At 40.7% G+C, this 288358-nt stretch overlaps 1 protein-coding gene across 1 annotated transcript; it reads left to right on the top strand.

The window, feature by feature from the left end:
* The first annotated feature begins 105480 nt into the window (after positions 1–105480).
* Positions 105481–281263, top strand: LOC124711240 (PAX-interacting protein 1-like). The gene is made up of 23 exons (XM_047241200.1): positions 105481–105687; positions 105776–105960; positions 106799–106976; positions 109967–110138; positions 111631–111926; positions 119766–119921; positions 133921–134475; positions 137664–137798; positions 140725–140985; positions 158047–158201; positions 163016–163265; positions 186238–186321; positions 189120–189317; positions 213119–213431; positions 233196–233374; positions 244529–244638; positions 250250–250399; positions 252135–252319; positions 252790–253025; positions 254250–254418; positions 254507–254607; positions 270577–270784; positions 279049–281263. Exons 1-23 carry the CDS (start codon positions 105550–105552, stop codon positions 279108–279110), a joined length of 4476 nt encoding a protein of 1491 aa, XP_047097156.1. The 5' UTR covers positions 105481–105549; the 3' UTR covers positions 279111–281263.
* Positions 281264–288358: the final 7095 nt, after the last annotated feature.

The raw sequence follows: 288358 nt of genomic DNA, 5'->3' as shown, positions 1-288358 counted from the left end.
AAAAATCAAGATGACAAAACTAATTATGAAGAATTTTGCTATGAGACAAAGATGCATACAACAATCGATTACTGCCAACATCCGACTGTACGAGTTATTAGGGTTGTTATCTGTTCCATTCATGTATGGAATGTGGGAAGAATGATTGTTAGAAGCCTTTATGCATGCTGTAATTAATGTAATCTTATTCTCAGGACCCGCACGGGAGCGATACTTGGGGGGTTGTAATATATTCCTAAAGTCATCATTTAAATGCAGCTCTTGAGACTTGATATGTAATCTTTCTCAGGATTATATACAGGGTGATTCAAAAAGAATACCACAACTTTAGTAATTTAAAACTATGCAACGACAAAAGGCAGAGCTAAGCACTATCCGTCGGCAAATTAAGGGAGCTATAAAGTTTCATTTAGTTGTACATTTGTTCGCCATTTCAGCCAATAAATTTTTTGGTCCCTTTTTCTTCGAAGGTGCTACTGTAACTGGACTACAGTATCTGGAGATGTTAGAGAATTGGCTGTTCCCTCAGCTCGAACAAGAAGCACAACAATTCATATTTCAGCAGGATGGAGTGCCACCACATTGGCACTTATCTGTCTGTAACTACCTGAACGTCAACTACCCGAGGCGATGGATCGGCCGCCAGGCAGCCCATGACTGAGCACTTCATCACTGGCCTCCAAGAAGCCCTGATCTTACCCCCTGCGATTTTTTCTTATGGGGGTATGTTAAGGATATGGTGTTTCGGCCACCTCTCCCAGCCACCATTGATGATTTGAAACGAGAAATAACAGCAGCTATCCAAACTGTTACACCTGATATGCTACCGAGAGTGTGGAACGAGTTGGAGTATCGGGTTGGTATTGCTTGTGTGTCTGGAGGGGGCCATATTGAACATCTCTGAACTTGTTTTTGAGTGAAAAAAAAAAAACCTTTTTAAATACTCTTTGTAATGATGTATAACAGAAGGTTATATTATGTTTCTTTCATTAAATACACATTTTTAAAGTTGTGGTATTCTTTTTGAATCACCCTGTATATCTATCTTCAAGAGTCTGGCAGTTCAGTTTCTTTGGCATCTCTTTGACACCCTCCCATGCAACAGAGAAACCTGTGACGATTCGTACTGCCCTTCTCCTGTTTGTGTTCAATATACTCCGTTAGTAATATATGGTATGGGTTCCACACCCTTGAACAGTATTCCAGGATGGGTCACAGGATGACTTATAAGCAGTCTCCAAAGGAGACTGACTGCATTTCCCCAGCTTTCTATCAATAAACCGAAGTCTACCATCAGGTTTACCATAATTGAGCCTATGTGATCATTTCATTTCATAATTCTACAAAGTTTTATACCCAGGTGTTTGTATGGTTTGACGGATTCCAGCCATGACTCACTGATACTATAATCATAGAATCCTACATTTTTTTCGTTTTGTGGAGTGCACAGTTTTATATTTCTGAACATTTAAATCAAAGTTGCCATCTTTGCACCACATTGAAATGTTACCATGATCTGTCTGAATATTTATGCAGCTTCTTTGAAACAGTACTTCGTTATAGATAACTGCCTCATCTATTTACCATGGAGAGTGGGAGACAGACCAGTAGGAAAAGATTGAACAAAAGTTACTTTATTAGAAGATGCAGAACAAGTTGACACAGTGGAAAGACAGTTAGAAAGATGGTAAACAGGTAACATTACCAACAATACTAACCAACTCCTCGCATTTTTCCAATGTGGCCTCAGGTGAACTAAAATTGGACACCCCTAGTGTGTCTACATGTCTTAAAATTGGAAACCTCATGAATGCTATGCTACGCAGTAGAAGCTTCCAAGTCATGATGGTGAGTAAGATGAGCCCTGCAATTAAGTGTAATAGTGGCCTTCCACAAGGACCATTGCTAGCTCCTCTTCTATTTTTCTTATATGTAGCAGACATGCCTTGTTTGGACATGCTGATTATTGGGCTCTTGCTGTGAACCACAAAGCATTTCATGTACCTAGAGAAGACATTACAAGTATAGGAAACAGAGGACACGATGGTTAGGATCATATTTGATCTGGGAATAGATAATAACAGAAGCTTTCAGAATAGTGTATTCAACAACAATATGAACGTGGAAAGTGAAAACTAATATGCTTCCAGGAAGGGGCTCAGTCATCTGAAGCAATAGAAAATGAGCCTCAAGTATATGCTTTGGATCTGAGTAGGTATGACCAGATGATAAATTAACAGAAGAATTCTTACACGGGAAGATACAACCAATAATTGAATGTATAAAACTAAAACTAAGTAGGAATAATTTTAGATTCTGGGAGTGATGTTTTGGTAACTGATCACTATTTCTTGGAGCAAAATAGCTTATTGGATGTATTCCCTAAGCACCAGTAAAAGGAGTACAGATAGCAGGGGAAATGGGTAAACCAGTACATGATGAGTTATTTGTTAGATTTGCTTTAGATGATTATACATTTCAATAACCAATGTTCATTGTTGGAGGTTTTAATATACCTATAATCCTAGGTGTAGACTGGTTTTCAGAACAGAATTTCCATAGTGGAACAGCAACATTTGCTTATGAACAACAAGAAGAAATAATTACCATGTACATTGAACAAATAACTACATGTAGATTTGGTTTAAATCTTGCGACAGAAGCTAAACTATGACAAAATACCAACATGAGTTATGCAGCTACGATTTACAGATAGACAAAAAAGATATAATCAACAATATAAATAAATCAAAAAACTTCAATGAAATTGAAAAAAGAGGATATGATTACTTTATTATGCAAATACATAAATTTATATAAATACATAAATTTATACATTTATACATTTATACATTTATATTTATACATTTATACATTTATAAATACATAAATTTATATATAAATTTCTTTTTAATGATACTAGTGAATTTTAAAGACTTTGTTCATACTTGGAAGACTGGACCCCACAGCCCAGTCTACATAAGATCATACTCTGTACCGGTATCCAAAAACACAGTGGTACAAAAGGAAATTAGTGGAATGTAATTGGGTCATCTTATAGTTGTTACAGCAATCCTTTAGTACCCGTTAAAAAACCAGATGGAACCATGCGATTGGTGTTAGACGCACACACTGTCAACAAAATAACTGAACCAGAAAGGGATGGGACACCCACAATAGAGCGAATGTCACTAAAGTTTGCAGGGTCAAGGTACATAGACACAATGGATTTACTGGAACGATATTGGCAAACTGAGCTATACAACAATTCCTGAAAATATACAGCATTTTTATTTGGAGGACAAACATACCATTTCCAAGTACAAGAATTTGGTCTAATTGTCTGTGTAACAATATTCTTAAAAGCATTGGATAAGGCAATAGTTAATGAAGTAAGGAATAAAGTGTTGTTATACATGGATGATGTAGTAGTGGTATCCACAACATGGAAGAAATACAGTTAAGCTGTCAAAATCACAATTTGGAAGAAATGAATTTAAGTTTTGGGGCACATTATAAATACAGATTAGCTGCAGTTAAATTCTGTCCAGAACCTTCCAATGAAAAACAAATCGTATCTGGGAATGTAGGATTTTACAGAAAATTACTTCCAAATAGAGTGCTTAAAGCACTTAATTTAATGAAATTATTGAAACAAAATGCAAAATGGAACTGGGATAGACTCTGCATAGAGGAATTCAACAATATTAAAGAAACTTTGACAAATTTTCTACTACTAATTCACCCAAATTTTTCTCTATCTTTCCATCTAGCAGTGGAAACATCAGACTACAGTTCAGGATGCCACATATTACTGGAATATAATAAACACAATACAATAAAACACAGACCAATAGCTTTTGCTAGTAGAATGCTCATACAACATGAGTGAAATTTCACTATAACAGAAAAAGAAACTTTATCTGTGGTACGGGTGTTTAAGAAATTTGAACATCTATTAGAAAATGAAACAATAATACACACTGATCATAGTACATTAACATATCTATTAAAGAGCAAATTATTACATATTAGACATACAAGAGTTTAGATTTCTATCACGTGCATAAGAGAAGAAGATAACATATTATCAGATGCACAATCTCAATTAACTGTAGGCCATCAGTCAAACCAAGATGTAAAGGAAGAGGAAACCTTGCAGTTTATTTTTTAAAGGTTAATAATAAATATGAAAAAGATGTGAAAACTTTCTGTTGTAATTTAGAAAAATAATAAAGACAAGATGTACACTTAAAAATTAATATTGATAACTTATTACAAAATGAAACAAATGCAATTGACCAGAGGAAGCTGTATGAAGAAATCTAATTCCATAGCGAGAACAATGCAGAGAAATGGTTACTATGTGTACCACAAGATACCGTGAAATCAGTAACCTGGTATGTACATATTTGTTATGCACATTTTGGTCCAAAAAATGCATCAAGCATATGAAGAGTACAGGAAAAGAATGTGCTTTGCCCACTTTTTGTCAAAAATGAGTTATGAGTAATATGAGATGTAGGATTCCATTGTTATTTAATATTGTTAATTGACCAGTGTGATAATATGAATAGTCCATGTTCTATAATCCATTTTAGATTAGGCATGCAGGGAAAGAACATGGTAACGTCTCCCTGTACAGGGAATAAATGTGCTTTGTCCAGTGTTGTGTATAAAGTTTCAGATTCCTTGTGGGTTGTCAAACAGTGTTAGAGCAAGAAACAAATAATTTTCCTTTATTGTGTAAAGGATTCAATCACACAAACTAGGAGAAGACTCCAACCATAAGTTAAAGTGTTTTGAGGGAGTAATTGCTGAAGAAAGATCAAATATTATAAGAAAATTTAATGATTTGGAAGACTGGAATGAAGATCATCGCATCTGACAGGCCTCATTTCAATACTTCCAGTTCATAGAAGGTGACCAAGGAAGAATTATGATGAAGCACAGCCTCAAGTGTGTAATTTGAACTACAGAAAGAGAGTGAAATGTGATGACATTGTACATTAGGTTTGTATATGGAGGAAAACCTTCATCACAATACATGGAATAATAAGTTCAGTTCAGAAATTTATGAAGTTGTGCAAGTCTCCTCATGATGGAAGAGCTAAGCATGGAAACTGGCCATGGAAAATTAAGGAAGAAGTAGGGAAAGCAGTTTATAATCACACTGATTCATTTAAAGATAGATCAAATCATTACACCAATGACATAACCAAGAAGTAATAAATGACCCACTGCAGTTAGCAAACTATGTAAATGAGAATTTTTCAAGTATTGCAGAGAAGTTATAGCAAAAATTCCCCCAGACAAATATAATCCTGTAAATAATGTTGCACTAAATACAATGATGTTACTTCCAACCACAGAGAATCAAGGCAGTAAAACAATTCAAAAACTAAAAAATAAAAATTCAGTAGGATTAGATGAAGTGCCAATGTGTGTACTGAAACAATGCATAGGGATTATACAAGGCCTTTTTAACAAATATAATAAATGACTCCTTCACATCAGGGACATTTCCAGAGCAGTTAAAACAGGCATGAGTTGTACCTTTGCTTAAGAAAGGTAATGCAGAAGACATAGAAAATTACGAGCCCATTTCCCTGCTGTCAGCATTCTTAAAAATAATAGAAGCAATTATGAATTACCTGAATAAATACAATCTTTTAAGTGAATCACAGTTTGGTTTCTGAAGTGGCAAAAATATGGAGTCAGCCATAGTAGAATTCACAAAAGTTGTACTTGCTGCTCTTGATAAAAGACGAGTGTCACAGGCAATTTTTGGATCTTTCTAAGGCTTTTGATACAGTCGACCACAAGATTCTATTAAATAAATTAGAAGCATTAGGAATAAGAGTGGTAGCTAATGACATGTTTCAATCGTACCTAACAGATAGGGTACAAAGAGTAGAGATAACACATACTTCAAATAGATCTAATCATTTAGTAAAACACTTATCATAACCAAAATACATTAATATAGGGGTTCCGAAAGGTAGCATATTAGGACCAATACTGTTCCTGATACACATCAATGACTTTCCCAATAGTGTTACTCATGGTGTAAAAATCCTCTTTGCTGATGACAGCAATATTATAGTCACTGAGAAAACAAGAACTCCTTGACAAAAAAGCAAATGAAACTCTTAAGGAAGTTTATGATTGGTCAATAAGTAATAAAGTGACATTGAACATAAAGAAAACTAATGCCATGAATTTCAGTTTGAAGAGGAAAAATAACAATGTTAAATTAAATATAGATGGCACCTCTGTAGACTGTGTAACAAATGCAAAATTTCTAGGAATGAATATTGATTCTCAGTTGAAGTGGTGTGAACACACAAAGGTACTTGCAAACAGAATGTCATCAGCATGTTATGCCCTTAAAATCCTATCATCAGAGTGTAACATGCAGTGTCTTTTAGTTACATATTATTCATATGTACACTCAATTCTTAGCCATGGTATTCTTTTTGGGGAACAAATGCACAAAATATGAACACATTTTTCAAACTATAGAAAAGAGCCATAAGAATAATAACCAAAAATTCTAGTCAAGCTCATTGTAAAGATCTGTTCAGAATACTGAGGATTTTATCTGCTCCATGTGAATACATTTACCAGTCAGTTGTAGACATCAAAAATAACATTGATAATTACTAAACAAACAGTTCTGTTCATGACCATGCAACAAGAGATAGACTCAACTTACATTTGCCAAGAAAAAATAAATATAAAACTCAAAACAGCATTTTCTACCAACGAATAAAACTGTACAATAATTACCGAAAGAGATTAAAGAAATGGCAAAAATACACGTATTTAAAATGGCAGCTAAAAAGTACCTGTTATGCAATACATTTTATACATTGAAGGATTACTTACATAAAACAGAGTAAGAGTTTGATAAAAAAATGTTATAAAATTAAATAATAATGACAATGATTATAAAATATCCAACATTCCACATAACACCTTCACTTTATGTTTTATCCCCTTCTTTTTTTCCTTTCTAGAAATACTTACCCCAAGCTATGCATGGCACAATACTGACACCTCTTCCTCTTTCTGAGAACATCATCTCACTTATTATGGAGGGACGCTGACTCAGTTTTTCAGGATAGCAAATGGGAAAATTGATCTAAATTTGTAAATATAATAGAGGGAAACATTCCATGTGGGAAAAATATATAAATTTATAAATATATATAAAAACAAAGATGAGGTGACTTACCGAACAAAAGCGCTGGCAGGTCGATAGACACACAAACAAACACAAACATACACACAAAATTCAAGCTTTCGCAACAAACTGTTGCCTCATCAGGAAAGAGGGAAGGAGAGGGGAAGACGAAAGGAAGTGGGTTTTAAGGGACAGGGTAAGGAGTCATTCCAATCCCGGGAGCGGAAAGACTTACCTTAGGGGGAAAAAAGGACAGGTATACACTCGCACACACGCACATATCCATCCACACATACAGACACCAAGGTGTGGATGGATATGTGCGTGTGTGCGAGTGTATGATACGGTGCGCCCGCCGCTTGTTTCGCCTTACTCTGGACCATACAGGGTAATCACAAGAGGAAGCCACAGCTTCAAAATCAATAAGGTTGGTAAAGTAGAGACAGTCTCAATTGAGCGGCTTAAACCTGCTTGCACCAAAGAGGTTACACTCCTTCCTCGGTCTGCAAAATCACCCTCAAACATGGAGGCCAAAAGAAACAGAGTCTTGCCAAGCCCTTGGTTTCAGAAGAGGACAACGAAGCAGCAAGTGCAGAACAGGAGCAGCCATTGCCTGCACCAGATGTTTTCACGAGAGCTGGTAGAAAAATCAAGTGCAAGTTTCCCCACATACCTGGTGCACCCGGTTTCAAAAGGAGGGGGGCTGATGTGGCGACGTCATTTATCCACTGTGCCAAAAACAGCGGGTGAAAGCTGCAACTGATAGATATTTATCTTTGCTGTAGTCAGCTTGGTTACGAGTTGTTTATTCTTGTTAGTTTTTGATCTGTGCTTGGAAAATAAAATGTTTTCTCATCTCATGAAAAAGCTGTTACTTCATAAAATATAAAGGCTCCCATACATTTAATATGAAATGTCATAATTCAGGTATTTTTCCTGGAACATTTCACACAATTTTTCACCAAAATTATATAACTTAGTAGTAGTAGTAGTAGTAGTAGTAGTAGTAGAAGAAGCAGCTTTATTCATCTGTAGATCTCTTTTTACAAGGATATGGGACATGACAAAGTCTTTCCGCTCCCGGGATTGGAATGACTCCTTACCCTCTCCCTTAAAACCCACTTCCTTTCATCTTCCCCTCTCCTTCCCTCTTTCCTGATGAGGCAACAGTTTGTTGCGAAAGCTTGAATTTTGTGTGTATGTTTGTGTTTGTTTGTGTGTCTATCGACCTGCCAGCGCTTTTGTTCGGTAAGTCACCTCATCTTTGTTTTTATATATAATTTTTCCCACGTGGAATGTTTCCTTCCATTATATTAAATTTATAAATACTTTGTCATGTCCCATATCCTTGTAAAAAGAGATCTACAGATGAATAAAGCTGCTTCTTCTACTACTACTACTACTACTACTACTACTACTACTAAGTTATATAATTTTGGTGAAAAATTGTGTGAAATGTTCCAGGAAAAATACCTGAATTATGACATTTCATATTAAATGTATGGGAGCCTTTATATTTTATGAAGTAACAGCTTTTTCATGAGATGAGAAAACATTTTATTTTCCAAGCACAGATCAAAAACTAACAAGAATAAACAACTCGTAACCAAGCTGACTACAGCAAAGATAAATATCTATCAGTTGCAGCTTTCACCCGCTGTTTTTGGCACAGTGGATAAATGACGTCGCCACATCAGCCCCCCTCCTTTTGAAACCGGGTGCACCAGGTATGTGGGGAAACTTGCACTTGATTTTTCTACCAGCTCTCGTGAAAACATCTGGTGCAGGCAATGGCTGCTCCTGTTCTGCACTTGCTGCTTCGTTGTCCTCTTCTGAAACCAAGGGCTTGGCAAGACTCTGTTTCTTTTGGCCTCCATGTTTGAGGGTGATTTTGCAGACCGAGGAAGGAGTGTAACCTCTTTGGTGCAAGCAGGTTTAAGCCGCTCAATTGAGACTGTCTCTACTTTACCAACCTTATTGATTTTGAAGCTGTGGCTTCCTCTTGTGATTACCCTGTATGGTCCAGAGTAAGGCGAAACAAGCGGCGGGCGCACCGTATCATCCCTAAGCCACACGTGGGACGTTGCTTGCAGGTCTTTATGTACAAACACTCTCCGGTCTCCATATCTGACAGGGTTAGCGGGTTTGATGTTTCTCATTCTAACGCTGAGTTGTCTCGCGAACTGCATGCATAGCTCAGGGGCAAACAGCTGTGTAGATGCTGGAGCGATAAATTCTCCAGGAACCCTCAATTTCGCCATAAACCAATTCTGCGGAAGAGCATTGTAAGTCCTCCTTCACGGCCATTCTCAATCCGAGTAGGACCAGCGGTAGCGCTTCAGGCCATGAAGTGGAACTACACATTAATGCAGCTTTGAGCGTGCGGTGTAGTCATTCCACCATTCCATTACTAGATGGATGATAGCTTGTGGTGCGTAGGTGGTTGCACCCGCACAGTAGTAAAAGTTCATTGAAAAGTTGGCTTTCAAACTGCCTTCCACGATCTGTTGTTATGTTTTGCGGAACGCCAAACCTGGAGAACCATGAATGCAACAGTGCTTTTGCAACCGACTCTGCAGAAATGTCTTGTATTACAACTACTTCTGGCCACCTGGTAAAACGATCAATGATTGTGAGCAAATAGCGTTCTTCTGAAGAGCATGATAGCGGGCCCACAATGTCCACATGTATATGTGAAAATCTTGCAGATGGCGTCGGGAAGTCAGCAATAGGTGCAAATACATGTCTGCTGATTTTATTACGCTGGCATGTTAGGCACACACACGCCCATGCACGACAATATTTTTGTATTCCAGGACACACTACTTTGGAGGAAACTAACTTGGCTGTAGCTCGTACTCCTGGATGTGATTGGTTACGTAGTGCACTATAAATCTCACAACGATATTGTTCTAGTATGTAAGGTCGCTCCTTTCCTTTTGCTACATCACACCAAATTCTGTCTGGAACATTTGGGACAGACACACATCTGAGCTGCAGCGCAGTTCTCTGTTCCTCTATTAGACGGCGCAAGAAAGGATCTTCTCGGTTCTTAGACGCTAACTCGGTCCAACGAATTGAATTTAAACTGGCACAATTCCTAGACAGGCAATCTGCGACCAGGTTGTCTTTCCCTGAAATGTGACGCACGTCAGTTGTGAACTGTGCAATGTACTCGACTTGCCTGCACTGACGTGGTGAATTGAGCTGTGTGTCTCGTTGAAATATGGCTACTAATGGCTTGTGATCGGTAAAAATTGCAAAGTGCCTCCCTTCGACAGACGTGCGAAAATTCTTTATGGCTAAGTAAATAGCAAGCAACTCACGGTCAATAGCACTCCATTTTTGCTGCTGTCGAGTCAGGTTTTTAGAGAAAAATGCGAGCGGCTGCCATCTGCATCCAACTTCTTTCTGTAGCGCTGCACCCACTGCTGTTTGGCTCACATCAACCATGAGCGCTAAAGGAGCACTCAATCTTGGATGTCCCAGTAGTTTTGCCCGAGAAAGACATTTCTTTAAGTCATGGAAAGCTGCTTCAGCATCTGGACTCCATGGAATTTTACGATTTCCTGTTGTATTTTTACCTGCAAGTAACGTTGTGAGTGGCTGTTGGGCGGCAGCTAATTTAGGTAAGTGACGTCTGTAATAGTTGAGCATGCCTAAAAATCTGCGAAGTCCTTTGTAAGTTGTGGGAAGGGGCATCTGTTGTACTGCTTCAACCCGCTCAGACAAAGGTGACAGGCCTGCTGCTGAAACCAACTATCCCAGGAACTTAACCTCATGTTTTCCAAACGTGCACTTTGTTTCGTTAATAATTATGCCATACTCTGTCAGACGGTGGAAAAGCTGCCGCAGATGTTCGACATGCTGATATACAGAACCAGAGAATACTAAAATGTCGTCCATATAACAAAATACGAATGGTAATTCTCGAAGCACCTCATGCATGAATCTTTGCCATGTTTGGGCAGCGTTTCTGAGGCCAAATGGCATAAAATTGTACTCAAACAAACCAAATGGTGTGATAACTGCTGTTTTTTTAATGTCAGATGGAGCCATGGGAATCTGGGAAAATGCTTTGGCGCAATCAATCACACTAAATATTTTGGTATTGCTAATCGTACTGTTAAAATCAGTCACATTGGGTACTGGGTAGCGGTCGGGAATTGTGCGGGCATTGAGCGCCCTGTAGTCTCCACATGCTCTCCATGAATTGTCTTTTTTACGGACCATATGAATTGGAGATGCCCATGAACTATCAGACCTACTTACAATACCTGTTTTTAGAAGTCTGTCGAACTCAGCTCGTGCTGCGAGCAGCTTCTCTGGAGGCAGACGCCGCGGGCGGAAGGCAACAGGTTGACCTTGTGTTGTGCTGATGTGGTGTTGAGTATTGTGTCTGCATTTCCTGGTTGCGTTGACAGGTTCGGTAAGTGCTGGAAAATCTTGAAGCAGTTTATGAAAAAGTGATTCCTCCGACAGTGCTCTGATATTGCCTACAGTATACGAATCGTTACGACTGTCGGGTGTCTTCTTGTGTGATGCACATGTGCGCGCCCCGCTTAGTTGTGGGTACGAAATCATATCACAATATCCCGATGCGGATGACGCGGTAGAGGAGCCGGATATCTTCATGCGGAAAGACACGGGCACATCGCACTGCACTTGAACCGACGTGGAAGACGCAGTAGGCAATTTGCCTTCTGTGGGAACTGTCACCAAACGACGGTTAACCAGGTCGGGCATAAGTCAGTAGTTCCGTAAAAAGTCCACTCCAATTATAGGACTCGGCACATCAGCAACCACAAAAGTCCATTTTGGATGGAAGTTGGAATTCAGATGTAATGCCAACTGTTTCTCACCATAGGTAGATATTCTGGAATTGTTTGCCCCAGTCAGCACATGTTGCATTGTTGTCGTGAGTATATCACCTCTCTCTCTTGGATAAACACTGACTTCTGAACCTGTGTCAATCAGAAACTTCTCACCTGAAGAGAAGTCCAACACGAACAATCGGTGTGATTTGTTGACTGCAGATACCGTGGCGTTTTCACCTCTTTGAATCACGCTATGACTCGGGCGCCTATGTTGTTGTTGACGAACGTTAGCGCCCTTTAACGCCCGCCTTTTAAGTTTGGGTAGCTGCAGAGTTGAATACATTGACGGGCAGTGTTACCGAAGTGTCTGTGGTACCAACACCATTGATCTGTCAAACCCTGTTGGATAGCATTTCTTCGTCTTTTCCAACTGCGACTTCGTAGCTGCTGGTGGTGTGAAGTTACTTGCACGTTGAGTTTTGCCACTTGTGCTGCCAATTGCTGTATGGTGGATTCGGTCGATGAGCACTTCTGTTGGGAAGTATTATTGCATGTTCCTGGCTCACTGATGTCAGATTCCATCACACTACACGTTCTTGGGCCTCTATCCTGGCTGTAGCTGAATTCGGAACACGCAGAAACTTCGGTTAAGGTGTTTGCGATGGTGTCTGCCATTTTTGCTAAGACTTGCAATGGTAAGTCTGTTTCTGCTGCAATGACGGCACGGATGTTGGCAGGAAGTTTACGAAGCCATATTAGACGTAAAGACTCTTCAGGTAGGAGTTCCGGGCCGGCTAATGTACGTAAGGCTTTGAGTACTTGTTACGGAGTCTTGTTGCCCAAATCTTCGTATGTGAAAATTTTTTGTAGTCGCAAATCTGGTGACAACGTATAATGCTGTATGAGAGCTTCCTTTAGCACAAAGTAATTTTGTTGTGACAAGGTTTCTTCTACTTGCTCTATCACTTCTAAATTTAGATGTGAAACCACTATATTAAATTTTTCAATGTTGTTAGACATCCCACGCTGCCGAAATATGCATTCAGCCTGCGTAAACCAAAGGTGGGGGTGCGTCGGCCAGAACTCGGAAAGCTTAACATTTCCGTGTCACGCGTAGGTACTCCCATCTTTTGCATTAACATCTGTCGTTCCATTTTGTGGTGAATCAAATGGCATGGACCGTGATCCTTGGTTGAACAGACTTTAGTCTTCAATCTTGATTCCACTGCCCCATGCTTTTGTCTCTGAATTCATTATTCTCATCGGTATATATATTTTCTTTATGCTTCTGCTACGATTTTTCGGGGTCACCACTATGGGAGCCTTTATATTTTATGAAGTAACAGCTTTTTCATGAGATGGGAAAACATTTTATTTTCCAAGCACAGATCAAAAACTAACAAGAATAAACAACTCGTAACCAAGCCAACTACGGCAAAGATAAATATCTATCAGCTGCAGCTTTCACCCGCTGGTTTCGGCGCAGTGGATAAATGACGTCGCCACAAATGTATAGAACAGTGTTCAACACCAAATTCAGTATAGCTTTTGATTATCCAAGGACTGATACATTTTCAATGTGTGATAAGTACTGTACTGAGATGAAAATGATAATGCAAAATTATCTGAAAATTTAAATGAGGACATGAAGAAACAAATCTTGGAAGAAAGATCACTATTGACCATGAGGTTCACAAAGTCAAAGCTGAAATACTTTATTCCAGAAAGAGAAATGGTCATTTAAAAAGACAAAAGTCTACCACCACAAAACTTTATGCTTACCAAATAATACTGCAAATACTAATGATGTGTATTACAAAAGGCAGTTGTCTGTTTACTATTTCAGTATTCATCAGCTTTCAGTACAAGTTCAGAGTTCTACTCAATTACCTGAAGATTTGGAGGAAAAGGGCCCAATGTAGTTGTTTCCTTTTTAAACCACTTTCTGACAGTATTATTGGACAAGAAAGTCAAGCATCTTTAAATTTTTTTTTTTACTTATGGCAGGCTGGAATTACAATTAAACTAACAGAGGTTGAAAATACTGCTTCAGTTGTAAGGTTCTTTCTATTTTTCAGTAGTTAGAACACAACCAGTTTCAGGCTCTTACATGTCCATCATCAGCTGTTATAACTTTGTGCTGCACAGCAGTAGATGAGTACAGGATATGGTGTACCACCAGTGAGCGCAGAGCACGGAGTAGCTACTCCATTCTTGGCACTCGCTGGTGATACACAGCATCCTGTATTCATCCACCATAGTGCTCAGGGTCAGAGTACAAAGTTATAACACATGATGATGGCCACATAAGAGGTCAAACCAGTCATCCTTTAATTACTGAAAAACCTTGCAACTGAAGTGGTGTATTCAACTCCTATGATAATGCTCAGTTGCAAGATTGTTTGTAAAATTACATCATTCTGAGGTGCCTTAATTATCTTGTGAGTGATCTACAGCTTTTGGAGACAGTGAAAGTAACTTTCCCTATTACAGGACTTTGTTTTATGGAGTGTGATAAGATAATGGGACTGATCAACACAAAAGCAGTAGCAGAATTGCAATGGGTTGGATGTGGATTATGCTTAAGCACATGCACACTTAAGCCTTTTGATGTAGTGGTTGTCAACCAAGATTTGATATAAAATTGGGAATCATTTCTTGAGAAGAAATATTTGAGGTAATGCTACAAAGGCCCTTTCAAAGTGGCAGTCATCACAAAAAAACATCTCTGCCTCATTCAAGATCAAGAAACTTAGAATGGAGCTTAAATTTAATTGATGGCAATAGCTTCACAGCAACTCTAAGAGCAGCAGCCTGGAAATTGCAAGTAGATTTTCTGCTTACAGAGGTAAAATATAAAAATATAGTAAAATATTACTTTAGAATAATATAATAATAATAATAATAATAATAATAATAATAATCCTACCCCCATGAACCATGGACCTTGCCGTTGGTGGGGAGGCTTGCGTGCCTCAGTGATACAGATGGCCGTACCGTAGTTGTAACCACAACGGAGGGGTATCTGTTGAGAGGCCAGACAAACGTGTGGTTCCTGAAGAAGGGCAGCAACCTTTTCAGTAGTTGCAGGGGCAACAGTCTGGATGATTGACTGATCTGGCCTTGCAACACCAACCAAAACGGCCTTGCTATGCTGGTACTGCGAACGGCTGAAAGCAAGGGGAAACTACAGACATAATTTTTCCCGAGGGCATGCAGCTTTACTGTATGGTTAAATGATGATGGCTCCTCTTGGGTCAAATATTCTGGAGGTAAAATAGTCCCCCATTCGGATCTCCGGGCAGGGACTACTCAGGAGGACGTCATTATCAGGAGAAAGAAAACTGGCATTCTACGGATCGGAGCGTGGAATGTCAGATCCCTTAATCGGGCAGGTAGGTTAGAAAATTTAAAAAGTGAAATGGATAGGTTGAAGTTAGATATAGTGGGAAATAGTGAAGTTCGGTGGCAGGAGGAACAAGACTTTTGGTCAGGTAAATACAGGGTTATAAATACAAAATCAAATAGGGGTAATGCAGGAGTAGGTTTAATAATGAATAAAAAAATAGGAATGCGGGTAAGCTACTACCAACAGCATAGTGAACGCATTATTGTGGCCAAGATAGACATGAAGCCCATGCCTACTACAGTAGTACAAGTTTATATGCCAACTAGCTCTGCAGACGATGAAAAAATTGATGAAATGTATGATGAGATAAAAGAAATTATTCAGGTAGTGAAGGGAGATGAAAATTTAATAGTCATGGGTGACTGGAATTCGAGAGTAGGAAAAGGGAGAGAAGGAAACATAGTGGGTGAATATGGATTGGGGGAGAGAAATGAAAGAGGAAGCCGTCTGGTAGAATTCTGCACAGAGCATAACTTAATCATAGCTAACACTTGGTTCAAGAATCATAAAAGAAGGTTGTATACCTGGAAGAACCCTGGAGATGCTAGAAGGTAAGACAGAGATTTAGGAACCAGGTTTTAAATTGTAAGACATTTCCAGGGGCAGATGTGGACTCTGACCACAATCTATTGGTTATGAACTGTAGATTAAAACTGAAGAAACTGCAAAAAGGAGGGAATTTAAGGAGATGGGACCTGGATAAACTGAAAGAACCAGAGGTTGTACAGAGTTTCAGGGAGAGCATAAGGGAACAATTGACAGGAATGGGGGAAAGAAATACAGTAGAAGAAGAATGGGTAACTCTGAGGGATGAAGTAGTGAAGGCAGCAGAGGATCAAGTAGGTAAAAAGACGAGGACTAATAGAAATCCTTGGGTAACAGAAGAAATATTGAGTTTAATTGATGAAAGGAGAAAATATAAAAATGCACTAAATGAAGCAGGCAAAAGGGAATACAAACGTCTCAAAAATGAGATCGACAGGAAGTGCAAAATGGCTAAGCAGGGATGGCTAGAGGACAAATGTAAGGATGTAGAGGCTTGTCTCACTAGGGGTAAGATAGATACTGCCTACAGGAAAATTAGAGACCTTTGGAGAGAAGAGAACCACTTGTATGAATATCAAGAGCTCAGATGGCAACCCAGTTATAAGCAAAGAAGGGAAAGCAGAAAGGTGGAAGGAGTATATAGAGGGTCTATACAAGGGCGATGTACTTGAGGACAAAATTATGGAAGAAGAGGATGTAGATGAAGATGAAATGGGAGATATGATACTGCATGAAGAGTTTGACAGAGCAATGAAAGACCTGAGTCGAAACAAGGCCCTGGGAGTAGACAACATTCCATTGGAACTACTGACAGCCTTGGGAGAGCCAATCCTGACAAAACTCTACCATCTGGTGAGCAAGATGTATGAGACAGGCAAAATACCCTCAGACTTCAAGAAGAATATAATAATTCCAATCCCAAAGAAAGCAGGTGTTGACAGATGTGAAAATTACCGAACTATCAGTTTAATAAGTCACAGCTGCAAAATACTAATGTGAATTCTTTACAGATGAATGGAAAAACTGGTAGAAGCCGACCTCGGCGAAGATCAGTTTGAATTCCGCAGAAACGTTGGAACACGTGAGGCAATACTGACCCTATGACTTATCTTAGAAAATAGATTAAGGAAAGGCAAACCCACGTTTGTAGCATTTGTAGACTTAGAGAAAGCTTTTGACAATGTTGACTGGAATACTCTCTTTCAAATTCTGAAGGTGGCAGGGGTAAAATACAGGGAGCGAAAGGCTATTTACAATTTGTACAGAAACCAGATGTCAGTTATAAGAGTTGAGGGGCATGAAATGGAAGCAGCGGTTGGGAAGGGAGTGAGACAGGGTTGTAGCCTGTCCCTGATGTTATTCAATCTGTATATTGAGCAAGCAGTAAAGGAAACAAAAGAAAAATTTGGAGTAGGTATTAAAGTCCATGGAGAAGAAATAAAAACGTTGAGGTTCGCCGATGGCATTGTAATTCTGTCAGAGACTGCAAAGGACTTGGAAGAGCAGTTGAACGGAATGGACAGTGTCTTGAAAGGAGGATATAAGATGAACATCAACAAAAGCAAAACGAGGATAATGGAATGTAGTCGAATTAAGTCGGGTGATGCTGAGGGAATTAGATTAGGAAATGAGACACTTAAAGTAGTAAAGGAGTTTTGCTATTTGGGGAGCAAAGTAACTGATGATTGTCGAAGTAGAGAGGATATAAAATGTAGACTGGGAATGGCAAGGAAAGCGTTTCTGAAGAAGAGAAATTTGTTAACATTTTAGTGTCAGGAAGTCGTTTCTGAAAGTATTTGTATGGAGTGTAGCCATGTATGGAAGTGAAACATGGACGATAAATAGTTTGGACAAGAAGAGAATAGAAGCTTTCGAAATGTGGTGCTACAGAATAATGCTGAAGATTAGATGGGTAGATCACATAACTAATGAGGAGGTATTGAATAGAATTGGGGGGAAGAGGAGTTTGTGGCACAACTTGACAAGAAGAAGGGACCGGTTGGTAGGACATGTTCTGAGGCATCAACGGATCACAAATTTAGCATTGGAGGGCAGTGTGGAGGGTAAAAATGGTAGAGGGAGACCAAGAGATGAATACACTAAGCAGATTCAGAAGGATGTAGGTTGCAGTAAGTACTAGGAGATGAAGAAGCTTGCACAGAATAGAGTAGCATGGAGAGCTGCATCAAACCAGTCTCAGGACTGAAGACAACAACAATAATAATAATAATAATAATAATAATAATAATAGAGTACATTAAAACATGCAGTAGTGATGCCAATCCACAAAAGTGGAGCAAGGGATGAAATATCCAACTATCGGCCCACCTCCCTGCTGCCAGTATTCTCAAAGGTATTTGAGAGAATAGTGTATGATAGGATTTATAGTCACACTACACAAAATGGCTTACTGGCTCCTATACAGTTCGGCTTTCGTAAGGGCTCCTCCACAGACAGAGCTATATTTAACCTAACAGATGAAATTTTAGGTGAACTAAATTACAAAAGGTATCCAATGGGGATATTTTGTGACCTTGCCAAGGCATTTGATTGTGTAGATCACAACACACTCTTAAAAAAGCTTCCACATTATGGCATTAAAGACAAATCTTTGACTTGGTTAGAATCATACTTACAGAACAGGAAGCAAGGGTTGTCTTAAGGGGGACAGGAACAGCATTAACATCAGACTGGGGAAATATAAAGTATGGAATCCCACAGGGCTCAATTCTTGGGCCATTAATTTTCCTGATCTACATTAATGATCTACCAATCACAATTAACAACAGAGCAAAAATAGTAATGTTTGCTGATGATACAAGTATCCTCATAAAAGGACCCAACTCCACTATGCAGGATACAGCCATGACAGTCTCTACTCAAGTACACAAATGGTTCACTGCGAATAGCCTAACCTTAAATATTTCAGAAACCAATATGATACAGTTTCTGACAAAAAATAGAAAAAATAAAGCTCCTGAAATACATGTTAACAATCACAAAATTAATGAAACCACACATACAAAAATCCTAGGTATCCAGATAGACAGTCACCTAAGATGGAAAGAATAAATTAATCAGCTGGTCAAGAAACTTAGCTCATCGTGCTTTGCACTAAGAGCTCTCCATCAGTTAGTAGACAGAGAAATAATGCTGTTGTCATATTTTGCATATTTCTGTTCTGTTCTCTCCTATGGCATAATCTTCTGGGGAAATGCTGCAGGTGTTGAAAAAGTCTTCAGAATACAAAAACGAGCAGTAAGGCTAATATATGGGGTCCCTAATGGGGCATCTTGCAGAGGTCTCATCAAATCTCTCAGGATACTTACCATCACAGGTCAGTATATATACTCACTGATGTTATTTGTAGCCAACAACAGGGAACTGTTTCAGAAAAATTGTGACATGCACAACTATGACACAAGACAGGTGAAAAATTTTCATCAAGGCTCTGCAACTCTCACTAAAGTACATAGGGGAGTTACTTAGTCAGGTATAAAGGTCTTCAATAAGCTCCCCATTAATATAAAAAAGGAAAAAAATAAAATACAGGTTTTCAAAAGGAAACTAAAATTATTCCTCATCGTACAAACTGTCTATAAAATGAATGAATACTTAGAGTTATGATGTACAAGAGTGGAGGAAACTGTATAAGAAAAGCACTCCCTTAAAGATAAAGTGTGATGCTGTTACTTGTAGTTTAACTGAAATTGTGGTGATAAAATGTGAATTTATCTGTTTCATTACGAGAAAATGTGAACTCCCATGTATCCCACACTCTTGAGCATTCACTTAAACCTCTTCTTAAGGAATGCAGTTAAAACTTGTATTCATTCAAACCATGACCATGAAGAAAATTTACTTCCTTATATATGTCAGTAGCATAAAAATATGCACTGTCACTTATTCTACTATTTTAAACAATCACTTAAACTGTTTTTGGCATAATGCAGGCTTTAATACTGCATGCAAGTAATTGTTCTTGTAAAATAAACCAATGTCTGTGCAATGTGATGTATAAATGTTAATGTACTACTGTAATTGCATCAACTGACTTGTCCTATATTACTTGTACACTGGCTGTATAATATGTAATCAACAGGACCAAATAAATAAATAAAATAAATAAAAAAATACACATCCCCTGCAACATTGAAGGAGTACTGCAGATAAGGAGCAAAAGTGATTTACACAAACCTTCTACACTACACTGAGAAGTACATGTTGGGACAAACTATTATTATATTTTATTCTTATTACCACTTTATCACATGTTGTTAGAACAGCAAAGAGAAATTATTTAAAGAGAACTATTTTTACTGTTTAAAATATTGCTTTTCATTACAAAACATTCTGACACACAATGTTTATCAAACAATACAGTTATACTTGCAATATCTTCTTTTCTGATATATACAGCAACACACTTTCCCCTTGTAATGTGTGATTACTTATATATTATGCTAGTAAAACTACAATTTAAATATTAAATTTAATGTACATAACATGTCCTCCCAAATTACTTTAGTATTTATTAATTTTATCCACTAGTACCCTGATACTCAACAATTTGATAACATGGACAAAGCATGTTTTTTCCTGTGCTCTTAATACAAATAAGTATCATTACTTTAGAAATTTGAGTCACCAGGTAAAGAAATTACTAAAATCTTGCCCCTCTCACCGGGGGTTCGAGTCCTCCCTCGGGCATGGGTGTGTGTGGTGTTCTTAGCATAAGTTAATTTAAGTAGTGTGTAAGTCTAGGGACCAATAACCTATGCAGTTTGGTCTCTTAGGGATTCACACACATTTGAACATTTTAACTAAAATCTTGAGAGACTTGTCAAAAAGCTAAAGTGAAGGCTACTGGAGTATGTACAATGCTGTATCTCATTATTCCCAGCAAGCTACAGGAATTATCAGCAGCAGAATTCTATAGTCCATTACCTATAGGATGGGAAGGAATGGAAAACGTCTTTGTTGTGTTGGAAGGCTGGTCTGAGTGGATTAAACAATATCCACTAAAAAGAGTAACAACCAATAGTGTTATAACTGAATTAAGAGGTTATTATTGTTAAAATGTTGCTAAGCCTAAGAACCCATTGTCCAAGAAAAGAACACAGTTGACAGCCAAACAGGTCAAAGAATTTCTTACATTGGAAAATGAAAACTACAGTTTAATTTCTGTGTACCATCCACAGTGGAATTCCTCCGAAGGAGTTGTTTGCGAGTAGACAGGTTATGCTGAACTTGCTGTGCACACAGATACTTAAAGTGGACAGAGTTAGTAGCAGTATTTCAAAAGGTATTAAATGAGCTACTGTACTCCATCAAAAAAGTCTCTCCAGTGGAAGAAGTAGGAGGACAACTGTAAGAAGAACAAATTCCGTACTGAGTTTAATGGCCAGAAGACAATGCTGATATTCAACCAGCGTCATATAATAATGTTAAGAAATTGCCAATCGGGGAGACATAGAAAAGAGAGAAGAGATGGGAAGGAGATATTCCAGTGCCATAAAAGTTAGGAGATTTACTTTTAATTTAAAAAAATCAAAATAAAAGTGTTAAGAGTCAGAAAGCCATAAACAAACTCTATCCATTGTATAAGGGAACATTTCTGGTATATAAAATGCCACACTCAAAAGTAGTAGTATTAACTAATCCAGGGACAAGGAAAGGTAAGGCATGTATAATGTTCAAGATTTATGACCATTTTTAACTGAATGAGGGAATAGTGTGTAATAGAAATTACATTCTTAAAAATGTTTGATATAAGAAATGCACTGGAGCCAAAGAAACTAGTACACTCGCCTAATATCGTGTAGGGCCCCCAAAAGCATGCGAAAGAGCCATAACACGACATGGCATGGACTCAACTAATGTCTGAAGTCGTGCTGGAGGGAATTGACACCTTGAATCCTGTAAGGCTGTCCATAAATCTGTAAGAGTATAAGTGGGTGGAGATATCTTCTGAACAACACATAGCAAGGCATCCCAGAAATGCTCAATAATTTTCATGTCTGGGGAGTTTGGTGGCCAGTAGAAGTGTGTAAACTCAGAAGAGTGTTCCTGGAGCCACACTGTAGCAATTCTGGACGTGTGGGGTGTTGCATTGTCCTGCTGGAATTGCCCAAGTCCGTCGGAATTCACAATGGACATGAATGGATGCAGGTGATCAGACAGGATGCTTACGTACGTGTCACCTGTCAGAATCATATCTAGACATATCAGGGGTCCGATATCACTCAAACTGCATATGCCCGCACCATTACAGAGCCTCCACCAGCTTGAACAGTCTCCTGCTTAGATACAGGATCCCTGGATTCATGAGGTTGTCTCCATACATGTACACATCTATCCACTCAATACAATTTGAAATGAGACCTGCCTGGCCAGGCGACATGTTTCCAGTTATCGACAGTCCAGCATCAGTGTTGACAGGCCCAGGTGAGATGTAAAGCTTGGTATCATGTAGTCATCAAGGGTATACAAGTGGACCTTCTGCTCCGAAAGCCCGTATCGACGATGTTTCATTGAGTGGTTCACACACTGACGCTCATTGATGGCCCAGCATTGAAATCTGCAGCAATTTGCAGAAGGATTGCACTTCTGTCACACTGACTGATCCTCTTCAGTTATTGTTGGTCCTGTTCTTGCAGGATCTTTTTCCAGTCGCAGCGATGTTGGAGATCTGATGTTTTACCAGATTCCTGATATTCACAGTACACTCATGAAATGGTCATACATGAAAATCCCCACTTCATTGATATCTTGGAGATGCTATGTCCTATCGCTCATGTGCTGACTATAACACCACATTCAAACTCACTTAAATCTTGATAACCTGCCATTGTAGCGGCTGTAACCAATCTAAAAACTATGCCAGACACTTGTTGTGTTATATAGGTATTGTTGACTGGAGCACATGGCTATACCAGTTTCTATGGTGCTTCAGAGTATATTCTAAAATTTCGGATAACTTGTTGGTTTCTTGGAGAAAGGGTTACAGTTTAACAAACAATAATAATTTATGAAAATGGAGGCTATAATTATTTAAATATTGTTCCATATTAGGGTTCAATGGAAAAATTCATCAAAGTAGAAGGATAGTCTAAAGTTGCTATCACTGTAGTTCAGTACTAAGGAAGTATTTTATTAGTGGGTGCTCTGGCAAAGAGACAGCATTTAATACATACTTATTGCACTGTATACATTGATGTTGAGATTCATAAGAAATCTTAATATGTGATATTAGGTAGGGCTGAGAACAACTTGATTTTATTTTAAGTTTTTCTAAATGTTTTTTTTTTTTTTTTTTTTTTTTTTTTTTTTTTTTTTTTTTTTTTTTTTTCTAACCTAATGGTGACTAGTTGACTGTGTTTTAAGTGTGGATTGAAGTAACAGTTCAGGGAAAAGGGTAATTATTTGCAGTGTTGAAGGATTGTTTGCAGTGTTTGGGACCAGTTATCCTTGCATGAGGAATTTCTATGTGTAGCTTACTGAGTGAAAAGACTGTTCTAATAGCACATGCCGTGGTAGTAGGAATGATCAGAGCTGTTATTTCTGTAGTTAGCAATAATACTGACTGATGTCTAAATCTTTCCTTAGTCTCTCCTTTCAAAGGTCATAATATGTGACCAAACAATACTGAAATGATAAATGCTATACCTATTCTACTGAAATTGTGTAAATTTTTCTTTGGGCTATAGAGTAAGAAAATAAATTTATATATTTTATTTATTTATTTATTTATTTTATTTTGTACTTCATGGTGTTAAGTTTAATAAGAGATTTTTTTCTTACCTTTCTTAACCACAAATGGGAAGAGTTTCCATTTTTTATATGGAAGGTAGTGTTAGTGTGGATAAATTTTGCAGGAAAAAGCATTTTATCTTGTTGGAATGCAGTGGCATCCATTGTACGAATTTTTTAGGGGAGGGTAGTCATACTTAGCTGTTAAGCAGAAGTCATTCCCATTCTACAGAGAGGGCAATTATTCCTTAACCTTTTGAATAACTCAGTGTACGATCTTCCTACTGTAGTCTCATTCCCATTTCATCTGTATATCTTCAGAAAACAAACTAGGTAACTACACTACACTTTCCCTCCAGCATTCCACAGTAGGGCAGGGACCACTTTTCGGTACCTGAGGTGTGGTGAAGCTGGTGGTGTCCATTCTTTGGGTTCAACAAATGCCGCTATTCTCCAGCCCTCCATCAAAGAACCCCCTTCCCCGTCCCCACAAGAAAGGGAGTCTGGGTTGGAAGGTCACCACTCTTTGGGGTCTATCTTCTTTCTTTTTTAGATCTTTACATTCCTAGTTCTTCCTTTGTTTCTTCTCCTATTGGGATACAAATTCTATCCTCCCTCTGTCCATATGCAATAAATTCATAGTTACATCCTGCAAATCCTTTCATATATCCATTCTATATATACAGGATAGAGAAAAATTGTGTCACAAAATTTTAATCCTGGATAGCTGATGACAGTAGGAACCAAAATTACCAATTTGTGTAGGTCGAAAATGCACCATTTTTAAACTATGGAAACTTGGTGCAACGCACTCTAATGGCCATGGGATTGCTCTGTTGCCATTCATTGGTTGACGGGCAGCAGTATGGTTATTGGTTCATATGTACAAATGTCCCTCTCCCTGTCACTGCCCCAACATGAAATGCGAATGTGTCAAATAGGTCTCTCTGTTTGTCTCCACATCACACAGAGGCATTCACACATGAGCTTCACTTCAGAGCACACATACGTCATCTGCGATTTAGTCACACAGTAAGCATGGCGGCACAGCATTCATTTGAAGAACAATGAGATATGGTGTTTGTTTATGGACTAGCTGACAGTAATGCACATGAAGCTTGATGGTTGTATGAGGAATGGTATCCAGCAAGACACCACCCACACCCACAAACATTTACAGCAATTCACTGGCGACTTGGCGAAACAGACTCGTTAGCAGCATATCTGATACTGGAAGACCTGGAACATGACGGGGCGCTGCAGTTGAAGAGACTGTTCTCGAGGGCTTCAAGGAAGCACCTACAACAAGTACTCGAGCATTTGGACATGACATGGGGGTCACTCATGATTAGTCTAAATCCTGTGGTGGACTATGAACACAGGCTAGGGTTTTGCCGGTGGTTTCTGCAATGTGTTGCATGAGATCCTGACTTCACTGCCATTGTGTTGTTTACCAACGAGTGTACCTTCCTTTGGGATGGCCTTTACAACACTGGAAATGTTTGTTACTGGGCAAGGGGAAACCCTCACATTACGTACATTCACGATCACCAGGAATGATTTTTGCTCAACATTTGGGTAGGCATTGTGGGTAATCATCTGATTAGTGGTCCGTCTACCTCCTTGACTTACCGGGGCAAATTACCTTCACTTTTTGGAAGAAACTCTACCCGGCCTGCAGGAAGATGTTCCGCTGGACGTACAGTTACACATGTGGTTGCAGCATGATGGGACAGCTGCACATAACATTCGTGCTGTGCGCGGATAATTAAATGAACTCTTCAACAGCTGGGTAATTGGCAGAAGTGCTCATGGTACATGGCCCCCACGATCACTAGACCTCACGTCACTGGACGTTTTCCTGTGGGGTTTCTTCAAGGTTCTAGTTCACCCACCCAGACGCGAACCACCTAGAAATGAAGAGGAATTAATGGATCACATTCAACATGCCGCCAATCACATCAGGGAAATGCCAGGAATCTTGAAGGAGTTTGGCAAAACACTGAACTATGTTACCAAGCTTCCGTCTCGTCAGAGGGTTTCCAGTTCAAGCACCTGCTTTAAGTAAACAATGTCCTAACTATAAAAAAGGTCCTTTTCAAGGCCTATACAATTAGTAAAAGACGTTCTGTATGCAAACTAACAGCTGTTGATGGGTTTGTTCCCAGTACGTCTTATCATGAAACTGCAATGGCTGTGTCGGGACCCCAGTGGGTTCACTCCCAGGCCACCGGAGTGGAAGTCTGGCACCCTACCACCAAGTGTGCGAGCCACCTTGGATACATTGTGATCTCCGGCAGGCAAAGCATTCGCAGTCGTGTGTTGTCCAGAGCATCTGGCAACAGGGCAATCCCACGGCCAATCGGAGCATGTGGCACCAAGATTCCATAGTTCAAAAATGGTGTGTTGTCGACCTGCACAACATTAGTAATTTTGGTTTGTACTGGCATCAGCTATCCAGGGTTAAAATTTCGTGACACAGTTTTTCTCCACCCTGTACATCCATTCTATACCACTTATTAGAACAAGACTAGGCCAATATGCTGCAGTCCTAGAAGGCTTATTACCCTAGTAGTGTAACTTTTAATTGGTAACAGCATGGGGTACAATTCGGTACCGTAATAAGATTGGAAAGATATATTCCGATTTATTGTATCAGTCTTACAATTAAATGCAGATATTTTAAGATCATTGCAAAACATTTTAACAACCATTATAAATCCCTCAAAGACGAATTTGACCAGTGTAATATTAACTATTATATGGAATTGCCAGATTTTGCGGGACAAATGAGCTATCTGTTTTATTTATTTACTTAATTATCTGTCTGGCCCCTTATATAATATGCTGTGATAATAAACTGACTTATTTAGAGAAATATACATTGATCTGAAAAAAGAGAAAAATGTAATATACACTAGTGTAGTGAATAGTCATAAAGGAAAAAAAGAAAATGATGTACTGAACAACAGTCCAACAGTCATAGTGTTAATGACTGAAGTTATTTTCACATTAATTTATTATTTATTAAATGTGGTTAAGTGGTCTGATGTTTGTTGATTTATATGGGGTGGCAGGTGATAGGGTATGGTATTTTCCACTGTTTTATTGACAAGACACCTTCGATATCTCGTTGTAGGAGAGAAAGACAAATCAACAGAGGACAGACAATCTCTTATTTCATACGAAAAAAAGTATCTGGTGGGTCAGTGAAAGTGAAAGTATGTCGTGAAACATTTTTGAACGTTCTTGGTGTTTCAAAAGCAAGAGTGCAAAACATTGCACGCCATCACCTCAAGACTGGAGATATTGTTAAGGAGAGAAGAGGATGTAATCACCAGACGATGAAGAATGAGCCCAAATGGCAGGAAGTAATTGCTCATATAAAAAGGTATGTTCCAACTGAGTCACATTACTGCAGGGATAAAAGCTGTCGTGTGTATTTACCTGCGATTCTCAACATTAGAAAGATGTGGCGACATTACAATTCTGTGGTTACTCCTGAAAAGCAAGTCACGCAGAATTTTTTTAGGAACACATTTAATACAAAATTTAACATTGGATTTGGGTCTCCAAAAACAGATGTTTGTTCCATGTGCCTCAGACGTTTGGAGCAGATCAAAACTGAAAAGTGCGACGTTAAGAAAGCTCAACTTATGAGTCAAAAGAGACCTCATAACCTTAAAGCAAACAGTTTCTATTCATTGCTGAAGGAAAAGTAAGACAACCTTCTGACAATGTCCTTTGATTGCCAAAAGAATTTACCATTGCCAAAAATACATGATCAGAGTGTTTATTACAGTAGGCAATTATACCCATACAATTTTGCCATTGTAGTAGGTTCCTCTAAATCAAAGTTAACCACTAATATGTCTTCATGTACACTTGGCTTGAACATGAAAGTAAGAAGGGGTCAAATGAAATATGTTCAGCTCTTTACCACCGTTTGTGCCATACAGACATGAGCAACGTACAAACTTTGAGATTAATTGCCAATGGATGCCCTGGGCAAAATAAGAACACAATAGTTGTCTCAATGCTGTGTCACTGGATGTACAAACATGCGCCAGGTGTAAACAAAATAGAAGTTATTTATCCCGTAACTGGACATTCATTCATGCCTACTGATAGAGTTTTTGGGCTCATCGAAAGGCAACTGTGGAAACGAGAAGTGATAGTTCAGCCATCCGAGTACCATACCATCTTGGAACAGTGTGGGACCCTTCACATTCTAGGAAGAGACTGGAAGGTAGTTGACTGGAAAGGAGCCATTCAAAACATCACTAAATCCGCAGCATCATTCCCCTTCCAGACAACAAAAGTAAAATGAGTGATCATCATCCGTGATTCTCAGAATGCTATAAAAGTCCAAGGGGAGCCTAATTATAATTCTGAAATCAACCTACCAGTGTCCGTATGCAAACGTGGGAAACACTTAGGACACACAAACTCGAGCTGCATTATGAACACGGTTGTTCCTATTAATGAAAAGAAACTGGAGGATGATTCAAAACTCCTCGAGAAACACTATTGTGAGTCCTGGAGGGAACGTGAATCCCTTTCGTGGTACGTGACATTACTAGGTTCCAGCAGGTCAGGGGCATCAGTTGAATCAGAATGCCTAGCAGGAGAAGAAGACATTGTTCCAGATATGATGTATTAAGTGGATTGTAGTTTGTCAGTTGTTACACCATGTACCTTCAGAAATATTAAAAGAAATTAAAACTGAATACATAGTTTTATGTTCACCCCATATCCTCTCCTCATGTACAACTAGTCAGGTTGAAAACTGTCCATGTCCATTTCAGTTGCATGCAAAAGTGGCCATCTGCAAAGTCAGATGCAAAACTGTCCAAGTCCATTTTTATTTTGCTTATATCTTACATGCATTGAGTTCCTGATTTTTTTTCAATAGCCCAAATGGTTTTGTACTAATCCGTACTTATGTATGCAACATACAGTGCAGGGCAGTGTGTATTTACCCAGTGAAAACAGTTTTTCCACTGTTTCTCAAAACCGGTTATGGAGGACATGGACAGTTTTGCATCTAGGCGACTCATATATACGCCTCAACATTGTATGCAAAAAACAATATAGCAGATTTTGAAATGAGGGAAAACATACACCAGCATAGTACCAGAGGCAAAACAAAATTAGACATACCTAGGCACAGGCTGACAAGAACAGGGAATTTCCATCTAATCAATAGTCTAAAAATATTTAATAAACTTCCATTTTCTTCTCAGTTGGCTCACATAAGTAGCTTCAGGAGCAAGCTGCTAAACTGGTTACTAATCAGTCCTTTTTACAATATAACAGAATTTATTAATATAAAATCAATTTACATTAATTTTTAAGGATTTCATCATGTGGTGTCACTGAATGTATTTATCTTATGTTATGGTGTATGCTAGCATCTATGGGCACTATTTGCAATGCTCATTTAGCTTTATGGTACTATTCAAGGAAAATGTTATATGATATCCATGTAAATTGCCTATTCCACCTCAGCTGGTCAATGGTGAATAAAGAATCTGAGTCAATATGTATAATAAATTCCAAAACTACAAGTTGTTGAAATACTGACATAGCACATGTTGGCATAAAAAAATTTCATCTATTCAAGAGTTTGATGACTGCTACAGAGCACTGTTGCACTATGAGACAGCGGCACGTGAAAGAGTATTATTGAGGCAGCTTTGACACTCCATGCTGCTTTATGACTGTGTATGTGCTTAACACATGCATCATATTTTATATTTATTATTCTTTCATTGCATGTTCTTCCAGGGAAAAGTTCATACGAAGAGAGTGGCAATTTTCATGGGTACATAAGGTAAAGGCACCAATAGTTGACACCTTAAGAAATGAAACTACTTTAATTTGATATTTATGAATACAACTGGATGTTGGGCGCAAACACAATTAATCTTCAGGTTCTTTGATATTTTGTGATTTGATATTTATTATAATTCACTATGTTAAGGTACATTAAATGGTAAATAAAAATTATAACAAAAGTAAAAGTGCAGTCATCAGTAGTTGACACAAGTGATACACGAAAGTTTCAGTAGTTGACAAGAAAAATATTCAGTAGTTGACAATAAATAACTTTAGTCTACACACCACAGTCAATACTGTTTTGGAATTCATATTTCAATTGTTCATTAGTGATATTTGAGAGTGGCAAAGGAAGCTTGTCAATAACATGTGATGGACTAATAACACTAATATCATTTTCAATATAATAGAGGGAAACATTCCACGCGGGAAAAATATATTTAAAAACAAAGATGATGTGACTTACCATACGAAAGTGCTGGCAGATCGATAGAAACACAAACACGCACATACATACACACAAAATTCAAGCTTTCGCAACAAACTGTTGCCTCATCAGGAAAGAGGGAAGGAGAGGGAAAGACGAAAGGAGAGGGTTTTAAGGGAGAGGGTAAGGAGTCATTCCAATCCCGGGAGCGGAAAGACTTACCTTAGGGGGAAAAAAGGACGGGTATACACTCGCACACACACACATATCCATCCATACGTACACAGACACAAGCAGACATATTTAAAGACAAAGAGTTTGGCCCAAACTCTTTGTCTTTAAATATGTCTGCTTGTGTCTGTATACGTATGGATGGATATGTGTGTGTGTGCGAGTGTATACCCGTCCTTTTTTCCCCCTAAGGTAAGTCTTTCCGCTCCCGGGATTGGAATGACTCCTTACCCTCTCCCTTAAAACCCACTTCCTTTCGTCTTTCCCTCTCCTTCCCTCTTTCCTGATGAGGCAACAGTTTGTTGCAAAAGCTTGAATTTTGTGTGTATGTATGTGTGTGATTGTGTTTCTATCGACCTGCAAGCGCTTTCGTATGGTAAGTCACATCATCTTTGTTTTTAAATATATAACATCATTCTGTGTACGTATGGATGGATATGTGTGTGTGTGTGCGAGTGTATACCCGTCCTTTTTTCCCCCTAAGGTAAGTCTTTCCGCTCCCGGGATTGGAATGACTCCTTACCCTCTCCCTTAAAACCCACTTCCTTTCGTCTTTCCCTCTCCTTCCCTCTTTCCTGATGAGGCAACAGTTTGTTGCAAAAGCTTGAATTTTGTGTGTATGTATGTGTGTGATTGTGTTTCTATCGACCTGCCAGTGCTTTCGTATGGTAAGTCACATCATCTTTGTTTTTAAATATATAACATCATTTTCATCAACATAAAAAACTTTTTTCTGACAGTTGCAAGATTTTAGAGCCATTATTTCTATTTCACCATCCTCAAAAACACACTGAACAATACAAACATATTTGAAATATCTCTTCTTTCCAGGAAAAGAAACAAGAAGAAATTCGCCATTTTTATACAGTTTATTCGTATTTTCTTCTTTGTTTGCTGTTTCTTTTTCTGTTACAATTGTTTATCAGAACTGTCGTCTTCCTTGCCATCAGATGTCTGCGAATCACTATCAGGGAGCATACTAATGTCATCCATACTGCTGCCTGACTCACTCCAATCTTCATCTTCAGAATCTGAGGACAATGAAATTGTTCTTTTCTTGTGCACTTTTGGCTTTCTATGATTCTCTGCTTTAGTTTGCTTCTTGAGTTTCTTAGTAATCTGAGACTGTTCTTTCTTCAGTTTTCGTGCTTCTGCTCTCTCAGCATTTAGCCTTTCTCTTTGTAGGTTCAGTTGTTCCTTCTTATGATGATATTCCTGCCACTGGTTGGATGTCAAAACACTTGGATGTTTTTCTCTTAATCTTTTTTTCCCTTGTTTTCCTGTATTCTGTGGCCAAAATAATTCACATTTGAATGGGGAGGGGATTATTTGGTCCCCTGATTTCCTATTAATATTTCCACTAGAAGCACACTGAGGAAAATCAGAATTTTTCATTGAATTCTTGGGTCTGACACACTGATCTGTTACATTAGTCTCCTCTCTTTCTTTATTTTGGATGTTGCCTGCCAAGCTTTTCATGTCTTCCTGTTTTTGATTTGTGATTACTTCATTATTTTGTTTTTCATCTGGATGGACATTTCCTTCCTCCATTTTTTCATTTTGATTTGCCACACAGTTGTTTGTGTTATCAACAGACTGGGAAAGGATAGAGTTATGATGATCATTTTTAATTTCCTTCCAAAGCAAAAACAAAGACTGGTCATTTATATTTCCTTCCCACACATCAGTTGAAGACTCAAAACATGAAAGTTTATCTTTACCAATGAATTTTTCTAGAACCTCTAATCTAACTCTGAAGTTTAATTTTTCAGAAGTGGCAGTTCTGTGAGTAGTAAGTATAACATTATCACTCACTGATGGAATTTTTGAGTAGTCTACAGCCTCTGGATTCCATGGAACAAGTCCAGTTCTCTTGAATCCATTCTCCAGTAAGGGTGCAAAATGGATCTTCCTAAGCACTGGTAGATCCAAATGTTCCAATCTCCACTGATACTGATGTACCTTGTTTTTCCAACTTTCATTTAACAAATGAAAGACAGCAACATCCATAGGTTGAAGAAGATGTGTAGAATTTAGAACCAAAGCTACGAGTATTATCCCATGCTCTTTACAAAACTTACTAGTGTGTAAGGTGAGATGTGATGCATGGCCATCAATAAACACAATGACTGGCAGTGGTATTTTCTTTTCTAGAAGGTAAGGATGGAAAACATTTGTTATAAATTCGAAGAATAATAGACCTATCATCCAACCTGTTTCAGATTTACCTATTCCCCAATGTTTGGGTACACTCTCTGCTAGTTCCTGTGGTATTATAATGTATTTAAACACTGTCAATGGAGGTGCTAAATCACCATTTGCATTTCCAGTCAACAAAACTGTTAGACATTCTTTCTTGTCAGTATTCACTTGCTGGTACACATTTTTTTTTCTCCTTTCAGGGCCAATACTTTGTTTCCTTTGGGGTTCAGAAAGAAAGAAGTTTCATCTAAATTAGAAACTCTTTCAGGAATTTGAAGAATTGACCTAAAATTGTTCCCTGTTAAATATTTATCTATCTCATCAAACCAGTTTCTTATAGCTTCTGGCTTTACTCCTGCCCTGCTTGATGTCAGATTCTGTGACATTCTAATCCCAATATTGAGATGGCGCTTCAGAAAAGCATTGTACCAAGATTTCCCGGGGTGGTTACAAACAAAGGGATTTTTACATTTCAATTGTTCAATCAGGTGCTGCACACTGTCCAGGAGTTGGAGTTTTGTTATGGGGAATCCGGCTTTAGCCATAGTACAAGTCCAGTGTACTAATAAATCCTCCTCTTCTTTGGTAAGAACTGTGTCGGGACCCATGCGACGATTTCTAGGCATTTCTAGGCTTTGTACATTAAAGTAATTCGAGGAACCGAGAAACTTTTTGCTGCTGTAGAAACAGGCATTCCATTAAGTACGGCATTGATGGCAAGCTGCATTTGTTCCTCTGGATAACTGTGCATCTTCCCTTTTACTGGTGGCATTATAATGACCTAAATAATATAAAACATAAAGTCAGAAATCCACATTACTTGAATGTCAGTAGTTGACATGGTATGAGCTAGTGGTTGACAACTACTGGATCTATACATGCAACGATAAATTTAATACAAACTCAACAGAGCTAAGCTTATGAGGATACAGGGAATGAAAAATGTATTTAAAAAGTTGTTGGACTCAGTAGTTGACAGATGTGTCAACTACTAAAAATAAGCACCAGTACTTGAGACCTGATCCCTCACCATACCATAACCTAAATTCACAAGTATTTCACAAATTTTCTTACTTCGTTTACTACTGAAACCATCTAAAAAACTATACACAAAAAATAATATCTTATGTTTGCTTTGCCACATCAAAACACTTATCTCCTTATTGATTTTGAGAAGAAAATCAACGAAAGCAGAGAAACACAAACACACTGTTACAAACAGAAGCACCCACTTCAAGATGGTTGCTAGAAAAATATGATACTTATCAAATTACACTGTAGATGGCACCACCATACAACAGTCAAAACTGTATCTCTAAATAAAGCGATTTTCTTATTTTAAGAACTTTTATTTGAAAGTATCAACTACTGGTGTTCCGTCAACTACCGGTGCCTTTACCTTAGCATAGCTGTTCCTTTTTTGTGTGATTTTACCTCCAATGTTTCCACTTTAATAATAATCTAAAGCACACATTTATATTCTATACTTAATTGTACAGAGTAAATACACAAATGCATATTTATATTTACACACACAAAAAAAAAAAAAAAAAAAAAACAAGCTACCACAGTTTTCTTCCACAATCAGTTTGTAACAAATAGCACAACACACAACAGTAAATAAGGCTTTCTGTGTTATCAGTGAATGCTATTTTTTAAATTTAATCATAAGCAACACTGGGAAACGAAAATGTGAAAACTATTAAAAATTACATATTTTTCCGTGTACTAATAGCAAAGCAGCAATCACTTTATAAAAACGATTGTCTTTACTAAACAAAACAGAAGAAGCTGACTGAAGGTGGTGTCCCATATACACTACTGGCCATTAAAATTGCTACACCACGAAGATGACATGCTACAGACGCGACATTTAACCGATAGAAAGAAGATACTGTGATATGCAAATGATTAGCTTTTAGAGCATTCTTACAAGGTTGGTGCCAGTGGCGACATCTACAGCGTGCTGTCATGAGGTACGTTTCCAACTGATTTCTCATATACAAACAGTAGTTGACCGGCGTTACCTGGTGAAACATTGTTGTTATGCCTTGTGTAAGGAGGAGAAATGCGTACCATCACGTTTCCGACTTTGATAAAGGTCGGATTGTAGCCTATCGCGATTGCGGTTTATCGTATCGTGACATTGCTGCCCGCATTGATCGAGATCCAATGACTTTTAGCAGAATATGGAATTGGTGGGTTCAGGAGGGTAATACGAAATGCCATGCTGGATCCCAACGGCCTCGTATCATTAGCAGTTGAGATGACAGGTATCTTATCTGCATGGCTGTAATGGATCATGCAGCCACGTCTTGATCCCTGAGTCCGCAGCTCGTGGTCGCGTTCTTGCTTCCTGAGCACGGAGTCCCGGGTTCGATTCCCGACGGGGTCAGGCATTTTCACCTGCCTCGAGATACTGGCTCTTTGTGTTGTCCTCATCATTCATGAAAGTGACGAGATGGGGCTGAGCGTAGGTTGGGAATTTGTACAGGCACTGATAACCTCGCAGTTGAGTGCTCCACAAAACCAAACATCATCACCATCGATCCCTGAGTCAACAGATGGGGACATTTGCAAGACAACAACCATCTGCATGAACAGTTTGATGATGTTCGCAGCAACATGGACTATCAGCTCGGAGACCATGGCTACGTTTACCCTTGATGCTGCATCACAGACAGGAGCACCTGCGATGGTGTACTCAACGACGAACCTGGGTGCACGAATGGCAACACGTCATTTTTTTGGATGAATCCAGGTTCTGTTTACAGCATCATGATGGTCAAATCCGTGTTTGGCGACATCGAGGTGAACCCACATTGGAAGCGTGTATTCGTCATCGCCATATTGGCATATCATCCGGCGTGATGGTATGGGGTGCCATTGGTTACACGCCTTGGTCACCGCTTGTTCGCATTGACAGGACATTGAACAGTGGACGTTACATTTCAGATGTGTTACAACGTGTGGCTCTACCCTTCATTCGATCCCTGCGAAACCCTACATTTCAGCAGGATAATGCCTGACCGCATGTTGCGGGTCCTGTAGGGACCTTTATGGATACAGAAAATGTTGACTTCTGCCCTGGTCAGCACATTCTCCAGATCTCTCACCAATTGAAAACATCTGGTCAATGGTGGCCGAGCAACTGGCTCGTCACAATACGCCAGTCACTACTCTGCATAGGCAGCTGTACCTGTACATGCCATCCAAGCTGTTTGACTCAATGCCCAGGCGTAATCACATGTCATTTCTAATATAATCTATTTGTCCAATGAATACCGGTACCCGTTTATCATCTGCATTTCTTCTTGGTATTGCAATTTTAATGGCCAGTAGTGTACACCAATGTTTTCAAAAATTCCTGTCTTCCACAGTCAAATGTGAGACACAAAAACAAAATGTTGTTATATCCACTTCTGACTCAGAATCATGCTCACATGCAGGAGAACTGTAAATGCTGATTCTAGGTAGATGTAGAGGAAAAGAGGCGCATGGTTAAAGCAAACTGCTGATTATTTCAAATGAGTCCTCATAAATCAGGGCCTTTAGGAATTTGAAATTGTATGCTGCATAATCTATTTTCCGTTTGTTATGACATGTTTCACATCTCTTGCCATTAATATTTTCCATGGCTCTTGACTTCATGAGTATAAGTCAATTTCAAATTGGTAACAGTTCCTATAGCTGCAGCTCGCTGTACTGATGTTATCTTTGTCCGCAATCCCTATGCCTTTTGTCAATGTGTTCTTAATTCGTTTGTTACTCCGTTCGTATAGTGCTAACCTGAGATGTGCTTTAAAAGTTTAAACTCCCTTGCGTGTTTTCATAACAGACATACGTCTGGGTCTGCGTCGTGGTGTTACTTTCGACCAAGGAAGTTGCATATCTCCTTGGTTTCCACAGACGTGGAAAATTTGCAGATGTATCTCCCATCCACTAGTGTTTTATCTGCAGTGGGTCGTACAAATAAAATGGAGGGTATACTTTATACTCGGAATTTTGGGGAACATTCTCAAGTCCGCATAAATAAACAGAGTATGTGAGCGCACTTCGCCCGAAAATGTTCTCAGAGTGAGTAAGTTGCTAAAAAACAAACAAAATCTTCCGATTTTGTATGAATAAAACCAGAGAAGTTTCTCACAAGCGGAGAACACACACGAGAAAGTTCTCAGTGTGAGTAAGTTACTTAAAACAAACAAAATCCTCGGATTTCGTATGAATAAAAACCAGAGACATTTCTCACTAGCGGAGAACATTCTGTTTTTTGAAATGAGTTCTGTAGCAGACTCTCGAACTGAGTAAATTATATTGTGAATAAGTATTACCATATGATTTTAGTGAATATGGCAGAATATATGATTACTGAAAGGCAAAAAAGATTGTACATAGCACGAAGGACGACAGAAGAAAGAAACTGTAGTAGTTTATATAGATTTAACAGTGAAAACAGTGCTTCGCTGGAGAATCATATTCTTTCTGAAAATCACGAAAGAGTGGAGGCGCCCTTTCCAATGAATGTAAAATGAAACATTTTTGCACTATTTAGTGGACACAGACTATCAGACATAAGAATACACCAATCAACGGCGTCACTGATTTTCATATCTTCTGCAGGAAGTAACAGAAAAGCACTGTTTTTCCGAACACTGTAAACCAACCAGAAACAGCAAAAGTTAAGTGGCAATCAAGATATCAATTTCCATGTGCAGTTGGGGCCCTTGATTGCACCCACATGCCGATAATGAAACCTTCTACACATGGAGACGAATACATGAGTCGAAAGGGCTTTCCTTCTATAAACGTGCAGGCAACATGTGTTTACAGTGAAATGTTTACCAGAGTTGATGCTTTGTGGCCCGGGTTTGTACACGATGCTAGGATATGGAGAAACTCAAATATATACCGTATATTACCAGAGATCCACTGCAGTGCTTTAATTTTAGGAGATGAAGAATATGACACTGCGCTGTGGTTAATGAGACCATTCCAAAATACCGAAACACCTGATGGGAGGACGTACAACAGACTTCATTCTAAGGAAAGGGTGATAATCAAACAGTGCTTTGGACAGGTGACAAGGCGTCTCCTAATCCTGCAACAGAAAATAAGGCTTGCCCAGAAAAAATTCCCAATGTAAGTATAGGCTGTTTTATTTTGCACAGTGTAGCAAAACAAATAGAGGATGAGGATTTTGAGACATCTAGTGATGATGACAACTATCTTCCAGTACTGGAACAAGAGGAAGCAGCAAACGTACATGGTAGAAACAGAAGACGGGAAATTGTTAATGTTATTCATCAACTGCAGTGTGTGGAAGTTTGCTCCAAACGTTCTATAAATCAGCCTAATTCGTTTATTTTTTAATTAAAGTAGTATATACTTGTTCAGGTGTAACTAAGTACCATTTTGAGGAAAATGAAAATCATGGCTCTGTGTAACATAAGAAAATGCAATTTAGTGTGTTTCTTCCCCCTCTCTCGTCATTTTCACTATTACCAAAAATTTCGAACTGGAGCAGAGTTTGCCAGATATTACAGTAAACAAATGCACAAACTGTTTTACCTGTAACATTTAGACCAGAACAAGTCACTCTTCACGTTCCACTTTAACGACACTTGTTTCAAGGCTATGGTGAAGATATTTGCCACATATTACAATAAATAAGTACATAGACTGTTTATCCTGTACATTTGAAACTGGAACAAGTCTCTCTTTGTGTTCCACATTATGAGAACTGTTTCATAGCTATGATCGAGGTATTTGCCATATATTACAGTAAATAAGTATACAAATTGTTTAACCTGTAGCATTTCAAAATGTAACAGTATTTGCCAGCTGCTACAGCAAGAAGTGCAGAAACTGTTGAACTTGTACCATTTCAAAATGCAACAGTATTTGCCAGATACTACAGTAAATAAATGCACAAATTATTTAAGCCGCAACATTTCAAAATGGAACATGTTACTCTTACTGTTTCACTGAAAAGAATTTTATACTGAATCATTTGTTTAAGAGGATATGTAGTTGCAATGATGTACAATGTAAACAAATATTTAGTATAAAATATAATTTTTAATTTCACAAATATTACATAGCAAATAAAGAATGAAGGTAATAAAATGCGTTTTTGTTACAAATACATAAACAGCTTTTTACATGTCCTTTGCGCTCGCCGCCATATTGTGATTCTAAAGTACAGCTTTAGTGACATCAATGATGCCATATACAGTGTTGCCAGTCAAGTAATGTAGGTCTATGCCCCCACCACGCCTACAGCCAGTCAGGTGGCCTGTGGGAACACACTACTGGCTACCCAGTGTGTTTCCTGAGAGGTTGAAAATCTCTAAGGTTAGACCTCTGTTTAAAAAAGGAGATCCATACAAGGTAGAAAATTATAGACCGATATCACTTCTCCAATCATTTTCAAAAATTCTAGAAAAATTAATGAAAACCAGACTCATAAATTACTTAGATGCTCACAAACTTCTAAACTGCAATCAACATAGCTTTCGCTCAGGCCACAGCACAGAATCAGCTATCCATGCCTATACCAAAGAGATTGTCAGGAGTCTCGACACTAAAAAATGTGTAGTGGGAATTAACTTAGATTTATCTAAAGCTTTTGATACAGTAAATCACAAAATTCCATTAAACAAGATGGAGGCAATAGGTGTAAGGGGAGTTGTGAAGCAGTGGTTTGAATCTTACCTTCAAGATAGAACTCGGGTGGTAGAAATCATCGCAGAACATAAAAATCAGAAAATCAAGTGGGTCTCAGATGCAAAGAAATTTGAAATAGGTGTCCCACAGGGCAGTGTTCTTGGTCCCTTATTATTCTTGCTTTATATAAATGACATAAAAAAATCCTAATATTTCTACCAAAATAATGTTGTTCGCAGATGACACTAAAAATAATTATAAGTGATGATAAAAAATCATTAACCACCACAACTGATATAGTCCTGAAATATAGTCAACATTGGTTTAATGCTAACTTTCTATGACGTAGATGAGTACTTTGATTGTGTGTAAATTTATTGCCAAAAATTTTAATTTATATGTCTAAATTTGTAATTTTAAAAAATTCCTTGAAAGTGGTATTCCATTATTATGTCTGTAGTACTTGTACTAGTATGATAACTTTGTTGTGACAATTCCTACATCATATAAATGCTTTACAGGAAGATAATGAAATGAAAATGAAAATGAAATATCATGCCAACTGGTTTGACAGGAAAAGTAATAACTGTTTACTTTACTGAACTTTGTCCTCAACTAAGGAAGCAAATTGGAAACATATTCTTAAACCTTGTGATAAGGTTCTCATTCTGGCCTTCAACAAATCCCCATAATCACTTACTGGTATTAAGGCAACGTAAAATTATTGTAGCGGTGTGTATGTACTTGTAGAGAGTTTCACAGAAACGTCGATTCACATGTGATGGAACGAAATGTCAAAACATTCTTCAACTCATTTAAGGTGGCAGCATTCATATAAGCTCTTAATAGAATAGGATGGTACAGGAATCAAAGGCAAGGTTTTTCTAGAAGAAAGAAAATTAATTTGTCGTTGGTCCCATTGGCCACTAAAATGGGGAATTAGAATACAGTATTTTCGCCGCTGTCACTCTTGTTATAGCACTGGATTTCAATCTTACGCGAATTTTTAGAATTTATTTTATTATTTTGCTTTGTTTTCGTAAGAAGTTGCAAATGTTTCATGACGACTTGGGTTTGCCTACCCTTCAGTGTTCCTCCATAAGAAAGACCAAATATCTGAAAACGAAAAATGATTAATGTTTTATATTGACTAAGCAGATTAATTTTCATTAACTAAGTTAGTATTAAGTGAAAAAGTCACGTCTATTGAAGGAGAAAAACGCAATTGTGTAAAAAGGTATTTGCAATGTGGGAAACAAAACATAATGGACAAAGTAAACAGTCTCTATGTCTACACTTACGAATTTTGTGCTATGTGTTGGAACATATATACACACATCAAAAAGAGTTTTGCATCACCTAGGTCCCAAGAGTTCTGGAAACTGAACAGAAAATTGGAATAGAGATAAACATAAACATCATTTCCGCCATTTTTATTGCTCATTAAAACCACACATTGCATGTCGTACCAGCATACAGTGAAATCTTCAGAGGTGGTGGTCCAGATTGCTGTACACACCAGTACCTCTAATACCCAGTAGCACATCTTCTTGCATTGATACATGCCTATATTCGTCGTGGCATGCTATCCACAAGTTCATCAAGGCACTGTTGGTCCAGATTGTCCCACTCCTCAACGGCGATTTGACGTAGCTCCCTCAGAGTGGTTGGTGGGTCACGCCGTCCATAAACATCCCTTTTCAATCTATCCCAGGCATGTTCGATAGGGTTCACGTCTGGAGAACATGCTGGCCCCTCTAGTCGAGCGATGTCATTATCCTGAAGGAGTCATTCACAAGATGTGCATGATGGGGGCGTGATTTGTCATCCATGAAGACGAATGCCTCGCCAATATGCTGCCGATATGGTTGCACTATCGGTCAGAGGATGGCATTCACGTATCGTACAGCCATTATAGCAACTTCCATGAGCACCTGCGGCGTACGTTGGCCCCACATAATGCCACCCCAAAACAGCAGGGAACCTCCACCTTGCTGCACTCGCTGGACAGTGTGTGTAAGGCGTTCAGCCTGACTGGATTGCCTCCAAACAGGGCTCTGACGATTGTCTGGCTGAAGGCAAATGCCACACTCATCGGTGAAGCGAACGTGAAGCCAACCCTAAGCAGTCCATTCGGCATGTTGTTGGGCCCATCTGTACCACGCTGAATGGTGTTGTGGTTGCAAAGATGGACCTCGCCATGGACGCCGGGAGTGAAGTTGTGCACCATGCAGCCTATTGCGAACAGTTTGAGTCCTAACACGACGTCCTGCAGCTGCACGAAAAGCATTATGCGACATGGTGACGTTGCTGTTAGGGTTCCTCCGAACCATAATCCATAGGTAATAGTCATCCACTGCAGTAGTAGCCCTTGGGCGGCCTGAGGGGGGCATGTCATCGACAGTTACTATTTCTCAGTATCTCCTCCATGTCCAAACAACATCGCTTTGGTTCACTCTGAGATGCCTGGATACTTCCCTTGTTGAGAGCCCTTCCTGGCACAAAGTAACAATGCGGACGCGATCAAACTGAAGTATTGACCATCTAGGCATCTACAGACAACACGAGCCGTGTACCTCCTTCCTGGTGGAATGACTGGAACTGATCGGCTATCAGGCCCCTTCCATCTAATAGGTGCTGCTCATGCATGGTTGTTTACATCCTTGGGTGAGTTCAGTGACATCTCTGAAGTCAAAGGGACTGTGTCTGTGATACAATATCCACAGTCAATGTCTATCTTCAGGAGTTCTGGGAACTGGGGTGATGAAAAACTTTTTTTGATGTGTGTATTTTCGTTAGCCAATAAATGTCGTTGTTTTGAAATGCTGTCTCGTTTCTCAGAGATTTACCATACGCTAGCGGTTGTGGTAGTAGTAGTAGTATTTGTTGTTGTTGTTGTTGTAGTTTATTCATACAGAAATAATGTACATTGTGGTGATTTCATCAGAAAATACATGTTGTAAAAAATATACAAGGATGTACCAGACACACAATACCACATTCAAAATTACATATATAGCTCTGATTAATTACAAAAATCTACGAAAATCGTATTTATATGGAATACTTTCATGCAATAAAATCTTAGATTTAACCCTTCAAAATATTCATTCATATTATATCAAGCAGATGAAAAATACTATTGACATATAGTAAATGAATGTAATTATTTCTACAAGTTTTTTGGAGATATTACTTTTCACTGTAACACCAGCTGGCCATTAAAAATTTGAATATAGTTTCTTTAAATGAATATAGCTTTTTTATTTCTTTTATCTGTGTCAGATGTTTGTTGTACAATCTGATATGCTGAATGTTGTTGTTTTTGTGCTAAAATATTCTTTTACCTTCAGGGTCACCTCTACAGATGTCATTGCATGTTCTTTTATTATAAGAAGAAAGATCTGAGTTGGTTTTGAAGCTGTCAGTCTACCTTTTTACAACAATTACACTTTTTTATATGTAGAGACATGGCGAGGGTAGAAAATTTACCCACTGAAATAATTGTTTAGAGGGTGTTAACCTAGAACCGTTGATAGTTATTCTAAAAGCTCTATTTGCTATAGTGAAGATTGTTTCCAGGTTTGTCTTACTATTATCGTAAAAAGAGAGGCTACAGGGAATAACAGTATGGATGCAAGCAAACTAGACAGTTCTGCTTCACTGTTTACAACACGCAATACCAATTACACAAAATGCAAAGCAAATAGACTCTAGTTGTTAGTAAGATAAAGGACATGGACATTCCAGTTCGAATATTCGTCATTGTGCACACCAAATTTTTGGGGCACCACCCTCTCAATTTGAATCTTGTAAGGTCAAAGTCATGAGATGGCTTTGTTTTTCTATAATGAATATAATTAGTTTTTGAAAGATTTAAGGTTAAATTTCTCAATTCAGTCGTTTTTTGTATAGGGGAACTCAGGGCGGAATGGGATACTTAATGTTTAACAATTTCTATAAAATAAGGGAACACAAGGAAACACTTCTTCAAGTGATAAGAAAACACCTTGTAGGGTAACCTAATGTACCTTATTTTAAAATCACTTAAAACAATACATTTTGCATTTTTTTACAATTTTTCAAAGAAGGTCTTGCATATTTCCCATCCACCCCACCCATGGGGCAGAATGGGATAAGGGTATTTTTTGTTAAATTGTTGCATAAACGTTGAATTTGAATTACGAATATTGTATTAAACTACGATAAAATGTTTTATAACAGGCAATTCAGACTAAGGAATGTGTAATTTAAAACAATACTTCATTCTTGAAAATAAGAAAATATTTTAATATCATTCTGAAAAATGTACAATGCTTAATAACCATCAAACCACTAACTACTAGCCCTTTCGACATAGTCACAAATCAGTATTTCCTCTTCATCTTCACTGTCTATGCCAGCACATGAATTGTGTGCTCACTCTGGCATTCGACCCAGCCCTCATTAGAAGTGGAGTAGAAGTCCCCACAGCAGAGACACTCAGCATTCTCTCCCTCTTATTCTCTCTTGTCCATCATCTTCTTCCTTTTATTTTTCTTAAGGTCTTTGATGTCCTCTGTTTTGGTTTTTTTGGGTGTACAGTTTGATATTTTTGCCTTAAGTTGCATTGCATTGACGTCTCTGTCCTGTCATTGTTTATATTTGTGCACGCTCCACCTTTCTGTAGGCCTACTTTACTTGCGAGAGCATTCTGCAGTTCCTTCTTATAAGGAGAATCTGTTAGTATGGTGGTTTTTCCTTTTCGTCTTGTAGTCCGCCATGTATTTTGACAGATTAGTGGGATTGGAATGACAGCCTCGGGCGATATCTGGAAAGCTGAGTTGCTCGCCAAACATAGCTGGTTGGGAGAGTCTGGCATCCATGAACATCCAGGCAGGGTTTGCTTTCTACTTGCATCAAAATATGACACGGCAGAATGGGACACTATCCCATTCTGCCCCGTCCCGTACCGTCCCAAGAACACTTTTGAGGTTAACAACTTCTATAGAGTGTAATAATTTAAACACATTAAATAACTAAAGTATAACAAATGCCATGCACTTTAAGGGAATGTGTCATTTTAGGGTATACAAGTAACAATTAACAGCTTACCTGGTGTTGAAATTCACCAAACATTAGAACAACGCAAGCAGTAACATGATGGACAACAATTCACTTAGATCTCGCTGTTCAAACTAAATCAGAATGGCTGCCCTCACTTCCCTTCCATTCGGAGAAATAGTTACATGCCCATACATCAGGTTGCAACACCATCCAGTCTGGAAGAGAGCAATTTCCCACTGTGCCCCGCTATCCCGTTCTGCCCAGAGTTCCCCTATCTATTCCAAAACTCTGGTTGTATATGAGTCGACCATTTTCAAATTCCATTATCTCCAAGCACCAAAAATTGTCAGGAACGAGGAAAATCTGTCTCTCATTTTTTATTTGGTTTTATTGTTGTTTATTTATCACAGTTTTACTTTATATTCTGGATTTATATTTATATTTCCTATAAATCACACTAAAATATTTTATTTAAAATAAATAAATTACTTTTAATACAATGACTTTTGAAACAATAGTCTGGACATAATGGTTTCTGGAAAAGTTTTGGTTGTAAGATCATGGGTACAAATGAAAAATAATATAGATATTTCATAATATTTATTCGTATAACAAAATTATTAGTGACCACTGGAAAGAATAATGTATCACATACCTGCTAATTAATTTTTTTGAGCTGTTGCCATCAAATTTATATTAAAATAGCACATCATTATGAGATCACTACTTTATTACATCAAATACTGAACTGCTCTTCAGCCTCATCAAGTTGCTCTCCGACATTAGATTCTTCATTCAATTCAGCTCTCAACTACTGTTTGAGGACATTCTTGTAGGATACAAGTTCATTAATGTCCATCCTGGTCAATAGTGGCTTCGTGAAAGAACTGTTACATCTTTGATTTTTTCTGGTTGTACCATATCACCTTTACATATCTCTGCTGGTTTTATTGCCATCGAGGATGTACTCTTCTTGCAGATGCTTTTCCAATATCCTGTTTCAGTGTTATGGCTTTGTTCCTCTTGAAAAATAATATTGCTCTGACCTTCCTTTTTGGTTAATGTTTTTTTGAAGGCTTGAAATGAAAATGCCATGCAGAGACCGAGCGAGGTGGCATAGTGGTTAGCACACTGGACTCGCATTCAAACCCATCTCCGGCCATTCTGATTTAGGTTTTCTGTAATTTCCCTAAATAGTTTCAGACGAATGCCAGGATGGTTCCTTTGAAAGGGCACGGCCGATTTCCTTTCCAATCCTTCCCTAGTCCGAGCTTGTGCACCATCTCTAATGACCTCGTTGTCGATGGGATGTTAAACACTAGTCTCCTTCTCCTCCTCCTCCCCCGTGCAGAGAGAGATTTCATGACGTCCTTAAGAACTGTCTTCCAGTCAACAGCATTTACATCTCACCCAAGTTCGTAGATAGTCCCAAAATTGCTGATAATGTAATAATAATCACTGAACGTACTTCCTTTTCAGTCCAGCTAAATACGCAATCAGGAGGAGTATATGACTGGCCAATAACTAGAAAATTAAAGTTGACAGGTTTCACGTTTTGTAAACAATTATGAGCAACCAAGTACACATTATGCCAATCGTAACTTGATTTTTATCTTGTCCTCCATTACCATCAGTTAGCAACTTCAAGGTCTGTATTGCACAGCCTATGAGAAATTGATGATGCAATTTGATGTGAAACATTAGGGAAGTCATTTTCTAACCACATATAGGAAAATACATTGCACTTGTTCTGGGAACCGTGAGAGAGTCCCTCACAGTGAAATTGTAAAAATAAAGTCAGCTTAAGTAATATGACAGCTAATGAGGAATCTCCTTCTGTCTCACTGTGAAGTTCATTGTAAAAAGTGTCTACTTTCAGTTTATGTAAGATAAGCTTGGCCTTCATCTCGTCTTTCCCCTTGATATTTCGAGTCTGTTTTAGTTATTCTTTGGACTGTAAGTAAAAAGAGCAAACATTTCTGGCAGGAGATCCAAATCCAATATTGTAATCATTATCAAATAGATTTAGAAAGGAATCATAGTGTTTTGTGTAATTTGCAAATTGACAGATCACTACTCTATATTGCCCATGACTGTTTTTCCCCTGGTAGCAAAGTTTCTCAGTTGGTTCTGTTGATTCTATAAAATCTCTCTCAGATTTCCTTCTGTCACCATAAGTGCGAAATCCTGTCCTTCGGAGATACTCCAGTCTCCAGAAACTGTTTACACAGCTTCTGAACACTATTTCAACCTACTCCAATTGTTTCAATGAATACTTTTTTTTACAGACCCTGAGTCTCTGAAATCGCATTGTGTAGCTTTGGATGACGTATTTTACAAGCTTCCGTCCTATTCTTCAGTCCTTACAATGATCTTTGCTGCCTTACCATCTGCACAATTGTGTACTTAAGAATGAAATAATTCTGGGTACACCTGACATGTGTTGCATAGAACTGATGATTCATCCTTCTCATGTTTGCATGGAAAGCTGTCTACCTTCATATTGTCCCACTTATGCTTGTATGATGGCATCGTTGGAAATCCCTTGCTGGAATATCTGGAAGGATAAATTGAATCAACATTATGCACCACACACATTTCCTTGCTTATAAGAATGTTATTCAAAAAAAGTAAGCATAAATATGTTATAAATGAAAATAATCAACAGGTTACCTCATTTCCTTTTCAACCTTTATTGCCCAATGTTGCTTCAGCTGCCACTTATTCTGTGATTTCTCTACACGAGCTGGTGTAATAATATTGCTGGATACTTCTGTGCCTTTCATATCCATGATTGTATATAGCTCACTGCTTCAAAAATTAAGACTATAATCTATTAAGTTCAACTAAACAACCAGCTATTACTTAATAATGTGTATTTGTGCCAAAATCCAATTTGGCAGGTATACCAACATGAAAAACATCAGACACAGAAATCTGAACAAAATAAAGTTACATTTACCTCACAGGAGGAACATATAATGTTTAAAACGTATTCTAAATGTGATATGACAAGTGTACAGAAATAACAGGTTTGGGAATGTATCTTTTTTAGAGCATTTAACACGCACTGAATATAACAATGTTATGCCCTGTTGAACCAAACTTTGGAGTTACTCTTAACAACAGAAATAGCAGCTACTGGAACTTGTATAATGTTCTAAAAAGGTCTGCCTCAAGTGTTCTCTTTCGAAATATAAACAAGTTAATATTAAAAAAATGGATTTAATGGGTTTGGGAAATGGGCGACTCGTATGTTGACATTATCTGGGTTATATTAGTTACAACAACATTTGTGCATCAGCAAACGGAATTATATGAATGCCAGTGACTGAAATCTCGGTATCAGTTACATAAATAAGAAATAGAAGAGGTCCTAGGACGCTACCCCGTGTTACTTCTATTGGTACAGTGTGAATATTAGCTCTGTAATCATTATTTTGCTTTTTAATGCTTATTGAAGTAGCATTAACGAGGGGCACACCTTCAACTTTGAATAAACGAAGAAGATATTCAGTGTCAACGGATTTTGGGACTTCATCTTCAAGGAGGCAGTGGAAATACGTCTCCACAACGATCTGGTCAACTGGGATAGTGGGTTTCAACTTAGTGCAGTATGGTTCTACAATTGAGAAGATAAGTCAGAAACACTCTATTTTGAAGGTGGTGGCGTCCATGGACAGAATGGACAGCGACCAGTACTAGGCGACTGCACCAGAGCCGCACCGTGTTCCCCCACCACTGGCCGCCCCGCTCATCACCCGTTTCCGGAGGTGTGTGATAGGCCTTCCTGCAGAAGAGGACAGCAGTCAAATAACTATAACTGTAGTGCAGCATCCTGACAGTCGCTCAGTGACAGCCGTACTGTGTGGATCACGTGCGGATCTGTGGGAGTACATATCGTACTGCATTGAGCCATAGGGACCTGCATGCAGGTTATGTTATGAGGGTGCGCAAAGCTTGCAGACTTTGGCATACCGAGGATGCAGAAGCGACTACCTGCGTTTTTATTAAAATACAGTTTGGTGCTCAGGAAGACCATCTGAGGGCAAGGAAGCCTGAGGACACCTTGAGAGCGGAATTGTTGTATTGTTTTGCCGCTTCGGAATGTCGTGCGCTGGTGGTGGAGTCACAGCAATCTGCCGCTGTCAACAAAAGGCGCGTCTTGTTGTTGCCGTGCGCCGCGTCGCTGGCCGTTTCGGGTATTCCAGCTCCCACAGAGTCATGCTCTGCTCCCTCAAAGGTTAGGGAAATTGTGGGCCTGGAGCTGGAAGCCAGCTGCAGAACCAATGAGAAGGCGATTCCACCTGTCCTCCCCTTGTCCTAAGGCCGCTCCTGCTTGCCGATGCCATGAACAACCTCCCAAATTACATAGTATCCCTGCGTAAAGGCAAGCAGATGACCTGTCAGCTGATCGATTCTTCCCCAAACCTACCGCCTCGACCCTCCATCTGATCCAAATACCTAAAGTCCCCCCCCCCCCCAGCACAAGTCCACTTCACCCAAACAGTGGCATGCAGAGAAGGAGCGCAAGGATGGATACACAAAGAGCAAGACGAGGTCCATCACCCCTACCCCAAACACTCCCTCAAACATCGAAGAGCCTGCAACCCCAACAGCACCTGTTGTCGCCCTGGGATGGAACCAGGTAACCATCGCCCTGGAAGGGAACTGTGCAACTGGCCAGGATTTGGATGGATTCGTAATGGCGAGGAAAACCTTTCGCCAGCCGAGGCCTCCGCCAGCTCGGGGAATAGAACCCATCCTGAACGGGTTTCAGCCGGTGGCTGATGAGCCAGAGACACAACAGCACCTACCAACGACACAAAAGCGCGAGACACACCACCTCCCCCAGATTGTTGTGGAGTTTCCCCATAAAAATGAGGAACTCTACGACATAATAAAAATGGCTATTAAAGGCAACAACTTTAAAGCCAAGCCAGGAGGAGGACACAAGATTAAAATAACACTAAACACTATCGAGCACTACAACATCATCAAGGACCTTCCCCAGACAAGATCATATGTCACTACATGGTCGCCACAACAAAAACCAGAAACAGAAACATAGTCATTAGGGACCTTCTGAGATGGCCGTCCCCCAAAGCAATCAAAACAGACTTGACTGCCCAGGGGTATGTCATCAAAACCGTTCAACAGATGGGCAAACCCGGGACAGAAAGCAAGTGGCCATTGTATCAGGTGACTCTCCCTGACATACCCCAAAACAAAAGTGACATCAAGAAGGTTATGGCTGTCCCTGTCATCACAGAGCCCCTGCACTACAGAGATTAAGACAGTGGAGTGCTTCAGGTGTCAGGGATTGAACCACGTAGCCACATACTGTAATATGGCGGTGCGCTGCAGGAAGTGCACCGAGCCCCACAACACCAGAGAATATACAATCAAATTCACGGACCCACAAATAAGGTGTGTACTATGTGGCAAAAACCACACAGTGGGTTACTAAGGGTGTGAAGTCCACAAAAGACACACACAGCAGGCAAAGGGTGCAAAGGGTGCAAAGGCCGCCCCATACACACGCAAACAAGACTCCACCATCCCACCCAGAAACACAAAGGAACAACAACACACATGGACAAGACTTGGGTAAAACCAAGACCAGACACACCAGGGGCAACATACGTGGAAGTGGTTTCTCCTTGAAGAAGCCATGAAAACGTAACCCTATCATCACAACACCAGACACAGGCGTAAGAACAACACTAGGGAGGACACCACAACAACGACCAGGTCCACTAGAATAGAGAAAGCTCTAGAGAACCCAAATACAAGCTGCAGCAGCAGCCTCCCAATCCCCCTCCTCAGATCAGCTATTGGACATTATTGTCCAGATTATAAACCTTGTTATGGAGATGATGAAGGAATCCAGGGAGGCCCTGAAGCAGAACACACAGATCCCTGTCAACCTCCAGGTAGCAGTCCAGCAGTCGCTTCCCCCTGCCGACCTCATCAACAGCAGCAAAACCTCGTCATGGATAAATGACCAAATATCCAAGGCCTGACAATCTGCGCCTTTAACGCAGATGGCATTGTTAATCAAGTGGTCGAATTCAGGAAACTCATGAAGGCGTTCTCAATCGACATATACATGATGGTGTAAACACACCTCAAGCTGGGAATCAAAGTGACAGTTCCAAATAACAATAGTTACTGTATAGATAGGCCAACCCAAGGTGGAGGATTGGCCATATACATAAAAAGAGGGATCCCCCGCCACCAGGTATTCATACCAGCTACCAATAAAATTGAAGCAGTGGCAGTAGAAGTAACCACTGCCACCATACTCCTAATAGTATTTGTAATCTACCGACCCCCAAATGATGAGGTCGATGAAGGAGAAATAGCAGCTTTAGGCCAAATTGAGGACAAACTCCTAAACGGAGGCGACTTCAGTGCCAAGCACCCACACTGGAACTCTAGAATAACCTCCAGAGCAGGCGCCAAATTGCAACAACCAGCGCACAACCACCACTTTGAAACATGGTGTCCAGTTGAGCCCACTCACGTTCCCAAAAATGGAGGTAGGCCCGACGTATTAGATGTAGCTCTCACTAGGAGGATCACAGTGTTTGTGGCTGCGAATGTCCTCCAACCACAATCCTGCCATTTCGAGGTAGATGTGGGAGAATGGGTAGCACTCCCGCAGTACCAGTCGTCCCACAAATGCACAGACTGGAAGCGATACCTAGAAACTGTCACCTCGAATATCGCTCGCACTCCGCCACCTACTGACGAAACAGCAGAACAAGCGCTACAAGACCTAACAGGCACCATCTTGCAGGCAGCGGAAGAGGCCATCCCCCACTTTTTGCTGCTGAAGACATGGCAAAAATAATTAGGTTCCTTCCAAAAAAAAAAAAAAAAAAAAAGGGTCAGGACACAACATTGTCACCAATCAGTTAGTTAGAAACCTCCTGCTTTCAGTGATCACACACCTCACGAACGTCTTCAATGAGATTACTCGTTCCCACTAGTTCCCAGCTTGCTGGAAACACACAGAAGTGGTCGCGACACACAAACCGGGGAAAGACCCTCTATTCCTGCAGCACTACAGGCCGATTAGCCTACTGCCAGCTCTCAGCAAGATCAGTGAGCTCCTCCTGCCAATACCCAAACAGGAACATATTACCAGAGAGCAACTTCTGCCGGATTTACAATCCAGATTCCAGAAGAACCACTCTGCCCCACAACAGATCATGAGTGTGGTTGAAGCAGCCACAAAGGGCTTCAATCATAGAGGCTGCTGCGGGATGGTACTACTAGATGTGGTCAAAGCCTTTGACTCAGTATGGCACAGAGGGCTACTCTACAAGTTTTACGCACACGCGTTCCCCAGGAGTATAGTTAACCAAATTAAAAGCTATCTCATGGATAGAACTTTCTCTGTTAAAGTAGAAACAGCCACCTCCACAAAAAGGTGTATTCATGCTGGGGTGCCGCAGGGATCGGTTCTGGGGCCCATATTGTACAGTTTGTACATTGTGGACATACCAGCGGCCCCCCGGGTGTACACTGCACAATATGCAGATGACACAGTGTTCCACACCCGTAATGCGAACAAGGATCTGGTCATCTGTAGGCTACAAAGGGTTTTAGATGACACAGAAACTTGGGCCCATCAGCTCTGAGAAGACTTAGGCTATGCTGATCATGTGGAGACTCGGAAGGTGTGGATCCCCTCATCACTTCCCCCTCTACCTTCACCTAAACGGAACCCAACTTCCCTACTGCAGAACTGCCAAGTATCTTGGACTCTTGTCTTATGTGGAAGCCCCATGTAGATTAGGTCTAGAGGAAGGTCTGTGTCAGAATGTCCATCCTGTACCTAATCCTCAACACAACCAGCTCCCTTCCCTGCTCTGTAGGAGTAAATGTATATCAGGCCCTTATACGGCCAGTAATGCAGTATGGATGCCCACTCTGGGGATACATGGCAAAGCAGTATCTGACTGCAGAGGTTGCAGAACTGCGTCCTCAGAAGGGCACAGCATCTACCTCTGGGATTCCCCACTGATGATCTGCACACGGCAGCTAAAATCCCCTTCCTGAAAGAGCGTTTCCAAAAACGCAAGAGCCTTTTATGAGAGCTCTTTCGGATCAGGAAATGACCTCATCCACTCCCTAGGTAGGCATGATATGTCCAGTGACAAGCACAAACACCCAATGACGATCTTTGATGACTAAGTCGAAGGGAAAATCCCTATCTCCAGTCCTTAATCGTGTTCCCTCCCCCATAAAAACATTCATCTCGCCAACCTCAGGCAAGTGCCAGACACACACAGAACATTCATCACGCTATGCAGACATACAAAAATCATAGAAACATGTGGAGTAAAAGCCAAGAAGCTACAAACTCCTCAAAACACTTTCCCAAAAAGGGGAAAATAACAGATGAGAGTGAGAGCATTCCGACACCTCACTTGAGGATGACGGGTATGAAACTCATCGAAACGTTGCGACAAGACGGTGTCGCCACTCAACTGAACACCCGACAAGAGTTCATCATTGTAATATGTCGAGAAAGCCTGCAGTCTCATTTATCACACCTCTACGGGGAAGATAGCCAGCACAACTACAAGATGCTGCAGAAACTATGATTCAAGAAGGAGAAGCAGCTCAGCAGGTTGTCTGTCTTGCTAAAGTGTCAGGATAAGGATGTGATGCCTCAATTTGCTAAGCTACAGCATCCCGTCAGCACGACCAAGACAGGAAACGCGCCAGTTGGTATGGGAGCACGTCCGTATTATTAGAATGGAACACGACAAGAACATAAGGAACTTGCTGTCTCACCACTTATACATGGCTTCTGTTCTGCCAGTGCATACCTGGGAATGGCTATATGGTAACACCTACGCAGGTGGTGACCTCCACAAGACGAAAAACAGTAAGAAACAATGCAACAAGTTTCTCTGACTTCCATGAGTTCAGCAGCATGAAGACAAATCCAACAGTGCTAAGAAAGTCATCAAACTGACTGAGAGAGAACTGGATGAACCAACAATCTCTGTGCTGTGGAAAAGACTGAACTTTGCTCCAGTTCCTAGAACGTTACAAAAACGTGACATCATCAGCAACGTCAAGCAAGCCATCGTAGGCCCCCTTCAGAGGCCGCTGAAGAAGTGAAGAGGGAGACTTGCACAATACTCTAGAAAGATAGATTACCAGAGAACAACATCTCGGCAGCAGAACACAAGGCGCTGCTAGCCATCCTTGACGACAAAGATATAGTGGTCTTAACAGCACATAAAGGCAATGGGACTGTACTACTGTAGACAGAAGATCACTGGCGAAAGATCAAGACTTTGCTGCAAGACCCCGCATACAAACAAGTGAGGAAAGACGCGACTACTGCAGTCACACATAAGAACATAGATCTTCTCAACAGTTCGGGACTAGACAGAAACACCATCAGAAGGCTTTACCCCAGGGCACCAGCGCCTCCAAGACTACATAGCCTCCTGAAGATCCATAAGGAGAAGGTTCCATTACGTCTGATACTGAACACCATAAACTCACCTTCATTTGGGATAGCCAAACATCTAGCACAACTTCTAAAACCACTTGTTAGTCACTGCCCAAGCCACATCAAGAACTCGACAGAATTTGTTAAGGTACTCTAAGAGCTGTGGATAGATGAGAAGGACCTATCAGTCAGCTTTGATGTTACGTCCTTTGCACACGCTGGACGATTTGTTACGCTTCTCGAGGGACACTTTGATGCAGAAACAATCAGACGCTTCTGTCACGTGCTAACTACCACCTATGTCAAATGTGGTGGGAAATTCTATGAACGAATAGAGGGGGTTGCCATGGGTTCCCCCTTACTTCCAGGTATTGCCAACCTTTACATGGAGCACTTTGAAGATGTAGCACTGGATACTGCCCTGCTGAAACCAAAGATGTTCTATAGATATGTTGACAACACTTTTGTGGTGTCACCACATGACAAGGAAAACCTACAGGAGTTCCTGTGTCATCTCAGTGGCATAATGAAAACATTCAGTTCACCATGGAAGCAGCTTACCCTTCCTGGACATTTTAATCAAGAGAAATCCGGATGGTATGCTGGGACACTTAGTCTACAGGAAAAATACGCACACGGACCTTTATCTTAATGCAGGGAGTTACCACCATCCAGCACAACGCAACTCGGTACTAAACACGTTGGTACATATAGCCAGGTCCATCTGCGACAGGGAGAGTTGGCCGCAGGAGTTGCAGCATCTGCGTGAAACTTCCCGAAAAAACGGTTACAGCGAGATGCAGATAAGACTCGCGTTACAGACAGACAAAAGGCAGGAGGACAAGCCCTGTGCTGGACAGTCAACAGCCAAATTCTCAAGAATACTGAAAAAGCAACGCGAAAAGTAAAGGACATACTTGGCTCGAGCAAAGACCCTTTAGGATTACAGACACAGGGCATCTACAGTACCGAGTGCGAATGTGGAAGGCAGTACATCGGGCAAACACAATGCAGTATATCACAGCATTGTACAGAGCACACCAGAAACATGCGCTTAGGACAAATAAGCAAGTCTGCGGTAGCAGTGCATAGCATTAATTAGGGGCAGATCTTCAACTTTGAAAAAAAGAAGAAGATATGCAGTGCCAACAGATTCTGAGACTCTGTCTTCAAGGAGGCAGTGGAAATACATCTCCACAACAACCTGGTCAACCAGTATAGCAGATTTCAACTTAGCGCAGCATGTGGTTCCGCATTTGAGATGATGCGTCAGGAACGCTCCGTTCTGAAGGTGGTAGTGTCTGCGGACAGAATGGACAGCGATCAGAACACGACGCCTGTACCAGAGCCGCGCCGTGATCACCCACCACTGGCCGCGCTGCTCAGCACCCGTTTCCAGAGGCGCGTGATTGGCCTGTCTGCAGAAGAGGACAGCGGTCAAATAACTATATAATATGCGCAGCACAGCATCCTGACACCTCGCTTGAGGATGATGGATACGAAACTCATCGAAAAGTTGCGACAAGACGACGCTACCACTAGGCTGATCACCTGAGAATAGTTCTTCACCTGTCTCATCACCTGTCTCCTATTTTGGAGATATAACCGAAATATTTCGTCACAACTACTCATATACCAACACCCTTTAATTTATGTAGCAATATACCACATTTGACAGTACTGAATGCCTTGGATAAGTCAATGAGATGGCAGTAAGGGACAGGAAAGAACACCATGTGCACTTAGTTGGTATGCCTGGAGGCCTCATCCAGCATGTTGAAGAGGCTCTTTTGGTAGCCATTGAGGGAACAGGGTGCAACCAACTGCAGATTGTGGCACACACTGGAGCAAACGATGCCTGTTCTCAGGGCTCTGAGGTTATTCTCGTCATTCTAGCGAATGATAGAGAAGGTTGAGAACACCAGCTCTGTATATGGAGTTTCAACAAGGCTCACAATGTTCAGCATTGTTCCCAGAACTGACTGGGCCCTCTGGTTCTGAGTCAAGTGGAAGACTGAACCAGAGATTTCGAAGGTTTTGTGACAAGCTAGGCTGCAACTTTGAGGACTTTCGCTATAGGGTTGAGAACTTTACGGTCACCCTAAACTGGTCAGGTGTGCACTGCACATCAGAGGCTGCTACTCAGATAGCTGACTGTGTATGAGGTGCACACAACGTTTTATTTTTAGATTGGGCGACTCTCCATCCAATCCAAAGGACGATAGCTGTAGGAAACCCAGAAGTATCAGTGTAAGATCGAAAGAAATGCCTGTCACAGCTGAGAGCATTAAAATCCTAATGGTAAACTGTCGAAACATTTGCAACAAAGTGCCAGAGCTTGAAGAGCTCATGAAAAGCGGCGAAGCTCACATAATATTAGGTGCAGAAAGCTGGTTGAAACTTGAAATTGATAAAAGTGAGGTTTTTGGGGAAAATTTGAGTGTATATAGAAAGGATGGGCAAATGGAAAATGGTGGTGGTGTTTTTATTGTAGTAGACAAGAAACTCAAATCCACCGAGATAGAAATTGACGTTGCATGTTGGATTATTTGGGCAAGACTCAATATCAGGGGTGGGCATACAATGATAATTTGATCCCTTTATCACTCATTAGACTCATCTACTGATGTAACCGAAAACTTTATGGAAAACCTCAATTCACTTGTACGTATGTTCCCCAGTCATACTTTATTCATCGGTGGAGATTACAGTTTTACCAACTGCAACATGGTCACGTATACAAACAGTGATCCAATACTGTCAATTATAGTTTTGTTAGTGGTGGGTGTGATACAACATACACTACTGGCCATTAAAATTCCTAAAACAAGAAGAAATGCAGATGATAAACGGGTATTCATTGGAGAAATATATTATACTAGAACTGACATGTGATTACATTTTCACGCAATTTGGCTGCACAGATCCTGAGAAATCAGTACCCGGAACAACCACCTATGGCCGTAATAACGGCCTTGATAAGCCAGGGCATTGAGTCAAACAGAGCTTGAATGGCGTGTACAGGTACACGATACCACAGTTCATCAAGAGTAGTGACTGGCGTATTGTGACGAGACTGTTGCTCGGCCACCATTGACCAGACGTTTTCAATTGGTGAGAGACTTGGAGAATGTCCTGATCATGGCAGCAGTCGAACATTTTCTGTATCCAGAAAGGCCCGTACAGGACCTGCAACATGCGGTCGTGCATTATCCTGCTGAAATGTAGGGTTTCGCAGGGATCAAATGAAGGGTAGAGCCAGGGGTCGTAACACATCTGAAATGTAACGTCCACTGTTCGAAGTGCTGTCAATGCGAACAAGAGGTGACCGAGAGGTGTAAACCATGGCACACCATACCATTACGCCTGGTGATACGCCAGTATGGCGATGACGAATACACGCTTCCAATGAGCGTTCACCACGATGTCGCCAAACATGGATGCGACCATCATGATGCTGTAAACAGAACCCGGATTCATCCGAAAAAATGACGTTTTGCCATTTGTGCACCTAGGTTCGTCGTTGAGTACACCATCGCTGGCGCTCCTGTCTGTGATGCAGCGTCAAGAGTAACTGCAGCCATGGTTTCCGAGCTGATAGTCCATGCTGCTGCAAACGTCGTCGAATTGTTGGTGCAGATGGTTGTTGTCTACCAAACGTGCCCATCTATTGACTCAGGGATCGAGACGTGGCTGCACGATCCGTTACAGCCATGCGGATAAGATGCCTGTCATCTCGACTGCTAGTGATACGAGACTGTTGGGATCCAGCACGGCGTTCCGTATTACCCTACTGAACCCACCGATTCCATATTCTGCTAACAGTCATTGGATCTCGACCAATGCGAGCAGTAATGTCGCGATAGGATAAACCACAATCGCGATAGGCTACAATCCGACCTTTATCAAAGTCGGAAACGTGATGGTACGCATTTCTCCTCCTTACACGAGGCATCACAACAACGTTTCACCAGGCAACGCCGGTCAACTGCTGTTTGTGTATGAGAAATCGGTTGAAAACTTTCCTCATGTCAACACGTTGTAGGTGTCGTCACCGGCGCCATCCTTGTGTGAATGCTCTGAAAAACTAATCATTTGCATATCACAGCATCTTCCTCCTGTCGGTTAAATTTCGTGTCTGTAGCACGTCATCTTCGTGGTGTAGCAATTTTAATGTCCAGTAGTGTACAATGAAACATTACTAAATGCCTTCTCTGAAAACTACCTACATAAGGTAGTTAAGAATCCAATCATGATAGAAATATATTGAATTAATGGCAACAAATTGACCTGACATCTTGGAGGATGCCCACACAAAAACTGATATCAGTAACCACGACGGGTTGTGGTAACAGTTGTTACCAAAGTACTAAGGACAACTAAAAGAAGAAGAAAGACATATATGTTCAGTAAACTAGATAAAATAATCAGTAGTGTCATATCTCAATGAGGAAATTGAAACTTTCAACTCAGGTCATGATCACATACAGGAAATCTGGCTCAAGTTTAAAAGGTTCGTCGGCCACACAGGGGATATATATGTACCCAGAAGAACAGTTCATAATGGAAGTAACCTCCATTGTATACATTCACTGTAAATAAACTTCTACAGAAACAGAAATTACTGCATAATAGGTGTAAAACAAAGTGTAGTACTACTGTAACACCCCGTCACTTAGCTGGTTTTGGCGTGTGTTCACCCCAGCTAATTGACTAACAGATCAACAGAGAGTGCAAAACTGCCGCAATATCGGATAACGCAAAAAAGTAATATGGCCCTGTGACTCCTGATTGAACTGCAGTGGCAGTGTTGACATTAATTTATTCAGAATTGATCACTTTTAATTAAAAATGGGTGCACATTGATGTTATATTCAGCTATTGAACACCAGATGCAAATGTTGAACATAAAATTAATTAAGAAAGTGACTTGGGATTTCAACTACTTGATTTAAAACAGATGCAGTCGATTAGCACAAATTTATTTTAATTCCTGACCTTCAATGATCACATTACAGGCAGTGGTAATAAATTGCGTTTGCGTGGAGTAAAGCTCGATAACTCAAAAGTAATTCCTATCGACTGACCCAAGTTTATTGCAAAGTGCGAGAAGAATTCTACAATACATGGCTCATGAAACCCTCGTGGAAACTTTGCCGACGTGATCCAACAAATTAATCAGTGGCCGGAGCAGGTGCAATATCACCGAATACAGCATGGCGGAGCGGTGTCGTTGTGTGGACGTCGGCCGACCTCATGGTGCTGCAAGGCTGCGCTCGTCTATTCACTCCTAGCCATCTTGCTCAGTAAATAGCTATCTCCAAGCTCAATCGTTCCATTTGCTAAGTCCTAAACTGCAGAGATGCTCACTCTTTCTCAGGCAAGCTGAGTAAAGAACGCCATGTCCGCACTCTAGGCAAGCTGGGAATGGAAGACCTCTAGGGAGACTTCTCACAGTCCGCTCTTCGCCTCAGTTTCCCCTCCAGAAAAATCACTTACGCCAATTGCAGCGCAAGTCGCGTTAATTATGAGTCGCTTCCCAGTGCCGACCAATGCCTGCTGTGGGAAGTGAACAAATTCTCACAAAATTTCCCTTCTTCTCAACTTCTGTTATGTAGCTCCTCCCAGACCACCCATCAAGGTTAGCGTCTGCACAAACACCAATTTCTCCGGAATTCTGACTCCCAGTAGAGTACTTCAAATTCCTCAGTCCTACGTTCCTATCGGAGGCCGGCATATTTCATTCTGTGGTTCTTCACCTGATTTACTTCAGGCTCTGCGGACCGCGAATTCAGCGTGAAGTTGCTATAGTCATGAACACGCATATTTTGACCTCTGTTGACCACTCCACTGTAGCTTTGCGTGGCTTTCTCTCATGTTTCACTGAAAACAGGACGACGGACATTTATCAACAGGTGTACAAGTTCTCTGTCTGCTTCCCGGTACACCAGCATGGGGTTGGGGTCAACCACCCATGCTGTCACTCATCTTGAGGCGGCTGGAGGCCGCACCCCGTTACCGCTTTCTCAGAGCTTGAGCTGCCCTAAGCTGCCCATTGTCGCTTCCCTTATCCGCTCCCCCAGCGACCACGGTCAATTCTGAGTACTTCCTTGGGATAAACTAACCTCCAGTAAATCGACGCGTTTCCACAAAGTTTTCATGTTGTGTGAATTACTTTAAAACCATCACCCGACATTAATTATTTCAATACGTCCATACTATACCAACTACAAGATGCATTGTGCCTTGTCAGTCATTTTTTTTGTTCAGCCCTACTGTTCGCTCAACGTGAGTTAGGTGATCTTTAATGACTTCATGTAAGGGGCATAGTTCTTGCCATCTTACACTACAGAGAGGAAGGTGCTGAATGAATTGCTTTTCTCTGTCAAGAGAGCAATGCTGATACCTTCAATGACTACCACCATAGCAGAATATTGTCAAGTGATCTTCCACAGAACTGAAAGAAATTCTGGACATACATAAAAGCTGTTAGATGCAGCAAATGTAGTGTCCAGTACCTAGCGAATGAGACAGGAGCTGAAATTGAGGGTAGCAAAACCAAAGTTGAAATGCTTAATTGCATTTTCAAATGTTCTTTTACAAAGGAAAACCCCAGATTATTTCCCCAGTGTAGTCATCGTGCCATTGAAAAGATGAATAAAGCAAGTATTAGTGTCAGCGGTGTTGAGAAACAGCTGAAATCGTTAAAATTGAACAAAGCTCCAGGCCCTGATGGAATCTCTGAGGAGTCTACACTGAATTTGCGGCTGATTTAGCCCCTCTTCGGCCGAACAGAAAATTGTGCCCAGTTCTTGGAAAAATGCACATGTCCCATCCATGCAGTGTAGTAGAAGTGATTCACAAAACTACTGTCCAATATCCTTGACTACGATTTGTTGTAGATTCTTAGAACATATTCTGAGTTCAAACATAATGAGGTATCTCAAACAGAACAACCTTGTCAGTACCAACCAGCATCGGATTTCGAAAATATCGATCATGTGAAACCCAACTCGCCGTTTTCTCATATGAAATGCTGAAAGCTTTGGATCAAGGCAAGCAGGTGCATGCAGTGGTTCTTTCCAAAAAGCATTTGACTCAGTACTGCACCAACGCTTATTGTCAAAAGTATAATCATATTGGGTATCAAGTGAAATTTGTGACTGGATTGAGGACTTTTTGGTAGGAAGGACACGGCATATTATCTTGGATGGGGAGTCATCATCAGATGTAGAAGTAACTTCTGGTGTGCTCTAGGGAAGTGTTTTTGGACCCTTGCTGTTTATGTTGCATACTATGACTTCACAGACAATATTAATAGTAAAATCAGGAAGAAGCTGCATAAATATTCAGTCAGATGTTGATATGATTTCAACATGGTGCAGAGAGTAACAACCTGCTCGAAATGTTCAGAAATATAAAATTTTACACTTCACAAAACGAAAAAACATAGTATCCTATGACGATAATATCAATGAGTCTCTGCTGGAATCGACCAACTAAAAGAAAAAAAACTGGGTGTAACACTTTGTAGGGATATGAAATGAAATGATCACATAGATTCGGTAGTGGGTAAAGTAGGTGGTAGACTTTGGTTTATTGGTTGAATACTGGGGAAGTACAATCAATCTACCAAAGAGACTGCTTACAAATCGCTCATATGGCCGGTTCTAGAATATATTCAATGTAAATGGAGAAGGGCAGCACAGTTGGTCACAGGTTTGTTTAATCCGTGAGAGAATGTCACAGAGGTACTGTAGGAACTGAACTGACAGATTCTTGAAGACAGACGAAAACTATCCTGAGAAAGTCTATTAACAAAGTTTCAAGAACAGACTTTAAATGATTACTGTAGGGATGTACTACAACCCTCTACGTATCACTCACATAGAAATCGCGAGGATAAGACTAGAATAATTACTTCCTACACATAGGCATTCGAACAGTTATTTTTCCCACGATTCATACGTAAACAGAATAGGAAGAAAGCGTAACAACTGGTACAATGACACTGCCATGCACCTCACGGTGATATGCTGGTTATAGATGTACATGGAGATGTAGATGTAAAATGAATTGCGTAGTAGATGATTCTGTACTCCTGCGTCTGTGAAAACAGTCTTGATTTACAGAAAAGAGACAGAACTTTTCAAGGTAACTTGTTACTCTATTTTTCATGACTGTCACTGTTACTTCTAGAGAAATGGATAACAAAGCACATGGTCAATAGTTTTCCACTTCATATATACAGTGTGAAATGGGTATAAGTTTAGAAATTTTTATATGTGGTACCTTAATATGTACACACATCAGTGCGTTGGCTGTTTTTTTTCCGCAGTGAACAGTCTTACCGCAAACAAGTCACATAATCTCCTACATAATGTTTTCTGCACAGTCGTAACTTCATCGCCAAGTGAACTACATCTATCAGTATAGGCTAACTGTTTTGCATTGGCGTGTCTACACTTCATACACCTGGGAAAATGTCTTGCTCTTGATTAGATTAGATTAGATTAATACTAGTTCCATGGATCATGAATACGATATTTCGTAATGATGTGGAACGAGTCGAATTTTCTAATACATGACATAATTAGGTTAATTTAACAACATACTTAAGTTAATATAGCAACTTTATTTTTTTGTGTTTTTTGTTTTTTTATTTTTTATTTTTATTTTTTTTATTTTTTAAATATTTTTTATTTATTTATTTTTTTTGTATGCATACTTGGAGATACTAACTCATCTAAGTCATACTACGCCTAATAGCTATAAATATCAGTCTGAAAATGAAATAAATAGTGATGCAACGTTGTTCAGTACATTCAGTACACTGTTCTTAGTCACCAATAAAAATATTCGGACTTCTACCCAGTACACCAGATATTGCTCTTTTTATACAATGGTTTGCTTTTGAAATAGAAACAGACCTCTGGTGACATATTCATGTAACGTGAAAGTGGTTCTGATATAACATCATATCATTTAATTATGACTGTATTACTGTTAAAAATGTTCGAATGGGGGATAGATTTAAATATTTACTTCAGGTTGAAGAGAACTTCTTTCATTTAAGATTTAATTGTAGGCCCACTCACAGCTTGCATCTGATAACATTTTAAAAGAATTATCAAACAGATAACTATCTTTTACATTCAACATATTACATGAGGAGACAGAATAGAGTGTCTAATTACTAATGAGGTTTTCAACTGACTCCTTCACAAATATACTAAGAAAAGGCGATGATATTGCAATTCAGAAATTGTGAATTACTTTTCAAGATATGGTCCAAATGGATTCTTAAACGATTTGATTGACCGTGCATCAAGTATAGGCAAAACAACAACATCTACAACAATAATAGTTACCGCAGCCCTCTACTCTACACAAAGGTTCAAACAGTGAACCAAGAGGGCAGGAATTAGGACAGTGAATCTAGTTCTCTTACACACTCCCACACCATAACACGCCGGAATAAAAACTGCACTACCACTATTACGAAAACTATCGCAAAACCCAATGGCTACCCAGCAGAAAGTATCTTAGCTTGAGTTGTGAGATAGGTCGTGGACTAATGCACAGGTGTTTGCACATGTCACAATACATGCAAAGAAAATTCTGTTTATAGCTACGGTAAAATTTACAGAAATATAAGAAAGCCTACAAACAATCCACGAATACAGGATACTTGAGCATTTGTTTGAATATTAATGAAAGAAAAACAAAAAGTAATCAAGTTCTACAAACTGCAAATGTACTTTAAAGTGTTCAATTCTTGCTTTAAAAATAATTTTGCTCAACAAACATATTTTCCACGCTACCGGTACAAATTGAGGTCATTCTACTGACTGATTGTAAAAATGCTATACATGCTGCACTGCCCACACTTGCTTGAGAAACTACAGTGAAAAAGCATCAATTTAAAACACAAATACACAGAAATTTGGAATGCGTTTCATGTAACACTTACGCACTGAAGGTGCACACTTTTGTCATAGGTTAACAAAGGGGCTTCGACTCCACCACCGACCACGTGGCACCACGGCTCTACAACACCGGCTTTCAAAAACTGAACACAGATCAAGCATGAAAACAGAACTATGGAAGAATGAAGCAAAGTAGAATCAGTAAATGGCCCAAATTTAATAAGTGCAGTATCTAGCAGAGTTAGTGGCTGTCGTGTCGAGGTTGTGTGGCCATGGTGAGAGACTGCTTAGGGCGAGATTCGGGTTGAGATCTGGCTCGTACCTGCCTTTCTTCTTTTTTTTTTTCCTCACAGAATTACGAACTGTCTGTCCGGTCATTTTTCGTGTCTCTTCGCTGTATTAAAATCTGTGTATGTGTCGTGGTGTAATGTCTAATTGTAACAGCGACATGTAATGAAGCGATCTCCAGATGTACGTACCTCCCATTCGTTTAACACAGGTACTACATGTTACACCTCTTGCGTTCCGTTTTGGAAGCTTTTACTCTCAAATTCTTTCGTTGTAACATAGTTCACACCCGTTTATTTGTTATTTTCATTTCTGTGAGAGGTCTAAGCAGCTTTCGCTATTCGTCGCAGAATATGAGTCATGTGGTAAGAATGTATTACCGTTGGAAGTAAATGTCATCCCGCATAGACCTCTCACAGAAATGAAAACAATAAAAACGGATGTGAACTATGTTGCAACGAAGGTATTCGATAGTCGAAATTCCTAAAACGGAACGTAAGAGGCATAACATGTGGTACCCATGTACAACAAAAAGGAAGTACCCACGTCTGGACGTCCCTTCGTTATACGTCGCTGTAGCAAATAGCCAGTGCTGTTTTTCTGGGGGAACGCTGTGGGATGCGTACCCCTAAACTTTTTCGTCGACAAAGTAATTTTTTAACGATGTTGAGAACTTGCAAGAGTGCCAAAGATTTATTTCACGGACGTAAATTTTTTATTTCATTTTTCCGTGTTGGCAATTGCAATACTAACGATACAAGTGCAGTTTTTGATGGAAAAAGCGATGTCATTGACTGTTTCAAGCATTTCGAAGCTGCAGCTACCGTTCTCGACAACTGAATCACTGGCAGCCAGTGCGACAAGCATGTAGTGCACTCGCCCGCTAATAGTGGGCAACGGTAGTGCTAACCAGATATGCGTACGCTCAAACGCCAAGCTACCGATAGGTGTCTCTACGGTCCCGCTACCATGATGATGTTGATGACGTCATGGCTAAAAGCTGATGCGTGGTATCCCATGCTTCAGTTATAAGTAATTTTCGCTGCATTGTATCCAATGTCGGAGTATCCTCAAACTTTTTTTTAGACAAAAAGCATTGCAAATAGCGATTACACCACGAAACACACACAAATTTGAATACAGCGAATATGGGGTACGAAGGAGATTTGAAGCCTTTTCTCCCCCTTCACTATCTATCACCATGACCACACAGCCATGGCACGACTGTCGTTAACGTTGTTCAGTATTGCACTTATTAAATTTGGACCCTTCAGTGTTCTTATTTTGCTTCTTTTTTCCACAGTTCAGGACACCTTCATCCTATTTTAATGCTTGATCTGTGTTCAGTTTTTGATCGGCAATTAACCACTAAATCTGAGGGTGGGGGGGGGGGGGGTGATGGGGAGTTTCCCTTGTAAGAAACTCGAGAATGATATTAAACCACCATACAAAATTACGATAATAGCATAATTACTCATGATTACTAAATGTACTGAAATAAAAGTGATTGAAATTCACAGCTTTCATCATTCAAATACCTCCATCTGTGGGCTGACCACAGATTAGTCCGTATTTACCAAGCTAGAAGAGAACAGAAGCTCTTATTTGCACACAAGTCTAACTGCTTCCACTCTTCTATGGTTGCAGAAAGTACCAAAGATGCGAAGTCATCACCTGCCAGTTTAACTCTTTTACCTGCTATTGTACCAATTCTGAAGACTTAGCTAGACATCTCTGCATTTTTATTTCCAATCCGGCTGTATGCGAAACTGCAGCAGCAAACAGTTAGCTACTGGCTATTCTGAAAAAAACCTCATAATGTTCGTTTCTATAACGCTCAACATAGCTTAAATGATGGAACAAGGATATGGGAATGACGCAGGTGCCAAATTACTGGTATCATAATAAAGGAAAGATACGACACACTGCCTTCCGAGAGGCTAGTGGTAGTAAAGGAACAGATGCAAGAAATACGAGCAGTTTATTTTGTGTGTGTGTGTGTGTGTGTGTGTGTGTGTGTGTATGTGTGTGTGTGTGTGTGTGTGTACTGAGAGATACATTTTCGATCTCTCTCATGAAGTCACACTGTGTGAGAAGAAAATGTGCCAGAACTGGCTTTACAGTAGAAACAAAAGACTCCTATTTAGGCTTTTGACAGGTGATCACATTAATGTGACTGGGCAGTGTATCATCAACAATAGACAAAAAAAAGTAGAACCAAGATACACCTGTTAGCGTAATTATCTTGTTTTGTCTCTCTGAACCTGACCTTTATTACCCATGTCATCTCTTTCCTCATTACATACCGATTTTATGATAGTCGTCTTGATGTTCCCCATAGCTTCTTTCATTCGTCACTCACATCTTATCTTTAAATGGAAACAACACTGCATATTAACATACGATCTCCCAGTTTCATTCCTGAATCTTACAACACACATTAACATATCTATGTTAAGGACTCACTGCAAAATATATAATCATTAATCAAAGAGGAAAAAAACTCCTCACTCATCATTACTTAGTCTACCAATGTCACACATATAAGAGGAATATACCTAACATATCTTCAAGCAACAGAATCTAGATCATTTTCACTCACCATGTATTTACACATTTATGGCTACTGTCTGAGCATACTTCCTCCTCTAATTATGCTCACATTGTAATTTTATTCCACACACTGCTTGACATATGAGGTGCGATACAGTCTGCGGGATTTTTGCATCTGAATCGTTTCTGTTTCTACCATATCGTTTCTATTTCAACGATATTTGGGTCAGGAATTCTCCATATTTTGTATGGTCCATTGAAATTCCAGATAAATTTCTTGCACAGGGCATTACCTTTATTAGTTATTCAGTAAGAGTATACCAACACTTTCTGGCCTACAGGGAAAGTGATCTATCTCGCCCATTTATTGTAATACTTTACCCTTTGTTATTCTACCTGCTTTAGATTTTTCAAGGCCATGCCTGTGATAAAGGATTGGTGAAGTCGGCACTTCTTTGGCCACTGAATAATCTCCTTTATCTGATTGGGAGGCTCTGGGTCCTCCAACACCAAGACTGGGTGAAGCATCCCTGGTTTCATTTGGAAATTCATTCATAATGTTCTGAAATGATTGACGGTGTATGTCCCATGTTCTGTGTTTCCTGAAACACTAGAGTCTGTATAGTTTCCCTAATCATCTCCTTACCAGCGGCATCAAGTCCATTGTTAGAAATTACACATTTGACTGGCCAAACTTTTCATAGGAAAAATTTTTTGATTCAGCAGTCATCGTTTTTTTCTGTAGCTTTCCATAATGACACAAAAGTCATAGATTTGGACGTTAGTTCAATGGCAACAAAGCTGAAAGAATAATCTGACTAGTTCGAATAATAGGTCCTAGTAAACACATCTTCTTTAGGTCCTGTAATCTGCTTGGAATAATGGGATAAATGGGTTCAGCATATGATATTGCCTTTGCTTTCTGGCAAGATTTACGCATAGTTAGCACTTGGTGAATCCCCTTCAGCATGTTTTTAAAATAGCATGCTTCTTTCAATTTGTTAAAATATGTAAGTGCACCAAAGTGACCATAGCTGAGGTAAATATACCAAAGGAGTTCAACTCATCACAAATGATTAAAAGCTATCTGGAATTACCCAGATCTCTTTTTTATATAAGAAATCATTTGAGACTAAATAGCACTGCCTTTGAGCCACATTTTCCTTTGCATACCACTTCTCCTTACCTCTTTTAATATTTTTAATATAGGATCCTTATTTTGCTCAAGCTCGATATGTTCCAATGAGGTGGTCACATACTTCCCAAATGCCACATTTTTTAAGAACAGCAGGGTAAAATCGCGCTCTCTCTGCATTCCTTCCAAACAGTGTCTGGAATGTTGAACAAGATGCCAGCTATTACAATAAATCTAGATTCCTGGAGATAAAGTGAGCAATGGTATAATCTGCCCTGAATCAACTTTGGAGACATTACGAATTGCAACATGCATCGGTGTTTGTATGGTTTAGTAGTTCTCCCAGATAACAAGAATCTAACTTTTGTGAATGCCCACACAATGGTGAGAGCCTTTAATCCAGTTATCGAATAATTTCTTTCAGATCGAGACAGAATACGAACTTCGAATGCTATGGTCCTCCAAGACGACAGAGATCCACTTTCAGGTTCTTGGACAAAACTGCACTGATTCCCATTCCTGAAACATCAGTTATCAAACGGAATGTGATAAAATTGTTGCATTCACTAAGGCGTTTTTAAAATCATCAAATTTTCTGTGAATCTGCATGTTCCACTTTCAAACATCGATTTTCCCAGTCAAACAACACTATCGAGGGGTAGAGAAAATACCATAAAACGTTTTTAAAAATTTATTAACCCAAGATAGACCCTAAGTTGCCTCTTATTTTATAAAAACGTCTATAAAACCCCAAAAAGACCCTAAGATGCCTCTTATTTTTGGGAACCAGATATTCTTTAACTGGTTGTATCTTGTCCAGATCTAAGGGAATCCCATTTGCTGAGATAATGTGGCCCACAAACTTCATATTGCATCGACCAAACTGTGATTTTTTTACATTCGCGATTGTGCCTGCTTGTTCAGATAATATGCCTAATAACTGAATTAATACATAAAACGTTTTTAAAAATTTATTAACCCAAGATAGACCCTAAGTTGCCTCTTATTTTATAAAAACGTCTATAAAACCCCAAAAAGACCCTAAGTTGCCTCTTATTTTTGGGAACCAGATATTCTTTAACTGGTTGTATCTTGTCCAGATCTAGGGGAATCCCATTTGCTGAGATAATGTGGCCCACAAACTTCATATTGCATCGACCAAACTGTGATTTTTTTACATTCGCGATTGTGCCTGCTTGTTCAGATAATATGCCTAATAACTGAATTAATACATAATTATGATCTGCCCAGACTCTTACAAAATTAAAATCTTATCTACATACACTGATAGCCCAATGCTTAATTCACCTGCGAGGGCCATATCCAATTCACGAATAAAAGCAGCAGAAGACATGTTTAGCCCAAGTCTCCTGAATAGTAAGTGGGGCGGTTGGGAACAAACAAGTGAAAAATTAAACGAAAATTTTTCACTTAGTTTTCTCTTGAAATGCTTCCACATAATTTCCTTTTCGAAATTTCCAAGTGAAAATTAAGAAATAACTTTTAAAGAGCAATCCAAGTCAAAAAAATTTCTCATTGTTTTCTCTTACAATGCCTCCACATAATTTCTTCTTCAAAATTTCCAAGTGAAAATTAAGAGAAAATAGTCAAAGAGCAATACAAGTGTAAATTTTTCACTTAGATTTATCTTAAAATGCTGCAAAATTTCGAAGAGCAACCCAAGAGAAATCGCTTTTAAGAGCAATCCAAGAGAAAATCTTTCCACATAAATTTTCTGATAAAATACTGAAGCCGCTTTTTGTGAATCCGCTTTTTTCCAGCGCGTTTTTGCGACTGCTTTTTTTACAATGGCTTTTTCTGCGCCCACTTTTTTGTCGATTGAAGAAAAGTTGTAGATATATAATTGGAACGAGATCATTTGAAGTTGAAACTCAATAATCTGATTCAGCAAAACTGTCATCAGAAACTTACTGACTTAGAAGTAGGGCGATCATACACAGTTACAAATATTTGAGGTGTAAATACAAAATATGGCTATATAACGTTTCTTGAGCTTGGTGGTGAGTATAAGATTCTTTTACCTGATAGATATAACAAAGCTTTGAACTACGATGACTATGAAATGCTGACAGGAACGACTATGGCATATAATGGCTGCAAAGTACTCAATGGTTATAAAGTTCATGATATAGAATTCCATTAAAATCACTTTAAAATTCTCAGTAATTATACCATTTTAATATCATATATTAGATTTCTCTTGGCATACATAATGATGTACATCAAAGTGTCATCAGGAACAGCTGCATTAAAAGTCGCTGACAATTTCATGGTGGTATTTTGAGCAGTGACAACATTTTTGAGTCTACTTATGTTGATCACGTAAATTGGATATGAATTAATGAAACTATATGCACTAATTTTAAGGCCATTATTCGCTCTAGTTATTCTATTAAAATCTCTGAATGCATTGTATCAAACAATTATCAGGTGGGTTAATGTTCCACAGTGCTTCATGAAATATTTCGTTTCGACCATTCTTGAGATAAATACACAGAGTAACATGATCATGCAATCATCAGATTGCTTTCCTTTTCTGTTGATATGAAAAACTACAAATACAAAACAAGGCATATCAAATTCGATAGAATTGTACTCATTTGTTACATTTATTTCAGATTTTCTCTTCCCATTGATTCTTGCTATTTCTTGTATTTGAATGTCAAAAAACGAAACTGCGATCTTAGGTTCTTTTAAATGGATGTTGTTTCTGAATAAATTATTTAGAATATATTGTCCAGTAGGAACAGTTAACGTATGAACATCACCATTTTTCTCAAACTGCAAACATTTTGTTTTCATTTGTAATATTTGGCGTCAATAATGTCGAATAAAAACCAACCAATCCCACTTTTGTAAATGCCTTTCGTATTGGCATATTAAACCTTTTTCTAAAGTTGATGACTTCCCACTGAGCTCAAAAATTCTGTTTATGTGTGATATAAAAAATGGGAACCAAACGTCAGAATCTATGAAATGAAACTGAAAAAAAAGTGGTGAACTTTTGCTCAATTCTATTCGATGTACAACAACAGGTCCAAGTGGCTCTGGGAAAACAACATTAATGATTGATAACTATATTTTGGCACCTGGCTGGTTGGACTGGCACAAAATTAATCATCTGTATGTTTATTCTAAAAGTTTAGATCAACTGAAATATCTAGGATTTATAAAAACATACAAAAAACTGTAACAAAAAACCAAATGAAAATTGCAACATTTATTAACAACACCAATTACGTTATTCCATTAGATGAATGTCTACATTATTCTGTTTGATGACTTCATTTTTGAAAGTCAAGATATAGTCAGGGAATATTTTACTAGAGGTCGACATAAAAAACACTGACTGCTTTTATCTGGTGCAAACGTACTCAAAAATTCCAAGACAACTTGCACACAACAATCTTAATTTTCTGAACCTTTTTAGACTAGATTATATAAACCTAAAGCACACATACGACGAATTTGTGGGTGGTGATTATAAGTGGAACGATTTTAGAGAAATTTGTAGTAAAGCATGGAATACTGATATCGGCTTTATCACTGTTGATATGACACGAAAACTGAATTCAGACAAATACAGAGAAAAAATCAAAACTTTTATATTCACATAAATTATAGTATTAAATTATTATAAATTATAGTATAACGTTTTTTTTATTCACCCAACTATTCTGTGAATTATCAAAACCAGACCATTTCACATACACTTTATTACCATTTTTAACACTTTTTCTATGAGGAAAAAATCAGGAAATTTTGTCTTCTGTAATTCCTGTTAATAGAAACTACCTGAAATTTCTTCACTATTTGTGTCCTTCAGCTTATAAGTGCGTGATTTTGTGTTGCTGACATCAACAACTTCAAAAATTTCAGTCGACAAATTTGCTGTGTAACCTTTCTCAAATAAGCTCTTTAATCTGCAGATTCTAAATTTATCATGAACAACAAACTTGGATGCTTCTGCTCTGAGTCCATGAGACTTTTTCTTTACCATTTACTCACATCTTTTTGTTTCATGGCTATTGTTCTATGCACAGTGTTGTTGTAATTGTATATCAGCTTTGGCAACAAATCGATCCATTTGTAATAGCCTTGAAGTGCAAACTGTTTCCACATTTTTTCCTTGAGTGATCCGTTAAATTGCTCGACAGCTAAACCTTAATTTCTGAAGAAGTAGAGTAGTGATTGATGTGTTCAAGCTTCATCAAAACTCTGAAGTTTTTGTTATAGAATTCTTTGTCTTTATCTGCCTGCAAATTTTTTGGCTTCCTTTCTTGCAGTGTATGCTTCAAAGCGTTAGTCACATTTTTACCTCTTTTGTCTTTAACAGGAATAGCCCACACAAATTTTGAAAAATCAATTACAGTCAACAAATAATGCATATTTTCATTGATTTTTGATATGTTTTTTAGGTTTCCAGAATCCATCTCAACCAAGACAACTTATCACAAATTATCTATGCCAAAAGCCATGACTGGTTTTCTTGGTAAATTTTTTCTCAATGGTTTCTGCAGTTTGCTCACAATTTCTTCACGAATATTCAGCTTTTATTACAAACTTGCTTTCCTTGGTGTTACAGTCAGCACAGTTGCCACCAATTCTTGTTAGCTCGTTTCTTGTGATAAATGTTTTTGAGTGAACTAGAGCTGTAAATTTTTTACACTTTACACACCAAATTTTCTCCATCATTGGTTTATTTCACCAAATAAAATGAATTTTGCATCCACAGGTACAGTTTTAACAGAGTTTCTCAATTTTAAAGTTAGAAAATTTGCTTTATTCACTATTATTGACTGATTACTATCATTTATTTCATACAGCTTATAACAAACAATTACTGTAATATCAAAATCATCAAATTTCAAATCTCTGTTTACATTTCCTGCAATGACAATAATTTTTTTCTGTACAGATTGGTACTGAAAAATTATACATTAGTTGTTCTTTGCCTGTTGTGAATGTGAATTCGGCAGTTTGTTTATCACATATTTTATTCAGAGCTGTTTCTACGAGATTAATGTATGAAGCTAGATCACGCTTTGTATAATAATCAGAAAATTTTTTCTCTAAGTCCTTTTTGCTGTAGTATTTGCTGCGTTCAGCTTTGGTCACACAGTCAGCAAAAAATTTCTCTGAGTCCTTTTTGCTGTAGTATTTGCTAAGTTCAGCTTTCACCTATTTTTCTAAATATTTTTTGTAACAACATCATAGTCATTTAAAGGTTCTGCAACTACTAATAGCCATCTATCTTTAAAGGCAACCTAACTGTGAGCGGTATTAAAAATCGCACGTAATTCTACCCAAAATTGCTTAATTGAGTCATCTAATTCTTCTTTAATTTTTTCTTCAAAGATTCCTGTTCTTTTCTAATTTTCGGCATCAAAGATTCACTTGCTTCCTGTGCCGATTCTTCCTGGTATTCTCTAATTTACTTCCCCAAATCTTTAGATAGTAGCTTAAATACTTGTTCAAGTCCTTGTATTAAAAGCTGTTCAAATCCTTCTTCCACTTCTTTTTGTTGCCAAAATATCCATTTATTATGTCAAGAATTTTTCTAAATGATCAACCATCTGTAAACAACTTCTACACCAGCAAACACAAACGCCCACATATATACTGATCAAAATTTTGAACCCCCTCTACATGGTAAACCAAATTGTCAGCACTCAAATAGTTAACCAGCAATTTCGGGATTTCACCACTGAATGAATAAAACACAAATTTTACATCACCATTTTAAAAGTAACATATCCAGTTAGTGCTGACTAGATCAGATGTGTCTAGATTTACAATTCCTACTTCAGCTTCTGAAGGTTTTTTTCGCACTGCATCAGTCACAAAAATTCCTCTAAAATTTGTGATTTTTCAGTTCATTCACTAATTTCTTTATATCAAAGTTGGTTAGTGGATGGTTATATTTTTGCATCATTTCTTTGACTTTTTTCATACACAAACTTGCACCCACTTTTTTTCTCTTCATTTCTATGTTATGTCTTTTCTCTTCAACCAACTCAGCATATTCTTTCTGTTTTTTGTGTACAGTGCTCGTTACTGCCGCTGCACCACCAGTCAGCGACCCACTTGCGCCCAAAGCAGCTAGAATCAATAGCAAAAAACCGCCTTTGTGTTTACTCAAACCTTTTTTTTATTGCAAGATATTGAATCAAGTTTCTCAAAGCTGGAATAGATAAAGTTATTAGTGACGTACCACCTTGTTTTAGCTTACTATTTTTCTGTCTTATTTGCGTTTCACTAAGAGAATTATCAAGAAAGCTGTGACTTTTCAGCTCATCATTGGATAGTTTTATCTTAATAGCTTTGGCTTTTGGTTTGCTGCTTGATGCCACATTAAAATCTACACTAAATCCCTTAATTTATAATACAGAAAATAAAAAAATTTTGACGACTCAACCCACCATCCAACCAAGCGTCATGCATCGGCCACAATCATGGAAACACACATCAAACATCATCATCACCAAGCGTCATCATTTTTTGCTGCATCGATGTGTCAAGCATCATCATCCTCTTCAAACACAAGCTATGCATCAACATCTCTGTGTGTACAAGTCATACAATCACAAGAATGGTATCAACATCTTTGTATGTACAAGTCATTCATCTTCTTTTGCAAACACACATCAAGCATCATCTTTTGCAAGCACATGTCCAGCATCATCATCTTTTGCAAACACAAGTCATGCATCACCATCATTGTGTGGACAAGAATGGCATATGTTTTGCAGTCACAAGAATGGCGTCAACATCATTCCTAGTAGTACCAGGAACTGAAACCAGGTCCCACGCACAGCAGTCAGCCACACTGAACACTCAATTATGGAGGTGGATGTGTAGATAGATGATTTACCATAAAATACTGATGAAAAGAAATAAGTGTATATGAATGATACAACTTCTGGTTCTGTAAACCCTGCGTGGGAAGATCTTATCAACAGTACGAATTTGCTGCAAGAAAGTGCAGCATCAGTGTTTATGAATTTGGTGCAAATGTAATTCCCTTTAATAGGGCCCACTTTAAAATTCAAAGGAAATAATGCACAACAGTGATGTTAACAATTAAGTAGTGCTATGCTACTTCTGTAATGACATGCTAGTTCGTTTGATTAATTTACAGTGTAATTGTGAATCACAACGTAAAAACGTTCAAACCAAAGAGATCTCTGGCACCATGCCCTTAGACACAGTGAACAAAGCACGTTACCAATGTAAAAACAGTACTTCACGAACCTCTTACTCACTCCACTGAACAATATTTCGTGCTTGGGTGTCAGATGGCTGCAGTATTACAGTGCAGAAGACAAACTATTGGTGTGCACAAAAATTTAAAAACTGTACATCCAGAAGATCATAACAACACACTACAAGAATTATGGCTCGAACTTTTGCTTGGGATCGATTTCTCGGACGAATATATAGCAAGTGTGTTCGTTTCTCCTTAAAATATAAGGTTAAATTGAAGATGCTTGCTTGTGAGCGCTATTTTTGTGAATTGCAAGAGTGTCATTTATGTTTTTGACGTATGTCCATAGTACTAATCTTCACAATAACACCGATACTATTCTTAGATAATCTAAGGTTACATGTGTCATCAGTCTCCCCAGGAGATATATGACGTTTGACTTGGTACCTGTTACGTTTTCAACATGAAAGTTCAATGTTGACTTGTAGTCAAGTATATTCCCCAAAAATTATACAGGTTTTTTCCTCTATATTGGGAATTTTTGATAAACTGAACAACATATTATGAACCTCTTTTCCGTTTAATAGTAATGCTTTTTATTTAAACACTGATGTTGCATTTTCTTGCACCAAATTCAAAAACACTGACGCTGCACTTCCTTGCAGCAAATGCATACTGTTGATAAGATCTTCCCATGCAGGGTTTACAGAACCAGAAGTTGTATTATTCATATATGTATATTTCTTTTCATTAGTATTTTATGGTAAATCATTTATCTGCACATCCATCTTCATAATTGAGTGTTCACTGTGGCTGACTGCTGTGTGTGCGACCTGGTTTCGCTTCCTGCTACTACTTGGGATTTTTGTTTTGTGTGGGACCAATGCGGAGTGTACTGCGCCTAGTGAGACAAACTGAGGAGCTACTCGACCGATTAGTAGCGGTTCCAAGTTCAAGAAACGTGACAATGGACAGGAGAGCGCTCTGCTGACCACATGCCCCAATATACTACAGCCGATGATGCCATTGGCAGAGGATGATTGGGCAGTCGGTTGGGCCCAATTACCGCATCAGGGCCAGAACATGAAACTTAAAGTGCCGTCGTGCACTATTGATACCACGTAACCCCAGTCCATGTCTAGAACTTGGCAACAACCAAGAGACTACACTGCCAGTCGTCTCTGGCCGGCTCCGAGATACACTGCCCTCAGCCAGTGCAGCCAGAACTGCCACAGAGCTGACTTAAAGCACATTGCACTGAGCTTTTCTCTAACCTGTCTGTCTATTCTTAGCTTATCACTCAGTGTCTGTTATGACTATGGATGCGACTTGGCCTATCTTGGTGACTTCTATTAGATACTGATCTGGACTAGTAATTTCAGTAAATTAAGTTTGTCATCCACTACGTGTGCATTTTACTATTTTGCTCTCTCCAATAGAACCCATCAACAGAATGACTAAAAATCTGGTGACGAAAGTTGCTTCTCACTAGTGTTCAATTCCATTCTCTCATTCACGATACAAACATCAGGTAATGAGGAAAACTGTCTTTGGTTGCTACTTGGTTCTACTTCTCGCCACACAAACAATGGCAAACGACATCCCTTGTGTGTTTTTATTACAGATTTATGGACTTTTACTGTACTTCCCTGCCACATTGCTTAATTGCTACTGTGTGTTTCAGAACATCCACTCAGCATCTGATTGTGTTTCTTGTGATTTTCAGAGACCAATATTGGTAGTGGCTTTAGGCCATACTTTAATGCAGCATAGCTTGGCGGTCGCGCTCTTTTTTCAACTTTGTGTGTGGGTGTGTGTATGTTTAGTAATGGCTTGTCCCCCACAAGAACTGTCAGCAACTCTGATTGTTCGGTTTCAGGAGCAGAAGATGCAGCAGCTCATGGAAATGATGGCTACATTGCTCGCTGTTCAGAAAAACGCAGCAGTGCTGCCTATGACGCTGCAGCACTGGCACTATAAGCGGCGCCTGTTTCCATGCCACCATTCCATACACTTCATTCACAACAAGAAGAATGGTCCGAGCACCACGCACAGCTCAACTCACACTTCACGCCACATCACAATGAAAGTAGGAAAAGGCAACCTTGTTTTCTTGTAACTGTCAGTGTGTCTATGTACTAGTTAGCCTGAAAACTTTCTCCCACCACCTGCCCTGAAAGCGTTCCTTAAGTGATGAACAGGTTAACGGGGCAGCTGAGTGTTACAAATTACCTCGTTTGTGTAGGCAAACCAACCAGACATATAAACAGTGGGTTGCTTATTTACAATGGCTAACACGCTACTGCAAATTCAAGTGTGAGCGTGGTCATTACTTCAGTGGGATCATGATTAGGGAAGCCATTACTCAAAATGTGTCAGATCCTCGCATGCGCGAGATAGTTCTAAGGCATCCTGATCTTATCTTGCAACAGGTTCTGGAAACAGTGGAGCATCAGGACTCGTGTGTTAGTGTAGCTTCTGTCTGAGCGGTTCGGAGCAATGATAATCAGGTTGTGCCCTCCATTCACCTGCCGTAGTACACAATGTCTCAGAAAGGGCAGTATCGTAAACAAAACAAGTGTACTAGGCAACAGGGTAACGGAGTGTGTTTCACAGCACACAAGCGGCATTCAAGCAGCAATAATGACTTTTGTGGCCAGCACAGCCACCTCCAATCTATCTCTGGACAAATGCAAGTGCAGCAAGACTACTCCAACGTCCCCGTCAAAGGACATAAATGCATTAGTGATTCTAGTGTTGATCGGTGCAAGTTATGTGCAGTAGTGAAGAAGTCACACACTTCTTCCATCCAGCATCAGACCAATAAATTGTTTGTCACTTTGAGGATTGCCAAACATGACGTACATATGCAACTGGACACTGATGCATCTGTGTCTCTTTAGAATAGAGGAACACACGATCTGTTAGACAAGCCCAAGCCACAAAAGTCGCAGGGAATGCTTTCAGATTACGGTGAGTATGACATTCCTCCACTAGATATTTGCAGCCTACCTGCCACATTTCCTAACGTTACTAACACAATTTCCTTCACAGTTTTTTGCTCATGTGAAAGGGAAAATATTTTTGTTATAGACTCTTTTGATCTCTTTAGTTTGCGCATTCAAGCCAATGTTATCTCTGCGAACTCCTCTCTGTCTAAAGACAGAACAGCTTGACTTTGTGCTGAGTTTAGAGACATTTTTCAAGAGGGACTAGGCACGGCTAATAAATTGTGGCACTCTTTACCTTAAAAGACAATGTACAACCGCAGTTTTCCCACACATTGCCGCCCTCTAACGCTATCTGAGATCAAGTGACATAGAAATCATCAATAAAATTCTTCTGTGTTTGAGGCAGCATTGTCAATTATAAAATTCCGACGTTTCGGCGACTATTGCAATACACCTTCCTCAGGTCTCAAACCCAGAACAATTTTATTGACTGTGATCACGGCCGTGGAAGCCTACTTTTACATTTGACATAAAAATGCTTCTCTTGGCAAGACGATGGTGTGATTTCCCCTGTAGCAGCTAGATGTGGGCATCCTCTTTCGTGTTCCTAAGGAAATCTCCAGGCAAATTACGCTCAAATGCGGATTTCAAGGCAATGGTAGATCCACAGACTGTGCTTTACTCTTTTTCCTTTGCAATGGCCTGAGGAACTCATGGACAAGCTTGGTGTGAGTCGCTTGTTTCCAATATTGATTTTTGCGATGGTTATTTGCAGCTTCCTTTGGATGAACAGTTCATTGTGTTTTGGTGATGGATAAACACATGAGGTTATTTACTTTTTGCAGCTGCCTATTGGCAGTGTCTCCACACTGGCAATTTTTCAGCGCTACTTATCACAGATGATTGCGACAAGTACTTCTTGTTCGAACTGTTTGGACAAATTAGTTTTGTGCCGTTCTCCCAACGATCATACTTCCAACCTCAGGAAATTGTGTACTTAGATGGTGGGTTCAAGTGTAATAAAGAGACAAGTGTGCCTTCTTTCAGACTGAGACTGAGTATTTCGGATGCATCATCAAGAATCAGGATATCCATTAGTAGGAGGGTAAAGCCACTATAAGCGCAGTTTGCATTGTTGCCAAATTTCCTCTCTCTCTCCTGTCCTGGTACAAGGTTGTAGTTGTAGATGTGGCAAAATCGCAATTTATTTATGCTGATTAATCAATTTAATTATGTGAATTAGCCCTCCCCCACCTGCCCAATTGGCAGGAATTTCGAAATTTGATGGGAAATTCAAAAAATGGCGAGAATTTCAATTTTCTCTAAGGCTGTGGTGCGTCCCACCCCCACTCCCTTCCCCAAAAATTGGCGGGAAATTCAAATTTGATGATAGAGCAGCTTTTCAAGAGGTCCTAGGCATGGTTAATAAATTCGTTGCACACTTTACCTTAAAAGACAACGCACAACCGCAGTTTTCCCACACACTGCCGCCCTCTCACGCTGAGATCAAGTGACATAGAAACAGTCAATAAAATTCTTCTGTGTTTGAGGCTGCACTCCTCACTCATTCTATTCTGTCGAGGAGCTCCTGGAAGAGCTGAAAAATTAACAAATTCCAGTATTACATTGTTGATTTTCTTTATTTAAACTTACGACTTGTTGCCTGAATATGTTTCTTATGTTTCATTTTATCTGTTTCTACTATTGTGTTATAATTTCATATATTGACTCGTTCCCTAACCCTGTAGACTTCTCCTTAATTTGGTCCTCTGGATTGGAGGCAGACATCTCTTGCGAGGTGGAAAACTGAATTTGAATTTCGCATCTGGACACCATTCTGGTGCACAACTATTATCTGCTGGACAGTATTCCTCTTCTTCTCCAGGCCCTCATCCAGTATAACTCCTTTCCATTCTGCATGTAGGAAGCTATGGGCACAGTCCTTGGCTGTATGTTTACAGGCAACATGGCTGTTAAACATCTTCTAGTCAGACACCAGCAGCTCTTCGATAGAACACATTTCGCTCAACACCAAGGATGACAAGTGACTGGTGATGGGATGAGAAGATGGATTGGTAGAGAGGGAAGTAGATGGGGATGTGCAGCTGATGCTCTTCATTGTACATATTGCATATACGAATATGTTTCCACTGAAACGAATTAGCATCAGCTTCCCATCTATTCCATTTTGGAAGAGTGAGTGCTTCATGTCGAATATCTCGACAGCTTGCCATGTGCATAGGGATGTACCAGTTGCAACACGTATTTGGCCCCATCCCTATGCATTGCCACAATCTGCTGAACCTAATTCTCCTGCTTCTTTCTCCTACACTCTTCCATTGCATAGTCTTCCATCGCCCATGTAGTTGTTAATTGTGGTTACAGTCCTCCCTCGAATATGCACATGTTGTGCGGCTATTGAAAGCTGCTCTGTTCTTGACATTCACATTGACTGAACACATTGTGTGTCCACAACGATGGCTCAGCATAGACTGAACCTCTCCCACCAATTCTAGTCATGTGAGGTGCTCGAAATTGATGGTAGCCAATAGGAACACAGCATCCTATCACATCGGGGATATAAGGCAAACCCAGCAGCTCTGCAGCCTCAGTTGCATCAGCCAGTCAGCATGAAGTGCCAGCTGAGATCGTCCAGCGCTACCCAGCCACAGCAGCAGCAGAATAGGAAACTGCAGAAGCATAATTACCCCTTGCTTAATTTCTGTTTTTATTGTCATTGTGAGAGAGGTGAAGTCTTTGTGCTGCTATTATCACTTGTAATGGTTTCTCGTCTTCGCTCATTAGGGGATGCGGCATCTTGCAGCCCGTCAGGATCTGCAGCAGCAACATGTCCCAGCGTGTCGGGACCTGCAATGGTGGCACCATCTGGCGTGTTGGGACCCACAGGAGTGGCAGCAACCTGGGATCCTGTCGTACACCTGGTCAGCTTCTTCTAGCAGGATGATGACCTGTGCTGCAAGCATCATCTGCGACTGCCCATCCGACGAAGGTTTACTGCAAGCCACTGACTGCGTATGCAATTTGATGCCAATGAACTGCAAACACCGACTGTGACAGGACTGCGAAGCTGTCGATCTGCAAGCACTGACTGCGTAGCCGACGAACTGCACTCATGGACCACAACTGGGATGTGAAGATGATTACCTGCAAACCCTGACTGTGACTGCTATGCGAAGCCGATGTACTGTACCCATCGACTGTGACTACGATACAAAGCCAACGATTTCAGCACCTGGAGAGAGTCTTCTTGTAGACAAAGTACAGGGTTTATCTGGAACCAATGTATCATAGGGAACCTTAGTTAGTAGGCCTGTACTGTCCACTATATGCCACGTCTTCCAAACCAAAATGTTTTATCAGGGAAAACTTCAAGGCCACCGTAGTCTGTATGGTTCCCCCATACAACAGCCAAGGTCAACATCACATGTGAACTGCATTCTTAGTCCATGAAAGACATTTGGACCACCAATAAGCTGCTGCTTATTGAACTGGCCAACAAGGTCAATGTCTATTGCTTGCAAAGACTTGTACACAGGAACAACTTTCTTCTTGTAGACAAAGCAAAGGGCTTGTCTGGAACCAAAGTACCATAGGGAACCTTAGCTAGTAGGCCCATACTCTCCACTATACTCCACGTCTTCCAAGCCAAGATGTTTGATCAGGGAAAGCTTCAAGGCCACCATAGTCTGCATTGTTCCCCCCATACAACAGCCAAGGTCAACCAAGTACTACCTCCAAAGGCAGCTCTAACATCACATTTGAACTGCATTCTCAGTGCACGAAAGACATTTGGACCACCAATAAAAAGCTGCTTATTGAATTGCACAGGAAGGTCAATGTCTATTGCTTTCAATGACTTGTACACAGGAACACTGTGCTGCCAACGGCGACGATAACCACGTGGCACAGGCATTGCAGTGGTATGTTAACGCTCGTCTGCATTCAGCTTCTTCCTTCTTCTTGTACACAAAGCAAAGGGCTTGTCTGGAATCGGTGTACCATAGGGAACCTTAGCTAGTAGGCCTGTATTGTTGACTACACTCTGGCGCGGCCTGGGCGGCGCGGTCCCACTACTATTACTAGGGACCGCGCGCTACTGCTCCGTGACCGGAAGTTGATAAGCAGGCTGCAGCCAGCCGAGCGGCCGTTGCTAGGAGGAGGGGGAACTGAATAACGTCACACTTCTGGCCTGCCGGGAGTGCTCTGCACCGTAGCGCGTGGCTTCATTCACTCTGCAGCTGTCGACACGTGCGGATGCTTTGCTCTTGGGCGTCACTGGATGTTGGCTTGCAATGTTCACTTGTGTTAACGTACTGCTGCAATGCCTGTGTGGCTTCTTATTCTTTTTTGTTTCTTGTACTGCCATCGCCCCTGGATAGAGTCCTGTCACGTCTGTGCCACATACAGTAACACGGCACAAAAAATATTTTCTGCAGAAAAAACTTAATATTTTTTTTAATAAATTTAAAAAAGTATTTCTTAAAAACTATAAAATGGATAAAGTAGATTTTAGTACAGTTGACTCTATTAGCATCATGTAAGATACAGTAAAAATGTTAAGGTCCTGCATCAAATAGATTTTTCAGAAATGGGTCAAATACTTGCCTAAATTGATGTGGGTTAGATAGGCAAGGTGTGATCCCCATTAGCTGACTTCAACATTAAAAAATCAACTTCACTTAATAAACAATATATTCCACTCAGACTCAATTCGTACAATTATCTTCACATAAACTTTTCGACAGAATACTTCAAAATTAATAACTTCACTTTTTATCCACTTCATTACAGTGAAACTACACAGATACAAACAGCCACGTATCAAACATAAACAACGTGATGAGTAAGTTTGCACGATTCATGACTAAATCTGAACATTCTTCTTTTTTCCAATATTACTGCAAGGTTGGGCGAGTTGCTTCAGGACGTCTTCTTTGGAACTCGACTGTCGTTGTTACGTTTCTGATGACCCGTAACTCTGACTACGTGACGACTGGAAGACCTCTACTTCCACCATTGCTTGTGTCATGAAACACATATAAACAGAAACATTTCTTTCTGTATTAAAGTTGTAACAACAAAATATAAAATTCATTTACCATATCTAAACATTATACGTACGTTCCATGTGTCACGTGGCAGGAACAAACCAATGGTACAGCACTCTAAACACTGTATCATCATACTGTACACAAGGAACTAGAGACGTATTGTCATACCCTTCTCAGAGTGAACAATACACTAAATGATTGGGTTAGTGCAATTGTCAAGAAAGTAAATGACTTAACTGAAGGGGAAATAGGAGAGCATACCCAAAAGATCGGAATTATTTTTTAAAAGCTATATATTTTCAAACTGTTTACAAAACAGCCTTATCCCCCTTCAAAATACTCTCCATTACAACTAATACACATGTCCCATCGATGTTTCCACTCTTCAAAACATATTTCGTTGTCATTTTTATAAATGGCTTCCTCCATGTTATCAAATTGGTGTCCTTTCATGCCGCCTTTCCTGGCTTGGGATTTAAAAAAAGTCACATGGAGTCAGGTCTGGGGAGTAAGATGCGTGGGATGTGGAACCACGCCACTTTTAGCCAAAAAAAGTCTAAAGTAGATGGCTGTGCGTGCAGGTGTGTTGTCGTGATGGAAAAACCAGTCTCCTGCCTGTGTCAAATTGGGTCTTTTTTGATGAACACTGTTGTGCAATCTTAAAACTTCCAAATAAAAGGTTTGATTGACTGTGTGACCTGGAGGAACAAACTTTTTGTTGACTTGGGCAGCTTAAACCCCAAACTGACACACTGCTGGAGATTATGGTAGTGAATGATATATCTCTGCTTATGTTCCAGCATTGTCAGCAGCCTGGGGTTGAAGCCTCCTCATGGAACTACTTGCTGTAGACATAGTGGCAAGTCACTGTGTGCACCCTGCACTGGCAGGCCTACTGCCTGGAACTGATATAGCACTCGCCTTCCACAGCGTTAATCACATTTTTCTCCAAGTCTGGTGTCCGAACATTTCAGGTATGACCCTCATGATTTCCTGCTTTTTGAAACGTCCCTGTGTCAGACAAATGGTGAAACACTGTTGTAAACTTTGAATGCTGTGATTGTTGTTGGTGGGGATAGGTCTCCTGATACAACCTTGCTGACCGTTGCCCATTGCCATTTGCCTTTCCGTAAGTAAATACCATGTTGGCAAGCCCCCAATTCAAATATGGAACCATTGTGTACAAAGGAGTATTACATGCACTACAAGGTGAGTCAGCAAGAGAAGTGAATCGGACTTAACATTACCATTTATTATGGCAGGAGAGTGCATTATGGTGTGATGTATGAGGAACAGTACTACTCTCTAGGAGGAAACCACACATAATGTAAATGTTGCTGCATGGTACAGCGTGTATTAGACTGCAGTCTCTGTAACAAAGTATGATTGAATAAATGGTCTCTAGAAAGTAGACTATACATTTCTGGATACAAGTTCATTAGACTCTTTTGGTTCTGTATCCCATTATCGATCAATTCCTAGGACCCTAGAGTTTGTACATTATGGAAAAGTTCACCCTGTGTATAACATATGTACTTACGTTCTTGATGTTGCTGCCTTTTGGCCTCCAGCACCCACCTAAATTCGGTCAGCAGCTCCTGTAATGCTGCAATAGTAAGATCGAAACGTTTACAAGCATTTATTACAATTTGAATACATCGAGAGTTGTTTTCTGAACACATAAACTATCCCACATGCAGAATTTGGAGATGGACAGACATGATTGTTCCACAACAATAGAAATGTTATAAGCACTTGTTACGATTTGAATACTTTAACAGATATTTTCTGGACATGTAAACTCTCAAACACAGAATTTGAAGATGTACTTACACAGTTGCTTCTAGGATTCCAGCTGACATCTAGGTCAGTCAGCATCTCGGGAATGAATGCTGAAACAGCAAGAAAGAGAACTTTTATAACCACTTGTTACGAAAATGTAGCATGATCTCGAAAAATTTGAACACGTTGCTATGAAATTTTAAACACTAGCAATTTGCACTCATTATTTTTTAGTAAACACTTACATGGTAGTTGCTCCAATTTTGCCATTTCCCATCACCACTGCCACTGGCGCTGCAGCTGGCTGACCGTTTCATCTTGTGATGAACACATGAACTAAACTAGACACTGCCAAAGACCGACTGATGATGGCTGTGGAGGCGTTAGACATTACCATCAGGCTCCGCCCTCTAATTTTCAGAGGACCGATATGAACTCAGACTGCCACGCCAGAGCATTAGAATGCACCTCCTTTCCATTCAAGCAGGCTTGGTGCAGGTGGCTGAGAAAACCGTACGCCACTGTCAGGAGAGAGCAAGCTTTCAAAAAAATTCTAGGATAAACGGATAAAGAGAACTTTCGAAAACACCCTTTTTTTGCTGGCGAGTGACTGCAAGTGGCTGGAAAATAGAATGCAGCTGCTATCTTTCGAAAAAACTCTCTCTGATCATTCTGGGACAAACAGATGGCATAGAACTTCATCTGATCCTGCTGCAGGTGGCTGGAAGCATCATCTTTTGCAGGTCACAGCTATGGCAAGAAGATGCCAAATTTCGAAAACAATTCTGTTTTTCATTCTACAGCGTGCAGCGGGCACCCATCGCCACACGCTTCAGGAACAGTGGCTCACATTGAATTCCACTTCTACTTCCCTTTGATCACTGTCTGATTGTGGGGCATCTGTGACCCAATGTGAGGTGGACAGAATGACACTGAGCAGCAGCAAGAGGTGGGGCAGCTGGGATCCCAAGTGCGATGGGCTGCACTGAGCGGAAATGGAAGGCAGGGGGAAGTGACCCAGTGCAGGTGTTCAGACCCCTCAAGGTTGCGCGAGGCATCTGCTAGCCGGCCTGGGGCGGGTCTCATAGTTCCACTGCTGGCCACCAGGTACCGCGCCAAGTGGTACGCATGGCATGAAGTGCATGGATGGTTATCCAGTCACATAACACAGCACGAGTAACACCCCTACCAGGCAACCACAGAGCGTGTGACACTCCACGACTGAGTACCATGCCACGCTCCGCATTAAATATGACATTACGAGCCCTGTGTGTACTAACTTTAACCATCGCTGCACTAGCACCCAGCAGCATACCATCAAGCGTCTAAGCAGCGGTATAATCGCAGTATATAATGCGATCGGAAGTGTGCTCCCTGCCGCCGTTGGATAAGCAGCTGCAGCAGCAAGTCGTATAATCCTAGCTCACTCATTTGTTACATAGTTTAATTCTTAATTTCTTTGCGTGTTTTTGGTACTTGCATTGTCTAATTCATAAATTTCTGGCGTATTATAGTATTTGAGAGTTGTAGCATCGCGTTTTAGTACCTGAATAGTGTAAATTCGCGTAGTCGTTTGTCTTCTGTTTTTGTTTTGAACGGCCAGTGTCGGTTGGTCACAGTCAGTGTGCTCCCTGCCGCCGTTGGATAAGCAGCTGCAGCAGCAAGTCGTCTACTCCTAGCTCACTCATTTGTTACATAGTTTAATTCTTAATTTCTTTGCGTGTTTTTGGTACTTGCATTGTTTAATTCACAAATTTCGGGCGTATTATAGTATTTGAGAGTTGTAGCATCGCGTTTTAGTACCTGAATAGTGTAAAATCGCGTAGTCTCCTTCCGCCGCCGAGCAGTGTGTCAGCAGTGCGCAAGTAGCAGCATTACTGCATTTACTAGGCAATCTTGTATTTTAATAACCGTTTAAATTTTGTGTCGATTTGTTTGCGCTCTCTGTAGATTAGTTCCAGACGTTCTTTGCACAACAGTTTTTAGCGTGGATAGGGACTGCAACTGCTGTGTTCGGATGCAGGCTGAGTTGGCATCCCTTCGCTCCCAGCTTCAGGCAGTGTTGGCTTCGGTCACACAGCTTGAGGCTGTTGCCAATGTGCATCACTGTGGGGTTCCAGATGGGGGACGGCCAGCTCGTCCCACGCATCCCCCGATCGGACTTCAACTGTGGTTGCCCGGGATACTGCCCGCATTGAGGCTGATCCCTCACCTGTGGTAGAGTAGGAGGTCGTCTCAAGGTGTGGCAGGGGGCGAAAGACAATCCGGAGGGCTGAACGGAAGGCCTCTCCAGTTTGTCTGACGAACCGGTTTCAGGCTCTGTCTCAGGCTGATACTGATCTTCGGCCTGACATGGCTGCTTATCCTGTTCCAGAGGTTGCCCCTCAGTCTGCAAGATCCGGGCGGTCGCAGAGGGTGGGCTTACTGGTAGTTGGGAGCTCCAACGTCAGGCACGTAATGGGGCCCCTTGGGGATATGGCAGCAAGAGAGGGGAAGAAAACCAATGTGCACTCCGTGTGCATACTGGGGGGAGTCATTCCAGATGTGGAAAGGGTCCTTCCAGATGCCATGAAGGGTACAGGGTGCACCCATTTGCAGGTGGTCGCTCATGTCGGCACCAATGATGTGTGTCGCTATGGATCTGAGGAAATCCTCTCTGGCTTCCGGCGGCTATCTCATTTGGTGAAGACTGCCAGTCTCGCTAGCGGGATGAAAGCAGAGCTCACCATCTGCAGCATCATCGACAGGACTGACTGCGGACCTTTGGTACAGAGCCGAGTGGAGGGTCTGAATCATAGGCTGAGACGGTTCTGCGACCGTGTGGGCTGCAGATTCCTCGACTTGCGCCATAGGGTGGTGGGGTTTCGGGTTCCGCTGGATAGGTCAGGAGTCCACTACACGCAACAAGCGGCTACACGGGTAGCAGGGGTTGTGTGGCGTGGGCTGGGCGGTTTTGTAGGTTAGATGGCCTTGGGCAAGTACAGAAAGGGCAACAGCCTCAACGGGTGCAGTGCAAAGTCAGGACATGCGGGGACCAAGCAGCAATCGGTATTGCAATTTTAAACTGTCGAAGCTGCGTTGGTAAAGTACCGGAACTTCAAGCGCTGATAGAAAGCACCGAAGCTGAAATCGTTATAGGTACAGAAAGCTGGCTGAAGCCAGAGATAAATTCTGCCGAAATTTTTACAAAGGTACAGATGGTGTTTAGAAAGGATAGATTGCATGCAACCGGAGGTGGAGTGTTCGTCGCTGTTAGTAGTAGTTTATCCTGTAGTGAAGTAGAAGTGGATAGTTCCTGTGAATTATTATGGGTGGAGGTTACACTCAACAACCGTGCTAGGTTAATAATTGGCTCCTTTTACCGACCTCCCGACTCAGCAGCATTAGTGGCAGAACAACTGAGAGAAAATTTGGAATACATTTCACATAAATTTTCTCAGCGTGTTATAGTCTTAGGTGGAGATTTCAATTTACCAGATATAGACTGGGACACTCAGATGTTTAGGACGGGTGGTAGGGACAGAGCATCGAGTGACATTATACTGAGTGCACTATCCGAAAATTACCTCGAGCAACTAAACAGAGAACCGATTCATGGAGATAACATCTTGGACCTACTGATAACAGGCAGACCCGAACTTTTCGACTCTGTATGTACAGAACAGGGAATCAGTGATCATAAGGCCGTTGCAGCATCCCTGAATATGGAAGTTAGTAGGAATATAAAAAAAAGGGAGGAAGGTTTATCTGTTTAGCAAGAGTAATAGAAGGCAGATTTCAGACTACCTAACAGATCAAAACGAAAATTTCTGTTCCGACACTGACAATGTTGAGTGTTTATGGAAAAAGTTCAAGGCAATCGTAAAATGCGTTTTAGACAGGTACGTGCCGAGTAAAACTGTGAGGGACGGGAAAAACCCACCGTGGTACAACAACAAAGTTAGGAAACTACTGCGAAAGCAAAGAGAGCTTCACTCTAAGTTTAAACGCAGCCAAAACCTCTCTGACAAACAGAAGCTAAACGATGTCAAAGTTAACGTAAGGAGGGCTATGCGTGAAGCGTTCAGTGAATTCTAAAGTAAAATTCTATGTACCGACTTGATAGAAAATCCTAGGAAGTTCTGGTCTTACGTTAAATCAGTTAAGTGGCTCGAAACAGCATATCCAGACACTCCGGGATGATGATGGCATTGAAACAGAGGATGACACGCGTAAAGCTGAAATACTGAACACCTTTTTCCAAAGCTGTTTCACAGAGGAAGACCGCACTGCAGTTCCTTCTCTAAATCCTCGAACAAACGAAAAAATGGCTGACATCGAAATAAGTGTCCAAGGAATAGAAAAGCAACTGGAATCACTCAACAGAGGAAAGTCCACTGGACCTGACGGGATACCAATTCGATTCTACACAGAGTACGCGAAAGAACTTGCCCCCCTTCTAACAGCCGTGTACCGCAAGTCTCTAGACGAACGGAAGGTTCAAAATGATTGGAAAAGAGCACAGGTAGTCCCAGTCTTCAAGAAGGGTCGTCGAGCAGATGCGCAAAACTATAGACCTATATCTCTGACGTCGATCCGTATTGGAATTTTAGAACATGTTTTTTGCTCGAGTATCATGTCGTTTTTGGAAACCCAGAATCTACTATGTAGGAATCAACATGGATTCCGGAAACAGCGATCGTGTGAGACCCAACTCGCTTTATTTGTTCATGAGACTCAGAAAATATTAGATACAGGCTCCCAGGTAGATGCTATTTTTCTTGACTTCCGGAAGGTGTTCGATACAGTTCCGCACTGTCGCCTGATAAACAAAGTAAGAGCCTACGGAATATCAGACCAGCTGTGTGGCTGGACTGAAGAGTTTTTAGCAAACAGAACACAGCATGTTGTTATCAATGGAGAGACGTCTACAGACGTTAAAGTAACCTCTGGCGTACCACAGGGGAGTGTTATGGGACCATTGCTTTTCACAATATGTATAAATGACCTAGTAGATAGTGTCGGAAGTCCCATGCGCCTTTTTGCGGATGATGCTGTAGTATACAGAGAAGTTGCAGCATTAGAAAATTGTAGCGAAATGCAGGAAGATCTGCAGCGGATAGGCACTTGGTGCAGGGAGTGGCAACTGACCCTTAACATAGACAAATGAAATGTATTGCAAATACATAGAAAGAAGGATCCTTTATTGTATGATTATATGATAGCGGAACAAACACTGGTAGCAGTTACTTCCGTAAAATATCTGGGAGTATGCGTGCGGAACGATTTGAAGTGGAATGATCATATAAAATTAATTGTTGGTAAGGCGGGTACCAGGTTGAGATTCATTGGGAGAGTCCTTAGAAAATGTAGTCCATCAACAAAGGAGGTGGCTTACAAATCACTCGTTCGACCTATACTTGAGTATTGCTCATCAGTGTGGGGTCCGTACCAGATCGGGTTGACGGAGGAGATAGAGAAGATCCAAAGAAGAGCGGCGCGTTTCGTCACAGGGTTATTTGGTAAGCGTGATAGCGTTACGGAGATGTTTAATAAACTCAAGTGGCAGACTCTGCAAAAGAGGCGCTCTGCATCGCGGTGTAGCTTGCTCGCCAGGTTTTGAGAGGGTGCGTTTCTGGATGAGGTATCGAATATATTGCTTCCCCCTACTTATACCTTCTGAGGAGATCACGAATGTAAAATTAGAGAGATTAGAGCGCGCACGGAGGCTTTCAGACAGTCGTTCTTCCCGCGAACCATACGCGACTGGAACAGGAAAGGGAGGTAATGACAGTGGCACGTAAAGTGCCCTCCGCCACACACCGTTGGGTGGCTTGCGGAGTATAAATGTAGATGTAGATGTACATAACAGTATTCCAGTCCTACGAAATGCAAATTATGTCCTCTGCAGTGCATAATTCCCTGATTTCCATCATCTGAATTTTTTCGATTTTTACACCTATCTTTATTTATAAACAATCTCCATCAACAATTTCCTTTAATATTACGTCCCCTGAATTGACAACTGAATTTTAGATCGAAAATTCGAAAATCCCATGAAATTCCATTTAACCGCGAAACTTCCTGACAGTAGGGCAGGTAAGGGAGGAAGAGGTGGAAGAGAGGGGTGGTTGACGGCATGGGGAGGGGACGAGGAAGACTAATTTGTATAATGAAATTGATTAATTCGCATAATTAAATTGCCATGTTGCCACATCTACCACTAAAATCCTACATCAGGCTGCAGGAGGGAAAGGAAATTTCAAACACTGCAGACTGTGCTCGTAGCGGTTTTACCCTCCTACTTCCATCCTTTGAGTGACACTTAATTGCCATCCAATACCTTCCAGGTCCTCAGAACATCAGTGAACTCCAGGTTGTGTTGGGTAAACTCACTTATTACATTCAGTTCATCCGCATGCTGTGTTAATTGCAGCTCCATTGTATCATCTTCAATGGAAGAATGTTCCATGTGAGTGAATTATTGAGGGTCAAGTTTCATTTCAGAAACCGAAGGCTGCTCTATTAAGCAATCTCTGCTTGGGTTCTTTTGATCCCACTAAGCCTGTCATGCTAACAGTTGACACATTCTCTTGTGAGAGTCACTGTTCTCTTGCAATCATTTGAATCATTTGATGTGCCAGCTGCCTTCACATCCAAGCTCCTCAACAAAGCACAATGCAGGTATTAACAAATTGAGAAGAATGGTCTTGTTATGGTATATGGGGTAGCCAAATTCCATCAATACTTGTATCACAGGGAATTCTACTTGGTTATCGATCATAAGCCACTCATACCATTGTTCAGTCCTTCACAGCCAGTCCTTCCATGCCATGCACAAAAGCTGCTGTGTTGGTCTCTGCTTGTCTCCAATCATGAATATGAAATTGCGTACAGACCAATGGCTAAGAATTCAAATGTGGACACACTTTCTTGCCTTCCAATTGGCACTGATTCAGTGTTTGACACCTCAGAAGTGTATAATGTGGCATGAGTGGTGAGTAAGTGGACGTCTAGGTCAACTTGGTTGAAAGAGTAACAAAACGCTTAACTGCCAAAAACTGACCCCCCAAACAGGCTTATATCCAAATGTGGGTATACATAACTGAGGGCGTGGGAGAGTAGGAACAAAAGTGTGTTAATGGAACAGGCACGGAAAATCAAAAGAGCTCAACTTAACCTCAGGCATCACATAACTCCTTTTACACTGCCCTATTGCCCAAGGAGAGTGAACAAAATCCACTGAAGGCGCCGGCTGTTCAGCAAACATTCCTGTTCAGCACTTCATGCTGAAGCCATGAGACCGTGCGTGGTCTTCCCAACATCTAAGCTTGTGGGGAACTACTACGCCGCAATAAAAAAAAACTCTACTCCCTCCAGGCGAGAGTACCGAACTGAGACTCTTGTTTTCACATTGAAATCCAGGAAATGAAACATTTGATAGTTTTTCCACTGGCCACCAATGGACTGATCAGCAGGGGCTGCAGACCCCTATCTCAAGATTCTGTTGCAGCGCTTCTACACTGGTTGGCCACGTTCATTTAAGCAGATTAGCAATCCAGTAGTATGGCATTATTTTGTGCTTCAGCACAGCTTATCAGTCCAGCAGCGTGTCACTCGCTTACATAAAGATAATGATAAGTCCCATGTGGTTGTTCCACATTTGCTTCAGAAGGAAATTCCTCGTTTTCTCAACCAAAGTCATTGGGACATTGTACACACTAAGCAGCTCATCTGACGCCTTTGCACATGGATCGTTATGGACCCTCAAACAGAACAATTAATTTCATAGCATCTCGCAGGCGTGGAACACCAGGCTACTCCACTACAATTATGTTTTGTGTGGCCAAAGCCCAGTGACCCTTGACAGCATTTGCACATTGATTTTGTGGGGTCATTACTGAATTCCTGTCGCCTTATTGTGGTCGACGCTTTTAGCAAGATTCGATTCAAGGTGCCCATGCTCTCCATCACAACAGCTAGCACTATAAAGACTCTGCTGTCAATGTTATGGATGGAAGGTTTAACTGAAATGCTGCTTTCACAGTTGATATGCGCAGAATTTCAGTAGTTCTGTGACACCAGTGGCATCAAGCTTGTTACGACCACATCATCTGACCCTCAATCTACTGGTGAAGTGGAATGATTTGTCAGGACTTTTAAGCAACAGATGTACAAGTTATGTGTTTCTCATTCATTTTCTCTTGTTTACAATTTCCAGCCAAGCAATGGGAAATTGCCAACAGAGTTGTTGTATGGACACCAACCCAGCACACTGCTTCAGCTGCTGCATCGTCCACAGCTGATGGCCCTTCCTCCACTGCACTCTAAGTTTAATGTACATGATTTGGTCTTTTTCAGAGTTTTCGGCACACACAAGCGATGGTAATGACGCGTTATCTACAAAATCTTGGGGCACTCATTGTATTTTGTACACAGTCACAGTGGGCTACAAAAGTGCCATCAAAACCAGCGTGGGCTGTATGATACAGCCATGATTTTTTCATTTATAGAGTCAGTGTCCAGGAGAACACTGCAGCCTCACCTGCCTTTGCCTCTCTCAGGTCCAGCATCTCCATCAGCAGACAGGGAGCCAATGGAACTCAATGCAGGACCATTGCTGTCAGCCATGGGTGTTGGGAATATCAGGGTGTAGGCAGGAGCCTGTCATCAGCTCAAGTTCTGGCTCATGTCTCCCCAGTGGCACTTACATCGAGACCTCCCTCCCTGCCTTCATTTCCAGTAGTGCCAGTACTTGATAACAGAGAGGAGTTTTTGGTGGAGGGAGAGGGTGAGGGGAGGGATATGGTATCATAAACTTTCGATACAATGCCATGGCGGTCCACATAGATTAGTTGGCAACAGCCATGTGACTGCACTGCTAATCTGTGGCTGGCTCTGGGATACACCTCCCTTGGCCAGTGTGGCCAGGATCGCCATGGAGCTGACTTAAAGGGTGCCACAATGAGCTCTAGTCTAGTCTGTCTGTTAGTTCTGCTCTGTGTGTTTGGTCTAAGCATTATCACTCAACTTCTGTTATGATGGTAGTTACGACTCAGCCTATCTCAAGGATTTGTATTAGATACTGATCTGTATTTCCAAGTTAAGTAAACAAAGTTTATCAAGCACTATGTCTGCATCTTATTATTTTATTCTCAGTCATAGAATCGCTGATTCCTTATGTCTGCATCTTATTATTTTATTCTCAGTCATAGAATCGCTGATTCCTTAGGTTCAATGAGAGAGGCGACCAAACATTACTTTTTTACCCATCTGTACAAGTAACCAGTGAGGGCTTAATTTAGATCCCTGTGGTGCTTCATGTAGAGCATTTGAGTTTCATAGTTGACCACCAGCACTCATCCTGCTTTTTGTGATAAAGGTATGATCTGACTAGTCTTAAATTTAATTTATTTGACTTGTGGTAAGTTCTTATGGGACCAAACTGCTGATGTCATCGGACTCTAGGTTTAAACACTACTTAATCTAACTTGAACTAACTTACACACACATTCATGCCCACACACACTCATGCCCAAGGGAGGACTCAACCTCTAACGGGGGGGGGGGGGGGGGGGGAGAAGCTGAGTGAACTGTGACAAGGTGCCACAGACTGTGTGCCTTAAACTATTGCCTTAAGTTCCATAGTGCTCCTGTTTAGAGAACAAAACAAAATGGTCAACACAGTAAGATGACCTTGCTTATGTAATATCAGGTACCCTTGTGTTAACATGGTCTTTGAATGCTAATGAAATGTCTATCACCAATGGTTCTATGGCAGACACAACTGACCTTTCCTTCTTGTAAGTGCTTAACATTTTATTCAGTGCTAGGTACATACACATATGTTGATACATGTTGCTTTCAGAGACTCAGGCTCATACTGCAATTAGTGAGATCGGTCTGCCAGGCTTTGATTTGCTGCTCCTCTTAAAAATTTGAGTCACTGTGGATATTTTTAAGCCACTGAAAAGGACACCTTCTATGAGATGTAAGTCTATAGAATGTATTAACGATGCTACAATGTAATGTATTGTGTGTTACATTTAATTATTTTGCACATACCACTAGTTAATATGTCTACCACTTCTACTTTCTTTTCATGCATTTGACAACTGTAACAGCTTCTCTTTTGTTTACCTCCCTAAAGTTGCTAGATCGAGATATCTGATGCTGTTTGACATTTGTGTTATTAAGATAATCATTGTACAATACATTTGGTTTATTGAGCATCCTTTTAATTTCCTCTGCACAGTTTACAAAATGTTTGTTGAAAGTATCAGCTGGTACTGAGACTGCTTTATCTGATTTTCTAACATTACCTTTAATAATACTGAAGACTGACCATATAAATTTGCACTGATTTTTATTCTTCATTAGGAAATTAATTAACTCAAATCTGGTCTTTACTTAGCCAACTGCCACTCATTCTTGTAGTGTTTTCTAGCTACTTTCAGCTGATGCTTAATTTCATTTTTTCTGTTTAAACTCGATTCTGGTCTTTTAATTACAAGAGACTCAATTTTACATTTTCTGTTCTTTGGTATACCATAGTTTTCCCTTCCTTATTCTGTTACGATTATTTGAAACCAGGTGAGGAACTATAATATTTATAACGCAACAGTGAAAGTTTTTGTAGCCTAATTTGCCATCTTAGAATACTTGTTAATTATGATTCTGTCTATGTAGTTATATTTAGCTGGTGTATTAGTTTGCACTGAGGGAGGTAGCACAGTGTCACCACACCGGACTGGCATTCAGGAGGATGATGGTTCAACCCTCCATCCAGCCACCCTGATCTGGGTTTTTTGTGAATTCTCTAAATCATTCTAGGTAAATGCTGAGATGGTTTCCTTGAAAGGATATGGCCAATTTCTTTCCTAATCCTTGAAACAATCTGAGCTTGTGCTCCATCTATAATAACCTCTTTCCTTTTGCATTAGTTTGCTCAGGTTGTATTTTGTTTATACTCTAGGGCCTCTTTTATTCTGGAAACTTTGTAGGTATTTATTACTACATCCTGAAGTAATAGGTTTTACCTCTGCTATTAACATGCAGTATTCTGAGAAAATAAATTCATTTGCCTCTGAAAAACATTTAGTATGAGAACAGTTAACAAAAACATTATCCAAGTATGATTTTAATCTTGTAGGTTTTGAATTCACTTTACTAAAATTATGCTTACACAAGATCCATTACATGTTACATCAAAGTTTGAATTTATATCTCCCAAAATTATAGTAGGTAAAATATTCTTTCAATTTGTCACACAGGAGTATATTTTCTAACGTATAAAAAATGATGTAATGAAGCACAGAAAGTTCTGGTTGCGAATAACAGATTGTGTAGGAATAAAGAGACGACTCACCGGAAGGCAGAAGTGCAGTGTCACCGACAGATACACAAAGAAAAGGTACCAAGCTTTGTTTGGTCAGCTTTTGGGATGGAATCCCTTTCTCAAGCAGTAGGAGAAACATGCATACAAACACACACAATCACACACACAGACACAAACACACCTTCACATGCACACACCTGTCTCCCTACCTGTGCTCATTCGGCTACCAGGTCTTTCCTGGCCTGTGGTGAGTGTACTGTGGTGAAGTGGTGGTGCAGAGTGGGGTGGGATGAGGTGAGGGATGGAGAGAGGCGAGAGGCAGGGAGGTGTTTGGATGGAAACGTCTAGTGGCTCAAGGTAGAGTGGGGAGCGATCCATGGGCTAGCTGGGAGTTTAAGTAGAGGGGACAGATGGCAGACGGCTAAGCACGCAATTTCATTGACTAGGGTCTGAAATGCAGCACACAACTAGCTGACACGTATTGGGTGGGAGTAGTGTGAAAGGGATGGTGCACACACACACACACACACACACACACACACACACACACAGAAACGCCCTAATGTATGGGGGGGGGGAAGTGAGTTTCCTTAGGTTTAGGCCAGGGAGGTTACAGGAGTGAAGAATATGCTGTAAGGATAGCTCCCATTTGTGCAGCTCAGAAAAGCTGGTGGTGGTGGTGGGGAAGATCCAGATGGCAAGTGTTGTGAAGCAGCTGTTGAAATCTTGCATGTTGTGCCCTGCTGTATATTGTGCTACTGGGTGGTCCACCTTCTTTCTGGCAACAGTTTGTGAAGAATATGCTGTAAGGATAGCTCCCATTTGTGCAGCTCAGAAAAGCTGGTGGTGGTGGTGGGGAAGATCCAGATGGCAAGTGTTGTGAAGCAGCTGTTGAAATCTTGCATGTTGTGCCCTGCTGTATATTGTGCTACTGGGTGGTCCACCTTCTTTCTGGCAACAGTTTGATGGTGGACATTCATTCTGGCTGCCAGCTGATTAGTTGTCACACCAATGTAAAATGCTGTGTAGTGTAGGGAAAGAAAAGCAAAGTGCACTCTGTGTGCATACTGGATGGAGTCATTCCAAATGAGGAATGGGTCCTCCTGAATTCCATGAAGAGCACAGGGTGCAGCCAACTGCAGGTGGTTGGTCACGCCAGTACCAATGATGTGTGATCAGAAGAGATGATCTCTGGTTTCGAGCAGCTAACAGAAGTGGTAAAAGCTGCCAGTCTTGCTTGCAAGATGAAAGCAGAGTTGACCATTTGTAGCATAGTCGACAGGACCAATTGCGGACCTCTGGTACAAAGTCGAGTGGAGCGTCTGAATCAGAGGCTCAGAGGTTCTGCGGTCGTGTGGGCTGCAGATTCCTCGGCTGGCGCCAAAGGGTGGTTGGGTTTTGGGTTCTACTAAATAGGTCAGGTGTCCACTATACGCAGGAGGTGGCTACATGAGTAGTAGGGGTGTGTGGCGTGGACAGGGTGGTTTTTTAGATGAGAGGGTCTTGGGAAAACACAAGAAGTGCTTCAGTCACAAAGGGTGCAGGCCGAACACAGGAAGAACATAGATACAGGAACCATTGGTATAACGGTTGTAAATTGTCGTAGCTGTGTTGGGAAAATAGCAGAGCTCCAAGCGCTAATAGAAAGCACTAATGCTCAAATCGTTAAAGGCACTGAAAGCTGGCTAAAGCCGGAGGTAAACTCAGCCGAAATTTTTGCGAAGAATCTAACGGTGTTCCGACAGAATAGACTAATAACGGTTGGCGGTGGCTTGTTTGTTGCTGTCAGTAGTTTACCTTATCGCGAAATTGAAATAGATGGTTCCTGTGAGTTAGTATGAGCAGGGGTCATTATTGGCAACCGGAATCAAATAATAATTGAATCCTTTTACCGACCTCCAATTCAGATGATACAGTTGCTGAAAGGTTCAAAGAAAACTTGAATTTGATTTCAAACACATACCTGACTCATACAATTATCATTAGTGGTGACTTTAATTTACCCTCGATATGTTGGCGAAAATACATGTTTAATTCCAAAGGTACGCATAGAACATCATCCGAAAATGTGCTAAACGCATTCTCTGAAAATTATTTCGAGCAGTTAGTTCATGAGCCCACGTGAATAGTAAACGGTTGTGAAAACACATTTGACCTCTTAGCAATCAAAACAGATACAGGGATTAGTGAACACAGGGTTGTCGTAGCGAGACTTAATACTGTAACCTCCAAATTCTCCAAAAATAAACGAGAAATATATCTATTCAAAAAAGCAGATAAAAATTCACTTGACGCCTTCCTGAGAGACAATCTCCACTCCGTCCACATTAATAATATAAGTATAGACCAGATGTGGCTTGAATTCAAAGAAATAGTATCGGCAGCAATTGAGAGATTTATACTAAATATATTAATAAACGACGGAGCTGATCCTCCTTGATACACAAAACTGGTCAGAACACTATTGCAGAAACAATCAAACAAACATGACAAATTTAAACAGACGCAAAATCCCCAAGATTGGCAATTATTTACAGAAGCTCGAAATTTAGCCCGGACTTCAATGCGGGATGCATATAACAGTTTCCACAACGAAACGTTGTCTCGAAACCTGACAGAAAATCCAAAGAGATTCTGGTCGTATGTGAAGCATGTTAGTGGCGAGAAACAATCAATGCCTTCGCTGCGGGATAGCAATGGAGATACTATCGAAGACAGTGCTGTCAAAGCAGACTTACTAAACACAGCCTTCCGAAATGCCTTCACAAAAGAAGACGAAGTAAATATTGCAGAATTCAAATCAAGAACAGCCGCCAACATGAGTAACGTAGAAGTAAATATCCTCGGAGCAGTGACGTAACTTAAATCACATAATAAAGGCAAGTCTTCTGGTCCAGGCTTTATACCAATCATGTTCCTTTCGTAGTATGCTGATGCATTAGCTCCATACTTAACAATCATATACAACCGTTCGCTCCACGAAAGATTCGTACCCAACGACTGGAAAGTTGCACAGGTCACACCTATATTCAGAAAAGGTAGTAGGAATAATTCACTTAATTACAGGCCCATGTCATTAACGTCGATATGCAGCAGGATTTCAGAACGTATATTGTGTTCGAACATTATGAACTACCTTGAATAAAACGGTCTATTGACACACAGTCAACATAGGTTTAGAAACTAGCTCTTTTTCCCATGAAGTGTTGAGCGCTATTGACAAGGGATTTCAGATCATTCCGTATTTTGGATTTCTAGAAGGCTTTTGACACTGTACCACACACGCGGCTTGTAGTGAAATTGCTTGCTTGTGGAATATCGTCTCAGTTATGTGACTGGATTGGTGACTTCCTGTCAGATAGATCACAGTTCGTAGTAATTGACGGAAAGGCACCGAGTAAAACAAAAGTGATTTCTGGCGATCTCTAAGGTGGTGTTATAGGCCCTTTACTGTTCCTTATCTATATAAACGATCTTTGTATGCTAGAAGCCAATAAAATAAAAGTAAACGATCTAAATAAACGATCTGAGCAGCTGTCTTAGGTTGTTTGCAGATGACACTGTCGTTTATCGACTAATAAAGTCATCAGAAGATCAAAACAAAATGCAAAACGATTTAGAAAAGATATATGTATGATCCGAAAATTGGCAGTTGAGCCTAAATAACGAAATGTGTGAGGTCACCCACATGAGTGCCAAAAGGAATTCGTTAAACTTCGGTCACATGATAAATCTGTCAAATCTAAAGACCATGACTTCAACTAAATGCCTAGAAAATACAATTACGAACAACGTAAATTGGTATGAATACATAGGAAATGCATTATTATAATGCCTAGCGGCTCCCTTCCATCCAAACCTAGTGCTGTCTGCCCTTCGATATGTCTCCTTTATCCAACTGCCCTCTATTGTCTATCCATTTGTTTCTCTCGCGTTTCGTCCTTCTCGCCTTTATAACAGAATTCGTTATATGCGGGACACTACAGTCATGCACGCAGCTTTATGTGGCATGCGACTCCCTATAACAGCATAACGCACTTCTAGCAACACAAAAGCCTACCTTCGTCGCATATCGCTCTCGATCTTTCTGTACTTGATTTCTATTTATCTCTTACGTGTGATGACAAGACAGGTCAGATATAGCTATGTCACAATACTACCCCCTGCCACCAACACAATTCCTTTCACTCCTTACACACATCAACATTGCTTTACACTCCCTGCAATCACCTGCAGCCTTTATCAGCCACTTTCAACACAGACTTCTTTCCCCAGTGCCATCCCCCACCCCCCAACAAGGCAATGGTCTCCTGCTCTATTTATCTGCATCAGTTCAGAAATGTTTCCCTATTCCTAGCCAAAACTTGTCCCATATCCCGTTCCTTAAATGTTGTCTAAGCCATGGAATCCTTCGCCCCAGCCCCTCGTGGCCTAACCATAAAAATCCGTATTTCTGGACCCCACCCCTCCTTGTACAATGAACTTCACTTTGTCAGATACCATCAGTCTCTTTCCCTCGCAAACCTTTTTTTATAAAAACATGTCTCCATGGCACAGGCATCCTTGAAGCACATCCACTCCCTCTGCAAAATACTGCTACTATGCAATCTTCACTACCTACACCTCATCACCCAAATTGAAATCCTCATAATCCAACACCTAGAAGAACATGAGAAACATCCAACTCAACAAGTTACCCAGCCTGCTGAAATCCTACTCCCACTCTGGGGGCCCACTATCCAACTCCAACCCTCCTCCCACCTCGTCAACCCCTCATAGCACCCAGACCCTGCCTGGCTGACCTTTTCAACTTACCACTTCCTCTAAAATCATCTGCCAGCACTCCACAAAATCCAGAACACTGTTGTTAACCTCTCCATCAAAATTCTCAGCCCCCACAGAAGTTTCAGTCCAACCCAAAGGTCTACTCCCAGGTGTAACCATGTTGGACTTGTGAAAGATCTATTCTCATTCTCCCACTCCCTAGAGTGGAAACACTTCTTTGCCCTCAACCCCTCCCAGGCAAAGCCAGTCCAATACAGATATCGAACCATTCCTGTCCAAATTTATATCATCATCCAACTTTGACTCTCTCACACTTTGGCCTAATCATCACCTGGTCACTTTCCAGGAATTCCTAATTTCCAACCTGGCCTCACCATCCTTCCCTAGGACCCTAAGACCAACAACCTTTCTTCAGAAGAAAGGACTTCCCTAAAAAACCTAAAACCCAACCATCTTCCAGGTAGACAATGGTTCCACCACTGCTGCGATGAATCAATACCTGGTGGAGTGCCTCCACCAGTCGTCTGACACCTCCACCTATAAGCTCTGCCAGAGTGACCCTACGCCAGAAGTCCAACATAGCTTCCAATCGCTGCAGAAATCGTTAGGCCCTTCCCAGAACCTCTCCCTTGAATCCATCTCCTTGCTCACCCCAACAACAGTCCACACACACATCTTCAACATGCCCCACAAAATACACTAACCTAACATTCCTGGGTGCTCAATTGTGGCCAGTAACAGCACCCCAACCAAAAGAATCTTAGTACTTGTTATCCAACATCTGCAACCAATTGTCCAAAACATAGCCTCTCACATTAAACATAACCATCACTTCCTGCACAACCTCTCCATCATCCCCACACCCTTACCTCCTGTGTCCCTACTCGTCAGTGTAGATGCAACCTCCATATACATAACACCTCTCATGCCCATGGACTTGCCACGATTGAACACTATCTCTCCTTACGCCCTGCAGAGTCCAAACCCACCATTTCATTCCTTATCCATAACTACTTCATCTTTGAAGCAGAGGTATACAATCAAATTCATCGAACCACCTTATGCCAACCTATTCATGGGCCACCTAGAGGAAATGTTCCTAGCTTCCAAAAACCCCAAACCCTGGTCCAGACTAGTCCAGGTAAACTGATGAAATCCTTATAATATGGACCCAAAGCCAGGACACCTTATCCTCATTCCCAGCACCTTTCCTCCCATCCACTTCACCTGGTCCTCCTCCACCCATCGTGCCATCTTCCTAGATGCTGATATCCTCCTCTCAGAAAGCTCCATCCACACCTCAGTCAACATCAAACACACCAATCACCAACAGTACCTGCACTTCAACAGCTAACACCCATTCCACATCAAAAGAATCCTTCTCATACAGCCTGACCACCCTTGGCAGACACATCTGTTGATGGTAACTCCTTCGCCCAGTATGCTGAAGGCCTTCTCAGACAGGCAAATCCCCCCAGACCTAATACACTAACAGCTCTCCCATGCCATATCCCCACATACACCTGATCCTCACATCCATCCCAAGAACCAACCTCAAACAAACAGCCTCCTTGTCACCCAATACCACCTGGGACTGGAACGACTGAACCACACCGTTTATCATGGCTTTGATTATCTATCACTATGTGCTGAAATGAAAGACATCCTACCCAAGATACTTCCATCCCCTCTGAAATGGTGTTCCGGCACCCACCCAAGCTCCACAATATCCTAGTCCATACCTATGCTACTCCCACTCCCAGTTCCCTGCCACAGGGATCATATCCTTGCGGAAGACCCAAATGCATGACCTGCCCTATAATCCCTCTCAGCACTTCCTACTCCAGTCCCAACACAGTCTTATCCTACCCCATCAGAGGACAGGCCACCTGTGAAAGCAGTCATGTTATATACCAGCTCTGCTGCAAACACTGCACAGCGTTTTACTTTGGCATGACAACAAACTAGCTGTCAACCAGAAGCTTCACAACACTTGCCATCTGGATCCTCCCCACCACTACCAGCTTTTCTGAGCTGCACAATTAGAAGCTATCCTTGCAGCACATCCTTCACTCCTATAACCTCCCTGACTTAAACCTAAGGTAACTCGCTGTCCCCTCACACAATAGTGTATTTGTTGTTTGTATGTGAGTGTGAGTGAGTGTGTGTGTGTGTGTGTGTGTGTGTGTGTGTGTGTGTGTGTGTGTGTGTGTGTGTGTACACCATCCCTTTCACATTGCTCCTACCCAACATGTATCAGCTAGTTGTGTGCTGCCATGTCAGTCCCTAGTCTACATCTACATCCTCATGATTACTCTGCAATTCACATTTAAGTGCTTGACAGAGGGTTCATCGAACCACAATCATACTATCTCTCTACCATTCCACTCCCGTCAATCCCACCTGGTAAGGATACCACACTGCACAGCAATATTCTAACAGAGGACGAACGAGTGTAGTGTAAGCTATCTCTTTAGTGGACTTGTTGCATCTTCTAAGTGTCCTGCCAATGAAACGCAACCTTTGGCTCGCCTTCCCCACAATATTATCTATGTGGTCTTTCCAACTGAAGTTGTTCGTAATTTTAACACCCAGGTACTTAGTTGAATTGACAGCCTTGAGAATTGTACTGTTTATCGAGTAATCGAATTCCAACGGATTTCTTTTGGAACACGTGTGGATCACCTCACACTTTTCGTTATTTAGCGTCAACTGCCACCTGCCACACCATACAGCAATCTTTTCTAAATCGCTTTGCAACTGGTACTGGTCTTCGAATGACCTTACTAGACGGTAAATTACAGCATCATCTGCGAACAACCTAAGAGAACTGCTCAGATTGCCACCCAGGTCATTTATATAGATCAGGAACAGCAGAGGTCCCAGGACGCTTCCCTGGGGAACACCTGATATCACTTTAGTTTTACTCGATGATTTGCTGTCTATTACTACGAACTGCGACCTTTCTAACAGGAAATCACGAATCCAGTCGCACAACTGAGACGATACCCCATAGGCCTGCAGCTTGATTAGAAGTTCTTGTTTGAGCTAGTCTAAAGACTAGCAGAGAAGAAAATACGTCTTTTGAGGTATTGCTTCTTCAAAAATTTCATCTTTGTCCCAGATGATGTTATGTGGAAACATTATTTCATTTACCTCAGGTTTTTGTTTTTATTACTATAATTTAATACTATCTTCACATTAGTGAATCATAACACATTGGATCAAGGGATTCCGAATCAGACGATATTTCACACTGCACTGAAATTTTCAGTTAAATTCATCAAATTGTCCCGCTTCTGTAAGAGTACTAAAGACTCCGTTCAAATCCAAGATGTTCAGTTTAATAGCAGCGTTACTTATTCTGCTTGAAAGAGTACTGTACATAGTCAAGGATGATTAGGTTCTTGTTTTCATTCAGTTCATCAATAATTCCTGCTCTCTGATTGGCAGCTTTAGCATTTCTTTCTGTTTTAGTTACGTTCGTGTCTTTTCTGATCTTTTTGTACAGTTTCTGCAGCTCCAAGAAATTAGCGTTCATTATATCAGCACACTGCCACTGAAGCAAATAATGAAATGCTCTCGAACTGGTACGTTTGTTATGGTGACATTTTTGTTGCATATTTTCGGTAGCTTCCTGAACCCTCTGAGGGCAGTTTTTCTGTCAGTCTCGTAAACATCGTTTGTGCTAGAATGGCGGAATTAAACCTGTGAGGACGGGGCGTGAGTCGTGCTTGGTAACTCAGTCTGTAGAGCACTTTCCCGCGAAAGACAAAGGTCCCGAGTTCGAGTCTCGGTCCAACACACAGTTTTAATCTGTCAGGAAGTTTCATATCAGCGCACACTCCGCTGTAGAGTGAAAATTTCGTTCTAGAAACATCCCCCAGGCTGTGGCTAAGCCACGTCTCCGCAGTATCCTTTCTTCCAGGAGTGCTAGTTCTTCAAGGTTCGCAGGAGAGCTTCTGTAAAGTTTGGAAGGTAGGAGACGAGGTACTGGCGGAATTAAAGTTATGAGGACGGGGCGTGAGTTGTGCTTGGGTAGCTCAGTTGGTAGAGCACTTGCCCGCGAAAAGCAAAGGTCCCGAGTTCGAGTCTCGGTCCGGCACACAGTTTTAATCTGCCAGGAAGTTTCATCGTTTGTGCTGCTTTTGACTGAAACGTGATCGTCCATTTTCAGATATTTTTGTGATTAATTTTGCAACTGCAGCACTTTTACAGATCTCCGAAATTAACTTTCGAGAAAAGAGAATAATCAGTACGTAAAGTGTCATCAACGTATGTTGAAGGCTTCCCCCGTGGCTGTTTGAATAAGTTAAAAACTTTTTTTGTGGTTCCAGGGGCTAGCAGCTGTTTAGTTCTATCTTTATCGTAAGTTCAGTTGCGGATCGAAACAAAGCAACAGTAAATTTAAAGAAACGTATCGTCTCTACTTGGAGGTTATTTCTCAGAGACAACGCCGTTACTGCAACCTGCAAGATTTTTTTCATTCTTTATAAGATCTTACTCAATTTTCAATTAGGGGCTTGCTCTGAACGAGTGTATACCGTAATGGATAACATTTATTCTGATATTACTTTCGCAAACAATCTTATAACCTTTTAAATAAATTACTGTGTGTGAAAGTAATGTTTTTTGTATTGTGATAAATTTGTTAAGGTTTTCAACTTAGCAATCTACTAAATCCCGAATCGGGCTAAATATCGTTTTAATCGGTTACACATCCTGCCGACTATCGATATACCTGATGTATGTCTCCGCAATGATAATCGAAGGGAATATTTATCGATTTCAATTTTGTTTGTGTATACTTACGCCCGCCAAAAGTGATGTTGCCCGCACCATCAAAGATAATAAGTAGCGCCATTATTGTTATGTTGTTTAGATATGTGTTGAGCCATGGGAAGCGAAAATGAAAATGCTGACAGCAATGTAAAAGTTTACGGGCGTCTCGGAGAAAATGAAGATATAATTCTCACTGATACTTCTCTTTTTAAAGATGTTAAATTTTATATCAGCGGCAAAGCTCAAGATAATGTAAGTTTTTGCTCACTCGATGCATAAGAAATGCTAATCTGGAACAGCTGATTGTATTCTGGCCCTGTAAATATATATTTTGTTGCAGGTTTTGCGTTTGCTGTTGGACGGCGGCGGGGAGCGTATGAATTATTTTTATGATTTTGTTACCCATTGCATTATAGGTGAAGATGCGTCTGAAAGTGATATCAGTGATGCAAAGGAATTATATGAAGTCCCAGCTGTAAATCAGAATTGGGTTTTACTATCAGCGCAGTGCAGGAAACTTTTACCGTATCCTTTGCATGAAGTTATAATGATCCTTTATGAAACCTTTGGAGCAGTCACAAGACAGAATGGTTTAAAAATTGTTGGAGCATTAGTTGGAAACCCTTTGATATTGGACTTCGTTCTCCCATGTGTTTGTGGTCCTTGTATACGCAATTTGTTGATATTCGTCTGCTTATATTAAAACTACCATTACTTGAAACTTCTGGACCTATGGTATCACTTGGATCATAGGCCGGAGTGAAGCACTTCTTAGTGTAACATGTTTATTGTAACTTACGTGAATTTCGATGCTGTCAGTAATGAAAGTAGAAGTAATGTAGGCCCTATGCCTAGTACTTTTTTTTTGCATTAAGTGTGAAGTTAATTTACTACCACTCCTATGGTTCTGCTGTGATGGAGCCCTGCGCAATGAGATGTATTAAGGCATCAGGTGATGCAGGATGTGCAAGTTGACCATTAATGGCTAATTGTAAATGTATTATGTAAAACAGAACTGTGCTTAATCTATCATAAAGGGATGTGCCGATTTGGAATTACAGGAGAGTAGTGGACGTTCAGTGATGTGACAATCTGTTCTGGGAGCCTCACTTTTGCACAGGCAGAAATTCACTTTTTCTTGTCATCCAAATAAAGTGTGTTTGGTGAACCATTAATTTCACTTTTACTGTTGATGATCATAAATACTGACAAATTCTTGGATTTAGTTGAAGATGTGATGAAATCTCTGGATTTTGTCTGTCTTGGGTGGGAGATGTGGCTATATTTCATTGCACTTGTTTAAAAATTGAAATAATGAAATGTGTGTGAATTTGTTTGATAATTTCTTTAATCATGTGCTTAGTACATCAGGATTCCCACCAGAAGGAACACAGCTTTTTGTTAGAGTCACAGCATGCCTCTCTCAGCTCAGCTACGAAGATGCCAAAGCCCTTTGGGCAATGGTAACATTCAATGGTGGTAAATGTCAGCTTCAGCTTGATAGAAGCTGCACTCACTTGATTATATCAAAACCAGCTGGTGTAAGTGGATAACAACTCAGTGTTTTATGAAGGATGTTTATTGTGTTGTGGTTTATGTGCTGATAATTTGTATAATTGAAGACTATAATTTCATGAATATAAGCTAACAAATTTTTCCTTCAGTTGTAGGCTACTGCATTGTACTAATCTGTTTTGACCATTTAGCACATTCGTTAAGATGATTCTGTTTGATATGGTTAACTACTTTTAGATTGAATTTGGTTGAAGATATATTGCCTTTTACAGTAACATTCCTCAGTAGCTATATCTAAACTGTTACTTTTTAATTATTAAACTCTCAACGAAATTATGAGTTGCCAACTTACCTCAACCTCAGGCTAAGATTCAAATTAGCGTGGCATGACCACAGTCTTTCTTTCCTTTTTTTCTAACTTCTAATTCTTTTTTTACACTTTCATTGGCTTTTCCAGCTTACAACCAGTTTGTTACCTTGTGACTAAATTGGACCTAAGGTTATGTTATGGATCAGTCTGTTACCTGATCCTAAATTTTGGGATAAGACACTGTCACATACTGAACAACTAGCTTGCAAATACCATGCCATTATACTTTTCAGAAATGATTTAATGTCTGTTGCGTATGAGGAAAGATGTTATTCTCATTTAGTATTTACTTTATTTTCCAATGGGGTGCTAATAACCATGCCATTGAGTGCCCTGAAACCAATCTGCTTCACTTTGTCCTGTACTGTTCAGCATTCCACCTGCCTGGATGTTGAACTCCACCTCTGCAGTGGCTCCATAAAACCCTCCCGCCATATACGTCCGACCAACTATTAACTCCTAGTCACATCGACCATATATATTCATTTGATGTGTTTGTTACAAGTTTTGGCATTATAACATGGACGGTCAGTTGTGAATAAAGGAAGTAATAGATCCCTGTTCGTTGATAGGGCACTGGACAAATGCTGTCAGCTTATAATAAAGATTGCTTACACAACACTCGTGCAACCCACCCTATATTAATGCTCAAGTGTGGAATACGTGCAAAATAGATCTAACAAGGGATACGAAGTGTATACAAAACAGGACAGCACAGGTTATTTGACTCATGGGACAGAGTCGAAGAAATGCTTGAAAACCTGAACTGTCAGGTGTTTAAACATGTACACAAAATATCCTACAAAAATCTATTTACATATTTACACAGTTCTGAAAACACATATCGGATACCACGCAGGTATCACTCGATAAGGATCCCAAATACTTGTTTGGATAGTTACCTCATTTGTAGAGGCAGTTAAGTCTTACTTCCCTTGTCTCAAGAATGAATGGAATAGGAAGAAACTTTAGAACGTTGTAGAATACAAAGTTCCCTCTGCCATCACTTCATAGTGGTTAGTAGAGAGCAGGTGGAGATGTAGATATCATTACGGTAACCCAAGTAAGAGACCTGCCCTGTGCTAGTCTCATCAGATATATGCTGGCCTACCAGAACCACCTGAGGAAACTGTCATGTCATATTCCAACTCTGTTGTAATGTGTGCACTGCCTTTTATGTGGGCATGACCCCCAACCAGCTGTTCACTCGAATGAGTAACACGTTATCAAACTGTAGCCAAGAGCAAAGTTGACCTCAGAGAGACAGAATATGCTGTTGAGTACTACATAATATTCTTCAGTGGCTGCTTCAAAATCCATGCTGTCTGAACCCACTTCCCTGATTACCTGCTTCTCATCGTGCAGGTGGGAATTATCATAACAGCTCCCTGATTTGCACAATTCTTCTGACCCAGTGAGGTGGGACAGTGGTTAGCACACTGGACTCGCATGTGGGAGGATGATGGTTCAAAGCCGTGTCTGACCATCCTGATTTAGGTTTTCCGTGATTTCCCTAAATTGCTTCACGCAAATGCCGGGATGGTTCCTTTGAAAGGCCACAGCTGACTTCTTTTCCAATCGTTCCCTAATCCGATGGCTGAGCTGTTTGGTCCCCTCCCCAAATCAACCAACCAACAATTCTCCTGTTTTCAGTCTCCACCCTTGGCATCATGCTTCCCACTTCGCACCATTAATCTAGACGCAACCCACTCCTCCACTTCATCATGTGCTGCACTGCCCTTACCTGCACCAATGCAGACTCACAGGTGGCATATTCCTATCCCATTCAAGTGCCACTTCTATGTCCTAGTTGTAACCCTTCTCCCTTTCCTCCATCCCTCACTTCCCCTCCCTATCTCCTTATTTGTCTCATCCACTCCAACACCACAACATGTAACCCAAGATTGTTTGCAACGCTGGTACAAAGTACTAGTACAGGTGTTTAATGTTTTTTGTTAGCTCCACAGAAGGACATTTTGTTAGCTCATGTCCTAAAGCTTTGTGACAAATCCGATCTTGTTTGTGTGCCTGTAAGCTGGCAAATGCTACACAGTAGTTGGTTTCTTTTACTCCTTCCATTATTTGTATTCCATCCAGTACTTTACAGTATTGTATTAATATAGCATTATTGATACAGCATTTGCTTGATGCTTTATTGGAAATGGTTATTGACTAATCGCCTTCAGGCAAGACAAAAAATTGATTTCTTTTAATGAGTATCTGAGGAGTTAGTGTCATGCTGGAACACTCATGTTGAAAGATTTTAGTCACCTACCAACATTAGCAATAAATGTTATACAAATTGGGGAGAGCTGTAATGGAACCTGCAGCAGTTCATGATGTGAGTTCCTGGAGGAAGCCTCTCCCTCTGAGGCATTTATTTGTCATATATGTTTTATAAACAACTGTTCTGGTGTGGCACTAATCCTTGCGACACAGGAAGCTAGCAAATTTCTTGGAACACCAAAGGATATTTATTCACCAATCAAAAACAGCCATATCAGTAAAGCATTGTGCAATTGTAGTTTCCTATTTCATTATAATACATTTATAAAGTACCATTGTCTCATAGTAATTGTGAACAGTTAATTGGATCTGTGGTGGAGTTGTTTGCAGTTTTGTTCAAGAAGTGTAATTTGTTTGCAGGACAAATATGAGTGTGCACTACGAAAAGGTGTTCAGATAGTGACTCCTGACTGGATACTACGTTGCATTTCAACGCGTTCTTTGTGTGATGAGAAGCAGTATGATCCACGACTTTTAACGTTCCCCAAGCCTCAATCTCCTGCACAACAGACATCAGATTTTGAGTTAGCAGGTTTGTGTTTTACATAAGCAGATTTTATATATGAAGTATGTCCGGAAAGCAGTGCAGTTTTTTTGGTGCTGGCACTTAAAGTGGCTGCATTGTGTTCCGACCGGTTGGGTTAAGTGGGGAGACTTGACTTCAAAGCGATACCTTCGCTAGTCCACTCTGAGCAGTTGAGGTGTCAGGATTGTTGCCTCCCCACTCCCTGTTTAGTGCATGTGACATGAAATATCTATGGAATTCTTACTCGAGCAATGTTATGCAATAAAAAATCTCTTGTAGAGACCCGCCAATTGATTGTGCAATCTTATGGAGACAGTGCTTGAAGTATTCCCAAGTTTTGCTGTGATTGAAAGCATTTATGCGAGGCCAGGAAGAGTTGGTTGATGAAACCTGTGCTGGAAGGCCATCAACCGGAACTGTCGATGGCAATTTGGGACAACCTGTTAAATTCTAACCATTGGTTGAGTGTTTGGATGATTGCGGAAACTCTCAAGATTCCCAATACAACTGTACATGAACTGGTGACCGATAAATTGCACGTGAGGAAGCTGTTTGCCAAGCTGGTTTCCAAGCTTTTGACGGACAGTCAGACGAATCCCTGGGTGGCGGACATGGCTGAACTTCTTGAATGCATGGAAATTGAACCTTCTTTCTTGGACAGTGTTGTTATTGGGGATGAAGCATGTTTCAAGTACTACCCAGAAACAAGAGGTTAAAACTGTGAGTGGCCCACTATAGTGTTCCCCAAAACCAAAAAAAGTGAGAATGAGCACAGTGTTGAATGCGTTGTCCACAAAATTTTGTGCACGCTGTCTACTACATTGATAAAAACTACAAAAGAGAGTTGTCCGAGTGAGAAATGGGATCGCCACTACCTGGGAGTTCCTCCAAGACACTGCTCTAAGACCCACTGCTCTGTGTATCCGTGAGTAGCTGGAGAATCACAACTTGGTGACCCCACTGAAACCTTCCTATAGTCTTGACATGGCTTTGACCAACTTCTTTTGCTTCCCGAGGATCAAGGCTGCACAGAAAGGAAGCCTTCCAGGATGCGTACTGCCCATGGCAGAGTCACTGTCACAGTGTGTAGGTGCCCAAGATAATTACTTCAAAGAATATTAAATGTTTCTAATGGTATCTACAGTAAATCTGTTGGTTTTAAAAAAATGCATTGCTTTCCAGACACTTTTTGTATATCATGTTCTCATAAATATAATGAGATTTGATTTTTTGACATTTGGTACTGTTTTTGCACAGTTGCATGATATAATAAATGTGGCTGTCAAAGCTTAATGATCTGTTTTGTTGGTAAGGTTGCAGCAATTCCTTTCTGTGATTTGTGTACTCCTACTGTTCTGCATCATTGCTTCCCTCTTTAGCGTTGTCCAGGGCCCTTTACATTTGTAAATACAAAATGTTTGTCGATCAGTTGAATAGCATTCTATTGCTCTGCTGCAAATTGTATACTTTCTCCTGAAAAATATTTGCCTTCTTACAGGGGATTTGTCTACAGCTGAAATATTAGGTTTCTCAGATGTGACTAACTTCAAGCAAGAGCAACAGCCACAACAGCAGCAGCAGCAACAACAACCACCGCCACTACCAACTCCACAGCAGCAGCAACAACAACAGCAACATCAACAACAACTATTGCAGCAACAGGATGGCACTATTCTGTCATTGCCTACGCCCTCTATTGGCATCCAGCAGGCAGCTGGAGCAACAGTTAACAAAGCTTCTCTTCTTGAACAACTGAAGCAGCGTATGCCTTGGAATCAGCCACCACAGCAACAGGTATGGTGTCATACTCTTACATAGAAAACATGATTAGATCTACAATAGTTAACACTTGTGGATTAAATGTCAACTACAACGATTAAAGGTAACTTTTTGTCACCTCGTGCATAAACTGTTGGCTCAAATTTATTATGACACCTTTGTAGAAGTGACATCACTGTTTGGCCACAATAAGTTCACTCTTCATAAGGTGGTTTTTGGGAACGGCAGCACGAGACATGCCTTGCCCCTGCATTAGGAGTGTTGAGAGCAGGAGTGAGGGAAAGGCAGTGCTTACTATTCCTGCAATGCTGGCACCGTTACCCATATTTCGTTCTCATATGAAAGTAGAAATGACACACACAGAAATATTGACAGCACTTATATAAAAATGAATGTCTTTCTATTAGTGCCGATTTTCTCCATTACTGGCAGCACCAGCAAGAAGGGTCAGCTTACCGTGGCTAAACAGTGCAGCATGTAGCTCATAGCATGTGCCATGCGGGCTAAAAGAGCACTTACAGTGTCTGCGGATCTTCACTTACATGCTTCTGTTAGCAATTCGCCGGCAGCGGTGGCCGAGCGGATCTAGGCGCTTCAGTCCGGAGCTGTGCGACTGCTACGGTCGCAGGTTCGAATCCTGCCTCGGGCATGGATGTGTGTGATGTTCTTAGGTTAGTTAGGTGTAAGTAGTTCTAAGTTCTAGGGGACTGATGACCTCAGATGTTAAAGTCCCGTAGTGCTCAGAGCCATTTGAACCATTTTGTTAGCAATTCCTTATTGTAGGTTCCATCCAATTGGGTGATAGTACACAGTAGCCAGTGAGAATCGCCTGAGCTTATAATGTTGTTTTTTCACTAATATTTAGTTGATTTTTCAGAATATTTCATGATTTCCTTGTTGGTGGTTAGGGTAGGACCTAATATTTCGGTGTAAAGAGAATGCCAGCAAAGTTAATTTACAAAGCAAAGGAATGACTTACGGGCAGTGTGATTGGTTACCCATATCCAGCTCATGATTTGTCATTTTCATTTCCCATCATTTATCACGTGAACCATTGCCAATTCCGGTATGCAATAGTACAGTCACAGACACTGTAAGCGCATGTTTACCTGTCACATGGTGTGCACCACTAAAGTATATGTCTAAGGGGACCGACAGATGGCCTTTGTGCATTTTGCTCTCTGCTGCCTTAGGTAAAAAAAAGTGATTTATGTTAAGTTATAAGATGGAGTGGTTGTTACTGTTCTACCGGACAAAATTACACTTGGTAGTACAATCATGGGTTTTTAAGTTTGCTCCAGGAGGAGACCGAGCGGATACTACAAAACATAAAATATTAGTTCACTTCATTAGAGCATAGATAAGAGGAATTACTTAACTTAGTACAGTCCTGTATTTACAATTGTCTGATCACTAACATATCAGTTGATATAGACAAAATACAAGTCTCTCACTTAGAATACTTTTAACCATAACTTTCACATTGAGTCCTGCCTGTTACATTGATCACACAGCTGATCTGCTATAGTCTGCTTAAAATCACTTGATAGTTGATCTCTATCACTTGCCTCTACAGTGTTGCCACATTGGCTGCTGGCTACCACTCAGTAATAGGTAACATGCAAATGTGGCAGGTCACTTCACAAATGCTGATAACGTGTAACGTGGAGCAGTGTTGCAAGTGGCTGCCGCAAGGTATATTGGAAATGTGAGAAGCTCTATTGACAGCTGATTTAAGTGACCAGTGACTGAACTGTGGCAGGAGACTTGTTTTGTAGCTCTGAGTTTAAACTCTTGTCCTAAACCAACGACAACCTCCTTACATGTTATATATCTGAGACAGCGGTGGTCAACAGTCTGTGCAGAGCTAAAATCATGATTGATTTGTTCACAGCTGTTGAAGCTAACCTCTACAAGCAAATTCAAGACAGAAAAACTTCAGTTTCAGCGCTAAAACAAACTGTAATATCTTGCTGTCACCGGTTGCCTGAAACTATCCTCTCACTGGCTACAAGAGCTGCCACATTACCAAATGTTGGCGCTTGGTTCCCGATTATAGTAGAGACAGATTCCGGGCAAAAAAAGAATGATAGGGAGAAAAGTAAGAGCAAATAAAAAATTCAGTGCAACGAAGAAAATACCATGACAAAGAATTAGGAATTTAAAAAATGACATTGAAACCAGTTAATTGAATAAAAATGATATACTGTTTTGCTTAGATTTAGAAACAAGAAATTTCACAATGTTTGACGAGATTATCATACAATGGTCAGGATTTTTAGTGGAGTATACTGTTTGTGGCACTTTATCCTACCACTGTACAAAAATGTGCGACTATGTGAGTTATTTCCCATATTCGACCTTTTTTTGGTCTTTATTGACTGGCCGGCCACCAGTTTAGTCGGCCATTGTGTTAACATTATCAATTCAAATTTTCCTGTGCTGGAAGCGAAAGAAAATAAGTGTTATGCAAAAACTAGTTGCACGTGCAATTCAGTCTAAACTCAACCTTTACGTGCATAATAGTTTCATAGTAACAAGCCCAGACAAACATAAAAATCTAATTATCAATTTTATGCTGTAAAAATTCATGGAATTGTGGGGTAAACTTTATGCAAACCTCAGTTTTTCAATTTGTGAGTCTATGAGTAAGATGGTGGCATAATAGCCCAGTGAAAAAGACCAAAAAAGGTCAAATACAGCAAATAATGAGAGTAGACACAAATTTTGGTAGGTAAAATGGTAGTTGGGAGTGCCACGGACAACATACTAAAAATCTTGACTGATGGGTACTGAGTGTGAGGAAGGAGGTATGTTTGAAAGTCACTTTCGTATAATTTTCTTGAATAACTGGAAAACTACAGCCCCTACTGAAAATTTATTACTGTACAAGATTAAACTACGGTCTTATTCATTTCTTCTCTAGGACTAATAGTTTGTATGAAGAGAGCTATAGGATATTGAAAATTTCGTGTGATCAACATGCGCTGTAGCTTTAGGTGGCTTTCACAGGACAATTTGAGGTATTTTCCCAGCTTGACAGAGCACAAATGTCCTGTATCAAACTGTTCATCTCCATTTCCTTTACACCACTGTGGTACGTTTTGAATGGTTATTGTTTACATCCTATGTATTAGACAGCCGTGGTCTGTCCTATATGCAGTTATCAGTTGCATGGATTGATCACCATGGTCTCATTTCATCAAAATGTGTCTGTGACTCACGAGTAGCTGGCCGCACGAGTGGGCTTTCACGATGGCCCAAAATCGCAGGCCGCATCTGTAACGGATCAGGCCTACTGATATGAAGTCCATCGTTTTCCACTAATGTGTAGGCCTGCCCGCCAGATCTAGACTCACCAACCTGCCCGCAGGCGACATCTTTTTGTGTGTGGCATGATGCAGCGGATTCTCAAGGTTTATCCCAGGATCCTCGGCAGACCAGAGGGCAGGGGCAATGGATTTCAGAGATTGCGACCGTTTCACTACAAGTACATTGTACAGTGCTGCATTTTATAGAGATTTTATTTATTCTATTACATTTTGGCACTTTGAAAGAAGTTCATATATTAAAAAGTATGGACGATAAAAATAAGTAAATTGTGGCAGTCGCTGGAGGTTAGTACTCTGTGTACTCTTATATTTCTAGAAAGAAAAATGCCAATAGTTGTAAAATGAAATGACTGGCATTGATGGCTGGAAGGCTCCATCTTAGGAAGGTTATCTGCGGGGTTGCAAGTCTTCGTTCAGGTGATGGTGCATTGGGTGACTTGCATCTCAGTGATCATGAAATGATGATGAGGACAACACAACACCTTGTCCACGGGTGGAGAAAATCTCCTACCCATCTGGGAATCGAACCCAGGCCCACTGCACGGTAGGCAAACATGTTACCACTCAGCTAAGCCACAATATCTCTAAAATAATAGACATAATGCAGTGGATAACAACTGATATAATGAATATAATTGAACCAATATCTCATTGGCGGCCATCTACAGTGTTGGTTTACACAACTGTTCCCCACCTTATACACTTATACACTTCTTTTGAGAGGCCTACTTTTTTCTGAGGTTATTTCTGAAATCAGTGAAGGTATTTTAAATCTGCCCTGCGACTCCAAGGAAATGAATATTTTTGTCACCAAATATAGTTTGTTTTACTGAAATATTATAACATCAGTGGTCTTAATGAAATACGTATTTAATTTGGCTTGCTTTCTCCATTTAAAAAGTTTGTTACAAAAGATGTTGATGTTAGTACCTAAGATTTTTGCTCACATGTTTAGAAATACAGAAGTCCCTACATTTATTTGTCAACTTGTGTCTTTATGCACCCTTGAGATCTGAAAATTTGTTAGGAAAGAGCGGTAAAACTTATCTGGAAATCATGGAAATACCAGGGAATTTAACTTGGGGCAACCCTGATGGAGTGCGCTCTTAACTGATTTGATTATGAATCTATCTTAAAAAATCTTATTCACCTTTACATGATCATTGTGTTCGCTTTTGAGTTTGGTGTATTTCAACTAGATAAATATTGCCTTCTGAGAATAGCACTTTGTTTATGGTGTGGGTTGTGTTCATGCTTCTTCTGGTGGCTATATGAGTGTCGCTGCCTCACTGTTCATGTGCTATCATAGCTTTGAGGTAGTGAAATTGGGTAATATTAGTGTTTCTGATTCATTGGAAGAAATACTTGATGGTTCTGGCTCAGGAGGGGAAAATGGATAATTTTGGTACTGATTAGGATTTCTGCGCGGTTGAGTGTTGAAGTATGTGATAAGGAAAAGAAGTAATATAGTGTGTCATTTGCAAGAATGTGCCTGCTGAAAGAACATGTATAAAAATAGTTGTGGTTGTATAGTGTGTCACAATTTGGTTAAAGGTAAAGAATATGACATTGCAGTATCTTTTGCACTATCAGCTTCACTACTGTTACTACGTAATACATTCATGGCAGCAGATGAGACACTTAGATGTTAGCAGCTGACTGTCCTGTACACACTTTTCTTTAAATTGGTGATGTGAAGGCATCACTTGACATTTCTCAAAACTCAACTGTTTCTTCAGCATTTTAATTCTGTGTCATCTTTTTCATTTGTTCTATATAGATGTTTGACAGTTGATGAAGATATGTCACATTTTTTAGGCTAATTCATTTTTGCATTATTCAAAAAGCAAGCAAGAGAAGTGTGGTATAAAGTTGTTTAGCTGTTTGTGGTGCTTTTATCTAGTATGTGATTTTGGATGGGGAAGTGTGTTCAGGGGAAAAGGCACAGGAAGCAAGTGTTGTCAGACCTTTGAATAGACTACTGGAAAATTATTTCTACAAGCCACAAAAGGTTTGAGAGTATTATAAATTGCTTCACTACACATCATTATCGTAGAAGAAGGTGGGCCTCAATGTTTTGCAGGAACGTCAACTGTATATGATTAATATATCACCTACACCTGAGGTACAGGCAAGATTAACCTCAATTTACTCATTGCTAAGTTGGTATTCCAATATTGGAGAGCCTCGGCAATACTGATGCAAGTTTAAAAGGGCCTAGCAATGGGCTGAAGTGTGGATCAGAATTTGTATCGGGAAGGGAGATGCAATAGGGTAGTCCATGCATCTGCATAGTAAGCAGGAAATCCGGGTTCGAGTCTTTGTGGTACAAATTTTAATTCATTGTTTCAGACTATATCATTATTGTGTTATGAAAAAGATAGATTGCTACTCACTATAGGGAGGAGATGCCGAGTAGCAGGGAGGCACAGTGGAAAGAATGTTATGTATAAGTTTTCAGACAAATTTCTTCTTCTAAATTAGAAAACACACACAGACACATCTGTTTCCAGCCACCGTGGCTGGACTGTGAACTGTGCCTGTGTCTGTTGTGTTTAGTAATCTGAGGTGTGTGGTGGGGTTAAGGAGGTGGCATGAGGTGGGGAGGAGGAGGGTGTAGTGCTGTTTGTGTGATCAGGATATAGTGCAGGGAGGGTTTCCACCTGTGCATTTAAGAAAAAAACTGGTTTTGGAAGGAAGAATCCAGATGGCACAGGCTGTAAAGCTGTCATTAAAGTGAAGCACATTGTGTTGGGCAGCTTGTTGAGTGACTGGCTGGATCAACTGTCTCTTGGCCACTGTTTGTCAGTAGCCATTGATGCAGACAAGCAGCTTGTTAGCTGTCATGCCCATGTAGGAAGTAGCACAATGGCTGCAGCTTAGTTTGTAGGTCACATGACTGGTTTCACAGATAGGCCTACCTGTGAAGGGATAGGAGATGCCTGTGACTGGATTGGAGTAGGTGGTGGTGGTGGTGTATGAGATAGGTCTTGCATCTAGGTCTATTGCAGTGATATGAGTCATGAGACAAGGGATTGACAGCAGAAGTATAATGAGGATGGACCAAGGATATTGTATATTGCATGGAATACCACTGTGGGAGGGGTGGGAAGGATAGTGGATATGATATTCATAATTTTAGGGTGCAACAAGAGGTACAAGTGGAGAAAACGACTCAGTTGCTCGAGTCCTGTGTGGTGTTGGGTCATGAGGGGGACGGTTTCTTGTGACTAGGCACTGGGCACATGGGCTGTTGTAGGCGACTGGAGAAATAAAGCTTGGGAAATCTGTTTTTGTATGAGGTTGGGAGGATAATTTTGGTCCATGAGGGGCTCATTGAGACCCTTGGTCTTCATGTCAATGATTGCTTCGCAGTCTGTGCCATCTGGCTCCTCCTTACCTGCACCAGAATGCGCATGAGGGAACTCTTGTGTCGATACATCCTATGGTCCTATAATCCCCCTTGCCTCAATGTTGGTAATTCCTGTCCATCTATGTACCCCTTCCCCGCTCCCATTCCAACATTGCACAGCCTTCTACTCTGCTAACACACCACTTATTTCCCCCTTCTCTACGCGCTTACCTGCCCCCCTGCTCTTCACCCCGAACATCATGACTGCAACTAGCAGCCCTACACTGTCCCCACTATGTCCAACAGCACTATACCTTCCCCAATTTGAACCAACCAACCCTGCAACCCCCTCCCCCCCTCCCCCTTGTACTATGCCTCTTCCTTAGCCCATCACACACTACAGGTTGTTGGACGCTTCAGACACATGCACATTTCGTAGCCCAGTCACAGCTGCCAGAGAGAATGGTCGTGTGTGTGTGTGTGTGTGTGTGTGTGTGTGTGTGTGTGTGTGTGTGTGTGTGTGTGTGTTTCCTACTTTGTAATAAGGTCTTTTGGCCGAAAATTTAAGTATAACAGTCTTTTCGTTGTGCCTGTCTGCGACTCAGCGTCTCCTCTATTTGGTGAGTAGCAATCTGTCCTTTCCATAATACTGTTGTAATACTATCCTGAACTTTCCATTGTTTGAAAACATTTGAGAGGTTATTTGCTGCACAAACATAAACTTTATGCCCATTTTATTCCATGTATTCATATTATGTTTCAGGAAGAATGGCTTTTTGTATACGTCTTCAAGCTTTATCAAACTGAAAAAATATTTGTTGAAAATTGATTATTTTACTTGTCCAACAATAATGAAATTGCATGGTAAATTGTCTTGCACATGGCTTGCAGATGTCTGTATAGACTGAGCTACAATAGTTTTGTAATTCAATTTTCTTTTCCCTTTCTTTATTTTTCCAGGTCATGAAAAATTAGTGGTTTGTCTTTAAGACTTTTGGGATACAAAGCAATGTGACGAATACACACTCAGTGGGAAGGGACACCAATACTTTTAAACTAGATTTTTTTTTTTGAAATTTGAAACGTCTGGAAAATATTGTACAAAGTAATGTTTTTGGACAGCAGCAAATGTTTACTACTAATTTCTGATAAAACATAATTTTTTTCCAGGCAACTCCTCAGCTACAACAGTTGCAACTAATACAGCAGCAGCAGCCCCAGCAGCAACGGGTTATGCAACCTCAGGCTGCAATGCTGCGGCAGCAGGCTCTCCTTCAACAGCAGAGAGTCATTCAGCCACCTGGGCCTCCTTGGAGGCAAGTTGGGGTTAGTATGACCACATCAGACTGTAATCCATATAAGCAAAACTTACTTTCCACCAACCTGTAATAAGGGCCTGAAAAATATGCGTGAATATAGATACAAAATTATTTAATAAACACCATTTTGTAGTAAGTGTATTGTATCCAGATAAACAATTTTTTTCAGTGATAGTATAAAATAGCTTTATTTTCTGTACATAAATATCAAAATATTTACTAATTTTGCTTAAATATAGTGATGTTACACAACACTTGGTGAAGCTGTTATATCCTGTTGTGGACAACGAACACACAAATGGAGAAGGGTGCCCAGATAGTCAAGAACAATAGAACTTTATAATTACAGAGAAAGTACACAATTCATTTCACAGCTGAAACAGCTTCTCAAACTCAACAACTGTTTGCAGCTTTGCTTATCCTTGGCTATCTAACCTGTTCGCGTCGAGGCCCATCAAACACTGAGTTCTTCCCACGGTGTTACTTACACTAGGTTGCTCGATGGTCTGACCGAGGCAGAAATCCAAACATACCTCTCTGATCATGGTGTCATTGCAGTCCATCAGATGATGAAAAAGGTAGATGCATGCTTTGTGCCTACATGCAATCTTTTTTTCACTTTTGATAGAGTGGTGCTTCCGTCCAAGATCAAAGCACATTATGAAGTTATCACAGTCTGACCATACATTCTGAACCTGTTACGCTGCCACCAGTGTTATCATTTCAACCCCTTTCTAATGTCCCAAAAACAAAGATGATGTAACTTACGAAACGAAAGCGTTGGCATGTTGATAGACACACAAACAAACACAAATACACACACAAAATTGAAGCTTTCGCAACCAATGGTTGATACCTGTCCAAATGTGTAACCTGTTGTAGGGATGCTCATGAGGTCAACTGTCAGCCTCTTCCTACCCTCTGTATCAACTGCAAAAGCAAGCATGCTACCTCCTATTGAGATTGTCCCATGTATCTCTATGAGTGGGCTGCCCAGGAGATCTGGCTGAAGGAAAAAGTGCCTTACACGGTCGCTCGCAAGTTTTTGGCTAGTCGGAAACCCTGCGTTCTACCATCCTCCACCTACAGTACTGTTTGTGCTAAATCTCGCTCCACGAAGGACGGGGCCACACAGACATGCGACCTTAAATTTCGTAGTCATCTTCCAGACTACCTGCTTTCAAGCTGTTGCAGTTCGCCTTTTCCTTCGTCACTGTACATTTTCCCTTTGTACCGTTTACCCCCCCTCCGTCATTTGATGTCACCAGGACAGACTTCCTCCAACTTATTGGGCAGCTACCTCATCCCTTTCTGCTGCTCAGTGACTTTAATGCGCACCATCCTCTTTGGGGTTCTCCCAGAACCTATCTTGAGAGGTGCCCTCTGGGGTGACCTTATCAATCAGCTTAACCTCTTCTGCCTTAACACAGGGACACCCACCTTCCTTTCAGGCTCCACGCACACCTATTCCCACTTGGACCTATCCTTCTGCACTGCCCAGCTTGCCGATCGTCTGAAGTCCGTTCTCTCTGACTCCTACTTGTGCGAACATTTCCCGTGTGCTATCCATTTACTGACTCTTACCCTACCTATGTGTCACACCCAAATGGCAACAAAGGCTGACTGGAGGCTTTATTCCTCCCTGGCGACCTTCGATGAATGACATTTCTCCAGTTGTGTTGACCAGGTAGAATTGTTTAGAAACTTTATTCTTACCACTGCCCAACGTTCTATTCCTCGCACTTCCTCTTTACTGTGCCTTGTCTTGTTCCTTTGGTGGACTGAGGCATGGCATGTCACAATTCGCACACGGAGACGTGCTCTCTGCATTTGTAACTATCATCCTATGATGGCAAACTCCATTCATTATAAACGATTGCTTGCACAGTATCATCGCATTCCTCGAGATAGCAAAAAAAAACCTAACTGGATTTCATTCACTAGTTCTTCTAACAGTTACAGTTCCTCCTCTGGCAGCTCTCTGGGACTAAGATCTAGTCCCAAATTTCTGGCTTGACAGTAGCAGAAGATGTCATCATGGATCTTACTGCTATCTCCATCACCTTGGGCCGGCATATTGCGGAGGTTTCGAGTTCCACCCATTATCACCCTGCCTTCCTTCATCGGAAATGAACAGAGGTGACTCTGGCGGTACCCTTCTTTTCTCAGAATCGTGAGTGCTACACTGACATCTGTATTATGAGGGAGCTAGATCATGCTCTCACTTCGTACTGATACTCTGCCCCAGAGCCAGACGATGTTCACATTCAGCTGTTACAGCGCCTTTCTCTTGCGGGCAAGCACTTTCTGCTTCATACGTATACCTGCATCTGGGCAGAGGGCACGTTTCCCAGACACTTGCGTGAAGCCACTGTCACACCCATTTCTAAGCACAGTAAGGACCTTCCTTCTAGCTACCGCCCCATTTCTCTTACCAGCTGTGTTTGCAAGGTGATCTTCAACATTCTTCTGTAGAACCACATTTCAAAAGCTTCTATTCTCATCTTGTTTGAACTGCTAATATTCCACATTTTACTTCTGCACAAGGCTGCACACCAGAAAAACATGTTCAGAAAGGACTTCCTAAAATTTAATTTTATTAAAGTCCTGTTTTTCAGAAATGCTTTCCTTGCTATTGCCAGTCTGCATTTTTATCCTCTCTACTTTGGATTCATCAGTTATATTTTGCTACCCAGACAGCAAAAGTCGTGTAATAGTTTTACTTTCTAATTTCCTACTCTAATTACCTCAATATTCCCTCCTCCTCCTCCTCCTCCTCCGTCTTTTCTTGTGCCTGTGTCTCGCATCTTAGGGGGTTGGCATGGTTACTGTTGGCTTTGGTGTAGCTAATTTAAGTTGTAGCTGGATACCCTTCCTGTTGCCACACTCTTGTCTCCCGAAGTGGAATGTGTGTACCCAAATGATCTGTAGATAGTGTTATCAATGAGAAAGATTGTGAAAGTTTTCCAAACATTTGCAAATTGTGTAACTGAGGCATGACTTGGATACCATAACAGTATTTGGCTAATGAGCTGTGGGCAACTGCCTAAAAACAACATCCAGGCTGGCCAGCTACCTCACCATTCTGGACGTGATGCTTTAACACCGTGAACGTAAATTTCATTTTAAATTTCTCCTTAATATCCTTTATTGCTTGCTCAGTGTACAGGCTGAATAAAATGGGGGTAAGGCTACAACCCAGATGATGTTCTAGAAAAAGTAAGGCCTAGTCACTGCATCTGTCCAAAATCCGCAGCGAACAATGGCTTGCCCCCCTGCGGGTTCGGGGGTTAGAATAGGCCCGCGGTATTCCTGCCTGTCGTAAGAGGCGACTAAAAGGAGTCTCAAATGTTTCGGTATTATGTGATGGTCCCCTCTCGGGTTTGACCTCATTTGTTGTTGTGGTCTTCAGTCCTGAGACTGGTTTGATGCAGCTCTCCACGCTACTCTATCCTCTGCAAGCTTCTTCATCTCCCAGTACGTACTGCAGCCTACATCCCTCTGAATCTGCTTAGTGTATTCATCTCTTGGTCTCCCTCTGCGATTTTTACCCTCCACGCTGCCCTCCAATACTAAATTGGTGATCCCTTGGTGCCTCAGAACATGTTGTACCAACCGATCCCTTCTTCTAGTCAAGTTGTGCCACAAACTCCTCTTCTCCCCAATCCTATTCAGTACTACCTCATTAGTTATGTGATCTACCCACCTAATCTTCAGCATTCTTTTGTAGCACCACATTTCGAAAGCTTCTATTCTCTTCTTGTCCAAACTAGTTATCGTCCATGTTTCACTTCCATACATGGCTACATTCAATACATATACTTTCAGAAACGACTTCCTGAGACTTAAATCTATACTTGATGTTAACAAATTTCTCTTCTTCAGAAACGCTTTCCTTGCCATTGCCAGTCTACACTTTATATCCTCTCTACTTCGACCACGTCAGTTATTTTCCTCCCCAAATAGCAAAACTCCTTTGCTACTTTAAGTGTCTCATTTTCTAATCTAATTCCCTCAGCATCACCCGACTTAATTCGACTACATTCCATTATCCTCGTTTTGCTTTTGTCGATGTTCATCTTATATCCTCCTTTCAAGACACTGTCCATCCTGTTCAGCTGCTCTTCCAAGTCCTTTTCTGTCTCTGACAGAATTACAATGTCATCGGCGAACCTCAACGCTTTTATTTCTTCTCCATGGATTTTAATACCTACTCCGAATTTTTCTTTTGTTTCCTTTACTGCTTGCGCAATATACAGATTGAACAACATCGGGGAGAGGCTACAACCCTGTCTCACTCCCTCCCCAACCACTGCTTCCCTTTCATGTCCATCGACTCTTATAACTGCCATCTGGTTTCTGTACAAATTGTAAATAGCCTTTCGCTCCCTGTATTTTAGCCCTGCCACCTTCAGAATTTGAAAGAGAGTATTCCAGTCAACATTGTCAAAAGCTTTCTCCAAGTCTACAAATGCTAGAAACGTAGGTTTGCCTTTTCTTAATGCAGCTTCTAAAATAAGTCGTAGGGTCAATATTGCCTCACGTGTTCCCATATTCCTATGGAATCCAAACGGATCTTCCCCAATGTTGGCTTCTACCAGTTTTTCCATTTGTCTGTAAAGAATTCGCGTTAGTATTTTGCAGCCGTGAGTTATTAAACTGATAGTTCGGTAATTTTCACATCTGTCAACACCTGCTCTCTTTGGGATTGGAATTATTATATTCTTCTTGAAGTCTGAGGGTATTTCGCCTGTCTCATACATTTTGCTCACCAGATGGTAGAGTTTTGTCAGGACTGGCTCTCTCGAGGCTGTCAGTAGTTCTGATGGAATGTTGTCTACTCCTGGGGCCTTGTTTCGACTTAGGTCTTTCAGTGCTCTAGCAAACTCTTCACGCAGTATCATATCTCCCATTTCATCTTCTTCTACATCCTCTTCCATTTCCATAATATTGTCCTCCAGTACATCGCCCTTGTATAGACCCTCTATATACTCCTTCCACCTTTCTGCTTTCCCTTCTTTGCTTAGAACTGGGTTCCCATCTGAGCTCTTGATATTCATACAAGTCGTTCTCTTTTCTCCAAAGATCTCTTTAATTTTCCTGCAGGCAGTATCTGTCTTACCCCTAGTGAGATAAGCCTCTACATCCTTACATTTGTCCTCTAGCCATCCCTGCTTAGCCATTTTGCACTTCCTGTCGATCTCATTTTTGAGACGTTTGTATTCCTTTTTGCCTGCTTCATTTACTGCATTTTTATATTTTCTCCTTTCGTCAATTAAATTCAATATTTCTTCTGTCACCCAAGGATTTCTACTAGCCCTCGTCTTTTTACCTACTTGATCCTCTGCTGCCTTCACTACTTCATCCCTCAAAGCTACCCATTCTTCTTCTACTGTATTCCTTTCCCCCATTCTTGTCAGTTGTTCCCTTATGCTCTCCCTGAAACTTTGTACAACCTCTGGTTTAGTCGGTTTATCCAGGTCCCATCTCCTTAAATTCCCACCTTTTTGCGGTTTCTTCAGTTTTAATCTACAGTTCATAACCAATAGATTGTGGTCAGAGTCCACATCTGCCCCTGGAAATGTCTTACAATTTAAAACCTGGTTCCTAAATCTCTGTCTTACCATCATATAATCTATCTGATACCTTTTAGTATCTCCAGGATTCTTCCATGTATGTTGACCTCTATCTTTCTAAATTCTTCCGAAGAGTGAGCCAATTGGGGAAGGGCGCCTTACATGGTGCACTGTATCTGTCGTGCATTGAGACCTTTAGTCGGCTTTCTCATCGTCGCAATGCTGTCCCACTCGTTTTCCACCTCTTGGGAGAGGATACATTCCTTGGTCCGATTACAACTACGCCTTGTGCAGTGTTGCTTTTTGCTGAGACGACGACCTTGGACATTTTTTGCATCTAAGATCCAGCACGGTAGCCAGTCCGTTGTGGTGGGGCCGCCATGTACCCTGTTGGTTGTAGCCCCCTGACAACACAGGGATCGCTCTGCTGATGCCTGTTCCGCTAACTCCTCACGTATGCCAAAGGAGTAGATGCCTATCCTCCTGGGGTATCGGGACTCCCAGCAATGGCCATCCTGCCAGGTGGCCCTTGCTGAGGCTGGGTGGCACCCGTGGGGAGGGCCCTTGGTTGGAGTACGTGGCATCAAGGCAGATGGCCCCGCAATGAAGCGTGGTACATCATCTCTTGCTGGTGGCCAGCCTCCAGCAGTCTCTAAGCGTTCTCGGGCTCAATTTAATGCTCAGAAATACGATCCGAAAATGTTCCCGTCCCTGGCCACACCATGGGAGAAGTGTAAGTCTCAGGATGGCAGTAACAGTTATTCGCCCCAGTTCCTAGTTTGTACGAGAGCTGATGGGGAGTCTTTTATGCCCACAAAGCCTCAGTTCTTCGTCGAGCATTTAGAGGACATGTTTGGGGAGGTGGAGGGCTTGTCCAAAATGCGCTCTGGGTAAGTACTGATACAAACGGCATCCTCTGCCCAGTCACAACGGTTACTAGCTTGTGACAAGTTGGGGGATGTTGCCGTTACGATCACACCCCACAAGAGTTTAAATATGGTCCAGGGTATTATTTACCATATGGACCTTCTTTTGCAGTCTGATGACAAACTGTGCGCCAATTTAGAGCGCCAAGGTGTCCATTTCGTCCAGCGCGTTCATCTGGGTCCGAAGGATACTCTGATTGCTACTGGTGCCTTCATCTCAGCCTTCGAGGGCGATACATTACCGGAGAAGGTCAAAGTGATGGTCTACCGATGTGACATCAAGCCCTATATCCTTCCCCCGATGCGGTGCTTTAAGTGCTGGAAGTTCGGCCATATGTTTTCCCGCTGCACTTCCAGCCTCACATGTCGAGATTGCGGAAGCCCATCACATCCTGATACTCCATGTGGCCCGCCTCCCATCTGTGTCAACTGCGGAGAGCCTCATTCACATTGCTCGCCAGACTGCAGGATCTTACAGAAAGAGCGCAAAATATCATGGAATATAAGACCCTGGACCGACTGATCTATACTGAGGCCAAGAGGAAATTTGAATGACTACATCCTGTGCGAATGACTTCCTCCTATGCTGCTGCATCGACAACCGTGTTAGCCCCATCAGTTCAGCATATTCCAGCCAAATCACAGAGCCGTACAACTCCACATGCCACCTTGCCTGTGGGGGGCTCTCCCAACCCCATTACAGCTCCTGCGGCACCTACCTCGGGAGCAACACCCTCCCACCCATCGGGGACGTCCGCTTCTCAGCCGGAGAAGCGTCCAACTTCTTGGGCTACTCTCGCTCGGAAGGGGTCCCTTGGGTCCCTCCCTTCCCAGGTTTCCACCAGCGGGAAGGATGACACCCGACAGTGGCATAAGTTCCCACCAGCGGCTGGTTGTAGGGCTTCGTGATCCTCCTCCGCCCAGAGACTGAATCAGTGAAGCCCTCCCAGCTGGTGAAACCCAAGGTTCAGCGAGAGACGTCCAAGAGAAAGACTTCTAAGGCCAAAGAACTTGTGGTGGCACCCACCCCACCGCACCCTTCGAGCTCTGCGTCTGAGGATGAGGTGGAGATCCTGGTGTCCGCTGAGGACCTCGATCTCGCCGGTCCCTCGGACGCAATGGATAGCACTTGCACAGGTGCTCAAGCGGAGGCAGCAGGTGGCCCAGCGGCCTAATCTGCCTCTCCAGTCCCTTCACTTCTTTCTCAGCCATGGACAATATCATCCTCCAGTGGAACGGCAGCGGTTTCTTCCACAATCTTGTTGAGCTCCGACAACTTATCAGCCTTCACCCTATCTTCTGCATTGCTCTTCAAGAAACTTAGTTTCCAGCAATGCGAACCCCTGCCCTCCGTTTCTATTGGGGTTATTATAGGAACCGGGCAGCTTATGAAAGGGTATCTGGTGGCGTCTGCGTCTATGTCCTTCACTCCCTTCACAACGAGTCTGTCCCTCTACAAACACCTATAGAGGCTGTCGCTGTTCGGGTGTGGACGCCACAGGCTGTTACTGTCTGCAGTCTCTGTCTTCCACCGGATGGTGATGTCCCGCAGCGTGTCCTGGCTGCGCTGATAGCCCAATTGCCGCCACCTTTCCTGTTATTGGGCGACTTCAACGCCCATAACCCTCTGTGGGGTGGGTCAGTGGCAACAGGTCGAGGCACCACCGTCGAGCATGTATTGACACAGCTCGACCTTTCCCTTTTAAATGATGGTGCCTTCACACATTTCAGTGTGGCGCATGGCACGCACTCAGCCATCGACCTTTCGATCTGCAGCCCTAGCCTCTTACTGTCTGTCCAATGGAGTGTGCATGACGACCTGTGTGGTAGTGACCACTTCCCGATCTTTCTGTCACTGCCACAGCGTCACTCTTCTGGGCACCCTTGCAGATGGGCTATGAATAAGGCTGACTGGGACTTGTTCTCCTCCGTTGCCACTATTGTGCCTCTTTCTAATGAAGCCATTGATGCGGTGGTTCACGCGGTCACCACCGGCATCGTTACTGCCGCAGAATCTACCATTCCCCATTCTCCTGGGTCCCCTCAGTGGAGTACTGTGCCTTGGTGGTCGCCTGCAATCGCCGAGGCGATTAAAGATCGCAGGCGGGCACTCCAGCGTCACAAGCGGCATCCCTCAATAGAAAACCTCATCGCCTTTACACGGCTGCATGCGCGGGCACGCCGCATCATTCGCCAACACAAGCAGGAGTGATGGGAACGGTATGTTTCCACCATTGGCCTCCAAGTCTCTCCATCGCAGGTCTGGGCCAAGATTAGACGCCTCTATGGCTATCGGACCCCTGTCAGCGTCCCTGCGCTTTCACTGAATGGGGCAATTTGTACTGACTCCGACATAATTGCAAACCGCTTAGCAGACCATTTTGCTCTCAGTTCTGCATCTGTGAATTACCCACTGGCCTTCCGCTCCATTAAAGAGCGGCTGGAACATCGGAGCCTTTCATTTCACACCCGCCATCCTTAATCCTACCATGTCCCATTCACTGAGTGGGAATTCCACAGTGCCCTAGCCACTTGCCCTGATACAGCTCCGGGGCCAGATCGCATCCACTGCCAGATGCTGAAACACCTCTCGGTGGACTGCCAGCGACACCACCTCTACCTTTACAACCATATCTGGATCGAGGGTGAGTTTCCGTTGCAGTGGCGGGAAAACATTGTTATCCCTGTTTTGAAATCTGGCAAGAACACATTGGAGGTGGACAGCTACTGCCCCATTAGCCTCACCAACGTTCTTTGCAAGTTGCTCGAACACATGGTGAGCCGGCGATTGAGCTGGGTACTCAAGTCTCGGGGCCTTCTGCCTCCGTCTCAGGGTGGGTTCTGTAAAGGCCGTTCTGCCACCGACAATCTGGTGAGCCTGGAGTCAGCCATCCGTACGGCCTTTGCCTGCCATCAGCACCTCATCACTGTTTTTTTGACATGCGGAAGGCACACGATACAACATGGCACCATCACATCCTCTCTACACTTCACAGTTGGAGTCTTCGGGGTCCACTGCCGATTTTCCTACAAAATTTTCTGTCACATAGTACCTTCCGCATGCAAGTCGCAGCCTCCCATAGTTCCTCTCGAGTTCAGGAGAACGGGGTACCACAGGGATCTGTCCTAAGTGTCTGCATGTTTTTAATTGCAATTAATGGGCTCGCTGCGGCGATGGGAACGTCTGTCTCAGCTTCCTTGTATACTGACGACTTCTGCCTCTACTATAGCTCCATTGGCATTGCAGCTGCTGAACGTCAGCTGCAGGGTGATATCCGCAAGGTGCAGTCTTGGGCTGTAGTGCATGGCTTCCAGTTTTTGGCTGCAAAGACCTGTGTTATGCATTTCTGCCGGCGACGAACCGTTAATCCTGAGCCGCGGCTTTACCTTGCCAGCAAACTTCTTGCTGTGGTGGAGACACATTGGTTTTTGGGTGTGGTTTTTGGTACCCGGTTGACTTGGCTCCCACATATTCACCAGCTTAAACAGATGTGTTGGCGGCATCTTAATGCTCTGCGATACTTGAGCCACACCAGCTGGGGCGCTGACTGCTCTACCTTCTTACGTCTCTACCAGGTGTTACTCCAGTCCTGTCTGGATTATGGGAGCCTGGCTTATGGTTCAGCATCCTCATCTGCATTGCGGGTTCTGGACCCAATCCTTCACAGCGGGATCCGCTGGTGCTTTCCGGACCAGCCCTGTGGACAGCATACTTGTGGAGGCAGGTGTCCCTCCACTGCGGTTATGGTGCCAACGTTTATTGGCCGCTTATGCTACGCATGTTTGTAGCTTGCCCGGGCATCCTAGTTATCGTCTTCTGTTCCCACAGTCGGTCGTCCATCCCCAAGAACGTCGGCCCTGGTCGGGTTGTACGATCGCGGTCTGCATCAGAGAGCTTCTCTCTGGGCTTAGGGGTTTCCCCTCTTCCACCTCCTTTCCGGGCCCTTCTGCGTACACCCTCGTGGTGTGTGCCTCGCCCTTGCCTTCGGCTCGAATTGGCACAGGGCCCGAAGGACTCAGTCCCTCTGGAGGCCTTCCGCTGCCGGTTTCTTTCCATCCTTGCCACGTATCAGGGCTCTGCCGTTGTTTACTCTGACGGTTCGTTGGTTGCTGGTCATGTCGGTTATGCTCTGACTCTAGGGGACCACTACGAACAACATTCGTTGCCGGCTGGCTGCAGCATTTTCACTGCTGAGCTGGTCTCCATCTTTCGTGCCCTAGAGTATATCTGCTCCTGCTCAGGTGAGTCCTTCGTTACCTGTAGCGACTCCCTGAGCAGTTTAAGAGCTATTGACCAGTGCTTCCCTCACTCTTGTCTGGTGATGGCTGTCCAGGAGTCCATCCATACTCTTGCCTGTTGCGGCCACTCTGTGGTCTTTGTGTGGACCCCAGGCCATGTTGGGATACCCGTCAATGAACATATTGACAGTCTGGCCAAACAGGCCACCAGTAAACCATCTCTGGACATTGGCCTCCCAGAGACTGATTTGCGAGCGATCTTATGCCGCAAAGTTTTCGAACTTTGGCACACTGAATGGCGCAACCTGACCACACCAAACAAACTCCGTCCTATCAAGGAGACAACGGATGTGTGGCGGTCATCCATGCGAGCCACTCGCAGGGCTCAGTAGTCCTTTGTAGGCTCCGCATTGGCCACACCCGCTTCACACACAGCTACTTACTGCGCAATGAGGACCCGCCTCTATGTCTCTGCGGGTCGGCTTTGACAGTGGTCCACATTTTGTTGGCCTGTCCCCTTTTAACTGTGCTCAGGCAGACGTTTGCGCTGCCTGATACGCTCCCTGCCCTTTTAAAAGATGACACTGCTATGGCAGGCTTAGTTTTGTGTTTTATTTGGGCAGGGGGCTTTTATCACTTAATCTGTTTGTCCTTTTTGTATTGATTCTGGCCTTTGGCCTACGATTTTAGTCTGAGTTTTTACTGTGTTTCTCGGTGGTTGGCTTTTCCTTTTTTGTCTCTATGGTTGGCCAACCACTGCCACACTCCGTGTGATTTTAATTCCTTTTGTCTGGTCTCTGTCTAAGTCTTTCTTGTCCTGTGTAGTCTTTTCCATTGTTGTTTTTATTCTGTGTGGGTGTTTTTCAGTTTTGGAAAAAGGGACCAATGACCGTAGCAGTCTGGTCCCTTTAATCCCCCAAACCAACCAACCAACCAACCAACCAACAATGGCTTGTGTATGCATTGATTGTTGGATGGTTATGCAATGATTCTCTTCATCTCAACTCTGAAAATTAAGCTTTTTGACATAGCCAATCAATAGAAAATGTGCCTCATCACTAAAGATGACATTCCTCGCAACGTTGCACCCACATTTCCGTTTTCCAACACCCAACTTGCAAATTCAAAATGCCGGAAATGGTCAATTGGCAGTATTTGTGGCCTAAGTTGATTCATGTAGGTATTTAGATGAAAATCCTGTGTCAGAATTTGCTGCATGGCTCTCCTTAAACTGTTCATTTCTTGTTATCAAGGTTCGGAGACTTGGACTATGCTGTCATTTACTGATGGAATATTTTCAGCAGACTGGCTATTACAATGTCACTTTGATGTCTCAACATCAGTACCTGAACCACTTTCCTCAAATTTTTCAATGACTCAGTAAACTGTCAATGAGACAGGTATGTTTTGCTGACTGAAAATTTGTGCGTTACTTGCAAAATATCTTTGAAGTTTTCCCACACTTTTAAAAAGTTTTGTCAGTGCACTGACTTGTCATGTAGAAAGATGAGAACTGAACAGTAGCAAGTGTTGCTAACTGATTGAAACAATAATAGTGTGCAATTAAAATTGTGCATTTCTCATAGTCCCGTCCCTCCCCCTTCGCACCACTGTGACCATTCATTTCATTGTGCTAAGTTGCATACAATTTCTAGCTAACTGCGAAGCCCCAGTAAAACCATGGTTTGTATCCTGCACCAGTATATGCAATACGAGATGTGTTATAAAAAATAGTGAGCTTTGAAGTAGCACATCTACTGCAGAGGAAGCATGCTGTGGCTACTGAGCATCCCTAATGGCAGATTTAGATAACAAACTTTTACTATGACTGATAGTTGCCAATCTACAGCCACCGAAGTGAGCACACGCACGAGCTGTTTGTCGGATTAGTGAGAAAATGCCTGTGAAAGAGCTTGAAGAAGAATGTGGTGTTTGTTTGTGTGTGTGTGTGTGTGTGTGTGTGTGTGTGTGAAATTTTGCTACGTACTTGGGAAAAGAGTTCCTCTTGTAAAATAGTTGCTCCTCGATCAGGGTGATGTTGGTGTGATGTTTAACTACAAAGGCATTGTTCATCAGGAATTTGTACCACCTGGTAAACAAGGAAGTCCGTCAGCAATTTTAATGCGTTTGAGGAATACCGTGTGCAGTAAGAGGGCTGAGTGAAGAGGAATCAGACTTGGCCATTTTATAATTACAGTGCACTCGCTGAAATGTCGCTTCTTGTCTGCCGCTATCTGGCAAAACATTAGACTCCCATTGCGCCTCATCCATCTTATTCTCTGGACCTAGCGCGCATAGTCCTATTTCCCAAACTTGAAAACACGGCGAAAGAATATTGTTTCCAAACCATAGAGGATATACAGGACAATGTGACACCCCATAAACAGCATTTTAGGAGGCTTACCAGAAATGGAAGAAACCTTGGATCTGGTGTATTGTCAGTGGAGGGGACTACTGTGGCCGAGGGAGGAGGGGAGGGGGGGGGGGGCGGAGGACAGTGCTTTAAATGTATTACAATGAGCACTAGAGATGTTATAATGAAAGTTTAGACTTCTTTTGAACACACCTTATGCATTAATCTGCACCACAAGTTTAAAGAAATTAATATATACATCAGTAATTATTAAGTGGGAAAGAGTTATATCATCTTTCCAAATGTCTGGGGTTCAGTACTCATCTGTACTAGAAAGTTTTTCTGTCACGTACCACTTTTTTTTATTTGTTAATGTAAAAAATTATGATTTGAACTGTTGGTCCACTGTAACTATTCTTATCTACTTGTAACTGCCTTAGTGAGTCATTTTGAAAGTTGAAAGAAAGGAAAGGGATCACGTCAAATATGACAATGTGTATTAAATACTGTAGTATGAAATTAACTTAGTTTTACCTTTAATGATGTTCGCCCTGTGACCTCTTTTCAAGATTATCCGTTCCATTAAACTAATGTAATTGTACATGCTATTAAACTGTTCTTCCAAGTCATTTGCAGTTTCTGACAGAATTATATTTTCATCTGCAAACTTCAAAATTTTTGCAGGGCTGTAATGTATTGAAGTCATGTGATGATGTCTTGCTAAGAATTGAAACCAGTTATGATATTTGTTCAAACTGAGACTGAAAAATACTATGCAACAATTTCCTTGCAGTTTTTATTTCTTCTACTTTAATTCATTTCCTAAAATTCCCTTAGGATATTTCTTACTGTTTGCTCAATATAAGGTCTTACTGCTTGGCCAACATATAGTGTTTTGATTGCTGCTTTCAGCAACTACAGCAACAGCAGATTCAGCAGCAGCAGCAACAGCAGCAGCAACAACAACAACAACAGCAGCAGCAACAGCAGCAACAACAGTTGCAACAACAGCATCTTGTGCAGCAAGTAGTTCAGCAGCAAACTCAGCAGCAGCAACAACAACAGCAGCAGCAACAGCAGCAGCAACAAGTGCAACTTCAGCAGCAGCAGTTGCAACTTCAGCAGCAGTTACAGCTGCAGCAGCAGCAGCAGCAGCAACAACAAGGCCAACCTCAACAGCAGTTGCAGCTCCAGCAGCAGTTGCAACAATTACAGCTCCAAAAGCAGCAGCAACAGCAGCAGTTGCTGTTGCGAGAAGCTGGCCAGCAACAGTATACAGTAGCGGCAGTGCAGCGAGATGTGACGTGGCAACAGCAGCAGCAACAGCAGTACCAGCTTCAGCAGCAGCGTCAGATACAGGTAGTGCAACAACAGCAGCAGCACCAGCCTCAACCACCGCCACAGCAGCAGCAACAGCAGATCCAATTGCAGCGGCAAGTTGTATGGGGTCAGCAGGGCCAACCTCAGGTTAGTTGTGGTTGTACTGATTTTTGTTGACATAGGTATGTGCTTAAGATATCAAATTGATGTGTTTATTTTTGTGTTACTGTAAATAATCATCTTAACTTTCAGAATTCCCACCACCAACATCAAAGTACTTTTCAGATCCTTAATACATTATTTCTAGCTTTAGTGTCCCCACCAGCAGACATCACAGCTGTTAGCCATCCATTCCAGCCGTACACGGAGTTCTTCACATGCAGGTCTCTAAGTGGGTCTCTAAGTCGCACCACAAATTTGCTTCCCACGTGTGGGGTTCTGTTCCCTGTCTATTATCGAGCCACCATCAGCACTTGAAGTACACACACCAACTGTGTAGTGAAGCAGTGTTGTCACTCTTGGGCATCTACTAAAGTAGCAACAAAGGATGTTCTTACACTTGGGACACTCCTATATTTTCTTTCCCTTTTCCTAGTGTTCACTTGGGCTACTGTGGGCCCATCACTTTTACAATGCTGGGAGGAAGAGTTGCGCTTACAGAAGGAGCAGCAACAGGAGCAGATGCCAACCTGATAACCCTGAATGGGAACTGCTTTGCACCTTTGCCTTGCTAGTGAGGAGCTGGGCATCCACTGTTCCGTTGACTGCACCCTCCCCCCCCACCCCCCCCAAATCACCACCACCCCCCATCCACCTATCAACCAACCAACCCACCCACCCACCCACCCACTCATCCCTGTTGCCGTATGCCAGTTTCAGTTTCAGCGAGTCAGTGGAAAGGTGGGACAATTACTTTTGCCAGTTCTTGCTGCATTACTAGCTAAGATAGGTAAGACATATCATCAGTCAAGTTAATAAGGCTGCATTTTTGTCCAGCAGTGCAGGTTTGTATGAAGTTGTCCAAATTTTGAAGCCCTCTGCTGAGTTTGAGAAACTACCCTTTTACGAGCTTTGTCAGTTGCTTCCAGCGCCCAACCATGAGCTTCACACTAGAGCGTTGACCTTGTCTGACCTTTCTTTAGGTCTTGTTGCCCAATTTTGGAAACATCAGCTGCAAGAAATGACCTTTATGATAACTGACACATGGCTCAATCCGGTGTACATGTTTAGAAGCCCCCAGTGCCCCATGGGATACCTCAGGCACCCTTGACTCCCACTAATTCGCCCTGTATTTCCTCCATTGACAGTGCCAGTGCAGTGGCATTGCATTGTTGTCTGTCCTTGTGTGTGTTGATCTCGGGAGGTTTATGTCGCTCGCATCATTGTAATTCGTGCCATTGGTGTTTCTTGGGTCCTTGGCATTGTTCTTTCTCTTGTTGAGCGAGCCAGCGGTCGTGCCTCCATTGTCATTTGTTACATGTTTGATGTTGCCTGCATGTGGAGGCTATGTGTGGGGCATGTCGGCGCAAAGGTCATTTGGCAACTGTTTTTGACAGTTGAGGGCTGCGAGTCAGTCATTTGACCCCCAATGTTTCCACTGAATGCTACAACTGTCTCCGACAGGTACTGCGTGAGAGCGTATGCTAAAGTAAATAGCACATTCCTTTGTGGGGGCAGTTTTCAGTCTCTGCACGCTATAAGAATGTGGAACGGAACCTTGCCTTGTAAGTGGTAAATTCACTGACGGTGCAAAATATCTTTGGGTTCTAACAATTTTCCTGTTTTTGGCTTCCAGATTGTTTACGAAGTGCATTTGGTGTCTCAGTCCGTTTCTTTACACCATTTGGACTCCTTACTGCAGTCCTACAGCCCGCTGTTTTGAGAATACCTTGGGCCAAGTAGAAAATTTCAAGGCACATGTTTCTCTTAAGCAGTTGGCAGTTCTCAAATTTTGTCATCCCCACCCTATTCCCTTCACCAATCGTGACAAGGTAAAGGCCAATTTGCAGCGTTGTCAGGATCAGAATGTTGTTTCTCCTATTTTGTTGAGTCAGTGGGCCACTGATTTGGTGGTGCTTCAGAAGCCCAATACCACCTTGCACCTATTTTAAACAGATGGTCAGTGCACAACGTGTTGCGAATTCGTATCCCATTCCGCGGCAGGTAGTATTGTTGGCAAAGTTGTTGGGAGGAGGCTAATATTTTTCCCACATCGACTTGTGTGGTGCTTACATGTAGTTACCATTTGATGCAGTTTCTCAGAATTTCCTGGTCATCATCACTGCCTTTGGACTTAGCTAGTTTAACTTTTTGCCTTTTGAAATTTTTTCTGTGCCGGGAATTTACCAACAGTATTCAGAGCAGTTGATTCATGACATTCGCTATTGCATCAGTTACCATGATGATGCAGGAGGAGCATTTACGAAACTTTCAGTTGGTTTTCCGTTGCCTCTTGGAGAATGGCCTTCATTGCAAGCTGCAGAAATGCAATTTTTTATTATTGAAGGTGACTTTTTTGGGTCTTGTGCTTAGTAAAGGTGTTCTTATCCCCACATATGAAATCAAGACCATTGTCCGCATAGTGGCACTCAGCACCTGAAAGAGCTTTGGTCTTTCTTGGTTAAGATTTTGTATTATGCTCAGTTGTGGGGAGGGGTGGGGGGGGGGGGGGCAGAAGACTACCCCACAAAGGCATTGCTGTTTTTAACTTGTTCATATGTTATAACATGCTATTGACTCTTGTAAGTCTGTGAACTCTTGTTCTCCTATTATGTTTACGTAGTGTGTTATGTTGTATCTTTGTAGACGCATGACAATGGCATATAGGCTGAAGTTAAAGTAGAGTAAGAAAAACAGTTACAAGAAAAAGTGGAGAATGACATCATATAAAGAATTTATAGTAGCTGTGTACCCACAATACAAGGATTTCAAAGAAACCCATGCATTACATAAAAAAAAAGTACACCGTTTGTTCATCAGCGTTACTGCGATATGGGATGCTCTAGATAGAAAATACAATAATTTTGATTACAAAGAGAGATCACCTTTTGACTTAAAAGTCAAATAAAGTAACAAATATCCTGTAACTGATTCCACCAGGGAAGTCTATTCATGACAAACCATAATCTTCCACACTATTTTCTTTGATTAATACAACTTTGTACAGGTCTCACACTGGCGTAGTTACAGATCTGTTGGATAGAGTGCTGCTGGGAGTACTAGGCGCATAAGTAACTCAGACTGTGAGAGGGGTTAATGAGTTTCTACCTTTATCTTTTTTTCAGTTTAAAAGAGTCTAAATTAGTTATGTATAAACTGTTGTATCATCCTTTCAGGGTCCTCCACGACAACTGATTCACCTAGATGCTCAGATGGTAGCTCAGTTAGAGCAAATGGATAGTCAGAGGCGAGTTTTAGTATTACAGAAACTACAAAAACAAAGGCAACTTCAATTGCAGCGTCAAATGCAGGTAAGTATTATTGTAGTTTGTTCCCTTTTTTTGTTTTGTTTCAAAGTTTGGTACAGTTAGGCAAGCGTATAGTTTTTCGCGGAAGTCTCAGGTTAGGTGTTGCCACGACAGAATGAAATTTAGGTTAGGTCGTTAATTTACTACAACTTCCTGTCATCTACATCAAAATATTTTTTCTGTGTCATTTGAAAAGAACTTAAACTGACTCATATGCATGCAAATTTTCACATTTTTGCAATTTACAGCACTGAAATTTGGTTGCCAGCTCTATGTGCTTTGCACCTTATTTGTATAGTTACATTTTATGTATTAACATTGCTTGCTATGTACTTCATAAGAATTAAAATGTTATAATGTGGGATATGCATTGATGGTGCATGTTTTCAAATCTTAAAAGTTGCTTGAAGTACTGTACTGATATTTCACTGTTAATTTTCTACAGCACTTTGTTATTTATAGGTTTTATTGCAAAAATGCATGTATGTGTGATTATTTATATGTTGTTATTATTAAATTAGACACACACATGCCCACTCTGCAGCTGAACCTTCTGGCTTGTGATGTACGGCCCCCACCCCTTCTGTCCCATGCCCATCCTTGATAACATCCAGTTGCTTTTAAGGATTAATTATTACATCCTGAATGGTGTGATGACACTGTTGAAGAACAGAGCACACACTATTCGATAGGATTGTTTAATGTGCACTGCAAATTATGTGATGGCATACATGGAAGAAGGAAACTGTTCTGGGTGTGGGTGGACTGAGACTTTAGCATCAAAGTCACAACATGTGCATGTACGTTAATACTTCAGTGGATTAGTCTTGTGTAATTGACCAACAGTCCGCCATGAACCATGGACTCCGTTGCAGTAGGGTAACTTGTGTCTCAATAATACAGTTAGCTGTACATGGTTCAACCACATATGATGGGTATTTGTTGAGATGCCAGAATAACATGTGATTCTTGAAGATAGGAAGCAATCTTTCCAGTAGTTGAAAGGGCAACAGTCTAAATGATTGACTGACCAAGTCTTGTAACATTAACCAGTATGGTCTTGTTTTATTCGTACTGCAAATGGCTGAAAACAAGAGGAAACAGTAGCCATTATATTTTGTGTTGACATGCAGCTCTATTGTATGACTTTCTGTGATGGCATCCTTTTGTGTAAAGTGCTGTGGAGGAATAGTATTGTCCCAATCAGATCTACAGCTGGAGACTGCTCAGGAGGATGTTGTTATAAGGAAAATGAACCTGGTGTTGTATGGGTCAGATGGCGGAATGATTAGGATCCCTTAATTGGGTTGGTAGAATTGAAATTTAAAAAGAGAAATGGGTTGGTCGAAGTTAGATAAAGTGGGAATTATTGAAGTGCGGTGCCAAGGTGGATAGGTCTTTCGGTCAGATGAGCACAGGTTTATCAAAACAAAATCAAGTATGGGTACTGCAGGAGTAGTTCTTATAATGAATAGGAAAATATGAATGTGGATGAATTTATATAAACACCATTCTGAGATAAAAGGAATTATTCGGGTCTTTAAGAGAGCTGAAAATTTAATTCTAATGGGGGATTGATACAGAATAGCAATAGAAAAAAAGGAAGGGTACCAGCAGGAAAATGCTTCAGTGGGAGCACAAAAAAGGTGAGTAAGCTCCTGTTTATTAAAACACTCTGACTGGAAGGTCAGCTACCTCATTCTACTTTCTTCTTAAATATTGCAAACATATTCACAGTTTTTTGTACTCAGATAAGAGGCGACAGTGGCAGTAGGAAAGAGATGGAAAAGTAACAGAGACTGAAAGATAGGAGACAGTGGTTATGGTGTAGAAATAGTGCACGAGACAATAGCAATGTGAGAGAAAGATAGGGGAATAGTGGCAGTGGAGCATAATTGACAGTGACAGAACACTGCTAGGTGACAGAGCCAGTGCCAGTGAAGAGGAATAAAGAGGAGGAAAAAGTGGACCTGGGTGAGAACCAGTGATAATGACAGACAGATTCTAGGACAGGGACAGTGAGGATGGGGGGCGGGAGAGAGAGAGAGAGAGAGAGAGAGAGAGAGAGAGAGAGAGGGGGGGGGGGGGGGCAGACAGCAGCATTGGAAAGGAATGAAGGTGGTAGCAGTAAGATAGAGCAAGAGGGAGACAGTGACTGTACAATTATGGGAGCTTGTGGGAATAAGAGTTGAGTTGTGTGTTAGAGAGAGTATGAATATGTTAGTATGCCAAAAATTTTTGGGAAAATTTTTAAGGGTGCTGTGGAAGGTTGAATGAGGCAGCTGGTTTCCCACTTTTCAGTCTGTCTTTTTAATAAACAGTAGCATATTTGCCCTTTTTATCCTCTGATTGGAGCATTTTTCCACTGATTATCACACAGAATTGCTGGCCAGTACATGTATTCAGGACAAATGGTCAGTATTGCCAATAGATATATATGAAAAGACTGTGTGCGCGCGCACGCACACACACACACACACACACACACACACACACACACACACACACACACACACGTGCGCCACAGCACTTCTCTCTCCCATGCCTGCAATTTAAATCAGGTGGACAACGGCACTGGGATATGTGTGTGTGCATGTTGTATGTATTTATGTACTTCGAGAAAGGATGCAAGTTCAGAAACTGAGTCCTAATGTCCATTCTTTGTTTCAATGTATGTATCAACACATCTTCTAAATACTGAATGGTTGTCTTCTTATTTCCTTTTTTGTGATATTAATTTAATTTGTTGCTTGCTTAATGAAATAAATCATTTTATTGGAACCATATATGCCAAAGGCACTTTACTGAAAACTGGGGTTTACAGTTTCTGTTGAATGTGTTGTCTCACCAAATATTAGCATCAGCCATAAGTACTTAATGATGACACTTCTTGCCTTCACTTTAGTGGTGTGCTCTGTTTATGTAACAGCAACAGCAGCAGCAACAACAGCTAGCGAGGGCTGCCCCTCCTGGCACTCCGGCACCTGTTATGCAGCAGCAGGTGGTGCAGCAACCACAGCAAGCTGTCCCACAGCAACAACCGCAGCCACAGCAGCAGTTGGTGAAAGTGCCTCACGGGTTGTCACCTCAGCAGCAATTACGCTGGGTGCAACAACACCGCCAGCTGCTTCAGCAGCAGCAGCAGCAAGCACAGCAGCAACAGCAGCAAGCACAGCCTCGTCCTCAGCAGGTGTGGCAGAAAGATAGTAAGATTGGCAATGGTCATACACCTACCGAGGAAGCTTCACCGGCGTACTGTACTAGGAACCTAATTGTTTATGTACTCGTGAATTGAGCTCTGACACAGAGAAAAGTGTGTTCGTTAAAGCAACATCGTAAGAATTTTTTAGGCTTGGATTGCTTACATGTAAATTGAGATAGAGTGCTATACCATTATATAACTCTCTGTGACTTGTTACAGAATTATGTATTTTAATGTGCAAGTTAAGAATGCCGTAAATATCATCCAGCTGACTGGTGAGAATATAATAAGGCTACCACCCCAACCCTCCTTCGTAATTGGATGGAAAATGAATTGGCATTCAAATCACTTGGATTTTCTTCACTTTGGCATACTTCAGAAGTGGCTAGACATTGACATTGTATGATACACTGAATTTTTGGAAACTGCATCACCCAGAAAGAATGGCCTGAATGAATCCAATCTCAGATGGTGGCTGCAGCAGTGGCGTCTAGTTTTCAAACATATCATTTTTGTAATCTTGGTTGTATATGAGAAACAAAGTACCAGTTTTCTTTGTTGGTAATTCTAAGATTTTTTTTCAAGTTCTCAGTGCTTTTATTGCAAAATATGGAGGCGACCGTGTAGTCGAGTACTGCTTTCAACTCTGTTGATATTTTGAATGGTAGCAGAAGTTCTGAAAGGTATTCTGGGAGTGCATTTTACTATTATGAAATTAACTGAGGGAATATGAGATTAAAAAATGACCAATAATTCCCTGAAAAAGTATAATTTTGTAGAAAATAATTTTAAATGCATTGTATGGCACTGAACGTACTCATGACCAGTTAATAAGGCAACATAATTAAGATCAAACTAAATTTGCGATACCAACTTCTATTTCTTTATGATAAAGCTAATGTTTTTTAGTTCATACTATGTATCATTTGCTATACTCCAGCTTTTTTTGTGTTACCCAACTTGCTTCATTTTTGATAAACAGCTTTTGTTTTTCTGTTACACTTCAGATTACTCCTATTTGAGACATATATTTCTAATGTTCTGTTGCAGTCTCCATTTGGGCTAAAGTTTATTTTACAATACTTGTTTTGATTTCAATGTGAAATTCCAATATCCTAGATATTTTTGTTTTGTACCGAGTGTACTCATCTCCCCTCCAGCTATAGCTCTTTTTTTCTACAATACTCTTATTTTCTTTCCAGTTTTCTTTATTTTATTAACATTTGGTTGAGTATCATAGTTGTAACTCATGATGATGTTTTTTTAATGTAAAAATTGTGATAATCAGCTGTTTAATTTATGGTTCAAAACATGATTTTGTAGTCACCGTATTTATTATGTAGCTGCTGTGCTTATTACTTATTGGTCAAAGTAGACACACAATATTGCAGTCTCCACTTTAACTGATTAGCGCACCAAAAGTAAGTGATATGTGAGGGATTGTGCACACATAGGCCCAATAGTTCTCTTTACTGTGGTACCAGGAAGGTTACAGTTGCATCCAGCTTTTGAAATGAAGAACTGTCAAACAATGTTCCAACATGGAAACATATCTCAGTATGGCTCATTGCCATCAAAGTCTACAATACCATCATGTGTGACCATACAGGACAGAACAGTTGATCTCTTGGAAATGGATTTGTTATAACATTTCAGCTCATGCAGGATATATTACTATGACACAAAGGGTGTGGGGTACCAATGGATGGAAGAAGATTGCTCTCAATGATGAGTGGATTCTGGACCATTCCATATGCCCATAATATGGGAGATTACCACCTCATGTGTGTGACCATAATAGACTTTAAAACTAATCGTCGTGTTGTCTCAGTACTCTGGAGGACTACCATAGGTGTGAGACCAGCTGTATCAACAATTAGACGTGGTATTCTGTGGGCCAGATATGTGGCATGTATGTCATTGCATCAGCTTCCACTCTCCAAACCCACCATCTACTGTGTATCAAAATTTAGTGCCTTTGGCAGATTCCTGTCTTTCTGCAATGACCACAGTCTTGCATTGTTAATACTGGGCAGCATAAAAGACAAGTGTGAAGCCTGATTGATTGGAGCACCATTGGTTACAGCATATAATTTCAGCTTGAATGCATTGAAGGCAGTCTTGAGCAGTGACCAGAATATCAGGGAAGTATTACAGGCTAGCGTCCTGAGCCTTCTAACAACTCCACATGCCGTATTTTGGCAGGAAAGTGCCCACACTGCCTGTCGTGAGGCACGTATGAGTCTTCTTCAAAGAGTGTTTAGTAACCCTGCTACACTGGTCTGACATGTTCACCTGACATGCTGCCCATCAAACATGTCTAGGATACAATTGGATGACAGCTTGTTATGGTTCTCTAGCAATCACCATTGATGCTTCTAGGAATTGAGTACAAACCATATGTAATCCAAATCGCTTGTGTGTTGTCATTTACATAACTTGTGGTATAAAGTTTATTTCAGTAACATGTATCGTTGGTATTGCTTTTTTTCCAAGTATTAATGGAAAAAGGGTATTCTGAGTTCTTTCAACGTAATAGGAGGATGAGAGAGAGAGAGAGAGAGATATCATTTCATACCGGTACACAGTATTAATTGAGCCAATGAGAGATACTAGTCAAGACCGAAAATTCACCATATGCACAACTTTGAAACAGCGACAGAGCACACATAGGATAAGTTGATCCATGCGCAGGAGGCACACTCTCACCCTGCATATTATACCTGGGCTGGTGAAAAGTGTCATTTGACATCTTGCGTGTAGTTGGCTGTACTGTGATTCCAAGGTTGCAATAACTGCCACCGCACATGCCCACAGCTCCGAAGTATATTTTTTAAATATAAGCTACAATCAACGTTTATACATAAGTACAACAAAGTACGCTTTCCTAACAATGGAGAGAATGACGACGAGACAAAGCGTTTGATAGTATATGAAATTGAGAAATAAAAATGCCTGAAGTGAGTGACAGTTAGAGGCCGTCAGCTGTTGCCGTATTCCCGCTCATTCTCGTAAGTGGGACTGAGCAGTGAGAATGCTGCCTGCGAGATTATCGAGTTCCAAGAGCGCGGTCTCGATAATGAGGCGAACCGACACACTCTGCTGGCCACCTTCAGCGCCGCCGGTCGCATGGGGCCGTTCAGGATGCGGGTCGTACTGTGTACGGCTATCCGACTTACAAGTACGGTAGTAAGGAACATGCACATGTGACATGTCACAGTTGTGCTGGTATGTGTGAATGCACTTTGGGAGATTTAAGACAGATTTTGGTCGAACAAATCAAAACTGAGACATTCGAACAAATCTGGTCTACGTAATTATAAATTTAAAGCTGCCAAAGTTTCATGTAAAAGTGCTACCAGTGGTGGCATTCTGGTTACTCAGAAACTGTATGTGACGGCAACAAGGGAAATCGTGGAACCTTATGACAAAGCAAGAGATGACGACTGTAAATTATTTTCTACATGATGATACGATTATCGTGGGGTCTAAGCTAAGCATTAACACGAAGTCATTTCTTGCAGTAGCAAGGAAAACCAGCCACCCACTTTTCTGACTACCATAAATATTAATGTTGAGTTTCGTGTGTGCGCGTTTTGTAGTTACGGCTGTTTTTAAAGTGACGTCTCATTTTACAAATGTTTCCTATTTCGTGTGTAACTGCGCATACACAAGATTTCCTTTCGCGGAATTAGTTTTGAAGTTTATTGCCTTTATCCTTGTGTTTATTTCTTTCTCTTTATTTATCTACAGATTTATTATCCCACTGTTTCTTCACTCTTCAATGACTTAATACGGTTCACTGTATTTATTACGACCTCTGTTAGCATTAAAGATTGCCATCAACTAGGGCAAGGTGGTTAACATATTATCTGTTTCAGAGTTAATTTTGTAACGTTTGCTATCAAAGCTAATTGTGTGACTTTGTGTTTTATTTTTATTTTGTTGTAGGCCCTAGTTCTATAAAAAATATTTCACTTTTGCAACAACGCTGTACAAGTAGAATGTTCGAGAAGGCAGGTGCTTTGGACTTACGAACAGTCTTTCGCAGGCTCTGTAGCTACATACTTGGAACGCTTGAAGGAAACGACCACCTTTTGAGGTGTTCCACTTTTCAGGTCATAGGTGCTTAATGTATTAATCACTGTACATAATTACCGTTTGTTATTGTTTGACACCCTTTTGTTAACCATTACCGCCTTGCAATTTTATTTTCATATGCTGTGTTTTCTGACTGAAAATATACAAATCTCAGCAACAGACATAAGAAAAACTACAAAAAGCCGTATCCACCTGTTGCTAAAGCTGGAAGAACCTGAAGATTACGATGCTTGAACTCAACAAAGAGAAATGCGGTATGGAATGATGTTCTTAGGTAACTCATTTCTTAGAAAGAAAGTATTGATTGCACAAAAGAGAGCAGCAAAAATAATATGCGATGTTCACTCACGGAAATCATGTAGGCACAATAATCTTCAAGGAGGTTAGCATTTTAAGTGCGCTGTCAAAATACATATATTTGCTAATGACATTCGTCATAAACAGCCCATCACAGTTTGAGAAGAACAGTGATGTCCATAGGCAGAACACTAGAGGGGAAAAAGATCTTAGCCATTATTAAAGCTGTCAGTGGCTCAGAGAGGAGTACAATATGCAGCAACAAGCATCTTTGATCACATGCTCAATAACATAAAATGTCTGGCAGGTAGCAAAGTAAGTTTTAAATCAAACTTAAAAATTAAAATGTCTGGTAGGCAGCAAAGTGAGTTTTAAATCAAACTTAAAATCACTTCTCCTGGACAACTTCTTCTGTTCCATTTGAGAATATCTATTGAAAATGTGGTAGCCAGAGAAAAAAAGACTCTCTTTCCATGTCATTTCCATAAAAGAATCATTCAAATGATCTATCGAACATCGACAGTCATACAATAGCACCCAAAAGAAAAACCATTTAAAGCAACAGCTGAGGATTTGATCCACCTGCTGAACAGTACGTTGAAATTATTGTTATACACAACCAATTTTCTTCTATTCAAGCTATGTAAATGACCGTAGTACACAATAATAAATTCATTTAATTAAAAGAAAGTGTACATAGTCAAAACGAATAATGTACAATATAGTTTCGCAAATTAATCTGAAACCTTAATTCAGCAGTCCCATTTCTGAAGAAATTGCACTGCAATTGAGTCTGTTCTCCTGTTAGTACCATAGTTATACAACAATTTACATTACTTAGTATGAAGAATGTAATATCCACTGCATAATTGTGCAGTCATTACTTATCACTTCTCAATATTATATTTGATTACGTATACACCTCATAAAACCAGTTATCAGTTCCCCTTGCTTCTGTGCTTCAAATTTAGCTTATTTGGTTCTCTTATTGTTATGGATGATGAGAATATCATTAACGCGATTGGAATCTGGACAACTTCTTTTCTGAGTCAGTACCATCCATGCCTTACTAAAATTTCTTTCACTCGAGGCACTACTGGCAGGTATACAGAAAACCTCTTTGCTGAGTTTCGACAGGGCACATGAATTTGTTTTCCACCATGAGAGAAGGTCTGTGAACTCATCGTTTGGACCCTCCATGTTCATATGTTGTGATATTGTGATCAAAGACTGGAATAAAAAACATTTGACACTGTTTTTTAGTTTACATTTGTCTGTCAATTCATCAATGTAGCTGGATGTGACGGTCAGGTAATGGGTCTTACGGTAACCGTCTGTCCACAGATCGCACGTCATTGAACACTGGTTTTTACCAATTGCGTCTTTCACTACTGGAATAAGTTCACTCCTGACTTGATCAGTCAATTCCTTAATATGTCGTGCTACAGTCCTTGGGGAAGGTAGCACGCCTTGGACAGTGATTTGTCCATATTTTGCTCCCGTATTTATCAGTTCTTAAGCCAAGCTTATGAATCCTTCACCACTTACCAAATTAAATGGTCGGAGTTCTGTTGCACACATTAAAACACATTTGTCCCTAATAGATATTTTATCAGCACTGGCAGCTGCAACGCTTGACAAGTGTCGATTATTCTTGCATTTATGTCTGTTCATTCTGGTTGTGCTTCCTTTGTAAGAAAGTAATGCTCCACAATTTCCATTTTGGCACTGAACGTAACCAACTGGAAGATGTGTATCTCTTTCAACAACCACTTGAAACAGTCGTAATAAACACCTTCACGTATGTTTCACGAAGCCAATTTTTCTTTTAGTTTACGGACACAACAATTCATTAAAAATTTCTACAAAAACAAAGCGATTCGATTTATCAAATACTATCACATCTCGAATTCGGAAGCTCTATTCTGTAATTATTTAGTAATAATTGAAGGGCTTACCTTAAATTTTTCCCAACTGGAACTGCCACTCCTTACTCCCACTTTATTTATCAGAATGTCCGTCCCATCGGCAAGTTTCTTCAACACAACATCTTTTCTTATGGTAGTCATTGCACTGGTTCCGGTTCAGCAACCACTCATGCTGAGTTTAGTCCTGTGACAATTTACTGCCTACCACTATGTTACGATAATGCGAGTCTCTCGGGCAGCTTGCGCATTTGCAGTCTTGGGTCGGCGCGTGTCATATTCAACAATCCTCGTCTCAGCTCAGTTTCGTAGCATGACGTCAGTCATCTCCGCCTCATGCACTTGTGCCAGCGATAATGAGCTGCGTACTCAGCGAGAAGCCAGCGAGACTGAGCCGCGTTTTGACGTGCTCTAGTGACAGTATCAATGAAAAGTTGTTCAAAATTGTTACCTGAATAGTTGCATATAAAATGTCCTAGAATAATGTAAACCTAAGAATACTGAAGAACACACCATCCACCCTTGTAGAAAGAAACGAAGCAAAGCACGCATAGCCTACTCGGTTGCAGAGAGAAAGAATTAATTCTGTATACATTTAAACTCACCGATGTACGATGTCAGTGGCGCAGTTCCATCCGATTCTCCTGCAGTATCATCAGAATTGGTGCCAAAATGTTGTCTTCGCCATCATCATCGTCATCAGTTGTTCGTTTTTGTTTATAATTCAGTCTATAGGCTGTACTTCTCTTACGAGTTTAGTAACATGGTCTACTTTCTTCCTCCATGAGGTTGTGTGTACGGTCGCAAGACCTTCACGTAGCAGTCTTTCTACATCTGTTATTGTAAAAGTCTTGTTATTGCTTCTAATGTACGCCTTGACGTTACTCCAAACCAATTCAATTGGAGTAAAATGGCAGTGATAAGGCAGTAACCTAATTACCATATGACCCTGTTTGCTTGCAATTTCATCTACAATGTATTTAGACGTGACAGGCTTATTTTGTTTAACGAGCAAATATAACAACAGTTTTGTCACGTTCTTTATGGCCACTAGTGGTGGGAGTTTCGTCTAAAATTACAGAATAATATGGTGCATTGCCCATCACAAACACTGTCGGAACACTAAACTGGAGCAACAAATTTTTAAAACACTGTAGAAACCATGAGTAATTCATATCCTCATGATAGTCACCAGTTTCTCTCGATTGAAAAACTAAAAGTCCTTCAGCCACTAAGCCGTTTGAAGATCCCGCATGGGCCACAATTAATTGGTATCCTCTTCCTGTTGGCTGATGACCACTGCTATTTGAAGTATCATCTGTCCAGTATTTATCAACTGATTCTCCAGCATCTAACCATATGACTGAGTGTATGTCCTTTCCTACAATTTTGTGTAAGAAAATGCTAGAAGTTGCAACAACGTGAGCTTTTTCAAGTAAGAGCTTTTGCCCATCTAACTTTTGAAAACAAAACCCATACTTTTTAATACCACCTTAAGTGATGTTTTCCTTCTGAGAAAAGTTCACTTTCTTTTAAAGAAATTAGCAACTTCGCTATTGTGGGGTATTGTTTCCTTTATAATATTCGTACATGTGCCGACAAATTGCATCAGTTTGGAAAGAATCAATATCTGTAATTGGACGAGGCTGATTTTTTTTCTTTCCACGAGTACTTAAAAACACACTGTTTTCCCTCTGGGGCTTTGTTCCACATAGTTTACTTCAGTATCTTGTACATCTTGAAGTAGCACACCGTCTCTTATAACTGTTCTTTGACTGAGTCCTAGAGTTTCCGAGGTGCGCTCTGAAACTTTATCGGCAGAAATCGACACCTGCTCATGAACAGAAACAAATCCTTTTTCTTGCTCATAAAACTCATGCATCCTCTGTAGCAATTCTAAAGACTGACTGTTTAATGGCACTCCATGGTGCAATGGATTGTCGCTTGGTGAACAGTGTCATTTTGGTGATGTTGTTTAATAAACAGAAACTGTAGTCGAGGTGGTAACACAACACAACACAACACAAAAGAAGGCAGTTGCGCACTAACATACAATGTTTACACAGAAGCCGGCAATGTGGGAGCAACGACACCAGAACCGGCTTTTGTAGCGGTGCTGTTACTGGTTCAGAAGACACAGCGCCTTGTGCTCCTCACTCGGGGAGTGACCTTGAAGTAAAATGTTTCAGCAGCCCGGGTATAGACAAGTTCATCTCTCTGTTCCAAAGGGACAGCCAGCATGGTTGCCTGCTGGGTGCCGGCCAGTAAACCTTGAGTATTGTTATCTGCTACTTCTGACACACACACACACACACACACACACACACACACACAGTATCACAGTGTCCAAGTATGTTGTGTGCATGGAGAGTATTTCAGTGTCAGACTTGTAGGACTGCATGTAATTTCATGAAATTTACATTGGAAGAGACCAATGATATTCAGTATTTCCAGTGTTGGCCACTCGTAATGGAACCTCCACATTTGTTACATACATTCTCTTTCTTGCGTGACTGTGTGTCAAGTTGTGCTCAGACACTGTAAAAGAGAGAAAGAAATTTTTGTTGTGTGATACACATGTTGGTCACATATTGTGAAAATTTCGTTGTATGAAGAACAGTGCAAAATCCAGGACAGAATATTGACAGTATTGTGAAAAGAATAGATTGCTACTCACCATATAGAGTAGACGCTAAGTTGCAGCAGGCATAACAAAAAGACTACTAAACATATGAGCTATCAGCCAAAACAAACAAACACACACACACACACACACACACACACACACACACACACACACACACACACACACACAAGCACAACTCACCCGCCCATGACCTGAGGCCTCAGTGGTCAGAGACAGTGGTCTTGTACATACATACGTGTGTGTGTGTGTGTGTGTGTGTGTGTGTGTGTGTGTGTGTTTGTCTACTTTAGCAGAAGGCCTTTTACCCAAAAGTCACATGTTTAGCAGTCTTTTTATTGTGCCTGTCATCTCATCTATATGGCGAATAGCAACATACCCTTCTCATAATTTTGTCATTGTACATTGACACTTTTTAGTGTGAACTTTTACAGGCAGAATGAACCCTTGCTGTAATCCTCTCTAAACTATTACAGTATCATGTATTCACAATGTCTCCCAGAAATAAAGCAGATAATGGTTAAATTTGAACAGGGTACAAGGGGTGATTGCATACTACTACTATGTCTGTGTCTGTCATTTGACAAGAACTAATTTGTAAATGGTAAGGCAGGTCCATGCACTGCAGACTGCACATTGTATGACTTGACCTGGTTTTTTTCATTTAAAGACTGATCTGAAAATATCTTAACATGAAGATTCTCTGTAAGCATGAGAAGCGACATGCAGCCAAGTCCCTCATTCAGTGACTGACTTCAGACTATAGAAATGTGTATGTAGTGTACGGGGAAAGCATTGAGGCAAATTGCAAAAATTAAAGCTATGGTAAAGTAGCATGGCAGGTTCCATCAAACCAGTCAGAAGAGGATGACTATTAAAAAGTAATCATTTTCATTTGATATTTGGTGCTTAGAGAAGAGCTGATGTGTATCTATTTGATAAGGGAGGGCACAGAAATATTAACGTCGTGTGACTACCAATAAATGTGCAATTTGGCTACCCAGAGAGCATTTGCCCAACATTTTATAGTGTTAAGCAGAGATACTTAGGTTGAAATATTCACATAACTCTTCATGGAACATCATTGTGTGATGGTATTCCTCCTGAGACTGAAGCCTGTTTAATATTGAAATTTCATCATCTTTCATTGTGAACCATTGAAGTGTTTGTTTTCTAGCTTGAAAATACCTACTTCTCCAAATTGTCATTTGAAAATTAGAGGTGTGTTTAGTGGCAGGCTTGTAACTACAGATCCTTAATCAAAACATATTGAACAGGTATATTGTAACCAATTGAGATCATTATTGTTTACGTACGTGTCTTGGACTGGAAAGCAGAAGGAGAATGTGGTATATTAAGGAATATTATGAGGATTTTCTGAGTCATGACAAAAATGAGACTTCATTTAAATGCATTTAGTGTACAGTGCAGGATAAGGTGCCCTTAGGGACTGTATCGGAAGGAAATTTCTGTGCTGCTGTTGCTGCTACTGCTGTAATAAGATTTAGAGTATAAGTTTAGAAACTTTAATTATAAAAATCTCTAATATATTTTGAAGCAAGAGCTACCATTTGCACTCTGACTAGCCTGGTTGTCTGTATGAGTTGGTTACTGTTTCACAAATTTCTTTGATGTTGGACTGCATGGTCTGCATGCCACCAGATGCACTCAAATACTTGATGTAAGAAGTATGCACAATTTTGTAGTTTTTTAATTACCATTCTTTTGTTTTCTGGCATGCTGCACATTCACTGTGGCAAGGAAAGCACACCTGTTTGAATATTGAGTATGACAGTATAAAAATGACTCTTAGTTTAAGAGTCAATGTATTTTCAACTATAGCTCGAGATAAAACTAGGCTTTTTTATGATACTCAGATAGTAAAGAAATTGCAAAAATACACTGGTTAATGCCATTATTAATTTCAGAAGTATCTTTTGATGTGTGTGACAAGACATGACCTAACAAACACAGAATAGCTTCTGTATGATGGGAACTATGAAAATATGAATAGTAAGATAGACTATTAATAAGGCAACAAATATATGACATACAAAGTCTCCACATCTCTTTCACACTGTAGCAGCATGTACGTACTACAAAAATTCCACGTAAATATGGTAATGAAAAGTGCTGGTGGAATGTAAATAATTCGAGGGATATAGGTAACAACTCATCAAATAGTGGCAGCACCAACTCGTCGAAGGACACATAAAAAATACTGAGAATATTATTAACTTTCAGATGAATCATTTTTCAGTGCTGGTAGACTCACAAGAGGAGCTAAAGCAAATATTGGAAGAGTATTGCAAGAAGGGCCGTGTAATATGGAATGAAGGTAGGTGCAGGAAAGACAAAAATGATGCGAATAAGTAAGAAGGAAGCTCCAGTAACAAATTTGGAGAAAGAAAAAATGTAGAACAAATGAAATCAATTCTGTACCCGGAAGTTTAATGATGTGGAATGGAAGCTGTACTGAAGAAATAAGAAGGATATCAATGGAGAAGAGAGCATTTGAAAAGGTGGTGTAGTTATTAACATCTAGAAGAGTTCCAATGGAACTCAGGAAAAGATTGCTAAATGTTATGTCTGGAGTATAGTATTACACAACAGTGAATTATGGATGGTTAAAAAGATATTTAGAAAGTTTTGAAAAATTAAGGAAGAAAGGTTAGAGTTAACATTCCATTGACACCAAGGTCATGAGAGACAGATGATAAGCTTGCAATGTTTCAAGGTTAGGGAAGGAAATTGGCCATGCCCTTTCAAAGGAATCATCCCAGCATGTGCCTGAGCAATTTGGGAAAATCATGGAAAACCTTAATTTTGATGGCTGGATGTGGATTTAAAGTGGCTGATTGGAAGTGACTGAGCTGTTGAAGGTGTAGTGACCAGGTGAGGCAAGGCAAGGACTGTAGAACAGAAGCATCGATGAAGTCCAACTAAAAGCTCGGAGGGAGTGCCCTGAAGAGAAGAGCCTGGCACTATGCTTGAAAGAGAAAGCTCTTGAGGACACAGGAGGCGACCAAAATTGCAGTCCGGTGAGGAGCAGATCTGGGAGAAAGTACATTGAGATTCACAAAGGGGTCTGTTAGAGAAGAAACCCAGTGCATGCCCCACACCCTGAAGAAATGTTGGCAATATGCAGAAATGGTGATGATTCAAAGGGCTTGGAAGGAATAAGATGCAGTCAGCTGGGATGACAGAGGATGGGTGATGTCGCCATCACACCGAAAAGATGAAGGCACAAAGGAGGCAGGAGCTGATGGCACATGAAGCATAAGGGAAGGACCGACGGTGGAGGACAGCATCTGGGCTGCTGGTGTGTGATATGGTGGGTTTGGGTTCAGAAGAAGTGTCGGATGCAGTGGTGCTGGAACAGTGTGGCAGGCACCCCACATGGTGGCTGCAAGGTGTGCTGTGTGGTCCTGATGGAGGCTGGGCGGGAGAACAGCACCAGGGTGCTGGCGGCCAGTGGGAGATAGACGCTCAAACCAATGGTAGCCATTATGGTGAGAGGCTGCCAGTGCGGCCAGTCAGATAGTAATGGCTTGAGAGGACGTGGGAGCAGCTGGGTCCGAGCGTGACAGTGGTACCAAGATGCCCCTTGAGTTTGGTGGACGCATTGCTGCTGTGTTATGACGAAGAGCCTAGGTGCTGAGCCATACTGGGAAGGAAAATCGGCCTCGACCAAGGGCTCCCAGGATAGGGCACAAGCAGCATTGAGTGTGGCCAGTGAAGGGCAGACACCATGCAGACAGGAAGGTGGATAAGGTGAGGAGTAGACCTGGAAAAATGAAGACACATAAAGGGCTCTCATTGAGAAATGGCACCAGTCCACTGAAGGCGATGGAACAACGCGTGACCAGGCCTTGGGGCGAAACTTCAAAGACCGCAGAATGGAAGGTGCAGGGAAGTCAGAGGCCGCATGAAATGAAAGTGATGAACTGATTTTTATATTTGACTGGTTTGGTTTGAATGTTTGTGTAACAATCTGCAATTGATGAATGAAGGGATTGCCTTATTCAAAAGAAGTAAGAACTCTATGGATACCAGTAATTGTGTGCTGGCCCCTGTTTTGATTGTGCAAGAGGTGGGATTATTCCTACATGTCGGTCAGGGCATCCTGAAGAGAGTGTGGTCCAATGCCAAAACTGGTAACAAAAAGGAAAAAAAAAATGGAAATTTATATGGCTGAACGTATTTTTGATAAGACATTTTTTATTGTGATGAAAGATGTATGGGAGTAGCGACCAGGACATGGTGGCATCAGACAGGGTCCCACAGAAAGCGGGTTGCGCACCGTGGAAGTGCCTGTCGGAGAAGAATGTGAGAACAGAAAATGGACGCAACTCACACTGAGAAGAGAGATGGTCCAAGAGGGGAAGGAGGACACCGAACCAGCAGCGACAGACAGAACTGTGGGAGATGCATCTGGAGGTGACAGACCAGGTTAGGTAGAAGCAGAAAAGAGATGAGTGATGCCTCCATAGGATGGTGAATGGGGTCCACAGAACGGATGGGTGCTGAGGGTACCGAAAGTACAAGAGATTTTCCGTCAGAGAGGGGTGTCGATCGGGCTGGCTGCGCTGGGGTAGGAGGTGCCAGGGCAGTGTCGGAGGAGGCAATGCTGGAGGCAAGTGTGCGAGAGGAAGAGGGGCTGGAGGTGGCCCGAAGAGAAACATCTGGAACAGCAGAAACATGAAGGAGGTGGTTACATGAAGCACAGAATTTGGGCCGTGAATCCAAGATATTGTCAAATTTCTGAGGGAGCAGAGATGAGTCCCAGGCAGGGGGAATATTGTGACATATGAGGTGCCGTAGAAGTAGCCCAGTGGTGTGCAGGAGATACTGTGTGTGATAAACAGTCTGTGCTATCCCATCTATAGTGCATGAGGACTTTGCACAGAAAATTTCCTAGTCAAGTGAGTGGTGCCTTGGTCTAGCGGTGCACGTCAGCCCCATAACTGGCAAAGCTGCAGGGGTCACAAGTCCTGCGCAGAAGTAGCCATGGCAAACAGGCAAGTGAGATCAGTGACAAAAACACAAAAGAGGGTTAAATATTGACAGGGAGCAAGAGAAGCAGATGGATGCAATTAAACAGTGTATACAAGAAACACCGGAGCAAAGGAAGGAAGCCATTCTAGTCTATATGCAGTGTTTATATGCAGCCCTGGTGACATCTGAGGTCCCAGCGGGCATGCATGGCTCTGACAGCTACATACACAGAACATGATGTTAAGCATTGAGCCTGAATCTTGCATTGATTGACTAGCTGCTGGGCGGCGTCCTTATGAAAACTGCGAAGTTAGGCCAGTATCACATGGCTTGCGGAGGTGAGTTAGTGCCGCCACAACAGTGCTGAATCTGGTAGATGTGGCACCCACAGATACTGCAGCAGATGTCGCAAGCAGGATGGGTTCTGGTTGAGTTGCAGGTGCCTTAACAGGATGGCAACCTGCAGCACTCTGTTCCGTGACTGGATCGTAAGGTGTCAGACGGACGCCACTGAGAGCCTTCATTTGAAATCAGACATAAGACAAATATACTAAAGAATAAAGAACAATGAATAACCCATGCATAACTCAGCTGGTATGAGCATTATATGCATAAGGCAAAGATCTGTATTGGAATCTTTGTTGCATGCAGTTACATGTAAAATTACTGTTGGGTCGATGCTCAGAATTAATTGAATCTTAGATCACATCACAGTGTCAATACACTAGTTCCAGTAGATCAGTAAATTTGAGAGGGTATGTGAATTTATTTTGGCGATTACACTATTGAATGAAATTTACAAAGAACTTGGCAGTATGAGCCCAGTTATCAGAAAAATGTTGCACTTCCTCTGGCACTGATTTATTTGTGAAGAGTGTCGTAAATTGTTGTATCCTGGCCCACAACTGTTGTAACTTATCCTGGGTATTGGCACTGGGACAGAATTGACATTCGAATTGGATTGACACATGTTCTATAGGGGCGGATCTGGAGATCTTGCTGGACATGGGAGTACCTCAACATCTTGCAGACAGTTCATAGAGAAATGTCTTATGTATATGAACCTTGTCCTGTTTATACATGGCACCAACATACTGTTGCATGGGAGTTAACACATGGGACTGCAGGTTGTCTATGATGTATTTTTGCACAGAGTTCCCTCAGACACTACCAGCCTTGACCTTAAGTCATAATCAATCCACTCCCTCCCCACCCCACAGACATACACAATGACGCCAAGAGTGCCTCTCCAACACATTGCAACAGTGAGTCCCCTCTCTGTATTGTCACTGAAATCATTGCCCATGTCTCATCAGGCATAGTGAAGAACTGTAATATGGTGCTAAACACTGTAACACCATTCATTAACAGCCCATGCCTCCCAGTCACAGCATCTTTCCAAATTCAACTTTGTGTGTTGTGGTGTTAATAGCAGCCTATGGGAGGGACAGTAATTCCCATGTCCGGCTGCTGCTAGTCTCCAATCTGTGGTGCGTTGTGACACAAAATTTTGCAGTGAGCCTATTACTTGTTCTAGGATGGCGGGTGCAGATATGAAGGGATTACAATGTGTTTGGTGCTCAAATACGGTGGTCCTTCCTTGTGATGTTCAGGTGAGGTCAACCAGAACATTGATGGCAAGTGTGACGTTCTTCATGTTCCCATACAGTCCAATGAAGTCCACTGCCACATCCGAATGTGGGCAAAAATCTGATACTCCACGATTCGACCAGCTGGCCAAGGGCAAGCCACAATAAGGCATCTTTTCAAACTCTGTCATGCTGCTTCACATGTGTATGCAGCATCTGCATGTCCTTCACAGTGTTCGTTCAGCATCTGACACTTTTCACCCCCCTGACATACTCTACCAGGCCTGTTAACAACACGAAATGCGAACAGTACTAATGTACTCTGGTGGCTGTTCTACCTGCCACAAAGAAGTGCAGCTCTAATCATTTACGTATCCAGCAGTGGTGTGTAAATGTAAGAAGTAAGATAAGCATCTGACCATGTCTTCTGGACGCTACACTTTTTTTTGTCGGTCAGTCTATTATTCTACACAAAAGGTAGGGAAAATTTCTGTAGCTGACATTATGCTTGGTAACAAAAGGCACAGAGCAATTAGCATGAGAATTCAATATGTTGTAATGATGGACTTCCTTATTATAAGGGGGCTGGTTACACATTAGGTAAATAAATATCTTAATTGTTATATGTAAAAACTACTAAGTTGTCTAATGTCTTTACAGGTAACATCATTGTCCTGCAATGTATTACACACATTTTCCATTTGTAAGAAAATTTCTCTTAAAAGTATACAAGCATATAAAGCTAGTATAAATGTTGTGTTGTTCATTATGGAGAAGTAAATGCTTGTGCTTCCATTTTTATTGCTGTTTTGACAACTGCTATGTATTTTGAGTTTGCAGGATTGGAATTATTTCTAATATATTTGTTACAGAAGCTGAAAATTGTAACGTCCAATGGTGAAGTCCAATAAGTACCCCAAAGATTTGAAAATAGTTATTGGCTAAATAATACCTGTATACCATTAGCAATAAAAATTTGTTTGATTGCAAGTTTTCGTTGACAAAAAATTGCTTTTGGGAGCTAAGGAAATGAGGTGTAGTTCATTTTGAAAAGTGAACAAATTTAAGACACGAATTCTAGTAACATAAGGAACGTAGTGTTTGGTTCAAATGCTTCACATAATAAGGGAATATTGTAGTAAAGTATACAAACATAACACGCAGGCAGATGCTTGACAGCAGTGGTTCATACATGTAAGAAAAGAGGGAAAAGCATGAATGGAATAGTAGTTAGTAAGGTAGAAATCTGTCCTTGATTTTTACATATTTCCCACGTACACCTATACTTTTATCTCACTGGTTTGTCACATGGCTTGTTTTGCTACTACTCTTTCCATTATCAATTAAATTGAGACACTTTTTTATTGAATTTTGCAGAATTTTATGCTGATCCTCATATTCTAAACCTTGAAACTTTTCTAGTTAGCATTGAGCTGATCTTCAGCTTTCTTCTCTTTCCTCTGCTGTTATGTAATGTGTGGTGCTGACATCGTAGGTCCTCCAGCAGGCTGGTGCAGTGCTGAGGCAGGTGCCGGGTCAGCAGCAGTTGGTGGCGGCAGGAGTGGGGCAGCCGCAAGCTGCCGGCGGGAACTGGCTGCCGCAGCAGCCGGTCGCTGATGGTTCTCAGCCTGCTGCTGCTGCTGCTGCTGCAGGTATGTGGCTTTATATTTTCTGTAGCAGTGTGAAGACTCCACAGAGGCACTCCTGACTTTACAAGTGGTATTAGAAGCAATACTTAGCAAAAGTCGAAACATGCTTGGAGCATTTGTTGACCTAGAAAAAGTGCTCCACTGTGTAAAGTGTTCCAAGATATTTGAAATTCTGAGAAAAATAAGAGTAAGCTGTAGGGAAACGTGGATAATGTTTAATATGTCCAAGAATGGAGAGGGACCAATAAGAATTGAAGACCCAGGACAAAGTGTGTAACGGTGTAAGACAGGCATGCAGTCTTTCGCCCCTGCTCTGTCTTGAATCTACACACCGAAGAAACAATGATGGAATGGAGTTCATGGTGAAAGGATATCAATGACAACATTTCCTTATGACAGTGCTATTTTCAGTGAAAGTGAAGATGAATTACAGGACCTGTTGAAAGTAATGAACATTTTAATGTGCACACACTTTGGCTTGAGAGTAAATTGAAGAAAGAAGTATCAGAAATGAGATTAGAGATAAAATTGACATCAAAATTGGTGACTGTGAAGTAGATGAAGTTAAGGAATTCGGCTACCTTTGAATCAAAATAACATATGACAGATGAGGCAAGGAGGATATAAAAAGCAGTCCAGGCAGAGAGGCCATTCTTGGAAAAAAGAAGTTTGCTAGTATCAAACATGTGCCTTAATTCAGGAAGAAATTTCTGAGAATGTACAGGGTGCTGGAAAAGTAGGTAGACTGATAAGATATAAGGAATAAGGAAGTATTCCACAGAATCAATGAAGAAAGAAACATACGGAAAACACTGACAAAAAGAAGGGACGGGATGATACAGCATGTGTTAAGACATCAGGGGATAACTTTTGTGGTACTAGAAGGTGCTGTAAAAGGTAAAAATTGTAGGGGAAGACTAAGATTGGAATAATCCAACAATTAATTGAGGACATCAGATGGCTTGCAAGTGCTTCTTTGAGATGAAGAGGTTGGCACGAGAGTACTTTGTGGCAGGATACATGAAACGAGTCCAAAGATAGATAACTGAAACTTAAAAGAAAGGTATGCAAAGCAGAAAGTGGAATCTGAGTCAAATGCTCAGCTAATAATCACAAAAAGAAATTTATTATTCCAGCACCTTTCAGTCATGTGTCCAGAATGGCAGTACTTCAGTTTCCGATGATTTAGCTGTTGATCATATAGTTTCTTCAGGGTGACTTCTGTGTGTTCAGGCATATGTATTTAAATGCTGAAATTTGGAAACCACATGATTTAAAAATATACTCTGGAGTAAAATGTGCATGTATCATAGATAAGCCACTCATAGATAAACTTAAGTGCCTGATATAAAACTGTAGCAAGCACTGAGTCAGGAAATCCACAGCGCCTTAAACACCAATAGCACATCCCTTTTCCCCAGCCTAACAAATCTGCAGTGGTTGAGCATTGTATTTCCATTTGCTGTTCTACAAACCATCTGAAAGGCAGGATTAGCACCATTCTGTAACTGCTTGCAGATGACACTAGTGTATGCAGCTCTCACGCTACGTCTTTAAGTAACTGTTGGAGAATACGGAATGATGTGGACATAATTTCTATTTGATGCAATGAATAACAACTGGCAGTAAATCAGGAAAAAGCTAAATTTTGGCAGATGAATAGGAGAAATATGTCTATAATGTTCAAATACTGTTTTAGACATGGGCTGCTTGACACAATCATTTTTACTAAATATCGAGGTGTACTGTTGCAAAGCAACATAAAATAGAATGAGTACATAAGATCTTCGTACATCTACATCTGCATTTACATGATTACTCTGCAATTCACAATTAAGTGCCAGGGAGATGGTTCATTGAACCACCTTCAGGGTATTTCTTTACCATTCTACTCTCGAACAACTTGCAGGAAAAATGAAAACTTAAATATTTCCTGATTCCTCTTATTTTATTATGATGATCATTTCTCCGTATGGATGTAAGTGCCAGAAAAATATTTTCACACTCTGAAGATAAAGTCAGTGTTCCAATTTTCGTGAAAAGATCCTTTGTTTCAACGATTGCCACCCCTATTTGTGTATCACACCCATGGCACATTCTCCTTATTTTGGGATAATACAAAATGAACTTACCTTCTTTGAACTTTTTTGAGTCCTCCGTCAATCCTATGTGATGCGGCCCCACACAACACAGTATTACTCCAGAAGAGGGCGAGACTGAGCAAGGCAGTGCAGTGGTTAGCACACTGGACTCGCATTTGGAAGGACAACGGTTCAAACCCGCTTCCGGCCGTCCTGATTTAGGCTTTCCATGATTTCTCTAAATTGTTTCAGGCAAATACCGGGATGGTTGCTTTGAAACGACATGGCCTATTTCCTTTCCTATCCTTCCTTAATTTGAGGTTGAGCTCCGTCTCTAATGACCATGTTGTCAACAGGGTGGTAAACACTAATCTCCTCATCCGTCTCCTCAAGACGGTGGACGAGCATGGTATAAGCAGTGTCTTTAGTTGACGTGTTGCTTTCTTTAAGTGTTCTGCCAATAAATTGTGGTCTTTGGTAGCTTGCCCCTCAATATTGTATATGTGATCACTTGAATTTAAGGTATTTGTAGTTGTAATACTTAAGTATTTAGTTGAATTTACAGCCTTTAGATTTGTGTGATGTATTGCGTAACCAAAATTTAGCATATTCCTTGTGGTATTTATGTGGATGACTTCTCCACAAATAGTCTAAGAGGGCTGCTCAGAGTATCTCCTAAATTATTTATGTAGATCAGGAAAAGCAGAGGGCCTGTAACACTTGCTTGGGAAACACTTGATGTCACTTCTGTTTTATTCTGTGACTTCCCATCAGTGACGACGAGTTGTGACCTTTCTGACAAGAAAACCTGAATTCACATGCCATAGACATGTAATTTGAATAGAAGTAGCTTCTGAGGAACGATGTCAAAAGACTACTGGAAATAAAAAAATATGAAATCAGTTTTACATCCCATGTCAATAGCTATCAGTACTTCGTGAGACTAAAGAGCTAGTTGTGTTGCACAAGGGAAAGTGAATGCTCTGCTTCAGTTTTTTGAGATAATTCTCATAAAGTGTAGCTCATCTATAAAGGAGATGCATACAGAGTACTTGGGTGACCCATTCTTGATCACTGTTACAGAATTCGGGATCCCTACAAGATCGGGTTAAATTAACACACCAATTCAGAGGCATGTTGCAGATTTGTTGCCAGTTGGTGAAATCAAGATATGTCGAATGTTACAGTAATACTTCATGAACTCGGATGGAATATCCTGGGGGAAAGGAGATGTTCTTTTTCGAAACACAGTTAAAAGTTTAGAGAATTGTATTTGAAAGACTGTTGAGCAGTCCTAATGCCATCAGCATACAAATTGTGGAAGTGCCGTGAGCACAAGATAAATCAGGGCTCGTATGGAAGCTTACAAATAGTTTGTTTTCCCTGCTCAATTTGTGAGTGTAACAGGAAAGGGAATGACTAGCAGTAGTGGAAGGTACTGTCCCTGTGCACCTTATGGTGGCTCACAGAGAGAGGCATGATTGTGGCCACGCCTCATCCTACTGGGGTTCAGTAGTTAAGGAAGCTGAGGAAATACAATTAGCAGTTTACCTTAGATGCATACATTTTGTTTATGATTGGTGCTGTTGCACTGACTTATCTGTGATGCCTACATGAACACTCAGAATTCAGCCACCGACTTGCCATATAGATGGCTGTACAGTTAACACTGAAATATTGGAAGATGCAAGTATTGCTGTCCTGGATAAATGCGTGAATGATGATAGAATATTCTATCTGCAGTGGAAACTTGAGAGTCACATTACACAAAAAATTGTCACATAAACAACCTTACACCAACATTACGAAACAGAGTACAAGGATTAACAAGGATGCTGTATTAATGTAACAATAACAGTTGTAGAAAAAAATGAGTAGATAAGACTGGAACTATAAACTAAGAAAATTGGTCAGAGCATCATGCTTTATTTTGATGAAAGTGTTATTAATTTAACAAACAGTGATGTTGTAGTATATCAGAACAGAAATTTGTTGTGCGGAACCAATCAGCAAGGATGTATCAAAATAGTATACCGGCAACTACAAAAAAAAGAGAGTTTTGAGTCTTATTTCATTGGTATTGAAGTTTTTATGTTTATTTTCATCGCGTAGACAGGTACAGAAACATATTGCCAGAAGCATTGCGGAATCTTACTGAAAAAATCTTAAGATGATATTGATTTTATCACAAATTTGGCATGCTTTTATCCTTAGATCAGAGGTATCTTGATGAGTGTTATTTGGGAGCAGTAGGGTAATATGCTGGCACTTGGTTTCACACTATCTGTACTTTCATCATTATACAAAACAAGCACAATGCCACATTCTACATAAGCACACATTGGTCACATTCACTTAAGACCCCATTTCTCTTTGCTTTGCAATGGAAAGGTGCCATTGTGTACTAAAGAAGAAAAACCTTCCATTTGGGTGACTGAACATAACCCATAGGATCTCCCAACTAGCCATTTCATACAGCTTTACTTCTATACTGAAGAATAGAGAATGGGGGCCATATAATGATTAGTTGGAGGGACAAGAGGAACCTAATACAAGAGTGTATCATACAGATGTGAATTATTTTGTGAAAAGTAGTTTCGGACTTAAAAGGAGGAAATTGGGGGACAGGGGGGAGGGGGGGGGGGGGTGCAGAAGTCAGGAACCCATAAAAAATGTTTTCCTTATAATTATATGTTTCTTGATAATGCAGCTGTTTACCACATTGGCGTAATTTTCCAGCAGGTGTCGTACAGCAAGCAGGAGCAACTGTCGCAAGTTCTACCCAGCAACAGCAGCAACAACTCCAACAGCAGCAGCTGCAACTACAAAGGCAACAGCAAATGAGGCTGCAACAGCTGCAGATGCAGAGGGAAGCAGCAGTTTTGGCACAAGCGCAGAAACAGCAGCAGCAGCTGGTTGTTCAACAGCAGCAGCAACAGCAGCCTCCGGTCCAGGCAAGACCCACACTTCCACCACAAGCACAGGTTTACGAGTTATACTTTTACATAAGGCACCTTGAAAAAGTACCTCCTGTGCCAAGTAAGTAGTGCTAAACAATAAAACAATGTTCTTGAATGTGATTGAAGCTCATTGCACTTGCAGGGTGTATACGACCCGGGACAACCGGGAGATCCGGGGAAAACCCGGGAATTTTTTCATCCGGGAGAAAACTGGGAAAAACCCAGGAATTGTTTAGAATTCCGGGAATTTTTCATTGTTTTAGCTTTCAGTTAAATTTTTGTGATTGTGACTGGTAAGAACCAATACTTTAACAAAGGATATTACTGTATCCCACTACTGCAGAATAATACTGCAGCAACAAAACGTGAACGATAGAAAAAAGAAAACGAAAATAAAACTTAAGTTGCAAAGGAAATGCACCATATACAACAACAAAACAGTGATGATACAAGCGTCTGCTAACAGCAAAGTGTGTCAAAGGCTTTAGGAAGACTATGCAATGCTTTATAACAACAAACTGCCTCCGATGAACGTGACGTGACAACTGTTTAAATTAGATTCGTTTGAACTGTTGCGGGCAGGTTCTTGAGTTAAATCAGTTGAGTCGCGTATGAGTAGTACCTTCTCCCGCTTCTGGTTACAGAAGTGTGACTGGGCGCTACTACTTAATATTGCCTCGGTTCGGGAATATAGTAAATCTGGGGATGATGCACAGAGCAGTCTGTGTTGAGGTGGGAACCGTCCACGTGACCTGTGTTTACGATTAGTGATTTTGTTGTTTCCTCTTCGTTTATTGCTCTCATGTTAAATGACAACAAAACGGATTTTTGTGGCCGGGAGCTATCAAATGAATTAAAATACTTTCACATAATTATGGAAGGCTAAAATATGTTATTAGTTTCAGATTTTATTTCCACCTTTCAGACAGAACAATGAAGTTATTTTTGCTGGTTTGGTAAAGAGATTTGGCTTAAAGTTAATCTTTTCTACTGAGGCAGTCAATTTATTTGAAACGAAGTGTTTAATTTCACACTATTGGCTACTTTCAACTGTTCGCTGCATTTCAAGTTTACATATGGCACTATGCCATAATAAAGGACCTAACGTGAGATAATACAGTACTGGTACTCCAAGAAAATTTACATACGAATGTGCATTTTAAGCCAAATTATGCGTTTTAGTATGGTTCACGAAATTCCGACACTCTTGAAGTATCATCTGATGTCTTGTTTCTTTTATCCCATACGTAAGATCTTTTAATCTTTTACACGTACGAACATATGGGCTTCCTGCGTCATCGTAGCTGCGCAAGCACGGTGATGCCTGTTATTTGGCATTCTCTTGCAACTGCTGAAATGAACCTATTTCTAACAGGTCGCTGGAAAATATTGCGAATGGTGGTTTGAAAAGCGTTACATTCAAAGCAGATTTCCTTTTACGCAAGATGAACTATGTGCGAGAATGTTCGACGAATTTCTTAAATAACAAAGCGTTTGACTCTCATTTAAAAATCAACTCTTTGAGGACGACCATTTAGAAGAATTTCGAGCTGAAAAGATCAGACATTTACGTTGTTTTACTGGCACATTTGTGAGATCTATCTTAAAGTGTAACACGCGCAAAAAAGATCAACATTATATGTGGAAGCTTAGCTTCTCTTCCAGCTTATTAATCTCCGAGACCAATATTATATGTGAATGCTGTGTATATTAATTTAAACCATTAACTTTTCTTATTTGTGTGTTCGCGCTACTTAAGAGTGATCTTGCTGTTGGCTCACTACATCATGTGTTCTATGCTGCCATCAGCTGGCGAGATCACGTGACAGGAGCTATGACTGTCTTACAAAAGCGCATCACAATCTCTATTTCAATGTTTCGGAAAGTAACATGCGGTGTTTGGTGGAATTCAAATTTATAGCTTCGTAATACGAAAATATGCAGCATACATGTTGCTGCACATCAAAGGTCTTTCAAAACGTATACCCTCCCCTCCCCCCCCCCCCCCCCCCCACCCCCCTCCGAGTTTCGTTTTCTAAAGTGCCAGGAAATTCTACTTCCGCATATAAAACCATAGGACTGATGAGTTTTACAGTGCCGAGGAAGAGTATACTGTCACTTAACACGGAAAAAGTGTATTTTCATCCAGGAGAAAGTGTATTTTTAACCGGGAAATCCGGGAAAAATCCGAGAATTTTTTTCCTTGTCCACGTATACACCCTGACTTGGGCATTATTGTCCATTTCAGGAAGTCAATGCCTTTTGGACTGTTGGGTTCAGCAGCTCAAATACTGCCAGCATTTCAGTGATTTCAGCATCTAGAAGAAATGGGTGGCTGGGAAAGTTGTGTCGCAGGAAGCTTGTTGAGAAAGAAAACTCAGTAGAGATCTTTCGTTTTATTTACAGCATAAGGAAAAGGATATATTGCTACTCATTGTAAAGATAACATAATGAGTATCAGACAAGCACAACGAAACTGCATTTCAACCTGAGCTGCCGGTGATGGCACTCATGTTAACTCATTGTTTCGTCCTTACAGTGAGTAGCAGTCTATTCTTTTCCTTATATTGTCGACATTCAAACCTGGAGTTTCCATTGTTTTATTTAGTGTTTCTATTGGTAATGTGACTCACTATGACTTTTACAGGGATTTCTTTGTAAGAGATGCTGCTTTCTCTTAGAAATTGTGTGGTAGTGCCTGTATTAAAGTTACATAGACACCGTTTCTTATAACCTGCGCACATAGGACGGTGTGTCTGCACATAGAGGCAGAGCAGTAGAGTAGTGTGGAGGGGATTAGGTTTGCATAAACTTGGCGACAGAGAAAGGGCAAACGAAGTCCGAATTGCCAAATCATGTTGGTGCTGAGAAGAATCAGATTCATTTGCGTACTGTACATCTTATTACACATTCAGATCTGTGAGGGACGAAATAAATTTTATAACCGATTCAATCAGTTATCTGTATGATACAAGTCTTAAGTCAAATGTTGATGAACTGCATCAGGTGGTCAACAGCTTTATTCCGTGTAATGTCGGAAAGCAAGAACAATAGATGCAGTTTTGTGAATGCGTCGCGTAAAGTACAGTTTTTCTCAAAAAGATAATTGTCCAGTGATAAGGCCATCAAGACCGCTTACAATATTTGTCATTTTGGTGTGATTGTAAATAAAAATGTAATACAAAGTTGTGTGTAGATAAAGACCGAAAATAAAATTCGCAGGTTGCAAATCTTTAGCATCCAAGCTCTGCAACTTATCCTGTTATGGGTTACAGCAGAGAGGCAGATGCAAATTTCGAAAAGCTGACTTAATTTTTGTACTTTTGTTCACTAATTTGTTATGGCATCATAGCTTTCGATAACTTTTCCTAAAGTGTTTGTCACACAGAAACTCATAACAAGGGTAATACATAATATCCACTTTAGAACTTGTCGAAGGCAACTTATTAAACAGTTGTTTTCAACAATCAGTTGGAGTTTGAAAACAACAGTAGGCTAGCATTCGTCATTACAGTAAGAGGAAGAGAAATTCTTTACAATAATCAGCGATTCATAATACTGGACACAGAAATTATTAAGGTATTTTCTCACAAAAATGTTTCCCAACTTAATCATTGAAGTGAAGAATCTAATGGGTAACAAAATAACTTCAAACACAAACTGAAATCATTATTTTTGCTTGACAGCTCCTCCTCCATAGATTTTTAAGAAATGTGAATTTTTATAATATGTTTATGTGGGTGTGTTTGAATGCAGTTAAATCTAAATCACTGTGTGCAAAAAAAGAATTACTGGTAGCAAAGATGAATGCAACAGACTGCAGTGTAAATGGTCAGTATGTTGTCATATTTAGTGTAAACTAACACTTTCCACTGTAGAGTTAGAGACCACACACTAACATTTTTCAGATGACAAGAGACAGTGTGGTATTGTGTTGCAAGACACACACGTCTCTCAATTCAATTAACTTGCACTTTGTCTGTAGCCGATCCTCTTTCTGGGCAGTCAGCTATGTCGATCTTCCACGAGCTTCTTCTCCGAAGGTTAAGGGAATTTATTAAAATACTTCTCTATCCTTGAAATTATTTTGATACTCATATAATACTTTTCAGTTCAGTCACTTTATATTTTCAACTTTCAAAGATAATAACTTCTGCAAGCTAACTTATTACTTACATGTTAGACTCATTTACACATATTCAAATGGCATAAGTCTTCTATGACGCCGGTGGCAAACACTTGTTGTTGTCAGTGACTCGCCTCTCTTACAGTTTTCTAATAACGAACTTCCGACCTGCACATAGAAACAGGTGGAACAGTAGAAATGTTCTCACTCTCCCGCACTTGTACCTAAAATATCGGGTGTTCAAGACAGTTGAAGGCCGAGTGTTCCTAGAATTTACACCAAAATTCTTTAACACTACAACACCTGTTAGCTAGGGAACAACCAAAAAACTTACATCATCTTCGAATAACTTGAGGAAATGCTGCCCTATAAGTATGTCCAAAATGACCGATATCTTGACAGGTAATCCTTCCTCTTATTTTAAGACTTCTTCCAATTTGTGCCTTGAAAATGACAGGTTGTTGCTTGTCAAAAGTCAGAGTTTTTGACAAATTTATCCGACTACATTCTCATGAGTGCATAGTAAATGCTGGAAAAAGATTGAACTTCACAACTTACAAAGAACTAGCTTATTCACCCTGTGCAATACATTAAAAATTATAGGTATATCACTCATAAAAAGTTAACATCTGCATACTTCTTAGAATACAAATCTCCAATCAATAAAGGCCAATTCGTATACTATATTACAACTAATGTATTGAAACACAAAAATATATTTTTTAAATTATGAGTCTATAAAAACAAATACTATTATTATCTTTCTTTGTTCCTGAATCTACATGTAGTAATACTGTTGTCACTGCTATCTGAGTCTGTGTGTGAACCATTTGACTACAAATTTATGATCATGGGTTCAAGTCTTCTATCCACCTTCACCTCCCTATCAATGTCATCTTCCTAAAGCTTTTCAGCATGCCGCATACAATCTGCCCATGCTGAAGGAGAGATGTTGTCTATTGCTTCATGCACAAGTGATTCAGTGTATCTTGAATGTTTTGTTCCTTCCTGCCACATTGCCTTTAACCTGTGGCCAAATTAATTCAATCGTGTTATACTGGCAGTGGTACAGCGGTAAATACAAAACTGTGTGACTACATTCACATGCAGGTGAGTCAAGTTTGTATGTTTTCTTGTGTGACTTGTTTAAACTAATGAGCTGCAATAGTTCCGCACGGGTCTGGCTTATTTTGTGCGCAATATCTTTAATTTTAAGCAGAGCACGATATTCGCTTTCCTGGTGTTTGTCTATGTGTGAGTGATAGCTGGCATTGTGCATTACAATGACAGATTGTGGAGTCAGGTATGGCAAGAACTGTTCAGTGAACCACTTCTGGAATGTGACAGTGTTCGTTTCTGTATAGTAGTCACTGCTGTTTTTCTTACATCTAAAAACATGTTTACTCTCAGGAACAAAACCAGAAGCAGTGCCAGCATGCAGAAAAATTATTTGATAACCTTTTCTATAGGAATGTCAAAACTGGTACTACCATCACTCATGTTACAGCAGTTTTTCTTGGAATGATTTTGATTCACCCATGTTTCATCCAGGTAATACACTAAAACTACAGCAGTTTTTCTTGGAATGATTTTGATTCACCCATGTTTCATCCAGGTAATACACTAAAACTTTCCCTCATCATTACTTTTAACATATTTGAAACCAGTTACTTTCAAAATTCTTTGCATTGATGAAGCACTTCCTTTGAAGCCAGTTTTGTCATTAATGATTTTAACAAGTTTTTGTGAAGTCGGATATTCACCATTCATATACATTTCAAAACATTCTTGTCAAAACAATCCATTTGTGCTACAGGTTTCTTGCAATTTCTACACTTTCCAGGCAACACGAAACCAACATCTCCTGACATTTCTAGAGCTTTAACACATTCATTATAATTCTCTGTACAGTTCTCTTGCCTACACCACACGATTCTGCAGTCTGTTCTTGTCTTCAAAATGTCAACGATGGGAGCCTCAATTTCAGAGTCACATTTGAAGAAGTTGTAATACGGGAGATAATCTTCGCCTGTTTGTGAAGCACTTCACATTTATTGCCCTCACTTCACATTTATTGCCCTCGCCTGACGTAGTTATTTGGAAACCGCACTAACACGTTTAAAGATAGACATTCACAGCTATGAGGCAATAAGAAAATAGCACCGATAATTGAATGAACAATATGCTCGCTCTGTGAATTAAATTGCATTGTTGTGAAGTATGACAAATGTGCAGTTTTCAGGAGAGAAATTCTCGTAACTCGCTGCTAGCCGCTCAGAAAGAGAATGAATTATAATGGCTGCCAGCAGTTTATGGAGGGGTACCAGCAGAATGGCTGAATATTGGGCCGCCTTCCTATATGAGGTGCACTGTAGAGGAGGACTTGTTAGCATCTACCTTGTCACTTTTGGAATCCTGCCTACGGTTTCCCCATTCATGGTAGTGTCTTGACACACTATGTCTGTATGGCACACTGTGAGGTAAATTGCTAGATGTCCATAACTGCTAGGGGACAGGCTGCTTATTCGGGGCCTGTCATTCTCTATGCAGTCAATGTGGGGAAGTACGGCCGCTATGTTGGCATAGAGAGCCTACGATAGGTTGCTGGAAAACAGGAACTCTTAGGCAACATTCGCAGCGCAGAGAAAGTTCTCGCAGACATCTTTGGAATTTGTCATGTATTTTAGATCATATATTGGGCGTTTCGTGGCATCTCGTGAACTCTTGATTTGACCTACACTCTCCAATGATGAATATTTCCTGTTTTGAAATTACACTTTTGGATCATTCAGAAAGCCATCATGACTGTTGAACTGTCTGCTTGGCATCAAGGCATAAGAGACTTTTAAAATGGCGGTATGGTGTGTAGCAGAGGATATTTTGTGTACCGTGTCACTTCCCCTTTTTTTGTGTGACAGTCATGAGTGGTTTGCAGGAAGTAAGATAAGCTGGCATACCTCTGTGTGGGCTCGACTCTCATTTTATCTTGTTGGTCTTTTCCTGAAGTATGTATAGGAGAAAGCAATATATTGGTTGACTTTAGTAGTAAACCACACTGTGGTGCACAATGCCTCTCTTGCAGCATCTGCCACTGGTGTCACTGAGCATTTCCATGACACTTTTGTGCTTTTAAATGAACATGTAACAAAACGTACTGCTCTTCTTTGGATGTTCTCTATTTCCTCTATCAATCCTATGTGGACTGGATCTCAGACCGATGAGCAATGTTTGAGTATCGTTCTAACCGCCTCTTCGTACTACATTTCCTGAGGATTCTTCAAATGAATCTCTGCCTGGCATCTGCCTTACATGCAATTGATTTTATGTGGTTCTTCCACTTTAAATCACTGAACACATATTCGTAGATAACATACAGGATGGGGCGATCTAAATGGATCTTTTTGTGGACATTGAGGATTGCTGTGTTCGTAGACAAGTATCACAGAAGTCTGGTAAAAATCATTCCATCTAAAAGGGATGGATGTGGTTCACCTAAGGAAGCCACCATCATTTTGGAAATGGCTGTTAGGGTTAAACTCCCAAACGGAACACACAACAGGAGGAGAGACATGTTGGTGCATCGGAAGGCAGCAGCCAAGAGAGAGAGGCATCTCTGTTGTGACCCTCTGCTACTGAAGCACGAAACGCCATGTGATCCTCCCCTATACTTATATTGATCAAAGATTGCAACCGATGCTCAGCAAGGTGTCTGTTTGTGAATAATCTTCACCATGAGAACCATGCCTAATCCAGCATCATGTGTTGGGACAGTGGATAGGCTGTGAATGGTCATCACAGCAGCAAACTCCAAGTGTAGAAGTTAATTCTTGAACAAAAAATTTTATTTAATTAATCCCTACTCCCTCCAAGTGGGTGGCCCCTGCTCAGCCCTTTCCCCCTTCCACAGAAATAGAGCATCAACTTTACAAAAGTGGTTCTGTACTGAAGGCTCCTTTTAGCCAAGTCAATGAAGAGCAAAAAATGTTAACTGGGGAAACAATTTTGCAGTCTCAAATTTTCGTTATGGTAGGACAGAGTGTCATGAACAACATACTAAAGATTCTAACCAGTGAGTGTGCAGATGGCTAGTGGGTAGAAGATCACATTTCTACATTTTTCTTGAATATCTCAAAAATCATGGCATCTAGCGAAAATGTTTTCCCGTACAAAATTAAACTACATTAAATGTCTTACAAAAAGGGTCTGTTTATTTTTTCTCTAAGACTAAAGTTCCCGTGTTGCAGGGTATGGAAAAATCACCTATTGTTAAAAATAATGCTTTAATTGTATAAAATTGATGTTTATTGTAAAATGAAGTGGGTTAAGAACAGATGTTAAATTTCTGTACTACGTATAAGGGCAGTAGAACCGTATTAAGGGATAAATTGTGTTCTGGGGCTGTAACAGGGTGGAAAGGCTGGGGTGCAGTTTAGAAGCATGAGGGAAATTAGGTCGCCAGAATAGTGGTCATGCATTTCCCTCCTTCATAGGTCTGCAAAATGAAGAGCAAGCAGGTAATTCCTCATTCTCTCTATCTCACTGTGTCCCAGAAAGCAACATCAGGATATTTCACAAAGTTATACTGAACCTTCTGCAGCTCTCCTTGTGAATGGTAATACACTGCTTGCAGACACTCATGGAGGAGGATTTTGTTTTTTCTACGAAATGTACTAACATTACATTGAATACAGATATGAGTCGCTATTAGTACAAACCCAAGAAAGGCATATGGGCGGAATGTACGTAAATTTCTGAAATCCCGAATGCTTGTATTTTACTCATTAGGTGGCAGTGTGGAACTGTATCGAATTCCTTCTGGAAGTCGAGGAAGATGGCTTCTGCCTGGATGCCAGTATCTACTGCTCTCTGTGTCTTGTGTACGAGCAGCAATCTGGGTTTCATGTAGTTGTTGTTTTTGGAACCCATGTTGATTTCTACAGAGTAGACTTTTGTTTCATATGTGAGTATGAAACATGTTCCAAAACTCTGTAACAGACTGACATCAGAGATGTGTTCACACAGTTTTGTGCATCTGTTCAATGACCCTTCTTAAAAATGGAAATGAACTGTTGTTTTTTCCCAACCATTAGGAACACTTCACTCCTCCAGAGGCTCACAGTATCATGCAGCTAGAAGAGGGGCAACTTCTTCCGCAAACTCGACATAAAATTGTGTTGGTATTCTGTTAGGTCCTATGGCCTTTCCTCTGTTAAGCAGTTTTTGTCCCATGGTCATCTATTTCAATATTTGAAATTTTGACATTCATGTGACTCTTGGAGAGAAGCTTTGTATCCTCATGAAAGTCATAAAATTCAAGCATATAATGTGATCTACAATCTTGCAACAGATGTTGAGGATATTGGCTTACAAATTGGGGAGATCTACATTCCTTTACCGCTTTTGCAAACAGCAATGACTTGCGAAAAATTTCTGTCATAGGGAACAATGCAATGTGTGAATTCTCATTACATATGGTCTAAGAAATGTAAAACGTGAAGTGTCACCTTGAGCATTTTGAGTCATTTTAATTTTCTGTGTTGGGAGATCTGATTTTAATATTCAACAATATTTGAAATTACTGGATGAGCAGTAGGTGAAATATGGGAAAGGCAACCACACACCTACAGCAGGTTGACATGCAGAGCACAGTAACATGCAGCAGAAAACAGCATTCACATTAGCTCTCAAGCACTGCTACTTTTTCTAGCAGCATACAAGGAGAAGCATGTGACTTCTACAAAGAGGGGGGCATGGAGTACAGAAGGGATTCGGAGGGGGGGGGGGTGAGTTGTTGTGAATTGCCAAAGCCAAGAGGGAGGTGGGGGGACTGCAGTTTGTGGGGGATTGTTTTATCAATGGATCACTGGTTCGAGTCTCAGTTTGGTCATTTTCCTTTGGTTTTCTTATTTTTTCTTATTTTTTATTTTTATCTAAACGCATACATCATTCAAATATAAAATTTATGCTAATTAACAAATATCTAATCATCTTAATGAAAAATGCGTGTCTTTTTGTTTCTAATTACATATCGCCTGAAAAATTCCAGTTTTCATTGCAAATATAAATCTTAATTATATTTCTTACAGATAGTTCATAAAGGTTGTATAAATTTAAAAAAAAAATACAAATCAATTTGCTGAGGCAAATACGAAAAATGAAATACTCTTTTATAACACAGGTTCAGTTTCACACGAGCCAGAGTGATAAGTGTCATAAAAACATAGAAAACAAATATTTTCACAGCACAGTGCACACTGTATAAATGCTTCATCTTTGAAGTTACAATCTTTTTCTGTCTTCTCCTTGAATTATATCAATTGGAAAGTAAACTGCGTTCACATTCATAAAGAATCCTTTTTTTATCACAAAGTTTTGAAATGAATCAAACATACCAGATCATTTCACTGAAGATTGGAGAGGACAGCTGGTGATGAAAATTGAAGGAGTTTTTATGCAGTCCTCTGTATTATTGATTTATATACTTATCTCCATCAAGTAGGCTCAGTGGTGAAATTGCTTGTATGGTGCAAGTAGACGGATACCTATTACTTCAAAAAACTTCATTGCCTAACATGGGATTGCTTCGTCCAGTACAAGAATCAGTCAGAAGAGAAATGTTTCCTTCTTTACATACAGCTTTACAGCATGGTTAAAAGATCTTTATATAGCTTTGAAGTCAACTTTTGATGTATCGCGAAGTCCGTGTCCTGACACGTCAACACTGTCATCAAGCTGCAAAGAGGTGCTACATGGTGTCTGTTAAGTCAAATGTTCATCAGTTTGTTAGAACAACTGTAGGTAGCATGGTCTGGGGAACCATAGAATTGTCTTGATTTTCGTAGGGAGACAAAACAGCAGCAATCTTGACCTACTATTGCCTGCACCAAAACTGAGTTTATTGTGGGATTCCTCTCCTTGTAATTCTAGTAAAGCCAACTGGTTTCCTTAAAGAATAGTAGGAAACTCTTTACTAGTTCTCCGTTAGTCACAAATTATTTAGGAATTTATGATCCAAGTATTCTGTGTCTTCAGGCCTCCATCACTTTGCACTGGAAGATTAAATTTGGTGAGGTTTCATTCCCCTTGCCACATAGCCTACACTTAAGGGCTTCTGTACCCAATGTGTGCAGGTATATCTTAAAGTTCTCATGGTCAGTCATTGGTCCTACCATGAGTTTAATCTGTCTCCTTTTCAAGCCCAGGATTTGCAGAACATCTCTTGAAACACAGCAATGGCATCATTACCTTGACATGTTTTTATTTTATTTTTATTTTTTATTTTTTGATCTTATTCCAATTTTCTGCATGCTATCTTCTGGTCCAGCTATGCAATTTCGTCCCACCTGTCCTGGACAACCTATCAGCTTGCTCATTGCCACTAATTCCTGAATGACAGGAACTCACAGCAGGTTTATCCCCCACCACCACTCCCCCAGGGAGCTCAACGCTATTTGACAGGTTTATGCTTGGCTACTGCTTGGCTCCAGCCTTTGCAGCATCTTTTCCCTTCGGTGCTGCATGTCCGTCCTCTTGCCATTCCTTTTCCCCTCCCTTGGGGAATATCTCTGGGGTGTTTTTGGGAATGTGTTCCACATTTTCCATAGCTGACATCAGAACAGTCTCACCATTGTTTTTCGCTGTGTTTGTCTTTCTTCATTCACCTCCTCCTATCCTTCCTCCACTTTGGCATTTGATGTTCCTCTTTCTTCTTCCTCCCTATGCGCTCCTGAGGGCCAGCCCATGTGTCTGATGCGTAACAGGTGACTGAATAACATATAATTCCCAGCCTCGGGTCAACAGGCACATACCCCCTAGTACAGGCCTGGCCCTGAAAGTGGTGATTGCCTGAGCTGCTATTGACTCAAATTGCTGATTGATGTCTCTGTCAGGGGTTTGGGAGGTGTGACTGTGGAGTGAACAGTCACCTATGATGGTTGAGCCCCCTTTTGAGGGGGGACCTCCAGTTGGCAGGAGCACACCCCTGGAGATGCTGGCAATCGTGGAGGATTTTCTCGCAATCAGCCAATCGTCATCTTCACAATCAACATCATCTACCAAATATAAATGGAATGTAGCTCCTCATTCAAAGAGCCCCCCACCCCGCAGCTGCACCACATTTCCTATTGGGTTCATGTACTGAAGACAGTCAATCTTTTGCGATGGTAAATCCGTTTCTTATTCAGAAAGGTATTTCTGCAATTGCTGGCACAATGAAATCCTGCTCTCATTTACACAATGGCACTTCGCTTTTGGAGACTACTTCTGATTCTCAAGCTCAACAACTGCTCACCACTTCACTTCTCCACGGCTCTCCTGTTCATGTCGAGGCTCATAGAATTCTGAATTCTTTCTGTGGTGATGTTTACATTAGGCTGCTCGATGTTCTGACCAAGGCAGAAATCCAAATATACCTCTCTGATCATGGTGTCATCGCAGTCCATGCATGCCCACATGCGCTCTTTTTCTCACCTTTGATAGAATGGTGCTTCTGTTCAAGATCCAAGCATGATATGAAGTTGTCACAGTCCGACCATACATTCCAAACTCGTTATGCTGCTACTTGTGTCATCATTTCAACCACATTCGAATGTCCTGTTGATACCTGGCCAAATGTGTAACCTGTGGTAAGGATGCTCATGAGGGCAATTGTCAGCCTCCTCCTATCCAGTGTATCAACTGCAGTGGTGACCAAGTTACCTCATATTGAGTTTGTTCCATGTGTCTCGATGAGCAGCCTGTCCAGGAGAACCGGGTGAAAGAAAAAGTGCCTCACCTGGTCGCTTGCAAGTTGTTGGCTAGTGGGAAACCCTTCGTTATACCATCTCGCACCTACAGTACTGTTCTTGCTACATCTCGCTCCACAAAGGACATGGCCACACAGACATGTCACTTCATATTCAGCACTGCAGTTGTGAAATCGCCAAATGTCATGGTAGCATCAAAGCCTCCTGATCCAGCTGTGTAGCAAGCTGCCAAACTTTCGCCTCACGGGGCGAAGTCACCAGCTACGCAACTGTCAGGTCAGAAAGGACAGAAGGACTACTGCTGCAAAGACTTCCCTCATTCCTCCAGCCAGTAAACATCTGAGTCTTCCTCTGCCAACCTGAAAGGCTGCAAGAAGTCAAACAAAGGCATAACAGTCATCTGCTTCGCTGACTCAGAGATCCTCTTCGACGGTGTCTCCACATGATACACTTGCCTGGCTGGCCTCCATGTCACCAATGCGCACCGCCAATTGTTTTTCTGACCTGGACTCTGCAGATCGACAGAGGGAGAATATCGATGCCTCTGTGGACCTCATGGAGGAGGATCCTCCAGCCTCTGCGCCCTGTGGCAGCGAGTCTTTGAAGGCTGGCACTTGGCAGCAGCCGAGGTGACACCCCCTTATTTTTTTCCTCCTCCCCTTTCCTCGTTGTGACTCTCTTTCAAAGGAACATTTGTGACCTTTGATTAAATAAAGAGGATTTACGGCTGCTCTTAGAATTGCTGCACCCACTTGTTCTCTGCCTCCAGGAAACAAAATTGCTTCCTCACGACCAATTTGAGATCACACATTTCTTCCCGGTCCATTTTGACCTTCCCCCCCAGGATGGCACTCCATCTCATGGGGGAGTCATGCTGCTCATTCAGGGTGATGTTGATAGTCAACCGCCGCGCGGGATTAGCCAAGCGGTCTACGGCGCTGCAGTCATGGACTGTGCGGCTGGTCCCGGTGGAGGTTCGAGTCCTCCCTCGGGCATGGGTGTGTGTTTTTGTCCTTAGGATAGTTTAGTTTAAGTAGTGTGTAAGCTTAGGGACTGATGACCTCAGCAGTTGAGTCCCATTAGATTTCACACACATTTTTTTGATGGTCAACCCATCTCCCTGACTACCCATCTTCAAGTCCCCTGCAAGTCAGGGGTAAGAATAGGCCCGCGATATTCCTGCTTGTTGTAAGAGGTGACTAAAAGGAGTCTCCACCGTTTCGGCATTTCTGTGATGGTCCCCTCTTGGGTTAGACCTCCACCATTTCCAAATTTCTGTAGATAGTGTGTGCCGTTTGGGGAAGTACGCCATACATGGTGCTTTTTGTTTGTCCATCATGCACTGAGATCTTGCATGCTGCTTATTGTCGTGTGGTGGGCTTGGCCCCCTCAGTCTTGTAGGTTGCCTACTTCTCATCTCCAGTGCCATACCATTCTTCGTTCCTGCTACAATTCTGGACCATTTTGGCACCCAAAATCCAGCGCAGTAGCCAGTCTGTCGTGGTGGGGTTGTCAAGCAACCTCTTGGTTGTAGCCCCTTGACAACGCAGAGATTTCACTGCTGATGCCTGAGCTGTGAACTCCCCACATATGCCAAGGAGTAGGTGCCCATCCTTTCTGGGGCACCAGGACTCCCGGCAACGGCCATCCCACCAGGTGGCCCTTGCTGTAGCTGGGTGGCACCCGTGGGGAGAGCTCCTGATCAGAGTGGGTGACATCAGGGCGGATGACCTGCAATGAAACGGGTTACGTCGACTCAAGCTGGTGGTCGCTTGGCCCCAGCAGTCTCCAAGCGCGTACGAAATGACTTTGATGCTGTGACCTATGATTCCCGATTGTTCTCCTCCCTGGCCACGCCTTGGAAGGACCGTAGGGCGACTCAGTCTCGTGAGCCGTATTCGCCTCGGTACCTGGACTGATGCAGAGACCTTTCAGACAATGAAGCCCCAGTTCTTCATAGACCACCTGGAAGATAGGTTTGGGGAAGTGGCGGCGTTGTCTAAAATGTGCAGTGGGGCGCTTTTGATCCAGGCGGCCTCCCCAGCTCATTCACGGGCGTTGCTCGCCTTTGAAAAGCTGGGTGATATCCCCGTCTTCGATTACTCCCATGAAAGCCTTAACTTGGTCCAGGGTCTTATTTTCCATCATGACCTCCTTTTGCAGTCGGATGAGGAGGTATGTGCCAACTTAGAGCGATGGGTGTGCAGTTCGTCCGGCGCATGCATAGGGGACCCAAAGACAACAGAGTTGCTACTGATGCCTTCATCTTGGCCTTTGAGGGTGACTCGTTGCCTGAAAAGGTCAAGGTGATGGTTTACCATTTGACATGAAATCATACATCGCTCTCCCTGTGCGGTGCTTCAAGTGTTGGAAGTTTGCTCACAAGTCATCTCATTGTACTTCCAGTGCCATATGCAGGGATTACGGTCATCCTCTGCACCTGGGCGCTCCGTGTGTGCCTCCTCCCACTTGTGTCAACTTTCAGAAGAACCACTCCCACTGCTCGCCTGACTGCCCTGTTCTCCATAAGGAGCGGCAAATAATGGAAATAAAAACCCTGGACAGGCTCACCTATCAGGATGCAAAGAGGAAATACGAACCACTTCATCCTGTGCAGATGATTACATCGTATGCTGCGACTGCGAGTTCGTTACCCCAGGTGGCGACAGCTGTCCCTGCGGTTGTTAAGCCCCCAGTGGGCCCTCGGGGCTGCCCTGGCTCTTCTTCGATGTCTGTGATGGGGGACACTGTTTCTTCTGGTGCTCCCAAGGTACCTCTTTTGGGAGACCAATCCCCCAAACTCACGGAACCCCCCCACCTCCCCCTTCCTCTCCTTGCCAGAGGTTCGCCAGCCTGCTCTGGCTTCTCTTGCACGGAAAGGGTCACCTGGAAGTCTATCTACCTTCTAAGGCCTCCTCCAGCATGACAGCTGACTTCAGTCAGTGGCTCAAGGAGCCACAAGCGGCAGATTGAAGAGCTTCCCGCTCTTTGTCTGTCCCTGACGCTCCTTCTGAGTCTCCATCCCAGGTTGCTCCGAAGGAGCAGCAGGAGGAGGTGAAGAAGAAGAAGAAGAAGAAGAAGAAGAAGAAGAATAGGCTGGGTAAGACGGGTGAGGTTCAGGTTGCCCCTGTTCCTACCAGCTCTGAGTCTGGGGACGATTTGCAGATTTTGGTGTCCCCCAATGACCTCAATCTTGCCCCTGCCTCAGACGCACTGATTCTCGACTCAGGCTCCCCTTTGGTGGCGGTCGATGACCCAACGGCGTGATCTGCCTCCTCGGTCCCTTCACGCATTTTTCGATCGTGTACAGTGTCATCCTCCAGTGGAATTGCAGCGGTTTTTTCCACCACCTTGCTGAGCTCTGTCAACTTCTCAGCATCCGCTCTTTCTTCTGCATTGCTCGCCAGGAAACTTGGTTTCTGTCATTGTGAACCCCTGCCCTCCGGGGCTATCAGGGTTATTATAAGAATTTGGCAGCTTATGAGAGGGTATCTGGTGGAGTCTTCATTTACGTTATTCACTCTCTTTACAGTGAGTGTGTCCCTCTTCAAACACCATTATAGGCTGTCGCTGTTAGGGTGTGGACGCCGCAGGCTGTTACTTTCTGCAGCCTTTATTTTCCACCGGATGGTGATATCCTGCAGCATGTATTGGCTGCACTGGTGGCCCAACTGGCACTACCTTTTCTGTTACTGGGCAGCTTTAACGCCCATAACCCTTTGTGGGGTGGATCAGTGGCAACGGGCCGAGGCACTGTTGTTGAGCAGATGTTGGTGCAGATCGACCTTTCTCTCTTAAATGATTGTGCGTCCCCAAATTTCAGTGTGGTGCATGGCACTTACTCAGCCATCGACCTTTCGATCTGCAGCTGTGGCCTTCTACCATCCGTCCTTTGGAGCATGCACGATGACTTGTGCAGTAGTGACTACTTTCTGATTTTTCTGTCACTGCTGCAGCATCACTCTTCTGGGCTCCTCCCCAGGTGGGCTTTGAATAAGGCAAACTGGGACTCATGTGCTTCCATTGCCGCTACTGCACCTATTTCTTGTGACGCCATTGATGTGGTGCTTCACATGATAACCACCGGCATCGTTTCTGCAGCGGAATCTGCAATCCCCTGCTCTTCCTGGTCCCCTCGGCGGAGGACTGTGCCTTGGTGGTCACCAGAGATCGCAGGTGGCCACTCCAATGTCATAAGCGGTACCAATCCCTGGACCACACTATTACCTTTAAGGAGCTCAGTGCCCGAGCCCGTTGCCTTATTCGCTGACAGAAGCAGGAGTGCTGGGAAAGGTATGTCTCCACCATTGGCATCTGTACCTCTCCATTGCAGGTTTGGGCCAAGATTAGGTGACTCTATGGATATCGGACACCCGTCAACGTACCTGAGCTTTCCCTGAATGGAGCAGTTTGTACTGAATCGTACATGATTGCAGAACTCTTAGCAGAGCATTATGTGCAGAGTTCTACTTCTACTACGAATTACCCGCTGGCCTTCCGCTCCCTGAAAGAGTGCTTGGAAAGTCGGAGCCTTTCATTCCATATGTGCCACCCTAAATCATACAGTGTTCCGTTCAGTGAGTGGGAATTCTAAAGTGCCCTAGCCGCTTGCCCTGATACAGCTCCCGGGCTGGATTGCATCCACTATAAGATGCTCAAACACTCCTCATTGGACCGCCAGCGAAACCTCCTAGACCTTTTCAACCGGATATGGGTTGAGGGTGCGTTTCCATCTCAGTGGTGCGAAAGCATTATCATACCAGTGTTGAAGCCTGGTAAGAACCCACTGGAGGTGGGCAGCTACCGCCCCATTAGCCTCACCAATGTTCTGTGCAAGTTACTCGAATGCATGGTGAGCCAGAGTTTGAGTTGGCTCCATCTCAGGGCGGATTTCGTAAGGGCTGCTCTGCCACTGATAATCTGGTCTGCCTGGAGTCAGCCATCCCTACGGCATTTGCCCGCTGTCAGCACATGGTTGCCGTCTTTTTTGACACGCGGAAGGCATATGATACAACATGGTGACATCACATCCTCACCCCATTTCATGGGTGGGGTCTCCTGATTTTTATTCAAAATTTTCAGTTGCTTCGTTCCTTCCACATGCAAGTTGGTCCCTCCCATAGTTCCTCCTGAGTCCAGGAGACTGGGACCCCACAGGGCTTTGTCTTGAATGTCTGCCTCATTTTAGTTGCTATCAATGGGCTAGGTGCAGCTGTGGGAATGTCCGTATCAGCTTCTTTGTATGCTGATGACTTTTGCCTGTACTATAGCCCCACTGGCATTGCGGTTGCTGGACAGCAACTCCAGGGCGCCATCCGCAGGGCATAGTCTTGAGTCGTCACGCACAGCTTACAGTTGTCGACCACCTAGACTATTTCTGCTAGCATCACGCTGTTCACCCTGAGCCACAGCTTTATCTTGACTGTGAACCTCTTGCCGTGGTGGAGACGCATCAGTTTTTTGAGCACATCAGCTGGGGTGCTGATGGGTCTACCCTTCTCCGACTGCATCACATTTTGATTTAGTCCTGTCTCGATTATGGGAGCCTGGCTTATGGTTTGTCATCACCTTCACCTGGTTTGTCATCACCTTCACCGCGTTGTGGTTGCTTGACCCCATCCTTCACTGCAGGATCTGACTTGCCACTGGAGCTTTCTGCGTGAGCCATGTCACCAGCCTACTTGTGGAGGCTGGTGTCCCTCCATTGCGGATCCGGTGCCAACGACTGCTGGCCGCTTAGGCTGTGCATGTTTGTAGCTTGCCCGGGCATCCCAGTTACCGTCTCCTGTTCCCCAACTCGGTCGTCCCGTCTTCCGGAACGGTGGCCCTGGTCAGAGTGTCCGATTGCGATTTGTGTCTGGTCTGTTCTCTGGGCTTGAGATTTTCCCTCTCCCGCCTCCTTGCCGGGCCCATTTCCGTATACCCCCATGATGTGTGCCCCGGCCATGCCTTCAGCTGGATTTGGCCCAAAAGTTCAAAAGACTCAGTCCCTCCTGAGGCCTTCTGCCACTGCTTTCTTTCCATCCTTGCCACGTTTGCTGGCTCTGCCGTAGTCTATACCGATGGTTTGATGGTTGCTGGTCAAGTTGGTTATGCTTTTACTCTTGGGGATCTCTCTGAACAATACTCGTAGCTGGATGGCTGCGGAGCTGGTAGCCATCTCTCGTGCCCTCGAGTATGTCCGCTCCTGCCCAGGTGAGTCCTTTGTCATCTGCAGTGACTCCCTCAGTGGTTTATGAGCTATCAACCAGTGTTTTCCTCACTCTCGTGTGGTGATGACTATCCAGGAGTCCCTCCATACTCTTTCCCATTGTGGACGCTCCGTGGTTTTTGTGTGGATCGCGGGTCATGCCAGCATCCAGGGGTAATGAACAGGTTGACAGGCTGGCCAAACAGGCTGTCAGTGCACCGGCACTGGAGAGTGGCCTTTCAGAGTGTGATCTCCAGTCAGTTTTGCGGCAGAAGTTCCTTAGTACCTGGGGTGCTGAATGGCGCACCCTGCCTTCACCCAACAAACTTCGGGTCGTTCGGGAGACTACCGATGTGTGGTGCTCCTCCTTGCGGGCCTCTCGCAAGGACTCTGTTGTACTCTGCCGGCTACGCATTGGCCACACCTGGCTAACACACGGTTATTTATGCGAGGACCCACGCCTCTGTTGCTTTGGTTCAGCGTTGACAGTGTGCCACATTTTGTTGGACTGTCCGCTTTTAACTGCACTCAGGCCTGATATGCTGACTGCACTTTTAACGGATGACGCTGCCATTGCAGGCTTAGTTTTGAGTTTTATTCGTGCACGGAGCTTTTATCGCTCAATCTATGGGTTTGTGTCTTTTTTGTGTTGAGTGTGGCCTTTGGCCTACGGTTTTAGATTGGGGTTTTTAGTGTGTCTCTTGGTGTTTGTATTTTCCTTTTTTTTTTTTTGTTTCCATGCTCGGTCAACCACTGTAACACTCTGTGTGTTTTTAAAATTCCTCTTTTCTGGTCTTTGTCTATGTCTTTCTTGTTCTGTGTCATCCCTTGTCCTCTCTGTTGCTTGTTTTTCTTTGTTATGGGTGTTTCATGGTCGTGCAAAAAGGGACCGGTGGCCTTTGTAGTCCAGTCCCTTCAACCCCCACAAACCAACCAACCAACCAACCCATCTTCAAGCTGTCGCAGTTTGCCTTTTCTTTCCTCACTTGACATTTTCCCTTTGTACTGTCTACAGAGTGTGAAGCCACTGTCATACCCATACCTAAGCCCGATAAGAACAAACACCTTCCTTCTAGCTACCGCACCATTTCTCTCACCAGCTGTGTTTGTAAGGTGATGGAACGTATGATTCATGTCCGGCTGGTGGGGTGGTTTGGGTCTCGCAATTTACTGACCACTGCACAGTGTGGATTTTGAGTACACTGTTCTGCAGTTGATGATCTTGTCACTTTGTCCATCCATGTCATGAATGCTTTTCTACGAAATCCCAGACTGTGGCGGTGCTTTTTGATTTGGAAAAAGCCTACGACACCTGCTGGAGGACTGGTGTCCTCCATACACTCTGCACACAGGGCTTGCGTGGCCGCATGCTGCATTTCATTCAGGAATGTTTAAAAGGCAGGGTTTTCAAGGTATATGTGGGTTCTGTCTTGTCAGACACCTTTAGCAAGGAAATGGTGTACCTCAAGGTTCTGTCCTGAGTGTCATCCTCTTTGCTATTTCCATTAACCCTGTAATGGTCTGTTTCCTGCCGGGCATCTCAGGCTCCATTTTTGTTGACGAATATGCCGTCTGTTGCAGGATTGTCTTTATTCATGGAGCATTGACAATGGCTTTTGTTTCGCCATCAACAAAACTGTTTGTATGAATTTCTGGTGGCACAGTTGGTTTCTTCCACTGTCTTTACATCTTGGGCGTGTTCCTCTTCTGTTCGTTGAAACTACGAAATTTCGGGGGCTCATGCTCAATAGGAAACTTCCTTGGTCCTCCCACATGCCGTACCTGGCAGCTGGCTGTATGTGGTCCCTCAAAGTCCTATGCGTCCTCAATGGCACTTCCTGGGCAGCAGATGGAACCACCCTCTTCTGTTTGTACTGGTCCCTTGTCTGTTTGAAACTAGACTGCAGGTGTTTCGTTTATGCATCTGCATTTGTGTCCCTCTTACGCTGTCTTAATACTATCCACCATTGTGGCATCTGTTTGGCCACTGGTGCCTTTTACACTAGCCTGGTTGAGAGTCTGTATGCAGAAGTTGCTGAATTACTGCTGTCCTAACACCGTGACTTTCTCCTTCAGCAGATATGCATGCCGTTTGTTTGCCATGTGTGGTTATACATCCTATGCCTCCTTATTTGATGACTCCTTTGATTGCCAGTATGGGGCACATCCCTCCTACCTGCCACTTTTCTGATGGGTGTGAACCCTTCACCACCTTGGCTTCATGCAGTAGTCCGTATTCACCTTGGCCTTCATTAGCTTTCTAAGGACATTACTCCAGCCTCACTCTATCGCCTTCAGTTTCACGACCTTCATATGGAACTTCACATAGTACCTTTGTGTACACGGATGGCTCTCGGGCGACCATGGTGTTGGATGTGCCTTCGTCATTGGCACCGTTTTTTGGTATCGGCTTCCGGAACAGTGCTCAATATTTACAGCAGAACTCGTCGCTCAGCATCAGGTCACACAGTACATCCGGCATCACAGGCTTTTCAATTTAGTCATATGCTCCGACTCTCAGTGCTCTCCAAAGCTTCTGTGTGTTGTACACCACCCATCCCTTAGTGCAATGGGTCCAGGAAGAGGTCACTTGCTCACTCTTGATGGAACCATTGTGATGTTTATATCTCAGCCCGCTAGTTCGAACATTCCCTCCGAAGATCTCTATGTTGCCGTCTCTCAGCAGGTGGTATCACTTTGGCACCACTACTGGTCCTCCCTTCACGGGAACAAACTCTGGGTTAATAAGCCTCTCCTAGCGGCTACGACTTCCTCTTGGCCCTCTCACTGTGAGATCATATTAGTTAGATAGCATATAAGGCACTGTCCTTTAAGCCATTGCCATTTGCTAAGTGGTGCTCCCCCACCAATTTTTGCTCATTGTGCTCCACCTTTGATTGTCCCCCATTTCCTGACAGAATGCCCGTTTTTTTTTTTTATCACATACATTCTTGTTTGTGTTTGCCATCTGAGTTATTGGCTGTTTTAGCGAATGATGTGCGGGCTGCTGACTGCGTTTTACTTTTTATCTCTCGTAGCAATATGGCAAAGGACATTCAGTTTTTAGTTCAGGACTTCCATTTCTCTATGGTTTATGGTATAGACCTTCCTCAGTGTCACTGTTTGTAGCTCTCTCTTCTTCCGTTAATTGGGATTAATGTATAATCATTTCTAACCCTTCCCTCTGTCTTTGTGTTTTAAATTTGTGACATGGGCGCATATGACCCTAATTGTTTTTGCACCCTTAAACAAAACAAACAAACAGCAGGTTTACTCTGTTGCTTTCCCCTAGCCTCACAAGGGCTTCAGGGGAAAAAAAAGGAGTTCATTGATATAACTTTCAGTGGAAGGAAAATTCTTGCACTCATTCTGATGGTTGCCAACTGTTCGTGATTAGTTTTGAGTTATTACTATGATAGCTTACTTTAAGTCAGGAAAAATTTAAAGTTGCCTGATTTGCTATTCAGCTGCTGAGTTTGTGGTTTTTTTGTGGGCAGCTGCTTGCACAAAACCAATGTGTGTTACTTAAATAGATTTTATGGAGTCTTGGAAGCAGGGCAGATTGTGAAACTGAGTGCGAAATCTATACTTTTTTCATTTATTGATTACTTCATGAAGAAAACTTAAAATACTATGTCATAAACGTATTAACTTGTTGTACATATTTGGGGCTTCATGCTGAGGTTAGAGTCTTACAGTGATAAATGTGAAATAAAATTGTAGTCATAAATAAATTTCATTTTATTTCTCCCATAGAATTTATGCCCATTTGTAATTATCCTGCACTGTAGATCAGCAATAAATATAATTTTGCAACAGTTTTTACTACTGGACATTTTTAAGCAGTTTATATTTAAAATAAAAATGTATATATATGTTGGTTGAAATCAGCCATTGTTTCTTCACTGTACTGATATTTGCTGTTAACATTTTCAGGTTCAGTCCTTGCCTCAAGCGGCAGTCCAGTCTCCAGTTCAAGCTGCACCCACTGAGGATGTTCTGCAACAAGAGGCATTTCAGGTATATTTTGAAATTAGCAATGGAATGAGCTCATATTCCTAATATATGTTTGGCAGTTGACTTAAGTGTGCCTCCCTTTTTTACAAATTCTCACAAACAATGCAAATGCCAGGTTAAAAAAAAAAAACTTCCCTAATTATGAAATTTACCAAATCAGATTCGGTCTAAGTAGCGGATAGTGCTAACAATAGACAGTTTTCTGTTTGGAATCTGTTACATCATAGTTTATGCTATATTTTGCATACTTGTTTGATGAGGAAAATACCATTGGCAGACATTAGTCTTAGTCCCAGTCACAGTTCAAGTTGCAATTTAATTTTTTAGTCACACAGAGTATTTCAGGGATTCGTGGTTGGATGGTCAGGAGACAAAAAAAGTGAGTGATAAAATAATTTATAAAGGTTAAAAATAAGATGATAAAAACTTGCAGTAGAAGTGATGAAATAAATGTTTTCAGAATGAAAGGAAGAGTCAGTGCTAACAAAAGTTGTGATGGAAGAGGAAGATTGTACCAGATGCCCGTTACTGACACGCATGCAAATTCGAAGACTCAATTGACTCCCTCTTTGCTTTCAGGTTCTAAATCTTTGTCCTGTTGAAAGAGTTATAGTAAATATGTCACCTCATTAGTCAACACACTGGCTACACAAGGAGAGTGCTTTTGAAGATTGTGACAAAAGGCTCAGCAGATCTCTGTCTCTCTGACACACACACACACACACACACACACACATACACACACACAATCTTTGGTCTATCATTTATTTTTTAAGAATGTGTCACAAGAGCAGTGTGATGGTGATATTTACTTACAGAATGTGTTTAAGGTTCTTGACTTGAGGTCCTCATTATCTGAGCATTTTATAGGTATTCTATTGCTCTAGGATCAGTCAGGTAGTTTTTGTTTTAAGGTTACACAGTAGGTCTCATCTTCAAAGTTCACTATGTTATTTTCCATTCTAGAAGGCAGCACCTCAGTTAAAGTCAACATTGCTCTTGCAGAATCTTGTGTGTCATGAACAGAGATTCATCCCTCCTCCCCCCCCCCCCCCCCCCCCAAAAAAAAAAGGGTTTACCCAACCAGTTTGCTGCAGTAACTGGAAATGGCAAGATTGCATGTAACTAATGAGATGTTTCCCAAAAACACTTCCATCGTAATACAAGTAGTGATTACTTCAGTTGTTGGAGGGTTTTATTTTTTGGTCACACTGTTTACAATTTCATGAGCTTTTCATGTAATATGTTCTTTTTCCAAAGGTTTGAGGATCCTTTTTAGGCCACATATTTTTCTATCAGCGTAATATGAGTCCCCCCCCCTTCCCCCCACACATCTCATGTCACTTCATGGCATTAGGTGTGATGTGACCTGAAACATTATTGTTCATGTTGACCATGAAATTTAATAATACATTCTTCATAGTTTTTAAGAGAAACATCTGCTATGTACTTTTTGAAATCCAAATATATTAAATTAGTTTATCATTCAGTAAATCCCAATATTGGATTACAGAGCATCTGTGGTTTACATTAGATTAATCTGTCAGTTTGCTCACAACTGATAATGAAAGAAAAGCTTTAGTTTCCTCTTCCCTATGTAATAACCTCTTCTTATTTCTGTCTATACTGATACAATTCAGTAATTTCTTTCTTTATTTTAGGAGAACTTAAATTTGTTCACTTTCTGTTGCTTTCTGTACCACACCAAAAATTGCTACGTAGCCACCATATCCTCTGTAACAGGCATTTGTACCAAAGTATTGTATGCTCTACAGTACTCACATTGCTCCACAGTAATTTTTGTAGTGCTGCCCATACGTGGTGCACATTTTTTTGCTATTAATAAACATAGAATTTCTAAATGTCAACATATTTGGTTAGGCTTCACCATGACTGTTGTTGATATTGAATGAAAGAAGTGTACTGTTAGCAATCGCTGTTTAATTTAATTCCACAATGCGTTTTGAAGGTTTAAACCTGCATCGTCTAGTTGATTTATGTATTTAAATTGGCATATGTGTATTGTGTTTTGTATTATGATAACATATCGTACTGTCTCCATAGTCACATGCTCCTTTCAGTGCAATTTTATATTGTACACATCATCATGCCTCGTAGTTTACACTTTGTAAATGAAAATGAAAGGAGCATGTTACCACTGACTGCCACAAGTTATTCTAAACTTGTAACACAGTGGATACATGCCATATTACATACATAATTTCACCTGATGATGGAGGTTTAAACTTTGAAACACAGTGTGGAATTAAATAAACAGTGACTGATAACAGTAAACTTATTTCATTTGATATAATGTCTCATGTGAGCCTTTAAACAATTTTTATGACACACTTCAGGTTGGATGGCAAATAGCATAGCGGCAAGTATCAATATTTTGACGTTACTGTTAGAACATTCTTTTCAAAGCAAGTTGCAATCGTTTGTCTTTCTAATGTGTCTCTTGATTTTAAGTGCAGAGTTGATGAGTACTGTTACATTAACAAGAAACAAAAATGAGTAAAAATGTAATTCTTTCTGTGCCCCTCTTTTCTCTTTATAGTACTTCTTATGAAATATGTTCCGTAGTTCTCATCTTTCACTGCCATCATGTATTGAAGTTTAATGTGTGTATTGTATAACTTAAAAGGTAAACAGTTCCTGGTATCAGTCCAATTATTTGTTGACTGTTGTGATGTAAAAATAATGTGATTTTAAAGGTAACAAAATAGCGAGCATACTAATGCAGCTGAGCATTTTTTCTCACCACTGTCATGTTCGAGATGTTTCATTTGGCAATGCAGGTGCAGCAACAGCAGCAGCAGCTGGTAGTAAACCCAAACACAAAGACTGCACTGGCCAACATGCTAAGCATTCGGTTGCAGAGTGGAGGGGAACGAAGTGCTGCGGGCCAGCTAAGGCTCATGACAGCACAGCACCATGCTCAACAACAGCAGCAGCAGCACCCCTCCCTGGACCCTCAGCTGCTTGCGGCCTACCAGGTACATTCTTAAGTATGCAATATGCTTACATTGATTACATTTCTCTTTCAAGTTAATATGGAAGCATGTCCAATTGCCAATTAACAATAAAGAAGTGGAAGTAGCTTCCTGTTGCTTGCCTGGTTGGAAAAGACTTTGATGGTCAGAAAATCATTGCGTCAGACAGCTCTCTGTTGCATTCGTCAGTATGTAAGCCACATGTGGTTGAAATTGACAGTGTTGCTTGTCTACACGGAGAAAGAGACTTTATAGGTCAAATTGCAAATCTGCATAATAAAAGTGTTTAAGGGATACATTCTGAAATGACTGATGAACCGGTTCAACGTGGTAAGAAAATTGCACAGGCGAGATATGTGTCCAGAATTTCTGGACTTTCTGCTGCAAATGTGCCTCAGATTTCATGCACAACCCTCTTTAACACTGTCACAGAGAGGTTACGTTACCATAACTTTGGTGCCCAGAAAGTACCAAAATGTGTAAGCGATGCTTATAAAAGTGAAAGAATAGGTTCAGCCTTGACAGTCTTCCAGCACTATCCTGAAGTGGGGGAAAAACTTCTCAGCAGGATCATGACTGGTGACGAGACGTCAGTGCAGTACGTGAACTCTGAAAATAAGGAACAGTCCAGCCCAAAGAATTTGAGCAGGCTCTGTTGAACTGCAAAATGGTGGTTACTGTTTTTTGGGATCACAAAGGAATATATTGACAACAGATTTCATGAGGGTAGCACTTGATAAAACTATAACATCATAAGTTTATTGTGGACTCCGAAGATCAGTCCAATACAAACCGCTCGTGATGTGGTTACCAAAGGAACCATTGCACTGTGTGACTTTCATCTCTTCCTAAAGATGGAAGTCTGACCAGCTACTCAGCACTTAATCATGATGTGCTCAAGGATGTGTTCAACAACTGGATGAAGCATCAGGCAGCTCCACTCTTTGATGAAGGGACGGAGCTGGTGTCACAGTATGACAGATATTTGAATTTTGATGTTGGCTATGTGAAGAAGCAATGCCAAGGTGTTGAGTATAGATTGTATACAAAGAATATCTTTCATGTATATATACAGGCTGAAGCACTGAATGAAAATTTGTACCAAGGCAGGCAGGACCCTGTTTTGTTTGATACTCGGGTGTTTTCCAATGCAGTTGGAGAGCCTCTGCAATGCTTTTCAAGTTTAGGGATAATACCAAGTGCGCTGAGATGTGAATGGGATTTTGGATTGAGGAGGGAGGCTTGCAAGGGTAGTCCGTGCAGGTGCAAAGCCACTGTGCCAGGGTGGCGTAGCAGCTAGGGCATGTGCCTTGTGAGCCCAGCCTTGGTAGAAATTTACATTCATTGCTTCAGTCTGCATGTGCACATCATTGGTGTTTGAGACCTGGAAAGGACTCTGGAATCATGCATTTTCATGTGATGAAAAAAAATCCTTTTTTTAAATAGCCAGTCGGAGATTAATTTATGAATAACCTTTGAAGTCTTATAGTAGCTGCACATATTACCTGCCTGAAATATCTTTACTGGTACCGAATCCTGAAACTAGATATGCAAACCGTCAAATGGATCGCATAGTATCCTAAAAGTTATGTTACTTCATTATGAAGGCAGATTGTATGTTTTTTGAAGAAATCTGTGATATCCATAAATGTTTGTTACAAAATTAGAATAATCATGGGGAATAAAATGTAACTGAATGAAGCAGCTTCAAAATCGTGTTAAGAATTATTGTTGTTCTCACCTGAAGATGCATGACAATCCATATTACAGATTAATTGCATTTTTTTAAGCAGACCCAAAGCTTATAAGTTCGTATTAACTTTATCTGTTACAGTGTAGTGAGTAATCACTTACCCTGTGAATATAAACTTGTTTCTTATCATAAATAGACAGGTTCTGTTATCAATCACTTCTTCATTGCTCGTTTGTTGTGTAATACATGATGTGTTTTGAGAATTCATTCTTGTGTCAAGGGCTTCATGCTTGTATTTTTATATGTGATGTGCAACATATGCATTTCTCCTGAGCAAAGTATAGTAAAGCCTCTTATTAATGGTCCCACTTTTAATGAATATTTCTGTCTGTTCTGATGAAATTGCCATAACAACAATGATCTGCAATTTGGTTTTAACGAACCCTGCTTTCGGTAAAAAATCTCTTTTAAGGAATAAACATTAAACATTTTGCAAACTGAAACCCTGCTATGATGAAATTCATAATGTGTTCAAGAGTTTGTGACTATTTCTTTCATTTTGTATCTACTTGCATTAAATTGCTTGTACAGGAAATTTCAATAATTCATAATTGATTCTTATTGCCAATAGGTGTGTTGTAGTTTTGGTCAAAAATATTGAATAAGTGCCAATTTCTGCATGTATGTGATCTGACATTACAAAAAATATTACCATTATGTCTGGGCATGCAGATTGATCACCTTGTGTTGTTTGTCAGAGTGTTGAATTATCTACTGTGAAAGTTTTTGTAGTTATTCAGCAAAAGAAGAAAGCGTAAGATTCAGCAAAGCTGACGGTTATTGTGATACTGAAGACAAGCTAAAACATTAAACTCTTCAACATGGCAGAGAAATACAATTTAGTGCAATCTTATTTGTGCTCTATGTATAGAGACATTTCTGAATGCTAAAACTCAGGGCCCTTAGGCATTAAAAAAGGAGAACATTCTTGCTTCATTATTAAAGTTATCTTTACCTGTGCAGTTATTAATCCAAGCCAAAAGCTGTGTAATTATCTGAACTGAAAGTGTGTGGACTACATTCAGATTTCCCCTCCGTTATGTCATTTATGATGCTAAAGTGACAGTGTGACAGAAAAAGGGGAGTTGCAGTTTGTTGTGTGGTTGCAGCTGTATTGCTTCTTTAACTCTTTCTGGAAGCAGATTGAGATTGTTTAATTTCTTCACTACATCATCAGATGTCATATCAGGACCCAGGAAGTTTTTTTTTATATTGGAATATCTTATGTGAACACTGTGTTACGAAACACATTTTGTATCCCAGTGTTTATGAAGGTTTCGGAAGACTCCAGTAAAATTCAAAAGTAAAATTTTTTATCATGTTAATTATGATAACATATAATAGGTGATGACAATACTGTGAAGACTGTACAATTACTGGAGGGTGCTGCACAGTTTATGATTACTCTTGTGTGCATAGTCATATCAGGCAATTGTTTGGTTTATGTGACATGTGACAGGATGCACAGCTAAAACTTAAGGTGTGTTGGCTTCTTAAGTATTTGGAAACCATCTTCTTACTAATAAAATGGCTTCATTAAATGATTACTGGAAACATTCCCATTGATGGAAATTTATTATAGAGAAGGCCCAAAAAATCTCCCCAAACTTGGAAATAAAGATTTTTGTGCAGTGAATGACTGGCAGGATCCCTTGGATGGGGTAGTGGGTGGATGTTAAGTGAGGTGGCAATGTGGAAAGTATTGGACATAGGGAGAAGAATATTTTGCCATGGGTGATGATGGATATGAGCTCAGGAATGTTTTCAATACTGATGGAACTGTAGCCTTTCACAATTTACCTCCCTGAAAAACGTAGGCCTATTCTGTTCAGAGGGAAAATGTTACAGAGACAACAAAAGGAAAGAAAGAATGATAGCCGTGCTGTCAAGGGGAAGGTCTCAGACACGGCCAAGCAATTCGGCTCAAATTTGTCAGGACGCTTGTGTAAACCTAAAATGAAGGAATCTAAGATATTTTGGGTCAACACCCCTGCGTTTTTGAGAGAATCACCCCTAAAGGTTATGACGAGCAATCGACTCAAACTTGGCGGGATCGATAGATAGTTGTAAATAGAGCATTTTTCATCATCAGGTATGGGGTCCGCAAATGCAAACTTTTCCAGAAATTGAGGAAACAAACTTGTACAACTGCCCAGGGTGTATACGACCCGGGACAACCGGGAAATCCGGGAATTTTTTCATCTGGGAGAAAACCGGGAAAAACCCGGGAATTTTTCGGAATTCCCGGAATTTTTCGTTGTTTTAGCTTTCAGTTAAATTTTTGTAATTTTGACTGCAGAATTGATTCTCTAGCAAAGAATGTTATTGTATTCTGCTACTGGAGAATGATACTGCAGCAATAAAATATAAACGAGAGGGAAAAAAATAAAACTTCAGTGGCAAAGGAAATGTGCAATTTACAACAACAAAACACCGTGCACGCACAAGCGTCTGCAAATAGCAAAAATATCTCAAAGGCCGAAGGGCGCCGACTGTAATGCTTCGTAACAATAAACTGCTTGCTATGAGCATGACGTCACAACTGTTCACGTTAGGTTCCTTTGACCAATTGCCAGCGGTCTGTTGCGTATCCGCATTTGACTTGCATATAAGCAGGACCTTCTCCCGCTACTTGAAGTTTGGCTGTTAGCTGTATCGGTAGTAGCAGCAAGCAGCCAGATGCAAACGAGAAAAAATTTTCTCCCGCGCCCTAGCTGCCAGATTCATGCTTGCACAGAGTTGTCTAGTGGGGAGGGGGTTAACCTCCACGTGACCCGTGTTTACGTTAAGTGATTTCGCTGCTTCTATTCGCGTACAGCTTCCACGTCAAATGAAAACAAAACGGATTTCTGTGGCCGGGAGCTATCAAGTGAATTAAAATACATTCACATAATTATGGAGGGCAAAAATATATTATTAATTTCAGTTTTCTGATTTTATTTTATTTCCAAGTTAGTAGCAGTCAAGCACTAATCGCCTTGCAGAACAGTGAAGCTTTTTTTGCAAGTTTGCTAAAGAAATTTGGCTTTATTAATCTTTCCGCTGAGGCAATCATTTTATTTGAAATGAAGTGTTTCCTTCTACAGTATTGCCTAGTTCCAACTGTTCGCTGAATTTCAAGTGCAGTTTCAAGTCCACGTTATCATCTTCTGCCATATATGGCATTATGCCATAATAAAGAACCAAAAATGAGACCGCAGAGTACTGGTACTCCAAGAAAATTTGCATCCCAAAAACCACACTGAAAGGCTTAATATCAGATGGGACCTACTTCATTGTGAATCTGGAAAAAGCCAATTTGCACTTCAAGCCGAATTATGCATTTTAGTATGGTTTACGAAATTCCGATGCTCTTTGGAGTATCCTCTGATGCCCTGTTTCCTTTATGGTGTAGTGTATGTTAATCCTTTGTTAGTGCTTCATACACACGAACATGCGGGCTTCCTACACCACTACAGTTGCAGACGCACAATAATGCCTGTTTTCTGGCGCTCTCTGGCAACTGTAAATCGAACCTATTTCTAACAGTCTCCGGATAGTATTGCGAACGGTGGTTAGAAAAGCGTTAATTTCAAAGTAAATTTCTTTTTACGTAAGATGGAATTAGGTTACGTGTGAGAAAGTGGGATGGATATCTAAATCACAGGGCGTTCGAAACTGAACAGTTTGAGGACCAGCCACTTACAAGAATTTCGAGCCGAGACATTTATGTCAGAATTTTATATTTACTGGTACATTTGTGTGATGTATCTTAAAGTATTACACACGCAAAAAAAAAAAAAAAAAAGAAAAAAAAAATAAATAAATAAATAAAATAAATCAATATTACATGTGAAAGCTTAGCTTCTGTTGTAGCGAGTTAACCTTAGAGACCAAAATTATATGTTGAATGCTTAGCTTTTTCTTGTAGATATACGGTACTGTGAACATTAATGTAAACCATTAACCTTTCCTCTTGCGTGTTCGCGCTATGTAACCAGTGAATTTGCTATTGGCTGACTATAACATGTGTCCTATGCTCTGATAGCTGCTGTCATTGGCTTGCGAGATCTCGTGGCTTGAGATATGGTTACTCTGCTGACAAAAGGACATCGCAACCTTCGTTTCAACGCTCCGGAAACTAACGCACTGTGTTTGGTGCAATTCGAATTTATGCTTTTGTAATACGAAAATATGCAGCGTATATGTTGCTGCAAATCAAAGGTCTTTCCAAAACTTCTCTGCCCCGTCTCTTTTTTTTTTTTTCACCCCCCCCCCCCCCCCCCCCCCCCCCCCACCCTCCGGGAAGTTCTATGCGATTGTATAAAACGTTAACCATTCAAAGGATTGATAAGTTTTTACAGTTCCGAGGGAAAACCTACTGTCACTTAGCACAGAAAAATTGTATTTTCGCCCGGGAAAAAGCATATTTTTTAAACGGGATATCCGGGAGAAATCCAGGAATAATCCGGGAATTTTTTTCCTTGGCCCCTTATACACCCTGCTGCCACTTCGGTACTGACATGGTAAACGCTTTTCGCCGACAGCGCTGATAACGCTACGGTCAAGGTAACTGGCTGGGAATTGGAGAAACCTAGCGGATGTTGTTCTTTTTGTTTGTATTTTTCCATATCTCAATTGCTAGGGATAGGAGGGTTAATCAGGTAAGTAAATCAATAAGGAATGATAATAATAAGGTAGGCAAATCAATAAGGAATGATAATAATAAGGTAGGCAAATAAATTTCTCAAACCTCTTTGGGATAGTAAAACAACTAAAATGTTACTCCAGGTCAATTTACAATTGCTCTTCCAGTCACTATTACTTGTCCTCACTTTTTTTCGAACAACTAGATGGATGTACTTGTCATATAAACATTCGAAACAAATATACTCACGGCACCAAGAACCTCTAATGAATGCAATCTTTCAACAGCTACACTGTTCCGTCCAAAGAGTCGGCGGAAAACAAACTTGGTTTACATTTAAAAATATGTCCTTTTCGGGAATTAATTTTGATGCATACCACACTTACGATATCATTGTCTGAAAAATCGGTGCTGAATGTTGGTTATGAATTATGCTGTGAATAGTTATTGCATCCGTGCGGTTGTGCAATTCTCGCCTGGGTTTCCAGAAGCACACTGTAATTCTGAAGCCATGGAAATAAAGTTTCTAACCTGGCGATAGAAATAAACATCGCATGGCTGGCACACAGGTGTGCAGTTTGGCGGTATTACTTTTATTGTGCACGTTGGCTGAGGCCTCGCCGTCTATAAACATTGTGTCATATATTGTAGTATTAATTTGTCCACTCCATGAATCCAATATTAGGCAGAACTTGTTATCAGAAACATATGGTTTTAAAACATTCTCAAGAAATGTTCTGTAAATCATATTTGTCAGTTTCCCAGATTTGGAGCAGGTAATGCAAACATTTTTCAATGAGTCGGTTAAACAATTGACCTCTTCTATAACCCGAGGACCAAATGTAACATTCCTTTCTTGTAAACACATGAAAACCTTAGGCAACACTTTTCCACAGGCTGTGATGGCATATTGCACCATGTACGAATGTGTTAGTGTTTGTCTGTATTTGATCATATAATCACGATGAAAACTGATCATAAGTCACACCATTTGTATGCTGAAAAGAGCCGCCACTTTCTGTATATCTTCTATATTTTGTACCTCCTTATGAGAGACGAATTTTGACGTGCCGTTGATGAACTTTATAGTCTGATTTGAAATTTCTGGCCCAAGATAATGATGCAGCAAATGTAAAATCCTTGTTGGCCGTTATATTGAAGCGCTGCAGCTGCAGCCCAATCCTGAAGTATTCGCATTGTTATATTCTCATTACGACGACAAGATTTGACAAATTGGCTGTATGTCCACTTATTTATCGCCTGGTATTTGTCATATCTTGTCCCTCCTTTAACGATATCACTTTCCCACAATTTCAAGTCCTCCTTCCTTTTCAGGGTTGTTGGTTGCTCCATTCTTTTGCAGTGTTTGTAAGCTCCAATTTGGATGATCCTTGGCTAGCACTACCGCCTTTACTTTTACTTCAAGGGGTATAGCGCCATAGTTCAATCTTTTAGTAACCAGTTTGTAATACTCATCGGGAACAGATGAAGAACAGAAGAAGATTCCCAGTGACGTGGAGATTTCCAAAGTGTTATGACCATTTTGCGATTCACTAGTTGGGATATCTTCCACTGAATCACCCTTCTGCTACGTCTTCATGGTATAGTACTTCAGTATCAACAAAAGTCATTCCGTTCGTCAGCTCCAAAAATTGCTCGACGATAGCCGCTCCTATCAATCTGGAATGCTGAGAAACAGAACTACCTGCTTCCAATAGTGCATTCATAATGCATCTGTCGTGCAACACGTTTTACAAACCAAAACACAAGCGTCGGTAACTTCCCACTTGCCATCGTCTGTGACAGGCTCCCAACTATATATTACAGCACTAGTCGAAAGGTGTACATCCTTCATTATTCAGATTATGCACCTGAAAGATATGACACAACAAACGATAACTAGTTACTATGGCATAAACAGACGAACTAATTACTACAAACTACATACAGTACTCGTCATATGTTAGTTACGGAACGACACTGTATTCGTTCACAAAATGTATTTCACTCGGCGCATTAACGATAGAAAAATCACTACATGTATCCGCAAGGTTCATGGCAGCCTAATGACTGAAAAACAACTCTTTCCGATTGACTTCTATAAGGCTCGTGCTGGACACCTTCACTCTTCAAGTTCACAACTATGATATGACGAAGAGGCAACCGGGACAACATAACTGTTCTCGCATGCATTCTGTCCCATGCATTGCTGTAAATAAGCGTCGTGCAGTTGGCTATCTGTGATCCCTCATGAGGAATTCGCAGCACTCTTACTCGGAGTTGTTTTCATGTGACAAGGCTTAAAAGTTTAATACTTTACCAACTCACGGCATTTGGGAAATTAGTTTGCCTATCTTATTACTATCATTCCTTATTGATTTACTTACCTTATTAACCCTCCTATCCCTATCAATTGAGATATGGAAAAATACAAACGAAAATAATAACATCCGCTAGGTTTCTTCGAGATTCGAACCCGGGTTCCCCGATTCCCAGCCAGTTACCTTGACCGTAGTGTTATCAGCGCTGTCGGCGAAAAGTGTTTACCATGTGGGTACCGAAGTGGCAGTTGTACAAGTTTGTTTCCTCGATTTCTGGAAAAGTTTGCGTTTGCGGACCCCATACCTGATGATGAAAAATGCTCTATTTACAACTATCTATTGATCCCTCCAATTTTGAGTCGATTGCTCGTCATAAACATTAGGAGTGATTTTCTCAAAAACGCGGGGTGTTGACCCAAAATATCTTAGAGTCCTTCATTTTAGGTTGTACACAAGTGACCTTCCAAATTTGAGCCGAATTGGTTGGCCGTGTCTGAGGCCTTCTCCTTGCGAGTGTTAATAGTAACAACAGTGAAAGTTGCCACCATTAATAATGGGAAAATCTAAAACTTCCAGGTGACTTGAAAATAAAAACTCACTTTTCAGCACCTGCAATTTTATTAGCAATGCTTGGATTATTGCTGAAATTGATACTGAGTTTCTTAGCACTTTAGATGCCAAGATGGATGCAGCAGGATGAAAGTTCGCTGTTCTTACTGACATACGCCCTGCATACCCAAAGGTCTGAACTGCAGCCCCTAGACTGGGCCTAATTCATCATGTGAAAGCTAAATACAAAATGGCTGTTACACAGTGGACAATTTCATTGCTTGAAAGTAAGGGTGTAATAAGAGTGAATATTTTACGGTCTGTTCACATTGGCACTGAGTGCAATCTGTAATACAGCGGACTGTGTTGAACTGATTTTCAAATGCTAGCTGTTGGGCAAGTACCAGATACTGCAGAAGTGAAAGAAAACTATTTACCTGGATGCTGTCACAGATATTCTGGCAAATGTGACATTTCAGGACCTTTCGTGATTATAAATTATTGACTTTTGCAAAGCAGATAGGTTATGAGTGTTGTTTGGGGAAAGGGAGGGGAAGTTACAACTTTTCAAAATGAAAAATTTCTTCTTCATTTTGAATGCTGCCTTTAAACCGAGAGACCAGTTGATAATTTTACATATGACATTAAAATAAATGATTATTGAGTTAGTGAAAAGTGTGTGCCACAGGTATACACTCCTGGAAATTGAAATAAGAACACCGTGAATTCATTGTCCCAGGAAGGGGAAACTTTATTGACACATTCCTGGGGTCAGATACATCACATGATAACACTGACAGAACCACAGGCACATAGACACAGGCAACAGAGCATGCACAATGTCGGCACTAGTACAGTGTATGTCCACCTTTCGCAGCAATGCAGGCTGCTATTCTCCCATGGAGACGATCGTAGAGATGCTGGATGTAGTCCTGTGGAACGGCTTGCCATGCCATTTCCACCTGGCGCATCAGTTGGACCAGCGTTCGTGCTGGACGTGCAGACCGCGTGAGACGACGCTTCATCCAGTCCCAAACATGCTCAATGGGGGACAGATCTGGAGATCTTGCTGGCCAGGGTAGTTGACTTACACCTTCTAGAGCACGTTGGGTGGCACGGGATACATGCGGACGTGCATTGTCCTGTTGGAACAGCAAGTTCCCTTGCCGGTCTAGGAATGGTAGAACGATGGGTTCGATGACGGTTTGGATGTACCGTGCACTATTCAGTGTCCCCTCGACGATCACCAGTGGTGTACGGCCAGTGTAGGAGATCGCTCCCCACACCATGATGCCGGGTGTTGGCCCTGTGTGCCTCGGTCGTATGCAGTCCTGATTGTGGCGCTCACCTGCACGGCGCCAAACACGCATACGACCATCATTGGCACCAAGGCAGAAGCGACTCTCATCGCTGAAGACGACACGTCTCCATTCGTCCCTCCATTCACGCCTGTCGCGACACCACTGGAGGCGGGCTGCACGATGTTGGGGCGTGAGCGGAAGACGGCCTAACGGTGTGCGGGACCGTAGCCCAGCTTCATGGAGACGGTTGCAAATGGTCCTCGCCAATACCCCAGGAGTAACAGTGTCCCTAATTTGCTGGGAAGTGGCGGTGCGGTCCCCTACGGCACTGCGTAGGATCCTACGGTCTTGGCGTGCATCCGTGCGTCGCTGCGGTCCAGTCCCAGGTCGACGGGCACGTGCACCTTCCGCCGACCACTGGCGACAACATCGATGTACTGTGGAGACCTCACGCCCCACGTGTTGAGCAATTCGGCGGTACGTCCACCCGGCCTCCCGCATGCCCACTATACGCCCTCGCTCAAAGTCCGTCAACTGCACATACGGTTCACGTCCACACTGTCGCGGCATGCTACCAGTGTTAAAGACTGCGATGGAGCTCCGTATGCCACGGCAAACTGGCTGACACTGACGGCGGCGGTGCACAAATGCTGCGCAGCTAGCGCCATTCGACGGCCAACACCGCGGTTCCTGGTGTGTCCGCTGTGCTGTGCGTGTGATCATTGCTTGTACAGCCCTCTCGCAGTGTCCGGAGCAAGTATGGTGGGTCTGACACACCGGTGTCAATGTGTTCTTTTTTCCATTTCCAGGAGTGTATATTTTAGGATTTGCAAGGGCCATGTCATGTGCATTTGTACTTAAAAGAAAACTGCCTGTGTGGTCTAAAAAGCTCCAAATTCTGATGTGGGTACTTCGTTGGCAAATTTGATCTAAAACACTACATATAGAAAGCCCCATTTTAAGAAAAAAATATTTTGGTCCTCAGAGATTTGTTAAAAGGGTATTTAACTGTAGGGCATTTCATCTTTGTTTTGTTTTTGTTTTGTTACACAGTCAAAATGGTTCAAATGGCTCTGAGCACTATGGGACTAAACATCTGTGGTCATCAGTCCCCTAGAACTTAGAACTATTTAAACCTAACTAACCTAAGGACATCACACACATCCATGCCCGAGGCAGGATTCGAACCTGCGACCGTAGCAGTCGCGCGGTTCCGGACTGAGCGCCTAGAACCGCTAGACCACCGCGGCCGGCATTACACAGTTAAAATAAAAACTCAGATGTCTGTGAGAATTAATGACTGTAACATGATTTGCAGTGTCAAATTCTAGTTTCCAGTAGGTAAATGACACCACAGTCATTACTGCAAGCTTACTTATTTTTAAATGGTATACTTTGGCTCTTTTTTCCCTTGGCTGTGAAACAAAGTTGAGTCAAAGCACTAAATGTTATTCCATAGTTGGGAGAAAGCACAAAAGCCAAATATACAGGTATAAAAAGGAATCATCTTGAAAATAAGAGGAAATTTTCAAAATGGATCATGCTTAACCGAATAAAGCAGTAATTAAGAGAAGATATATATGTAGAGAGAGAGAGAGAGAGAGAGAGAGAGAGAGAGAGAGAGAGAGAGAGAGAGAGAGAGGAGGAGGAGGAGGAGGAGGAGAACCACAGATTTCACAAAGGTTAAAGCTGAATTTTTGAAGTAATATTCATTTTTGATACATTGTGTGTGTGTGTGTGTGTGTGTGTGTGTGTGTGTGTGTGTGTGTGTGTGTGTGTGTGTGTGTGTGTGTCCTCCCAGAAAGAAAAATTAAAAACAGTGAAACTAAATGGAAAAAATGAGATACAAGCATAAGTACACGGTACAATAAGATACAGAACTATTTGAGTTTGGGATGGCACCACAATCAGAATTTTCCATTTATTGTTTTGAATACAAATATTCTTCAACTTAATATTCATTGCAGTACATGTGTGTGAATCGATTGTTAATTTGGTAGGTGTTAGACAGCAAACCTAAAGATCTTGGAGTCTATCCTCACTCAATCGTAGAAATTTTTGTGTCCATTCTCTCTTCATTCACCTCCAAAAAGTATGAAAAATGTTAGGTTCCCCATGGTTGTAGTTAGTAGACCTCCCGTTAACCTACTGCCAAAGTTCACCACAGTCAAGCAGCATACAAGTATGAACCACAGTACTTCAGTGCACCATAATTATGGTAACAACCTAATTTGCACTGGGCACAGCTCACATAGACTGGAAATTCGGATTTAAAGATGATGTGCTATTCTTCAGTTGAAATTTCCTGCTCGTATTCTCCTGAGTTATAATATGGTGATGTACTGGAAATATGTAACTAAGAAAGCAGATAGAAGCCTAGCTCTTCTCTTTCAACCCCAAACTCTATAACTTTCATTTATGTCTTTATTAATCAGAGTCTGGTTTACAGGACACTGCTTTTATATGTATCAGGCATGTTCTTTGATCACATAGATTCATGTATGTCACTGCATTCACAGTATCAGAATACTTGACTGTAACCATTTCCACATAGCAAACTTGCCTTTAAAGATCAACGAGAGCCCCGCTCTCCATTTCACCCACTGTATCTTAAAATTATCTTCTGTTTCATCTCTAGGTCTGCTTATATGCATAAATTTCACTATGCCATGAGACTACCTTTCTTATTAAGTCATAATAATTGTTACATACCTGTAACTTTGTGCCTTATTTTGGTTTAGCCAATCATCTGTATAGGTCCACTGTCAGTGTCATGTTCACTTGTGAAATCTATTCCCATTGCCTTAACTTATTACCATCCAAGGTTTGTGGATTACTACCACTTCGCCTTAGATAACTTCTGCATTGTACATGTCATCATGCTAATTCAAGGATTTAGATGTGAGGTATTTCATAAGCTTCATTTTATGATTGTATACTGTTTCTTTTATGCAGCAGTAGCCACTGCCAGTTCACTCTAACTCATTGAATACTTAAGCCTAGGCCAGTTGCATGCCTTCTTTTATGCACATTCTAATTTGTAGATTCAATCTGCCATTGTGAATTGCAAATCTCAGACATTCAGAAAGTCAAGCATGCACAGAAACACTGCTGCTGTACTGCGATGTTAGCCAGGTAAGTCTTTTTACATTGTACTAGCTTGAAGTAACCTTTGTGAATGAGAACAACAATTACTTGCTTCTACACCATCTTCTGTAGCTGGATAATTCATAATTACCTTTCAGTTTAAGATTCTAATGTATCTATACAAACCAGCCTCCCCTAACATGGTTCAGGTCATTCTTTCTGTGGATTCACCTAACCTAGGCATAGGCCATCTCTTCTATGGGTCCACTTACCCCTTACTCTTAAACACTCATTATACTGGGTATATTGCATCACAAACACTCACCATCATGCAAAGCATCCTACCCTTTTCCCCTGTTCGTTTACATGAGGACATTGCTCCTTAGCCTTTTGATTCTTCCTGGTCACTATACGCTTGAGTTCCCACACTCTTTTAGATTTACATTCACACCTAGACTTCTTTTCATTTGGTATCTCAGTGCTGTTACTACATATAGTTTATTATTTATGTTACTGTGTTTCAGACCACTGATCATTTTAGTAGAGCATCTATAAAATTGTCAGTCCTACATGCTACCTTAAAATATTGTTGCTCTTATTTTCGATATTTTTATCTGTCCTAGCATAAACATATTATCTCTTTTTAAAACTTTAAGGAGTATATTAGTGTGAAGTTATAGCTTACCTTCGTCTCCTCTCCCTTCGTCTTAGCTTGCGTTATGTACGTACCTGCAACTACAGTTCATCTGGGAATAACTCTACATTCTAGTTTCCTCCTTGTTCAGTATGAAGTTACAGCTTCTTGCTTACTCTTATGTTAGCACGCCACAACCTCCTTTAGGGAACAGCTTCCCTTCCTCTTCCCCTAATTTATTTGAATGTTGCTAACATGTTTTCAAACAATAATATAAATGTTCCTATAATTTTTAGTGAAAAAATGTCATTTGTATGTAATACATGTGTGGTTTGTGTCGCTTCATGCTATGTATGTTACTCTCTCTTATATGTATTCTCTTGGCTTTCAAATGAGAAGCTTGTACAAATAAATTTCTGTATTCTATTGTTTCATTTCAAAGTAGATTACACAGGCTCTGATTCTATTAATCTTTTCATATTTCTCCCCTGTCAGAGAACAGTATAATTCTCACTTAATGTAAAATATGTTGTTAGCCTGGCCGATGGAATATTTGCAGATCACATTCTATTGGTTTTAACAGTTTATCATAAGCAACCAACTTATTCCATTGGATTTAGTGTGACATAGGTAAGAGGTCAAAGAGACAAGTTAAAGAACACAAATTGGGATCATAGATGAGTGTCAGACAGGAAAAACTGGAGTTAAAAATTATTTTGATGACTTTTTAATATAGGGTCTTCCAGTTTTCAGTGCTCCCCATTAATAAAAGCTTTCCAGATAAACATAAAAATAAAAAATAAAAAAATTAACTGGTACACAAAAGAACTGCCGAAATTTGAGAAACCTTGCTCATACTGTATTGAATATGTAAAAGCGAGAATCATCGAGGGGCTGAGCAGTGGGATTTGGTTTACCGTGCTTACCTTAGGAGTAAAAAGCATTACAAATTTAAGCTTATGCAAGCCAAAAAACCAGAATGTTAAAAATTAGGGAGAAGGTACTCCAAATAAATGTAAGAAAGCATGGAAAGTTATTAGACAAGATACATTCTTCCAGTCAGGTATGCTCAACTCAGCTTGAACTATGAGAATTGAATGATTACTTTGTCACATAAGAGAGCTTTGAGACTAAATTAAGGCAACAGACAAATCTGCAATGGATCTGCTTGGTCCCCAGCTGTCCGAATTGGCTCTGTTGCATTGGATAAATTCACGGCTGATGGAAATTGTTCCCAAATTATCTAATTCCAAAAGTATGGATTTGTGCTTAATGTCTAATTATGTTGATAAATCAACAGTTCACTTGATATGTAAGCCACTAAGTTCTGTTTTAGTAACTTTAGAGTATAGAGTTCTCCCAGATTCCCCCAAAATCTCAAAAGTTATCACCATATTCAAAAAAAGGTGATAAACAACTCTAGTTGTTGTGCCAATATTCTCAAAAATATTTGGATCACTCATGTGCATTCAATTAAGCAATTATTTTGAAAGTATGACCTCCCTTGCAACAATCAGTATGGATTTCGGCCAGGTAAAAATACTACCACAGTTGTTCTGGAAATTGTTGATCAGACTACATATTTCCAAAATAAGAAGATGGTGTTACTGTAGTAACCACAACCAACTGCGGGAACGCCTTGGGCTGCGGATCGGAGCCGCCGGCGGTGGAGCACGCACCACCGGGTAAACACAAGGACGAGTCGGACGACAGACCAACGACAACCGAATATGACCGACACAACAAGGAAGAGATAAACAACAGAGGCTTGTAGAAACCACAACACCAAACACCAACAGTAAATCCACTCGGAACCAGAGCCAGGCAAAAGTCAACAACGAGCAACAACAAGAACGCAGTACCGCCAAGATAGAAACTCAGTCCAGAGCGAGTACCAGACTGACTGGACTAGGGCAGAGAGGGTCCCTATATATGAAACCGGAGGGAGCGGCTATTGGCCGCTGTCTGCACGTGGCGTAGCAGTGGTGCCCTCGCTGTGCGAGAGCCACTGCGCAGAATAGCCGCTGCGGATGCGGAGCCCTCTATGGGCTGACCACGTCCATTTCTTCTGGCGCGTGTTCGACTTCCGCGGCCTGAGGTACTAGAGTTACTTGTATAATGTGATAGTGAAGCATTGACTGCATTCCTTTTAGCATACTGTGAATAAAATTTGAGAATTATGGTGTATACAAATCTACATTATCAGTAATTTCCTTCTACTTGAACAACAGAAGACAGTTCGCCTCATGATTTTTCATTATGGATGTCAATGACCTGCCCTATTATGTATCACAATCTGTAAACTGATCTGCTGATGATAGAATTTACTTACTTCAAATCATGACATCCCAACTCTTGATGAGATTATTCAAGAAATTCTTGACTGCATTAAATTAGTTTGCAGCCAATAAACTTGTTTGTAATTCAGACAAAACCCAAAAGCTTATTTAAGGATTGTCTGAGAATGTAGGAAATAAATGTGTCAAACTCTTAGGAATACGTATTGACACCAAACTCATGAGATGATCATATTAACAAAGCCTGTAAAGAGATCTCACAAGTGTCCTACCTCATGTGGAGACGTAGAGATATGGTCAGTAATAATTCTCTCTGTATGACAAATTTCACACTCTTGTAGCCACATATTTCATATGGCCTTCTCGTGTGGACGTTCTCCTCATATAAGTCATGTAAAAAAGTCTGTGTAATGTGCAAGCCTGCTACTATAGGGCAGAGGTTCTCAAACATTTTTGCCACACCCCTCTTCTGTAACCTAAATTATTTGGTTCCCACCTCATTGCTCTTTCCATCCTGAGCGCTTCTCATACTTAACACAAAATCTGTTTAGTTCTGTCCAATAATTATACAATGTTCTCTGAGCACACCATGGTTAAGCATTTTTTAAAAATTTATCGTGTGTTATTATTATTCAAAGATAGTCAAGAGTTAAGAATTACAACGCGTTTATAAATAACCATAACTATGTGTGCAGTTATTGGGATTGAGCAGATATGAGTATTTCCCTATATATTTCCAAACAATGGAAACATCAGGCAGGCACAAGTGAAAAGACAATTACACATTTAGCTTTCAGTCAAAGCTTTCTTCAGAAAAGGAAACATACACATTAATTCACACAAGCAAGCACACGACAGCAGTCCCGCCTTATATTGTTCACTACATATTTTTTTATAAATTAGTTCATAAATTAGCCAGATAGTTAAAGTTTGACTGTGTCTGTGTATATTGCTTTTAAATAATTCAGAATTTTTAATTTGTGAAGGAGCACAATTTACAAATGATTATAGAACAATTGTCATTATTTTAATGCCAATTTAAAAACTTATATTCAGACTGATCAACCAAGAAGGAAATAAACAAGAGTAAAAATGCAAACAGTTCAAAATTCAGAAATTTTCTGACATTTGCACGCTTAGTGTGATGTGCGTGCTTGAATTTGTGAAGAAATCAAATCCAGTCTTAATCAAATATTTGCAACAGCAACTTATAGATGGCATCTCAGTGTATCGAGATTGACCCTTTTTCCATGATGAATGCCGTTGCAGGAAATGTTGACTCATACAAGTAAATTGATGTGAAAGTTAATAACATGTCCACTGTCCTTCTTGCTGAACTGGGATATTCATTCTGAGTCTGCACTCAGAATTGTTTAAGGGACTTTGATTTAAATACATTTTTAAGTGTTCTGTCACTTGAGAGTTCTATTAGCTCCTGCTGTTCTAGTGTTGGCAAGTGGTCTCGTAATTGTATTGAATGGATTGTGAATCCAGTCACATTTAAGATGAAGGTTCTGAAAATTTATCCTGAGACTGTTGCTGAAGGTTTCCATGATGTGCTATGCCGACTACTAATTTTACCTACATCCAACTCATTGCCCTTCACGGAATCATTTAGGCATGAAAACATCTCACAGTTACCCTTCTCCATCTGGATTTTCCATCATCTAAGTTTTTTTTCATAAATGCAAGCACTTTATCGATTAGATAGATGATGTGACCTTTTTGGCCTTGAAGTGATACATTAAGATTATTCAATTTTTCAGAAACATCAGGCATTAGAAGCCGTTTCTTATCCAGAAACAGAACCGCAAGTGCAAGGCTGCTGTTCAATAGGAGAAAACAAATTTATCCATCCGCTCCATTACGCAACAAAGAACTTTACCAAGAGACAACCAACTTACCTCTGTGTGAAATAGAAGCAACCCATGAGTGAAACCCATCTCTTTGCAAAAAAATGTAAAATAGCCTGCTGTGTATAGCTCATCTTTTCACAAAATTTACAGCTCTAGCTACATCATTCATCACATTATTGACTTCTGGTTGTACTACATGTGTATCAAGCAGTGTGTGAATTTTACAGGAGGAGAAACCGCTCGCACTGCTGCTGTGAACTCCTTTTTAATTCCAGTAAATGCTACCATCCCATCAGTACATATTCTGACACAATTTGTCTGTGACAGATTGTTGTCACTGAAAAGGGAATCCACAAAAAGGAAATATCTTCATCTGTAGTCCTCTCTTCCAGAGCTTTATGAAACAGAAAGTCCTTCTGCCCTTCAATTTCATAACAGTAGCATATGAAAACAAGAAGCTGGGAAGGATGTCTGATATAATTTCTGTCATCAAGCTGCAGGGTGAAGTTTGGGGCTATAACGAAGATGTGGTAGCAATTTATTTTTCATATCAGTGGTCATTGCATCAATACAGTGAGAGTGGTATTGACTTCAGACTTTCAAACCTTTCTCCATGCATGATTTTGCACATATTGACAGCTGCTGAAAGAAGTTCTGTATGATTGTAATTAAAGTATAACTACTCACAGAGGTACAGTGTAGGCTGTAATTATCGTATGGCAGTGAAACTTTGTAGCTATGCTAATGAGTTAAAGCAGATCAGATTTACGCAGGAGAAACAATTAGTTTGAGTTGTGGCCACCAGGTGCAAATCTGGCGCTCTACACTGTTTGTATGACGGTACGATGTCCACACTGTTATTTGACAAGCCATAACATGAGTGAACAGTATGGCCATTGAGAAAAGAAATTGTGTGCTGTTAACAAAACTGTTTCATGTGAACAGCAGCAGTTAAAATGGTACATTGAGGGAGTATCATTGACAGAAAGATCTGAGGAGAGACCCAGTATCATTAAATGGTTTAAAGAAGATTATAATGAAATGCAAAAATGTGGGTGAATTTGGGGTGGCACCTGGAAGAGGAAGGCATGCTGTCCTGGTGTAAATTGTTGATGAGGTTGCTGTTATTGTAACTAACCATGCACCTTGTGCCCCAGATAGTGCTAATGCTTGTGCAGTGTCACAAGAATTGTCCATCCCATGGTCTGTTTTACACTGGTACCTGTAGAAGATCCATATGGTTGCAGTGATTGAAACCTCATGATCCACAGCAACATTCTGAATTTGCTCTTCAGTTTCTGCTGTATATCAAAGTTGATGACATATAGCCAGCCAATATTCTATCGAGGGATGAGACACATTTTACTCTACAGGGTGCAGTGAATGCACAGAACTGCCAAATTTGGGGTACTGTTAAGCCACATCTTGGCACAGAGAGCATCAGCTTTTAACAACTCTTGGAGTGGGCTGGCTTTGATACAAAAGTCTTTGATTAAATGACGGTAATAAGAACATAATCTGAGGAAGCTTCTCACATCTCTAATACTTTTAGGAATAGGAAATTCCGTTACAGATCTCACCCTTTCTGGGTCTGGCCGCACATCTTTGTTTGACGCAAGGCGTCCAAGTATTTTGATTTCTTTTGCTTCAATGACACACTTTCTTGGATTAAGTTCAGTCCGCCTTGTCGGAGACACTTAAGAATGGCCCTCAGTCTTTTTACGTGTTCATCAAATGTCTCTGAGAACACTATAATGTCATCTAAATAACAAAGACACATCGTCCACTTCAGGTGACTTAGAAGATTATCCATCATCTGTTCAAAAGTTGCTGGTGCATTACGAGACAGCATTACATTAAACTCATACAGGCCATCAGGGGTGATGAATGCAGTTTTCTCACGATCAGCCTCATCTACTTCGATTTGCCAATGTTCCGAGTGCATGTCCATGGTCGAGAAAAACTTAGCCCCCTTCAGACAATGTAGTGTATTGTCAATTCGTGGAAGGGGGTAAATGTCCTTTTTAATTATCTTATTAAGCTTCCTGTAATCAACGCAAAAGTACCAACTGCCATCCTTCTTCCCGACGAGAACTACTCATGACGACCATGGGCTCTGCGAAGGCTTAATGACGTCATTCTTCATCATTTTTTCTACCTCATCACGAATTATTCGACGTTCCGTTGCTGACACATGGTATGCTCTCTGGCCTATTGGTTAATGGTCTCCAGTGCTAATCCAGTGCTTCACCATCGATTTTTTCTAATTTGCTCTTCACCTATGGATTGAAGCATTCAGAGAACTCTTGAAGAATGGCAAGTAGTTGCTTCTGTTGTTCCTTAGTGAGATCTGGTGATAGTTGAGCTAGAAGATCTTGTCTCGTAGTGGTAGCGCCAATTTTGCCCACAGACTCGGCATGGGAGATTTCTATGATGCTCAGCTGTTCAGCAATTAACGACTCAGCGTTTGCTATGCACATGCGTCTTGGAAGGATCTGCGGTTCTCGGCGACAGTTAACTATCCACAATTCACCGAATCCGTTCTTAAACGAGACAGCAAAGGCTGGAATGACCAAGTTATTCTTCAGTGGTATGCTTCTCTTACATTCCACTACAAGATCCATGGGTTGATGCATGGCATGACACATGACAGTTACCTTTCAAGTACTGACTGCGGGAATGATCACTTCATCCAGTACACATAGTCTCCACACAATCGGACGCGCATCTTCCTGTCCACAGTATCTCATCTCGTCTAGCATAATCTTCGAGCGACCACAATCTATAATTGCCTGAGAAGCTTTCAAAAAGTCCCATCCGAGAATGACGTCATGACTACACTCTTGTAAGAGGATGAATTCTAAGGGCTTATACCCACATGAATTACACATCTTCCTGTAGGTTTTACATATTTCCCATTAGCCACCTTCAGCAGAGATGTTTTATTGTCAACGAATACGGTTTTCTGCAACTGGCGACAGTACTTGTCCGAAACGACTGAATATGATGCTTCAGAGACCACAAGAGCTTGGTCTGGTTGGCCATCCATGAGGATATTGACGTAGTTTCCTGTCATTTTTTCAGTGATTGATAGCGGAGGATTTTTCTCTTCGGTGGCCTCACCTCCAAGGAAGGTCACACCTTTAGTTTTCCAGGTCGTGGCGGCTAGGTGATAGGCTGGAGCTTCTAAACGGTGATGGAGACCTTGATGAGCATGTTGGGGAGCGTCCTCTCCAGCGGCTAGCTTGCGGCGATGGTGATCTACATCGTCCTGCACCCACATCTTCTTTTTCATCTTCATCATCCTGCACCCACATCTTGTTCATCTTGTCCCGGAGTTGGCATCAGCTAAGATCAGTCTGCTGTCTTCTGGCGCAGGTATCATAAAATATCTGCCACCTTTCTCAACAGTAGCGCACCACATGTCCCGGTCGTCCGCAGTGAAAAAATACTGGTTGGTTATCCTGGGTCCTCCAGAAGTCAGTCTCCCTTGGTTGCCAAACAGGTTCCTCATGTGGCACTGTAGGAATGTAACTTAGCCTGGGTATTGACTTTTTCACCATTTTAAAGGGAAATGAAGGACAGTAGATTGGATTCAATGTCTGTTCCACTTCCTCCCTTATGACCTCTTGAAGCATCTCGGTTTTTTGCTCGCCGTGCAATCCAAGTGCCTTCTGAACTTCCTCTCCCACTATCTGATGAAGAACACTTGTGAAATCAGTTCCTTTCTTCTATCGCAGGCATCGATACAACGTTTGGAAGCCGTTCAAACTTCTTGCGTTTAATTCTTTTTTGATCCATTGTCTCTATATACTGGCACCAGTTTATGAAGTCGGCTGCTGTTGAAATCTCCTTCAGAAATAGGGCTTGATACATGTCCTCAGCAACACCCTTCATGAGATGTGCAATCTTATCTTCCTCCTTCATTCTAGGCTCCACTAGTTTACACAGCTCCAAGACGTCTTGAATGTAGGATGCTGTTGTTTCTCCTGGACGCTGTGCCCTGCAATTTAATTTATCTTCAGCCTTACACTTCTGTCGCTATGTGTGCCGAAATACTTGCGCAGTTCCACCTGGAATACTTCCCAGCTTGAGAACTTCTCCTCGTTATTCTGATACCATTGCTTGGCAGTGCTCTCTAAGTAGAAAAATACTTTAGCCAAACACACAGTGTTATCCCATTTGTTAAGTTTGGCTGTACGCTCATATACCTTCAGCCACTTGTTTGGATCTTGGCCATCATCACCAGAGAACCTGATAGGAGGTCTCATGTGGTGGCACACAGTTGCTGTCATCGTAGTGTCCTCTTCTTCTTCTGTCTCCAGTAGATTGCCATCTGTTGAATATGGCTCGAACACAGGTTTCTTGCCACGTAAACAGCGGCTCTGTCGTCACCTGATGGGAGCCACTGTGTCGTCGATGATGTGCGCTATCACGAGTTCCAATACCCAGCATCTCCACCAGAATAATGTCACGTAGAAGAAGGTGTAATTAGATGAATGACGAACACTAACTACACTTAACGTAGGTTTATTCAGCACTTGCACTTTCAAGAGTGCGGAGCGAACAGCCTCCGGCCAGAACACATACGGTATATATACAGTTACAGAACATTCCAGTACAATGATTCTTGACTTTTTTGGATACTTTTAGAATGTACTCTAATCAAATATAGAAATTAAAATTGTACAGTTCAGGTGAGTTTTGAACTCACGACCCTCCATGCAATAGTCTAGTATCATAACCGCTCCACCATGGTGACTGTGCTACTCAGCTTCTTCTGCAACAATATTTTATTCCCAAATCTTCCTTCCTTCCTTCCTTCCTTCCTTTCTTTAGTCACTTGAGTTAGCAGGATCCTACATATAATATTTTACATAGTCTTGACCCAGCTGTTATTTTTCCAAATGAGCATAAAACAATCCATGTTTACCTTAAGAAGACCAGTGGTGAGGTAGATGGTAGTATGACTGTAGGTACAGTGCTGAGACGAGAGGTTAGTATTGTCCACTGCCTTTACCATTCACAATTGGGGACATTCTTGATGACTTTGCAATATTGCATCCAGAATGTAAACAGAAACCAGTGCACCAGTTACACATATGTTGCTGGGCTACATTGGATCAAGATGACACTTGGCTGCAGTCCAGAGACGATTTGTTCAGTGAAATTCACTTAGAGAAATGTGCATTTCATTGTTTCTTTGTAGTATATTTGTTTCATTTAATGTATTCACACTGGAACAGCTTGTTCTGTTTCAGATTTTATTAGCAGCCCTGATGTTTCATTACCAAGGGACAATATGATTATTTGCTTAATCAACTAATACCCTACTTTGTTACTCAGGCAAGTATTTAAGTATTTTATCTGTGTCAACAGCAGCAGCGACGTGCTCTAGCCAATGTAGCCAACACTACAGTAGCAGGTGCGGGGCTGGCTCCTCCACCTGTCGTTGGACTGCAGCAGCAGCAACAGCAGCAGCCACAGCCACCAATACCTCAAGCACAGCAGCAGCTTGCTGCAGTTCCTTCACAACCACCACAGGTTCCGGGAGCCATACCGTACTCTCAGACAGCAGCAACCGCAGCTAGAGTGGCAGCAGCACTTGCAAAATCCGCCCAGGGAGCTGCTGCTCCACCCCAGCCACCACGTGCACAACAACAGTTTTATGGTCACAATCCTAACCTTAAACGTAAGTCTTGAGTTGTGTTGTTATACAAAAACATTTTCCTAAATTGTTCATGCAACATGTGTGCCTCAGTTACAAGACCTTGGGAATTATTCTATAATACATTTGTTAGAATACTTTTACACCTTGCATCTGTGTTGATATAACAGAAAACCGAGGCTTTTGGCTCTCATGTTTTACATGTGGCTTCTCCAGCATGATACTGCAAATGACTGCCTAGAAGTAACAATTGCTAAGAAGCAAGTTGGTCCATTGGCAGCATCTTGCTTCACTTGCTCATAAATCACAGAATTAATGTATGAAAAGGAAAGTTGCTACTCACCATATAGTGGAGATGCTGAGTCGCAGATAGGCACAACTAAAAGACTGACACAAATAAAGCTTTCAGTCAGTAAGGCCTTCATCAAAACTACACACACACACACACACACACACACACACACACACAAATGCAACTCACACACACAACTGGAGTCTCAGGCAACTGTGAGCAGCAGCACCAGTGCATGATGGGAGTGGCGACTGTGTGGGGGTAAGGAGGAGGCTGGGATGGGGAGGGGGAGACATAGTAGGGTAGGAGTGGCGAACAGTGAAGTGCTGCAGGTTAGACAGAGGGCAGGCGAGAGGGGGTAGTGGAAAAGGAGAGAACTAAAAATACTGGATGTGATGGTGGTATGAGGACTGTGTAGTGCTGGAAAGGGAACAGGGAAGGGGTTGGATGGGCGAGGACAATGACTAACAAAGGTTGAGGCCAGGAGGGTTATGGGAAAGGAGGATTTATTGCAGGGAAAGTTCCCATCTGTGCAATTCAGAAAAGCTGGTGATGGTGGGAAGGGTCCATATTGCACAGGCTGTGAAGCAGTCATTGAAATGAAGGATGTTATGTTTGGCAGTGTGCTCAGCAAGAGGTGGTCCACTTGTTTCTTGGCCGTAGTTTGTCGCTGGCCATTCATGCCTACAGACAGCCCACAGAGAATGCAGCACAGTGGTTGCAGCTTAGCTTGTAGGTCATGTGACTGGTTTCACAGGTAGTCCTGCTTTTGATGGGATAGGTGATGTTTGTGACCGGACTGGAGTAGTTGAGGGTGGGAGGAAGTATGGGACAGGTTTTGCATCTAGGTCGATTACAGGGGTATGAGCCATGAGGTAAGGGGTTGGGAGCAGGGATTGTGTAGGGAAGGACGAGTATATTTTGTAGGTTTGTTGGATGGCGGAATATGACTGGAGGGTTGGGAAGGATAGTGGGCAGGACATTTCTCATTTTAGGGCACGACGAGAGTGAGTCGAAATGCTGGCGGAGAATGTAATTCAGTTGCCCCAGTCCTGGGTGGTACTGAGTTACGAGGGGAATGCTCCTCTGTGGCTGGACGGTGGGAGACTGGAAAGATAAGGCACAGGACATTTGTTTTTGTACAAGTTTGGGAGGATAATTACGGTCTGTGAAGGCTTTGGTGGGACCCTTGATATAATTCGAGAGGGACTGCTCGTTACTGTAGCTGCGATGACCATGGATTGCTAGGCTGTATGGAAGGACTTCTTGGTATGGAACAGGTGGCAGCTGTTGAAGTGGAGGTATTGCTGGTGGTTAGTTGGTTTGATATGGATGGAGGAACTAATGAAGCCATCTTTGAGGTGGAGGTCAACATCTAGGAAGATGGCTTGTTTGGTCAAGTAGGACCAGGTGAAGAGAACGGAGGAGAAGCTGTTGATGTTCTGAAGAAATGTGGATAGGGTGTCCTCACCCTTGATCCAGATTGCAGAGATGTCATCAGTGAATCTGAACCAGGTGAGGGGTTTAGGATTCTGAGTGTTTAGGGAGGATTCCTCTAGATGGCCCGTAGATAGGTTGACAGAAGATGGTCCCATGCGGGTGCCCCTAGCTGTACCCTGGATTTGTTCGTAGGTAATGCCTTCAAAGGAGAAGTAATTGTGAGTGAGGATATAGTTGGTCATGGCGGTTAAGAAGGAGGTCGTTGGTTTAGAATCCATCGGGTAGTGTTCAATATCAGTAGTGTAAAGGGAGGGGGCATCAGTAGTGACCAGCAGGGCCCTTTGTGGTAAAGGGACAGGAACTGTGGAGAGCCAGTGAAGGAAATGGGTGATATCTTTTATATAGAAGGGTAAGTTGTGGATAATAGGTTGAAGGAGTTGGTCTACAAGAGCAGAGATTCTCTCAGTGGGGCACAGTAACTGACCACAATGGAGCATCCTGGGTGGTTGAGTTTATGGGCTTTAGGAAGCATGTAGAAGGTTGGTGTACATGGAGTGGTAGGGATGATCACAGAAATGGACTCCGAGGAGAGGTTCTGGGGTGGGCCTAAGGATTTTACGAGTGACTGGCGATCCTGCTGGATTTCTGGAATGGGCTCATTGTGGCAAGGTTTGTAGGTGGGAGTGCATGACAGCTGGTGGAGTCCTTCTGCCATGTAATCATTGTGGTTCAAAACAACAGTGGTGGGGCCTTTGTCCATAGATAGGATTATAAGGTCAGCATAAGATTTTAGATGGTGGACTGTGGTTCTTTCTACAGATATAAGGTTAGTTTGCATGTTGAGGGATTTGGGGAATGATTGTGAGGCCAGGTTCAAGGTTAAGAAGTTCTGGAAAGTTAACAGGGTGTGATTTGGGGCAGTGGGGGTGGATCACGGTTGGCTGGAAGAGTGAACTGAGTTACGCAGGGTTCAGCATTGGTCTTTGTCTGATTGGTAGAGTTGGTGGCGAAAAAGTGTTTTTTCTGCAGGGACCTGGAGAAGGAGAGAAGGTCTTTAACAAGACCTTCATGATTGAATTTGGGAGTGGGGCAAAAGGTAAGGCCTTTGGAAAGGACTGATATTTCTGTGGGTCTAAGGTTTCTGGAGGAAAGGTTCATGACTGTGTTTTAGGTCTGTTTAGGTTCTGGATGCTGTGTGGTGGTGGGAGGGATTTTTGGAGGGTGGAGTAAGTATAGTAGGTCTGCGAGACAGGGTTTATCAGCTGTGAGGGGACATGGAAGAGGTTTGGAGGTTGTTGTAGAGGTGGTGGACAGGGATACTCTAAGGCAGGAGTAGGAAGTGAGTGGGGTGGAGAGCTTTCTGAGATGGCATTGTGCATGTTGTGGATGGGGACAAGGTACTGCAAGGAGGTTTGAGCTTGGTTGATATGGTTTTGCAGTACTATGTTGGTGAGGGCTAAGGATTAGCAGAATCTGAACAGGTGGTCTTGTGTCATTGTGGAAGGAGGGTTGGCAGCCGGAGATGGATAATTTGTTGGTAAGGCCATTTGGAGGGATTCTGTGAACCAAGCAACAAGGCAGGAACAGTATGTGTCACTGAGTTCTGTTAATGTTAATTAACCAGCACCATAAATTGCTTCTGAATTGTCCTCAATCAAATGTTGGTGTCTTGGTCATGGCAGTATCTTTGACTACTAATCCAAAGGTCCTGACTCCAGGGTTTGACCCCAATCTCTGCTTAGATTTTGAATAAAGATCAAACTATAGTGGCTGAAGACTTATGGTATAAGAAAAAAAAGGCATATGTACAGAGCAACCGGTTGGTCTTCAAGTGGGAAACCACGTTTAAAGGTGGAAGAATCAGCTATGACCAGTGGCATGAGAAAGCAGAAGGCAATGGTAACTACTGCTTTAAAGACACAAAGTGTTTCAGCATGAAATGTAGCTTGTAATTAAAAGGGGACAGGTGATCTCCTCAATGCTGCATGATGCCAGATTAGTCGCCCATTCAGATCTCCGGGAGGGGACTGCCAGAGGGGTGTAACTTTTTGATAAAAATAAGGATAATGTTGTATTTGTTGGAGCATATAATGTCAGAAGTTTCAATAAATTTGGTATGCTAGAAAATCTAAAATGGAAAATTTGAATGATGAGTCTAGGTGTACTATGCTTCATTGAAGTGAAGTGGAAGAAAGGTAAAGACATTTGGTCAGGTGAATAGAGGCTAATATCAACTGTGTCATAAAATGGTGTATCAGGAGTAGGATTCATTGCAAATAGGAAGGTAATGCAAAGAGGGAGTTAGTATAAACAAATAGTTCAGGTACAAATGCTGACGTCATAAGTGGGAGACGACATACAGAGTATACGAGGTAACTGAATGGATAGGTCATTATATAATGGGATATGAAAATCTATTTATCATGGCATGATTGGAACATTATTGCAGGGGAAGGAATGGAAGGCAGAGTTGCAGGAGAATACTAGCTCCGTAATAATAATGAGAGAAGAGGACAACTTCCTGAGCTCTGCCATGAATTTCAGCTTGTAATACACTGTTAAAAAATCACAATTGGAGGAGGTATGCGTTCAAAGGGCTAGGAGGGATAGGAAAGTACCAGCTGCATTACATTATGGGGAGACAGAGCTTTTGCAATCAAATATTGGATTGTAGTTTGTTTATTCCTGAACTATTGGATTTATGCAGGTGTACAATAATAAGATTTTGCATTGAAATTTACATGTTGTATTTAGGGTTCTATGCTATTATGGAAGTCTTATTCCTCTTAAACACATCTATTGATTAATAGATTGTGTAGATACCTGGCTCAGTAATTGTAAGGTAGCTCTCTCACTGTCAGGGTTGGCACTTATTTAAACTAGTGTACTTTAAATCTACATTATTTCTGCTTTTTGTTTCGTAATGGTGGACGGCACTTCTGCAAGTTAAGGGTTTCTGTCTGCTTTCTTAATGAAAGGAGATAGGCTTTAATATAGAGGGAAGGTACTGTTATTATCTTTTGTTCTTTGAATGGTGGCTGGCATGACTATCTATACTGCCTATAATTGTCCTCACTGTGTTCTTTGCCGCATGAACATTGGTTCTGAACTGTAGGATATTTCTGTATATGAAGTGGGTGTGAAGGAAAGCATAGTATGAAGGCAGAAGCTAGTTATTACTAACACAAGGCTTTAATTGGTAAAAATCACAAAATTTATTTCAGAACTATTCTGTGTGTACAACCCATTTCAGTTGCAGGTCCACATATATTCCTAGTAATCTGATGGAGTCACTCCCATTTACTTTTTTACTCCATTTATGGATATACAGTTTCAGTTTTACTTTTATTAAATTAGTTATATGTAAACTTAGGTCGCAGTTTAGTATTGATGACTGTGATAAAATTTAAGAGAATCACTTGGAGACATCTAAGTATAAGGAAATAGGATACTGAAATATTGAGGAATGATTATGTACGTTCAAAGTTCTCTAGGGATGTAGATACTGCAGTAATGAATACTACAGCAGGTTACTTGTGTTGAGGAAGAATGGATAACCCTGAAAAGGGTAATAACAGAAGTTGAACAAACAAATTTTGGTATAAAAATGGTAACTGAGGAAACTGTGGGCTCAAGAAGAAATTCAGTTGTTTGTAAAAAAAAGAAAGAAAAAAAAGTAATTCAAATTATGGAGTGGGGAAAAGGGAGTACAACAAAATAAGAAATTAAGGGAATAGGAAGTGAATGTGCAATGAGAGGAGAGAGCGGATATGTGGAAAGGGTACATTGGGGGCCTGTGTGAGGAGAAAAAAACCTTTATTATGATAGAAGAAGAAGTGCCTGTCGATATGGAAGATGTAGAGGATCCAGTATTAGATTCAGAGTTTGGTAAGATTCCTTTGACTTTCCAAAATCATTGGTGGAAGTGGCAACTAATTGTGCTTGATAATGGAAGCAAAAATTAAGTAAAACTAAGACACTGTCATGGGATTTGTCAGCCCAGAATAAGTTCATGGAGGTATGTTCCATCTATGCAAATAGTTAAAGACAGTTTGCTTATTGACATATGCGTTTCACTACTTCTCTTTGTGAAGCATCTCCAGTGGCAATTTCCAACATTGTTGGCCCATTTGTGTGGTCCTGGAGATGTTTTCGTTAGTCTCCAAGCTCCAATTGGCTGATTTCTGGCATTTGTTCACCCACATTTGATTCACCACATCACATACATCATTTGCACTTTATATTTTGTGTTCAGCATATGTGTGTTTTGGGTGTGTAGTGTTGCCAACTGTTGGCAACACTACACACTGAAAACACGCACATGTTGAACACAAAATATGAAATGCAAGTGATGTATCCGATCTGTTGAATCAAATGTGGGTGAAAGAATGCCGTAAATAGGCCCACTGGAGCATGGAGACTAATGAATGTATCTCCAGGACCACACAAATGAGCTAACAGTGCTGGAAATCGTCACTGAAGAAACATGTATGGCAGTAAACAAACTGTCTACTAGTTGCATAGACAGAACATACCTCCACCAAATTTTGAAGCAAACAAGGAACTATGGAAAATAGAAAAAAAATGACGAAAAAGTGTTCAGCCATGTAAACTGGTAAAAAATAATTAAATCCTCATAAAAATATATGTATGCTATGGAGAAATATTAGTAATTACCATATACGCAAGAACCAAGAGGAAACAGTAAGAATGGAAGTCCCATAGAGAAACGCTGACCAAAAGGCAGGGATGCAGTCTTTCTACTCTATTGCCCGATCTGTTTACCAAGAAGCAATAAAGGAAATAATAGAAAGGTTCCAGTATGGTATTAAAAGAATATCAGTGATAAAGACACACTGAAGACCTTCCTATCCTCTGTGAAAGTAAGGAAGAATTATAGCACCTGTTAAATAGCACAAACAGTCTACAGCACACAAACTATGAAAGGATGATGACAAAAGTGTTTAGAAGTTGCAGAAATGAAATAAGTGATAAACGTAACATCAAAATAGAGGATGAGGTGTAGCACATGAAGTGAAGGAATTCTGCTACCTTAGAAGAAAAATAGCGTGTTGTATGGAGCAAAGAGAACATAGGAAGCAGATAAGCACTGCCAAAGAAGTCAGTTCTTACTAAAAGGACATTTGAGAAACGTCATCATTTATTATACTATGAGTTTTCGTATTTATTTGCCAGACTGAAATTCGAGTACATAGTCCACCATCAGTGGCATATACGCTACACGTCTACATCAAAAGATGTATCCGTCAAGTATAAAATATTTATTGTGTTCAAAAATGATATAGATCTCTGCAGTACACAGAGTGTTGTTTGTATATGTTCTAATGGTGAAACACTAAATGACTGCTTGTATTGGGCACTACTGTAACGGTAAGAAAACAGGGCACTGGTGGGGGAAAATTTCTTAAAAAGTATCTCTTGGTGCACAGCATTGCATGATATTGAATCATGGACTGTGTGAAAAACAGAAAAGAAGATAATTTAAAAATATTTGGCAGACAATTACAAAGATATGATCCTCCAACATTAATGTTAAAAGTTAAAGATAATAACCTAGCCCATAGCAATAGTAAAAATACAGAAATTCTAGCAGAAACATTTAACAAGTTACTAAATTGTGAAGATCCCCCAGAACTTCTTCAGATAAACTCAGAAACCCCAATTAAAACACCAGCAGAAAATATAAATCCACCTACAATTAATGAGGTCTACAGAGCTTTAAAAGAACTCAAAAACTACAAAGCAAGTGGAGAAGATCAAACGTTTGCTGAACTTTGGAAATATGCAGCAGAACCAGTAAAGATAGCATTACACCAATGCATAGTAAAAATCTGGAATGAAGAGAAATTACCAGCAAATTGGACTACTGCTATAATACATCCATTACATAAGAAAGGAGAAAAATCAAATCCAGACAACTATAGAGGAATTTCCCTTTTGGACTGCACGTATAAGATCATGTCAAGAATACTATACAACCGCTGTAAAGATCAACTAGAACTGGAACTGGGAGAATATCAAGGAGGATTTAGATCCTGGAGAAGCTGCCCAGAACAGATAATCACCTTGAAGTTAGTTATGGATGTCTACAAAAGAAGGCAAAAACAACTAGTCATAACCTTTGTAGATTTCAAAAAGGCGTATGATTGCATCCATAGATCTTCAATGATGAAAATATTAAGGACTTTTGGACTTCATCCTAAATTAATAAAAATGATACAGTTAACCTTAACAAACACCAAATCCAAAGTAAAATTTAGAGGAGAAATATCTGAACCATTTACGATTAAAACAGGGTTGAGACAGGGAGATTGTTTATCACCATTGCTATTCAATTGTGCTCTTGAATATGTAATGAGAGAATGGTACAAGGAAAATCCTATGAATATTAAAATTGGAACTAAGAAAGATAAAATAAACCTAAATTGCTTGGGATTTGCTGATGACCTAGCATTACTAGCTAATAATATTCAGGAAGCCACGAAACAAATAACAAGCTTACAAAATATAGCACAAAAATTAGGACTCCAGATATCATTTGAAAAGACTGAAATAATGGTAACGGATCCACTTGTAATAGATCACATCACAGTGAACATTAGGGAAATTAAAATAGTGAAACAGTTTAAATACCTGGGTGAAATTATAACACATAAATTGGACGAGAAACCTGCATGGCGAGCAAGAACTAATAAAATGATAAAAGCTCAAAAACTAACATGGTCTACGTACAATAAAAAATGTCTATCAATTAAAACAAAATTAAAACATTACAAGACGGTGGTTCAACCAGAGGTTACATACGGAAGTGAAACTCTTTTTAAAGTCACCCAGAAAAACAGAATTGACAAAATTTTAAAAGTAGAGAGAAGAATTGCTAGAACATGCATAAATAAGAAATATCAAAAAGCTGGGCAATGGCAGATAGTTCCAAATGAAGTGATATACAGAGAACTGGAGCCCATCACTGATACTATACGAAAGAAAAGGATCTCTTTTTGTGGTCACATTCTGAGGACACCAGAAACCAGATTATCAAGGAAAATTATTGAGAAACTCTGGAATTTGAAACAACAAGGAGGATGACTTAAGGAAATAAGAGAGGATATGGAAGAACTGGAAATAACTCTGGATGATTTGCAGAACAAAACGCCAAATTTAAAGAAGTTGAGGGACACAGAAATAAGATTTAAACCAAAAATTGACAAACGACATACAATGAAAAGGGTATTTACAGATAAGGAACGATGAAAAGCATCGGAACGAATGAAGAAATACTGGGCCACTCGGAAGGGGAAAATACCAAAGAAGAGGACCAGAAATGATTGACTGAAGTGGTCCAATGAGGCCGTAAAAGCAGAAGAAGAAGAAACTGTGAGGTGTGGTGCTATAGAAAGATACTGAAAGTTAAGTGGACTGATAAGCTAGGAAATGCGAAAGTTTAACTAGAAAGGGCAGGGTGATGGAACATAGGTTAAGTCATCGTATTACTAGAGGGAGCTCTAAAGGACAAAAATTGTAAAGGAACATCGAGAGTCGAGCTACAGAAAGCTATTTAAAACCTGAATATGATAGCAGTGGGATTTTTTCGGAAAGTTTAAGTGTATATCAAAAGGACAGACTAGTGGGAAATGGAGTTCGTGTATTTGTGCAGTAGACAAGAAACTCAAATCCACCAATATAAAAATTGAAGGTGGATGCAGAATTGTTTGGGCAAGACTCAGCATTATCGGTGGGCATAAAACCTCCTGATGTAACTGAAAACTTTAGGGGAAACCTCACCTCAGTTGTATGTAAGTTCCCCAATTGTACTGTAATCACTGCTTTAAGTATCCAATTATCAGTTGGGAGCATTACAGTTTCATCAGTGGTGGACTGACAAGACAGTCTGTGAAATATTACTAAATGCCTTCCTTGAAAACTACTTAGAAAAGATAATTAGGAATCCCATTCATAATGGAAATGTATTAGCACTAATGGCAACAAATATACCTTACCTTTTTGAGGGTGTCCACATTGAAACTGGTATCAGTTATCATGGCGCGGTTGTACAGCAGTGATTACCAAAGTACAAAGAACAACTAAAACAAGCAGAAAGATATTCATGTTCAGTAATGTCATATCTCAGTGAGCAACTTGGAACTTTCAGCACAGGACAAGAGCCGGTATAGGAACAATGGCTGAAGTTTAAGAATAGTTGACAATGCACTGGATAGATATATACCCAGTAGAACAGTTGATAATGGGAGAGTCTCTCCATTTTATACAGTCACTGAAAAGAAGTTTCTAAAGAAACAGAGGCTACTGCATAATCAATGTAAAACAAAACATAGGACTGTAGATAGAGAGGTGCTAAATGAAACACATTTAGCTATCGAGAGAGCAATGAGTGAAGTATTTAGTGACTATTGTAGCAGAACATTTTCAAATGATCTACCACAGAACCCGAAGAAATTCTGATCATATGTAAAAGATGTTAGTAGCACCAAAGTCAGTGTCCAGTCACTTGTGGATGAGACATGCATTGAAGTGGAGGGTAAAAAAGCAAAATCAGAACACTTGACTCTATTTTTAAATGTTCCTTTCAAAGGAAAACCCACTAGAGTTGCCCCAGCTAATCCTGGTACCACTGAATGGATGAATGAAATAAGTGTTAGAGTTAGTTGTGTTGAGCAACAGCTGAAATATTAAAATTGAATGGAGCTCCAGAGCCCACTGGAATCCCTGTCAGATTCTATACTACATTTGCAGCAGAGTTAGCCCCTCTGTTAACTATAGTCTGTTGTAAATCCCTCAAACAAAAACCCTTGCCCTGTAATTAGAAGAAAGTGGAGGTCACACCCATTTACAAGGAGAGCAGTGGAAGTGAGCCATAAAACTACCATATTTAACATAGATTTATTGTAGAATCTTAGAGCATATTCTGAGTTTGAACATAATGAGGAGAATGACCTCCTCTATCCCAACCAGCACGATTTCTGAAATCATTGCTCACGTGAAACCTAACTTGCACTTTTTTCACATGACATGCTGAGAGCTTTGGACTAAGGCAGTCAAGTGGATGGAGTATTTCTTGATTTCCAAAAAGCATTTGACTCAATTTGTGCTTACTATCAAAAGTATTATGATATGGGGTATCAAGCAAAATTTGTGACTGAACTGAGGATTTTTTGATCAACAGATGTAGAAGTAATTTTGAAAGTACTCCAGTGAAGTGTGTCAGGACCCTTGCTGTTGCTATTGTATATGAATAACTTTGTGGGCAGTATTCATAGTAACCTCAGACTTTTTGCCGATGATACGTGTCTCTAATGAAGTACTGTCTGAAAGAAGTTGTGTAAATACTCAGTCAAATCTTGATAAGATTTCAAAGTGATGCCAAGGCTGGCAACTTGCTTTAAATGTTCGGAAATGTAAAGTAGTTCACTTCAAAAATGGGGAGCACTGGGGTGGAGGGGGGACCCACAGTATCCTTTGACTGTGATATCGGTGAGTCACAGAGTCAGTTAACTCATACATAAACCTGCTTGTAACGCTTTATAGGGATATGAAATGAAATTGTCACATTAGCCAAGTTGTAGGTAAAGCACAGGGCAGACTTCAGTTTATTGGTAGACAAATGGGGAAATGCAATCTGTCTATGAAGGAGATTGCTTAGAAATCATTTGTGCAACCTGTTCTAGAGTATTGCTGGAGTGTGTGGGACTCATACGAAAGAGGACTAATGGGGGACATTTGCCTGAATGGTTGCAGGTTTGTTTGATTCCTGGGAGAGTGCCACAGAGGTGCTAAAGCAATTGAACTGGCAGTCTCTTGAAGATAGAGAAAGCCTACCAACAAAGTTTCTAGAACAGACTTTAAGTGTTGACTCTAGGAATGTACTACAATCCCGTACCTATTGCTTCTGTAGGGATCATGAGGGTGAGATTAGATTATCAATCATTTATCCCATACTCCAGACATGAAATGACGTGGAAAAAAACCGTAATTACTGCTACATGGGACGTACTCTCTGCTGTGCACACCACGGTGGTTTGTAAAGAATAGATGTAGATGTAGACTGGAATATAGACAGCAAATAATTGGCAACATTGAGTGCTTCTTTTAAATGAAGAGGAAATTTTGATGGGCTGTACCAAATCAGTCAAAAATCGGATGACCCAAAACAAGATCGCTGCTTTAATAATCTAATAGTTATCATAATATTGTACTGGAATTCAAATAATCTAGTAGTTATCATAATATTGTACTGGAATTCAAATTGTCTTTCAGTAGTTGCATTTGCCTCTAATTTGTACAGCAGTGATGACTTACATCACATTCTTCTTGACTTAAGTGCACTAAAAACACACTAACAAAAGCAATGTTCCTACTGTACAAGTGCAGATCAGTTACAGAGTTTATGAGTTTACACTGTACAACACACATACTTTAACATCCAGTTCTTTATTCCATCTGTGGTACAATCAACCTAGACCAAGTGAAGTGGCACAGTGGTTAGCACACTGGACTCACATTTGGGGTGATGACGGTTCAAACCCTCATACGGGCGTCTTGCTTTAGGTTTACCATGATTTTCCTAAATCGCTCCAGGCAAATGCCGGGAAGGTTCTTTTGAAAGAGCACAGATGATTTTCTTCCCCATCCATCCCTAATCCGAGCTTGTGCTCTATCTCCAATGACCTTGTTGTTGATGGGACATTGAACAGTAATCTCATTCTCCTCCTCGTCCTTCTCTGTCCACCTAATGAGATGTAGTGCAATTGGCTGTATCACTCGTTATGGTAGTGAAGATACTAACATCAGGTGCAAAAAACTTTTATCTGTTAGATAATGGGAACTACAGTAGGAATATCAACAATGTAGGTAAAGACAGATTGCTACTTACTGTAAAGAAGACATGTCTAGTTGCAGACAAGCACAACTAAGAGACACTTACATAAAGCTTCCAGCCACAGCCTTCATCAGCAAAAGAGAGACCACACCATTCACACGACCGCCAACTCCAGCATCTCGAGCTAAAATACAACGATCATGTGGGATGCAACCAGCACTATTAAGGGGGTCAGGGAAGGGGAGGGGATAATAGTGTACGGGTGGGGAGAGAGACGAATGCTGTCTGATGGAGTGTGCAGGGATTAGACTGCCAACAGACACAGCATCAGGATGTTGTGGGGCAAGGAGGTGGAGAAAAGAGGAGAGGAGCGAGGAAAGATGGGTGGATGCGTTGACTGAGGGTTGCAAATAAATTAGGTGGGAGATAGGAATGGGGAGAAGATGATAGGACAGAGGGAATGGAAACTGTTTGGTGGAGGGTGTGGAGACAGTATGTTACTGTAGATTGAGGCCAGGATAATTATGGGAACAGAGAATGTGATGTAAGGATAACTTTACTCTTGGCCACAGTTTGGAGATGCCCATTCATCCTAGTGGACAGCTGGTTGGTAGTCATACCAATATAAAAAGCTGTGCAATGATTGCAACAGAGCTGGTAAATGACAGGACTGCTTTCACATGCTGCTTGGCCCCTGATGGCGGAGGATAAACGTGCGACAGGACTGAAATAGGAACTGCTGGGTCGATGGATGGGGCACGTTTTGCATCTGGGTCTTCCACAGGGATATAATCCATGTGACAAAGGGTTGGGATTATGAGTGGCATAGGGATGGACTCGGATGTTGTAGAGGTTGGGTGGACGATGGAACACCAGTTTAGGAGGGGTGGGAAATATCTCAGGTAGGATGTGTCTCATTTCGGGGCATGATGATAGGTAATCAAAGTCTTGGCAAAGGATGTTGTTCCCATCCAGTGTGGTACTTGGTGATAAAGGCGACACTCCTTTGTGGCGGGATCTTGCGAGTTGGTGAGAGTGTTGGGGATCTGAGAGGAAATGGCCCGAGAGATCTGTTTGGGGACTAGGTCTGGGAGATAGTGCCCGTCTGTGATGGCCTTGGTGAGATTCTCAGCATACTGCGGAATGGACTTTTTGTATTTGTAACTGCAGTTGTGCCATCCCTGGGTAGCCAGGCTGTATGGGAGTGAGTGTTTGGTGTGAAAGGGATGACAGCTGTCAAAATGCATGTACTGTTGGTGGTTGATGGGCTTAATGTGGACAGAGGTGTGGATGGAGCCATCAGAAAAGAGGAACATCTAGGAAGGTGGCATGATGGAAGGGAAGGTGTTGAGATTGTGAAGGAATGAAGATAGGTTGTGTTGGCCCTGAGTTCATATCATGAAGATATCTGTACCAGACTAGGGGTTTGGTGTTTTGGGAGGCTAGGAAGGTCCCCTCTCCCATAAAAAGTTGGCACAGGAGGGTGACATGCAGGCGCCCATGGCTGTGTCGCAGATTTGTTTATATTCCTTCCCTTCAAATGAGAAGTATCTGTTGGTTAGGATAAAGTTAGTAAGGTGTACGAGGAATGAGGTTGTGGTTTTGGAGTCTTGAAGGACAGTGGGAAAGGTAGTGTCCAATAGTGGTAAGGCCACAGGTATGAGGGATGTTGTTATGTAGGGTGGTGGTGTCAATAGTATAGGGAGGTGGCGTCAACAGTGACAAGTAGGGATCCAGGAGGTAAAGATGTAGGGCTGGTGGACAGTTGGTGAAGGAAGTGGTTGGTGTCTTTGACAAGGGAAGGTGGATTACGAGCATTGATTTGAAGTGTTGGACAATGAGGGCCGAAATTGTTTCAGCGATGGCATAATAATCGGCCATAATGGGGTGTCCAGGATTGTAGGGTTTGTGGATTTTGGGGAGTGTGTAGAAGGTTGGTGTCATAGGGTGAGGCCTTAAGCAGGGATTGGAGTTTGTATTGGACTTCCGGGATGGGATCACTCTGGCAAAGTTTGTAGGTGGAGGAGTCAGATAATTGGCAGAGGTCTTCTGCTAGGTTGTCACTGTAGTTCATAACAACAGTGGTGGAACCTTTGCCTGCAGATAGGATGATTGGGTCAGGATTTGTGTTGAGGTTGTGTATGGCTGTTCTTTCTTCTACTGAAAGGTTGGTGTTCTGAAAAAGAAACCTAGGGAGGGATAGTGAGGCTAAGTTTGAGGTGAGAAATTCCTGGAAGGTGGTTAGGTGGGAGGGCGAGAGGATCATAGTTGGACGGTGGTATGAACAGGAAGAGGCAGGGTTCAATGTTGGAATTAGGGTAGTTTTGGTTGGAGAGGTTGGCAGCAAAGAAGTGCTTCCATTGCAGGAATTGGGATAAGGAGAGTAGGTCTTTGAAAAGTTCAGCATGGTTAAATTTGGGTGTAGGGCTAAAGGTAAGGCCTTTAGATAGGACTGAAACTTCTGTGGAGCTGAGGGTTTTGGTGGAAAAGTTAACAACAGCGTTACAGGACTGTTTTGCCTCTGGATTTGGTGGAGAGGTGGTAGGGAGTTTCGGGGATATGGCGAGTTGAAAAGGTCAACTAGGCACAGTTTAGCTACTATAAGGGGTGGACGAGGAGGAATACTGTGGGTACGATAGGGGTTGGATAGTGCTGCTCTGAGGTGGCAGTAGGATGTCAGTAGGTTGATAACTTATGGGATTGGAGTCTGGAATGCTCCTCCAGGTGCTGGTGTGTCTCTCTCTTTTAGTGATGAAGGTTGTGACCGAAAGCTTTATGGTAGTGTTTTTTAATTGTGCCTGTCTGCAACTTGATGTATCTTCTTTACAGTATGTAACAATCTGTCATTTCCTACATTGTTGCTAAACCTTTATCTGTCTCATGTATACAGAACACACAGGTGTAGTTGTTGGTAGGAAAGCTGTCAGTATTAAGAAAAATTTCATGTAGAACAACAATCGGGCGCTACTGGTATCACTGTCCAGTTCTAACAGTTTAAGAAGGAACACCCATGATTTTATGTTTATCGTTACTACTTTGAACATAGTCAAGCACACGTTAAAGTTTGACTGAGTTGAACTGGTCATAGCTGAGTATTGCAGTGTTTGTGTTGTTTCCTGGTACTGTGATTTGCAGCAAATTGTGTTTTCTTTGCTGTGAGGGGATGTTGACATCATCTGGTACCTGAATGTCCGCCTTATGTGCTGTGGCAGTTTCGTTCCTAGCACCAGCCTCACCTATATTTTCTGTACCTCAAAGTGCTGTCTCGTTTAGAGACTAATTGGTCTGCTACATTATTAATGCACATGGCTTGTGGAAAGGGCGTATAGACTGCAATACATGTGAAATAAAATTAAATGAATCCCACAGTTCTTTATAATAAGACACAACATACCATATAAGAGACATTAAACTCCAAACTGTTCTTTTTGTGACTTATGAAAATAACACACAGATAATTTTAGAAAATGTCCCAATAAATAAATCTCTGTGGGCATTTGTTAGATATGGGACCGTCAGAAATGTAGTTTCAAAAACTTGCTTCTAAAATGTTGCTGTAAGACCTTCAGAGTTACACTGTTTTTGTTAATTCAGCAAAAAGTACGATAAAACTACCAGATCTGCTGTGTAAAAAATGCTTATTACATGTTACACACTAAACTAAAATGTAGTACAGTATTAACTCATTAATTTTGTAACTCAGTTTCATTGAATTGACCTGTTAGCTGCCAAGCCATATCTTGGAACTGCATCCCATCATTTGTATCTCTTACCATCAAGAATGAATTGGCTGCTATTGCCACTGTGTCACACTGTCAGTTTACTTGCAACATTTGAGTAAAGTAGTGCACAGCAGCTGATGAACTCTGAGTAAGTGTCATTGAACATTTGGAGGACAGAGTCCTGCTCGCAGTCATCTTGCATATCATCAGCTGCGGTGGCATGTTCTAGCCACTGGGGTGTTCCCTACCTTTTTGACCTAGTCTTAACTGGGATTGCAAGCAGCTGGTGAGGCACCGCTGTAGTGGCTTGTGAATAATGAAAGATACTATGAACCAGCTGACAAGATTTATAATGTAAATTAAATTAAAGTTGTTACATGTAGACATACAACATTGTAGCACCTTAGCTTCTCATTCACATTTTTTATGAACCAAGTGTTTTTCAGTATTTGATAAGAATTGGTCTTTAGATGGTATAAGGGGCAATCCAAAAGTTTCTGTTCGGAGGCTGTACAGTTCAGAATTGGTATGCCAATCAGGTGAAATTGTCATGAGCATTGAGGAAATCATCCAACCAACATACCAGGTTGAAGTAGCCATAGGATAAAACACCATGTCCTGCTGCGTGATGGAGTTGGTAACTGCCTCCTGCATATCCTCATCTGACAGCAATCAGTGACCCACCAAGTCCTTTTTCAAGGGACCGAAGGTGTGATAATTGCATGGGGAGAGATGAGGCCTATAGAGCGTGTCTTCAAGTGTATCCCACTTGAGTTGACATTACAGCATTTTCCATATAGGTAATTGTGTTGTAATGAACCAGCAACACCCTTTGTTGTAGTTTTCCGCAATGGTGGTTTTCGACAGGTGTGCTGCCCCGTACACATTATTCATTTTCTGATTATGTCTAGTGGTGTTTGTCCTTTAGCAGCTAAGAAAAGAATAATAGCTTGTTGATTCTATTTGGGTGGATTTAGTAATAGCATTGCCATTGTTCAGATTTCTGCATTTATCTCACATATTTGGAAAGACATGAATGCCATGCTAATTCCTTGACTACATGTCTGGTTATATACCTGCATTGGAGTCACGTTACATTGCATACATGCTGCAGCAATGCCCTCAAATGGAAACTTTTTGATCACCACCAATAACACAGGCCAATGATGCAAAAACTTTTTTGCTGAAAATACCTTATTCTTATGTTTTTTAGGGTGGGAAATCCAAATATGATACTTAAAAACTTTATCACCAACCATTTCTTCACATTTTATGGTTAAATTTATTACATTAAACAATTTTTTAAATAATTTAACAGCTTTTGTATAGTTAAAATAGTTCAAAAAGGAGGTGTAATGAATGTAGATGACGCTGGTAGCGCTGCTGAAAAACATTTGCTGGCAAAAAAAGGTCGATTCTATTTTTGTGTTAGCAGATGGTGTTTTGTTTACTGTCAACCTAACTTCACTTTCCCGTTTCCTGTACACATGCTCAGTACAATGTCTAATCGTGGTTGTAAAAACTCTGCTGACCATTTTTGTTATATTTGTAGTGAATTTGTGATTAAAAAACAATCTGATTTAGATGAACCAGATGATGATGAATTCCATTGTAATACAGAAAGTATAGAGCCCAAATTGTTTACTCAGACCAAGCGTAACGATTTGGTTAGGGATCTGGGCCTAACGAAAGAAAAAGCTGAACTGCTTGGCTCTAGATTAAAAGAAAAGAACTTATTGGCAGTTGGAATCAGCATATACTTGTATGGAAAGAGAGAGCAGCAATTTTCCAAGTTTTTTCAACAAGAAGGTGATTTTTCCCTGTCTGATGAATGAGGTTGGTATTTAATAAAAAAAGGAAGACTGGAGGCTGTTTATTGATTCATCCAAAACTAGTTTAAAGGATGTTTTATTACACAATGGCAACATGTATTCATCTATACCTGTTGGACCTGTTGGAAGGAAGCTGTGAAAACCTAGAAATACTGCTAAATAAAATAGGCCATTCTGCTCATGGTTGGATGATATGTGACGATTTAAAAGTAACATGCATGCCTCTTGGTCAGCAAGGTGGCTTTACCAAATTTCCATGTTTCTTGTGTGAATGGGACAGTAGGGCTAGAGATCAACACTGGTGCAGAAAGAACTGGCCTGTGAAGGAGTCTTTAAAACCTGATGAGAAGAACATTCTACACAAAAACCTTGTAAATAAAAAAAAGTTCTACATATAAAGTTAGGCCTAATGAAACAGTTTGTAAATGCTTTGCCTAAAGATGGACCATGTTTTAAGTATCTCCGCCAAAAGTTCCCACATCTTTCAGAAGCTAAAATAAAAGAAGGCATGTTAATTTTGAATCTACAATGACCTTAAATGAGAGAGAAACATGGGTATCATTCAAGCAAATTGTTACAAAGTCCTTAGAACATGAAAAGACCCAGAATATGTTTCTATTGTAGCTACAATGTTAAAGAAATTTAAAACTTTAGGATGTTTAATGAGCCTGAAAGTTCACTTTTTGAACAGTCACCTTGATTACTTCCTGGACAATATGGGAGATGTTAGTGAGGAGCAAGGAGAGTGTTTTCACCAGGACATTAAAGTGATGGAAAAACACTACCAAGGTCGCTGGAACACCAACATGATGGAGGACTACTGTTGGTCACTTCACCGAGAAGTTCAGCAAGCGACTCATCATAGAAAAAGCTACACAAGAAGAAGCTTCAATGAAAAAAGAGAAAGAAAATACAAACCAATTCCAGCTGACAAGTGAAACCTCTATTAACACATATCATTGTTTTAAGTAGATTACTGTAAATACAAACAATGCTTATGTTGCAACAAAGTCTTTCATTAATTTCCCGGTTTTCTGTATAGCATAGGATTTTCATACTATATAATAAACAGCATATTGCTCAAAAACTATGGGTGATAAAAAAAAACTAAGGCTATATTTGGATTCAGCTCATAAAAATCTATGAAGATCAGCTATAAAAGTAAAAAAAGGTTTTTTTTAAAAAAAAAATTGTTGGCCTGTGTGATTTTTTTCTGAAATGTGTTTTGTTCGTGCCAAACATGTAAAACTGGTTACAATATCTTTGGTGTAGATGGATTGTTGTAGAAAGGAAAAGGAAACTTTTGTCTACCATTTCCTGTTTAGATATTGCTGGGTTGTATGTGGCTTCAGTTGTTTTCTAGTTTTTTTTTTTTTTTTTTTTTTTTCGCTGTGTAAATGTTTATCTTTTACTTTGCTGAAATTAGCTTGTAGGCCTGTCTTTTTAAATGGCTGCTTCTCTGCCATGTATGTGACAGAAATACAGTGTTCCCAATACTACAGTAGCATTTCATAATTGAATGTACATTTCCATTTTGTTCAGATTATTTTTAAAGGTTAGGGTATGTTAACACTGTTGTAATTGTTATCACTTTTGAACCTGAACCTGACTTTTTCAAAAATAGCATATAAAATTTTTATCCTGCAGTTCCACCTGACCTCTGTCTCTTGGGCTGTATCTTTTTCTTTGTGGGTTATGAAAATGAGCCAGAGCTAAATAACTGGAAGACCTTGGTTCGAAGAAGTGGTGGTGAGGTTGAAGAATCATATGTTCATCGTGTTACACATGTAATATGTGATACACAAAAGAACTCATTTGTACAACAGGTAAGAAAGAAAACTTACATTGTATCTCTAAAATTTGCTTCTATGTTTCATTTGTAGCCCAGTGAATTGGTCAAATATAATAGAATGAATTTTTAAAAATATATGCTCTGTTAATTACTATCTCTGAATGACATGACATAATCAGGACCCACATACACTCCGCACACTTAAATTAGACATTTGTTATTGCAAAAGAATATTACCGAACCCATACACATTTTATGTTTGATTTCTACAATATATCTTGCTCAAGTTTTTACTGTGCAGAATTTGTTGAGAGCTTATGCCACTTAAGCTCTAGGGTTCAAATCACAATGTAGGCTGTCATAACTAATATTTGCATGATACCTCATAATTTTTTCCAACTGAGTTTGTCCCCTTTGTTTATGGTGATTGTTCTCTTCTAATAATAACATAAAAAGACACAAACCAGTAAGGCTTTTGTTGTGACTAGAATTTCATTACATGATATTTTTTAAACATTTCATGGAGGCTATAACAATCCAGCTTGTTGACAAAATGGTAGCAAATGGTATAAAATGGGCAGCCCAGAGCACTTATACTAATTGATCATCACAGGGTGAAATGAAAGCAACTGAAAGTAATTCCTGAAATTTTAAAACTGTTTGCAAAACCAGGATTGTAATGCAGTTACTTGCCTTACATTGAAATGTGTTTACCAACCATTTTATTTGATCTTGCATCACTGACTGACTCAATATCAATAAACCACAGATGTTTCTCCATATTAGCCATTTCCTGTAGAAAAGTTAGCCTGTAAAAAAGCCCTCTTTTAGTGCAATCAGTACCACATTGCTTGTGAGAGATAAGTATTTGTATCCAAGTTTTAGCTTGTCACTTATGATCAACACCGCATACTATATTTTACAGACTATAAGACGCACATTAATTTTTTATGCAAATTTTTTAAATAACATTTTTACCATTTTTATTATTAGATTGTAAAACCAGACTAGAAAACAATTCTTAGTGTATAAAACCAAAATAACCCTAAAAATCCCTAAAAATTGTCATCTCAACTTTCTTCTTCTTCCTCTTCCTCTCTTCATTGTTGTCCTCTTCATATGTAAGATGATCTTCACTGCCATCGAGAGCATTACTTATGCTACACGTCTTGAAAGATTTAACAATAATGTCTGCTCTCACTCTAGACCACGGCTGTTTTATCCACTGACACACTTGTCTGTGGGTCATTTTAAAGCTCCCTCTGATGTGAATTGATGTTGGGTTTCACCCATCTACCATCATCCATTTGTTCCATTCCTCTCTCATATACAGTTTAAATGGTTTATTTATTGAGACGTCAAGAGGTTGCAATTGTGAAGTAAGTCTTCCTGGAATAACAGCAAGCTCTGTATTTCCCAGACTCAATTTGTCTTTCACAGACTTTTTCAAGTGATTACCAAACTGATCTAGCATGAGAAGAGACATCTTCTTCAATAAAGCACCTTTCCTTCTCTCCTATACGCTGTTAAGCCATAATTTCATATCATACTCACCCATCCAACTCTTACGTGACTACAACACCTGGCTATATTTCAGATGGTATTGGCATTGTTTTGCACTTGAAAATTATCATTGGATTAAGTTCAATGCTGTCAGCTTAACATGAAAAGACAACAGCATTTTTTCATGTCCACCATTTTTTGTTTTTTAGTTACAATTGTAGCCCCTTTCATAGCAACAGTTCAGTTACTTGACACATCAGATGTCAGAGGAGTTTCATCCATATTTGCTATTTGGCTTAGTTCCACACTGGTTTCTTTCAACGTTGAATAATAAAGTGATGGAAAGATGATATTTTCGCTTCACACTCGTGCAGCATTTTCTGTGAAAGACAAATTGAGACTGGAAAATATCGAGCTTGCTCTTATTCCGAGTAGACATACTTCACAATTGCAACAATTAACAGGAAAGGGAGGTAATGGCAGTGGCACATAAAGTGCCCTCCGCCACACACCATTGGGTGGAATACGGAGTATAAATGTAGATGTAGATGAACGTCCATGATGCTTCCTAAACTTGTAGTACCAACCAAATTCACGCTTAAAGTCTGTTTACTTGCACTGCAGTGCTCGCGTATGAGCGTGTATTTGGATCCACTTCAGTACATCGTCTAGTTCTGACCATTTTACATTAAGTCTTCTGTTTGCAGATTTAGTTTTCCTCTTGTTTTTTGGTTTTTATTTACTATCCTGTCAGTCACAAATGGATTTTTCTGTTGGTGGAGGGCCAAAATACCACTCAGCTGCTCTGTTCCCATGTTGTTCAGCGTATACTATTGCTTTCAATTTATAGTCTACGTTATATGAATATTTTTTATTTTATCCATTACAAAATAGTTACTAATAAAAATATTCTACTGTTACTGATAACACACATCACTTTCAGTTCAAGTTCACCGGCACTGTAGACTGCAATGACTCATCATAGACTAGACAGTGTTCTGGATGTGCGATGCTGGTGTGTGAGGGAGACAAGTGTTAGCAAGCTTGTGAATCCCCACCCCACAACTCACGTTTGTCGCATCGGTGCACTGCTGCTAGTTGAATCTGATGTTACCAGGTAGAGGCAGGTTTCCCGTGGCATCAAATATATGGCCATTTTCAAGACTATCAGGAATTTTAAATCAAATGCTGGACATTTTTACATTAATTTCAGATATAAGATGCACCTGAATTTTGGAGGCAGGTGTCTTACAGTCTGAAAAGTAGGGTATACTGTGCAAAAGAGGATGACTGGATATATTTGCAAACAATGCAGGGGCAGCAAAGAACTCAGTCTGTGTGTGGTGCTTGTGCATGTGTGCGAATTTCTCTCACCTATTTGCACACTTACCCCTCCACCATGCCATGCTGTCTGAAGGGGGAAGGGGTGCAACTGTGAAAGCGCCACATGTGACATGCAGTTCTGTTTCATATTTCTCAGCAGTGTTGGTCACAAGTGAATCAATTTTTTAGTATTATTTTTGCCATACTGAGGACATAATAAAATTCATATCTGGTACAAAGTGCTGGCTGGCATTCAGACAGTTTCACAGAATTTCATCACCCAAGTTGCCATGTAATTGTGACTTATGTTGTTCCATAATCGAAAAAATCTTTTCATGCAAATATGTTGGTGAAAACTGATATAATTAGAGACTGGATTATATACATTTCCATATTTGGCTACTTTTCACAGGTTATTGCATGTTTTAACTGAAATCTAGTGACAATGTGTAATTTTGCCCTATATTTACAATATTTTAAAGATTTAGATGGGCGGTCTCTAGCTCGATCTAATTTTGATGTCTCATAGATTGACCATGATGAACCGCGTGCAGTCGCTAACCGAGAGGCCACTGCCTAGTGAAAACATTACAGAAGAAGAAAAGGAATAGGCACACAGAGCCAGTGCTCCTGTGCCTGCTCCCCCGGTGAATCCCCTCCACTGTCATACCATATGCGTCGGCAACAATTAAAATAAACTACGCAAGCTTTTAGTCGCACGTCCAGTGTTTCAGTTTAGCTTTCTGTTTACTTGTACGCAGTTGAATGTGTTTACGACATGTAGTAGTGTGTAACGTGTCATGCGCTATGCTGCCCGAAAAAAGAAATGATGTTTGTGGATAGCTGACCATCCTGGAACATTTACATATGATGGAACTGTTTTACATTATCGAGTTTGCAAGAAAAACTTTTCGTGCAAAAAAAAAAAGTTTCATATAGACCAGCATGTCAAGACAAGTCTTCATATACAGGAAAAACACAGAAGAAAGGACCGCAACAACAACTTCTGACAACAGCAAGTTGCAATAGGAGGGATTTGTCCCAAGGTAACCATAACAGTTGGTTTAACATGGATCTATATGAAGCATTCATTGCAAGCAATATTCGTCTTCACAAACTTACAAACCCTATCGTCAAAGGCTTTCTGCGCACATATTGCTTAATTCAAAATATATCAGATGAATCAACATTGTGTAAAAATCACGTACCGACAATTTATGTAAATGTTCTGGAAAAAAAAAAAAAAAAAAAAAAAATATACGCAATGAACTCAAGGACAGCTTTATCTGGAATTCAGTTGATGAAACCACAGATACTTCTGGCCTTCTCATTGCAAATTTAATTATTGGTGCCTTAAAGAAGAGCCTTCTGCTTCCTATTTAGTGGCCTGCAAAGAACTTGACAGTTAATCATTCTACAGTCACCAGATTTACAAATGGGGATATCAGAAAAATATTTTTAGAATCTTCTGCATATGAAAGGGTGTTTGTGTTTATTTCAGATGCTGCTCCCTATATTTTATCCCAATTTGATTCGTGTGACGTGACGTGCTTTGCTCATGGAGTACATCGCCTTGCTGAAGAAGTATGTTTTACGTTTGTGAATGTAAATAAACTGATTTCATCCACAAAGAAAGTGTTTCTAAAGGCTCCTGCTTGCATCAAGACCTACAAAATAAAAATGCCAAATGTGCCTTTACCTCCCAAACCAGTGGTAACGCCTTGGGGTATGTGGGTCAAAGCTGTGTTGTTTTACAATGAACATCTCGAGACCATTAGAGGGGTAGTAAATGACTTCGATAGTACAGAGGCTTTGGCAGTTTGCCAGTGCCAGGAAGTTTTTAATGATTCCGATATTAAAAAAGACATTACTGTGATTAGCACTCATATTTTCCCATTTACCTGCAAGTATTAAAAAGCTTGAAAGTCGAGATTTGGATTTAATGAACCTATTCAGTTAATGAATAAAATTATGCTAGTGAACTACTCATTGGCAGAAGTATTCCCAAGAAAACTTAATCAAAAGTTTGAAAACATTTTAAACAGTAACCAAGGCTTTAAACTGTTGTGCTAAATTAATAGTTTTATTAATGGGAGGGGTGAACTATTGCCAGAAACAGTAAGTGACAATGTAGCACCCAAATTCAAATATTGCCCAGTTACCTCAGTTGATGTAGAATGGTCCTTTTCTGCTTATAAAAATGTTTTGAGTGACTGAAGACGCAATCTTATTATCAAACATTTGGAACAATACTTGGTCATTTATGTTTACAATAGTAGAAAAATGTAAAATAAATTGTAAATGATGATTTGGTCCAATAGTATTAATTAAAAGTTAATGCTGTTCAAAAAATTCATGATTTTATATAGTTGTTGTTTTTTTTTTTTTATTTTATTTTATTTTATTTTTTATTTTTTATTATTATAAAAAAATTAAAATATTATCGAGTTTTTGAGCGTGCCCCTCTGTGTGTGAGATATCTCAAAGTTGGTCATGTACATATCGAATTTTTCACTATGAATCACTCGCATTGCCTCTACTTTTTACCGACAACAATAGCAAAGAAGGAGTAGTCCTTGAAACACAGTGTGTGTCCCTATTTTGAAAATTTTTAGAAAATAATCCCAGGAAGGCCCCCTTCCTAACCTCTACCAGAAAGTATTCAAAAAGTAAATTTAGCATTCTAAATGTACCAATTTTTTGCATGGCTGGCGCTCTCCCTCATAATTGATATGCACAGGTTCGATTTTGAGATATAATGCATGCAGTAAATACCATGTTCTTTTATTATTTGATCTTGATATTTCAACAGTTTTCATGCATATTTTAAGGTTTTTATGATGCATACAATCCGGTTTTTAGATATCATCTTTGCAATCTCACAGTCTCAGTACAGAGACATAGAAATTCAGCCTCAGGAAAACAATGTTGAATACCTGGACAGTTTTAACTTGAAAAGACTTTTCTATTTAAGAAGAAATTACATTGAAAATCAACCCCGGTCACACTGCAGATGCACAGGGATGCTTTCAGCTGAAATGGTAAACAGACTCGAAAACAGCTCAAAAACAGATGTGAGTATGGCATTGTCCTCAAACGTTTAGAAAGCTGTTGATCTAATTCTTTCAACGCCACAGTATATTGTGCAGAATTCGTGTTTTGTTTGAAGCCAATGAGCTTAGGGGAATGGACTGATTCTTATCAGAAGATATATGTTCCACATTGGAGTTTTCTTTTTAAATGCGTCGACTTTTGCGAATAGTCACTGGTCTTGTGAGCTTCATTTATACCATGAATGAATAGCGAAGTTTTAGCAGTATCCGTGTTGTAGACTTAAGCAGTTTCAATAGGGAGTTGTTTACTACCCATGGAATGCACCTAAACAGGTCAGGAAAAAAGTATTAGGTCCTCTTCTCAGCCTAGAAATTTTGGAAAAACTATTCTCTACAAAAGGTAGTGCATATAGACAGACCACATTAAATGAATGGTTTCCGAAATAACAGGTCAAGAAAGCATCCCTGAGCTCACCGACTCAGAATTCATTTTTAAATAAAATGTTTTAACTAGCACTGGAAAGCACCACCTGGCAATCATCCACCAGACTCTGGGCAGTATCACCATTTGTAAAATACTGAAAGGCCTCTCTGATCGTGATGGTCGGTGAGTTACGATTCATAATATGATTACTTGCTAGCCCCAGTGGAACATAGCCAGGCTCATAAATGATGAAACAGTTAAGGCCTTTAAGTCATACCTCGAAAATGTAGATTGGAATCACATGTACTATTAAACAAATGTCAGTTCCAAATCCAATTGTTCAGCAATGAAAGTGTGTCATTATTTAAAATTTCCTTCCCAAAAAAGGTTTACAGGAATAAACCCAAAGATATCAAAAGAAAATCATGGATCACCAAGGGATAAGAATACCCTGCAAACCTGGAAACACAAATGTGAATTGTACATCACAGCAAAACGTTCATGAAGTCTTCCCAAAGAATTCATTGTAAAAAGTACTATAAAATAATAAGCAAAGTAATGAAATGCCCAAAAGTTCATATTTTAACACCAAATTCAACCAATCTGTAATAAAAACAAAACAATCTGAGACATAATCAGGAATGAGACAGGTGTCAACAGTGCTAATAAACATGTAGACTTCATTTAAATATTGACAATAAACATATAAGCCTTCAAGAGAGAGTTGCAAAAACCTTCAGTGTGCACTTCATAATTGCTGCGGTGCAAATAGGCTGCAATGGTCTTTTACAAAGTGCTGTGGACATATTGAAACACCACATCCGAATTCAGTAAATGAAGTAAGTGTATCTCCCAGACTCAGAAATGAGTAAAGAATTCCATTGAATCACTAAAAAGCAAAGGATCATCAGGTGTAAATAATACGAGGGCGGTTCAGAAAGTAACCTCCGATTGGTCACAGTGCGGGTTGTGGGGGGAGTAGCGACGCCATCTGTGCGTTCACGCACTCAACAGGTCAGTCGGCATCAAGCCGTGGTCGAGTGAACGTCGTAACTGCGCTAGTTTAGTTTTTGTGGCAGTTTGAAATGTGTGCTGCAATAGAAAACCCCGCCAAATGTGAAGTGCGTGCTGTCATAAGGTTTTTTACAGTCAAAGTATATTCTGCAGCAGCTATTCATCGTGAGCTTTGTGCCGTGTACGGACCAAGAGTTATGAGTGAAGGAGTTGTCCGTGAATTGGTACGTTTATTTAAAAGTGGACGAGAAAACTTTCATGATGAAGAGAGGAGTGGTAGACCATCATTGGTGACTGACGAACTCGTTCAGACAGTTGATGCAAAAGTTCGTGAAAATCGACGTTTCTCAATGTCGGAGTTGTCTACTGGTTTTCCACAGATTTCTAAGACTCTCTTGTACGAGATAGTGACAGCAAGATTGGGTTACCGTAAGTTCTGTGCACGATGGGTGCCGAAAATTCTTACCGACCACCACAAAACTCAAAGAATGGCCTCTGCATTAGACTTTCTGTCACGTTATGAGGACGAAGGAGAACCATTGTTAAACAGAATCGTGACCGGTGACAAAACCTGGATTAAGTACGTGAACCCTGAGACAAAAGAACAATCAAAGATGTGGGCACATTCAAATTCGCCTACCAAACCAAGAAAAGCCTCGCAAGATTTTTCTGCCAGAAAACTGATGGCAACGGTGTTTTGGGATGCCAAAGGGGTGTTGTTGGTTGAATTCATGGAATGTGGTACGACCATTAATCAAGACGTGTACTGTGAAACAATAAAAAAGTTACGACGGGCTATACAGAACAAACGCCGTGGTATGCTGACTTCCGGTATCGTTTTTTTGCACGATAACGCCCATCCTCACTCTGCTCGCAGAACAACGGCCCTTCTTGAGTCCTTCAAGTGGGACGTTATCAACCATCCACCTTACAGCCCAGACCTGGCGCCAAGTGATTATCACCTCTTCATGCATTTGAAGAAATGGCTCGGGTCACAGCGGTTTGATGACGACGAAGACCTCAAGGATGCGGTCACAGGCTGGCTCCAGGCACAAGCGGGTGATTTTTATGCAGAAGGAATTTCAAAGCTTGTGAAGAGATACGATAAGTGCCTCAATCGCTATGGAGACTATGTAGAAAAATAGTGCAAAGATGTAGTTGTAAGATGTATATATTAAAATATTTTTATTTAACTTGGTGTATTTTTTTAAATCAACCGGAGGTTACTTTCTGAACGGCCCTCGTATTTCCAGTAAATTACTAAAAACCTGCTGTTATCAACTATCCAAAGCTTTATGTGAATATGGTGTCGAAAAGAACAGACACCATTGGTGGTCTTGCAGCTCTCAAAGAATGAAATTACTGTGAAATCCAGACATTTGTAGCTAATCCTTAAGAGTTTGAGTAATGTGAGTGCATCTGCACTACAAATATAGTGGGTGGACAATAAACTGGAAATGTGGGTCTCACGGGGAGAGTGCCAGAGACAAGTCCCTCTAGTCGCACTATCCTCTGTGTCCTCGGTGGCTCAGTCAGGTAGAGCATCTGCCATGTAAGCAGGAGATCCCGGGTCCAAGTCCTGGTCGAGGCACACATTTTCAACTTTCCCCGTTGATATTTATCAACGCCTGTAAACAGCTTCAAAGGTCTGGATTTGACTGTAATTTCATTATCCAAAGCTTTAGCCCACACATTTAATGCCTCTACATATCAGAGTGTCTTCCCAGATGGAGTGAAGCTTGCTGTAATGAAGCCACTCCACAAAAAGCGAGACACAACACATGTCACTAACTATCGCCCCATCTCTCCTTTGACCACTTTTGCAAAAAGTCCTCGAAAAATTACTGCATTCCAGAATTGTGAAGCACCTCGAAAATTTTAACATCAGTGATAGTTTGGTTTCCAAAAAGCTATGTCCACTACTGAAGCAATATTTTCATTCACAAATGACATTTTGGAATCCATTAATATAAAAATGAAGTCAGTCGGGATCTTTTGTGTTCTCTTTAAGGCTTTCAACTATGTGGATCAAAAAATACTTGTCTGACTATGGATCAAAAAATACTTGGCAACAAAGCAAGCCACAATGGCATCAGAAGGCAGTGGGAAACTGGTTACAATCTTACCTAAATGATAGGAAGAAGAAGGTAGCTCTTCATGAGACCAGCATAGCAGAGGAGGAGGTGGAGTCGGACTGGGGCACTGTATTCCATGGAGTCCCTCAGGGATTTGTCCTCAGTCCTCTGCTGTTTTTGATTCGCATAAATGACTTACTTTTGTCATGCAAAACATGCGAGTTCCACTGATACAGAATAAACTCACTAACATTAAATCAGAGCAAAACCAATTACCTCCACTTCAACTTTGCTCACAAAGTCCCACTAGAGATTCCTGTTTTACATGGCAGTCAGCAAATGCAAAGAGTGCATTGCACCAATTTCTTAGATCTTCTCATATAGCCAGCTGGGAACATCATATCCTCCAAATCCAAAAATGTTTCTTCTCCACTACTTTTGCCATTAGGACAGTCTCACAAATTGGAGTGTCACAAAATCTTCAAAATAATGTGCAGAGTACAATGGAGAACCTTGTGCCGTAATCTGTTCAAGAAGCTTGAGATACTTACTACAGTGTCCCAATATATTTACTCAATTATGAGTTCCATGGTTGGCAGTGCTGCCCACTATGAAACCAATGAAAGGTTCCATGGCACAACACAAGGAGGAAGGTAACCTCCATTGTGAACTAAAATATCTAACTCGGGTGTAGAAAAGTGTACACTACTCCAGTATTAAAATTTTTAATTCACTGCCAAACTCTATCAAACACCTACATAGTAACAAAGCATTATTTAAAAATAAATTAATTATACATTTACTTGAAGAAGCCTTTCATTCATTTTCGATAGAGAAGAGAGAGAGAGAGAGAGAGAGAGAGAGAGAGAGTGAGTGAGAGTGGTGTGTGTGTGTGTGTGTGTGTGTGTGTGTGTGTGTGTGTGTGTGTCACTGCATGTTTTTTAGGTTTTAAACAACACAACATGTGTTAATCCATGTCTTTATCACTTTTTTGTGTTGTAGTTTTATATTATGTACTTTCCATGCAACTGGTTTGGTAAAAAGACTATTATATCCTGTGTCTGTTTTTGGAAAATAACTAGTATGTTCTGTGAAAATACATTTGTGTATTCTTTAAGTCGTTCCACATCCTAGCATCTCACATGCATTAAAGGATCCAAGAAATATGTATATAAATAAATAAATAAAAATAAACAGTGCTTGCACAATGAGTCTGCCAAACTGAAGAAAGTCCTGGCAATCGAAATTAGCCAAGCCAAATGATGGAAGAAGTGTCACATCACATTGATAAATGAAATATTGCACTATACCAAGGAGGACTGACCAAAGCCAAGATGTATCAAGTAGTGCCTGCTCGATAGCAGCAAATTGTGCACACATGAAGTTTTGTGTGTTGTAGTTGACCGTCATCTACTGCAATGTACTAGAAAATCTGCCTAGAAGAGTAGAAGCTGTATTAGCTTTGAATAATGAACCTATTTCACACCACCTTAAGAACTCCAGATAAAGAATTCTATGTAATGTCCAGTTATGAACTTCAACGCAATGTACTTATCTGTTTTTCTTGGACAACCTTACTAATTTCTGCATTGAATCAGTGTGTATTTAAATTCTAATTGGTGCTGTTCATAACTTGATGTGGGCACAAATGAAGTTGTATGTACTTGTGTGTGTGTGTGTGTGTGTGTGTGTGTGTGTGTGAGAGAGAGAGAGAGAGAGAGAGAGAGAGAGAGAGAGAGAGATCATAAATTGTGTTTCTGTTTTGGAATCTTACAGTTAACTTTCATTCACTTTAGGCCTTGAGAGATAGTAAACGATGTGTCACACCATACTGGCTCAGTGATGCCCTGGAGAAACAACAGGTAGTGCCACCATCATTGGCAGTTCATTTTCCACGCCCTTACAAGTATGTATGATATTTTACCATCTTAAAAATAAATTGTATTCCAGAGGTGTTTGCCTGTTGTGTAGTTGGTAAGTTTTCTTTTAAGTGGAGGGTGAGTTATTTTAAATAGATGCAAAAATGAAATGAAAGTAGTACATTTAGGATGCAGCAAGCTCAGATTTTGAGAAGGGATTATGGGTAGCATTAATTATTCATACGGGTTAAATTTTAGTATATGTGGGTTCTGTTATGGATGACAATAATCTGTGATTGATAACACAAAATTTATGGAATGTAGAAGTAATACTTAATATTTGTGCTACTTTTATGTTACGAACACATAAGTTGCTAGCATCTTCAATTTTTGTGGAACTGTTGTGCAGGTGTAATCATGGGTAACTGATACTCTATACATCTTAATAAATTTTCATTGATATTTCGGAATTGTTATTAAATAAAGACTGTAAAGACATTATAAGTTAACTGTGAAGTGTTATTTATTAACAAATGAACTAACAAACAGTCATGTAGTATAATAATTATCATTTTCAGTGACGCATAGCTCATCATTCTTCTGTGTGTGGAATTCAAAGGAAGTCCTAAAGCAAAAGTGTTGTGTTACGTTATTATGTGGGAATGAAACTACAGACAGCATTCCACTCTATGCAATTTTAATTATATTAGCACCCATCACAGCTCTAAAACTATCAAAGCCTATCTACTCTTGTAGTTGTAGTAATTCCTCCACTGTCTAGGAAAAAATGGCAAAGAAACTGCACATTTGCAGATTTGACAAATATAATGCACTAGCTGAGTACCTGGCATTACCCAGATATGTGCTTATTCCAGGCTTCTGTTGGTCCCCTTTGCCTCTCCCCCTTGTCCAACTGCTCCCACCCCCACCTCCAACCCCCACTTTCTATTCGTCTTCTTCTGCCCCTCTCTCTGTAAATCTCCTCCTCCCCCCTCTCTGTCCATCTCCTCTTTCTCTGTTCACCTCCTCCTCCCTCCTACATGTGTCCATCTGTCCCTTCCCCCTTCTCTGTCCATCTCCTCCACCCCACCTTTTCTCTCCTTCAGTAGATTATCACCCTCACCCCAGTACAAGGCTCATTGTTCCTTATCCCCACAGTATTTCTTTCCAGATAGTAAGTAATGCGTGTACCAGGTTTTGTTGAAATCAATCCAGGGGTTTAGGAGATGCTTTTATATCCAGCTTTGCTAGATATTGCATATGTTATTTACGTTTCACATACAATTAACATGTTTATACATATTTCACCTTTATCTGTAGTGAATTTTGCCCTGCCATTCCGTTTTCTCACAGTTCAATCTTTGCGACATAGTATCTTCTTATCTACGTGTAGTGCAATGATAAATCTGCAATACATTCAGTGGTATATGTGAATACTGTCTGCAAAATGTGTGTGAATACAGTTAGTTGTAAAGAAGTAATAAATTAAAACATTGTTCCCGGTGCAGTATTTTTACTGCATGAACAGAAAAAAAGTAGTAAGCAATACTTTTTTCCTTTCATCATTTTATGAGTGTTCTAGGCAAGAAAAAGTTTCATAAAGGTTTTATCAAACAATAGAAACTGCAGGTTGGAATGCCAACAATGGAATCAAAAGATCGATTGCTACTTACTGTAAAGAAGATACGTGAAGTTGCAGACACGTACAACTAAAAACACACATTAGCCATCAGTTGCAGCCTTCAACAGAAAAGCACACACACACACACACACACACACACACACACACACACACACACACACACAGAAGTTCATTAACACAAGTAAACACACCTCGTGCACACATGATCGCCATCCTGACAGCTCGGACAGGAATGCCATAAAGATTTGAATTTGAGTGTAAATTTGGTTGCAAGTCGCTAAGTACTCTCATTGTCCGATACTGGATTAATCAAGTCAGGATATTCGCTTGTCATGGGGTACATTTCTTTTACACTCCCACCCCTTTAAAAAGTAGGTGGTTTCTACCCCCATAGCAAGTATTTCAAGGTAGTAAGTGATATGTGTACCAAGTTTGGTTGAAATGTGGCCAGTGGTTTAGGATATGTGGAACATACACACATGCATTTTTATAGTATGTATGGATGCAAGAGAGTCTCAAAGCATTCATGACAGCACAATAAATGGTTGGGTCTGGAATTTGAGTTACTCAGCAAGTTACAGAGGACCCAATCTCATTATACCATGTACAGTATAAATCATAAAAGTATGGAACACTGGTAGCTGCGAGTGAGATTGAACAAGTTAGGATTTTTTGACACTTGGTATAAGGACACATTCTTTAAAAACTCATGAGGAAACCTATGAAGTCTGTTTTGTAGAATTACAAATGAAGAAAGACAAGGTGAAAGCTAAGCTAGAACAGTGATAAAAGATATAACATTATTGGTGAATCCACTTATGTTTAGGTTGCTCAGTGGTATTTTTTTCAGTACCTAATATTCATTATCAAGTAAGGTGGTGCTGTGGCTAGAACATTTGGATCGTTTTCAGGAGGAGTGATATTCAAATGCCCGTACAGTAATCCCAACTGGGTTTTTGCAGTTTTCTTAGTTCTCTAAATGACATGGCCAATTTCCTTGTCACTCCTTGTCCATTTTGAACTTCTAACGGCATCATTGCTCTCTGAAAATCGTAATATTCTCTCATTTTAATATATTTGAATATCAGGTATCATATGCATTCACTGAGGAAAAGGGTCTATTAGGTGAATAAATTGGTAATTTCTACCGCCTCATTGCCAGTAGTAAACTGAATTTTATCGTGAGCCTTGTTACAGTTCAGTTTCCTCGCATCATCTTCCTCTGTACAGTATTTGATGAAAACAACTTAGATGCTCGAGCTCATCAGTAATCGGGTAATAGATCTGACTGCTGTAATTCAATTGAAATAACTCTGCGATTGACATTCCAACAAGATCAGTGGTTGGGGTCACCCACCAGTCAATCATGTTCTTTCTCAAGTGCTGCATGCTCGCAGTTATTTTATAGGTACATGGAATCTGTCAATCGCAAAGTCCCAAAGTTATTTTATTCCAGCTGTAGCAGAATTTTAAGTCTGCCAATCTGCATGCTCTATCAACCCTGTAGGCTGCTGGAATTTAAGAGTAGAAGAAATTATTTCTTTTTCAGCGTCCTTTTACTGTATGGTCTAATGGTAAATTAAACACAGTATAAAAGTTTTAAGTCCAAATACAGCTACCTGGAGCCATGCTGGACTTTCCATATCGGTGGTCTCAGTGTTTATTACTTTGATTATAGGAAGTGTTGTGTGATATTCTCTAGAAAGTATCAACAGTAAACTATGTGACTACCATGTGGTCCAGGTTGGTGTATCGAAAGTTCTGGAAAGAATAGATAGCTACTCTCTGAGGCACAGACAGGCACAGCGAAAAGACTGCTGTACACTAAGCTCTTGACCAAAGCCTTCTTCGAAAAAGAAAGGAACACACACACACCTCACACACATACACACACCTCACACATACATGACAGATATCTGTGTCCACTCTGACTAAGCTACAACTATTGCGTTGAACAAAAGCAGCAATACAGAATGGGAAGTGGAAGGGGAGGGGGGTTGGGTTGGAGAGGAGCAGTGTCTGGCAGAGCGTGCAGGGAGTAGAAGGCAGCAGGACAAGGCTGCCAGGCACACGCGAGGAGGGGCTGAAAAGGGGAGGTGCAGAGAGGTGGAAAGACTGGTGGGTGTGTGTGCAGAGAGCGGCCCATAGTGAGAGCGAGGGGATGTGAATTGGGAAGAGTTTATAGGAAAGAAGGGATGGAAACTGTTGGGTGGACGGTATGGGGACAGTAGGTTAAGGCAGGGATAGTTTCAGGAGTGGAGAATGTGCTGTAAGGGTAACACCAATCTGCACAGTCCGGAAAAGTTGGTGGTGGAGGTGAAGGTAAATCTGTTTCCTGTGCCATATCCTCATACACACCCCAATCCTCCCAACACTCCCAAGAACCAGCTACAGAGGAACACCCACTTTGTCACTCAGTACCACCCTGGACTGAAACAACTGACCCACATCCTTTGTCAGTGCTTTGATTATTTACCATGCTGCCCTGAAATGAGGGACATCCTACCTAAGTTCCTTCCCACCCCTCCTAAAGTGGTGTTTCATTGCCCATCCATCCTCCACAACACTTACGTCTACATACATTCTCTGCAATCCACCACATGGTGCAAGTTACCATGTGGTGCACGATACTGTTAGTAATTTCCTTTGCCCTGTTCCAATCACAAATAGAGTGAGGGAAAAACAACTGCTACATGCCAATGTATGAGCCCTAATTTCTGTTATTTTCTTGGTCCTTATGCAAAATGTAGTCTTGAAACTGTTGGTACACCTCCTGTCACTTGGTCCTGGTCTTTGAATGTATTAATCACCTACTTCACAAGAGTACTTTCTAAAACCGCACTGTAAAGGAGAGATTTATTCTGTCTGACATTTTCCCACTACCCCTAGAGCAGCGTTTTCTTGTTCTCTGAATCTTCACAATATTCTTGTCAGACCCCATGATCCTTCTGCATCCATTTCCCTACCCTATGGCTCTTACCTCTTTGACCATCCCCGCTGTAAGGTTTGCCGTATGCACCTTCCTATCACCACCTATACCAGTCTTGTAACTGGCGAAACATATGCACATCACAGGAAGAGCCACCTCAGAAATGACATGTTAAATACCAGCTGTTATGTAAACACGTTTGGCCTTTCATATCACCGTGACTAACACCAAGTTATAAGTTAAAATTAATATGCATAGGAAGAGGGTGTGTACAGGCAATGTGGAATATCCCATTGCAAAACATGCTGCTCTACATGATAGTTGTGACCTTGGTGCCTGTGTCACCACACATGCCATCTGGATTCTTCACCAAGACACCAGTTCCTTGGAACTCCGCGAGTGGAAACTGGCATCACCATATGCCCTTCCTTGCCACCCACTTGACCTAAATTTATGTTAGTTTCTTTGGAATTGGCATTTCTTAACAGTAAGTATTCCTTTCTTCCCACCTTTTTAGTTCTCTTTATCTTTCATTTTCTGACGTGTCTTATTTTTTCCTGCCTCCCCCACCTCTACCACATACAGTTCACTTGGCTTTCCACTCTTATTAACTCGTGCACTATATTTTGGCAGTAATCTGTCTTGGACATTAGCCTGTCTTACCCGGAATCAGTATATTAGAACAAACTGTTGTGGCACTAGCCACTAATCCCTGTTTTCAAGCATATTGTGTGTACATTGCTAAGAAGTGTTCCTTTGTTAGGAATGTCTTAGAAAATGTAGAGTAATACTTCACAACACTTTTTTGTTTACCTACTTTGTGCCAGGAAGTAAACTGTAGTTTAAAGTGGAATACTTCTCTATGATACATCAGTGTTAGACTTAAAACCATGTATGTCTTAAATTTTTTGTTTAATATCAAGTAAATGCAGAGCAGCATAATATTTAATAAAATAAGCAGTGCGTCACTGACAAGTCACCAATATCTTGACCTCACAACTGTAAATTTGTCTAGAGACAACAAAAAAATCAAATCAAATAATTGAAATGTGAATTCACGCCTCATTAATACCTTACCTTGTTGTAGGGTTGACGAAAAACCTTGCAATAATCACATAATATCATATTCTGGTTTTGAGAAAGAAGAGAGAAGAATGGTCCATTTCATGATTGTTGAAATTGGTGCTAAACCTACTGCCTATTTCTCAAGAGAAAATCACATTCTAGTCTGTAGAAGGTAAGTTAAACTAGTTTTTTCCTTCATTATCTACCATTCAGAAAGCTAAATTGATCAAACAAGAAATTAGTATTAATCAGCAGAAAAAAGCTGTTTTTTCTTAAGAGAAATGAGTACCATCTTTAATTTTCCAACAATTGTCAACATTTCTTGGTGTTCTCACCAGCATTGATAAAAGTGCACTTTGGTAGAAAACTGAGACAACTTTTGTCCAAAAATGTCATAAAAACTACTTTCCCATAAAAAAGTACTTTCCTATAAAAATCTGCAGTTGTAAGATGCACTCATATTATTGGAATAACAATAAAACTGCCAGCAAAAATTACTCCTGTAGTAAGCTTTCACAGACTTAAAAAAAAAAAAAGAGGGGGCGATTCTAATCTTGCTACAATTCTGAAGTCATTGTAAGACTGAAATAAGTTCATTAGCTGTAAAGTTGGTATGAGCTGAGCATTGCATGCTGTAAACAAAATTCTGAATTCTCAGGGATACATTTGAAAACTTAAATCTTCAACTCAGTCATTTTCCTCTTCTATTAGCTTTCAGAATTGAGTTTTGCCAGGACATCCACCAGAAGCACATTATGCTCACACCAGAAGCCTGTCCCTGTCTTTTTTAACACAGGTGGTTTCTTCTTTAAGCTTTTTAGTGGATATTTGAATGGTGTTATTTGGTAGTCTCCCTTCTGAACTCCTGCACATTGCGGTGACACAGCATCACATCTTTTTGACAGTGCTGTCCAGGAAACTATCATCTCCTCCATCTTATTATCCCAGTGAGTCCTGACAGGCTTTGATTTGATTGTGTTAATGGCATTGACTGGTGCACTTGTTAGTGATGATTATTTCATCGCCAGGCCAGGCACACCTTCTTAGTAAAGAGACTTTTCTCTGGCTGCTGGTGGGCATGTGGCAGCAGCTGTGAGGCTCCACTGTGGCCGTTGGTGGCCTCATGGCAGTCATTGTGTTAATGTCTTTTACTTTGTGTCACTGACCTCCTTCATTTGTGGTCAGCTAGGGCTATTAATATAGTCTCCAGTTTGGTAAGACAGTGGTTTCTATTTTGCAACCAATTGGATGTTACTTTCCAAATATCCCTCATAGTAACACTTGCAAAAGAACACTGCTACTCAAGATTTTAGGACACATTCATCTTCAGGGGCATAAGGATGAGAAAAGTGGAAAGAACGAGCTAATTCTGAGACCAGGTATTGATTGGCATGGATTCGGAATGGCCCCCATTCTTTCAATCATGGCCCATTCTCTCATCTGCTTTTTCTCTGCCATTTAGCACCTGTAGTTAGGAACTTTCCTTGCCTAAGTTCTCTCTAATCCAGTTACTCTTGCTTGATTTAAGAATTATGTAGTCTGTTAAACATCCTGCTTCTCCATTCCTGTCCCCCTCTGTGAACTCCAATCCAACATTTTTATCTGTCCGTTATTTGCCTTTATGTTCTTTGAAGAAGGAAATCAAGATTCTAAAACCTTGCAACTCGCTAATTTTTTGTAAACTGTTCATATTAATTTCCATCGTTGATAATGTCTGTTTTCTCTGTTTTTTTTCTCTGCCTTTTTTTGCTTTGCTTCTATTCTAAATACTTTTGCTTTTGTTTTAAGCTTTTTTACATGGTGCTGCTTAGTTACAAAAATGCACCATTTTATGGATTATTTATAGAGATATTTACATTGATGATAATGGGTTATTTACATATCAGTAATACTGTTATTTGTTTTAGACCAGATGGGCAGAAGTACAAGAAAGCCCGAGAATGGGGCAAACCAGTAGTGAATGTGCAGTGGCTTACAGATATTCTTTTCGGACAATATTCGTGCATTCAGCAACCAGATAATCCAAAATATCAGCAGTTTAACCTTGTAAATCCTTTTCGAGTTGAATATGCTTTAATACCAAATCTGATGGGTGAGTCATAGCAGTTAAAAGCGGTAAAAGTATTTCTTCTAGATTTAATTCCCCATTCATTACTACATTGACATAAAAGTTTTTTACTTAGAAGTAAATCATGTTGTTCAGTGTCTGACATTGGAATAGTTTATACAATGCTGTATATCGTAAATTCAGTAAATATGTATTCTTGGCGTTTCATAAACATTCAGATTTGTTCAGTGGTTCATATACAAGATATTTCAGATAAAAATGTGTGTGTTTTTTACTATATTCTGACATTAATTTTTAACACTAGCTATGGACACAGTAACTACAGCTTTGAATTCATAATAAGTTTTTATAAATTAATAATTTGAATGAAATTACTTTTTGAATTAATTTTTTACAATGTTATGCAAAGAATCTAGGAGTATGGGTTTATGTTATGTGTGTATATATGTTATTTTTTGCAATACTATACATATTTGAATTTATCTAAAATTTAGCTGCATGGAAAATGCCAATCAATATAACACAGGAATCATATGACAAATTGCAAAAAAGTCCACCTAGTCAGCGGAGACATAAACGAGCTCGGCTGGACTGTGAAAATTCTGTGATTCCTCCAGTTGAGGAGGAGCCACTGGGTGAGGTAGCAGTTACAAATCCTGATCCACCACCTCCTGACAAGAGGCCACGCTTCATTCTCTCAGGGTTATCTAATGAAAATGAGGTTACGAAGGTTAGTCCACTTTGTTTATCTGCATGTGAAAATGTGCTTTCATTAGCCTTAATAAAATTATCTGTATGTATTTTCTCTTGATTTGAAAGGTCGCCCTCTCTTCTTTCATTGTTTTCAGGAAGGAAGTTAGTCAACCAAATTATGTTTCTATTGTTAAACCTGTATAAACTTCTACAGTTTCTCATTTGAGATTTTCTTCAGACTACATATATGTATTTTTGCCTTCCGAGCAACTGAGTGACTGAAAAACACCACCTGTTAATGTATTTCGATCATGCTGAAAGTCTTTCCCCAATATGTTAATAGAGTTCTTTTTGGTTCTCTTTTTACATTATGTACTTTGTCAGTTCTATCTGTAGTGTTGGCAAATATGGATCGGATGGCTGTGAATGCCCACCAGAGGTCAAAATCAGTATTCTGCAGATTTTGTAATTATCAAACTGGGTCAGAAGAAAAATGATGTTGAGAAACACGTTAAATCAGAGAAGCACTCAGGTCACTGGCGGGAAAGTGCTGCTGCTTCTCAACAGAAACAATCATTTATTGAAAGCTAAAATAGAGCCAAAAGAAACAGACAAACAGTGAGCATGTCCAAAAAAAAAAAAAAAAGAGAGAGAGAGAGAGAAAAAAGTTGGAAGTGTTTTCAAAAGTCAAAATTCCAGCCAGAAAGCTCCCCAATTACCATCTTTTTATAGCAGGCAATTTCAGGCATACAGTTTGACAATCTTCTAAATTCGTATGTGTTCTAGAGAGGGTAGGTCGGGGAAGGTTAAAACGAAGAGCAAGTCACTCAGAGCCCACCTGTAGCCTGTAGTACAGACAAGGGTATACAGAGGTATTCTTTTCAAACCTAGATGTTTTTTGAAGCTTGCTTTATATGTCCGTGTTTGCTTAGCAGCGAAGTAATTTGAGATCACTGCCTTCTCAGGTTTTATTTGACCCACACATTCCAGTACTGTTGCACCATTGTTATATGGGTGATGCAACATTACTGAAACCTGATTGGGTCAAAACAGAAAAAGAAGAATGTCATTACTGTAAAGAGTGACCTCAAAATACTTTTATTACATCCTTATTTATGTTGTTGTTTGTGAGAATTAAGTATTATGTCATAATATTTGATTTCATGTATCGAGATGTAGCTGCAGTTTTATATGTGTAGTTGAAGCTGTGCTGCACTTCTTTGAGAGACATTTCATTATTGCCAAAATTGTAATTTTACAGAAATTGCTGCAACTAGGATGTGAGAAAGCAACCTCGTGTAAGGATGCAACACATTTGATCATGCCAAATTTAGTGCGAACTTTGAAGCTTATGTGTTGTTTGTCTAGTTGTCAGTATATTGTTTCGGTGGTGTGGGTTCACGACAGTCATGCTCAAAATAAAATTTTGGGTGAGTGCTTGTTTGTAGCTTTTACTGAAATTTACGTATGTTGTATTACAGAATTATTGAAAACCTTACAAGTGTTTTCTTTTTCTAGATGAAAAACCATACATTTTAGATGATCCAGCTTTTGAGAAGAAATTTGATTGTAACATTCCTAAACTTCTCGAAAAACCCAACCGACAGGAACTGTTCAAGGTAAATGGAATGCATATTTTTAAGTGATGAAAGAAAGATATGGATTTATTGGATAAGATTTAAGATCTGTGGCTTTCAGTGACACTTCTGTGGCAGTGCACTTTCTGTTCTGATGAATATTACTGTAATTGCATGATCATTATTCATGTAGTTCCTGTGCATGACTGACTGGATATGTCTGGTCTTGAAATAGTGCACATTCTGCTTTCTTTTTCTGGAACCATTTTTCAGCAATACCTTCCCATACTTCAGTCCTTTGTGGAACTGTGGGCTGTATAGTGATGTAAGGTTGGATGCACACATTGCCATTGAGAAGTGCTTCTCTGCAGTGCACTGAGATGTATGACATGTTGTCACTAAGAAGAGGCGTAGCTGTTGTCATTCTGTGCAGCTGTCATGCTACCACTACTGCTAAGTCAACTGCTGCCCTTCAAAGTTTCTGTTGCATCATAGAGTCTGATGAGGTGCATGCCTTTCTTTTACTTCTCGTACTGTATAAGGAAATCAAAAATTGGAGTTTAAAAGTAAATTCTGGATGTACCAATTTCTAGAAGGAAAAATAGTTAAATGCCAATTTCATATATTGAATGATTACCTTAAGTAGGTCAATGGGAAGTTTTTTCTGTGTTTCTGAATGTCACAGAGGTCCTTTGACATTTTTAGATGTATTTTCAGCATTCTTGCTAACAAGTGGAGAAATTTTCATTAACCTTTAAACACATGTCCTGAATTTGCTGACGATAATACAAAAACAAACTGTGTGTTGCACAGTTTTGTACTTGATCGAAATAAAGGATTTGAAGACAATTGACTCCTTGCAGTTTACATGAATGACAGTCATCATGTGATGATATGTACATTTATTGAATGTTGCTTGACTTTACGATGTTCAAAGTGCTTAAATGTATTTGTTTGCCTGTATAAAGCTTTTTGTGGATTAAGAACATCTGAAGATGGCAATTATTTTCTGAAATTGGTAATATGAATATTTTCTTTGTGCATAAGCAATTGTTTGTGTAGTAAGTTATTATGGCCTACCTCCTTTTTTGTATACCTTGGGTGTGTGATTGGCTGCTATAGTGGGTTGTCTGAATGTCAGAATACCATCACCTATGGTATGGGTTGCAGTCAAGGGGAGAGTGGATTCCTGGTGGATGTCCAAGGAGACATCAAAGAAACAGCGTTATAGAACCATTCCTTTATTACTCAGAGTACACGGATCAAATCATTGTCGGATGCCAGCTCCCACGGGACGTAAACATCTAGTGCCCTGTCGAGGAAGGCAGAGCAGTCAGCACACATTGGCATGCTGACTCAAATGGTACAACAAGGCCACTGACCCATTAGGACAGGAATCTGTGTCAACCACCCAGTTTGAAGCTTTTAGCAGCCCAGACTAGGACAGCCAAGGTGTGTGTGATTGTGCTAGAGACCCTGCACAGCAGAAGTGGCAGCAGAGTCCGCCCAGAGCAGTGGTGTGCAATAAGAAGTTTTCCCACCCAGGTGATGGATGTGTGGCTGCTCATTTCCACAGGGGAACCTGAGACCTCCAGGCTACGACAGCAGCAACTAAGGTAGGTCCTCTAAAATAGGTCCTATGCATGGCCCACCAGTGAGCGTTAAAAGCACAGCATCAAGCTTGGCACCAGCAGCAGTGTCACAGCTAGCAGTGGTGGAGTCAGGGCAGGTAGTCGGCAGACTGCAATACTGTGATTAAAAATTGTGGTTATTGTAAACTCGCTTGAAGCATACTTGTTTTGTTACAGCATTGGTTCTGGTCACATAAGGCACAATAAGTTCATAGCTCAGTTGTGAAGCAACCAGGCCATCAAAGCTGCAGTGGCTCTCTTTCTGCTGAATCAATGCTTTTGCTTGGTGGCAGCATAAACATGGCCCATTTTCTCAGCCGAAGAAAATATCATAGTTTTTCCCAGCTATGCCAAGTACATCAGTTTGCAGTGCAACACTCTTCCCTCATTTAGAACCAGTCACATTACAGCTCATCAGAGTAGAAAACATATCCACTGTGGACAGATCAGACATCATTGTATATTATTGTTCAGTGTGCTGCTTGTGTATTGTTGTACAAAGTGCTTCCACATGTACAATGTGGACACTTAAATGTGGCAGTTTCAGAAAAGGGGGGGGGGGGGGGGGGGGGCTTTGAACTGGGGCTGTGCAAGATACCCCTGAAGGTCAGGCCAGAACTCAAATGTTCATGATCCTTCTAACCTTGGCAAACAGTTGCACAGTAGCCATTACTGAATGCTCTTTGTGTTCCAGTTAGCTTTGTGTTGTATGTTTCTCGTTTTTTAATGAATTGAGAGACTAATCCTGGCCCATGACAGCATAAGAGTACAACCTTCACAACACCAGAATGGATCGGCAATTATGGTTGTTATGCCAGTTCCACTTTTTCAGGAACACAGAATATGGACAGCCAGCCCAGTGATGTGGGCCTCATTTGTACTCTCAACTCCTCAACCATCAGGAGGTCTACTTTCTCTTTTTTGTTTGCATTGTCAGCTGACTGTACCATTGTAGTGTTGGAACATTATTTGTATAGAAACATAAACAGCTTACAAATATGAGCCTCACATGCATACTGCGTGAAGAGTTTGACAGAGCACTGAAAGACCTGAGTCGAAACAAGGCCCCCGGAGTAGACAATATTCCATTGGAACTACTGACGGCCGTGGGAGAGCCAGTCCTGACAAAACTCTACCATCTGGTGAGCAAGATGTATGAAACAGGCGAAATACCCTCAGACTTCAAGAAGAATATAATAATTCCAATCCCAAAGAAAGCAGGTGTTGACAGATGTGAAAATTACCGAACTATCAGCTTAATAAGTCACAGCTGCAAAATACTAACACGAATTCTTTACAGACGAATGGAAAAACTAGTAGAAGCCAACCTCGGGGAAGATCAGTTTGGATTCCGTAGAAACACTGGAACACGTGAGGCAATACTGACCTTATGACTTATCTTAGAAGAAAGATTAAGGAAAGGCAAACCTACGTTTCTAGCATTTGTAGACTTAGAGAAAGCTTTTGACAATGTTGACTGGAATACTCTCTTTCAAATTCTGAAGGTGGCAGGGGTAAAATACAGGGAGCGAAAGGCTATTTACAATTTGTACAGAAACCAGATGGCAGTTATAAGAGTCAAGGGACATGAAAATGAAGCAGTGGTTGGGAAGGGAGTAAGACAGGGTTGTAGCCTCTCCCCGATGTTGTTCAATCTGTATATTGAGCAAGCAGTAAAGGAAACAAAAGAAAAATTCGGAGTAGGTGTTAAAATTCATGGAGAAGAAATAAAAACTTTGAGGTTCGCCGATGACATTGTAATTCTGTCAGAGACAGCAAAGGAATTGGAAGAGCAGTTGAATGGAATGGACAGTGTCTTGAAAGGAGGATATAAGATGAACATCAACAAAAGCAAAACAGGGATAATGGAATGTAGTCTAATTAAGTCGGGTGATGCTGAGGGAATTAGATTAGGAAATGAGGCACTTAAAGTAGTAAAGGAGTTTTGCTATTTGGGGAGCAAAATAACTGATGATGGTTGAAGTAGAGAGGATATAAAATGTAGGCTGGCAATGGCAAGGAAAGCGTTTCTGAAGAAGAGAAATTTGTTAACATCCAGTATTGATTTAAGTGTCAGGAAGTCATTTCTGAAAGTATTCGTATGGAGTGTAGCCATGTATGGAAGTGAAACATGTACAATAAATAGTTTGGACAAGAAGAGAATAGAAGCTTTCGAAATGTGGTGCTACAGAAGAATGCTGAAGATTAGATGGGTAGATCACATAACTAATGAGGAAGTATTGAATAGGATTGGGGAGAAGAGAAGTTTGTGGCACAACTTAACCAGAAGAAGGGATCGGTTGGTAGGACATGTTCTGAGGCATCAAGGGATCACCAATTTAGTATTGGAGGGCAGCGTGGAGGGTAAAAATCGTAGGGGGAGACCAAGAGATGAATACACTAAGCAGATTCAGAAGGATGTAGGTTGCAGTAGGTACTGGGAGATGAAAAAGCTTGCACAGGATAGAGTAGCATGGAGAGCTGCATCAAACCAGTCTCAGGACTGAAGACCACAACAACAACAACAACAATGCATTACCCATTCGAGACCGCAAATCACCTGCAATGTTTTAACTCAAAAGTGTTGACAATATTGCAGTTTCAGAACTATTAGTTCCTTCCTCGTGGAGAAGGGAGGGATAAGTTGGGGATAGTTGAAGAGGAAGGGTAGATCACTCATATCTCAGGATATCAGAGACCCATCTGTAATGAGGAGGGGGTTAGACGATGATGATGATGATAAAATATTTAAAAATCCACAATGGAACAGGAAAAGGCATAGTGCCAAGGCATAAAAAGAAGCAAGAAGTTTTTTAAAAAATGGGGGGGGGGGGGAGTATAATAAGTAGAATATAAGAGAGAAGTAGGACAAATAAAGTCGCTGTAAGGCATTCTCTAGCCGTGTGATAATGCTCTTAAAAGTTTGTAAAGACCGCTTGACTTTTGAAATGTTGGCTCCTGTCTCTGAAATGCAAGCCAGTAGCGTTGGGCGAAGATGAGTCAATCGGTTTGAGTGTCATTGTGATGTTGGAGACATACTTAGTAGTGTTATAGAGCATGTTGCCAATATGTACAGTGTCCAATTTTGACTGCCCATTATAAGAAGGGAAAAAAGTTTGTTAATATGTAAAAAAAGAAAGTAGATGGTTTGAGAAAAGATCTTTAACAATACCAACTATCAGTAATTTGTTTTCAGTTTTAGTGCTGATACAGCTGTAGAAATTTCAACAGGAATTCTATTCTGTAATACAGCTCAGATGTTGTAGAATGTGGGGCTTAGAGACAAAAAAAAAAAAAGCCATGTACGAAGTCCCATATGTCAACCAGTATTGTTATCACTCTCTTACATTTGTTTGAACTTAATTTAAATACCTGTTTCTTGAAAACAGAGAGCTGAACAGAGCAGGCATTTATACCGGGTAGGGGTAGGGGAGGGTGATCATAGGTCAGTTAGATAACATTCTGAAAGTAAAATCGAAGATTCAGACATCCTGAAAGATAAATCGAGGATTCAGACATTCTGAAAGTAAAATCGAAGATTCAGCGGTGATGTATATGTAATTCTCAGTGATATTACTTGAAAATTTAATTCTTGCACCTTTTCTGTTGGCTCTTTGTGCCTAAGAGCATGTTATCCATTGGCAAACAAAAGTATGACCCTTGAAGGATGTTATGCTAATTGATGTTGGAGATGTAGGATCTTCACTTTGAAGCTCTTGATGGGGGTAAAAACATGTCTCCGAAACAGTGCACTGTTTGTATATCCTCTGCGCTGCATGGTTGCTGTCTCTATTTCACATTTTATTGTGAGCATTAATGTCCTAAGTGACAAAGAGAGTTACCATGGTGTTGTTTTTCGAACCTTCCTGAATAGGTATCAAGCAAGGTGACAAATGGGCTCACATTTAACACCTGTTCAGCCATTGTGATTAAATTTTTCCAAGGATTCCCTAATTTCATATGGTTAGTCTTCAGATGGATTCTTTGAGTGGGACACATCTAATTACCTTGCCTAATTATCTTGTCATCAGCAAGACATTCAACTCTCACATCTTTCCTTTTTTTTTCGCTGAGCACAGATCAGTTAATAATGTGTTATTGTTTAGGACCATCACAGTTTTTCCTCTGTTGTGTTTGCTGTCTGTTTTATCTGCCTACATTCCCATTCGTTATTTACATATATAAACATGTACATATAACTAAAAACAAAGATGATGTGACTTACCAAACGAAAGCGCTGCCGGGATTGGAATGACTCCTTACCCTCTCCCTTAAAACCCACGTCCTTTCGTCTTTCCCTCTCCTTCCCTCTTTCCTGATGAGGCAACAGTTTGTTGCAAAAGCTTGAATTTTGTGTGTATGTTTGTGTTTGTTTGTGTGCCTTGACGTACCAGCGCTTTCGTTTGGTAAGTCACATCATCTTTGTTTTTAGTTATATTTTTCCCGCGTGGAATGTTTCCCTCTATTAAACATATACATAATTATATAAAAATTGATGTATGCATTTGTGAAAGTGTATTTTCCACATTTCCTCCTGAACCACTGAACTGATTTCAGCCAGATTTGGTACGCATACTACGTACTGCAAGAGGCAACTATTGGGAGGGCATGAATAGAGTTTGCTTTGATGGGAGGCACTCTCCCATTTCACTCCTTGCCAGTTTTCGGCTGAAGGGTGTAGGTTACCTGTAATCGCCAGTAGGTGCAGTGAAAGAAGATTCAGAATTAGTTATTTATTTCCATTAAAATACAGTTAGCATCTTGACTCATGTTTGGCATCATCTGTCAATGCCCGCTGAGGAATCGCGTCACAAGCAGCCTTCAATCCACGCACGGCAGCTGACACCGCACACTTCAGTCCAGCTGCCCGCTGCACTGGCAGTTCACTGATTGTGTTGGCCGCAGATGTGGCTGTACCATGAATCTACAGCAGTGAGTGATGGCAGCACATATATTGAACTCTCACATTCTGACTTGGGAAGTGCTCGGTCCTCTCCTGCTCATCAGCCTTCTTCGTCATCCCGTGTACCACAATGTTCGTCATCCCTTGTACCACGGTGACTGTTGTCGTGTAGTTTGATGATATTGGTCTGCTGTACAGGTAGGCTCTGTTTAGTCCGCCAGAATGTCAGGAACACTGGTGTCCTGATTCTGGTGGGACAGAAAAACCTCAAGGCCCCCCTATCAGTGACAGAGGCAGCCTGTGATGTTGAACTGTGCAATTGGTAGACAGTGGTGTTGAACTCTGCAGCTGGTGATTATGGCAAGATAGCCATCTCTCCCAGTAATGGCTGTTGTTGTCCGTAGTGTGCAGGAAATCTACAACAGACTTGTGCCGGACATCATTTTGCTATGATCAGGGAATGGAGTGCGAGTGTCACACATGCCATTGATCCGTCTGACTGACTGCCTCACAATCTAAACTGCTGGGATATTTATGGAGCAAAATAGTGACTAATTATTACCTGATGTCATTCATCATGACCTATTACGAAGGTATCAGCAGTTTCCCTTCTGCGGTGCTTGCTTAACATGTTCATTATAGCAAAGAAATGGTTCATAAGAGCTCTAGGTACCATTTGTTGCATTTGCCTTAGCCTTTCTTACTTAACCCGTGTTGCAGTTTCTCATTGCCTTTTGGTACAACCCATTCCAGACGGATCTTGTGTGTGAGTGTCGACTGTGCGTTTGTTATTTTACTCCTTAGGAAAAGATAAACTACGCTAGTGACTGTTAGTACTCCAATTATACTAGTGGTTACTACAGTAATGGTAATTGTGCTCTGTGTTCACCGACGGTGAAAGTTCTGAACATGTCTTAACATTTGATCAACAGCAGTCAGCTCCTTTTATGCATCAATCAATTTGTCTGTGCCCTGTAATACCATAGCATCTGCATTCGGGAAGACGATGGTTGAATCCCACGTCCGGCCATCCTGATTTAGGTTTTCTGTGATTCCCTAAATTGCTCCAGGCAAATGCCGGGATAGTTCCTTTGAAAGGGCATGGCCGACTTCCTTCCCCGTCCTTCCCTAATCCGATGAGGCCAATGACCTTGCTGTTTGGTCTCCTCCCCCAAACAACCCAACCCCAACCCCAACCATAGCATCTAGCGTGTAATTTAGAAAGAAAATATTCTGTATAGGTAAAATGCTGAAGGGATTTTATGGCCTGTTGGGTGTACACAGGAAAGATGTAGGGGCGTCTTTTCTAGTGCATAATTGTAACCTTTTTATATTCATGTTTTTCTGCTGCTTGGTGAGTAGGTTTTTTATCTATACAATTACATTATATTGTCAAAAATTGATTGTTTTCGTTGTAATATTAGACCATGTGGTCATCGTTCCCTCTTGTGCCCCTCTTGTCAGTCTTTGTTGTCATATGTCTTGTTGAAACTGTGTTTTTTTCTAGCTTATGTGCTAGTCACCAAGATTAATCAACACTTTGCGCATACATCTTTTCTAGTGTGTAATTATAACCTTTTTTTATATCCATGTTCTGCCACCGCTTGGTGAGTAGATTTTGTATCTACCCAGTTACATTCTACTATTACCCATGTATGCTTCTTAATTCTAGTATGTGGCACCTCTGCTGGTACTTGAGGAAAGGAATCTATTGCTCCTTGAAAAGGTTTAATTCTATTAATATGGACTAGTGAAGTTCATCCTGGTAATTGTAACTTTACATTTACAGGCGACTTTTCCTCAACCACTTGGCAAGGACACTAAAACTTCATCAAAAACTTTTTTATCTTATTGTTGAGAGTGTAATACTCATTGACCCATACAATACTGTTGCAAATTCCTCTTACTTAATCCTACATGCTCTTGACAGTATAGTGCTTTTGTGTTTTCCTTTTGCCGGACTTCCTTTAGAGTTTTTGCTAACACCTTAACATGTTCACTTTCTTTTCCCAATGTTGGTTGAATAGCATCAAATGGAGAAGGTATTTTGCGTCCATATACCATCTGGTAAGGCGATAATCCTGTTCCTGTATGAGTTTTTGAATAGTGTGCGCAAGTTACATAATATAAATATACATCCCAACCTAGGTGTTGAGAATAGTGTAATGGCTTAGCAACTTAGATATAGTCCTATGAACTCTTTCTGTACGAACATTTGCCTACCGCTGGAATGGGCTTGTACGTAATTTCTTAATGTTCAGTAAGTAACACATCTGCTTAATGAGTTCAGACATGAAATTTGTGCCATGGCCCATAATAATTGTTTGTGGCACCACAAATCTAAGTATCCAGCCATTTATCATAGCATGAGCTCCTTTGCTTGCCTTCTGATCTAGTATTACTATCATTACCAGGTACCTTGAGAAGTGATTGATAATTGTTAACACATACTTGTTACCTGATTGACTCCTGTGAAACAGCCCCAGAATATCTGCGCTCTAGTAGTTTTTATAATTCTATTTTTTGATGGCACAAATCAGCACATTGTGCGCACAGAATACAGTTCTTGACATACCGTTGAACATCAGCGTGTGTTGTTCTCCACCAGAACTGTTCTGCTACTCTTATTCTCTTACCCTCCTGACCCGATAATGCATGATCATTTGCTTTTCGTAGTATTTCTGTCCTCAAAGCTGCTCGAACCCCAACACGCAGTCCACACTTGGTTGATCTACACAAAACCCCATATTGTACATCAAACTGTATCTGTTTGTGGTACACCTGACACTCTGTATCATTAGCTCATGCTCTCTTCAGATGTGTTAGATCAAACGCATATACTTACAATGTTCCAATCTTCCTGCTAAGTGTGTCTGCATTTCTGTGTCTTTAACACCCGTTTTGGGAATCACATCGTATTGAAATTCACACAATTTCAAAGCCCATCTCGTTAGATGATTTGAAGGATCTTTTAGCCCTAGTAGCCATTGTAAAGCTGCATGATCGTTTAATCAATGTGAACTTGTGTCCATGTACATAACGTCTAAAATAAGAGATACTATGTAGAAGAATTTTGTTCGGCCTTATCAGGCTGACGTGATGCATATGCAACTGGGTGTTCATTACTGTAAATGATTTGCCCTGGAATCGCTCCCAAAGCAGTACCACTTGCATCACATGACAATATGAATTCATTTGTGAAATCTGGTAAAATCAAAATTGGATCTGAATAAATTTTGAAATGCTGTCTGGCACTCAGGTGTCCAGCTAAACGTAATTTCGTGAATTTTCTATAGTAATTTGTTAATACAAGGAAAGACTGCAATTGTTTAACTGTATGAGGGACTGAAAAGTCATGTACTGCTGATGTAAGGTGCGGATCTATCCTTACTACATCTTGGCGTATTATATGGCCCAGATAGTTTACTTCTGATTGTGCAAAGTGAGGCTTATCAGTGTTAAGCATAAGTCAAGCCTTTCTCAACCTGCCAAATACCATCTCCAAATGCTGAACATGCTCTTCCAGGCTTTTTGTGAGTATAATTATATTGTCGAGATACATCATGCATTTGTTTGGTTTTTAAAGCTCTGAGGACTCCATGTAATATGAAATGTAGCTGGTGCATTTTTCAGCCCAAAAGGCATCCTACAATATTAGTAGTGACCAGAAGTCATGGTAAGTGCTGTTTTAGAACTATCCTTAGGGTGTACCGTAATTTTATGATACCCACTTCTTAAATTTAGGGATGAAAAAAAACTTGCACTGACCCAAATTATCTAATGTGTCACCTAATATTAGGGATCAGATACGCATCTTTTACTGTCTTTTCATTTAAGAAACTGCAGTCGCAACACATCTGATATTTTCTTGTTCCATCTGGTGACTTCTTACCCACAGTCATCATACTCGCTGACCATGGTCTATCAATATGTTTTATAATCGCATTTGATAACTGCTGATTCACCATGCCCTCTACTAAAGGCTGTAAATGCTTAGGTAGCCGATACTGTTTTCTAAATACTGTCAGATGATTGCCTGTTGATATTCTATGTTGTGTGATTGGTGTAGCAGGTAACACTCCTTGTGGATTGAACAAATCCTTATACTGTGTTTAACACTGATTCCATTAATGCCCTATATTTGTCCTAAAGGTGTTTAACTTTTTCTCACAGCACAGATATGTTGACGGTTCGCTCTGTTCTTCCGTGTGCCATAGACTCCTCAGTATCTTCCTCTTCGAGAACCTCTAATGTGGCTATAAGTAATTCCTATGGAAGACTCACTTCATCTCCCCCAAAATTATCCAGGTTTATTGACAGATACACCTACGTACAAAACAATGTTGCTTATTGCCAATGGTTGATTCTAGCACAATGCCTACCCAGAAAATCTAACCCAAGTATCACAGTGACACATTGTCTCACAGTTGACCAAACTTACATTTGCTCATGAACCTTGTGTTTCCTATTTTAAACCCAAGCCATGTTGTCTTGACTGAATCAACTGCATTACCGCACGAGGTCCAGACTGACAATCTATATGTGTGCTCCTGTTTCTATCAAAAGTTCATATTGTTTCCCTTTCAAACAAGCCACCAATGAACAATCTGTCTCTGCATTTGCATTGAATGCACTTCTAATTGAGGCATTCCAAGGAAAAATGACATTACATTCATTTTGCTACTCATTTTTCCATTTCGTGAAGTAATTGTATCCAAACAAATGAGTCTTTGTTCTCACAAATTATTATTACTCTACGACAGGCGCAACACCCTCTAGAAACATTTGAAGGCTGTGTGGCTCCATCCCATTCCACTGACCACCATAGCATGGTAGACAGCTTCCATGCCGCTTTTACCGGTGTTGTGTGTGCACTGCACTGAGACCTATTTGTCAGAGACAAGATATCTGTGCCATGGAATTTATGTTTTGCAACATCACATGGAAACTAAATAGTGACTGTAAACAAAATATGGGAAGTGATTGTGATAGTATATCCAGTATGGAGTGTGGTTATTATGAGAACCACCTAATTGAAAGGAAACATAAGATGCAGAAAGAGAAGTGGAAAAAAGAGGTTGTGAAGAAGAAAAGAAATTCAGGACAGTATTATATTTCAGCAAAAACCAGTAAGAAAGCCTGTTCTAAGAAATTTGCAGTTGGTATAAAGGTTGCCCAAAGGAATGCTATCTAAAAATATGCCCAACAGATCCATGAACAATTTTCGACTTTAGGTGACAATAACACACAAGATACGTTGATGTTAAGTTTAACTGAAAAGAAAGCACTATCTTGAGCATCAAATGCTGCTAGGTCTGCTCAGATTTGTAGCACCACCCATATATACCATCTAAAATGCAACAATAATAACACCGTAGTCTGTAAATCCGAATTCCAAAGTATCATGCAAGTTACCGAGAGTCATCCGAAAACAATTTTAAAGGCACTGAATGCTACTGGTCTTACAGTAGCAGACAAAAGAGGGAAACACAGCAACAGACCACATAAAATTGCAATGGAAATTTGGGACATGGTCTGCTCTCTCTGAGACCAATTTCCTTCCAAACCATTACATTATCATTCCATGTAGGCTTTCACGGCCGGCGTCTTTATCAGTAAACTCTTCCGGGCTAAGTTGCCGTGGTCGATCTGTAGAACTTCTTCTCCCTGACGTTTCGTTCTCAACTACAGAGAACGTCTTCCGAGGTGAGTCGACGACTGGCTGCTAGGAGCTGGGGCCGCCGCTTATATAGAGATCATAGGGGGCGCGACCACACATCACGTGGCGTCGATGTGCAGCTATCTCTGGCTATCGTCTGTTCTCTCGATTGCAGGCAATCGATTGTCACGTGATTGATGCAACGTCGACCGCCATATCTTATCCAGTTTTAATCCTTCTTCTTTACGATTAAAATTGTATTGATGTTTGTGGATTTCAATTGCCTCTCTATACATATGTGTATAATAGTGCGACGTCCTCGCTAGCACGCTTGTTTGTGCAGCAACATTCAGTCCTTACCAAAGAAAGAAACGAGGTTGTACATTGCTAGTGCACAAAACAGACGTGGTGATGGCAAAGAAGTCTCATCCTGGGATTATGGATGCAAAGAAGAAAGATATCTTCGCACTACTCAAGTTCCTTTGAGACAATAATGCAGAAATGCTAAAGAATATTGTCGACATTTGTGCATCTGTGGCAGACAATGACTGCTCAGGATGCAAAACAGACATATGATCAATAGTAACCATGCATAGACTGCTGCAGATCTTTGTTGAGGACTGTGTTGTGTCGTATTTATGTCTATAATTGAATAAATGCATTTCTTTCATTTTGTGGATGATTATATTAATACGTTTTTAAAGAGGATTATTGTGTGTTATGTTCGTTGGTATAATGCCTTCAGGAACACCTTTACGCTGTACTGTTGCTTTGAAAACTAATTGTGTTTGCCGAATAAAAATATATTTTCTTGCTTCACAGTCTGACTATGCTACTTTTAGATTTGATGACTGTTTAATAGTCAAATATGGAAAATGTCATTTTCTTGTTCATGTTATACAGTGATTTATGGAAGAATAACTTAAATGTGGTACTGTATTATCAGCTCAGATCAGTATGTAAGTTGTACGTAGAACAGTGTCGTGTCATTTATTCTGAAACAACAATATGTCATTTCTGTTTGAATGAAATTTTGTCAATGTACATGGGATTGAAATGAATGAAAACATGTCATCAAATATTTGATGTTTGCATCTTGATTTCCATATATTGCCATTAAGTCATTGTTCCAGAAAACACCTCAATTAATGGGAATGCTTCTCAATGGAAGGAAGATTACCATTGTCATTTAATGATTTCTTTTTCCCATTGTAGTTACCTTGTTCCTTTGACCTAGACTCCTATGCCTTATGACCAATCCATTGACAAACATTGTGGTTGGCAAATCTGTGCTTTAAAATGACCCTTTCTTCTGCAGTGATAACATTCTTTGTTCAACAGAAACATTTCCTGATCATTCCAAGACTCAGTAGCACTGTCTATCTCTTGCAGTTTATTGGTTGCCTGCAGTGCTGCTACTACATCTAGTGGATTTTCCATTCTCAGACCGCAAAAAAATTCTGGAGAAACCCCTTTAGGAACAGATCCAGTGCCCTATCCTCAGCCTCTCTCAATAAAACTGGTTCAGTGTCCGGTTTGTTAGCAAACTCGTAAGTTTGGATGTTCAGCTTGCGTATCCTGTCCGATAATGCTTTGGTGGTCTCATTTGGCAGTTGTCTCAAAATTACTTTTCTCAAAAGAAATGTGCCCTATTTTGTTTCCTGTACAGTTGCTGTAAGCCATTTGCCAACTCTGTAAATGTGGTTACTTTACTTGAAACCTCATGGTACATGATGTACATCTTAACCTCACCCAGAAAGTGCAATTTGGCCATCTGCAATGATGTTTGTTCAGACTAGTAGCACAAGCTGGCTGTGGGTAACACATTCTGAATAAAAATAGAGCCATCCTCTGATGTTTTCCCAGAAAAAGGGAAAAATAAGACTAGCGACCATAGGGTCCACAAATGTGGAAGGTACTGCCAGTATTGATTTAACTTGACTGGGACCTGACTGTGAAGGATCTCCCATTAGGTTATGTAACTGCTGTGCCATCTGCTTGTCCTCTTTCTTTAATAATGTAACCTGTTCTGCCAGAGCAGATATTGTGTCTGCTGTAGTAGTTGCTCGCATTTGTGCCATATTTTTGCAGCTTCCTTTTCTATCAAAATAAGCCTTACACACCACACACAATATACACTATAATGAATATAAAAATTTACTTATTACTTTGTCTCATTGACACTTAAAAAAGTTATCTTTTGCATGACCATACTGCCAGTGGAATATATTACAGGAATAAACCTATGAAAAGGCACTCTGTGCCTCGACAAATTTTACAATGTACTGTTACAAAATACATTGTACTGTAACTCCCCTTAAATTGAGATACTAAGCATTGCAAAAAGTAACCCAGAAATCACTGTCTCTTATTCTGGACATGGATACACCAAAACGAACTTGGGTGAGAAACAAAGCTTTTCAGTGATTCACTCCATGATTATTGTAACTGCTGGTGTGACTCTGTATGAAATACTCATACAGCCTTCTGATGTAGATCAGAAAGACAACCACGTCCTGACACCAATTTTGCAGAAAGCTACTATTGGGAGGGCACTCTCCCACTTCCACAGAAGTATGTTAGTGACCCGTCATATTCGTAGGCGCAGTGAAAGAAGGTTCAGAATTAGTTTTTTATTTCCATAAAAATGCAGGTAGCATCTTGACTTGTGATTGGGATCGTCTGTCAGTGCCTGCTGAGAAATTGCAACGTAAGTGCCATTCAACTTGCTCACAGCAGCTAACATCTCGCACATCATTCCAGCCTCTGCTGCACTGGCAGTTTGCCACTTGCAGTGGACCTGGCTGTGGCTGTACCACAATGCTGCAGCAGTGAGTGACAGCAGCGTGTGTATTGAACTTACACACGCCAAGTTGTGAGGTGAGGTGCTCTGTCCCGTCCTGCTCACCACCCTTCTTCTCATCCATTGCACCGTGATGGCGGTTACTGTGTAGCCATGAATTTCAGTGATATTGACCTGCCATCTTGGTAAGCCCCATTGAGTCCACCTGAATGTCAGGAACGCTGTTGTCCTGATCTTGGTGGGACCGAAGACCTCCAGGTCCACCGATCAGCGACGGAAAAAGATAGTGGTGTTGAACTCTGCAATTGGTGATTAAGGCGAGGTAGCCATCTCTCTCAGTAGCAGCTGTTGTTGTCTGTAGTGTGCATGAAATCTACAACAGACTTGTGCCAGATGGGTAGTATTGGAATGCATTCCAGGTGCTATATGTGTGTAAGGGCACATCTGAGCAAAGAGACATGGGGCAGTGAGGCGGGAGGGGGGGAGATTGAGAGTGAGAGGACAGGGAGGGAATGGACAGACAGATAGAAGGGGAAGGCAGAGATGGACAGATGGGAGGAGAAGATGGTCAGAGAGAGGACAAGAGAGATGGTGGAAGAGGATATGAGCATAGAGATGGGGGAGGAGGAGATTGACAGATAGACGTGGGAGGATGAGTTGACGGAGAGGGGGGAGGTGGACAGGTAGGTGTGGTAGGAGGAGATGGGCAGAGAGAGGTGGCAGGAGATTGACAGATAGCGTTGGCAGGAGATGGACAGAAAGAAGTGAAGGGGAAGATTAGAGAGAAGGGGAGGAGGGAGAAGTGTCGGAGGCAGGTACAAGATGGAGAGGGGTAGTGGGTAGGTGGATGAGGAAGAAGGGTGAGGAGATGGACAGAGAGAAGGGGCAGGAAAAGATGAACTAATAGGAGATTTGAATAAATAAATACCCAGGCAACGCCGAGTGCTCAGCTAGGTTTTTTTTTATGTAAGTGAACATCTATTATGTGATATTTAATAACTGTTTTATTTAACAGGGCATAACTTTTTTTATGACTCCTGGCATCAACCCGTCTCCATCAGCTCTCGCTGAAATGATTGAATGTGCTGGCGGAACAGTGGAGAAGAGACGGAAGGCCTTGCGAAACTATGCCCTAGAAGCACGACAGGATGGTCGACGTTTTGTTATAATTTCGGTGAAACATGATATGCATCTTCTCCTGCAGTGTTTTCCCTCTGGTTATGGTGAGTGTTTTCTCAGTGCAATGTCAAGTCTCTCTATTGATCTGTATATGGTGTATTTCAAAGAAAAATTAATGTATATGGAACCTTGTAGTCACATATTACAGAATGTTCTTAGTAAAATGAGTGTTGGTGGTAGATACAAGAGCCTTATATTGCTATTCTGGGCAAGGACCCAGTGAAGATTGCATTTTTCTGACCTTTTATGAAATGTCAGATGTTTGTTTGTGTAATTTGGATAACTGTGATGGGTTCTCATACAGTGTAGTGCTATGTTTTCGTTATTATGGGTGAAGGGAAGGGAGGGTGAACCTGGCACTGACACACAGTCTATTTCTCTCCAGTAGCACCAAGGAGTAAATTCAGTGAAATATCCCCTGCTGGCTAGCAGATCATCAGCAACAGTGTCACATGACCTCACACCATTAGGGACAATGGAGAAGTTTGGAATTTAACCTTGGTCATTGGCACAAAGTATGATGATCAGTAGCTGTAAGCCACCACTTCTCATCCTGTCGAAAGTACAGGTGTGCATTAGCAATCTCTACTTTGAAGGAAGGGGTGGGGTCCGTATGGAGTGAAGAATTAGAATTTGCTACTTTGGTGCAGTCTCACAACTTTTTTTTCCCCCATAGTGCAATGGCTGAAAAATCTTTGCTAAAGGTGTGTAAACCCAACCTATTTAACAAACCTTATTATTAATATGATGCAAGAAAGTCCTGGATGGGATGCAAATAAGGAGCCAAGGAAACGACGCAACCTATAATTTAGGTGCTGAGCCTTTGACAGACATATAAACTGCAATCCATTTTCTCTTACAACCATACCCTCAAAAGTAAGGCAGAGTGGTTCAGCTCTATTCTGTTATGATTACATACTATATCTTTTCAGATATAGCATCATTTTTAGTAACATTACATAAAACACAAAAATTACAAATATTGAATATATACACATATTTCCACCTCTTTTCTGGCATGCCTCATTCTTCATCTAATCCTGTTATTTATTGTTTATTTTATTAATTCACAGTTTCAGACTATTAAATTTAAATTCATTACCACACTGTTAACAGTCCTTGGCCTTGTAATTTGTGGATTCCTAAACGATGATAAATGATAAATTATGGTATGGTATTCTTTTGAAATTACATGTAGTGACCAGTTGGGGACCAGCATATAATAGTTTCCACAGTGTTCACAGTTCTCTCTGGTTTTGGGGGAGATAATGTGAGATCCTCTTCCCGTTTGTAGCTCTTGTCACATGAGAGAATTTTGGCGGATAGTTGGCCTCCTACTTGCTCTCTTCTCATTAAACATTCAGGGAAGGGAATTAGTCATATCAAGTAGCAACAAACCATTTGCACTACATACTTGAGAGGAAAACAATTTCACAACAAAATTGACCAATTATAAACAGCCTAATTATTGTTCTTATTTAATCTGAATATCAATGGGCTGAACAATTTTGTTGTTGTTGTTGTGGTCTGTAAAGAAAGAGCCTCCATCTCCCAAGACGTCTTTGGCAACTTAATCAGTATTTGCCACTGAGAGTATAGACTCCAAGGCAAATTGTTTACAGAGCCCTAATAGAATGCACATGGAGGCATCAGTGAAAAAATTTATTATTGTAGGTATGTGTGTAAATATTTTTGGTCACAAGATAGATGTGTAAGTAAGCAGTTTAAACAATGCAGGGAACAAAGGGGCTGAGCTGAATAGTCATTGGGGAGTTATGGATCACAGTTCACTTGTTAAAGGATATTTTTAGTGAGTATTACAACAAATAAGAGAGTTACTTATTTCAAAAGCTTTTTAGTTAATGGGGAAGCTGAGTGAGCAACATGCCATGTTCACACCTTGAACTATTTGCTTCCCTTTTCTGCTTCACTGTAGCTCATGAAAGAAATGTACTCACTTAGTAATTAAAGAATCTTTCATTTAACTGGCCACATTTTCAATGTTGGAAAGTTAAGTGAATTGTCTAACTACATTTACTTAATTAAAGTATTACATATTCTATTTTTAACTTAAAGACCGCATATATCATACAATGGAAACCCACATAGCAATGTTAACATAGAAAAACATAGATTTCCAAAATAATATATAACATCCAATAATGTATGTAGGAAAAGAGAGATTGCTACAAACTAGACAGAAAACACTTTAAGTTGCAGACTACACATAGTTTTCAGCCACAGCCGTCATCAGCAAAAGAGAAACACACAGCATTCATATGCACAAGCAAGCACAGCTCACATGCACATGACTGCCAATTCCGGCAGCTCAGATCAAAATGAATTCTGTAAATGTCTTTTAATTGTGCCTGTCTGCAAAACATGTCTTCTGTATGGTAAGTAGCCTTCTCTCTTTTCCTACATATATTATCATGTTTGACTTCATGATATTAGGTTGTTGCTTAGTTTGTAGCATTTTTGTTTTGCATGTTAGTGTTCTGGTTGGTACGGGTTTATTTATCAATTGTAATTTTTTACTTGTAGTTCACCATTACTGTTTGAATTTACATTTGTCATTTTGTCATTTGGAGATAGTGAGTGGAGCTGCAGATGCTAGAAAATAAAGTGCCAAATGGAGAAATAGGAACATTTACGACATGATTTCAGTAGAGGGTAACATTTGCACTGTGTATGGGGATAATGCCATCGCACAGAGCATGGCAAGAAAATGGTTTTCTCATTTTAAGGAGGATCATTGTGACATTAGTGACTCTCCACATTCAGAAAGACCTTCGGGGTTTGTTGAAGATTGTTGAAACACATTAATGCACAATGATCCACATCAGTGTACAAGAGAACTGGAAATGTGATGAACTGTGGTCATACCACCATTGTACAACATTCCCATGCATTAGGGAAGGTTCATACATTGAGTGTATGGGTACCACATGCTCTAAGCCAAAATCATAGAAATGAGTGGGTGGCCATATGTACATCTCTGCTTGCTCGTCATCATTTGGCTCGTGAGGAACACTGACCACTCCTGACTACCAGCAACTTCCTGTGCAAAGACCTGCATGCATCCATGGAAGATAATGTTATGCATCTGGTGGAACGGTGACAGTGTGATGTACTATGAATTGCTTCCCCAGGGTATAACCATCAAGGCTGACATTTATTGTTAACAACAGAGACATCTTATAGACGCAGTCCAAGAAAGACCAGGAAGACTATGTGAAGTGATGACACTCCACGATAACTCTCGCTCACATTCTGCTATACTGACAAAAAATACTGTACAGGAGATTGTTTGGGAAGTCATTCTGCATGCACCTTATTCATCTGATCTTGCACCCTCAGATTTTTAACTTTTCCACACTCTATTAAACAACCTTAAAGAAACTTCCTTTCCAAGTGAAAAATAACTTCTGAACATGGCGAAATGAGTTCTTTGCCTCAAAACCATGTGATTTCTACAGTCTAGAATCAGAAACTTACCCCACCATTGGCAGACTGTTCTAAATAGTGAGAGAGAATGTATTATTGATGACTAAGGTTTCTGTTTTGTGTATGTGTTGTGTTTATTAAACTTATGGAAAAAGGTAATGAACTTGTGCACCAACCCAATAAATGTTGCAAACAAATCTATATGCTTACTAGAATTGTATGTCTTCCCCTCATACCTTCCCCCTCCTGCCACCCTTATTCCTTACACATATGATATCGTACAGTTGTTAAGGCACTGTCTAACCATACAAATTTAATTTTCAGACTTGCTGGTTCCTTTGAATAGAACACTCTTTGTTTTCCTACCCATCCTAGCTTGTGCCTACTTTCTTAACAGCGTTATTATAGCGTGTTTGTTAAACTGTAATCTTCATTACTTTGTCTGTTTTTTTGTCTGTCTGTACATGAAACAGTATTACTCTCCTTGTTTGTGTCATATTTGTCTCCTTTCTTTTTGTCACCCGTGGTGAACAACACAAAGATGGAAGCAACCATCACAAGTGTGATAACATGAAAATCCCTGCTCATTATTTCTATTTGCTCTGCAAAATGCAGACGTGAACAGAAATGTCAAAGTGATGATTTGAAATTGGGTATAAAATTGTAGACTTTATTTTGCTATTGCACAACTCCTCATCAGTTTTCTTCAGGTACACATACTACTGTAATACTTTTGTTGTCCATGAAATGAACACTTACTTTTAAACTTGCAGGTAAAATGCCGCTCGTGTATAGTACGTTAGCAACAATGACCGTGTCTTAGAAAAATTTTTGACTGTAATGCTTTAATGATGTTGAACATATTAGTACTGTGCCCATCCCCTTTATATATATAAAAGAAGGAAACATTCCACGTGGGAAAAATTATATATAAAAACAAAGATGAGGTGACTTACCGAACGAAAGCGCTGGCAGGTCGATAGACACACAAACAAACACAAACATACACACAAAATTCAATCTTTCGCAACAAACTGTTGCCTCATCAGGAAAGAGGGAAGGAGAGGGGAAGACGAAAGGAAGTGGGTTTTAAGGGAGAGGGTAAGGAGTCATTCCAATCCCGGGAGCAGAAAGACTTACCTTAGAGGGGAAAAAAGGACAGGTATACACATGCACATATCCATCCACACATACAGACACAAGCAGACATATTTAAAGACAAAGAGTTTGGGCAGAGATGTCAGTCGAGGCAGAAGTGTAGAGGCAAAGAAGTTGTTGAAAGACAGGTGAGGTATGGGTGGCGGCAACTTGAAATTAGCGGAGATTGAGGCCCGGCGGATGACGAGAAGAGAGGATATACTGAAGGGCAAGTTCCCATCTCCGGAGTTCGGATAGGTTGGTGTTGGTGGAAAGTATCCAGATAACCCGGACGGTGTAACACTGTGCCAAGATGTGCTGGCTGTGCACCAAGGCATGTTTGGCCACAGGGGGATCCTCATTACCAACAAACATTGTCTGCCTGTGTCCATTCATGCGAATGGACAGTTTGTTGCTGGTCATTCCCACATAGAATGCATCACAGTGTAGGCAGGTCAGTTGATAAATCACGTGGGTTCTTTCACACGTGGCTCTGCCTTTGATCGTGTACACCTTCCGGGTTACAGGACTGGAGTAGGTGGTGGTGGAAGGGTGCATGGGACAGGTTTTGCATCGGGGGCGGTTACAAGGATAGGAGCCAGAGGGTAGGGAAGGTGGTTTGGTGATTTCATAGGGATGAACTAACAGGTTACGAAGGTTAGGTGGGCGGCGGAAAGACACTCTTGGCGGAGTGGGGAGGATTTCATGAAGGATGGATCTAATTTCAGGGCAGGATTTGAGGAAGTCGTATCCCTGCTGGAGAGCCACATTCAGAGTCTGGTCCAGTCCCGGAAAGTACCCTGCCACAAGTGGGGCACTTTTGTGGTTCTTCTGTGGGGGATTCTGGGTTTGAGGGGACGAGGAAGTGGCTCTGGTTATTTGCTTCTGTACCAGGTCGCGCATCCCGCAACTACCCTCCCGACCTGGTACAGAAGCAAATAACCAGAGCCACTTCCTCGTCCCCTCAAACCCAGAATCCCCCACAGAAGAACCACAAAAGTGCCCCACTTGTGACAGAGTACTTTCCGGGACTGGACCAGACTCTGAATGTGGCTCTCCAGCAGGGATACGACTTCCTCAAATCCTGCCCTGAAATGAGATCCATCCTTCATGAAATCCTCCCCACTCCGCCAAGAGTGTCTTTCCGCCGTCCACCTAACCTTCGTAACCTGTTAGTTCATCCCTATGAAATCCCCAAACCACCTTTCCCTACCCTCTGGCTCCTATCCTTGTAACCGCCCCCGGTGCAAAACCTGTCCCATGCACCCTCCCACCACCACCTACTCCAGTCCTGTAACCCGGAAGGTGTACACGATCAAAGGCAGAGCCACGTGTGAAAGCACCCACGTGATTTATCAACTGACGTGCCTACACTGTGATGCATTCTATGTGGGAATGACCAGCAACAAACTGTCCATTCGCATGAATGGACACAGGCAGACAATGTTTGTTGGTAATGAGGATCACCCTGTGGCCAAACATGCCTTGGTGCACAGCCAGCACATCTTGGCACAGTGTTACACCGTCCGGGTTATCTGGATACTTTCCACCAACACCAACCTATCCGAACTCCGGAGATGGGAACTTGCCCTTCAGTATATCCTCTCTTCTCGTCATCCGCCGGGCCTCAATCTCCGCTAATTTCAAGTTGCCGCCACCCATACCTCACCTGTCTTTCAACAACTTCTTTGCCTCTACACTTCTGCCTCGACTGACATCTCTGCCCAAACTCTTTGTCTTTAAATATGTCTGCTTGTGTCTGTATGTGTGGATGGATATGTGCGTGTGTATACCTGTCCTTTTTTCCCCCCTAAGGTAAGTCTTTCCGCTCCCGGGATTGGAATGACTCCTTACCCTCTCCCTTAAAACCCACTTCCTTTCGTCTTTCCCTCTCCTTCCCTCTTTCCTGATGAGGCAACAGTTTGTTGCGAAAGCTTGAATTTTACATATAGACACACAAACAAACACAAACATACACACAAAATTCAAGCTTTCGCAACAAACTGTTGCCTCATCAGGAAAGAGGGAAGGAGAGGGAAAGACGGAAGGAAGTGGGTTTTAAGGGTGAGGGTAAGGAGTCATTCCAATCCCGGCAGCGGAAAGACTTACCTTAGGGGGAATGTGTTTCTATCGACCTGCCAGCGCTTTCGTATGGTAAGTCACATCATCTTTGTTTTTATATATCACTTTCTTGCATATTTCTTTATAAATTTTCACATAGTATTTCCAGCTTTTTATGTTTTTTGGCATTCCTTAGTCTCCCCACGGGGTAGCCGCACGTCTGAGGTGCATTGCCACAGTTCGCATGGCTCCCCCTGACGCAGGGGTTTGAGTCCTCCCTCGGGCATGGTGTGTGTGTTGTTCTTAGCATAGGGTAGTTTAAGTTAGATTAAGTAGTGTGTAAGCCTAGGGACCGATGACCTCAGCAGTTTGGTCCCATAGGAACTTACCACCATTCCTTAGCTGCATCTGTGCTTATCCTTTAATGCAAAAAAATCAAAGATTGTTTGTATACTATTGTACACGTTATGCTTATTTGTATTTGTAAAGCATCATCAGGGGCCTGTAATACATGTTTGTTTTTGTACGTAATAATTCTGTTATATAATAACAACAGATTTGCTATTACACTACAGTTTTTTGTGCTACAAAAATTTGTTTCTCACCTAACATCAAGAAAATACCAAATAACAATAATTTAGTAACAAATCTGTAATTATTGCATAACAAAGTTATTATACAGGGTGACTGCGTGATGATGATACAAATTTTCAAGGTTGATGTATCAATTTGAGGATTAGGGACTCTGTTCCGGAAATAAACATGTTGAAAATTACAGGCGAAAATTGTTCTGGTACCTCATGATGGTGGAATAAGTGCACCAGTACTGTTGTCGATAAGACTGTAGGGCAGGCAACTAGTAGAGGTGTCAGCATGGTCAAAACAAGAAAAAAGTCTAGCAAACACGGGCTCTACAGTAGATAGAATGTACCAAAACAAGAAAAAAGGTCCATTAAATATGGGCTCCAAAATGCACACCTTAGCTGTGTATGCTTGTTCATCTTTGCTTCAGTGAAACACATATCTTTACTGACCAAGTGCTCATAGCTCTCGATGTATGCACTTCAGGACCCATATTTACTGGACTTTTTTTTATTATTTTTATCCATACTGTCTCCCCCCCCCTCCTGCCCCTCCCCACAAAAAAAAGTGCTTGCAGTAGAAAAGATGTGTTTCACAGTATCGGAGTTGAACAAGTGGCCATAGCTCTTAAGATATGCATTTAGAGCCCCTGTTTACTAGACACTTTTTTTCTTGCATTGGTCCATACTACTGCCTCCGAAAGTTGCTCAGCCTACAGTCTGTACATGTATTCCACTGTTGGAGGTATGAGAACCATTTTCACTTATAACTTTTGACTTGGTTGTTTTCAGACCAGTGTCCCTTACCTCATATGGATAGAGTTACCCTTATCCATCACCTCTGAAAGTTTGTAATATCATTGTGGAATCACACTAAATACTAAAATAAACATGTTGCAGGCCAACGAAGGTGGTTAAAAAAAAAAAAAATAAAAAGAGAGAGAGAGAGAGAGAGAGAGAGAGAGAGAGAGGGGCGTATATGCACAATGCAACCAGCTTTTCATTTAGTTGCATTAGACAAACCACATGTCCAAGATTCTACAATGATTTGCTATTTATTGCTTCTTTTCATTTGGTTCCAGAAGTGTACAATTCTGAGTGTGTTATGGGATCTATCATGAGGCAAGAGTTGATGTTCAACTAAATGGAAACACACACATCATCTGCCAATGTACTGAGAAAGTGACCTTATGAAGCAGAAAAAAACACCAATCAAAATATTTTATGTACTTCAGAGGCAAATCACAGGCTTTAACAGGCATCATAAACCAGAGAGTAGGCACTTTTTTATATTGTACATGTTTTACTGTTTGCATAGCTTTAATGTTGAATATTTTAAAGTTTATGTTGTAGCCTGTAAAGGGGTTATGTAACTGTTGAAAAATAATGTATTTTAGTATAGACGCAGAGCTGTAGAGGGTAAGAATTATTGCTGTGTTTTAAATAGCATCTCCTCTATGGGATGTAGTCTGATGCAGTATCCATGCTAGTGTGTATAACTTTGCAAAACTGTGATCTCAGTTTGAATTGAATTTCAATGAAAGATTGCAGTTTAACAGCAAAAGGGTGTGTATATTTTTGATTTGCAGAAATTACCTCCAATTTTACCAAAGAATAATTTAAAACATCCCATAGGTTGTGCTTATTTAAGTAATGAAGAATTTAAGTAGTGAAGATTAATAATATATAGGACTCCAAGGGTCTCTTTCAATAATAGTCAGTTGCTTATTTGCGTAGATTGGTGATGAAAAGTCATTAACAAAACACTGTGCAATGTTCATGTATAAAGCTAAAGGATGATTCGGTTTCAAAATGTGTGCAACACTTTTGATGAGGAAAAGCCATTAAATGAGATGCTCAACAATGAAATACTTTTTATTCTCATAGGAGTTTACATTTCCAATCATCAAATGTCCATAATGCTTTCTGGAGGGACATTTTCTGTACTCGCTTTCAATTGTATCCTTTTTTCAACTACTATGTGGAGCACTGTCAAGTATGCCTTGTTATTGGACAGAAGACAGTCTAACAGTTTCAAAATTTTCTGCATTATTGTTTTTTCTTATGAGTCGCTCTTTTCAATATGTGTTTTAAGACTGTTTTGTCTATATATGACATGTATTTTAGTTTGAACACTGATTTTCTTTTGAAACATAAAACATTTTGTCAGCCACTTTCTAGTGTTGTTATTTACCTTATAACATTGTTGCTATTAAAAGTCTTGAATTTAAATTATCATGACAAAAATATTCTTATTTTAATATGACATAAATCATTTTTAAAATGTGACAAGAAGAGAGTCATTTTGTAAATGTTTGTGAATGCAATGAAAGTGACTGATAAACTGGTGCAAAAACAAAGCTTTCAAGAAATCAGATTCCTGTGTCAAAAGTATCTGTAACGCAGGTGTGACCACACAGCAGAGCAAACTTATCAAAGGGAAGAAGTTGTAAATCCCTTGTTAATTAAATTACCAGAGGTGGTTCTTAAATTGCTTTATTTATTCTTATACTGTGAAATAGGGAAATGGGACCAGTCTTAACTGTTTCATACTAACCACTACAGCAAGGGAAATGACAGCACTGTATTTTACATGAAATTAAATATTAACTCTTTTCTTAATAAATTCAAAAATACAAAATGGGCAAGCATAGCACAATCGAGCTTTAATTGCTACTGTGAGGTAAATTAGCTGACTAATAATGTTTGTAACTCTAACCTCCTAAATTGGTGTACTTGGCAATTTGTCGAGCTAGAGCTACAGATGTTTGCGTACTAAAATGTGACACAGTTGCTGTCTAGCCATCAACCATTCACCTTTTCTATGCTAATACAAATGTACTATTTTGTACTTTTTTTCATGAGCTGTGCTACTCAAACTGTACTCTAATGTAAATTTATGGTACCTGGTCTTCATACACATTTAACAGAAAAAACAGTGATGTGATAAAAAATTATTTAAAAGTGGAGATGGTTATCTCATACAAACTTTTTGAAAGTGATATCTATAGCACAAAAATGTACTCTCATGAACTTAATTCAGTGTGTTGTTGTGATAAGCAAGAATTGAAGACAGGAGTTACTTCTAGACATCTGTGTTAACTTATGAGAAGTGATCATTCCATGTACTTGAAAGAAGGATTTTCTAAGTGAAGGAAATTTGGTCCTATGGATTTTTGAATGCTGTAAAACTCGTGTGCCAGTCTGTAATGTTACTGTCCTTAATTTATTTGAAATATCTCTTTTGTACAATTGTTTGTTGTTTCTGGTGGCAGTTTAATAAAAATGTAAAGTGATCTTTTTTTACAATTATTGCAGCGAAGTTGCAATAAACTTGTGAAATGTGCAACAGGAAATGCACGGCCAGTTGTAATGTGTTGACTTACAACCAGTTGCAAGGAAAAAGAAAGAGAAACTTGCAATTTTTATGTGGCAATGAAAAATTCTCAGGGGAATACAAGTAATAGAAGAGTAAAGATAACAAATGACGCTAAAGTAGAGACGAGTTGTCAAAACAAAATAGATGTTTGCTGACCTTCAGCCAAATACTGCTTCAGAGCTAACAGAATACACAGACACTTGTACGGCTACATTATCACAACCAACTATGTTGTGCAAACACTGCAGCCCTGCTGGTGCAAGATGTTTGTCAGTTGGAGTGGGTTAAGAGGGAAAGGGTTGCAGGAGCTAGGAATGTGGCACAGATGAGCTCATTCTGCCGCAGGCGGGGGGGGGGGGGGGGGGGGTAGCGTAACCTACAGGACTGAGGAAGAGGGAGACTGTGTAGGGAAGAACATGACTGTAGGATGAGTGGAATGGGGATAGAAGTAAGGGTGGAAGTGAGTGTGGGCCAGAGGCTAGCAAACTGGGGGCAGGGGCTTTACAGGACTGAAGGATGTGTTGCAAGCTTATTTAAAATTAGTTATTAATACTTAAATTTGAAACTTGTGCTTCATGTAACCAATTGTAATGTGTTGACTTGCAGTTGGTTTCAGAAGAACATTGCAGTTTACTTTCTAAAAATTTGACAGTTGTGGTCCTTCCATGTTCAGTAGTAGTGTGAACATAATTTGAGTTGATTGAAGAGCTACAACTATGTGCCACAGTGCTAGCCAAACTTGTAACACCACCAAACTATTTCCCAGCAGACTGGAGAATGAAGTTTCTCATCACCAATAATATGCTCTGTATTTTCTTCATATTGTTTAGCAACCAGCAGATATATTGAAACTCCACTAAGATACAGCTGTCAAAAAACATAAACTCTTTCACTGATATATTTTGTGCCTTCTTCCTTTCATTAGCTGCTTCAGTTTTCAGAACCAGTGATGATAATTTTTTCTTCTCTTAACAATTTTTGACTGTTTGGAAAACAGGAGGATGGGGATAATAATGGACACATTCAGTAAAGATAGTCTATTGTTTTTCATACAATAGTAGTGCACACAGAGTCATCCACAAAAAGTATAAATAAATGAATTTAGACAAGTGTCATGTCTCCAACACTACCCCTGTGAAATACCTGTTTATCGGAGTTCCAGTCCGTGCAAGTCTGTCGCAACTGTGTAGCCCTACTTCAGCAGATTGTCACTATGAATTGAACCCTTGTGCCAAACTATGGATGCCTTGGCTTTCAGACAATGATCATGTGACTACAAAATTCATCCTTACTGGCAGCATCACATGGATTTCAAATTATTATTACTTTTCTAGGCATGTTGTAAAAATGCACTGCTCTTATAATTTTCCTAAACTTTTTTTTTTTTTTAATCTGAAATATGCCCAGTTAAAAAGTTGAGAAATATTCTCACGGCTAGTTGAATTAATAAAAGCTACTCTGAATAATAGATAAAATCCACCCCTGTCACCACAGTGAATGGAACAGATTAGCCTGTTAAGTTTCTCTGTTCATACAAAACTGCTGTTAGTAGACTCAACAGCTGTGCACATTTTGTTAATTACATGGATTACCATCAACTTTTGTGAAATTTAACAGCAGATATGTGGACCACAATGCTGTAAAACACTCACCAAATCATTGCCAAGGAATGACGACCAACAGGCTGCCATACTGTTCAGAAACACTTCTCTATGGGGTGCCGAAGCAACTGACCAACAAGCGTATGTAACAACCACAGACATTGGTGCGGATGCAGGGACACTGCCACTAGATGCTGCATGCATGAGCAAACAAGGTTATCTAAACTGTTGAGTTGCAGTATAAGTTGGTACATGCTGATGAGAACATGTAAATACACTACTGGCCATTAAAATTGCTACACCACGACGATGACACGCAAAATTTAACCTACAGGAAGAAGATGCTGTGATATGCAAATGATTAGCTTTTCAGAGCATTCACACAATGTTGGCGCCGTTGGCGACACCTACAACGTGCTGACATGAGGAAAGTTTCCAACTGATTTCTCATACACAAACAGCAGCTGACCAGCGTTGCCTGGTAAAACGTTGTTGTGATGGCTCATGTAAGGTGGAGAAATGCGTAACATCACGTTTCTGACTTTGAAAAAGGTCTGATTGTAGCCTTATCGTATTGCGACATTGCTGCTCACGTTGGTCGAGATCCAATAACTGTTAGCAGGATATGGAATCAGTGGGTTCAGGAGGGTAATATGGAATGCCATGTTGGATCCCAACAGCCTCGTATCACTAGCAGTCGAGATGACAGGCATCTTATCCGCGTGGCTGTAATGGATCGTGCAGCCACGTCTTGATCCCTGAGTCAACAGATGGGGATGTTTGCAAGACAACAACCATCTGCACAAACAGTGGCTCCTTCTTCAGGCAGAAGAGTTGAAGGGGAAGGAAAAGGACTGGAGAGGTCTAGGAAGAGGGTAGATGTTGGGAAAGTAACCCAGAACTGCGGGTCAGGGGAAACTTATTGTACAGGATGAGAAGGAAAGACTCATCCCTTTCCTTCTCATCCCGTACGGTAAGTCTCCCCTGACCCGTGGTTCTGGGTGACTTTCCCAAAATCTCCCCCTCTTCCTAGACCTCTCCAATCCTTTTCCTTCACCCCTCTTCCTTCCCCCATCAACCCTTCTGCCTGAAGAAGGAGCCACTGGCTCTGAAAGCTTGCCAGTTACAACCTTCTTTTATGTGTGTTCTGCTGCTGCTGTTTATTTTGATTTGGGCATTTGTAGGATGGTTTTAAGGTTTAGATTTTTTTTCTGGGCATAGGATCTAATTTTAAAGTACTGCCTGGTATTCTCCAATTAGGTAGTCTGGTCTGTGAATGCAATCTGACATTTTTATTTTGGTTTCCATTGCCCCACTTTGTGGTAACAGAAGAGGGTATGGGTTGACTCAAAACTGTATATGTTCATGTACTCTTAACTGACAAGTTCATTCCTATGTTTAGTCTAGTTTTGAAGAAAAGACTACAAATAACACTATAATATCTCTCGAAGTTGTTGATTCATCGCTTTAAGTTGTTGATTCATCACTTTTGATAGGTCACATATATAATTGAATCAGTGAAGTCCAATATTTCACAAATTCAGATTTCAGTATTTTTGCATTCTCCATCTGTAGACGTATGTATCTGTGTTGAGAACGTCATGAGTTTCTGCCTTTAAAGCCAAGAAAGTCACTGCCAATCTCTAAAGCCAAGAAAATCATTGCCAAAATATTTAGTTTGTACGAAAATTTCATGAGTCCAGGACTCATGACTTTTCATACTACATCTTCTCATTAGTTTTATTTAATATTTTTTAAATCACTGGACGTAACCTACTGTTTATATCCCTGTATTAATAACAGTCAGACTTTATCAGTTCCGACTCATGATCTATTGCTGGCACCATGTTGTAAGGCAAATCCTGTGTTGTTGTTGTCTAATCTTTCATTAGTAGTGGCAATTTAACCCAGATAGTCCTGAATTATTTGTTTTTCAAACATTGATTTATATCTTATCTACTTTCATTCACAAGGTTGTAAGGAAGAAAGTAAAAACAATTTTGAGTATTTATTTTTATTTAGTATTTCTAAAAATGGGCGTCCTTCCAGAAGGACGTCAGGACAATAAGGGATGATGTTTTTAAAGTATATGACATTGCACAATTAACTTGTTTTGGTTTTTATACTTTCAAATAAACATAAATAAATTTGAATTATGGGCTAAAACAGCTAATAAATACAAAAGACAAAGAAAAGAACCTATACACATATTTTATGCACTAGTATAATAAGACAAAAAGCAACAAACATGAAGTGGTTCGTCACATTTTACGCACATATTAGTAGTTTTTTTGTGGCAACTTCGACATTTCAGCTGCTTCTTCGTTTTTGTTATCTCGTCCATTGGTAATTCAGCAACATAATGTTCTCTCCCATCAAATCTAGAATCTAGTTTTGCCCTCTCACTAGGATATCCTCTGCTGGTAGTGACTCATTTGTTACTTTCAAGAATTGCAGTGACAATTCGACGACGAAATGTCAGATGATCTATGGGTTATTCGTTGTGCTTGTAAAGATCCCAGGCATTTTGCTGTGCAGTGTCTGTAAAATGATCAATGATCTGGAAATACGACTTTTTCCCTGTTATAGAGCATCTATATAGGGATTCATTTTGGTCAGTTCAATCTATGCGTCCCATATGAGTATTGTAGGAGTGTAATAAGTTAGGTTGAAGCACACTAATCCTTTTCCTTTGTTCCCTGGAAAATCTTGCTACAGAGCGTAGTGGTTGCACTCTGTCAAAGTTAGTGGCTACAGTAACAACATTGCTGTCATTCCAACGTACAATGGAAATCCCGGATGCTGAGTCAGAACAAATTTCATATGATCCTCTATTTTCTTTTATCATTTTATCTACAAATGATAGAGTACAATTCTTAACTCTGTTTCCTCTTATTGTTCCTGTTGCTTCCACGCCCCTCTCTTTTAGGTCATGTAGCGCAGTAGCATTGAGCTGCCTTACGGGTAATTTATCTACACTTGGATTTTCTTCAGCACCCGAATCTTCATCTGTTATGTCATCAGTTGAATTTAGAAGAGGGTGTAATGTTACATTCACACCAGTATTAGGTATTTCCTCATCTTTTGATTCTAACATGTCCAAAAGTTCCATATGTGTACATCGTTTTCTGTGAATACAAAATGACAACATATTACCCTGACGTCCTTCTGGAAGGACGGTTGAAAACATTTTTGAATTACAACTGACGGAAACTTTCAATCGTAATATGAGCCCATAAATAATATAGGTTAATTCTTTAAGATATTACATGACAAGTTTCAGAATTATTGACACAATATGAAAGAAAATATACACACCCATCGATGACAAGGTCAGTCAGTTCGTCCATGGTAAAATCGGCCCTATTTTCAAGACACAGTTTCTCACTCACTATGAACGACAGCGTCAAAATGATTGTCGCAGCGCGCAACTGACTCTGCCTACTTCATATAACAATGCATCACAGTCCGTTGCAACAATGCGTTATTCACAAAAATAAATAATTTCAACAGTGAGTTATGTCGTCCTTCCAGAAGGACGTCAGGGTTATCTGGGTTAATCAGAAAAGAGAGCATGGACTCATATGAAGAAGGTATCAGCCGTAACAAGAGGAAAGGCATACAGCATTATGATAAATACAAACACATCTTAATAAAGAAGGCTAGATTATGAGGAGAAGTGTAAATTAACTACAAAGGACAAAACATTCCTTCAACTGCAACATGGAAAAATTCCATGTAAGTATGAATTTAAGAACTAAATTTGAATACATGTTTTGTATATGTATAGTAAAACTTAAAGCCAAAGTTTCCCTTGTTTATTCTAAACATTGCTTTCTTCTATTGCAGTTGTAAGCTTCGGTGTTTTGATGCCATTGATGAGATTGACAGGGTCCAGATCCTGGAAATGTTCAAGGAATTCGGGAGCAAGGATGCGCAAGATGGAAGTTATGGAAATTATCTGCAGACACCCAAGGAAGGATAATCCAAAAAGCAGGGAGAAGAACTTCAAATAAATGTTCAAGTTCAGGGAAAGAGACTACTGCTATTTAAAAATGTATTTATTAGTATTCATGGCCTGAAGAGTGACAGGAGGATTCAAAGATTAGGAGACTTGCTGGTTTTAGGAAAATCTCCTGTAGATAACAGGGGTAAGAGCATGGGAAGCAGAGTCAGGACTAGAAAAGGTGATGTTACTGATAAAACAAAGGAACACATTGAATCATTCGAGGTAAAAGTTACTTACTATACAAACAGAGATATTAAGTATTTGAAGGTTGGTTTGAATGTAAAGATCACGCATTCGCTATTTCTAGAGACATTCCCCAATTTGGCTGTAAAATATGGATTTTTTCCTCGAAAATTGTAGTTAGAGGTCTGGCAGACCTCAAAAAGATGTTTGTGGTTACTGTGAGGAACTGAAAATTCAACTAAAAAACACTTACCTTTGTGATTCAGCTAAAGGAGTGATTGTTGCTGGGCAAATGGTTCATATTCAAAGGACCAAAAAGTTTTATAAAAAGATAAAAGCTGTACAGGAAAAGTGCAAGCAAAACGACGATGTCGAAGGCATATGTGTGGATTTTATGCAGAACGCACCACTTCCCTGCATTGAATATATTGAACTTATCCTACTTTCTGCCAATAAAAAGAACTCATTCATCAGCTATCTTGAGGATAACAACATTGTTAAGAACTATAAGGACTGGTGGCCAGATCTTTTTAAACACAATTCGTAGAGTTTAGAAACAATGGGAAAAGACAGTTCAATGAAAGTCGACTTAAGTGTATATCAGACTCTCAACAACCTTAACACATGGAGAGAAATGTCCTATAAACAAAGTTAAGATAAGCGATATAAAAAAAAACAGGAACAATACATCCCAGAGGAGTACAAAAACTTTTATATTGATTTATCCAGTTGGCCTACAACAGCTGAAGATGAAAAATATATGAAACCTACAGAAAGTGCTGCAACAATGCTTATCTGTAATGATGATCATGTTATTTGTAATTTGTGTTTATTAATAAATTTTCTCAAAATTCTATAGTTTTACTATTATTTATTTTAATTTGGTTCAAAAAGGTCATGAGTCCAAGATATAAAAAAATTAATTTGAAGAAAATGAAAATAATAATTGATGATTTGAAGATATAAATTTAATGGTTTCCAGGTACACCAGAGTATAAAAATCCAAGTACTTCATATCTTCTACCATTGAAGCATAAAACAGTTTTCTATGAATATCTCAAAATCATGTTTTATGGACTTAGGACCTTTTCATAATAACCGATTCAATTAATCTTTTTGTGGATATTGCAGGGGACATTCACTACTGTAGGTTTCATTGTGCCAGTTAGTTTAATTTTGTCTTGTATGAGTCACATCTGTATCTTCATCTGCCATTCATT

This window comes from Schistocerca piceifrons, chromosome 8 (genome assembly GCF_021461385.2).
Source record: "Schistocerca piceifrons isolate TAMUIC-IGC-003096 chromosome 8, iqSchPice1.1, whole genome shotgun sequence".
In the NCBI taxonomy this organism is placed as follows: domain Eukaryota; kingdom Metazoa; phylum Arthropoda; class Insecta; order Orthoptera; family Acrididae; genus Schistocerca; species Schistocerca piceifrons.
The sequence above is the reverse complement of the archived record's forward strand: the minus strand, read 5'-3'. Positions and strand labels throughout refer to the sequence as shown.

Coding starts and splice junctions, on each gene's coding strand:
- LOC124711240 (XM_047241200.1), top strand. CDS start 105,550: ATGGGAAGCGAAAATGAAAATGCTGACAGCAATGTAAAAGTTTACGGG. Junction 189,318..213,118: donor AGCTGCTTGCGGCCTACCAG/GTACATTCTTAA, acceptor CTGTGTCAACAG/CAGCAGCGACGTGCTCTAGC. Junction 213,432..233,195: donor TCACAATCCTAACCTTAAAC/GTAAGTCTTGAG, acceptor TTTATCCTGCAG/TTCCACCTGACCTCTGTCTC.